Genomic DNA, 288358 nt, shown 5'->3' on the forward strand with positions numbered 1-288358 from the left:
GGCTTAAGGGCTGGAAAGGTGACCCTCAGACCAAGTCTAAGTTATGCAGCCTCCCATGTCAGGGTGAGTACCTGTTTGGTACCAAACTGGATGAGATCTTAACTAAAGCAGGGGAAAGGAAGAAAGGCTTTCCAAATAGTAATAATTACGTTCCATTTTATAGGAGAGCGTTCCGAAAGCCCGCATTTAATAAAAGGAAGGAGTTTAAGAACCAGGATCGCTGGGCCACAAGAGACACAAAACAAAAGGGTGCGTTCTTTGGGAAGCGCCCTTTCAAGTTTGAAGAAAAACCCCGTTAGGACAGATCTACCTGTGGGAGGCAGATTGTCCTCCTTCGCTAATGAATGGCGGGCCATAACAGCAAATATTTGGGCAAATAACCTTATTGCCTCTGGGTTACAATTAAAATTTTCCCGAGTCCCTCCGGACTCATTTCTATTGACTTCATTAAAGTCTCAGTTACAACAAGAGGCATTGGAGCAGGAGGTAATAAATCTCCTAGCTAAGGGAGTCTTGGTGGAGGTTCCATTCCTACAGGAGGGAAAGGGATTCTATTCCCCGTTATTTTTGATTCCAAAACCAGATGGAACATTCAGAACTATTATTAATCTTAAAAAATTAAACATCTACCTAGAAAATCAAACCTTTAAGATGGAATCTATCCGGTCCACCATTAAACTCCTGTTTCCCTATTGCTTTATGACAGTTCTCGACCTTAAAGATGCGTATTACCATCTACCTATTTATGCAGAGCATCAACAATATCTACGGGTAGCGATTGTATTGAATGGGTGTGTCCGACACTTTCAGTATACTGCAATGCCTTTTGGGCTATCTATAGCCCCAAGAGTATTCACTAAACTAATGGCGGAGGTAATGTCATATCTAAGACTAAAAGACACTCTCGTAATTCCCTACTTAGATGACATCTTAGTAGTAGGAAATTCTCCTTCGCAATGTCAACAACGGTTGTGTGATATGATAGCATCTCTGCAAAGATTGGGTTGGATAATAAACTGGGAAAAATCTAGACTTATCCCAACAACTCGGCAAATTTTCCTAGGGATTATATTAGATTCAACAAGCCAGAAATGTTTCCTTCCGGAAAATAAACAGATAACGGTCAGGAATAAAGTTCAGTCAGTAATAGATAAACCCCTAATTTCTTTGAGAGAAGGCATGTCCCTTCTTGGCTCCTTCACGTCATGTATTTCAGCGGTTCCATGGGCCCAATTTCACTCGAGGCATTTACAGTATGCAATTTTACATGAAGAAGAAAAATCTCATGGTCATTTAAATATTAAAATTTCCCTTTCTAATAATGTAATCCAATCTCTGATATGGTGGCTAGATCCAAAAAACCTGGTCAGTGGAGTCCCCTGGGTAGTTAAACCCTCAAATATAATATATACTGATGCCAGTCCTACTGGCTGGGGTGCACATTTAAAAGACCATTTAGTCCAAGGATTATGGTCAGTCACAGAGTCAGACGACTTTTCTAATATAAGAGAGCTAAAAGCTATCTATCGTGCTCTATGTGAATTCCTTCCGCAGCTACACGGGACACATACCAGAATTCTGTCCGACAACATGACATCAGTCGCCTATATCAATCATCAAGGAGGAACAAGATCAGGAACGCTCATGTCTATAACCGAAGACATTCTAACCATAGCCGAAGAACATCTTCTGTCCCTGTCAGCGCTACATGTCAGAGGAGTGGACAACTCAAGAGCAGACTTCCTCAGTCGTCATACCCTCCACCAAGGAGAGTGGGTCCTAAATCATCAAATTTTCAAAATGATAACTATGAAATGGGGTACACCCGAGATAGATCTCTTCGCCACAAGACAAAACCGACAACTAAAAAGATTCGCTTCAATGTTCCGGGCCGACAATCCCGACATTCTCGATGCCCTTCAGACTCCTTGGACATTTCAGAAAGCATACGCTTTTCCTCCTCTGATTCTTCTACCAACAGTAATCAGGAAGATAAGGGAGGACCGGGCAAATATAATCCTGATTGCCCCATTTTGGCCAAAAAGACCATGGTTTTCCCTGCTCAGAGCCATGTCCATCTCGGATCCGTGGATCCTCCCGGAGGATCAGGATCTTCTTTCCCAGGGGCCCTTCAACCACACTCATGTGAAGGGACTAAGGTTGACAGCCTGGAATTTGAGAGGCAGCTGTTAAAACTAAGAGGCTTCTCCAATAGTGTAATTAATACCTTGTTAACAAGTAGAAAAAGATCCACTACTGACATATATGTGAGAGTGTGGAAGAAATTTCTAAATCTCTATCCATCGGCGTTATCTAGTGAAATTCCCGTCTCCACTATTCTAGAATTTCTTCAAAAAGGACGTGACCTAGGCCTTTCAGTTAATACTCTGAAAGTACAAGTTTCTGCTCTAGGGGCCTTGTATAGTCACAATGTTGCGGGTAATAGATGGATAGCTAGATTTATTTTAGCTTGCCAGAGATCAGAGCCAGTTCAGATTCCGCAGATGCCTCCTTGGGATATTAATTTGGTCCTGGAAGCCTTAACAGGTCATCCATTTGAGCCTCTAGACTTGGCTCACATTTAAATATATTTCACTTAAGACCGTTCTTCTTGTCGCGTTAGTATCGGCAAGAAGAGTAGGTGACATACAGGCGCTATCAGTAGATCCTCCCTTTATGTCAATATTTCCTGATAGAATTGTCCTGAAAACAGACCCTTCCTACCTACCTAAAATGTGTACAAAATTCCATAGATCTCAAGAGATCCTTCTTCCTTCTTTCTATAATAATCATACAGACCAGGAGGAAGAGAAGTACCATACTTTAGATGTGAGAAGGGCTATAATAACTTATCTGGATAGGACTAGCGCCTGGAGGAAGAGCAGGGCTCTCTTTGTTTCCTTCCAGGGTCAAAGGAAAGGATCTGGTGTTACAAAAGGCACACTATCCCGATGGATTCGGGAGGCGATATACCTGGCCTATTCATCTAAAGGGGAGAATCCACCTGAGACTGTGAAGGCACATTCCACCCGGGCGATAGCATCATCCTGGGCTGAACGAACAGAGGTTCCTATAGAACTCATATGTAAGGCCGCAACCTGGTCCTCTCCTTCTACCTTCTATAGTCACTATAGATTAGATCTATCTGCCTCCATTGACTTGTGTTTCGGTAGATCAGTCCTTAATACGATAATCCCCCCCCAAATAACTATCTCTGAAAGTCTCTCAGTGGGTGCTGTCGTGGCGAAGAGAAAACACCGGATTACGTACCGGTAATGCTCTTTTATAGAGCCACGACAGCACCCCTTCACTTCCCTCCCATTTACATATATTAGTGTACATATGAGCACTGTTAAGGGTGGTGGATTCTTGTACTTATACATAGTTAAATTATAATGAATGATGATAAAGAATTGTCTACTAAAACTGGTGGGCGGTTCCTCGCAATCTCTGTAACCCAAACTGTGGGAGCGAGGGGGACCGCCCCTTTTATCTCTCCGTAGGGTTTCCTGTTCCTAGGGGCGGATCCCCTCTCTCAGTGGGTGCTGTCGTGGCTCTATAAAAGAGCATTACCGGTACGTAATCCGGTGTTTCATCCCTCCCGTGAGCAAGTCCCCCAGAGGGATTACAGGGGTAAAGGTAAAACCAGGAACTTCCTTGTTCCCCCAACCCCAGCAGACCCCTGAGAAACAATGACTGCTCTCCGGTCGAGGCCGACTCTCAGGTTTTCTTTCCCAATGGCAGGTATGAGTGGGTCCTGCGAACCATACAGGAAGGCCTGAGGTTAGAATTCGAGAGTCCTCCTCACCATCTTAACAATTACCTCCCTACAATCTCCACACCTTCGGGAATCCCTCAATGCAGATATTCTCGGTCTGCTACAGGCAGAAGTAATCTCCCGGGTACCTCCTCAGGAGATAGAGGGTCACTATTCTCACCTATTTTTGGTGAAAAAGCCCTCTGGGAAACATTGGGTTATCATAAACCTGATACCCCTAAATCAAGTGATCAAATACCGGAGATTCAAAACGAAATCAATCAGATCAGCAATCCCGCTGATTGGTCAGGACTGGGTAATGGCTACGTTAGATCTGAGGGACGCATACTATCATGTGTCGATACATCCTGACCACAGGAAGTTCCTCAGATTTGCAGTGGCCCAAAACCATCGAGCCAGCCATTATCAATTCAATGTCCTTCCATTCGGAGTCTCATCAGCTCCACGGGTCTTTACCAAGATCATGTCAGAAGCAGTGATCTTCATCTGACAACAAGGCATCTGTATCATCCCGTACCTAGATGATTTTCGTATTATCGCTCCATCCATTCCTTGTCTGAATCGGGATGTGACAAAGGTCCTGGATATCCTGAAATCACTGGGGTGTATTCCGAACTTGGAGAAGTCGGACCTCCATCCATCTTCGAGGAAAAAATTCCTAGGAGTTCTTCTGGACATGTTGTCATGACAGCATCTGGGTCACCAGAGCTAGCAAACTTGCTTGATCCTTGATCATGCTCGGAGTATGATCACCAAGTAGTTTAACCAGTAAGTGCAGAGCTGACAGTTTGCATGGCATAGGGAAGCTCCTGCATCACCACGCTATACAAGCGATCAGACTGCAAAAATTGGAAGTCCCATAGTGGGACAAAGTAAAGTTTGTGTGGGTGTGTTTTGTTTGTTTTAACTTAAAAAAAAAAAAAAAAAGCCGTATTGCACCCATGAATAAATATTTTTATCGGAAAAAAGTACACATACTTGGGCAGCATGGTGGCGCAGTGGTTAGCACAGCAGCCTTGCAGCGCTGGGGTCCTGGGTTCTAATCCCACCCAGGACAACATCTGCAAAGAGTTTGTATGTTCTCTCCGTGTTTGCGTGGGTTTCCTCCGGGCACTCCGGTTTCCTCCCACATTCCAAAGACCTACTGATAGGGATTCTAGATTGTGAGCCCCATCGGGGACAGTGATGATAATGTGTGCAAACTGTAAAGCGCTGCGGAATATGTTAGTGCTATATAAAAATAAAGATTATTATTATTATTATCACTGCGTCTGCAACAACCCGACCTATAATACTGTCCCACTAGTTAACCCCTTCAGTGAACACCATAAAAAAATTGCTTTATCATACCGCGGAATAAAACTTAATCAAAAAGACAAATATATAAACATGGCACCGCTGAAAACATCATCTTCTCACAAAAAGCAAGCCGTCATACAGCTCCTTCAACAGAAAAATAAAGTTATTGCTCTCAGGATAAAGTGATGCAAAAAATCTTTTCTCTAAAATATTTTGTGTAAAAGGGCCAAAACATAAAAATACATATAAATGTGGTATCACTGTAATCGTATTGACCTGAAGGTTAAACTGCCTTATCAATTTTCTCACATGTGGAATATAAAAAATAAATAAATTTGGTATAAATGTAATTGCGCCAATCTGAAGAATAGTCACCATATTATTTATATTACACTAGGGATAATGTAAAAAATAAAAATAAATCCAATTCTTCACCTGCTGTGGATTTGTTCATTCTTCCTCCCAAAGATTGCAGGAAGGCTCGGCTCGCATTTATCCTGCGCTCTACACGGAGTGCTGACCTCGGGGTTTCTGTGTAAATCTCTGAAATATGTGACTCAGACGGAGCCCTCATCAGAAGATTCCCTTTGGTGAGGCAGATGGAGGCACTTTGGGCGCTATAGGACCTGTGATACGGAGGTGTCTGTCTTTTTAGGATTGCATAAAAGCGCCATCGGCCACAGTTATGTGCACTTCTGAAAAGGACACCGTTGAGCAGAGGCCTGAGTCCAGAGTAATTCTGCTGCCTCTATTATAGTGAATGGATTCATCAGGGGTTTCATCTAAATCATGTCACTTGGAGATTTAGATGGAAAACCTTGATGTAAGCGCTCAGCGTAGAGCGCTGGATAAATGTGATCCCAAACGTTATGTAAAATGTTCCTAGGTTCAACTCTATCCACAAAAAAAAGCAAGTCCCCACTCAGGTCCACCATCTGTTAACGGAAATATAGGGGGCTCCCACGTTACTGGTAGCACAAAGGCTCTGGAAAAGCAAAATGGCTTCTCGCCCCTCAAAAGAAATTCAGCGAATTCTACGTTCCCATATCCAAATGCCCCCTCCCTTCTGAGCCCTAGCATGCCTAAACCACATATAGCATCCACATGTTTGGCATTTCTGAAGCGATGAGACCCCGCCTAACTTACAGGTGCATGTCTCCAGAAGCATGAGCTGGACATAATGTAATGATCACTACAATGGCAGTTTGCAATTTTCACTAGGCAACATTCATTGCTGCTTGTTTTTGGAAAACGCCCATGGAGTCAAAATCATCACTGCACCTGTAGATAAATTCCCAATGGGTTATCATTTCCAAAATGTGGTCACTTGAGGGAGCGATTCTGCTCTTTGGTGCTCTGTATATGGAGTCCTCAAACTAGCACTCCGTCCCTCCCGAGTTTCTCCGTATGGCTTAGTACTGTACACCCACATATGGGGGTATCGCCAGTAGAAATTGTGAGAAATTATGGTGCCATTTTTCCCACTTCTTGTGTGAAAATGTAAAATCTGGGGCTAAAGCAAAATTTTGGTAGTAAAAATGTTATTTTTATTTGGACTCCCATGACAGGACCACGAGAGAGGGGATCCGCCCTTCAGGAACAGGAAACCTACAGATACAAAAGGGTGGCACCTCTCCCACACATCAGTTGGTTTTCTGTTCCTGTTGGGACTCGGTCCTACAGTTTCCTGCCGGGGGTCATAGGATCCCAGGCTGACTGATGTTACGCTGGTGTGCCATGTTTCTAGGCATGCACAAAAGCAGTCTGTGCACTTTAAAAAAAAAATTCCACAGAAAACAAATTTCCCAGGTCATCTGTCAATGAAAACCAATCGGGTATGGGAGGGATCCACAGTCCTAGTGTCGCAAAGACTCTGTAAAAATGACATTGCTCCCCACATTACCCTATGAGCATTTAGCATTCACATGTACAGATGTGTTTCTGGATTGTGTGTCATGGGGAAAGCAAAAGAATTGTCAAGGAAACTACAGGAAAAGGTAGTTGAACTGTATAAAAAGGAAAGGGATACAAAAAGATATTCAAGGCATTGATAATGCCAGACAGCAGCACTCAAACTGTGATTAACAAATAGGAAATCAGGGGCTCTGTAAAAACAAAACCATGGTCAGGTAGACCAACAATGATTTTGTCCACAACTGCCAGGAAAATTGATCGGTATGCAAACAAAAACCCAAAAATAACATCAGCTTAAATACTGGACTCTCTGAAAACTAGCGGTGTGGCTGTTTCAAGATGCACAATAAGGAGGCACTTGAAGAAAAATGGGCTGCATGGTCAAGTCGCCAGAAGAAAGCCATTACTGTGCAAAAGCCACAAAGTATCTCGCCTACAATATGCAAAACGGCACAGAGACAAGCCTCAAAACTTCTCGAAAAAGGTAATTTGGATTGATGAGACCAAAATTGAACTTTTTTGCCACAACCATAAATGTTACATTTAAAGAGAGGCCAACAAGGCCTATGATAAAAGGAACACCATTCGGAGGTGGATTGCTGATGTTTTGGGGATGTGTAAGCTATAAAGGCACAGGAAACTTGGTCAAAGTTGAAAGAAAGATGAATGCAGCACGTTATCAGCAAATACTGGAGGCAAATTTGCACTCATCAGCCCGGAAGCTGCGCATGGGACGTATTTGGACGTTCCAACATGACAACAATCCAAAACACAAGGCTAAATCGACCTGTCATTGGCTACAGCAGAACAAAGTGAAGGTTCTGGAGTGGCCATCTCAGTCTCCTGACCTCAATATCATTGAGCCAGTCTGGGGAGATCTCAAGAGCGCAGTACATGCTAGACAGCATAGAAATTTACAGGAACTGGAGGCTTTTTGCCAAGTAGAGAGGGCAGCTTTACCATCTGAGAAAATATAGACCCTCATCCACAACTACCACAAAAGACTCCAAGCTGTCATTGATGTTAGAGGGGGCAATATACGGTATTAAGAAATGGGGTATGTGAACTTTTGATCGGGGTCATTTGGATGTTTTGGATTGTCATTATGATTTAAAAAGAGAAAACACAGTAGTTTGACAATAAGTGGCTTCATCCTACCATCTATATATATAATTGTCTAAGGGGTACTTCCGTCTGTCTTTCTGTCGGCAACTTCCTCCGTCACGGAAATCCCACGTCTCTGATTGGTCTCGCCAGCTGCCTGTCATGGCTGCCGCGACCAATCAGTGACGGGTACAGTCTGATTAGTCCCTCCCTACTCCCCTGCAGTCAGTGCACGGCGCCCGCATACTCCCCTCCAGTGACCGCTCACACAGGGTTAATGCCAGCAGTAACGGACCGCGTTATGCCACGGGTAACGCACTCCGTAACCGCTGCTATTAACCCTGTGTGACCAAGTTTTTACTATTGATGCTGCTTATGCAGCATCAATAGTAAAAAGATCTAATGTTAAAAATAATTTAAAAAACACAAAAAACCTGCTATTCTCACCTTCCGTAGTCCGACAATGTGCTCGCACCTGCCGCCAGCTTCCGTTCCCCGAGATGCATTACAAAATTACCCAGAAGACTTAGCGGTCTCGCGAGACCGCTAAGTCATCTGGGTAAGTTCTCAATGCATCCTGGGAACGAAAGATGGCGGCAGCCGCACGTGCATCGCCAGAGCTTTATTTTTTTCAACAGGGATAAGGTGCCCACACTGCTATATACTACGTGGGCTGTGTTAGATACCGCGTGGCTGCTATATACTACATAGGCAGTGTTATATACTGCGTGGGCTGTGTAATATACTACGTGGCTGCTGTATACTACGTGGGCTGTGTTAGATACCGCGTGGCTGCTATATACTACCTGGCCAGTGTTAGATACTATGTGGGATGTGTTCTATACTGCGTGGGCTGCGTTATATACTACATGGCTGCTATATACTGTACTACGTGGGCAGTGTAATATACTACGTGGGCAGTGTTATATACTATGTGGGCAGTGTTATATACTACGTGGGCAGTGTTATATACTACGTGGCTGTGCTATATACTACGTGGGCTGTGTTCTATACTGCGTGCTATATACTACATGGCCACTGTTAGATACTATGTGGACTGTGCTATATATTACGTGGGCTGTGTTGCATACTGCGTGGGCTGTGTTATATACTGTGTGGGCTGTATTATATACTATGTGGGCAGTGTTATTTACTGCATGGCCTATATTCACGCATCGGGTATTCTATAATATGTATGTATATAGCAGCCACATGGTATATACCACAGGCCACGTAATACTCCTATGTACTACGTAGCCTGTGCTATATACTATGTGGCTGCTATATACATATATACATACATATTCTAGAATACCCGATGCGTTAGAATCGGGCCACCATCTAGTTAACCATAAGTGGGGAAAAAGTTTTGGTGTTATCATTCATATTCTCTGAAAAATGGCCAAGAATGCAAAAATTCTGATGGGGTATGTAAACTTTTGAGAACAACTGTATGTCAGTGGTGTAGTGAGAAGAACCTACTTGCATTGTTCCCAACTTTTTCTTGAGACCTCCACCCCATCATTTATTTGGGCAGTTATCTGGCATATTTGCAATTTTCTCTCTACAATACCAGCTGTGCTTATTTCTTGAGACCACGTTGAGGCAAAATGGTAACTACACCATTGTAATTCCCAAAAATGGAGTCACTTGTGGTTGAAGGTTCTGCATTATGGCACCTGTTTTGGACCCTGCAAATGGTGTTCAAGGAAAATTTGCATTTCAAGAAAAATAGTACTCGTTCATAATGAAACAGTAGTTTCTGACCACAGATGGGGCACTGCCGCATTTAGGAGATACTAACAAATTGTGGGGTCCATATTTATTTTTTCCAATTTAACCCGTGTGAAAATAAACTCTAAAACCCGCCCACACCACTGGCAGCTTTCTGCCTATGCACAGTGTTCACAGAAAGCTGCCAATCAGTGGAGGGGTGGGGTTAGACAGAGATCTTGAATATGGAGGACTACATGGCTACAGATTTTATAAACTACAGTAAGCAGCCCAGCAAGCGACTCATTGCTGGAATCAGGATCTCTGTCTATACATCATGCTGCTTTCAGATTAGGTGTCAAAAAAAATGTGGGGACTGATTCCTGTTGATGGAAAATGTCACAACCGCAACAAAGTGAGCACAAATTATATGATCAAGAAAGACTTTAATTGTAGACCCCAGGTCAGTATAAAGAACAATGATTTCACAAAACATAGTTGCTCATAATGCGATTAATTGTACTAAATCTAGGCCTATTCGGAGAGTTGGGCAAGATTGTCTGGTTTGGCAGAAAACCTGTGTCATGTCACGAGTTAACGTCTGACTACCATGAACCCCACTGATGAATTGAACTGGCGTTATCCATTTTTAAAGGATAAACTGCATTAGTGAATGTTAGGCGGGGGTAAGTGGAGACACAGGACGCTCGGCACAAAGATCTCTGTGCCGCCGCTACATCACAGCATGATGCAGGTGAATGTGGTCACATTGCGTCCCCCAGCGTACCACAAGTCACAGAAAACCTGTAGTTGTTGTATAGATGTTCCACCTTGGGATTGTTCCACACAGGCGACATTGGACATTTTTCCATATGTTTCTGGAATAGGCATCTTCCCCGGTAGATCATTACACCGCACAGCAGTACATGATTTTTACATCTTCACAGGACAAAAGTCACCAAAAAAAAAGCTCCAGTCTGTGATTTGTACATGACGTAACCTGTCGTCTATAAGGCAGTCGCTGATTCACTGGTGATGCGCAGAGGCGTCTTTTACTGCCGCATGCACCATTATAGTAGTTTGATGGCACTTTGTTTTTTTCTTTTCCATAAGTCGCTTGGTTTGCGGAGAAGTCGCTTTCCATGAAGTCTCTCTCTTGGTCAGACCCCACTGTGCTGATGGATGGCCGCAGTCTTGTGGCACGGATAAATGTCCTTTGGAGTCCATTCGGCCTATGTTGGCGTATTCTTCTCATATTCCAGAATCTGATGCTTAATGTGAGAGAGTTTGTGGTGCAAGTATTCACAGCGGCTCTTCTCTTCCCTGTAGCCGGGATAAGTCTAGGTGAGGAGACACAAACATCAGCCTTATAATGAGACATACACCTCCCATGTACAGACGACTGACTTTGCTTAGAAGGCCGCAGGTATTTAGCATGTGTATCCATTTATAAATCGGGGTACGGGACAGCTAGCTTAACAAGTGAATGTCACTAGGCTTCCCAATCTGAGGGCAGCATAAATTGGAGAGAACCAGATTCCAGCGTTTAGTCATTTATTGGTCTCTTTGCTGTAGTTTTGCTAACTTTACCTGTATCTGCTGCACCTTTGCTAGTCCTCTCAATGCTGAGCTGTGTGTAAGGGTGCAGTCAGACGGCCATACAACATGGGCGACAATTGCATCGTAATGCTCGGACTGGCCGGCGGCTCTACTGACCAGAGCATGACGACTTCTTGTATTTCTACGCAGCTGTCATGCACGGGTCAGGAGAGCTGCCGGCCAGTCCGTGCTCTGCTATCGCTGATATAAAGCTTTCTGTGTGAAGTTGTGAGAGGTGACAATAGCTGAACCATATCTGTGAGAGGAGCAGCACAGCTGCAGAACATAATTGTTTTATCAAAACTACAGCAAGAAGCCCAGCAAGTGATACCTCACTGGAATCCGGGTCTCTGCCCCTACGATATGCTGCTCTCATAAACCTGGTGAGAGTCTCTTAAAGGGTATGTGCACATGATGTCTTTAAGGCGCTGACACGCCCATCAATGTTTTTTAGGCAAAGCAACTTCAGGAAAAAGCTGGTAGACTTTTAGTCTTATTGCCTGGTGCTTCAGCTCTGCCACTGCTGCAATGGTGACGTCACAACTACATCATGTGACGGCTGCAGCCAATCACAGCAGTCTTCTACCATTAATACCGGCATGATTGCTGATGCTGCCCTCGGATGTTATTTACATGAACTATTACTACTTAGTTATTTGCTGCAGGGTATTTGCTCATTTCTTTTTTTTATTTTTTTATCCTAGCTTCTTTTCTTATTTTTAGACAAAGCAAAAAATAAATAAATGTGGAAAATGACTACCTATAAATATGCTCTTTACAACCCTAATCTCCATCCTTTGCTCAACTTAAATTTATAGATTGGATATATGGACGTGATAAATATACCTAAAAATGAAGCAAATCATATAAATATATATTATAATTTCCCACCAATCACATTTTAATCCATAGGACGGGAATTATTTAAGGGATGTCACACCATTACATAGCACATGTACTGTACAGATCATACCATATCTGCAATATTTGCGACTAACATGCCAACAAATTCAGGAAAGTTATACAGTATGAACATTTCTTACAGAATATAGCGCCCCCTGGTGGTCAGTGTATCATGTGCAGACCACTGCTGGTCATATTCTGTCCCTCTCCCCCACAGCCAGGTCACCATGCAGTGAGTGCAGTGTTCACTGCAGGACTGTCTAAGGGTATGTGCACACGATGCGGAAAACGCTGTCGATCCGCAGCGTTTCCGCAGCTGCAGGTCCGCAGCAGTTTCCCATGAGTTTACATTACAATGTAAACCTATGGGAAACAAAAAACGCTGTGCCCATGCTGCGGAAAAAAACGCACGGAAACGCAGCAGTTTACATTCCGCAGCATGTCACTTCTTTCTGCGGATTCCGCAGCGGTTTTACAGCTGCTCCAATAGAAAACCGCAGTGAAATCCGCAGAAAAACTGCGATAAATCTGCAGCAAAAACGCAGCGTTTTGCCCTGCAGATTTATCAAATCCGCTGCGGAAAAATCCACAGTGGACCATTATACGTGTGCACACAGCCTTAGAGAAAGATCAGATTGTAGCCGCTCTGCAGTGAAGAGATTGATCTGCACATTGGCTATAACATTTGACCACCTGGTGGCGCCATACAATGGGACAGAAAGTTATAGATCTTTTTTTTTTAACGGCATGTTTTTGCACAAAAAATTGGATTTTATGATCAATACAGTAAATTTCATATGTCACGGTGTGAAAACTTTTTTAACACAAATCGTGGCATTTATTGGACAAACCTTTTTTTTCTGCATCTCAGAAATGAAGATGGTGTAGTACATTAGGGCTGCGTTCATACGTTAAGGTTTCTGATGTAGTTTTTAAAGCCAAAAGTCGAATTAAAAGAAAAAAGTCTGAGGCCCCAATTCATCATTGCTGCTTCTCCAGTTTTCTAGAGTAATTTGCTCTTTTTTTTTTAGTGGTTTTACCATTTGTGCCTTAATTTCTATAAGATTTAGGCCATTTTTTTAAGTGTTCTTTCTATATTAACCCCTTCATGAAGTGCCCATTTTTTCCCTTCCCTTCTTGTTTTTCCATCAATATAGCCATATGATGGCTTGTTTTTTTTTGCGGGACAAGTGAATGACGCCATTCATTTTATCATGTGATGTTAAAAATTTTGTTTTTGTCACCATTTTCCGAAACTCGTAACACTTTCAATTTTTGAGTTCTGGGGCTGGGTGAAGACTTATTTTTTTGCACCCTTAGCTCTTACTGATACAATTTTGGAGTAGATGTTTTCATAATCTCGTAGTACATGTTATTACAATTGTTGCAGCCGTCAAAAAAAACCAAAACGTTAATTCTGGCGTTTTGATTTATTTTTTTTTTCGTTGCGCTATTTACCGACAGGATTAATTTAATTTAGATTTTGATAGCTTGGACTTTTTCAAACGCAGCGATGCCAAATATGTCTTAAGTTTTAATTGTTTTTATTATTTTATTTTTAATGGTGCAGAAGGTGGTGATTTGAACTTTTTGTATATAAAAATTTTACGATTTAAAAAAAAAAAAAAAAGAAAAAATTTCACTTATTACTGGATCTATTCGTTCCCTTAGGGGAGTTGAAGCTGCAATCATCTGATCGCTTGTGCAATACATAGCAGTGCATCATGCCTAAAATCATGGATAAATGCTGGCTTTCACAGGAGAGCCGTCATGACAAGCACGGAAGTCTTCAGCGGACACCCGGCTGTCATGGCAATCCATCGGCGCCTTGCGATCATGTCACGAGTGTGCCAAAGGGCACGTGGAATGACGCACCCCTTGCCAGCGCACATTAAATGCTGCTGTCAGACTGAGCTTGCGAACCAGACATATGACTCAACTGTACGTCATATGTCAGGAAAGGGTTAAAGGATTTGTAACACTTTTGTGCTAAAAATTTTGCAAAAAAAGAACATTTGTGTGCACCATTTTGATTAATTTTGTGCAAAAAATATTAACAAATGTCACAGGCCAAAAAAAAAAGAAAATTGACTCCAATAAATTGTAAGTGATGAATTGGAGCCTTAGTCTTTTCTTTACAGGTATCTTCCATTTATGATTTGTTACTGATTTTGACTTGAAAAACTGCGTACAAATCCCAGAACAGGCGATCCCAGTCTAATGCAGGGACACCACTGACTGGTTGCACTGGGCAATGTCCTAATGATCTATGAAAGAGGCAGACGGCACAGTCCGGACATATGCGTAACGTACCTTCTTGAACTTCTTATATTCTGACAGAATCTTGGTTTCAACCATCTAAAAGTAAAAAATAATGACATTTATAAAGTGTTTTTCTATGAACAGATACACACATAGATGAAGGAAGCTGCGTATGTAATAATGCATCCCTCACATAGATCTAAGCAATGTAAAAACTTCACCTTGGGATTTTCCATTTTTGCGTTTTCGTTTTTCTCTCCCCTTCTTCCCAGAGACATAACTTTTTTTTTCTGTCAATATGGCCATGTGAGGGTTTGTTTTTTGGGGGATGAATAGTAGTTTTGAACAACACCATTGATTTTACCATATTGTGTACTGAAAACCGGGAAAAAAATCCAAGTGCGGGGAAATTGCAAAAAAAAGTGCAATTCCACAGTAGGGTTTTTTTTTACCACGTTCAATAAATGCTAAAACTGACCTGGCATTATGATTCTCCAGGTCATTACGCGTTCATAGACACCAAACATGTCTAGGTTATTTTTTATTTCATGAGAGTCTAGAATCTGCCATCATCTTATCGCTTGTGCTGCACATCTTGGCTTCAGCCCTGCTATGTGTAGCAAAAATCATCATCTGCTATGAAAGCCGGCCGCGGGGCTGCACTAAAACAGATCTGCAATGACACGCACGGGGGTCTCCTGCAGACCCCAGGTTGTCGCACCAACCCATCAGCGCTCTGCGATCATGTGACAGGGGCACCGATGGGCGAGGTTTGTGACACGCTTCAGATGCGTGTAGTTTAAATGCCGCTGTCAGAGATTCACAGCAGCACTTAAGGCACATGACAGCTGATCAAATCATCTATCATGTGCCTGAAAAGATGGGGACTCAGGGCCGCAGCCTGCATCAAAGAGGGGGAGACGCCCTATGACATACCTATATGTCCTAGGATGTAAAGGGGTTAATTAAAATGCAAGTACAAAATATTCAGTCCCTTTTGTCAAGTAATATAGGGGACATTTGTGTTTCTGTAATAAATTGCTGTAAAGTGAATCTGCTACCAGGCTTTGCCACCTAATCTGAGAGCAGCATAATGTGCAGACTGATATTCCAGCAATATGTCACTTACTAAGCTGCTTGCTGTAGTTTTGATAAAATCACTGATTTATCAGCAGGAGATTATCACTAGAGGACTATTGAACCTGCTGAAAGGAAGTCAAGCATATTTATGAGCTGTGTATAACCCCACCCCCACCACTGATTGGCAGCTTCCTGTGTACATGTACATAAAGCAGCCAATCAGTGGTGGGGGTGGGGTTATACAGAGCTCAGCATTCAGAGAACTGGTTGATCTGCAGCAAATAAAACAGTGATTTAGTTAAAATGACAGCAGGCAGCCTAGTAAGTGACGGATCGCTGGAATCAGTATCTTTACTCATACATTACTCAGATGAGGTAACAAAAGCCTGGTGACCGCTTCCCTTTAAGAATCAGTAAATACTGTGATGACAGACAAGACCCCTGTACATGTTAGAGAAAAGTTGGCCAGACCCACTTTGTTTGGTGTGACTGACTGACCATCTAATGTGCATTGTAGCCTCACAACTCATCCCCGACAAATGATGGCTGAGGAAAGATTTAAATGTCATGCTTGCCTTCTATCTTCAGGAGCACATCACTCCTCAGCTTCCTGCTTACCATAGGTGGTGCACTCCTCAAGACTGGCAGTTCGGGAAGGCGGTTTGGTTGAGCCATTGGTTCCCCCATGCTTCTAGCAGAGGGACCTTTTTCTCTGCAGCACTGGAGGAGCACAGTGGCACTGAAGCTGGCCAGATTTAGTGATTTGGCAAGCTTTTGACCAGCGCTTGTTAGCTCTATTGCAAAGGGCTTGCAGACGTGTGCTTCTTGCTTAGGAAGCCGGCTCAGCTGGCTGTCAGTCACTGCCGGCATGTGCTTACAGTCACCGCTCACAATATACTGAGCAATAATTGTGATGTCGCCAGCACGCCTGCATAACTGAAACCCAGGCGGCCCCCAAGAGAAAAAAAAAATCATTCTCTCCCAGGTGCTGCACTTTCAGTGTTGCGGACAAGCACCTTCAAATCACTATTAACCTCAAAATTAACCCTATATTTACAGTTTAATATAATTATCCAACCTGACAGGTTCCCTTTAAGTGAATGAAGTCTTAGTGTAATTGCATGGCTACCGCTCATCACTTCTATGGGAGTGGTAGTACGTGTGTGACCACTGCTCCCATGATGCAACATTGATCACTAACTGACACTTTCCGTTCACCCTCGCTCTTGTGATCACCAGTGGTCAGAGTTTTGCCAGTCAGCAATAATATGGACAGGAGATGTACAGTATGCTCTTCATGGGGTGATTAGTTTTCCGTGTCCATGACAAGTAAATTAAAAAATGTCTGGGGGTATTATGTTACATTTTAATAACTCCATCATATAGGGTGATACTGGTGGTCTCCATAGATAATAAATCCAGATGGCGCTAATCTGACCACATCATGGATTATATTACATTCTTACCTTGTGCTCTACTGTTCCTTGCCGATGCTTCTTCATTTTAGAGCCAAGCCGCATAAACCTGTCCAGCACTTTCCCAATCTTGGCATGCAGCTCTAGATATTCAGTGTAATCAGAGGCAAAGTCGTCTTCATACAATTTCCGCTGGTCTTCAGATGTTATTGTGGTGTATTTGCTAAAGGGTACAAAAGAGCGGAAATTCAACGTATTGAATATAGTTACTCATCAATTTTTTTTATATTAAGAGGTTGATTTTGTTTTGTTCTGTTTTATGAACAATTTCTCATGATTTTCTATGCATAAGCCAGATGAAAATAAATGCTAGTATGTGTTACCCTTCCTATCCACTAGGTGGCAACAGTGTGATGAAATCCCCAAACTAGGCGCCACTGTATACGCTGGGGAGGTCTTGTCAATCAGCACTTTGGCGCTGAGTAGGAAGCAATATCCAATCATATGGTATTACACATATTCTGAAATACCAATTTCTGAATCTTCAAGCCTGCAGCTGTATTTGTTTTATTAACTGAGCTGATTTGGCACACAAGATAGAAGCGGGCTCGCTGAGCATACACTGAAATCAAACTAACACATGTCAAGACTAATAAAAGAATGTAAAAATACACATTTAAGGGGAGAATACAAATACAACATTCACAGCACAAAGGTTTATTTTTTAAGAAACTCAATTCATACAAGTTTGGACTATACTATTCCATTATATGGAAGCTGCTGGCAGAAATATGTAATGGCAGGAAATCTATTGCTTATTACACAGCATTGGACAAATGTCTTATGCAGGCGAACAAAAAATGGTGCAAAGTAAGACTTGGAAAAAATAGAAATGTTAATAGTTTATACTCATCAAATCTGTATCGAGGTTTTTGCTAACCCATCGGAGAGCAGCATGATGTGGGACAGAGACCCTGATTCCAGCGATATGTTACTTAGTGGGCTGCTTGCTGTAATTTTGATAAAATCACTGATTTATCTGCTGCAGATCTACCAGTTTTCTGAATGCTGAGCTCTGTAAAACCGCGCCCACATCACTAATTGGCAGCTTTCTGTGTGTGTACACTGTGCATAGGCAGAAAGAGCATAATCGGTGGTTAGGGCCGGGTTATACAGAGCTCATGCATATGAAGGACGACATTGCAGCATGTTCATTAGGTCACTGTTGCCTTCATACACCCGTTATTGTGCCCCTCTCCAGTCCTTTTGCGAACAAACTGACTTCTGTTACAGACAAATATTTCACACTTTTACTCATCAATTCAGATAACCTGCTGCCATTTATCTACACCTCAGTTCCTATGTTTTTCTGCATAGTTGTCAGTTGGCCTCGTGTCCACATCGAAGGTGTGACTTTATGCTACAATTCTTCATGAAGATGTCTTCTGTCCAGACTTCTCTATACAGTAGATGGGTGGAATTGTCCCACTGGTTGCTGCCAGTTCTGAGTTGATGGCACTGCTGCACATCTTCCAATTTCTATAAGAAGTATGGCTTGTTTTTCATCTGCTGCACTAAGTTTTTTTTGCCGACCACTACATCTACAGTCCTCAACATTGCACACTTATTGGTGTCCCCAATGCTGAGAAATATAGGCATATCATTTTTCATTATGCAGTACCATCAAGGAGGCATGGTTCCAACTAATTCTGAAGCAGGACAATGACCCCAAACATACAGCCAATATAATTAAAAACGATCTTCTGCATAAAGAACAAGGAGTCCTGAAAGTAATGATCTGGCCCCACAGATCCCTGATCTCAACATCATCAAGTCTGTCTGGGATTACATAAAGATACAGAAGAATTTGCACAAGCGACATCCACAGAAAATCTGTGGTTAAATCTCCAAGATATTTGAAAGAACCTCCCTGCCCATTTCTTTCAAAAACTGTATGTACGCCCTAGAAAAATTGATGCTATGTTGAAGACACAGACCTTGATTCCAATGATGTATCACTTACTGGGCTGCTTAGTGTAATTTTTATAAAAATAAGTGCTTTATCAGCAGGAGATTATCACTAGAGAACTACTTGGTCTGCTGTCAGGTAGTCCAACCTCAACCCCTACCACTGATTATATACTGCATATAAGCAGTAAGCAACAAATCAGCGGTAGGATCTTGGTTGGACTACCTGTCATCAAGCCAAGCAATCCTCTAGTGATAATCTCCTGCTAATAAAACACCGATTTTATAAAAATTACACTAAGCAACCCAGCAAGGGATACATCGTTAAAATCAGGGTCTATGCCCCTCCATTGAGCTGCTCTCAGATTAGGTAGCAAAAAACTGGTGATGGATTTAATTTAAAGCTGACCACAAGCATCAATATCACCCCGCCTTGATCCCACGGCGTTCCCATGTATTATGCTGCCCGAGCGCATGTCACAAAGGCGCATGCATGAAAATTATATTTACAATAAAACAAACAATTTTGTCCATCAAATATACTTTGCATTGTGGAAAATGCAGGTGGGCAGTGTTGGGCATTGGCCCCACCAGAAGACGTGACTCTGAGGGCCAACCTTTCTGATATACAAAAACAATGTGTTATCATTAAAGCATATTTTCGGGCCAGGGCTAATTTTCATCGTGAAATGTATTTTACAGTATTGCCATAAGATACACAATGGTAAGATTCGACTCTGCTTGCCAGTTTGATCTGTCATCATCACGTGATTGATCATATGAGGTTTTCAAACTTTTGGTCACAAGCCGACTAGCTAATCTTCCTGCTTCTCTGAATGTTAAAGCATTGAGAGGGATAGGATGAGAAGTCACATGACCACAAGTAGGGAAGGTGCACATGAGCGATCATACGATGACTGATCAAACTGGCAAGTAGAGACGAATCCTAACAGTGGGTATATTACACACGGTTAGGATTCCACATGATACAGCACCTGAAGAAGATTAGCCCTGGAAAACTGATATAATAGTATAACTCCATCAATGTTTACATCCAGCCACTGCCAAAGGCTATTGCAGCTGATCGGCAGGAATGCTGGGTGTTAGACCCCGACAGATCTGATATCAATGATCTATCCAAGCCTTAAGTCATCAATGTCATTTGCCTAGAAAAGCCCGTTTGTGTTTTCACCTGCTATGATAATAACCCTTTCATGGCTCCCTTTGAGTGTGATGCCCCCCAAAGTGCCCCACCCTCATACAGTATGATACTCCCACATTGAATTCCCTTACACAAGTACAGTATGAGGGTCCAAGGAAAGTTCGAAGCCCTAATAACACATTTCCCCACAGCACTTCTAAACACACTATGATGACCTCCACAGCTCCCCTATACTCATTCTGGTGTTCCCCACAGCTCCCTATACACAGTATGATGGCCCCTACAGCACCCTGTATACTATATGATGTCTCCCATGTCCACTCTATACACAGTATGATGTCTCTCACAGTTACCTACACACAGTATGTGGCCTCCATATGGCTTCCCCATATACAATATGGAGCCCCAACAGCTCCTTATATACAATTATGGGGCCCGACAGTTCCCCTATTTACAGTAAGGGGCCCACCATAAGTAATGACTGATAAAATAATAATAAAAAAAATTGCTCCCCTAGCCTCTTTCTGCTCAAGTGATTTTATCGCGCCTATGGTGTAGATGAAAAGGATGAATGGCGATAGAGATAGTCGTCAGTAATCTCCTCCACCATTTTATTTTATGGTATCGCCATCCTTAGGTTACACAGCATGATGGTCCCCACAAAAATCCAGATGCCGGGTGGTGATGTGGGGTCCAATGTCATTCGGCAATAGATTCCCCCTGACTCCCAGGCTCCATAGCAGCCACAAGGTCCGCCACTGTGGACGCCCCTGAAGGAGAAGTCTGGGCCCAGCAGAAGATTCTCTGGTTCTCCAGTGGGCCAGTCCCACGCAGCACCCCCCTACATCTTTTTTCCACTGACCCAAATCTCTCTGACTGGACAGGTATACCCTTACTATGGAGAGTACATCAAATACTGCCAATCAAAACAGCAGTGGAAATAGATATGGACTGTAATTCATGCTGGGGCCACTCGCACAGGGATCTGCATTACATACAACAAAACTTAACCTTGGATATACCTCAGTTGTGGGGATTTTTTTTTAGAAACTTAGTCTGGAAGTAGCAGTCTGTCACATTAACATCCAGTATCAGCCTGGGGTGCGAAGAGCCCAACAGCGACACTGATTCTCGGAACCCACTGTGTAGCTACGTGCAATATTACCTGATCCTTGTTCACAAATTTGCCTATTCATCTATGTCATAATAAACTTCATAGCTTGGTAAATGAATGATGGGACGCTGCCCTTGCCTGAACATGTTACAATAAATGTACTATGCCAAATACTGCGTATATAGGAGGTGGAAGTGCCCAGTCGGGGCCCGCTCCTGCACAGGGAGGGCCTTCCGGGAAATTCCCTTGTTGCCCTGTGGGCCAGTCCAGTTCCATCTAGGACACCAGCACAGGGCTCTTCGATCTTTTCTGTCTAAGGTCTCCCTGGAAGTCAATATTAAAAATAAATTAGCCCCGGAATTATCGATTACTTCTAAAAAAAAAAAAAAAAAAGGCTTAAATGTGGTCGTGAATAATCAGTTTGTCGCTCTATAGCCGCCAATCATTTATTCATGTAAATGATTGAAAAAGTAATTGAGCAGAAGCTGAAGCCTAGGACTCTGCTATTGCTGGCACTTATACATCTTGATATGTTAGCGAGCGCCCCATCTATGTGGCTGCTCGGCATGGAAGGAGTTAAACTTCTGTTTCTGCGTATTGCGCCAAGAGACTTATCTCCTTATACATACTGTACTTAACCTTGAAAATTACTTCTGTCACCAGCCAAGGGGGTCTCTTAGCAGGGTTAATGAACGCAATCAGCAAGGGACACCATATCATGCACACATTATGGAGTGTGTTACCACCTCACAGAACCTGCTTGAATATTTTTTTGTGAACACAGTAGTTGAAATTGGAAATTAGTTGTAGATTAGAGGATTGCATTTTTTATGGATTGTAAGTTCATGTAGATATTTAGGCATATACACTGTATAATAAAATTGTATTACAAGTGTCCATCTATCTTTATCACATTCTTTATGGGACAGATACATCAAAGCTATCTAAAAGAAAAACTTAGCACCCAATCACAGTATAGCTTTCATGTCGCACGAGCTTTTGGAAAATGAAAGCTGAGTTCTGATTGGTTGCTATGGACTACAGACGGTTTCTTTTAGACAGTTTTGATAAATTAGGCCCAAATGATGCTGCAGTCGTGGGCACGGGTTTTGTTCATGTACTGTGTGGATACATTATTGCAAATCTGATCTGTATGATATTTACGAGCTGAGAAGCGCAGCTAAATTATACTGCGGTGACAAATGAACATTCATTTTAATTGTTGCTGTGGACATTACGAGCTAGTGGATGTTTCAAGTAACTGTGAGACCCACATGATCAACTCAACAGAGGGGATGTGATTTCTGAGCACGGATCAACCCATTTAAAATAGAATAAATTCAATGATTTTTAAGCAGTTGTCACAGGTAATAATACTCCATTGAAAGACTGAGGACAGCAACAAGACACCAGGTAATTATACTACATCAGCAAGGTGTCTCCCAGGCAAACATTTCAAAGCTCGCTGGGGGTTCAAGATGTGCTGATCAAGGTCTTTAAAAAAAACAAACCAAGCAATGGGCAACAATGAGGACTGTAGACGTAGTGGTTGTCAAGGAAATTTAGTGCAGCAGGTGAAAAGCAGTTTATTCTTGCATCCCTTTCAAATCGGAAGATGTCCAGTAGTGCCATCAGCTCAGAACTGATAGCAACCTATGGGACCCAGATACACCCATCAACTGTTTGGAGAAGTCTGGCCAGAGGTGGTCTTCATGGAAGAAATGTGGCAAAAAAAAAGCCATACCTTTCACACTGAAATAAAGCCAAGTGGCTGAACTATACACAAAAACATAGCAAAAGGGGTGCAAAATAATGGCAGGAAGTGCTGTGGATTGATGAGTCAAAACGTGAAATATTTGGCTGTAAAAGACAGCAGTTTGCAAAGACTTCTATAGGCAGCTGTGTGCTGATCTCTGCCTGAGCTGGCAGTGTGTGTTGCCCTGAGCACAATATATTATTAAGTTTCTTATATTTGCCTGTACTATTGCTGTATGCAACATTTGTTGTAACCACAGTGACCAGTTTAAAAACTATTACATGAATAACCTACCTGAAGTAGTCAGTCACTTCTTCAGAGGGTGACGCTGAAAATTCTTCTTTTTCTAAAAGTAAAAAGCAAAAGAGTTGCAATATACAGAATTCAATAATGTACTGTATATAATATAGTATATTGCCATGTACTGTACCCCCTGGCACACGTCACCACCAGTAATTTTCAGGTGTGACTGCAGTTATATCTCTATGTCACCAATAACTCTGTCTCTTAAAGGGGTTGTCCAACCTTAGGCAATTCGGAGAAAATGCAACGGACAGCAGGTAATCCAGCACTTTGTTACAAAAAAAAGTGCTGAAACACTGCGATGTGTAGCACAAGCGATCAGACAATCGCTGGTTAACGTCCACTAAGGGGTCTATTAAATACAGGAAAACGTGAACACAAACATTCAATTCATGGCCCTTTTGCTTCATTAAAAATAAAATAAAAAAAAACATATTTGGTATTGCTGCATTCGTAAAAGTCCAATCTATCAAAATGTAAAACATTGCAATAACGTGCAATGAGGTGATCAAACATCAAAATAGTATCAGTAAGGCTGGGGTCACACTTGCAAGTTCAATGTGAGAAACTCACGCGAGGCTCTCACCTCAATACCCGGGACTGGAGCGTTCAGCTGCATAGAAATACTTGCAGACGCACACTCCGGTCCTGAGTGCTGGCGGCAGCGCCGGGTATTGATGTGAGAGCCTCGCGTGAGTTTCTCACATTGAACTTGCAAGTGTGACCCCGGCCTAAAACATCAGCTCAGGGCGCAAAAAATAAGGACTTACACAGCCCTATGTCCTGGTACGGACTGGGGCTGAAATTCAGCCCTGGCATTTGAAATCACACAGGCCCATGTTGTTCCCGTCCCCATGAACCAAATGGGATATATTACTAATATTACCCTGGATGGAGGAAAGGAAGATTTAATACAAGACCAATATTTCTAATAATACCTCCGTCACAACTCTTAGCAGTATGGGTGTCTTGAACACAACAGTTCTGTTATCAAAGTAGCAGACAAGGTGGCCCATGACCAGACAGGCCCTTCTGGCATTTGCCAGAATTGCCAGATGGCCAGTCCGGCCCTGCCTATGTCCCGAAAAATGAAAATGTTACAGGTCTCTGAAAATGGCAACAAAAGCAATTTTTTTCTTTCGAAATTTGTTTTCACCACTTAAAAAAGAATAACAAAGCTATGCATGTTTGGTATTTGAGTACTTGTATTAATCTGGAAAATCATCTTGCCAGGTCAGTTTTACCATATAGTGAACATGGTAAATAAAAAACAAAAAAAAATTGTGAATTTGCACTTTTTTTTTGCCATTTCAAAGCACTTGGAATATTTTTTTCTGTTTTCAAGTACACTATGTGGGAGCCAGGTACGGACTGGGGCTGAAATTCAGCCCTGGCATTTGAAATCACACAGGCCCATGTTGTCCCCCGTCTCCATGAACCAGATGGGATATATTACTAATTTTACCCTGGATGGAGGAAAGGAAGATTTTCTACAAGACCAATATTTCTAATGATACCCGTGGCCTGCTGGGGTAAGTGACGGAGTCAGCGACTTTGTGCTCCATCACAACTCTTAACAGTATGGGTATCTTGAGAATGCCAATTCTGTTAACAACGTAGCAGAGAAGGCAGCCCATGACCAGACAGGCCCTTCTGGCATTTGCCAGAACTGCCAGATGGCCTGTCCGGCCCTGGTGGGAGCCATCATTGGGCTATATTAAGAGAAAAATAAAAAAAAATGGCTCTTGAAAGAAGTGAAGGAAAAAAACGTAATATCACCATGTCACAAAAGGGTCAACTTAAAGGGGTACCCTAGAAAGATACAATTTTTTTGTACTGTCTCTGCCCTTGTACACTATAAAGATGAGATGCTGAGATAATAGCTGTTTCTCTTCACTCCCCCTCTTCTCAGGCAGGCCCTAGTTGGGAGGGGGGAGCAGTAAGGAGCAGCTGATGTCATAAGGAATTACAAGGGTTTTACAGTCAATTAAAGTGCACTTGGCATCTCATCTTTATGATGTATGAGGATAGAGACAGTACACAACTGTTTTTATCTCCCCAGAGGACCCCTTTAAGCCCCATTTAGACAAGCTGATAATTGGGATTGTTTACTGGTGTAAATATGCTGGCAATCGCCAAACAAAGGAGTAAAACGCTCATTCGTTGGGTGATTGGTTAATTCATTCCGGAATTAAAATCATACTTATTTACACCCCATCATCATGCAGATTAAAGAATGATCTGTGCAGACAGACGTCTGATCGGACTGCCTAAACTGGCAATTAAACAGCCACTGATGGGCTTGTAAACAGACAATCTCTATGGTCGTTAAACAGCCGCAATTGACAGGTGTAAATGCACCTTTAAGCTCTGCTTTCATCAGGCTTTTCAGATAGTGCTTTCCGCAGGGCTGCACAAAGGTAATAATAATACCGTAATAACATGCTTGGGTAAGGTGTTATCTGGCCATGTTTGGGAGCTAACTGAGTGACTTCGGTGGGCTCAAAAAATATGTTCGAGTGCCCTCACCTGCATGTCTCGCAGCTGTTAGGTAATCCCTACATGTGGTGCGGTTGTCGAACAGCCGTGAGACATGAAGGCGCGTGGAAATGAACATATTATTCGAGCACGCCAAAGTCACTCAGCAGCAGAGCATGCTTATCCGGCCACGCTTATCCGACCACGCTTATCTGATAACGTTCGCCCATCACTAATTCTTAGTTGTCTCATTCTGCAGCCAGCAGTAGACAATGCAACATAGAGGCTTTAGAAGGCAAGTTGTGCAAAATGTTTAATAAAACCCAATTACCAAAACTAATTTTTAGCCCCAAATAAAAGCATTTAAAGTGTACCTACTAGTGATGAGCGAGTGTACTCGTTGCTCGGGTTTTCCCACGCACGCTCGGGTGGTCTCCGAGTATTTGTAAATGCTCGGAGATTTAGTTCTTGTTGACACAGCTGCATGATTTACAGCTGCTAGCCAGCCTGAGTACATGTGGGGGTTGCCTGGTTGCTAGGGAATCCCCACATGTATTCAAGCTGTCTATCAGCTGTAAATCATGCAGGTGAGGCAAAAAAAAAACAAATCTCCGAGCACTTACAAATACTCGAAGATCACCCGGGCGTGCTCGGGAAAACCCGAGCAACGAGCATACTCGCTCATCACTAGTACCTACCATTTACTTACTATTGAACATGTACGTCACTCTGTTGGCGCAACAGATGAGTAACTGCGTAATTTAAAGAAGAGTTTTGACTAAATGGTTGGGGTTTAAGAACTATAATGCAGAAATAAATGTAGTCTGGGTGTGAGGAATTGAGAACATCCAGAGCGTCACCTGGATCAAGCCAGAGCAGCTGCAGCAGAAACAATTAGAAAGGAGTGTGATCCAACGATATGAAGGCTCAGATACTAATGCTTCTACCATTTGAGTTGCACAATGTAATTGTAATTCTTTTAATGTCTTAATAAACGCTATGTTTTATATCTGAGACTGAAAACCTTCATATTACTGGATCACACTCCTCCCTAATTGTTTCTAGACCACCTCAGACCACCACCGCCTGGCAGCACTCCTTTATTACATACAAAGTTTTCCTCAAATGACAACGAGAAGTGTCACAAGAACACATCACAACAGCAACATCACCTGGACTGGAGTTTTCGGCAATTACAACTCAACAAGGAACACGTTTTTTCCCACTTTTATAGAAACTGCGTGGCCTTTAAGTCTCCTTTTAAAAGGTTTTCCACTACTTGGACAACCCCTTCTACATCCTTATATTGTTTTGTAACGAGATCCCTGCGGCCAATCAGCACTGGCTTCATTCTTTGCTCCTTTGGACAAATCACACTTCTTCCTGATGCACGTTATTCATCCGAAGGAGGGGGAGAGAAACAAGTACTGATAATAATATCATGCGATCTCTGTAAGAGCCAGTGCTGCTAACAATGTCACGTGACCACCATAAGAGCGAGTACCAACATTGCTGGAACGGTGCTGGCACCGGAGATGAATATGGCTGCTATTATTTTACAAGGGGAAAAATTAGGGAATGAGAAGGGGTTGTCCAATTAGTGGACAACCTCTTTAACTCTAGTCTGGTTTGGTCCTGGTCAGGTTTAAATACTAGAGGTTAGGGCCATCCTGAACTTGGGAACACCTTGACGTTGGTGGGATGACTTTTATGCTTTTTAAAAAATAAAAAATGGTGTTTACTAAGTACCCAATGTTATTTATATGTATGCACTATTGCTTTCACTTATTTACTTACAGCAGGGTATTTTTTTACTTTGTTTTTTTTCTTAGGATTTGTCTGTTCTATCGCCAGTGTGAACATGCTCCTATTTTTCATGTATACCAACTTATACTCCAGTTCACTTTTTTCTGTTTATTTCTCTTTAAATCTAGTCTGGTTACCTGTCAGTAATCATTTTGAGTTTTCCTCCATAGGATCGTATTGCTTCTCTAAAGAGCTAGCGTCTTCATTCTTCATGCCTGATTGCTCTTGGATTGTCTCTTTTTAGACACTGTGAAGCGACATGCACATTGTCAGCTCATATTTGCTTTGGGACAATGTGCAGTAAAGGTGTACAGCCCCGGTCCAGGACTTTACACACAGGCACAATAGTGGAGCTCACCACAAGATACAATAGCTGGCTGAAATAGGCGCTTCTCAGGATCCAGCACAGGATCCACTTAAAATGTAGCCACACAGGCTGAACTGAATGCAAGCAATGCTGTTTGCCTAAGGCAGGCGTGGAAGATGAATAGTGTTATATCCATTACTCTTACATTTTTCCTTATACATTGTTCATTAATTATGACTCTCTCTGATGACGTGGGTCTGTCGCTATCGCTATACAGGAGGCAGGTGTCTAGGCTTCATGCACCTGCCCATATGTGCTTGTCCGCAACTATAGCGTTACAGTCTTCAATGCATGTTATTATGCTCGCATATACAGGGCACCAACATATTCCGCAACACTTTACAGACTTTGACCCTGATTTATCAAAGCTTTTACACCCAAAAACTGGCATAGAAAGCTGTGAAAAGTTGCAATTCTTTTTGTGCAATGTGAGTCTTATGACTTTTGTCCAGTTCCAGCATAGTGGGCAGAACAATGATCCCTGCTAGTCAATAATGCCACAAACTGCACTCCATGCCACCCCTCCACGGTAACTGCCAGTCTTGTTGAATTGGGGCCGATGTGTTTACTTTTCCCAGTGGGGTCAACAATCTTAATTCCCTTGCATGGTGAAAACCCTCACATGCATAAGGGGGAATATAGAAACATGATGCAGATTTTGTGCTTGGTGGGATTTGAACCCAGAATCCCAGTGCTGCAAAGTAACCATACTGGTAGCTGAGCCACTATACTGCCATATTGGTGAAGTACCATGTGACTTTTATATCCAACCCTGCCTCCCTTATTTTGGATGCATGGTGTAAAACCGATGTGGTTAAGGCATGAAGAATGAAGGACATTTTTAAAGATTCAACTGAATTACCAATAATAAGATTATGTATTGCTATACGCGCAATCGTCTGCTCAATCTTGGCTGTTGTGATCCAGACATACAGTGGGGCAAAAAAGTATTTAGTCAGTCAGCAATAGTGCAAGTTCCACCACTTAAAAAGATGAGAGGCGTCTGTAATTTACATCATAGGTAGACCTCAACTATGGGAGACAAACTGAGAAAAAAAAATCCAGAAAATCACATTTTCTGATTTTTTAACATTTTTTTTGCATATTATGGTGGAAAATAAGTATTTGGTCAGAAACAAACAATCAAGATTTCTGGCTCTCACAGACCTGTAACTTCTTCTTTAAGAGTCTCCTCTTTCCTCCACTCATTACCTGTAGTAATGGCACCTGTTTAAACTTGTTATCAGTATAAAAAGACACCTGTGCACACCCTCAAACAGTCTGACTCCAAACTCCACTATGGTGAAGACCAAAGAGCTGTCAAAGGACACCAGAAACAAAATTGTAGCCCTGCACCAGGCTGGGAAGACTGAATCTGCAATAGCCAACCAGCTTGGAGTGAAGAAATCAACAGTGGGAGCAATAATTAGAAAATGGAAGACATACAAGACCACTGATAATCTCCCTCGATCTGGGGCTCCACGCAAAATCCCACCCCGTGGGGTCAGAATGATTACAAGAACGGTGAGCAAAAATCCCAGAACCACGCGGGGGGACCTAGTGAATGAACTGCAGAGAGCTGGGACCAATGTAACAAGGCCTACCATAAGTAACACACTACGCCACCATGGACTCAGATCCTGCAGTGCCAGACGTGTCCCACTGCTTAAGCCAGTACATGTCCGGGCCCGTCTGAAGTTTGCTAGAGAGCATTTGGATGATCCAGAGGAGTTTTGGGAGAATGTCCTATGGTCTGATGAAACCAAACTGGAACTGTTTGGTAGAAACACAACTTGTCGTGTTTGGAGGAAAAAGAATACTGAGTTGCATCCATCAAACACCATACCTACTGTAAAGCATGGTGGTGGAAACATCATGCTTTGGGGCTGTTTCTCTGCAAAGGGGCCAGGACGACTGATCCGGGTACATGAAAGAATGAATGGGGCCATGTATCGTGAGATTTTGAGTGCAAACCTCCTTCCATCAGCAAGGGCATTGAAGATGAAACGTGGCTGGGTCTTTCAACATGACAATGATCCAAAGCACACCGCAAGGGCAACGAAGGAGTGGCTTCGTAAGAAGCATTTCAAGGTCCTGGAGTGGCCTAGCCAGTCTCCAGATCTCAACCCTATAGAAAACCTTTGGAGGGAGTTGAAAGTCCGTGTTGCCAAGCGAAAAGCCAAAAACATCACTGCTCTAGAGGAGATCTGCATGGAGGAATGGGCCAACATACCAACAACAGTGTGTGGCAACCTTGTGAAGACTTACAGAAAACGTTTGACCTCTGTCATTGCCAACAAAGGATATATTACAAAGTATTGAGATGAAATTTTGTTTCTGACCAAATACTTATTTTCCACCATAATATGCAAATAAAATGTTAAAAAAACAGACAATGTGATTTTCTGGATTTTTTTTTTCTCAGTTTGTCTCCCATAGTTGAGGTCTACCTATGATGTAAATTACAGACGCCTCTCATCTTTTTAAGTGGTGGAACTTGCACTATTGCTGACTGACTAAATACTTTTTTGCCCCACTGTAACTCAACAATGTCTACTTGTGTTGTTGAGGAATTCCTGTGATCGGCGGAGGCCTTAGGTGGATTGGTGCTCCCATCATGGCTATAAGTAGCCCAACTGAAGCTAAGTGCATACATTTTAACACTACCATGGATGGTCTCTTGCCAGACAGCACCGAAACGTGTTCTTTCTGGCCAGTATGCATCGGTTTGAGCCGAGTGTCATCGTGCCGTGATGCAATTATTTTGCATGAGAAAATCACAGGTGCAGAGAAGATGGAGAACTTAAGTTATCTTCAAATTGGAATGTGTAACAAGCCTTAAGCCTTGTGCACACAACATTAAATATCCTGACGGATAGTATTTGTCCCAGCGTTCTTCTCTATGGCCGTGCAGATGTTTGATTTTTTTGCTTGGACCAAAGAAAAAAAATCACAGCATGCACGAGATGCATCCGATTGGATCGTACTCTGCCATTCTTGTCTTTGCATCAATGGAAAAAAATCATCGCAGTTGGATGACATCTCAGTACAGTCAGATTTTTGTGGACTGACAGACTGGACATTAGACCAGTGGAAATCTGTACTTTGGTCTGATGAGTCCAAATTTGAGATCTTTGGTTCCAACCACCGTGTCTTTGTGCGACGCAGAAAAGGTGAACGGATGGACTCTACATGCCTTGTTCCCACCGTGAAACATGGAGGAGGAGGTGTGATGGTGTGGGGGTGCTTTGCTGGTAACACTGTTGGGGATTTATTCAAAATTGAAGGCATACTGAACCAGCATGGCTACCACAGCATCTTGCAGCGGCATGCTATTCCATCCGGTTTGCGTTTAGTTGGACCATCATTTATTTTTCAACAGGACAATGACCCCAAACACACTTCCAGGCTGTGTAAGGGCTATTTGACCAAGAAGGAGAGTGATGGGGTGCTACGCCAGATGACCTGGCCTCCACAGTCACCAGACCTGAACTCAATCAAGATGGTTTGGGGTGAGCTGGACCGCAGAGTGAAGGCAAAAGGGCCAACAAGTGCTAAGCATCCCTGGGAACTCCTTCAAGATTGTTGGAAGACCATTTCCGGTGACTACCTCTTGAAGCTCATCAAGAGAATGCGCTCATCAAGAGAATGCCAAGAGTGTGCAAAGCAGTCATCAAAGCAAAACGTGGCTACTTTGAAGAACCTAGAATATAAGACATATTTTCAGTTGTTTCACACTTTTTTGTTAAGTATATAATTTCACATGTGTTAATTCATAGTTTTGATGCCTTCAGTGTGAATTTACAATTTTCATAGTCATGAAAATACAGAAAAATCTTTAAATGAGAAGGTGTGTCCAAACTTTTGCTCTGAACTGTATATATATATTCAAAATGCTTAGAATTTTGCAATTAAGCTACAAGACTGTACAGTAAGACTCCTTCTGTTGTCCTCATGTTTGAGATTCATGGCTACCCAGAGATGAGTCATGCGTAACTCAATCAATCCGAATGACTCACCTGAAAGCAGACGCAGATTAGCCCATCTGTATCATGCAGGAATAATCCAATGTTTGCATTACTTCCCCATTAAATACAGTATATTGTGCATTGCACATACATAGATAATATATTAATATAATAGGTATCTAATATTAATATCATATTGGCATTTGGGCTATCAGAAAAATGGTAGATTGGCATTCCTGCTCCCAAAATGCATCGATGTTGGGGATTTACTAATGGCTTGCTATCATTTTGGGGGTTTATGACTAATGTCACACTAGCATTTGATTATTCAGAATTATGGAACACTGCCATTTTGGCATTCAAAATCACATCATCTTGGTATTTTGGCATTCAAAATAATGGCACCTTGGCATTTGAGCATTCAAAATTATGGCAGGTGTTTGGTTTTCACAATGATATCTCACATTGACATTTGGGATCTAAGAGTAATGCTATGCTGTCATTAATAGCATGTTATAATTTCAATGGCATGGCATTCTGGTGTTCTGTATGATACCATTCTTGGATTAGGACTCTCAGAATAAAGGTACATATCGACATTTGGGGTTACACAGTACTGGCATCTTAATATTCGAAGTCTGATAATGATATTGTGCCATTTGAGGTCACAGACTAATACCACAGTGAGTAAATTCATGGCCACGCTTACCTTCAGGAGATGTGAGGCATCTTTCCAGCATGAGAGCTTCTTCTTCCCAGTCATCTTCCTCCTCTTCTTCTTCTTCACTGGATTCATGATCTCTCTTCTCATTTTTGTGCCAGTCTGACTTATTTCCAAGGTGAGATAGGGGACTTGTCTCCGGTCTAAATTTTTCCTTTCCTGACTCATCACAAAGCTTTGTCCTTTTATGTGCTTCTCTGTCGTGACTTTTGTGCAATGTCTGATGTGCTTTCTGCTTTTTGTGACTTTGTTCTGACACAACGTTGTGGTTTTCAGGGATTGATCCTAAGAGTTTGCTGGTTTCAGAACACAGAAGATGTCTGGATTTTGATGAGTCTGAAGTGGATAGAGAAGCAGTATGTCGTCCATGTAAATGACTCTCCAGTTGTGAAGATCTTCTTTTATAATTTTTGTTCTCGGCGAGATCTCCTTCCACCTGACGTTTCTGAAAGTCAGCACATAAAGCAATATGTGAAACATACAGAACAATGGGTGTAAGGCAAATCCTAATACTAATGTTTTATTTTGAGAGCGGCCCCATGATTTAAATAACATATTTATTAAAAAAAAGTCATACTAGTCTGGTCAGCGGGGGGTACTACTCCTGGTACTTCCACTGATCCCGACATTGGGTGATTGTGTGAACACCAGGTTCCACTCCCATCAACAACATAAACTGGACGTGCTATAATCTGAGAAAAGGTCCTTGTGAGGGGAGTGGGAGGTGATGAGCTGTAACATTTGTAATGGCGGACCTGTCCCACCTACTGCATGTGGGAGGGTTACTTTTCATTGTAATCCTGAATGTGATGATAATGAGACTGTTGAAAAGACATCTGTATGGACGGTGAAGCTAGTGTTAGACTTGGCCTAAGATTCCTATTATTTCTATAGTTAGTGACATGGAAAAGAAAAAAATACATTTATCATAAAAGCCTGATTTAAATAATAGATCATTTTCTGACTATACATTCCCTTTAAAGAGCACTGGTCACAAGATCATAGAAAACCAGTTTTTCCTTGTTTTTTTTTTTCCAAATCCGACATACAGTTTCAGAGATATGGGCCTTTTTATTTATGGCTAATTATTTGGATCAATAAAAGGGGTGTTGTTCACTGGGTAATAAAGCAGAACAGAGCTGTTTTGTTTGGATCATTTGGGGTCCTGACAATTAGGTCTAATTAATATATTCCAGCACATCTAATCAATATAGTATTCAGTAAGCAGAGTTTTGCATTGCTTGCCACATTCAAGCATTTATTACAGCAGAAAAGTTGCACTTCTTGCAAAATGATAAGTGCAAGCTAAGAACAGCATGTGGACCCCCTAATATTTAGCAGTACCTGATGTGTAGAGACTGAGGTCCTCATTTCTGTCATGGCTGACAAATATACAAATACATCTACCAAGTGTCAGTCTTTGTAATGGGTGCTCATAGTGTAAAATATCAGAATCCGAAAGATGCGAAGACTAGGAACCTGCCCTAGTAAAGTGTCAATAAGTGGACAGCGCGCACCATTGTATTAGTGAAACTGCGCAGCTTGTTACGTATGTCCAATGTACAATGCACATGAATGTACTAAAAAAACATATCAAACAGTAATGTGAGGGAATGAATACAATAATAATATACATATGATTTGAAATACATTAAGTCACAATGTTTAAGGGCTGGGTTCCTCGTGGGTAACCATAACTTACACCATCAGGAGGCCTGTGACGGGCAGCGGGATGGGTAGATATCAGGCCGTGGTGCGTTCGCTCCCTCTCAGCAGTAGGCTGGTAATTCTGTGATGAAGAAATGCTTGCATGTTTCCTACAACATTGTGAAATGAAAGAAAACAATTGTAAAAGCTGTGAGAAAAAAGCCTATAAGACTTGGGTGTGATTAAATAATTGCAGTAAAGATAAATGCATTGTAGGCAAGTGCGTGCCACATAATAAACAGGAGGAAGGGTTGAGCAACATCTGCTTTCACCCCAACCTTCCGGTGATTGATGGAGCTTCATGACAAATGTAAGACTACAAGTTGCAGTCCACAGACATTATTCCGGGATTAAAACTTCAATTAATCAAGTGTACAAAACCTCTGTGTGACAGCCATGCCCTCCTAAGCACACAGACTGCAAGGAAACCACAGCTATAGATCAGTCACGGATATACTCCGACATGAAGAAGGTTGCCCATGGCTTACAGAGAAGGAGTCAGAGCTTCAGCATGTATATCAGGTACTAAAAGGGAATCTATCACCAGGTATTTGCTACCTAATGTGAGAGCAACATAACGTACAGACAGAAAGCCTGATTTCATTGATGTGTCACTTGCTGGTCTGCTTTCTGTAGTGTTTATTGTGTTGCCACACAATAGCTCACAAAAGGCCAAAACCATCACTCACATTTATATTAAAGGGTGGAAGGGTGCTCTACTTACGGACAGCCCCTAACCATCCCTCCTCAACATATATACCCCGTTTCTCCCACCAATCAGGTGCGTCCTTGTTTTTTGCCACAACCCCTCTATTTCCCCCTGTGACCCTACCCCATTCTTCAATACCAAACGCCATTTTAATACACCTCCTGCCATGGGTCCCTCCTTTCATAACATAGATTCCTTATATAAAACCCACCCACAGCCTGGGCATGCCTCCTAGTCATGGACCCTACCTTCTAGCCTATTTGGGTCACAGTCCGGACCTTACTGGGAGATAAATTGCAATACTTGTCACTGAACAGTGTATGGATCTGCGGTGTTCTGCTCCATACATGCTTACATCTGGCTGCTGACAGAGCAGATTTCAGTTGATGGGTGGGGGTGGCGGCTATGGGATCCCCTCTGGTCTTATACAGATGACCTATGCTATGGGTAGGTCATTAATAAATAAGTTCCGGACAAAACCCTTTAAACTATCTATACACCTCCATAAGTAGTCACCCAACTGTTATTCTTCCTGACTTCTCTACATGTATGCATTTGTGGCTGTGGTTTATCTCACCCAAGAACAAAAGGATTGAAATTCAACATGCTCGCCCTTCTTTTTATCTGCTTGGGGAGACTTGGGAGACCCTTATACACATAGGATAACATAGGATAGTTGACACGTCCCTTTGAAATGGGCTTCAATAAAAATTGCCAGAAATTACCAATCAGATTCCACATGCCTGCAATCTGGTTCATATAGGTAACATTTCCCAACACTGTTGTGGTTTTTTTGAAGTCACACTAGCCGAACATGGTGTCAATGGGTTAATAATAAGCCAGTTTCTCATACCTCCCAAGACTACTTGTCATGTGCTGCCTTTCCTCTGGGGTGTATCCCATCCAGTCCTTGTGCACCTGGCTGTAGAGCTCCTCTCTCAGGCAGTACTTGCCATCCTTTGGGCTTAAGCATCCTACCTAGGATTTAGAAAAGAAATGCACGGATATTAAATTTAGACGAAGAACCTCTCACATTACAGATACGTGAGGAAGGCCGTCTATTCTAGATAGATATGCTAAACAATAGGGTTCAAATAGTCGACGGTGATAAAACAGATCATAATACATCCAACCTTGTTATTTAGATATCAGGTCATAAAAGTCTGAAACTTTATACCTCCGTCCTCATTCAACTGTTCTCATTGGGGCCTCAGATGAATAGAAGGTCACTGAGCTTAGATGAAACCGCTCAAGGTTAATCTTTTCATAAAATGAAATGATTTCAGCAGCTATCGCCTCGTAATTCAAATTAGGAGACAAAAACAAGTTAATCCTTTAATTGGGTGTAGCGGGTGTATCTGTCTAATACAAGATTTGCATATTGGCAAGATCTCTCAAGCTCATAACTGGCATTTCTCCAGAAAAATACATCCCATATAAGTTACGTATTCATATTAATGCCATAGTTTAGGGAAGATAATTGGCCTATAAATATAAAGCCACATAGAGCTGTTGATTGATAGCTTTCTGGTCCTTATATTCACTATGGAGTAGGAAGGGGCCTCTTGAAAGCCCAGGACTTTTTCGACTTCTAAAACATGTGAAATAAAGAAAATATGTAATAGTAAATATGCTAAATTAATTATTTAATTGGCCTGTGGCTAGACTTCACAGATGTACCAACATGGCAGCCATGAAGGCCTTCAGCAGGTCCTTTGCTACAATGGCAACCCAATGGCAACTACGTTGGATCGCAATGCGGATTCATGGATTGAAATAATCCTTAAGGATGTATGTGAGACTGAATCTCCGGAACGTGATAAGCAAGAGACCTTACAATGACTAAAGATAATCTTTGGACAATAAAGAATTTTAATGTGTAAAAATATAAGGCTTATACGTCTGTTCTGTAGTAATCTACATTCAGTTTAGTAGAACCACTCAGGAACCAGTGTGACCATAAAACACCCAAAAATGGACTTTTATTATGCTTATCTGAAGCAGGCTCAGCCATAATTTTACTAAGAAGGCAAGTACATTCTCTATATACAGGGTATGACGGCAGCTACTTGTTAGGCAATCGTCAGTGTAAGTTTCCAGAAAAATACACGATAAGTTGATTTTGGTTCATAATCCTCAGTAACTCGATCATAAACAGGAATAAATTCATACCTCATCCAGGGCAGACAGTAGCTCTGTGTGATCTCTGGGAAACATGTTGGATTTTTCTAAGCGCTGTATGAGGTCATGTTTCCGGCACGGCTTCAAGGCTAGAAGATGAATAAGCCACTCTTGAAGCGGTCTTCGCTCTCCATTCACTCGGTTACATTTCTTGGCTGCTGGTGTTAAGAACACTGGAGGACGATGACTGGGTGAGGAGCTCTGGGGTCCAGACTCCATATTGTTCTTACCGGATATCTTGACACATTTGCCTAGAAGAAATGAATGCAAATGCTTTGTAATATGTTATAAGGACATGAGACATCTTATACAATTCCCCTCAATACTACAAATACATCAATACACCTCATGCTTGGTTTTTAGGATACATAGTGTTTTTCACGTTATCAAGGTCTATGGCTACGGCTATCACTTAAGATTGCCATTTTAAAGACCATATAGAAAAAACACATTTCCCAATTTATGTATATATGGACATGTATGGTTTTATATCTTTGCCTGTGTGGATTTGATTGGTTGTTACCGACATCTGGTGAGAATTTCATGTCAATAACACTTTTAGAAATATATTTACTTTTGATGTGTCCAATACTTTTTTCACACACTGTATATCCTCAAAGGGAATCTGTCATCAGGCTTTTGCTATGTAATATGATGACAGCATCAGGCAGGGGTTAAAACACCGAACTTTAAGGGAACCTGTCACCAGAAAAATCCACTATTAAACTGCAGATATGGGGTTAATCTGCAGGTTAATAGTGTTACTAATCTCCCCGGGGACTGCATGTAGCCGAATAACGGGTAGAAAATTAACTTTTTTCTCCCTGGTAGTATTTGGTTTCAGTCACAGAGGTGGTGCTGTTTTACACACCGCTCTGAGTATACGGAGCGGCAGCGGTAACTGCGCCCCTGGCCCTGACAGCCATCCCCAATGCAGAGCCAGTGTCAGTCAGCGCCGCGGCGCGGTTACAGATGCTACTCTGTATTCTCAGAAAACCCAACAAAAAATGGACAATAGAGCTAAAAAATGGTATGAATTTATTCAGAATATATTAAAAATAAATCAGATAAACAATAATAAATAGCCAATGAATGGAGACACAAAGAATATTAAAAGACACAATAGATAAGACATACAGGCAACACACTAATGCCCCATCCAGGTGAAAAATATCGCAGGTTGTAATCAAAGTAGCCACTTAATAAAGCAAATATGCTGCATATATAGTTAATCTCAGAATAATACATAAAAAATTATATAGAAACTAGCAGTATTAAGTATGTAGGCTAACAGTTCATGGAAACCAGTCACCACCCTAATATCGGACCAAAATATCAATAAAGACAAGATGAATAGTACTAGCAATAAAGTATCTATGGTTCCACAGGGGGACGAGAAAAATAATAAATGCACCAAAATAAGAGATAGTACAATTAATAAGGAACAAATGCAAACAAAAAAAGGTTGTAATGAATAATAATGGATGATATTTGTTGATGCTAAATAGTTAATATATTAAATATAAAGTGCAAAGTGCCAATAGTCCAATATAAGTAACCCCAAAGAGTAAAGCCAGAAATAGCCCAAATTCACTTAGAGTATATAGATGGCCAATGCATATAGAACTGATCTGGGTAAGTAAATCATATAATACAGTGCAAAGTGCAATAAATTATAGGGAACAATATCCCCCAACCATAATGGTTGCTCAGATCAGTAAATACTTTAGGCTAATATAGATTTGACACATAAGAAGTAAGTCAGGGAAGGAGATTTAAATAGACACATGCTAGAAAAAGAAAGAGAAAACTACGGGGCCAAAAATGATAAGGGAAAATGACAAGTACACATAAGCGACCCTGCACCTGGACGCGGGAGGGAGCCCCGACGAGCGTTTCGCACACTGGTAGGTGACCTTGCTTATTTTTATATGTTGTTCTAACCCTCAGTAAATAATCTCACTTTCCTACTTTCACCAGCTTGTACATGTTCTAACCCCACTGAGCATTTGCTTTCCCTGATCTATTTCAAGTCTGATCTATCCTGTATTCATGGGAACTATTCAGACCAGACAAACTCGTTCCTCATAATCAGGTTCCTTACTTTTACGGCTCTTGTCTTCAAAAGCATATGTCACCTACAGATGTATTTTAAACTTACCGTACTTGAAGGATGAAGAGAAAAGAATAACTATCTATCTATCTATCTATCTATCTATCTATCTATCTATCTATCTGTATTACAAAATGTACAAAAGTATTGAGACACCTACACTTTACACCTATAAGATATTTTATGACATCCCAGTCTAAAACCATAGGCATTAATGAGTTGATCCCTCCTTTGCAGCTACAACAGCTTCTATTCTGCTGGGAAGACTTTCTACAAGATTCTGAAGTGTAAAACCCAAGTTAAAAACATAATTAGCAAATTCCCTGCAGTAAATTAATAAATAGCAATAGTGCATGACAATAATATAGGGTGCTTAGTTAACATAATTTTGATAAAAAAAAATGTAAAAGCCCTCCTACCGCGTCAAGATGACCCTAATTGGGAGGGTCCTAACCTGTAATATTAACACGTTACCATTTGTCATGTAAATAATTGCTGAGAAGGACTGAACTCGGCTAGTAGACACACAGCCATGGGGAAACACATGAATATAATGCCCAGCTTAAAGAAAAGGCAGACCACACCTTTATATGTACTGAGTGCAAACAAGCTGAAATAAAAAACCTAAAGAGATGAACTGCTATATAAGTTGGTGCACATGCAGCATGTAAGTGCATGTTCACACTGGCCTAGATATTTTATAACATCCCAGTCTAAAGCCATAGGTATTAATGTGGAGTTGACCCTTCCTTTGCAGCTACAGCAGAGTGCTGGGAAGAAATTCTACAACATTCTGAAGTGTGTCTGTGGAATTTTTTGATAAATTTATCCAGAAGAGCATTTATAAGGTCAGAGACTCGTGTTGGATGAGAGGGTCTGGCTCGTAATCTAGTTCGTCTAAAATTTTGGCACAATTCTGGATTTTGCCAAAGTATTGATGAGTCAGGCCCATTTTGTTTAACCCCTTTCTGACATAAGACGTAATAATCCGTCCATGTGTCCTGGGCCTATTTGACCAGGGACAGATTGCTGCGCAATCACCTGCGCACACGGAGAGTGTGCAGGCGATCACCGCTGGGTGCCAGCTTATTCTGACAGCAGGCACTAAGTGACAGGAGCAGTCACAAACCGCTCCCGACACTTTAACGACTGAAATGCTGTGATTGAACACTATCGCAGCATTTCGGAAACCGACAGAGGGCTGACAGCCCCTCTGCCTTTGGATCAGAGACCCTGCAGCGGGACGTGGGGTTTCGACTGTTGCCATCGTGACTCGATGTCATCATTACGACGTCCAGGTCCCCAGACCTAGGAAACTTGCTGATCATGCCCAGTGTTTGTCTGTCAGTGCAGAGCTGACGGTTTCTACAGCTTGTAGTATCCACCCACATATGGGGTATCGGCGTACTCAGAAGAATATTCACAACAAACTGTATGGTGCATTTTCTCCTGTTACCCTTATGAAAATGCAATATTCTGTGCTAAAAACGTATTTCTGGGGAAAATTTTATTTTTTTTAATTTTTACGCCTCAACATTATTAACTTCTGTGAAGCAGCTGAGGGTTCAATGTGCTCACCACACATCTAGATCAGTTCCCTGAGGGGTTTAGTTTCCAAAATTGTATCACTTCTGGGGGATTTTCACTGTTTAGGCACATCAGGGGCTCTTCAAACGTGACATGGCATCCGCCAATTGTTCCTGCAAATTTTGCATTCAAAAAGTCAAATGGTCAAATGGCGCTCCTTCCCTTCCGAGCTCTGCCATGCGGCCAACGGTGGTTTTCTCCTTCATATGGAGTATCAGCATGCTCAGGAGAAATGACAACAAATTTTGCGGTACATTTTTTCCTGTTACCCTTGTCAAAATAAAACATTTTGGATCTGAAGTAACCTGAAGGGTTAATAAACTTCTTGAATGTGGTTTTGAGCACCTTGAGGGGTGCAGTTTTTAGAATGGTGTCACTTTTTGGTATTTTCTAGCATACAGATCCCTCAAAGTGACTTCAAATGTGATGTGGTCCCTAAACTACCGTAAATGGCGTTGTAAAAATGAGAAATCGCTGGTCAACTTTTAACCCTTATAACTTCCTAACAAAAACAAATTTGGGTTCCAAAATTGTGCTGGTGTAAAGTAGACGTGTGGGAAATGTTACTTGTTACGTATTTTGTGTGACATATCTCTGTGATTTAAGGGCTTGAAAACTAAAAGTTGAAAAATTGCAAGATTTTCACCAAACGTCCTTTTTTGTTTCACTAATAAACGCAAGTCATAGCAAAGAAATTTTACCACTATCACGAAGTACAATATGTCACGAAAAAACAGTCAGAATCAGTGGGATCCAATTGAAGCGTTCCAGAGTTATAACCACATAAAGGGACAGTGGTCAGAATTGTAAAAATTGGCTTGGTCATTAATGTGCAAACCACCCTTGGGGGTAAAGGGGTTATATCTCATGTCTAATATGTCTTGTTGCGCTAAAATGTTGCCATCTGTACACATGAACCATGAGCAACCATGACATGAGCAACCACTTTTGTTTTTTTGGAACCAAGTATCAAAGTTTTATTATTTTTTTATCTAATTTATCCATCATAATATGTATGTCTTAATAATCAGCATATATTGAATAAATGACTTCTGATTAATTTTCTGAGCAAACATCTATTTTACTAGTGAAGTAACAGCAAGAGCACTGGCCAGCTTAGCTAAGATATATTCCACACATACTTTAACTTTAAATACAGAAATGGCTGCTCTCACAGCTATTCGATTCTTACATATCAGGTTGCTAGGCTATTCATGCAGGAAAAGAATATCGATAAAGACAAACACGCTAATTGGGCCCTGAAAAGAGTAATTAGTGAGAAAGTGGAGGTTGGAGTCGACAGAGCTAGCTGGAGGCTTGTTAGCTAATGCTCAGAAAGCAGGTGCACTCCGCTAAACCCCCAATGCCGCTCAGGTGGAACGCCCCTCTGAGAATGGCAGAAGCAGAGAGACTCTTAACTCTACTTATACCATGCGCTATGTGAACACGAGCTATGCTGCCTGCTGATAAAAAGGCACCATATAAGCATATAATATTTGTCAGTTTTCAGACCGAAAGCTAAAGCAAAGAAAAATATAATGTAATGACAAAAAAAAAAAAATTTTTCTGATTTGATTGATGTATGCATAAAAATATAGTTGTCTATAAATTTATTTAAATAATATAAATAGTGCAAAACTAAAATCAAATTACTGTGTTTATTTTTCATAAAGTTTCCCTTTCTAAACTATGTCCCTTTCCCTTCCTCCCATCCCTGCAACACATACATTTCTCCAAGGTTCCCAGTTTACATTTTTTACATCACCAGTGCTACTATACTATACTGGTGATCTGCTCTACAAATCCCAGTTTGCACTGGATTGCACAGTTTTCTGGACAACTGTGGATCATTGAAAGTATTGTGGTGATCTGCAGAAAATCATAATACAAAAACATACTCTGACACATAGTAAGGTTTTTAATATTAGACAGTGTAGGGCCATCCCGATTAGGGTCACCTTGTCGAAGGTGGGATGGCTTTTATGCTATTTTTGATCAAAAACAGTTTTACCAAGAACTCTGTGTTATTTAAATGCACTTTTGCTTTTTGCTTATTTAGTTGCATGACGGTTTATGTTACTTTTGCTTCTTGTAGGTTTAGAAAATCATAACCAGTTGTTTTCTGTTAGTTTCTGGTACAAAAAAGTTCAAATACTAGTCATAAAAAGAAATGCATGTAGTAACATATACTGTACATCTTGCTAGAAGTTAAAAATATTTCTTTAAAGGGACTCTGTCACCTGAATTTGGAGGGAATCAAACACCCGAAAAACCCCACCTCTATGGCTGAAAATTGTTCCCTCCCAATTCAGGTGACAGAGTCCCTTTAAGAAGGGAACTGTAAACAGTACTGTCAACAAACTTTACTGAAATCTACTGTATAGAACTCTACTTCTTACCCCACTTATCACCCACTTCTTCCTCTGCCCCTGCCTCCTGAACACGCGATATGCTCTTTAAAAAAAGAGCTCAGCTCCATCTTGTTCAGGCAAGAAAGCTTGCCAGCTCACTGTGGAGTCATGCTATTATACTCTTTGGAGTGAGGAAGGGGAGGAGGGTTTAGGTGCAGTGAGGAAATAGAGAAACTGAGACACACAATTCTTTTACCTTTCCCCAGAGTTGGATTCACATCTACACTGCTCAGTACTGCTTAATAATTCCCTCCATGCTGCTACTATTTCTTCTCTGTGTGCTAATAAAGGAATAAAGAACAGGAATATATCCCTGTTTATGGGGGAGGTTACAGCAGCTAGTCTCCTTCCACCAGCTTAGAGTCAATTGCAAAGGTAGCGATGGCGCCTGCAGAGGAAAAACAGATGAAAATGCAGGATACAAGTCATATAAAGGCCAGGAATACTGTTATCCCAATATACACACACAAACGTTTTTTCTGAAAAGTTACTTGAAAGCACCGTTGCCCCTCAAGGAACTTTTTCCTTACATTAGTGTGCCGATGCCGATCTGGGAGGTAAACATGCTTTTTTTTAAACCTTTTTAGGCACGTTAGGGGCTAGGTTCAAATTGCGTTAGTGCAATCCGTTTAGCGGATACGCTAACGGATTGCGCTAACGCAATGTCCAAAAAGGGATTGCGTTCAGCAATCCCGCTAGCGCAGATGCCCGATCTGCGCTAGCGAGGAACGGACCCTGAACGCTGCAAGTAGCGTTCAAGGTCCATCCGAAACTAATGGCACATCGCAGACGCATGCCAAAAATGGCATACGTTTGCGATGCGTTAGCGATCCGTTAGCACATTGCAGTCAATGGGTGCGCAAACGGATCCATTACATAGCGTTAATTGCGACAATTGCGCCATGTAACGGAGTCCGTTAGCGGACACCCACTAACGCAATGTGAACCTAGCCTTACTCAAAAGGGTTTTTCCAGTAGTGGACAACCGCTTTAGTGTACAAATGAAAGCTGAGACTAACAATTTGCGGGGTTCCTCCAGTATTGCCAATAATTAGGTAAGATTATCCTGCACTACGGATATAGGGCGCCTATACTTAGCTACCTCTTGTATATCTTTTAAGTGTAGTGCTATAACTACTCAGAAAATCCCAGGGGTAGGACATTTCCTTCTAAAATGATGATGTCTGTGTTTTGTTTTCAAAGTCCTGCAGGTCCTGTATGTACGGGCGAGAAGTAGGGTAAATGGATTTTTAATAAGATGAAATGTGGAAGGCATGCGTCACTCAGCCTTCATTACATGCATCCATCACTTGCTAAAAGGCCTCTATGTAAGCTCTTAGGACAGGGTTCTAGGAAGTCCTTCATATCAGCAGTTAAATCCTACGTGTGTCTATATTCATCACAGCTTGTACTTAATCCACTCGGGCTGACTGTATGAATTTTAGCTTAACTGAATGACAGTAAATCCTTCATTGAAGGTGAAGGCTGAGCTAATATTGGCACCCAAACTGTGCGGAAAACATATGTCTTGATTTCCCACTCATAAATGAATCATCAGCTGAAAGCTTGAATTTACAGATCAGTAATCAGCCATATACCATATGGCACACAACCTCCCTGCCCCTTAGCAAACATGGCACTATCAGAACACCTCTGCCCTAATACTGACACCTCCTCGATCATAAGCATTCAGAGCTGTAAGATATGGTTTTCATGTTCTTTCACGTTAGCTGATATGCCTCTTGCATTTTTTAATACCAGTTAAATACCTGAAAATGTCTGCAAGTGCCAACAGAATACATTTACAAAGATATGGCAGCGGCGTCTTAACGGACTAACCCCTCTATTCTCATCTATCACAATGGAGCGCTGCCTCGTTTTGTTTTATTTTATACTATGTGATCCAATAAGCCTGTAGATCCCGAGGCTTGCACCCAAATTGGTGGATTTCGTGATGTTTTCCTTTCCCTTTTATAAGAAAAATAAAATATTTAGGCAGGCGTGGAAAAAAATGCAAAGTTAGAATGTTTTAAAAGTAGGAGTGTTAATAGTTTATTCTGATCAATCAATAAAATGTGAAAATGAATGAACAAAAAAGAAATCTAAATCAAATAAATATTTGGTGTGACCACAATTTGCCTTGAAAATACCATCAAAGCATCAATTCTTCTAGGTACCCTCGTACTCAATTTTGCAAAAAATTTTAATGCATTTTTAATGCAAATTTTCAGCTGCGTTTTACAGTACCAGCAAAGTCTATGAGATGTCAGAAATATCATGCACTCTGCTTGTTTTTTGATCCTCAGCATTTTGTGCTTTGCTTGGTTTTCTCCACAATAGAACATGTCACTTCTTTCAGCGTTTTTTCAGCGTTCTTCATCCATTGAAAGTAATGGATGGTGAAAAACGCTGAGAATCCACATCAAAAGATGCAGGTATCAGGTTTTGCAGCATTTTTTGTGCCAAAACCTGATTAAATAGAATGATATACATATTGTTTTGCACTGAACTTTATCAGCAAGTGCAAGAAACAAATGTAGCATGGCAAAAACGCAGGAAAAATGCATAAAAACGCAGCAGAAAAACCAAGCAAAACACTGAAAAATGCATAGTGTGACCATAGCCTAAGAAAGCCCCCTAAAGAAGTGTGGACGAAACACGCGTCGGGGTGGAGGGAAACGGCATCGACTCCACACAGTGAGTAAGTACAATCTAGAGACTTCATGCTTATAATTCATAAGTTACTATCAGCAGTATTTTGCCTGCATAGGGTCTATTGCTCTTAAGTCCAGGACTAACACGGGCCATTTGGTGCCTGGTAGTGGTCTATGATAATTGTAGAGACATATCCCCTTTTTCAATTGGCACATGCACTTTAAATATAGCATGAGTTGCACACAGTATAATTTGATAAGAGGAGATGTTTATCATCTCTAGAACATAGTATTGTACACTAAAGGTACCGTCACACATAACGATATCGTTAACGATATCGTTGCTTTTTGTGACGTAGCAACGATATCGTTAACGAAATCGTTATGTGTGACAGTGACCAACGATCAGGCCCCTGCTGGGAGATCGTTGGTCGCTGAGGAAAGTCCAGAACTTTATTTTGTCGCTGGACTTCCCGCTGACATCGCTGAATCGGCGTGCGATGTCTTCACTGGTAACCAGGGTAAACATCGGGTTACTAAGCGCAGGGCCGCGCTTAGTAACCCGATGTTTACCCTGGTTACCGTTGTAAATAAAAAAAAAAACACTACATACTTACATTCCCGGTGTCTGGTCATGTCCCGCGCCGTCAGCTTCCCGCACTGACTGGTGAGCGCCGGCCAGCCGTAAAGCACAGCACAGCGGTGACGTCACCGCTGTACTTTACGGCCGATGCTCAGTCAGTGCGGGAAGCTGAAGGCGAGGGACATGACCAGACACCGGGAATGTAAGTATGTAGTAGTTGTTTTTTTACATTTACAACGGTAACCAGGGTAAACATCGGGTTACTAAGCGCGGCCCTGCGCTTAGTAACCCGATGTTTACCCTGGTTACCCGGGGACTTCGGGATCGTTGGTCGCTGGAGAGCTGTCTGTGTGACAGCTCTCCAGCGACCAAACAGCGACGCTGCAGCGATCGACATCGTTGTCGGTATCGCTGCAGCGTCGCTTAGTGTGACGGTACCTTAACACATTATACTACATATCTCTATTCAGGATGTTTAATGGAGTCCTTAGCCATGAGTGTCTCTCACATCGGAGGTCACTAGATGTTTTTAAAAATTTGGTTTTGTATATAAAAATAAATCAAAGTTTTTTTATTGCAATTTAAATTTGATTCTAGCAGTGCTTATTCTGTTCACTCGATCACCTACAAATAAGGGGGGATTATAGCGTAACGGACGGATCATATATAAGTATCAGGTTTTGCAGCATTTTTTGTGCCAAAACCTGATTAAATAGAATGATAAACATACTTTTTTTGCACTAAACTTTATCAGCAAGCACAAGAAACAAATGTAGCATGACAAAAACACAGGAAAAAATGCACAAAAGCGCAGCAAAACGCAGCAGAAAAATACAAGATGAACCAAGCAAAACACTGAAAAACGCCTAGTGTGAACATAGCCTAAGAAAGAACTCAACAGGAAGGTTGTTCCAAACATCTTGGAGAAGTAACCACAGATCTTCTATGGATGTGGGCTTGCACAAATATTTTCATTCTGCATGTAATCCCAGACAGACTCAATGTTGTTGAGATCAGGGCTCTATGGAGGCGAAATCAACACTTCCAGGACTCCTTGTTCTCTATACTGAAGATATTTCTTAATGACATTGGCTGTAAGTTTGGGGTCATTGTCCTGCTGCGGAACTGATGCTTTTTTGAAGGCAAAGTTTGGTCACACCAAATGTACATTGGAGTTAGATTTTCTCTTTTGTTCGTTCACTTGGAATTTTGTGAATTGATAAAAATAAACTACCGGTATTACCACTTCTATTTTTTTAAACATCCTTACTGTGCAATATTATTTCCACACCTGCATAAATCTTTTGAACATTACAGTATATATACAATTGTACATATATTTTAACATACTTATTATTGGACTGCTGTGGCACATGCTTCTCATGCCATCCGCCAGTGATCTGTCACCCATATATATCACTGTCTTTACAAAAATGTGTAAGTTCACATACATAAATTTTTATAGTATGATGCGAGATTGTATTAAACACAAATGTCTGGAAATACAATATTTTTTTCTGCCAAAGGGCCCATCTAATGGGATCATGTATGGAAAGTGCTACAAAGAATTATAAAATAGCAAAAAGTATAGCCATTAAATTGTGACTGAGACATATTAATGATATAATTGATCTCTTCTTTAGCTGCACAAAGGATATGGCAACTAATGTACTTGTAACATCTACATAGATGAGTCGCCTCTATCATTCTAGAAGTATTGTGTGAAGGGAATGGTACTCACTAGGGTTTGATCTACGGGCTGGACTGAAAGTCTCCATATTATAAAATATAGGCAATACTAACTGATGTTTCTGAAATTAAAAAGATCATAAGAATGGATCAATACAACAAAGGATGTGATTTTAGCTTAGGGAATACATACATGGGCCATCTGTATATCCAAAACCAGACACTATCATAACATAAAATGGCTTTCCTGTACTAGAGAACCCACTGTCATAAGCCCTTTTAACCCCTTCATGACCTTGGGATTTTCTGTTTTTCCATGTTCGTTTTTCACTCCCCTCCTTCCCAGAGCCATACATTATTTATTTTTCAGTCAATATGGCCATGTGAGGGCTTATTTTTTGCGGGACGAGTTATACTTTTGAAGAACATCATTGGTTTTACCATGTCGTGCACTAGAAAATGGGAAAAAAAATTCCAAGTGCGGTGAAATTCCAAAAAAAGTGCAATCCCATGCGTGTTTTTTGTTTGGCTTTTTTGCTAGGTTCACTAAATGCTAAAACTGACCTACCATTATGATTCTCCAGGCCATTATGAGTTCATAGACACCAAACATGTCTAGGTTATTTTTTATCTAAGTAGTGAAAAAAAATTCCAAACTTTGCTTAAAAAAAAAAAAAAGAAAAGAAAAAGTGCGCCATTTTCCGATACCAGTAGCGTCTCCATTTTTCGTGATCTGGGGTTGGGTGAGGGCCTTATTTTTTGCGTGCCGAGCTGACGTTTTTAGTGATACCATTTTGGTGCAGATACGTTCTTTTGATCGCCTGTTATTGCATTTTAATGCAATGTTGCAGCGACCAAAAAAACGTAATTTTGGCGTTTCTAATTTTTTTCTCGCTACACCGTTTAGCGATCAGGTTAATGCTTTTTTTTATTAATAGATCGGACAATTCTGAACGCGGCGATACCAAATATGTTAATATTTGATTTTATTTTTATTGTTTTATTTTGAATGGGGTGAAAGGGGGGTGATTTCAACTTTTATATTTTTCTTATTTATTTCATATTCTTTTTAAACATTTTTTTTCTACTTTTGCCATGCTTCAATAGCATCCATGGGAGGCTAGAAGATGGGCATAGCACGATCGGCTCTGCTACATAGCAGCTCCTATGTAGTTTAATTACAGGCATGCTATGAGCGCCGACCACAGGGTGGCACTAACAGCAAACCGGCATCAGCAACCATAGAGGTCTCAAGGACGTCTATGGTTACTATCCTGACACATCGCTGACCCCCGATCATGTGACGGGGGTCGGCGATGCGCGCATTTCCGGCCTCACGGCCAGAAGCGGTAGTTAAATGCCGCTGTCAGCGTTTGACAGCGGCATTTAACTAGTTAATAGCGGTGGGTGTATCGCAATTCCACTCGCCGCTATTGCGCGCATATGTCAGCTGTTCAAAACAGCAGACATGTCGCTGCTTTGATGTGGGCACACCGCCGGAGCCCACATCAAAGCAGGGGATCTGACCTTGGACGTACTATCCCATCCGAGGTCAGAAAGGGGTTAAAGAATATGGTGTTAAATTATAGGGTCCCCTGTTAAGGATCCTTATTTCTTGGCCAGGATGAACAGCAGATATGAAAAGTGGCGCTCACTCTGATCTTTCCGCACTACACAGATAATCCTTTAATACAAATGATACAGGAAAGATATATATCTTGGAACCATGTTAGCCAGCCTGATGAAGAGACCTGTGTAGTCTCGAAAGCTTCCAATTTGTTACCATCTTTTCAGTTGGCCATTAAAAGGTATCAACCACTGAGGACTCTCAATTCTAAATATTAATACAAATGGGCATTCTATACTGTCCAATTTCTCCTGTGGCATTGCTGTGGTGAAACTGAACAGTTATGGTGCCCATACATCTTAGGCTACTTTCACACTAGCGTCGGACTCGGCCCGTCGCAGTGCGTCGGCCCGATGTACCGACGCTAGCAGTGAAACGGAGGCACAACGGAGGCAGCAGATGCATTTTTCCTGCGCATCCACTGCCCCATTGTAAGGTGCGGGGAGGTGGGGGCGGAGTTTCGGCCGCACATGCGCTGTCGGAAAAAGCGGTCCGTCAGCAGCAAAAAACATTACATGTAACGTTTTTGCTCCCGCGGTCCGCCACAACATGGCGCAACCGTCGCACGACGGTTGCAACGTGTGTCAATGCATCGCAATGCGTCGCTAATGTTAATCTATAGGGCAAAAATGCATCCTGCAAACAACTTTGCAGGATGTGTTTTTTCCCCTAAACGACGCATTGCGACGTATTGCAAAAAACGCCAGTGTGAAAGTAGCCTTAGGTAGCTGGACCAGCTAGTTTGCCTTCAGCTATCACTCACTCAACCATACAAGCCAAATATTCATGTGCTGCCAATGGGGAGAGAAAACAACTTCTAAAGAACTCAGACACCAACTTACTTGACACAAGAACAACAAAGCAAAAAAAATCTTGGTCTCCAACAACATGACCTCTCTAGGTAAAGCCAGAGGACCCAATACACTTCATATTTTTGACCAGTCCCACAGGTTTGGTAGACTTTCATATAATGTGCTTGTTGATCTTTATCACCACGTTTCCTTATATATGAATGATCAGGGGACACTTTATGATCAGCCATTTGTCAAGGAACTCTTTTAAAAAAAAAAAGGAATTTCCAAAGATGAATACTCCTTTAAGGCACAAGAAGAAAATAAAGTCCAGGATCGGATCCAATTAGGACATACCCAATGATATACAGGCACTGAAACAAGACATGACAGGCCCTTGTCTGACAACTTTAGGAGTGACAAGTTTGTAGCTTCACTACTATGTATCATCCATCATGTTCCATAAAATAAGAGGAAGAACAGGAAATCTATTGCATCAAACCTGCTACTATTACTTCTTACCATTTATCATTATTGAAACGCCCCACTGCACTAACTACCGTCCATACATACTTCGATGAGACGCTCCGGGCTTGATCTCAATGGCCGTCCTGCTCCACGTTTCCTTCTCTACCTGAGACATGCGGTCACGTGTTAACTGGTAGGATTCATCAGTGGCACATACGGTGATCTTGTCCTGTATAGTGCCGATGCAACTCAACTGCTTCTCTCCATTCCTAGAACAGATATTAGAACTATTAAGTACCCTTATAATATAAATCAAATTAAAAACAGTAGACGTACATTGAAATTAAAACAAATGGTCATGAACGTTATAGGTATATATAGATATAGTTATTTAACGCAAACAATGCAAAGTACTGTCCAGTGAATGAATATACAATAACCATTGGGACCTGAGGCACTACCTTCTGAAAATGTATCTAAAAGACAAGAGCAATATTGGCAATAATTAAATGTATTGGGCCAAAGGTTTGAGTTTCATGGCTGCAATGCTCTTGAGTATATACAGTGCTCAGCATAAATGAGCACAAACTTCTTAAAATATAAGATTTTAATCAACATCTCACTGAACACAAGGAAAAAGACTGAGTTTCATAGTACACCTTTTTAGCACATAATATGAAAGTAAGGTTAATATAACTTTCATCTAAATCTGAATGTGTTTTCTAAATTCATGGTGCTTACAGTGAAACATGGTAATGGCAGTGTTGAGGAGCTACATTTCACTAATGGAATCATGAATTCAGAGATGTACTGTTCTGTATTGAAAGAAAAAATGCTACCATCACTCAGTGCCCTTTGTAGATGAGCATTTTTTCTAAATGCATGATGCCTACAGTGAAACATGGTGGTAGCCATGTCCGTATGTGCTGCATGAGTGTTACTGGTGTTAGTAAGATATGTTTCATTGATGGAGTCATGAGATCACACATGTCCTGCTCTATGTTTAAATAAATTATGCTACTATCACTCCCTGCCTTTGGTAGACATGCACTTTTCCAACATGACAATGATGTTGCAATTCTGAAGAAGAACATATGAAGGTGACTCAGTGGCCAAGTGTGTCTCCTGATCTGAACCAATCCGAAACACCTAAGGGAAACTATAAAGAGACAAGTTGAAAATCACTCTCCATGCAACATCCAGGCTCTAAAAGAGTTCTTGAAGAATGGATGTTGCAATATGTCACCAGCTTATTCATTCCTAAAAGACTTGATGTTGTCCTTGAAAATCATGGACATCATGCGAAAAACCAGATGTAGTAGTTTTTGATGTGGGGTGTATTTATTTTTGCATCAACTAACTTAAGTACAACTGAAGCTTGTGTAATTAGAGTTATATTAACCTTACTTTCATGTTATGGATTAAAAATGTTCTACGCTCTATGGAAACTCAGTATTGTGAGAAATGGAAATTGTTGCTGTATTCAGTGAGATATTGATTAACCCCTTTCTGGCATCAGACGGTATTGTACGTCTGATGGCAGTACCCCCGCTTTGATGTGGGCTCCGGCGGTGAGCCCACATCAATTCTGGGACATGTCAGCTGTTTTGAACAGCTGACATGTGCCTGCAATAGGTACGAGTTGAATCGTGATCCACCCGCACCTATTAGCTAGTTAAATGCCACTGTCAAACCCTGACAGCGGCATTTAACAAGTGCTTCCGGACATAAGGTCGGAAATGCGCGCACTGTTGACCCCCGTCACATGATCGGGGGTCATCGGGGCATCGGCATGACAAGCGGAGGTCTCCTTGAGACCTCTATGGTTGTTTACCGGTTTGCTGAGAGCACCACCCTGTGGTCGGCGCTCATATCAATGCTGTAATTCTACTACATAGATGTGATCTGAGCATCAAGTTGTGCCATCTTCTAGCCTCCCATGGAGGCTATTGAAGCATGGCAAAAATAAAAAAAATGTTTTTAAAAATATGAAAAAAATAAAAAAATATAAAAGTTCAAATCACCCCCCTTTCGCCCCATTCAAAATAAAAACAAAAATAAAACCTACACAATCAAATATTTGGTATCGCCGCATTCAGAATCGCTCAATCTATCAATAAAAAAAGTATTAACCTGATCGCTACACGGCGTAGTGATAAAAAATTCAAAACACCAGAATTAAGTTTTTTGGTCGCCGCGACATTGCATTAAAATGCAATAACGGGCAATCAAAAGAACTTATCTGCAACAGAATGGTATCATTAAAAACGTCAGCTCAGCACGCAAAAAATAAGCCCTCACCCAACCCCAGATCACGAAAAATGAAGACGCTACAGGTATCAGAAAATTGTGCAATTTTTTTTTTTTAGCAAAGTTTGGATTTTTTTTCACAACTTAGATAAAAATAACCTAGACATATTTGGTGTCTAAGAACTCGTAATGACATGGAAAATCATTATGGCAGGTCAGTTTTAGCATTTAGTGAACCTAGCAAAAAAGCCAAGCAAAAAAACCAAACAAATCAAGTGTGGGATTGCACTTTTTTTTGCAATTTCAGCGCACTTGGAATTTTTTACTTGTTTTCTAGTACACAACATGGTAAAACCAATGTAGTCATTCAAAAGTACAACTCGGCCCGCAAAAAAATAAGCCCTCACATATCCATATTGACAGAAAAATAAAAAAGTTATGGCTCTGGGAAGGAGGGGAGCAAAAAACGAAAACGCAAAACCGAAAACAGCTCCAGGGGTTAAGGAGTTAAAATGTTCCTTTCCAATGGAGTGTAATCATTCATGCCGATCACTGTGTATTGCATCTTCATAAAATCCATGACAACCCAAAACAATCTGCATCGTCCCGTTACTCAAGAACATCATTGCGTATGTAACCAGGATGACAGTGATGCTTGGACTGCAGAAGTGTACCCTGGAACACCAATGCAGAGCCTATAACAGGTCCCCAAATTCCTTGTACCATTTATTTTACTAATAAAACAGTGCATGGTGAGACCTTTGTATCATTTCTATAAGGTCTAAAAGGACAAACGGAAAGAGGAGTCATCCATGGGACAACCATTTTAAGGCGTATTTCAGGACTTGAAAGTTATCCCCTATCGATAACTTAATGTTCACTCGGACCCTAGTGATCCTGAGTTTTGGGTTCTGGGACCTGAGAACCAAGCTCAGTAGAGTCCTCTTGACTTCTGCTCATTTCATTGTTTATGGGACTGACAGCTGAGCTCCTTGTTCCAGGAGATGACTTTCAATTCCGGGGTTACCCTTTTAAAAATGAAGAAGACTGTCACAGACAGGAGAAGTAAATTGTAGAGACACCAGTGCTGACCAATTAGTCAGACCTTATTTATCTAATCCTTCAGATATGTGACATTTATTGGGTCAAGTGACATTATTATGCAGCATATGGACAACTTTATCTATTAACTGAGGCCTGACATATGACAATTTTCGTTCTGTTCAATGTCTCCTACAAATTATAAAACATTTTTACTGAGTAAACGGTTTAAAAAAATAATTCTCACCATGAGGTGCCCTGTCTAATGCACTCGAAACTTGACTGAGGCTTATCTTTAATCTCCCTGGAGAGGTAGAAGGCAAAGACCCGAACTCTGTCATCTGAACCAGAGATGGGAGAAGGAATCTTGATGTACTGTTGATTAGAAAAAAGAAATCTTGTTAAAACGCAGATTTAAAACACTTGCGGCTTTAATGGTGTTTAAGTCATTCAAAATTGTGGGTGTTTTACTCTATGGCCGGGGTCTCCCTTGCGAGTGTTATGTGAGAAACTCGCACGAGTCACTCGTATCAATACCCGGCATTGCCACCGGCAATCGAACCAGAGTGTGCGGCTGCATGTAACTCTATGCAGCTGAACACTCTGTTCCCGAGTACCGGCGGCAGTGCCGGGTATTGATGCGAGTGGCTCGTTGCAAGATCCTTTCAATAAGCTTTAAGCTGTTGCATATTAGTCTTCAACTGAAGAAAAATAAAAATAGAGCGAGTTTGTACTATGCTAGGATTTTGTAAAAATTCTGGAACATTAAGGTTGGGGTCACACTGCGTTATGGCAGTCCGCTACGTGGACTGTGTTACACCGTGGCATAACGCGATGTAACGCAGTCCGTTAACGTTGCCATTAACCCCTATTATCGGGAGCATCGCCAACGCATGCCATAATCGGCATGCGCTAGCGATGTGCCGTCATTCAGTGACGGAGCCTTGGACCCCCGGCTGCAACGTCTGAGGCTCCATCACCGCTAGCACAGATGAATCATCTGCGCTAGCGGTATAGCATAATGCGATGGCATGTATGTTATAGCGTTAACGCAGCCCATCAATGCTATGCGTTGAACGGGCTGCTTTAATGCAGTATGAACCTGGCCTTAAAAAAGTCACAAATAATGAATTGGCTAAAAAAACACCTGGATAATGAAAGATATGTTCATATTGTCGAGCAAGCTAAAAAAAAATGCTGAGCACTTCAGAAGGTAGTGTGAAAATGGCAAACACCATAATAAATTTGGAGCAAAAAAAAAACAACAAAACAATTTTACGTAAAAAAGTTAAAAAAAATGGCACAAAGCCATAATAAAATTTGGTGAAAAAAAAACCACAACAAAACATATTTATACAAAAAGTAGCATAAAAATGGCACAAAAGTCACAATCATTTTGGTGCTGAAAAATGACACCTCAAATCAAAAATTTTAAACAACAAAAGGAGCAATTTGAATAGATGCAAAGAATGATGAATTGAGACTATTGTTTTATAATTTCACACACCCCCTTTAAAGCCAGATCAACTCGTAGATGACCAAATATAGTTAAAATTGGTCTTTTAGGTTTTATTTCAGGTCAATGGTAAACTATGAAACCTATTAACCAGTCATAGAAGCACAAGATGGCAAAAATTAGCATGCACAAGCCGCAAACCATTCTATAGAATCAGAAAACAAAATAAATTGTATATAAAAGCTTTTTTTTTGTACTATGTTATACATAATAATGTTAGAAAATCCAGAAAAAAATTATATCATCCATATACTGTATATAAGTACAATGGCATATAAAAGTTTTGACACCACAAAATTACTATTGTGAAGAGTTAAAGGGAACCTGTCAGCAGGATTGTGCACAGTAACCTACCCACAGTGTTAAGTCGGCGCCGTTATACTGATTACAATGATACCTTGGTTGATGAAATCCGTCTTGTGGTTGTTGCTTAATCTTTATTTCCAGTTTTTAGTTCATGATGTGCCCGTGCTCCGTGGTGGGCCTGCAGGGGTGATTTTTCTTCTCCAGCAAGATGGTGCCAATGGCGCCACTGGCACCTGCGCAATAACAGCTACCGGATCTCTATACACACCAATAGCTGCTACTGCGCAGGTGCGGCAGGCGCCATTTTCAAATTGATTTTTTTTTACTTGCTCAATAGCATCAAGAACAGTTATTACTAGGACACTAAACATGTGATTATGCTGCAGCGCAGGTGCCACAGTCGCCACCTGCCTGCAGGTTTTTTTCTTTTTCTTCAGTATGTACAGGTATTCATTATGCAAACTAGGGGGCAGGTCAGTGATGGGTCAGTGACCTGTCATCAATCTGGATTATGAATACCTAATCAGAGCACCACATGAAGACCCCCCACAGGCCGCCCCGGAGCATGGGCATATCACTTACTGAAAACTGAATATAAAGATTAAACAACAACCACAAGACGGATTTCATCAACCAAGGTATCATTTTAATCAGTATAATGGCGCCTACCTGACACTGTGTGTGGTTACTGTGCACAATCCTGATGACGGGTTCCCTTTAAGCAACTTGAAGATGAAATGATCTGTAAAAGGCCTAAAGTTAAAGATGACACATTTATTTTGCATTCTTGGCAATATACATACCGTATATATATGTTGTCATCTTCTACATTTTAAAAATTACAAAAAGGAAAATGGACCGATGCAAAAGTTTGGACACCTTTGAAGATTTGTGTCCTCAGATAACTTTGATCAAGGTTTCAGACCTTAATTAGCCATTTAGGGTTATGGCTTGTTTACTATCATTGTTAGGAAAGGCTATGTGATGCAAATTTCCTAGCTTTATAAAAAAAACAGCCTCCTCTAACCTTGTGCCAAAAAAAAGAAGACATGGGTTCTTCTAATCAGCTGCCTGGCACGCTTAAAATGGAAATGGTGGTGGTCTGCAAAGCAGGATAAGGCTATAAGAATATAGCAAAGTGTTGCCCTTTCCTCAGTTTGAAATGTATTTAAGAAATGGCAGGTAACAGGAACACAGTGGGGGTCAAGATAAGGTCTGGAAGACGAAGCAAAATTTCAGTGAGAGCTGCTCCTAGGATTGCTAGAGAGGCAAGTCACAACCACCACTTGACTGCAAAAGACCTCCAGAAAGATTTAGCAAACTCAGAAGTTGTGTTATATTGTTCTGCTCTTCAGAGACACCTGCACAGGTATGATCTTCATGGAAGAGTCATCAGAAGAAAAGCTGTCCTGCGTCCTCACCATAAAATTCCACTTTAGAAGTATGCAAAAGAACATCTAAACAAGTCTGATGCATTTTGGAAACAAATCCTGTGGAGGTTAAAATAGAACTTTTTGGCCATAATGATGAAAGATATGTGTGCATAAAAAACAACACAGAATTTCTGCAAAAGAACATCTCGCCAACCATTAATCATGGGATTGTGATGCAGACAATGGCATTGGGAACATTTCACGGGAATAGGGAAGAAATTTTTGATGCAAACATAACACCATTTGTAAAAAATGAAGTTGAAAAAAGGATGGCTTCTATAAATGGATAAAGAAGATCCTAAACACATGTTAAAATCCACAATAGACTACCTCAAAAGGTGCAAGCTGAAGGTGATACAATGGCCCTCACAGTCCCTTGATCTGAACATCATTGAAAATCTGTGGCTAAGCCTCAAAATAACAGTGCATGCAAGAACTGGAAGCATTTTCCAAGGAAGAATTAATGGAAATCCCTCAAACAAAAATTGAAACACTCTTGTTTGGCTATAAAAAGTGTTTACAAGCTGTGATACTTTCAAATGGTTTGCTACTAGGTACTAACCATGCAGGGTGCCCAAACCTTTGAATCTGCCCATTTTACTTTTTGCAATTTTTAAGATGTAAAAATGTAAAAGATGAATCTATGTATATATATATATATATACATTACAGACCAAAAGTTTGGACACACCTTCTCATTTAAAGATTTTTCTGTATTTTCATGACTATGAAAATTGTAAATTCACACTGAAGGCATCAAAACTATGAATTAACACATGTGGAATTATATACTTAACAAAAAAGTGTGAAACAAGTGAAAATATGTCTTATATTCTAGGTTCTTCAAAGTAGCCACGTTTTGCTTCGATGACTGCTTTGCACACTCTTGGCATTCCCTTGATGAGCTTCAAGAGGTAGTCACCGGAAATGGTCTTCCAACAATCTTGAAGGAGTTCCCAGAGATGCTTAGCACTTATTAGCCCTTTTGCCTTCACTCTGTGGTCCAGCTCACCCCAAACCATCTCGATTGAGTTCAGGTCTGGTGACTGTGGAGGCCAGGTCATCTGGCGTAGCACCCCATCACTCTCCTTCCTGGTGAAATAGCCCTTACACAGCCTGGAGGTGTGTTTGGGGTCATTGTCCTGTTGAAAAATAAATGATGGTCCAACTAAACGCAAACCGAATGGAATAGCATGCCGCTGCAAGATGCTGTGGTAGCCATGCTGGTTCAGTATGCCTTCAGTTTTGAATAAATCCCCAACAGTGTCACCAGCAAAGCACCCCCACACCATCACACCTCCCCCTCCATGCTTCACGGTGGGAACCAAGCATCTCAAATTTGGACTCATCAGACCAAAGCACAGATTTCCACTGGTCTAATGTCCATTCCTTGTGTTCTTTATCCTAAACAAGTCTCTTCTGCTTGTTGCCTGTCCTTAGCAGTGGTTTCCTAGCAGCTATTTTACCATGAAGGCCTGCTGCACAAAATCTCCTCTTAACGGTTGTTGTAGAGATGTGTCTGCTGCTAGAACTCTGTGTGGCATTGACCTGGTCTCTAATCTGTGCTGCTGTTAACCTGCGATTTCTGAGGCTGTGACTCGGATAAACTTATCCTCAGAAGCAGAGGTGACTCTTGGTCTTCCTTTCCTGGGGCGGTCCATATGTGAGCCAGTTTCTTTCTAGCGCTTGATGGTTTTTGCCACTGCACTTGGGGACACTTTCAAAGCTTTCCCAATTTTTCGGACTGACTGACCTTCATTTCTTAAAGTAATGATGGCCACTCGTTTTTCTTTACTTAGATGCTTTTTTCTTGCCATAATATAAATTCTAACAGTCTATTCAGTAGGACTATCAGCTGTGTATCCACCAGACTTCGGCTCAACACAACTGATGGTCCCAACCCCATTTATAAGGCAAGAAATCCCACTTATTAAACCTGACAGGGAACACCTGTGAAGTGAAAACCATTCCCGGTGACTACCTCTTGAAGCTCATCAAAGAGAATGCCAAGAGTGTGCAAAGCAGTCATCAAAGCAAAAGATGGCTACTTTGAAGAACCTAGAATATAAGACATATTTTCAGTTGTTTCACACTTTTTTGTTAATTATATAATTCCACATGTGTTAATTCATAGTTTTGATGCCTTCAGTGTGAATGTACAATTTTTATAGTCATGAAAATACAGGAAAATCTGTAAATGAGAAGGTGTGTCCAAACTTTTGGCCTGTAATATCTATCTATCTATCTATCTATCTATCTATCTATCTATCTATCTATCTATCTATATATATATATAGTATATAGATTTTATTTTTTTGCCTAAAATGCAAAGGAAATGTGTCATCTTTAACCTTAGGTGTTTTAGAGATCATTTCAACTTCAACTTGTTTAACTATTCATAAAAACAGTCATTTTGACCAGGGGTGCCCAAACTTTTACATGCCACTGTACACTGTATGTTTTTAAAGTTTTTGAGTATTATTTCAGGTACAAATCCAAGCTTACATTTACCCATGGCAAAAGTTAAAGTTATAAAAACCCCAAATACTTGGGAAAGATGCGGGCTCAGCATCGGAGCCCGCATCAAAGTCAGGAACTTGACATATGACGCATATAAACATCACATATTGTGAAGGGGTTAAAGGGTTCACCTCTAGTGATGAGCGAATATACTCGTTGCTCGGGTGCTCTCCGAGTATTTATGACTGCTCGGAGATTTCGTTTTCCTTGCCGCAGCTAGATAATTTGCGGCTACTAGACAGCTTGATTACATGTGGGGATTCCTAGCAACCAGGCAACCCACACATGTACTCATGCTGGCTAGTAGCTGTAAATCATCCAGCTGAGGCAAGGAAAACTAAATCTCCGTGCAGTTATAAATACTCGGAGACCACCCGAGCAACGACTATATTCGCTCATCACTATTCACCTCATCTTTATAGATGGATGTTGTCGGATTGTACTTGTAAAAACAAGCACTTTTGCTCATAAAAATTTGCAGCTGTTGTAAAGGGATTAAAAAATTTTTTTGTTTATAATCTGCTGCCTAGGAGAATAACCACCACAGAAAGGGAAATTAGGAGGCAACAGTGCTTTCCAGCGATCCCTGCTAGCCAGAAAAGTGTTTACAAATTCAATAAAAAAGAGCTTGTAAGCACTGAGCATGTTCTGCTGTCTAGCATTGATAGCTGATCTCCATAGATATTGACCACAGAGTTCGGAGACGGATTCATGATGGACAATCATTAAAGTTTTATCTTCACTAGACAACAAGGACCTGCACAAGCCATGATTTAGGCTACGGTCACACGTTCAGTATTTGGTCAGTATTTTACATCAGTATCTGTAAGCCAAAACCAGGAGTGGGTGATAAACACAGAAGTGGTGCATATGTTTCTATTATACTTTTCCTCTAATTGTTCCACTCCTGGTTTTGGCTTACAAATACTGAGGTAAAATACTGACCAAATACCGCTAGTGTGACGGCAGCCTTATACTAAGGGGCAGGAGTCAAGATGCCAGCAAACATGAAGGAAATAGACAAGTTGTACATGGTTTTTAACCAAGTAAGCAACCAAGCACACATAATGTGCCATGACAATGTGAATGAGGAGGAATACTGAGGTAGGCTGCATTATATGTAAAATCCTTTGATATCATCTAAAGACTTTTGAAACACATAGTTGTCTTAAAATGACGATAAACATTACTGCTTCTTTGAGAATTAGCTAATTTTTTGTCTTATAATCTGGGTTATAGCTCAGCCTCATTCAATTGAATAAATGTAAACTGAAATACCTGGCAAAATCCATAGACAATGGTGGCGCTGTTTCTAAACATGAGCATCCTTATATTTTCAGTCTCATACAAAGGATGAAAAATTCTGAATGTTAAAGGAATACCATTGACAAAAAGGGCATTTCCCTTCACATACGGTAACTGCAGATAGCTTAGTGATGTTACTGTGGCATTTTTTTGTTGTTGTTATCCTTCGCTGATACAACTAAATTAGCATTACGGATGGCATTGAAATGTATTGCCAACATGACCAACTATATGGTACAACATCAAGGCACATAATTGTGAAGAGAACCAATCTGTACCCATACCTAAATGATGCACGATTTTCAATTTCGTAGTGTATAAAGTTTGTTTCATTTAGGGCTCATGCAGACGATTGTATTTTCAATTCGAGTGTGAACTGACAAAACATCGGATCACTCTCGGACCAATGTTGCTCTATGGGGTCGTGCACATGTGCAATTTTTTTCCTTGGTCTGGTGAGTTGGATCCAATCATCAGATCGCACTCGGCCATGCAAGTCAATGAATCCATGGAAAACATTGGACTACACTTGGATGTCAGTCTGATTTTAATGGACTGACAGAATGGAGAAGATGGAGAACTCTATTTTTTTTCCATCTTCACGTCATCTGAGAAAATGGAAGCACACTGTGATCACACTCTGATCAAACTCTGATCAGAGTGTGATTAGCATAATCCGCCAAATTCTCTCAGATGAGCCAAAATATGTTAATGGTGTGTATTGTCTGAAATTCCGGGTTTAATAAAAAAAAATAAAATCATTCAATTTTAGGAAAAAAAGTACATTTATTTATTTTTGGTATATAATTGCTTCAATCCTGATGGGAAAGAAGCAGCTATAAAGCAAGGAGGTTGTTGGTCTTTGGTGGGAAGTCTGGGTTGGATCAGAGGGAGTTTTTGCTCAAATGAACCTGCTGTGCAAGTGTTGAAAACGTCTATGAATCTCCTTTGGGGGCTTATCCAGATGCCGCCCTGGTTAACCCAACAATTAGGCAAGAAAATCACTGGGGACCTCAATCTGTAAACAGATGGGCGCCAGGGAGATCACAATTAGAATAGTAGGAGCCTAGGGACGGACTGACATGGATGAGACAATCATGGGCTGCAGAACCTAGTACTTGTCATTATGTTGATGGAAAGGTAATAAAAAATCTTGAATAGGAGCCATTTAAAAATAAAATGGCCATACGGAAATTATTTTATTCTGTCACCCTGAAGTCTCTTTGAGTTCTTCTGTGTTTTTTCATGATGTCATAAAATTCATCTTACCTATATTTTATAGATCGCGACTGTTGAGAATTAGCAGACTGAATAATACATGCAAAAAAGGAAAAACCAGCACCAGGTGATTTCCATAAAAATTCAAGTTTTGTCTTTTATTTAATCCATTGTTTGTAAAAAGTTTAAAACATAACTATCATAGAGTCTCAAGGGGCAAACATCCCCCGCATGCCTGGCGCGTTTCGGACTTTATGTCCTTACTCATAGGAGTAATACATGCCTTTTAATCTTCTTTAGTGCCACAATTACCTTTACATATTGTAATGGTCTGAGGATAAACACTAAAGTAAAAACTCCAGTGGAGAATGTACAATCAGCTAGGGTTTGGGAGTCTCCTTTGTCTTTTCATGGGTATCTTCTGTCTATCTGCTGTCTGAATATGTTTGTAGCAGCTTGTGACATCCAAGGTTTGGCACAGCCATTAAGCTGAACATCGTTTTCTTGGTTATTTACAAAAATCAATAGAGATCTGCAATTTCAATGTTTCCAGTTATGTACATTATTGATTTGTGTTTACACAACTAAAGGTGCATTCAGTGTGAACAGAGACACATTTATTTTGTGGTTTGGTGCGTGATGGCAAAAAGCATGGGCTTATGTGTTAAGTGGATACAGTGGAAGATAAATTCGCAAATGCATCACTGGTCATTTTTGATAAAAGCTAATACAATCGGAGCCCCTTTTCTTTACCTTTGCTTCAACTACTCAAGGCCGCAATGTTTAGGTCTGTCATCTGACTGCTATTCATGAGGGTGGGGAAAATAGATATTTAAATGTTTTGTAGAAGACTAGAAATAAAAACAGTTATTCTTCATACGCGGCAGCACTGCTTTGAATGGCAGCTCAGCAGTGTGGGCTTTTTATTTGGATTTTGGAGCAGTATCTGCGCTAAAATCCACAGCAGAAACCACTTTAAATACTCTTGGAATAAGCTTTCTATTGGTTTCAATAGGAAAACACTTTCTGCATTGCTGTTTTTTTCTTCATGAGAAATAAAAAGCTGTATGTAATAAAGAAAAAAAAGGCTCCGTATTTCCATATTCAACAGCTTTAGCAAAAACAAGCAGACAAAAATTAGGCCTTGCACAAAAAGTACATAAAAAAATATGAAAAAATTCCGTTTTTTTGAACATGATATTTTAGCCACAAAACTGCCTATATAAAAAATTAGAGTAAACAAACCATAAGGCTCAAAGCCCCAGAGAAGAAAACAAAAACGTTGTGCACAGCCTATTTGTAGTCAGCAGCTTTGGCGGCAACCTCATGCAATCCATAGGAAAACATTGCATTTTATGTGCTATGCATGTCTTACATGAGTCTCTTACAACAATTATATATATATATCCATATATATTGGGTAATAAGGTTGTTAGGGACACAAGAGTTTCCACAAAGACTTCGGAGCTTAAAGACCTAAGTTTAGCCACAAATGAAGGCCTTCCTCGCAGTGTACAGACATGGGGAATTTTTGCATATTTTTTAAAGCAAGTATTAGGATGGAATACAAAAAAAAAAGAGGTGACATCTGGTTTTGGCTTTTAAAAATGTTAAAAGTTTGATGTTACTCAACTGCATGTGATAAAATACCCCTCTACATAGACAAATTTGGATGCAAACACAATTATTTCACAAACTGAAAAATTGATTATTCATTTATACACAGACTAGCTGAAGAGCCCGGCGTTGCCTGGGCATAGTAAATATCTGTGGTTAGTTATAGCACGTCACTTCTCTTATTTTCCCATCCCACCTCTCATTTTCCCAATCACATCTCTCATTTTCTCCCTCACTGATCTCATTCCCCCCTAACACTTGTCATTTCAACCTCACATCTGTCATTTTCTGATCACTCCATTATTTTTCCTCACTCCTCTCATTTTGCACTCACACCTTTTCATTTTCACCTCACACCTCTCATTTTCACCTCATCACCTCAGTATATACATGTTTGTCATCTCCCTTATATATAGTATACATCTGTATGTCATCTCCTGTATATAGTATATACCTGTATGTCATCTCCCCTGTATATATTATATACCTGCTGTGTGTCATCTCCCCTATATATAGTATATACCTGAATGTCATCTCCTCCTGTATATAGTATATACCTGTGTGTCATCTCCCCTGTATATAGTATATATCTGTGTGTCATCTCCTCCTGTATATAGTATATACCTGCATGTCATCTTCTATATATAGCATATACCTGTATGTCATCTCCTCCTGTATATAGTATATACCTGTAGGTCATCTCCTCCTGTATATAGTATATACCTGTGTGTTATCTCCTCCTGTATATAGTATATATCTGTATGTCATCTCCTCCTGTATATATATGTACCTGTATGTCATCTCCTCCTCTATATAGTATATACCTGTGTGTCATCTCTCCTGTATATAGTATATACCTGTGTGTCATCTCCTCCTGTATTAGACCTCGTTCACACGTTATTTGCTCAGTATTTTTACCTCAGTATTTGTAAGCTAAATTGGCAGCCTGATAAATCCCCAGCCAGCAGGAAGCCCTCCCCCTGGCAGCATATATTAGCTCACACATACACATAATAGACAGGTCATGTGACTGACAGCTGCCGTATTTCCTTTATGGTACATTTGTTGTAGTTTGTCTGCTTAATGCTTATTAATCAGATTTTTATTTTTGAAGGATAAGACCAGACTTGTGTGTGTTTTAGGGCGAGTTTCGTTTGTCAAGTTGTGTGTGTTGAGTTGCGTGTGGCGACATGTATGTAGCGACTTTTGTGAGATGAGTTGTGTGTGGCAACATGCGTGTAGCAACTTTTTGTGTGTCGAGTTGCATGTGACAGGTTAGTGTAGCAACTTGTGTGCAGCAAGTTTTGTGTATGGTGAGTTTTGCACGTGGCGAGTTTTGTGTGGTGCCTTTTGAGTATGTGCAAGTTTTGTGTGAAGAAATTTTGCATGTGTTACAACTTTTGTGCATGTGGCAATTTTTCCGCATGTGCAAGTTTTGCGTGTGGCGAGTTTTCCGTGAGGTGAGTTTTGCACTTGTGGCGAGTTTTGCAAGAGCCTAGTTTTTGCATGTGGCGAGTTCTGCGCGTGGCGAGTTTTGAGCGGCGACTTTTGTGTTTCGACTTTTATGTGGCGAGGTTGGAGAATGTGTGGTGAAATGTGTGCTGAGGGTGATATGTGTTCAAGCACGTGGTAGTGTGTGGCGCATTTTGTGTGTGTGTTCATATCCCCGTGTGTGGTGAGTATCCCATGTCGGGGCCCCACCTTAGCAACTGTACGGTATATACTCTTTGGCGCCATCGCTCTCACTCTTTACGTCCCCCTTGTTCACATCTGGCAGCTGTCAATTTGCCTCCAACACTTTTCCTTTCATTTTTTCCCATTATGTAGATAGGGGCAAAATTGTTTGGTGAATTGGAATGCGCGGGGTTAAAATTTCACCTCACAACATAGCCTATGACGCTCTCGGGGTCCAGAGGTGTGACTGTGCAAAATTTTGTGGCTGTAGCTTCAACGCCTCCAACACTTTTCCTTTCACTTTTTTCCCCATTATGTAGATAGGGGCAAAATTGTTTGGTGAATTGGAACGCGCGGGGTTAAAATTTCACCTCACAATATAGCCTATGACGCTCTCAGGGTCCAGACGTGTGACTGTGCAAAATTTTGTGGCTGTAGCTTCAACGCCTCCAACACTTTTCCTTTCACTTTTTTCCCCATTATGTAGATAGGGGCAAAATTGTTTGGTGAATTGGAACGCGCGGGGTTAAAATTTCACCTCACAATATAGCCTATGACGCTCTCGGGGTCCAGACGTGTGACTGTGCAAAATTTTGTGGCTGTAGCTGCGACGTTGCAGATGCCAGTCCCGGACATACATACACACACACACACACATACACACACACACACACATACACACATTCAGCTTTATATAGTAGATTATAACTCAGAAGTATAATTTTTAGTTGGTTTGGCTCAAAAACGCAACTCATGAAAGCTATTGATAACAGTGATCAATTGTGGCTCTACGGCTGTGTGCACACGATGCGGAATTTGTGCGGATCAGCAGCGGATTTTTCCGTGCAGAAACGCTGCAGTTCCGCACAGAGATTTACAGTACAATGTAAATCGATAAGGAAAAAAATGCTGTGCTAATGGTGCAGCGTTTCTGCACCCCTCCATTATAGAAATCCGCAGTGGTAAAAACCGCAGACAATCCGCACAAAATCCACATTAATTCTGCATCAAAACCGCACAAAATCCGCGGCAAATCCGCAGCTGTGGTTTCTGCCAGGAGATGCGGATTTTGTGCGGAAAATTCTGCACCCCAATCGGCAACGTATGCACAAAGCCTACATGTCCGAGTTGGACTGAAGATAAAAACATAAAACTCGGTCTCGGGTCAGACCCATGTATGATTGGCATACAGCAATATAGAGATATGTCCCTACTATATACAATGTTGTACAAAGGTTTTGGCAGAAGGTGTGTGGAAAATAATGCTGCAAAATAAGAATTCTTAAAATAAAAAAAAGAAAGTGTTACTGTTAATAGTTTATTTTTTATCAATTAACAAAATGTAAAGTGAATGAACAAAAGAGAAATCAAATCAATGTTTGGTCTGGCCACTGCTGGTCATCAAAACAGCATCAATTCTTCTAGGCACACTTACACAAAGGCAGGGATTTTGTAGTATTATAGTCAGGTGTATGAGTAACTAATTATAACAAACAAGTGAAAATGATCATCATGTAGGTTGAAACACAACCAATCACTGAAACAGAAACTGTGTGGGAGGGTTAAAACTAAGCGAGGAACGGCCAAACTCTGCTACAAAGGTGAGGTTGTGGAAGACAGGTTTATGGCACAAGTCATACACCATGGTAACACCAAGCACAACAAGAGACAAGGTAGTTATACTGCATTAGCAAGGACTCTCTCAGGCAAAGACTTCAAAACAGTCCAAGTTTTCAAGATGTGGTGTTCAGACTCTTTTGATGAAGCACCGAGAAATGGGCAATGTTGAGGATCATAGATGTAGTGGTCAACCAAGGAAACTTAGTGCACCAGATGATTGAGACATCATGCCTGCTTCCCTTTGAGATACGTATATGTTCATCAGCTCAGAACTCGTAGCAGCCAGTGGGATCCAGCTACACACATACTGATCAGATAAGTATAGCCATAAGTGGTCTTCATGGAAGAATTGCAGCAAAAAAAGCATACCTTCAACTTGGTACCAAGGTCAAATAACTGATCTATGCCCCAAAACAGGAACTGGGGTGCAGATAATTGTCAGCAAGTGTTCTGGACTGAAGAGCCATAACATGAAATATTTTGTTGCAATAGAATGTAGTTTGTTCACCAAAGAGCTGGAGAGCAGCACAATAATCAGCGTCTTTAGGCATTAGTGAAGCATGGTGGAGGTTCTGTTCAAGTTTGGGGCTGCATTTCAGCAAATGAGTTGGAGATTTGGTTAAATTATTGGTGTCCTCAATGCTGAGAAATACAGGCAGATACTTATCCATCATGCAATACCATCTAAGTGACTCCAAATGTATTCTGCAGAAGGACAATGACTCCAAACACACAGAACTATCTTCAGCTTAAAGAAGGACAAGGAGTCCTGGAAGTGATGATATTGTCTCCACAGAGTCTCAATCTCAGCATCATCGACTTTGTCTGGGATTACATGAAGAGACAGAAGGATTTGTATGAGCCTACATCCACAGATCTGTGGTTAGCTCTCCAAGATATTAGGAATAACCTCCCTTCTAAGATCCCTATATATATTTTATATATATATATATATAGATATATATATATATCTATATATATATATATAATCAGTAGCTTTGTCACCATAAAAGGAGGGGGGTCCGGACACATTACTTCCACTGTCTGTCCCTGTTGCAGACCTCACATTACATGGCCGGCCCCCGGCACTCACATTTAGCTCTGGAAGTTCTATGGAGGAGGGATGGGGCTTCAGTGCAGCTCTGCCTCTTCAGCCATGTGTCACTGATTTTAACCAGGGCCGCCATCAGGGCATTACAGCCATTACTGCTGTATGGGGCCCGGTCAGCAGCAGTACACAGAGGGGCCCGCAGATCTGGGGCCCCACTGTTGTGCTTCTACTGATCGGGCCCCATCATGCAGTAAAATACTGTGCACTGCGGCGCTGGGGCCCGGGAGCCTTTTTGGAGCTGTGCACGGCCGTCTCACCTAGTCGGCTGCACAGCTCCTGCTCGGCTGTGGCTAGAATGTATGGGCTTCCTGCAGGTCCTGACTACAGCCCATACATTCTAGCCGTCTCAGTAGTGAATGTGCTAGAATGTAGGGGCTCCTGTCAGGTCCTCTCAGCAGCCCATACATTCTAGCTGCTGCTTCACTGCTGGAAACACTAGACGCCCCGGGAACGACTGAGGTAAGTATAAAAAACATTTTTGTTTTTTTAATAGGTGAGGTGAGGTGGGGGGAGTGAGACTGCAGATGATGGGGTGTGTTTTAGGGAGTACTGTACATGATGAAATAATAGGGGGCTGCAAATGATAAAGTGTATTTGAGGGGGTACTACACATGAAATGATTGGGGCTGCAAATGAAGTAAGGGGGACTGCAGATGAAGTGAAGGGGGGATAGGGGACTGCAAATGATGATGTGGGGGTGATGGGAACTGCACATGATGTGGGGATGATGGGGACTGCAAATGATGATGTGGGGGTGATGGGGACTGCAAATGATGTGGGGGTGATGGGGACTGCAAATGATGTTGGGGGACTGCAAATGATGTGGGGGTGATGGGGACTGCAAATGATGTTGGGGGACTGCAAATGATGTGGGGGTGATGGGGACTGCAAATGATGATGTGTGGGGGATGGGGACTGCAAATGATGTTGGGGGACTGCAAATGATGATGTGGGGTGATGGGGACTGCAAATGATGTGGGGGTGATGGGAACTGCAAATGATGTGGGGGTGATGGGAACTGCAAATGATGTGGGGGTGATGGGGACTGCAAATGATGTTGGGGGACTGCAAATGATGATGTGGGGGTGATGGGGACTGCAAATGATGTTGGGGGACTGCAAATGATGATGTGGGGGTGATGGGGACTGCAAATGATGTGGGGGTGATGGGGACTGCAAATGATGTGGGGGTGATGGAGACTGCAAATGATGATGTGGGGGTGATGGGGACTGCAAATGATGTTGGGGGACTGCAAATGATGATGTGGGGGTGAGGGTGACTGCAAATGATGTGGGGGTGATGGGGACTGCAAATGATGTGGGGGTGATGGGAACTGCAAATGATGTGGGGGTGATGGAGACTGCAAATGATGTGGGGTGATGGAGACTGCAAATGATGATGTGGGGGTGATGGGGACTGCAAATTATGTTGGGGGACTGCAAATGATGATGTGGGGGTGATGGGGACTGCAAATGATGTTGGGGGACTGCAAATGATGATGTGGGGGTGATGGGGACTGCAAATGATGTGGGGGTGATGGGGACTGCAAATGATGTGGGGGTGATGGAGACTGCAAATGATGATGTGGGGGTGATGGGGACTGCAAATGATGTTGGGGGACTGCAAATGATGATGTGGGGGTGATGGGGACTGCAAATGATGTTGGGGGACTGCAAATGATGATGTGGGGGTGATGGGGACTGCAAATGATGATGTGGGGGTGATGGCAACTGCAAATTATGTGGGGGGACTGCAAATGATGATGTGGGGGTGATGGGGACTGCAAATGATGTGGGGGTGATGGGAACTGCAAATGATGTGGGGGTGATGGAGACTGCAAATGATGTGGGGGTGATGGAGACTGCAAATGATGATGTGGTGATGGGGACTGCAAATGATGTTGGGGGACTGCAAATGATGATGTGGGGGTGATGGGGACTGCAAATGATGTGGGGGTGATGGGGACTGCAAATGATGTGGGGGTGATGGGAACTGCAAATGATGTGGGGGTGATGGAGACTGCAAATGATGATGTGGGGGTGATGGGGACTGCAAATGATGTTGGGGGACTGCAAACGATGTGGGGGTGATGGGGACTGCAGATGATGATGGGGGGTGATGGGGACTGCAAATGATGTGGGGGGACTGCAAATGATGATGTGGGGGTGATGGGGACTGCAAATGATGTGGGGGTGATGGGGACTGCAAATGATGTGGGGGTGATGGAGACTGCAAATGATGATGTGGGGGTGATGGGGACTGCAAATGATGTTGGGGGACTGCAAATGATGATGTGGGGGTGAGGGTGACTGCAAATGATGTGGGGGTGATGGGGACTGCAAATGATGTGGGGGTGATGGGAACTGCAAATGATGTGGGGGTGATGGAGACTGCAAATGATGTGGGGTGATGGAGACTGCAAATGATGATGTGGGGGTGATGGGGACTGCAAATGATGTTGGGGGACTGCAAATGATGATGTGGGGGTGATGGGGACTGCAAATGATGTTGGGGGACTGCAAATGATGATGTGGGGGTGATGGGGACTGCAAATGATGTGGGGGTGATGGGGACTGCAAATGATGTGGGGGTGATGGAGACTGCAAATGATGATGTGGGGGTGATGGGGACTGCAAATGATGTTGGGGGACTGCAAATGATGATGTGGGGGTGATGGGGACTGCAAATGATGTTGGGGGACTGCAAATGATGATGTGGGGGTGATGGGGACTGCAAATGATGATGTGGGGGTGATGGCAACTGCAAATTATGTGGGGGGACTGCAAATGATGATGTGGGGGTGATGGGGACTGCAAATGATGTGGGGGTGATGGGAACTGCAAATGATGTGGGGGTGATGGAGACTGCAAATGATGTGGGGGTGATGGAGACTGCAAATGATGATGTGGTGATGGGGACTGCAAATGATGTTGGGGGACTGCAAATGATGATGTGGGGGTGATGGGGACTGCAAATGATGTGGGGGTGATGGGGACTGCAAATGATGTGGGGGTGATGGGAACTGCAAATGATGTGGGGGTGATGGAGACTGCAAATGATGATGTGGGGGTGATGGGGACTGCAAATGATGTTGGGGGACTGCAAACGATGTGGGGGTGATGGGGACTGCAGATGATGATGGGGGGTGATGGGGACTGCAAATGATGTGGGGGGACTGCAAATGATGATGTGGGGGTGATGGGGACTGCAAATGATGTGGGGGTGATGGGGACTGCAAATGATGATGTGGGAGATGGGGACTGCAAATGATGTGGGGGTGATGGGAATTGCAAATGATGTGGGGGGATGGGGATAGGTAATGATGTGGGAGTGATAGGGACTGCAGATGATGAAGTGTGTTTGAGGGGGTTCTGCACATGATGAAATGATAGGGGGCTGCAAATGATGAAGTAAGGGGGACTGCAGATGAAGTGACGGGGGGGATAGGGGACTAAATGATGATAGGGGACTAAATGATGAAGTGGGGGTGATGGGGACTGCACATGAAGTGAGTGTGAGGGACGTGGACAGCAATTGAATTGAACTTGGGGGTGGGAAGAGCAAATGATGTATTGAAGGTGGGGAGAGCAAATAATGAATTTTGAGGGTGGGGAAGATCAATTGATAATGAATAGAGGGTGGGAGAGAGAGAAGACGTGGCAATGAATTGAGGCAGAAGGGGCATGTAACTATAATGAATTGGGGTAAGGGTTAGAGCGGGAGGTACATAGTGGGTTCGTTGAGGATAAAGTAACTGGTAATAAATTGGAAGAATACAGGTGCTAATTAATTTATATATTAAATGAGGAAAGTGGCTATATACAGATAGTGGGGGCACAGTGGCGGATTATAATTTATATTTGGAATGGTGGGTTGCATAATAACCAATTATATATTAATGGTGGGTGAACGTCTGTAGTCAGATGTGTAGTGTAGAAGAAAGGGAAAAAATGGGGAATGTGCTCTGGAAGCGGTGCTCTAGATAACTGTGTTATTTTATGCAGATGAGACGAGTCCTGGCAGAAAGAAGTGATAGCGGTCTGCGCTGGATTAAAAAGAAACGCAAAGATGAAGGACTTTAGCTAGAGACGTCACTGGTGAGTATGTTACCTGTACACTGACACCATACACTGTATACTGTATACAGTGCTCCTGTGTATAATGTCACTGGTGATCACTATACTATCTGTACACTATACACTATATACAGAGCTCCTTTGTATAATGTCACTAGTGATTGCTGTATTACATGTACACTGTACCCTATATACAGAGCTCCTGTGTATAATGTCACTAGTGATCACTATATTATCTGTACACTATACACTATATACAGAGCTCCTGTGTATAATGTCACTAGTGATCGCTGTATTACATGTACACTATACACTATATACAGAGCTCCTGTGTATAATGTCACTAGTGATCGCTGTATTACATGTACACTGACACTATATGAAGAGCTCCTGTGTATAATGGCATCGGCGACCACTGTATTACCTGTACACACACTGCATACTAAGTACAGATCTCCTGTGTATAATGGCACTTATGGTGATAGTATTTTTTTTTTTATTAATGATCAGTATTGTACTATTCAGTCACAATGTGGTGGTAATATGTTGTCCGGCCATGGTGTAGCGGTATTTGTTCCTTGTATGTGCTATTATTCGGTCACTGTGTGGTGGTAATATGTGGTCTGTTCATGTTGTGTTGGTATTTGTTCCTTGTATGTAGTTGGTCACCATGTGATGGTAATATGTGGTCTGGACATGCTGCGGTGGTATTTGTCCCTTATATGTGATATTGTTCAGTCACTGTGGTGGTAATATGTGGTCTGCACATGGTGTGGCGGTATTTGTTCCTTGTAGATAGTATTATAGGTCACTATGTGGTGATAATATGGTGTCTGGTCATGGTGTTGTGGTATTTGTCCCTTGTATGTGGTATTATTGGTCAATTGAAAAATAAATAAAAATACACCTAAATTGTATTGCATATTTTAACAAATGTTTAATAGATTAGAGTAGAGTAGGGCTCGGCCAAAAGAGTCTACCTTGTTGTCGTCTCAAATTTAAAAAAACCTTTTGGCCAAAACAAAAGCTGCTGGCTATGTGTTTGATCTGGTAATGGGAACTGTTAATGTGTGATTTGTGAGAAGTGGAGTTTTGGCAAGAGACAGCGGTGGGGCTGTTGACAGTTCGAGGGGTGGAGGCAGGGCTGGGGTGGAGCCTGGGCGGAGTCTTAAGGGGCCCTGAAAATTTTGCCAGTATGGGGCCCTGAAATTCCTAGTGGCAGCCCTGATTTTAACTATTGCAGTGCAGGAAGCCGATAGTTGAAATGTATTGCGGTGGATGAAACTAAATGTGCGTCCGAGGATACACATTCAGTTAGAAGCGGCTGAATCCCCCCCTGGGGCTCTATTTCTTCCACGTTCTGGGAACCCCCTGCTATTTTAAAAATCTGTTCCACAGAACCCTGGAGAACCCCCTGAATCCCACCACTGACCCAGTATTATAGTAAACTGCCCAGAAAAGTTGAAATTTATTGCACAAGTTAGATATGAGCAAAAATGTGCAAATTTTCAAGAAAATCAACAGATTTTTTTTAAAAATCAGAGAAAAATGATGTCTCGTACTGAGTGTGCATGGTCTGCAAGTTTAAGGCCGGAGTCACACATGCGAGAAACACGTCCGTGTCTCGCATGTGAAAAGCAAGCTCTGGCGCCAGCACTTCGGAGCGTGCGGCTGCATAGCAACACATGGAGCCGCATGCTCCGCTCCCAAGTGCCGGCGCCACAGCTTGCTTTTCACATGCGAGACACGGACGTGTTTCTCGCATGTGTGACTCCAGCCTAAGGCCAGTCTCACACGTCCAGATAATTCCGGTACAGGAAAAATCGGTACCGGAATTATCCGTGTCCATGTGCTCCCGTGGTACATCAGTGTGGCACACATGCGGCATCCGTGTGCCGCCCGTGTGCCGACTGGGTACCACACACACTGTGCAGGAGGCAGCGCTACAGTTAAGCACTGTCCCCTGCATCTGGTGCTGAAGCCGCCATTCATTTCTTCTCTCCAGCATCGTTCGCTGGAGAGAAGATATGAAAAATCTTTTATTTTTTTATTTTTGGGTGTTTAAAATAAAGATCCCTGTCCCCAACCCCCTCCCACCTCCTGTGCGCCCCCCCGCTGTTAATAAAATACTTAGCCAGCTCCCTCGCTGGCGCTGCTTCTTCTCCTCGCCACAGCTTCTCCTGTATGAGCGGTCACGTGGTGCCGCCCATTACAGTGATGAATATGCGGCTCCACCCCTATGGGGTTGGGAACAGGGATCTTTATTTTAAACACCCAAAAAAAAAAAAAAAAGAAAAAAAAAAGATTTTTCATATCTACTCTCCAGCGAACAATGCTGGAGAGAAGAAATGAATGGCGGCTTCAGCACCAGATGCAGGGGACCGCGCTTAACTGTAGTGCTGTCTCCTGCACGGTGCGTGTGGTACCCAGTCGGCACACGGGCGGCACACGGATGCCGCACGTGTGCCACACTGATGTACCACGGGAGCACACGGACACACGGACACGCATAATTCCAGTACCGATTTTTCCGGTACCGGAATTATCTGGACGTGTGAAACTGGCCTAAGACAGCTTTATAAAGGGTAAGGCCAGATGAATGGGCTGTAGTGTGGCAGCTGGATGAACAAAGAGCATTTGAAAAGGTTTCTGACTTGTATTCTCTTTAAAATCCACATTAAAAAAATCAGTGGGAGCCACGGGGTCTGCGCACACGACATCATTTTCAGACAGATTCCATCTGAAGTCGCCTGAAAAAGTGCCACAAAAACTTAACATTATGGACAGTAATGTAAAAACAACATTTCTGTGCAGATGTTCAGTGTTTTGTTACTTTTTTAACCATTTCATGGTTCAGAAACCATGAACCAGTTAAAGGGAATCTGTCACCTCATGTTGGCCACACCATCAGGGGCGTATCTACAGCATTCTTTAATATTGTAGATAAGCCCCTGATGTATCCTAAAAGATAAGAAAAACAAGTTAGATTATACTCACCCTGGGGCGGTCCGGTGAGGTCCAAGTCCGATGGGCATCGCAGGTCCGGTGCCTCCCATCTTCATACAATGACGTCCTCTTCTTTGCTTCCTGTCGCGGCTCTGGCGCAGGCGTACTTTATCTGCTCTGTTGAAGGCAGAGCAAAATACTGCAGGGCGCAGGTGCTGGGAAAGGTCAGGGAGGCCCGGCGCCTGCGCACTGCAGTACTTTACGCTGCCCTCAACAGGGCAAATCAGTACGCCGGAGCCGGAGCCGCGACAGAAGCAAGGAAGAGGACGTCATCGCATGAAGATGGGAGGCGCCAGACCTGGACCAACGACGCCCATCGGACCCGGACCGCCTCTGGGTGAGTATAATATAACTTATTTTTCTAATATTGCAGGTTACATCGGGGGCTTATCTACAGCATTACAGAATGCTGTAGATAAGCCCCTGATGGTGGTGGCCGTAGTTTATAGGCCTAAAATGAGGTGACAGATTCCCTTTAAAAGAAGTAGCATGCTCATTCACTGCCTGATTACAGTCTTTGGCCGGGGTCACACTAGCATATAGCATAAATGTGAGAGCATTGGGTGTAATATACTGATGACACTTGGCTCAAACTCTGCTGCAAGAGTGATCCGAGTGTCAGTGCCTGTGCTCCAATCCTCTCACCTGACAGAATCACAGCACAGGTGAGGAGGAGAAGAAGGAAAGTTAATCTCTTCATCTTCTCCATTTCCAGTTTCAGTGTATATCGGACTGCACTTAGATGACATCCAAGTGAAGTCCAATGTTTTGCACGCACCCATTGACTTGAATGGGTACGCGCCATAAAAGATATGCTGCAATTTTGTATTATGCAGAATCGGCACAAGAAAAAAATCGCAGGTCTGCTCTGCTTCATTGAATAACACTGATCAGAGTACAAAGCGACATTTTTTTGAGCCCTAATTTACAGAAAGGCGACACTGATGGTGGATCCTCCCCAAAGATTATGGCAGTACCGCCAACAATGCTGCTTCACAAAAGCTTTTTCCTAAAGTGGCTCAGCCTAGGAAAATTTTGGCGGCTGCGATGGTGTCTAAGAAGAAAGCCAGAAAACAACACTGGTCTTGCGGTAATTCTAAGGCTATGTGCACACGGGATTTTGCTGCGGATCCGCAGCAGTTTCTCATGAGTTTACAGTACAATGTAAGCTTATGGGAAACCAAAAACGCTGTGCCCATGCTGCGGAAAAAGCCACGCAGAAACGTTGCGGATTATTTTCCGCACATGTCAATTCTTTGTGCACATAGCCTAAGTCTGTCTATAGCAGGCATAGATTTCATTTTCTTATTGTTAAACAATCTAAAGACATTAACCTTTTAATAAATTTGTCAAAAATCACTTCAAATATCTTTTTAGTGAAACTTTTGTATAAAAATGCTCAGGCCTTATGGGTATGTTCACATTGAGTTTCATTCCAGCTGTCAAAAACGTCCGGTTTTCAAGCAGAAGATGCTCAGGAATTGCCTGGAGTTTTGCCTGGATTTCTCGGCAGTTTTGTCGAACTGAATCATCTAATTTTAGCATTTTTGGTCATTTACTGAGCGCTTCTTCAATGTGTTTTCCCAATGCATTTTTGTTGAGCTTTTTTGGGGTGTCTTTCTACTTGTATTCTCAAGATGTTTTTATATCCATTAAACAAGGAAGAAAGCATTTGCATTTTTTCAAAGCAAAAACGCTAACAAAATGCTGAAGGAGACACCTGGACATCTTCCGAGCACCTTTTTAGCCTTGCCAATTACATCTGAGCGCAATCTGATTTTCAAGAACTGACAGAATGGAGAAGATGGAGACATTATTTTCCCCATCCTCTCATCTGAAAAATTCAGATCACACTGTGCTGAAACTTTGATCACAGTTTGATCTGAGTGTCATCAGCATAACCGACCTGATTCTCTCGGATGAGGGAAAATACGCTGGTGCTAGCCTCATAGTTAGCAATGTTGCCTTCCTGCGCTGGAATGTTGAGTTCAAATCCGACCAGGAGAACATCTGCTTGAAGCTTATATGTTTTCTATGTTTGTGTGGGACCATTTTCATCCACACCCCAAACACATACCGATAGGGAATTTAGATTGTGAGCTCTATTAAAGGTGTGATGACAGCGTCTATAAAGTGTTGTTTAAGTAGGCAGCGCCATATAAGCAATCATTAAAATCATTTTTATAAAACATGTAAATTGATAAAAGCAATTTTTACCCCACTCCATAGAAAAATGAATCGAATCAGTGCTCAAAAACCACATGAAGCAAGAAATAAAAATCACTGGCATGCTAAGTTACTACGGAAATTCCCAATGAACTCAAACCACCCGTCTGGTCTGGTATCATTGTAGCTTAGAATTCTATCATTTTTTATCCTTACAAGCCCAAAGGTTCAGGAAAAATAGGACAACAACAACCTCTACCTAAAGCCATGGTTTAGAATTCATTTCCATACACGTTGCCCCGCAGTCAGACTATTTTACATGGATGTACATTCTGCACTAAAGGGATTTAATCCCATTTGCCTTGAAAACATTATTTCCACACGCAAAACAAATGAGTAGTATTGATGCTCACAGACAGGACGCGGTTAATCCCCAAGCTTGAGCATACATGTTAGAGCGGCCATGTATCCCAGCATCCCTGTACTCAGGCCTCTACAAGTCTCCTGCTTGGGGCTCTTACACCGTTCTAAGCATTATCACAAGCGATCAAGCCCCAACTCGCACTCTAGAAGATGGCGAGTCCTGAAATTCAGGTCTACGTCTAGGTGTTTGAGTAATTATCTATCTCCATCTGACTCAGAATACTCTCATAAGTGGCTTTTCTGCTAAGTAGCTGCCTCTGCTCATCTTATCCGACAGAGCCCACTGATGGCTTAGGCTACGTTCACATTTGCGGCTTTGGACGCAGCATCGTGGACGCAACGCACGACGCACGAAAGACGCAAGTAGAACGCATGCATTTTTGACGCATGCGTTCAACCCTTTTTTAATATATAGTGTCTTTTCAGTGTCTCTATTTTTAAAGTAAAGAACGCATGCGTCCTACAACGCACAACAACGCAAGTACTTGCGTCTTCTGCGTTGCCAATACACTTCAATGGAGGATTTGAAGCTTCGACGACGCAAATACAACGCAAGTGTGACGCAAGCGTTTTTTAAAAATTTGGGATGCAGAAAAAATGCAACATGTTGCGTTTGCAACGCACTGCCAGGTGCGTCGAAAGGACGCATGCGTCGCAAAACGCACCGAAACGCATGAAAACGAACGCACATGCGTCCCCAATGTTAAAGATAGGGAAGCATGACGCGTGCGTTGTTTTGCGGCGACGGCGCTGCGTCCAAAGCCGCAAATGTGAACATAGCCTTACACACAGCCGAGCCCACTGATGGCTTACACACAGCCTAGCCCACTGATGGCTTACACACAGCCGAGCCCACTGATGGCTTACACACAGCCGAGCCCACTGATGGCTTACACACAGCCGAGCCCACTGATGGCTTACACACAGCCGAGCCCACTGATGGCTTACACACAGCCGAGCCCATTGATGGCTTACACACAGCCGAGCCCACTGATGGCTTACACACAGCCGAGCCCATTGATGGCTTACACACAGCCGAGCCCACTGATGGCTTACACACAGCCGAGCCCACTGGTGGCTTACACACAGCCGAGCCCACTGATGGCTTACACACAGCCGAGTCCACTAATGGCTTACACACAGCCGAGCCCACTGATGGCTTACACACAGCCGAGTCCATTGATGGCTTACACACAGCCGAGCCCACTGATGGCGCTTACACACAGCCGAGCCCACTGATGGCTTACACACAGCCGAGTCCATTGATGGCTTACACACAGCCGAGCCCACTGATGGCGCTTACACACAGCCGAGCCCATTGATGGCTTACACACAGCCGAGCCCACTGATGGCTTACACACAGCCGAGCCCACTGGTGGCTTACACACAGCCGAGCCCACTGATGGCTTACACACAGCCGAGTCCACTAATGGCTTACACACAGCCGAGCCCACTGATGGCTTACACACAGCCGAGTCCATTGATGGCTTACACACAGCCGAGCCCACTGATGGCTTACACACAGCCGAGCCCACTGATGGCTTACACACAGCCGAGCCCATTGATGGCTTACACACAGCCGAGCCCACTGATGGCGCTTACACACAGCCGAGCCCACTGATGGCTTACACACAGCCGAGCCCACTGGTGGCTTACACACAGCCGAGCCCACTGATGGCTTACACACAGCCGAGTCCACTAATGGCTTACACACAGCCGAGCCCACTGATGGCTTACACACAGCCGAGTCCATTGATGGCTTACACACAGCCGAGCCCACTGATGGCTTACACACAGCCGAGCCCACTGATGGCTTACACACAGCCGAGCCCACTGATGGCTTACACACAGCCGAGCCCACTGATGGCGCTTACACACAGCCGAGCCCACTGATGGCTTACACACAGCCGAGCCCACTGGTGGCTTACACACAGCCGAGCCCACTGATGGCTTACACACAGCCGAGTCCACTAATGGCTTACACACAGCCGAGCCCACTGATGGCTTACACACAGCCGAGTCCATTGATGGCTTACACACAGCCGAGCCCACTGATGGCGCTTACACACAGCCGAGCCCACTGATGGCTTACACACAGCCGAGCCCATTGATGGCTTACACACAGCCGAGCCCACTGATGGCGCTTACACACAGCCGAGCCCACTGATGGCTTACACACAGCCGAGCCCACTAATGGCTTACACACAGCCGAGCCCACTGATGGCTTACACACAGCCGAGCCCATTGATGGCTTACACACAGCCGAGCCCACTGATGGCGCTTACACACAGCCGAGCCCACTGGTGGCATACATACAGCCTACACGACGCCCTATAGAGACGTTTACCCACCACTTTCCAAAGATGTCTGCTCACCTTACTAATCAAGCTTTATATCATGAACAAGTAATCTTGCTTATCTCTCCTGGTCAGCTGCCATCTCCGTAATGCATTGGTAAACTTCCAGTATAGTGTGTCACTGGAGCAGCAAACATGGCCTTTGTAGCCCTTGCTTAAGCCCTGCTAATCAGATTGGGATGCCACCTCTACATTATCTTCTGAATCAGAGTTCTGCGTTCTTCTTTCTTGCCCAAGTAAAATGCCCTGTAATCTGCAAAAGCTGATGAAGTATGGAAAACAACGTCATTTGTGCCATTCTGGATCCAACAGGTGAGGAGCTCAGACAATGGGTTTCAATGTCCCACAACATTACATAATAGGTATAATTGTCCTCCTTCTTCTGCGGCAGTGAATAGAAAAATGGGAATATAAATGAGATGTTTATAGAAAGAAGTACGGTACAATTCGGTAAAACAATTTCATTCAAGTGGATTTTTCATTAAAACTAAATCGTGCATGCATCAAATACCCTATTAGGCATCCTACTGAGGGCTGATGTAATGGGTTTTTATGTCTTACATTGAGGATGAAGGACTCATTCAGATGGCCATGTTTTCGGTCAGGTCTGTGTGCTCAACAGACATCACGCTGATCCAATACTAACCCGTAGCAATGCATCATTTCACCTGAGGCCATCCATTTTTACATCCCTTTCCCCTACTTGGTAAATACGCACGCTTACCTGAGGGTATCATGGAGTATGTTCATACTGGGTTTGGTGTGTACGTTTCATGTATGACCCAGGAAATGCTTACAGCTCAAAAGCTGAATTGGTCCTCGGACTGCACAAGAAAGCGTAGCCTGCTGTAACTTCATATACAGCTGGTCATTGCAAAAAAACTATGTACCGTATATAGAACAGTAATTTATGGAACTGTGTGGCAAACAATGGCAAATGTTAAGGCTTTACGCTCAACTCATATGTTTTTAGCTCATTTCAATGTGTTTGGCCAGTTTTACACCCCTTAAAGGGAGTCTGTCAGTAGGTTTTTGCTACCTAATCTGAGATCAGCATGATGTAGGCAAAGAGGCCCTGAATCCAACAATGTATCACTTTGTTTACTGGGTCCAGTAGTTGTAACACAATCAGAGTTCTTAGATGCAGCATGAAGCAGAGCTGAGAAAGCTGACTCCGCCTACACAGCAGCTGACTCCGCCCACACCATGCTCTGTATGTACATTATCTATAAACAGTGAGTTGCTTATCATAGAAGGGGACGGAGTCAGATCAGTGCTCTAGTGCAGAGGTCCCCAACTCCAGTCCTCAAGGCCCACCAACATGTCATGTTTTCAGGATTTCCTTAGTTTTGCCCAGGTAATAATTGCATCACCTGTGCAATGCAAAGGAAATCCTGAAAACATGACCTGTTGGTGGGCCTTGAGGACTGGAGTTGGGGACCTCTGCTCTAGTGCCACCTAACCAAAGCAATGATAATTGTCAGTATCTACAGCACACAGCTTGACAAATGACACATCACTGAATTCAGTGTTTTAATCTCTACCTAACACCTGCTGACAGATTCCCTTTAAAGCAGTCATGGCAAAAATATACTAATGATAGGTCCACGAGCAAAAATTTTTTACACCACATGGATCATCATCGTCCATGTTGTTTTCATTTGTCCTTTCTGGTAATCTTGGAATTTGTGTGTCTATGAGACTTTTTTCTTCATAAAAACTTTTAAACTACAAGAATATTTGCTTTCTGAACCTGAACATTATAAACGAAAAAGCCTAATTTCAACAAAAGTCATCACAAACCCGTTAGTTTTCCTTCTTCGCACAATGCAATAAGGTAACAGAAGGTTCGTCAATACTGCTCCACAGTACGGCTCTACACAACACAGATTAATACATGCACTCTACAATTGATTTTCGTGAAATGTTCTTAAACCATCTTCAATGGGAAACTACAGTTTAACATAGGTTGTTCAAAAACACTGCTTGCTCATACTTTCTATATAAAAAAAAAAATAGCTTTAGATTTTTGAGGGTATAAGACAAAATAATTTTTAAATCAAGTGATTTGTAAAATTTATTTTTATCACCTTATCAAATGGTTTTAAAGGGAACCTGTCACCCCGTTTTTTGAGATTGAGATATAAATACTGTTAAATAGGGCCTGCGCTGTGTGTTACTATAGTGTATGTAGTGTACCCTGATTCCCCATGTATGCTGAGAAATAACTTACCAAAGTCGCCGTTTTCGCCTGTCAATCAGGCTGGTCAGGTCGGGAGGGCGTGGTGACATCGCTGGTTCTTCCTCAGCTTTACGTTGGTGGCGTAGTGGTGTCCGCATGTTGAGGTGACTAATCCACTGTGGGCACGTGAACAAGCAGCGCGCGATCTGCGCTGTCATCCCTTTCGTCGGTGGGGGCGGCCATCTTCCTGGGGCCGCGCGTGCGCAGATCGAGTGCTCTGCTGCACGGGGCTTCAGGAAAATGGCCGCGGGATGCCGCGCGTGCGCATTAGAGATCGCGGCGGCCATTTTCCCAAAGCCGAGTTTGCATCTCGGCTTTGGGAAAATGGCCGCCGCGATCTCTAATGCGCACGCGCGGCATCCCGCGGCCATTTTCCTGAAGCGACGTGCAGCAGAGCACTCGATCTGCGCACGCGCGGCCCCAGGAAGATGGCCGCCCCCACCGACGAAAGGGATGACAGCGCAGATCGCGCGCTGCTTGTTCACGTGCCCACAGTAGATTAGTCACCTCAACATGCGGACACCACTACGCCACCAACGTAAAGCTGAGGAAGAACCAGCGCTGTGAACACGCCCTCCCGACCTGACCAGCCTGATTGACAGGCGAAAACGGCGACTTTGGTAATGTATTTCTCAGCATACATGGGGAATCAGGGTACACTACATACACTATAGTAACGCACAGCGCAGGCCCTATTTAACAGTATTTATATCTCAATCTCAAAAAACGGGGTGACAGGTTCCCTTTAAAGTGGTTGAGCATTACTGGATTCCCCCTTCTTAACAGCTAAAGATGGTCATATAATACAATAAAAAATATTGTATGCGTTACCTCCTAGACTGGCACTGCTCCTCTGGTGTCTGCATATTGTTAGGTTACATGACCGCTGCAGCCAATCATCAGTTACTGTTCTGTAATAGTGGACGTCTGCTCTGATGGAATACTGGGAGACACAGCACCGACACTGGACGGGCAACACTAGTCTGGGAGGTAAATCTATGATTTTTTTTCATTATATTCCATCCATATTAGCTGTTATAAGAATACTAGATTGTGGCCCGATTCTAACGCATCGGGTATTCTAGAATATGCATGTCCCTGTAATATATGGACAATGATGATTCCAGAATTCGCGGCAGACTGTGCCCGTCGCTGATTGGTCGAGGCAACCTTTATGACATCATCGTCGCCATGGCAACCATTATGACATCATCGTCGCTGTGCCCGTTGCTGATTGGTCGAGGCCTGGTGGCCTCGACCAATCAGAGACGCGGGATGTCTACGTCCTTTATGACATCATCGTCGCTGTGCCCGTTGCTGATTGGTCGAGGCCTGGTGGCCTCGACCAATCAGAGACGCGGGATGTCTACGTCCTTTATGACATCATCGTCGCTGTGCCCGTTGCTGATTGGTCGAGGCCTGGTGGCCTCGACCAATCAGAGACGCGGGATGTCTACGTCCTTTATGACATCATCGTCGCTGTGCCCGTTGCTGATTGGTCGAGGCCTGGTGGCCTCGACCAATCAGAGACGCGGGATGTCTACGTCCTTTATGACATCATCGTCGCCATAGCAACCATTATGACATCATCGTCGCTGTGCCCGTTGCTGATTGGTCGAGGCCTGGCGGCCTCGACCAATCAGAGAGCCGGGATTTCCAGGACAGACAGACAGACAGAAAGACAGACAGACAGAAAGACAGACAGACAGACGGAAAAACCCTTAGACAATTATATATATAAATGGCATCAAGTAGCAGACAATCACTTTGAGATTCCATGATATCATTTGATACATAATGCGATATAGGGAAATCTACCAATCACTTCATTTAAAAATATATGCTGTCTTGCCCTTAAAAATCATTACAAAGTGTGAGCCAGTAGGTGTCTCCCTTTTGCCACTGCCTGTTGTAAAGTGTAATCAGTCTCTAGTAGTAAAGACACCGAGAGGGATTACGGCAAGTTGGGGCTGGCCATTGTGTCTCCGCTCATGTTCTCCTGTCAGACATAACAGGGAGGCTTTCAATTCAGGGCTGGCAAGTCATTGGGCAAATGCATTGTTGAAGTGAGGGGGAAGGAAGATGATAATGAGGAATCGCCCACGCAAAAACAGTGGATCGCTAGCTACTCGGCAAGAGCATCAGGACAGTCCCTGCACATATTATACTGGCATGTGCACCAAAAGTAGTTTTACCTTCTTGTGGGGAATGAAAGCAGCAAGGCCATGCTTTTCTACAGGTTTTGTGTGAAAGGACATGTAAGCTTTAAACAAGCTGTAGCAATGCAAAGAATTCCCCCGGGCCTGAAAATCATGCCAACAAGAGGTGTTATACAGAATACAAGACTGAGACAGTAGTACAAATCTGCATCATGTATACAGTATATCCAGGAAGCCGACCTCACATACTTGTGTATGAAGACAAACACTGGATTTACGGCCTACAGGAGAAGACAAGTATCTGCAGATGTATGGCTATATCTCACTGTCACGTGGTCTCCGTGTGCTTCACATGAACTCGTTAGAATCTCTCCAAAATTACACTTCTCAAATTGCAAGCAGACATACGCATGCCGTCAAGTATGTGTAAAATGCCTCAATACAGAGATAACAGAAACATGGGAGGAAATACAGTTTATCGATGGTCTAATTTCACACAGTGCAGACATATGATTAGATTGCCGAATAAGAGATCTTCTGGGGTATTTTTAAATATAAGTTCTGCTTAACATACAGCGCACGCTTTTATATTTTTTGGAAACCATTTGCCTTTTTTTCCCACCAGGCTAATGGTTTTAGGCATCACCATGTACTGATATTGAAAACCAACAAAATGCATTGAGCCGTACAGTGAACATAGGAAGAAAAGCATAAATCATGGAGGCCGATGACATATAAAAATGTGAGCAGCCGCACATGAAGGTCAATTACACAGGACTCAGCCAGAAGGAACCACTTTGCCCTCTTTCTATAGGCCCCATAGTAGCTACATGGGCTGCCTCTACAGGATGTGTGACCTTACACACACACGTGATGTCAAACAATAACGTCTAAGGTGACTTCTAAGGATGGGGTCTTAAAAGCCCAGCACAGGATACTCAATGTAAGGACTACTTGCTCGAAATGACAAATATTTGAATGAATTGCCAATACTCAATTTAATAAATTGCAACAGCTATATTTCCCTGTTAAAACATATTAAAGTGCCATGAGTGGCAGGGAACCTAATGTCAGTGCTGGGTACACACTATTAGAAGTGGTGAAATGGTTTTCCTCTTGTTCTTGTGTAAATACATTAAAACACCCAGGTGAGCCGCTGCCAAAGTAATACAATGACTGATACATTCAGGATTCAGTCTCCGCTGCAGCACACAGTACACAACGATGACGGACAGCAGTAATTAAAGGGTAAGGTGTCCCCACAGCAGACGGTAAGTGTCCCCACAGCAGACAGTAAGTATCCCCACAGCGGGTGATAAGTGTACCCATAGCAGACGGTAAGTGTCCCCACAGCAGAAGGTAAGTGTCCCCATAGCAGACGGTGAGTGTCCCCATAGCAGACAGTGAGGGTCCCCACAGCAGATGATAAGTGTCCCCACAGCAAATGGTAAGTGTCCCCACAGCAGACAATAAGTGTCCTCACAGTAGACGGTAAGTGTCCCCACAGCAGATGATAAGTGTCCTCATAGCAGATGGTAAGTGTCCCCACAGCAGACAATAAGTGTCCTCACAGCAGATGGTAAGTGTCCCCATAGCAGTAGCAGATGGTAAGTGTCCTCATAGCAGATGGTAAGTGTCCCCACAGCAGACGGTGTCTTCATAGCAGACGGTAAGTGTCCCACACATCAGACAGTAAGTGTCCTCACAGCAGATGGTAAGTGTCCCCATAGCAGATGGTAAGTGTCCCCATAGTAGACGGTAAGTGTCCTCATAGCAGACGGTAAGTGTCCCCACAGGAGACAGTAAGTGTCCTCACAGCAGACGGTAAGTGTCCCCATAGCAGACAGTGAGTGTCCCCACAGCAGATGGTAAGTGTCCCCATAGCAGATGGTAAGTGTCCCCATAGTAGACGGTGAGTGTCCTCACAGCAGACGGTAAGTGTCCCCATAGCAGACAGTGAGTGTCCCCACAGCAGATGGTAAGTGTCCCCATAGCAGATGGTAAGTGTCCCCATAGTAGACGGTAAGTGTCTTCACAGCAGACGGCAAGTGTCCCAATAGTAGACGGTAAGTGTCCCCATAGCAGACGGTGAGTGTCCCCACAGCAGACAGTGAGTGTCCCCACAGCAGACGGTAAGTGTCCCCACAGCAGACGGTAAGTGTCCCCATAGCGGATGGTAAGTGTCCCCATAGTAGACGGTAAGTGTCCCCACAGCAGACGGTAAGTGTCCCCACAGCAGACAATAAGTGTCCTCACAGCAGATGGTAAGTGTCCCCATAGTAGACGGTAAGTGTCCCCATAGCAGACGGTGAGTGTCCCCACAGCAGACAGTGAGTGTCCCAATAGTAGACGGTAAGTGTCCCCATAGCAGACGGTGAGTGTCCCCACAGCAGACAGTGAGTGTCCCCACAGCAGACGGTAAGTGTCCCCACAGCAGACGGTAAGTGTCCCCATAGCGGATGGTAAGTGTCCCCATAGTAGACGGTAAGTGTCCCCACAGCAGACGGTAAGTGTCCCCACAGCAGACAATAAGTGTCCTCACAGCAGATGGTAAGTGTCCCCACAGCAGACAATAAGTGTCCTCACAGCAGATGGTAAGTGTCCCCATAGTAGACGGTAAGTGTCCCCATAGCAGACGGTGAGTGTCCCCACAGCAGACAGTGAGTGTCCCCACAGCAGACGGTAAGTGTCCCCACAGCAGACAATAAGTGTCCCCACAGCAGACGGTAAGTGTCCCCATAGTAGACGGTAAGTGTCCCCATAGCAGACGGTAAGTGTGCCCACAGCAAACAATAAGTGTCCTCACAGCAGATGGTTAGTATCCCCACAGCAGGTGATAAGTGTCCCCATAGCAGACGCTAAGTGTCCCCACAGCAGACACTTGGTTCTGACAGTTTGGACCATACTCAGCAGAGATGGTCATTGATACAGAACATGTAACAGCTGATGCAGCAATAAATCTTATCCAAGCATCAAATCTGCCAGAGTTGATTTTTGAAACATCAAAGCTTTTAAAAGGTGTCTGAAATTTAGATTTCCACTAAGGAGCAAATCAGGAGCCCATGAACAGTCCCTATAGATTGCCATACTGACAAGTGTGAGAGTTGATGGTCAAAAACCGGCAACCATAGAATGTTACTATGTTCTAGAACAATGGAAAATAACAAAAACTGGGAATAAAAGGAATGCCTGAGGCACTAGTGATTATTTGAAAAGGGAAACTGCTATAAAGAGCTTACTGGCATCGACAGTGACATTTATTTGACCCTTTTATGATGAATGTATGTTCAGAGAGTAGGTATAATGTATGTCCTAATTAATAAGCACCCTTAAATCACACCAAATAAAACAAAATAAAACATTAATGGAATCTGTCAGCAGGATTTCACCCCATAAACTACTTATATGCGCATGTAGATCTTTCACAGACAAGTCCAGCAATCACATTACGAGGCCAGTCCATTACTTCGTTACTGAGAAATCAGATATCAAAACAAAAAAATAAAATAAAACGCTGTAAATGTAGATTTTTAATCATTTTTACAGTTGCAGCATATAATTACGATTGTGTAAAATATGAAATATCCCATTTATATATTCAGCATGTACCTGACAAAAACCTATGTATTTTTTAAAAAAATATTAAACTTTTCAATGATTTATTTAATAGAGTAAAAATACATTGCAGTTTTAATAATCCTAAATTGTGCTCAGATTCTCAGCTTCCCTGAAAGATAATCTGTTACTAGGCTTTTGCCTCCTAAACTAAGCACAGCATTACTAACCTGGCTGCTTACTGTCGGAGATTATCACTAGAGAACTAGAAAACCTCCATATTCATGAGCTGTGAATAACCCCGCTCCCACCACTGATTGCTACATTTCTGCCTATGCACAGTGTACGAAGAGCAGCCAATCAGTGATATAGGCGGGGTTATATATGAAAAACATGGATAAAGCACATTTGTGAAAATGAGGCCTAAAATCGATCATCAATAACAGATTAGTGGGGGCCGAACATGGAATCATCACCAGTCAGCAATGGCCGCTGGATGTAAACCATGCACAGAATGGAGGATCACAGATACGTACAGTTTAGTGACTGCTGCCAGATACTGAAGATCAGCTGCTATTCATATAAAGCAATGTTCACAGCGCTGTAGTAGCTGATTACTGGTGATCGGTGGGAGAGCCATACGCCGGCCCCCAACCTAAGATTCCTGACCTATCCCATGTACTGGAAAACCTCTTTAAGGAATACCAGCGCTATGGTTACTCTGTGATTTTAATAGGCAACACAGTGTATAATGATAATATTGGGGGCACTTTGCAGTAGATTGTGGAGAACACTGAGAAACATTGATCTAAACTGCATTTGGGCTTGTTTCCACGGGCAACAAGGCCGCTGTTTCTCTGACAGATGTGTAAATGATGCCTATGTCTGTGAGAGAGTATAAGTACTCACGGAAAACTCAGTGCATGCGTCACGGGCGGTGATTTACATGGACAACAATAACCGTCCAACAGTGAAATGAATATTTGTGGTCAGTAAATAAAGATTCTAGGTAACGGAGTCATTCAAATAGAGTTGGACACGGCATTTCTCAAGTTCTAAAGGCTAAAACACATTGTAAATACCACCACCTCGATATAGAAATATATACTTATTGTTTTATCAGATTCTACTGCATCCCAAAGAACACGAGTGCATTTATTGGTCATAATAAATGACTTTAAAGCATTATCACTAGGTGAGGTGTAACAATAATATGAAGATAAGTAGCCAGCCATGATATCGGTGACAGTCAGCATAAAGCCAATGGGGTAGATTTATCATTGCTGTCCAACTGTTGACAGACTGTGAAAACTTAAAGAGGTTGTCCACTACTTTAACATTGATGGCCTATCCTTAGGATAGGTGATCAATGTCTGATCAGTGGGATGTGACACCCGGCCCTCCAGGAACCAGCTGTTCTCGGTGTTGGAGGCAGCCGGAACTGACCAGTTATGGGGCTGCAGAGCGCAACTCTGTCTACTGTATAGTGGCCGCAACCGGGTACTGTACATCCGCCACCTACTGATCTGAATAGAGGCGAATGTGCAGTACCAAGCCACGGCCACTATACAGTAGACGCAGCTGTGCAAGTCCATAACTGGTCAGTTCCGGCCTTCGCCGACACCGAGAACAGCTGATCAGACGGGGTGCCGGGTAGGTGTCACATCTCCATGGGTCAAACATTGATGACCTATCCTTAGGTCATCAATGTTAGGATAGTGACAATCTCTTTAAGGCCCCCATATACATTAGATTTACATTTTCCAGACCTGCCAATATCACCTAGCTCAGCTGACTGTGTAATGTATAGGGGGCCTCATGTTTCTCCGACAGATGATGTGGGGGAAGAGAAGGATCCATGTCTAATTTCAGTTTGTTGATCCTTTTGTTCTTGGTAAGATAAGTTGCCACTAGAGGGTTATCTCTCATAGAGAACACAGGAGCGCTGTGCTGATCCGTGTGCTCCTGTATGTGGAGAAGTTTGTGCAGATGTTCAGCAGACATCTATCATTTGTCCAACAGCTTTCTGTTCTGTATAGGGGGCTTTAGACTACAGGGTCTTGTGATGTAATAACTATATATCAGCTCACCCAAACTATACATATACACAAAGTATGTGACATCATTCACATTTTGTTACTAAATATTTACAAAATATCAAACACGTAACAATGGAAATGTAAATATATCATACACATGCATGATCCCAACAGCACAGTACACAGGGTTCCAAAAACAACCCTTAAAAATAACGTTGCAAGCCTCAGGCTTAACTACCATATAAATGTCCTACAATGAAGTGTCCAATAATAAACTAATACAAATAACCATAGGGAGAGGTGTAAAATAAGATCATGAATCGTATATAGGATATCCATCAATATCAATGGCCCTCAATGCACACATATCCTCATTCCATTACCGGTGGACATGGTGGAACAAGGTGTGGGCCAACCATACAGGCACCTCACCATGGTTTTTGCTTCTAGTCAGGAGGCATTGTAATGCACCAGATTTATCAATGTCTTTCATGCAATTCGATAAATACGATGTGTAATTTTAAGACTGTTTAGCCTAAGGGTCCATTTACACTGTGCAACGTGCAGTATTATACGACTAACAACCGGTAACATGTGAATCCATGATAAAGCTCCACAGATATGGAACTTTGTATTTAGTGCTCATTTTTATGGTACTTACAAAGGGGGAGAGGCTCGCAGGATTCTCCGAGGGTGTGACTTTTGGCTGCTGTTCATCACCACCCTGTAAGCCATGCCCTCCCTCCTCCTGGTAAAGACCATATAAATTATCACTAAATAAAATGCCCTTATTGTTAGAATCATATTGCAGATTTGAAAAATAAAAAGGTGGATTACTTGGGAAGGGGGGAGGGGGGGATTGGCAACAGGAATAAAACTAGTGCAATAACTGGCCACTTTTGACCTTAGGATAAGTCCTCTTTAAGTGAATTTGTATTACTTAATATTAGGGATGAGCAAAAAATATTCTGCCATCCACATCGGAACTCTGTGATAGCTGGACCAGAGTCTTTGTGAACTTACTAGATCAGCACTCTGACATGGGCCACTCTGGCATTTTCAAGGCCCTTGCGACTTTATGACATCATATAAGAGCAAGCTAAATGCCACCATCTAGATGCCAGGTGCCCCAGGATGCCAGCTTTTATAGCACCACTCCAGCAGGTTTTCTTTTATTTCAGAGCTGGAGTGGTGCCAATGAACTAAGTTCTCTGACCGAAGTATTATACTTGCCAGTCCATGTCTTTAGCTGTTCCCAACACCGCTCCGGGTCCATGCCGCCATCTTGTGACAAGTTCTGAATGACCGTTAGTCAGAGGTAACCATACCAAGCTCTCAATGAATGTCTATGAGAGCCTTGGTCTGGCCTCGGACTGGCTTCATAGACTTACACTGAATTGTGACTTCCAGATCACCCAGCAAACACTGGAGTGATCCAGCAGGTCACAAACTGCAGGAGACCGACCAGAATGGCACTGATAAGAGATGAGATGGCAACTGGTAAGTATAATACTAGAAGGAGGGAACTTAAATTAACTGTGCCTCTCCAGAGTTAAAATTAAAAAAAAACCGCTGGAGTGGTGCTTTAAGTGACAACCCAAGAAGTTTACATGACCCTGGTCTAGCCACCATGGAGTACTGACGCGGACGCTGGACAAGGACAGCGAGAATCTTTTTCCTCAACTCTTTCCAATGTGCATTACCAATCTTAATATCAAAGACAAAAAAAACAGCCTCGTCCCCTCTCAAGAACAACTTAGTACCACACTAGAACCAGTGGAGCAGCTTGTTTACAGACATTGTCCAGATGTAACAACTCTGCTGGCATCACGGCATGGCCTCTCATCTCTCACACTATCTTACCCACTGCTCCAGGTCATGATGTGTTTTCTGTTTCTTGCCAGCTCCATATTCTGTGCCTCTGCTCTCTGCATGCTTCCTGGCTGTGTGTATAGGGGGGCGGCACCTGAACTCTCTGGTTCTTTTAGGAATCAGGTGCACCTGTCTAATCTGTTCCTGTCCAATTTCCAAGAGGCCTCTAGTATTTAGTGCAGCTCCACCAAGTGGACTGGGCCTGTGCAATGTGTTAGCTCAGTTTGTGTCCAGCTTCTGAGTTTGCCAGGCCTTGCTCTGTGTTACTCCCTCTCTAGAGGCTTTTCGCCTTGCCTTGATCTTGTTTTCAGCCCTCCAGGAGGCAGAATATCCTGGTCCCTGTGTCTTTGTCCTTGTGTCTTGTTCCATTGCCTTGTCTCTACTTTGTCCTACCTCTGTCTCCTTGTCTGTGGCTTCCTTCCCTGCTGTGTCTTTCCTTGTGTTCTCAGCCTGCTTACACTCCGCACTCTTGCGGCTCTGTACCTTTGTGGCTTTACCTCTGTTCCGCACTCCTGCGGTTCTGCTCTGTTCTACTCTGCTCCGCTCCCGTTGCTGCAGTAATCTCTTGCTGCAGCTCCTCTCCGCATTCCTTGCGATTCCACTCTGCTTAGCTTCTGCAGTAATCTCTTGCTGCAGCTCCTCTCCACATTCCTTGTGGCTCTGCTCTGCTTAGCTTCTGCGGCTGCAGTAATCTCTTGCGGCAGCTCCTCTCCGCATTCCTTGCGGTTCTGCCCTGCTTTGCTGCTGCAGAAATCTCTTGCTGCAGCTCCTCTCCATATTCCTTGTGGTTCTGCTCTGCTTAGCTTTTATTGCTGTGCGATCTCTTGCTGCTCTACCGCTCCTATCCGCAGCCTTGCGGTTCTCTTCCTGTGTGAACAGGTCCCAACCTGTTCCTTCATTCTCCTTTCCTTCTGGCTTGTTTCCTTTCCAGCACCTCCTGTGTGAACAGGTTCCTACCTGTTCATTCATACTACATATCCATACCTGCACCTCCTGTGTGAACAGGTCCCTACCTGTCCCTTCATACACCACACCAAGCTACCCTGTGTTCTCTGCCGTGTCTCTGCCAGCCCTGTGTTCTCTGCCAGCCCTGTGTTCTCTGCCGTGTCTCTGCCAGCCCTGTGTTCTCTGCCGTGTATCTGCCAGCCCTGTGTTCTCTGCCATGCCTGCCAGCACTATGTTCTCTGCCAGCCCTGTGTTCTCTGCCGTGTCTCTGCCAGCTCTGTGTCTCAGCCGTGCCAGCCTACTCATCTGAATCTCATCCGTGCTCATCTGCTAGTCCTGCCTGATGCCCGCACCAATCCTAGTGTTCCTGTCTACCAAGTGGGATTAGCAGCCACAGCCAGACACCAACCTGGAGTAGCACCTGGCAGCTGCCTGCTGCACAAGCCTGACCTCACCATCAGGGGCTCCAGTGAAAACCCAGGCAGCTGTCATAGTCACGCCCCTTCCAGGGTAGTCTGGTTTGTGACACAGTGGGGTCACAAATCCCCGAGCTCACGCCCACCAGTCAGGGCGTGAGCATGACACCAGAGCTACCAAAGTGACTGAAGATTTATTATAATTGACTGTACAGTACTGAAGTCTATACCTCCCAGAATTTAGTTCACCAGAGGAATGTCTGTGCAGAAAATTTAGGTGGGTCACACACCTTGGACAGCTATTACACCCAACACTCTCCCTCAATACACAAGCACACTTGGTCGAGCTGATTGTGCCTGTGCACTCAATGGGCAGAGTAGAGTAAGCCCCTTGGCAGACACAACTGGCAGCAGCTTCTCTGCTGTGAGAATGAAAGTATTGGGTACATTGAAAACCAACATGCCCAACCTTCATTCTTCTAGTAGGTAGCAAGGACACCATCATAGACATTAGTTGATCACCATAAAACTTTGGCTGAAATTCATTGAATGTGTATATCCAGCTTAAGCCAGAAATTAACACCTGGAAATTTGAGCCCTGAAGTCTTTAGAACTGTAAATGCAGCTCTGGTCTGCATTACAAACAGTAACTCAGGAACAGTACAAATACAATTGTATTTGCATTTAGGTTCAAAGGTGAACATCCACGTTAAACAAGCAATTCCACTAACCTTTTTATTGATTAAATGTGTATATATATATATATATATATATATATATAAAATTTGGACACACCTCATTTAAAGATTTTCCTGTATTTTCATGACTATGAAAATTGTACATTCACACTGAAGGCATCAAAACTATGAATTAACACATGTGGAATTATAAACTTAAAAAAGTGTGAAACAACTGAAATTATGTCTTATATTCTAAGGTTCTTTAAAGTAGCCACCTTTTGCTTTGATGACTGCTTTGCACACTCTTGGCATTCTCTTCATGAGCTTCAAGAAGTAGTCACCGGGAATGGTGTTCACTTCACAGGTGTGCCCTGTCAGCTTTAATAAGTGGGATTTCTTGCCTTATAAATGGGGTTGGGACCATCAGTTGTGTTGTGCAGAAGTCTGGTGGATACACAGCTGATAGTCCTACTGAATAGACTGTTAGCTGCTTTTTTCTTGCCATAATACAAACTCTAAGTAAAGAAAAACGAGTGGCCATCATTACTTTAAGAAATGAAGGTCAGTCAGTCCGAAAAATTGGGAAAACTTTGAAAGTGCCCCCAAGTGCAGTTGCAAAAACCATCAAGCGCTACAAAGAAACTAGCTCACATGAGGACCGCCCCAGGAAAGGAAGACCAAGAGTCACCTCTGCTTCTGAGGATAAGTTTATCCGAGTCACCAGCCTCAGAAATCGCAGGTTAACAGCAGCTCAGATTAGAGACCAGGTCAATGCCACACAGAGTTCTAGCAGCAGACACATCTCTAAAACAACTGTTAAGAGGAGACTTTGTGCAGCAGGCCTTCATGGTAAAATAGCTGCTAGGAAACCACTGCTAAGGACAGGCAACAAGCAGAAGAAACTTGTTTGGGATAAAGAACACAAGGAATGGACATTAGACCAGTGGAAATCTGTGCTTTGGTCTGATGAGTCCAAATTTGAAATCTTTGGTTCCAACCACCGTGTCTTTGTGCGACGCAGAAGAGGTGAATGTATGGACTCTACATGCCTGGTTCCCACCGAGAAGCATGGAGGGGGAGGTGTGATAGTGTGGGGGTGCTTTGCTGGTGACACTGTTGGGGATTTATTCAAAACTGAAGGCATACTGAACCAGCATGGCTACCACAGCATCTTGCAGCGGCATGCTATTCCATCCGGTTTGCGTTTAGTTATTATTATTATTATTTATTTATATAGCACCATTGATTCCATGGTGCTGTACATGAGAAGGGGTTACATACAAGTTACAAATATCACATACAGTAAACAAACTAACAATGACGGACTGATACAGAGGGGCGAGGACCCTGCCCTTGCGGGCTTACATTCTACAGGATTATGGGGAAGGAGACAGTAGGTTGAGGGTTACAGGAGCTCCGGTGTTGGTGAGGCGGTAGCTCCGGTGTTGGTGAGGCGGTAGCTCCGGTGTTGGTGAGGCAGCAGCGGTGTCAGTGCAGGCTGTAGGCTTTCCTGAAGAGATGAGTTTTCAGGTTCCGTCTGAAGGATCCGACCATCATTTTATTTTTTAACAGGACAATGACCCCAAACACACCTCCAGGCTGTGTAAGGGCTATTTGACCAAAAAGGAGAGTGATGGGGTGCTACACCAGATGACCTGGCCTCCACATTCACCAGACCTGAACCCAATCGAGATGGTTTGGGGTGAGCTGGACCGCAGAGTGAAGGCAAAAGGGCCAACAAGTACTAAGCATCTCTGGGAACTCCTTCAAGATTGTTGGAAGACCATTCCCAGTGACTACCTCTTGAAGCTCATCAAGAGAATGCCAAGAGTGTGCAAAGCAGTCATCAAAGCAAAAGGTGACTACGTTGAAGAACCTAGAATATAAATTTCAGTTGTTTCACACTTTTTTGTTAAGTATGCAATTCCACATGTGTTAATTCATAGTTTTGATGCCTTCAGTGTGAATGTACAATTTTCATAGTCATGAAAATACAGAAAAATCTTTAAATGAGAAGGTGTGTCCAAACTTCTGGTCTGTACTGTTTATACACAGGTGCTTCTCACAAAATTAGAATATCAAGAAGTTAATTTATTTCCGTTCCGTTCTTCAATACAACAAGTGAAGCTCATATATTATATTGAGTCATTACAAACAGTGATCTATTTCAAGTATTTATTTGTTTATGTTGCTGATTATGGATTTACAGCCAGTAAAAACCCAAAAGTTATTACTGTATCTCATTAAATTAGAATACTTTATACCACCAGCTAGAAAAATTAATGATTTTAAAATCTGAAATGTTGGCCTACTGAAATGTATGTTCAGTAAATGCACTTAATGCTTGGTCGGGGCTTCATTTGCATCAATTACTGCATCAATGCGGCATGGCATGGAGGCGATCAGCTGTGACACTGCTGAGGTGCTATGGAAGCCCAGATTGCTTTGATAGCAGCCTTCAACTTATCTGCATTGTTGGGTCTGGTGTCTCTCATCTTCCTCTTGACAATACTCCATAGATTCTCTATTGGGTTAAGGTCAGGCAAGTTTGCTTGCCAATAAAGCACAGTGATACTATTGTTTTTAAACCTGGTATTGGTAGTTTTGGCAGTGTGGACAGTTGCCAAGTCCTGCTGGAAAATGAAACTTCCATCTCCAAAAAGCTTGTCGGTAGAGGGAAACATGAAGTGCTCTAAAATTTCCTAGTAGACGGCTACCCTCACTTTGGTCGTAATAAAACACAGTGGACCTACATCAGCAGATGATATGACTCCCCAAACCATCACTGATTGTGAAAACTTCACACTAGACCTCAAGCAGCTTGGATTGTGTGCCTCTCCACTCTTCTTTCAGACTCTAGGACTTTGATTTCCAAATGAAATGCAAAATTTACTTTCATCTGAAAATAACTCCTTGGACCACTGAGCAACAGCCCAGTTCTTTTTCTCCTTGGCCCAGGTAAGAAGCTTCTGGCGTTGTCTATTGGTCATGAGTTGCTTGACACAAGGAATGCGACACTTGTCACCTATGTCCTGGATACGTCTGTGTGTGGTGGCTCTTGAAGCAATTACTCCAGCAGCAGTCCACTCCTTGTGAATCTCCCCCAAATTTTTGAATGGCCTATTCTTTCCACTCAACTTCCCATTAATATGCTTGTATACAGCTCGCTGTGAACAGCCAGCTTCTTTAGCAATGACCTTTGGTGGCTTACCCTCCTTGTGGAGTGTCAATGATTGCCTTCTGGTTATCTGTCAAGTCAGCAGTCTTCCCCATGATTGTGGAGCCTACTGAAACAGACTAAAGGACCTTTTTAAACGCTTAGGAATCCTTTGCAAGTTTTTTTTGTTACTTATTCTAATTTACTGAGATAATGACTTTTGGGTTTTCATTGGCTGTAAGCCATAATCTTCAACATTAACAGAAATAAACACTTGAAATATATCACTGTTGGCAATGACTCTATATAATATATGAGTTTCACTTTTTGTATTGAAGAACTGAAATAAATTAACTTTTTGATGATATTTTAATTTAGTGAGAAGCACTTGTATATGCATTTAATGTGGTATGAGTTTATTAACCTACTATATCTCCACATTCTCTGGTGTGCAGCGCCGGGTCTTCTTCTCTTCTGAATAATGTCACCACTCTGCAAACTCATCTGGGTCATGCTGTGCTCTGCGTGACCTGAAAGTGACTTTTACAATGTAATCCTATGGGGAATCAGAACAAGGCTCCATAGGCTTTTACTGTAAAAAGAGACTTCTGGCTCAGACATAGATAATAAAGTGAGCGGGGAGGTCTAATGTGCAGTAACGTCACTGAGAAGAGCGGAAAACCGGTGCTGGACTCCAGATAGAGTGGCGGTAGGTTAGTATATTAATACACTCGCACTACATTACATGCATATACACATTTAATCAATGAAAACGTTAGTGGGAGTATAAATCCTGTTAAAAAGGACAGGATTGTGGTGTGGAGTTTATCCTTTCCATTCAGTGTTTGATATTCCGAAGTGACTCTATTGTTCCAGCAATGAATAGAAAAAATCTTTGGCAGCTTACCATGGAAGCCATCACTAAAATGTTTTAGTTTGACATGGGAGGGAAAAAACACCTCTTCCTCTGCTGTTATGTTCCTAAACATTATTGTAAGGAGAGTATTAGCCTGTCACAATGAAACCTGCATGGTTCTACTGAATGTTCCTTAGGTCACCATAGGGCTCTATATTGCCCTGAGGCCTCCTTCACACATCCATGTCTCCAGTAAGTGTGTCATCTGTTTTTTTCACGGATCCCACATGCTCCCGTTTTACCCTACTGGGCTGCTCACATATCCATGTTTTTACACAGACCGCAAGTCCATATAAAACACACGGGCACATGTCTTTTTTTTTCCCGACAAGTCAGATGACAAGGTCCAATACAAGTTTATGGATTCGTGAAAAACACGTAGAGCACATGGATGGCATCAGTGTACAGTCTGTGTGCTGTCCATGTTTAACATAACAAAGTATAGGAGAAGCTTTGTAATTTCTTTCTTTCTTTATCAATACTAGAAAAACACTGATGACCACAATGATGGTAAAATGGACACATAGATAACCCACAAATGGAAAACACTGATGACACATGGATGACACACGAATGGCACACGGATGGCACACTGATGACACACGGATGAAATCACTGATGGCACACTAATGACACACTGATGACACACGGAAGACACACAGATGGCACACTAATGACACACAGATTACACACAGAAGACACACAGAAGACACACGGAAGACACATGGATGACACACAGATGGCACACAGATGGCACACTAATGACACACGGATTACACACAGAAGACACACAGAAGACACACGGAAGACACATGGATGACACACAGATGGCACACAGATGGCACACTAATGACACACGGATGACACACAGATGGCACACTAATGACACACGGAAGACACACGGATGGCACAATGATGACATGGAAGACACACGGAAGACACATGGATGACACATGGATGACACACAGATGGCACACAGATGGCACACTAATGACACACGGATTACACACAGAAGACACACAGAAGACACACGGAAGACACATGGATGACACACAGATGGCACACAGATGGCACACTAATGACACACAGATGACACACAGATGGCACACTGATGACATGGAAGACACACGGAAGACACATGGATGACACATTGATGACACATGGATGACACATTGATGACACATTGATGACACACAGAAGACACATGGATGACACATTGATGACACATTGATGACACATTGATGACACATGGATGACACATTGATGACACATTGATGACACACAGAAGACACATGGATGACACATTGATGACACATGGATGACACATTGACGACACATTGATGACACACTGATGACACACTGATGACACACGGAAGACACACAGAAGACACATGGATGACACATTGATGACACATGGATGACACATTGATGGCACATTGATGACACACGGAAGACGCATGGATGACACATGGATGACACACTGATGACACACTGATGACACACGGAAGACACATGGATGACACATGGATGACACACTAATGACACACTGATGACACATGGATAACACATGGATGACACACGGAAGACACATGGATGACACATTGATGACACACTGATGACACACTGATGACACACGGAAGACACACGGATGACACACTGATGACACACGGAAGACACACGGATGGCACACTGATGACATGGGAGACACATGGAAGACACATGGATGGCACACTGATGACACACAGATGATACTGGTAAGGCCGGCGTCACACTAAATGTATGGAAAATTGGTCCGAGTCTCCCTGCCGAGAGTCGCACAAATGTTCTCAGTATGGTCATCCGTGTGTAATGCGTTTGCAATGCAATGATGCGATTTTCTCCCACCTATGTGTCCGTCTGACATCCGTATGACGTGCATATGGCTTTACATTTCTCACTGATTTTCCTCATTGAATTAAATTGCTCAATGGGCTGAAATTAGGAATATGTGTGCGTATTTGTCGCAAGCTAGACGGATGGTTTGTGTAGCGTCCGAGTTTTTTTCGCACCTATAGGCTTGCATTGGCGAGTGTCGTCCAAGTCTCGGTGACAATCGCAACATACTGCGATTTTACATGCACGTCGAATACGCCTGAGAAAAAATATGGTGATGTGAGCTGCCCCATAGATAAACACTGTTCCGAGTGCTATGCGATGAACTCTCGCATAGCACTCACCCGTATTCTATGGTAGTGTGACCCCGGTAATGGTTTCTCACGCACGTATTTTATACTGACATGTGAAGGTGGCCTCGTTGCGATTCAGTGGCGCTGCAGGAGGTACAAGTGTTGCACCATGATGTGGCTGCAGCACGCTGGCTTTCTTCCTAGGATTCAGGCCATTATGAAGGTTAGTCAATGCTTTCTAGGGGATAGAGTTCTGAGAAACTGAGGGTTGGTTGAGTTTGCTACATATTAACTAAATTCACATTGCTCACACAACCAAATCACCATGATACTAGCAGATGGAGGCAATGATCCATGTAATGTCTTCATTCTACACTTCCTTTTTTTGTTTGTTAAATACAATATAGCATTTTTTAAATTGTACAACTTATGCATTTTTTAGTTTACCAGTATTGGGGCACATTCAAAAAATGTATGAATTCATCTTTCTGCTGAGACAGTTTGCATACAAATTGAAATCATTATTTGAAAGTGTCAAAATAAAATACGATATAGTCCCATCTCACTCTATGCAGTCCAGTAGGCAGGACGCAATAAAAACTAATAGGCTATGTTCACACGTTGCACTTTTTCAACATTTTTAACGCAAATTAAAAGCTGCTTTTTAAAGTACCAGCATAAGCTCTGAGATTTTATAAACCTCATGCATATGTTTGGTTGTTTTTCTGACTGAACTTGAGAACTCCGGTGTTCTTGAAATCTGCCGCATGTAAATTCTTTCAATGTTTTCCAGGCATTTTTTTCATCCAAATAAAGCAAAGGGAAAGTGCAAACATGCTGCAAAAAACACCATGATGCATTTTTGCTGCGTTTTTGCTAAATTAAACTAACTTTATTAAACATATAATAAAAAGCAGCTTCTTTACTGCTAATAGAGCAGGATATGCTTGCAGGCAAAATACAGTAAAAATGCAACGTGTGTGAGCATAGTCTTCTAGTAAAAGATAGAAGGTTCTCTTGATCACTGCACAATATAGAGAAACCTTTAGGCCACATTCACACGTTCAGTATTTGGTCAGCATTTTACATTAGTATTTATAAACCAATACCAGGCGTGAAACAGTCAGAGGAAAAGTATAATAAAAACACGTCACCACTTCTGTGTTTATCACCCACTCCTGATTTTGGCTTACAAATCAGGGCTGCCATCAGGGCATTACTGCCCTGACTGGCGTATGGGGCCCGGTGGGCAGAGGGGGCCCGCATCAGGCCCCGTCTCATCTGCTCACCGGGTCCCTACCGGCATGCTAAACCGGGCCCTTAGCGGCGCTGCGGCAGTTTTTACGCTATTGACGTGCGGGCCCGTGCCCGCACGTCAATAGTTAACAGCCGCCAGCGAATCAGAGGCTGGCAGCCAATGTCAGCCGCAGCGCACACGTCGCCAGCATCTGATGTCATTGTCAGTCGCCGGCAAGTGCGTGCTTCAGCTGCATGGAGGAAGATTTGCCGCAGGAGCACGGCAGGTAAGAAGAACTTGTTTTTTTTTTTATTATTATTATTTATTGAGAGCGGTTACCCTGGGGGCCCGGGGAGACTGTGAGACGGGGGGCAGAATGCTGGACACGGGGGCAGAATGCTGGACACGGGGGCAGAACGCTGGACACGGGGCAGAACGCTGGACACGGGGGCAGAATGCTGGACACGGGCAGACTGTGAGACGGGGGCAAAATGCTGGACACGGGGGCAGAATGCTGGACACGGGGCAGAACGCTGGACACTGGGGCAGAACGCTGGACACGGGGCAGAACGCTGGACACGGGGGCAGAACGCTGGACACGGGGGCAGAATGCTGGACACGGGGGCAGAATGCTAGACACAGGGGCATAATGCTGGACACAGGGGCAGAATGCTGGACACGGGTAGACTGTGAGACGGGGGGCAGAATGCTGGACACGGGCAGAACGCTGGACACGGGGGCAGAACGCTGGACACGGGGCAGAACGCTGGACACGGGGGCAGAACGCTGGACACGGGGGCAGAATGCTGGACACGGGGGCAGAATGCTAGACACAGGGGCAGAACGCTGGACACGGGGCAGAACGCTGGACACGGGGGCAGAACGCTGGACACGGGGGCAGAATGCTGGACACGGGGGCAGAATGCTAGACACAGGGGCATAATGCTGGACACGGGCAGAATGCTGGACACGGGTAGACTGTGAGACGGGGGGCAGAATGCTGGACACGGGCAGAACGCTGGACACGGGGGCAGAACGCTGGACACAGGGGCAGAATGCTGGACACAGGGGCAGAATGCTGGGCACGGACAGACTGTGAGACGGGGGCCAGAATGCTGGACACGGGCAGAATGCTGGACACGTGGGCAGACTGTGAGAAACGGGGGCAGAATGCTGGACACAGGGGCAGAATGCTGGACACAGGGGCAGAATGATGGACACAGGGGCAGAATGATGGACACGAGCAGACTGTGAGACGGGGGGCAGAATGCTGGACACAGGGGCAGAATGCTGGACACAGGGGCAGACTGTGAGACAGGGGGGGGGCAGAATGCTGGACACAGGGGCAGACTGTGAGACACGGGGGCAGAATGCTGGACACGGGCAGAATGCTGGACACACGGGCAGACTGTGAGACACGGGGGCAGAATGCTGAACACGGGCAAAATGCTGGACACAGGGCAGAATGCTGGACACAGGGGCAGACAGTGAGACAGGGGGCAGAATGCTGGACACGTGGAGAGTGTGAGAAAGGGGGGCAGAATGCTGGACATGGGAGCAGAATGCTGGGCACAGGGGCAGGATGCTGGACTCAGGGGCAGACTGTGAGACAGGGTGTGTTGGGGTTAGGGTTGGAATTAGCATTTGGGGGTTTCCACTGTTTAGGTACATCAGGGGGTCTCCAAACACGACAGCCAATTTTGCGCTCAAAAAGTCAAATGGTGCTCCCTCCCTTCTGAGCTCTGCCGTGCGCCCAAACAGTGGTTTACCCCCATATATGGGGCATCATCGTACTCGGGATAATTTGGACAACAACTTTTGGGGTCCAATTTCTCCTGTTACCCTTGTGAAAATAAAAACTTGGGGGCTAAAAAATCTTTTTTGTGAAAAAAAATTTTTTTTTAATTTTCATGACTCTGCATTATAAACTTCTGTGAAGCACTTGGGCATTCAAAGTTCTCAACACACATCTAGATAAGTTCCTTGGGTGGTCTAGCTTCCAAAATGGGGTCACTTGTGGGGGGTTTCTACTGTTTAGGTACATCAGGGGCTCTGCAAACGCAACATAACGCCCGCAGACCATTCTATCAAAGTCTGCATTCCAAAACGGCGCTCCTTCCCTTCCGAGCTCTGCCGTGCGCCCAAACAGTGGTTTACCCCCACATATGAGGTACCAGCATACTCAGGACAAATTGGACAACAACTATGGGCTCCAATTTCTCTTGTTACCCTTGTGAAAATCAAAGCTTGGGGGCTAAAAAATCTTTTTGTGGAAAAAAAAATATTTTTTTATTTTCACAACTCTGCATTATAAACTTCTGTGAGGCACCTGGGCATTCAAAGTTCTCACCACACATCTAGATAAGTTCCAAGGGGGGTCTAGTTTCCAAAATGGGGTCACTTGTGGGGGGTTTCTACTGTTTAGGCACATCAGGGGCTCTCCAAACGCGACATGGTGTCCGATCTCAATTCCAGCCAATTCTACATTGAAAAAGTAAAACGGCACTCCTTCTCTTCCAAGCTCTGCGGTGCGCCCAAACAGTGGTTTGGTTAAAGTAGACATGTGGAAAATGTTATTTATTAACTATTTTGTGTGACATATCTCTCTGATTTAAGGGCATAAAAATGCAAAGTTTGAAAATTGCAAAATTTTAAAAATTTTCGCCATATTTCCATTTTTTTCATAAATAATCACAAGTAATATCGAAGAAATGTTACCACTAACATGAAGTACAATATGTCACAAAAAAGCATTCTCTGAATCAGCAGGATCTGTTAAAGCGTTCCAGAGTTATAACCTCATAAAGTGATAGTGGTCAGAATTGTACAAATTGGCTCGGTCATTAAGTGCCAAATTGGCTCTGTCACTAAGGGGTTAAGTGGACGAACAAAAACTGTAACAAATGAAAAAAAATGTTTTTAAAAATAAATAAAAATAAAGTAAAACTTAAAATAAACCCACTTTTTCCCTCTTAACAAATTAAGAAATGAAAAAAATAAAAAAAAATTCACACATTTGGCATCGCTGCATTAATTAATCCGATCGGTAAACAGTATAACGAAAAAAAAATCAGAACCACAGAATTGCAGTTTTTCAGCCTCTTTAACAACAGAGAATAATGTAACAGGCAATCAAAACATAATATCTACCCCAAAATGTTATAAAGAAAAAACTTTGGCTAGGGTTGCAAAAAACAAGTTATCAAACTGCAGCATATCCCAAAGGCCGGGGTCACACTTGCGAGTGCAATGTGAGAAACTCGCACGAGTCTCTTGCATCAATACCCGGCACTGCCACCGACACTCGGGACTGGAGCGTTCAGCTGCCTGTATTTCTATGCATCCGCACACTCCGGTCCCAAGTGCCGGCGGCAGTGCCAGGTATTGATGCGAGGTTCTCGCATGGCGCTCACAAATGTGACCCCGGCCAAAGACTAAAACTTTTGCGCCTCTCGGAAAGAGGCGACACAAGCAAATGTTTTTTCAAACAAAATTTCTGAACTGTTTTTTAGCTACTTAAATAAAACAAAAACCATACATAGTGGTATCTGTATAATCATAGTGACCTGGAGAATCATATTGCCAGGTCAGTTTTATCATAAAATCAGCGCTGTCAATTAGAAAAAAAAATAATTGCAGAATTGCTCTTTTTTCCCTATTTTGCCACATTTGAAATGTTTTTACCCGTTTTCCAGTACATCATATGATAAAATGAATGGCATAATTCAACAGTACAACTCATCCTGCAAAACCAAGCCCTCATACGGCTATATTGACGCAAAAATAAAAGTTATAGCTCTTGGTAGAAGGGGAGCAAAAATTGAAAAATTCAAAAGTGGAAAATCCCCAGGTCATGCAGGGGTTAAAGTGGTTCTCGCAGAATCTATTTTTTTTTTTTTGTATAATCTCTGTAAAGAAACCAGGATTGTGTTCGAAAAATATGTTCGAGTCCCCGCGGCTGCATGTCTCTCGGCTGTTCAACCAATCACAGCACAGGTTTTATTTCTTAAAAAAAAAATGAAAGCTGGGCTCTGATTGGTTGCTGTGACAAATAGATACAGCTTCTCTTTCACATAGTACAGATAAAGGCCCGGTTGTATAAATCTTGTATTTATGGGTAAGACATGTCATTAAGACAAATATTCCTACTTTCACTAAGGAAATCCACGCTACCAGTGCTCACTCTGCTGCATCTATCACACAGCTGCGCAGCGCAGACAGAGAACAATATAGCTGCTCCTCTGACAGCATCAAGCGCACAGTCCGTGTCCACCCTGGGCTGTGAGCACAGGTATCTACTGAGCATGTGCAACCTGTCAAAAAAGAACTACAGGACGTATCCATGGGCATTCAGGTGAGCAAAAGCCTCTGACATACAGATTTTCAGCAGGCAATATCTGGAGCAGTGGGCACTTTTGGAAATTGATTGCATTTGACAAGTTTATTTATTTTAGGATTTTATGTCACGGAGTTATGATTGATTTTTGGGGAAATAACCCTTCAAGGAATCTGCGCAGTAAAAAGTGACTGCCTAAATCTTATCATTAGCATACTAGCATATCCATGTTAATCATTGTATTGGGAGAAAGGTTACTCACCCCCTGGTTTTCCTGGAATGTGATCACAGGCTGTGGCAATGAGGCTCCTGAACCCTTCATAAAAGAGAAGACATAAGTCACTGTAAAGAGCTGTTGACAAGCAAGTAATAAAAGACAGAGTCCTATTGATCTTGTCCTTCATGACAGCGGCAAAGTAGCATTGCTAAGAAGTGAGGCAGTATCAACACTATTTGGGTTAGTAATGTAGGTCTCCAAATTTAGAATGATTGACAGTTTTGACAAAATTTGATAAATCCAATGCAATCAAAACAATTCAGCTTGCTAGTATAAAGGCGACTTCAAATCAGTCATGGCTGTTGTGTGTACACAGCACCTACTCAGACATTTGTTTCTCCAGGGTTAGGCTACTTTCACACTAGTCCGTCGGTACGGGCCGTCGCAAACCGTCGGCCCGACGTACCGACGGACAGTGTGATTGATTGGCACAACGTGGGCAGCGGATGCAGTTTTACAACGCATCCGCTGCCCATTGTGAGTTCCGGGGAGGAGGGGGCGGAATTTCGGCGACGCATGCGTGGTCGAAAATGGCAGACCCGACGCACAAAAAAAGTTACATTGAACATTTTTTGTGCATCGCGGGCGCCAAAAACACGACGCATCCATCGCATGACGGATGTGACGTGTGGCAATATGCCGCAATGCGTCGCTAATGCAAGTCTATGGAGAAAAAACGCATCCTGCGGGCAACTTTGCAGGATGCGTTTTTTCTCCAAAACGACGCATTGCGACGTCCGTCACACAACGCTAGTGTGAAAGAAGCCTTAGATATCAACTACTAGCTTCTTTTTGTTCTCTTTTCTTGTTAAAGGGGTTGTCTAAAAGGACAAACGTTACTTTGTGATTGTAATTTAATTTTATGACACTTACTAAAAAATTATTTTTTAAAGGGAATCTGTCAGTAGGATCAACCCTCCTAAGCCGTCTATATGGGTATGCAGGTCATAGCAAGGAGAATAAAATGATAACTTGAAATCTTCCATCTGATGTCTTGTTCCGGAGAAATCCATTTTTCTTCATCTGTAAATTAGTTGTTAAAATTTGAGCCTTTATCTGCATTCAGAGCTTATTGTAAATGAAAGTTGGGGATATCAGTGTGAAGCATGGAGATGAGAAGACTGTCTGTCATTACATGTCTCACACTAGTGGTATTGCATCCTATCATCTAAAATAATCTCTGGAGGCAGATTCTTAGCGAGATCTGTGTTGGGCCTTTTTACTGCACATTTATGTTAAGAAAAATGTATTTCTTTGGAACAAGAAATTAGATCGCAGATATCAGGGTATCATGTTATTCAGCTTCCTATGACCTGCATGCCCATATAGACGGCTTCGGAGGGCTGATCCTACTGACAGATTCCCTTGAAATGTGCCCTAAGGTATCACTGTGACATATATTCCAAGCATAAAATCATGGTTAGAACGAAAGCTATTGCAATGTGACTGCAGTTTTGTATTAAGGAACGCTTCCTCAGGCCTTTGGGTATAGGGATATCAGCATGTACAGTAAGTGCCATTAGAACACTTGTCAAATATAGTGAAACATATTACTGCTGTCTTACAATCCCTTTATTCTGCTGCCTGTATGGTAGCAAGAAAAAGAGGTAGAAGAAGTAGATTAATATAGGTTTACAAGATAACCTATGGTACAAACAAAATTTGTGCGTGGTTTATATTAACTATGGAGCCACATATTAACATGTAAGCACAAAGAAGTTTTATTGTACACACACAGGAGCATTAAACATGATTGCAAAAGTGTAGATATTATAACAGTACAGGAGAGAGCAATAGACAATATGATCCGTGATTATAATAAGTTATATGTTAAAGAGGATCTAGGAGGTAAAATAAAAAGCACTATAATACATTTCATAAATACTTTATGGTGTGGCATCAACAGGCTAGTGACATTTATATTTATTAACAATTATTTATTTCTACAACTAAAACGCAACAAAAACTTCAAGCTGCAGACAACATAGCTGCGTGTAAAGGTCATTCTTCATTATATACAGTGTATATATATATATATATGTATATATATGTGTATGTATATATATATATATATACAGCTCTGGCAAACATTAAGTGACCACCACATCAAAATCCTGTCATGGGCAGCACATTCTCCAGACCTGAACCCCATTGAAAACCTCTGGAATGTAATCAAGAGGATGATGGATAGCCACAAGCCATCAAAGAAGAACTGCTTAAAATTTTGCGCCAGGAGCAGTGTGAAAGACTGGTGGAAAGCATGCCAAGACGCATGAAAGCTGTGATTAAAAATTATGGTTATTCCACAAAATATTGATTTCTGATCTCTTCCTGAGTTAAAACATTAGTATTGTTGTTTCTAAATGACTATGAACTTGTTTTCTTTGCATTATTTGAGGTCTGAAAGCACTGGGTTTTTTTTTTACGATTTCTCCTTTTCAGAAAAAAAATACAAAATTTATTGCTTGGAAATTCGGAGACATGTTCTCAGTAGTTTATAGAATAAATGAACAATTTACATTTTTACTCAAAAATATACCTATAAAGAGAAAAATTAGAGAAACTGAAAATTTTGCAGTGGTCTCTTAATTTTTTGCCAGAGCTGTATATATCCACAGACCATAAGACGGACATTTATGGGATGTACTGTGGATATGACATAGATGTCTGCAATGAAAATACCACTTTAATTCACAATCAGATAGTTACATGTGCATATAGATAGTTTGAATTCCTGCTCATAGATTCACTTTAATTATAATATTTGTTCAGGCAATTTATTTGATTTTTCGATTGGTCCAAAGTTTAATAACAACATATAGCAATGTCTATGTTTCTCTTGCAAAGTGACACCAATAAATTCTATTCTAGCGTAGCTACTCGGGGTAGAGGATGTGGTCGCATTGGGTTCATGCACATGGAGTGGCCAACATGGAGCGACCACCACTCTTAACTATGGGGCTGATGCACTTAGACTCTAGGGCAGAGCATGGAGCCATGTTGTCCCTTCAATACTGCTCTCTGTTCTGTAGTCTGCAAGTCACATTAAGTCTGCGGCCCATGGAATGGCATGGTGGCACATATCATGTCAGAGTCCCACTGCGGGACTCTGGCGGATGGAGGGATGTAGTGATGCCATCGCGCCAAGATTCAGAAGTTTTATGTATACCCCAGCGCAATGACATTGCCACATTTGTCTGCCAGTGTTGTGATGCTGTCTGACAGCGGACTCGCCAGGATCCAGGGTTTAATATGATGTTATTTTTTATTTTAATAGTCAGATCTTGAAGGTGGATGTGGCTCACTGGCTTTTCTGGGGATGTGTCTTTAGGCTGCTCTGCATTATTACCTTGTGAACAACACCTGCTTGGTAAGACAATTAAAATAAGCACTAAATAAAAAGGTCCATATATCTGGAATCGTATGGCAGTTATGTATGTTCCTGATACTTATAGGCTTTTTCTCATCGGTCTTTATGAGGGGCATTGTGGAGTCAATAGTCTTGTGTTGGTGGGCACCACCAGTAATCTATATACAGTATACCAAGGATCATCCCAATGTATACCGAAATGCATTAAACTAAGAAAAGAAAAAGGGTATGCCAAACAAAGGGATCACCTAGAAATATTTATTGATTACAATATAAACATACAAGCCACATGAAGATTTAAAAACATTTAAAACAGCCCAAAGGCCAAGAAAAACTGGACCAAAAGTTAGGTAGGTCCACCCCAAACAATCATCACATATGAAAAAGGAAACAATAGAAAATGTAGTTCCTTTCAATAAAGTATATGGTAAATTTACAATAACGAATAACAAATATCACATAATATGTAAGCAACCACATAAATCTTGTGCTGCCAGCTCAAATAAGAGACAATAAAAAAGGGAACAAAAATATAGAATGGTAACAAATTAGAGCAAGATAGATATCAGGGTAAATACAAAAATAAATAAAGGATCATTCATAGAGCATCTTCAAATACATGCATGTATAGACCTCCTTATAGGAGGAATTACTCCCTGAATGGCAAATGTGTTGCTTATTAGGCTCCCTTGTCTCAAAGATCAAATCCTGAGCAGTCCATTAATGCCTTATTATATATCCAGAGGGGTAAAGGCCCCACGTATATCAACACGTAAATGTGTCTTGCTCAGGGGGATAGTCTTTGTGGAGTCAGAGCCCAGCGAGGGGCCAGAAGACTACAGTATTTGATTCCACATACTCCTGCACTGATTATAAGCACTTCACCATCATACTGAACAATGCAGTTTTCTGCTGGCACTGCAGGAGTTAAATCTGTTCAGTTGAGAGTCTCTGAAGCATTCCTTCTTTGATGATCTCAGCTGTTCAGTGTTGGCCACTCTCCTCTACTATGAATACTCACCTCTGGCAATTAAGGATTCCCAGTGTTAGATTTATACTACCTAATGTGGAGTTGGAGGTGTTTGCTGAGGAGGTGTTTGGAGAGTTGTTCTAAAGACACTTGTTTGGTGATTTGTCTGTATGCATAACCTCATCCTTTCTTATTTGGTTGTCCCTTCCGTTTGCATCTCGTGTTCTACTCTGTTGTTTGTGAGTGAATATTTGTATGATTGGTATTTTCATTTATCCCTGTACATCTTCCTTTGTTAGTTTGGTTTGTGTATTCTTCTATACAACTACTCCGCACTTCCCTGCTTGGGGGAGGAGACAGATCATGGCTGATTTTGGAGCTCAGCAAGGTACATGGCCTCGGCATCTTTACCATTTTACCGCTACATCCCTTTATGCCCCAGGTCCAGTCATTTTGCCCACTCATTTTGTCGGAACTGGAAAAACTGGCATGAATTTTTGGGCAACTCCAAGTTGCAGCAAAAGCTTAACTTTTCAAAGCAATTTTTGCCAGAAATCTGGCAAAGTTGCTGTGATGAATCTGGGTCTTAGAATATAAATGTACAATGCAGCAATACTTTGTGCCTACATTGGAGGTGCAAAATGTCCCTAAGCTTATATAATAATTGAATGAAGCTTTTATAATTAGCAAGGCGTCCTGATAACATTTTAATTTGCTACCCAATCACAAGGCACCTTGTGCAATGTAAAGCTCTTTTGCAATCCTAGCCTCAGTCTTTGTATTTGATTGACAGGTAGAAAGTTAAAGCTTCCACACAAAGGTGATTCAGCCAGACAGCCCTGCCAGAGACTTGCTGTAATTATCAGTTTTTTCTTAACATGATTTTTAATTACTACTGATTTCATGTTTTATTGCATCTAAATATAAATATGTCTCACAGAGCAGATCCAGCCTCAACTGGTGAATCACATGGTGATAGCTTTGTCTCTGGAATAGTAGAATACCTGATTTCACCTGCTATAGAGGATGGTTATTGCGCTACTGTGGGGTTTGTGAAGGAAGGGAGAGGGTGAAATTAAAGTACCTGATACCAAATTCATGCTGTCCAGATCACTGACCACATGAATTAGGCTACTTTCACACTAGCGTCGGACTCGGCCCGTTGCAGGCGTCGGGCCGAGGTTCCGACGCTAGCAGCGAAAGCGCCGCACAACGGAGGCAGCGGATGCATTTTTCCCGCGCATCCGCTGCCCTATTGTAAGGTGCGGGGAAGTGGGGACCGCGCATGCGCGGTCGGAAAAAGCGGTCCGTCGGCAGCAAAAAACGTTACATGTAACGTTTTTTGCTCCCGGCGGTCCGCCACAACACGGCGCAACCGTCGCACGTGTGGCAATGCGTCGCAATGCGTCACTAATGTTAATCTATGGGGCAAAAACGCATCCTGCAAACAACTTTGTAGGATGCGTTTTTTTCCCCATAAACGACGCATTGCAACGTATTGCAAAAAACGCTAGTGTGAAAGTAGCCTTAGACACTGGTTCTAACAGTGCATCCAGGAACGTTTCACTGTGAAACACTCCAACCCGCCCCATGTAAGTTTGACTGGTATGTCCCTTCCTATCTACAGTAAGGGGCAGGGAGAAGCTGGCCAGGGACCTGCCTTGGATTAGTCCGCTAAGACACAGCAGACTATTCAAAGTATTTTTACAGTATGTTTCAGCAGGATTTCAAAATAAAATATACATAACCGCAAAAATGCAGCCAGTGTCTGGTAATGGCAGATGACAGGTTCTTTTTAAACCAGCCAACTCCATATTTATTCTATACAATTGGTCCAGACGAAACTAAGACACAGTAATAGCAAAAACTGTGGCTTCAATCTGATCCATACATGTCATAAGAGCTGCTTGAGTCTTATGTATCCTACCCATCCCCATTTCTGGAATACAAATCTTTCTGGCGGAAGGCGGAGCGAAATATAGTGGTGGAAAGACATGGGGCTCAGTTTATTATTGCATTTAGGCCTTTTGTTTGTCTTGTTTCTTCTTTAATTTGCCCTTTTTAAAGTCTATTTTATATAGTTTGCTGTTCTTTATGTTTGTCATTGTGCATAGAATTTGGGGTTTCGTGCTGATTCATCAATTTTGACTTTATATGTTTTTTTTGCAATTTAATGTATGCCTAAAATTTTTGTGCAAATTTTAGGAAAACGTGCAACTTTTTTCCACTACAAAATGCATAAAAAAACATTAAAGACAAAAATAAAAATAATTTTTTATTTGACACAAAATTTACGAACCACATGCGTCATTTTGAAGAATTTGGCACTTAGTTTACAAATATTCACTTAGTACACGTGCTGGTCCTCACTGTAGTGACAATGATGTGGATATGCTCCATCTAATGCAATTCTATGGGGAAAGTCCACACAGAAAATTCAGCATGCTTTCAAACACGCACCACAGGTCAAATTACACATCATAAAAATCCCATCAACTCTGCTGGAAATGAAAGACGCTGTATTTTCGACACAGCGAAAATTTGCAGTGTCAAAAGTTCATCGTGGGAGCATAGCCTTAGGTATGTTCACATGGAATTTATTTTATATGGATTTCAAAATTTGCTTAAAAATCCACATTAAGCACTGCTTCATCTACTTTATGAATAGTGTTTCATTTGGATTATGAAGCGGAAAGACTAAAAAAAATCCTCATAAAAAAAACTGTGTGTGAACATATCTTAAGGTTTATGTTCACAGAGATTTTAAGTGGATTTTGAAGCAGGTCTGTTCTGCAGCCATGTCAAAAGAACGTTGTGTGTGAACATACTGTATTTTTAAGTTTTGAAGGAGATCCATTCCAAAATCCACATCAAAAACTACTTCAGGTACTTTTTGAATACTCTTCCTGTTGATTTCAATTGGAAGTTTTATTCACACTTTTATCCATAGAATGGGGAAGGATTAACTTTCTGATCATGGGGTCCGACAACTGTGGCATCCAGCGATCCCAAAACCTACGGCTCTGAAGAGACCCAGCTGAAAGGAGCAGAAGTCAATCATGTGCATTAGTGCTCAATTCATTCTATTAGGAGTGCCGAAGGTCAGCCGAACGCAGCACTCAGCAATCTCCGGACCACCATTAAGAATGAACGGAGAGGCAGTGGCCATGATCGACTAAAGCTCCATTCATCTGGGGTTCTTCAGAATCCCCGTTCTTGGGATCGCTGGGTGACGTGACAATTGGACCCCAGTGATTGTAAAGTTATCCACCATCTAATGGATAAGGGAAAAATTTCAAACTTGAGACTACCTTTAGTGAAATGGAATCGAAAGTACCACTGTTCAGTAGACGTATTACAATACTGAAAAATGTACTATTTAAAAAATATATGTAGATGTGATATATGTAAATATACAGTACATAAGCTAAATAATAAATTATTATTGATTATATAAACCCATTGAAAGAAAAAAACCCATTATGGCCCAATGTTCATTTCATGAGGTAAATCGATAAACTGTACAACAATATCACAAATAGCCCTTCCTGACATGTCAAAGTAAGAACTGCACAAGCAATTTTATTATCTCAGCCGGCTGCAGTGTGGTTTCTATTATCAAGTAACTTCGTCATAAGGATGATTCATCCAAACAGCTGCTGGGAACAAGTTAGATTACAATGACGGGGAGATAAATGTAACAGGCTCCCTAATGGTATCTGTGGCCATATATACCTATAGTGTATGGTATAAGCAGGATGCTCTGTGCCATATGGAAAAGAGAAATATTATGGGAGTGATTCCAATAAAATCATCATAAACGTTCAGCAACTATTGCTAGTCATGCCGTAGTATTATTAGTTATTTGACTCAAATGTAAATACACTGCTCAAAAAAATAAAGGGAACACTAAAATACCACATCCTAGATATCTCTGAATGAAATATTCCAGTTGCAAATTTTTATTCATTGCATAGTGGAATGTGTTCAGAACAATAAAACATAACAATTATCAATGTAAATTAAAATGAATATCCCATGGAGGTCTGGATTTGGAATGATACTCAAAATCAAAGTGGAAAATCACATTACAGGCTGATCCAACTTCAGTGGAAATGTCTCATGACAAGGAAAAGATGCTCAGTAATGTGTGTGGCCTCCACGTGCCTGTATGACCTCCCTACTGTACAACGCCTGGGCTCCTCCCAGACCTGGACTAAAGCATCTGCTAACTCCTGGACAGTCTATGGTGCAAAGTGATGTTGGTGGATGGAGCGAGACATGATGTCCCAGATGTGCTCAGTTGGATTCAGTTCTGGGGAACGGGCAGGCTAGTCCATAGCTTCAATGCCTTCATCTTGCAAGAACTGCTGACACACTCCAGCCACATGAGGTCTGGCATTGTCCTGCATTAAAAGGAACCAAGGGCCAACCGCACCAGCATATTGTCTCACAAGGAGTCTGAGGATCTCATCTCGGTACCTAATGGCAGTCAGGCTACCTCTGGTGAGCTCATGGAGGGCTGTGCGGCCTTCCAAAGAAATGCCACCCCACACCATTACTGACCCACTGCCAAACCGGCCATGCTGAAGGATGTTGCAGGCAGCAGATTGCTCTCCATGGCATCTCCAGACTCTGCTTTCATCTGTGAAGAGCAGAGGGTGCCAGTGGTGAATTTGCCAATCCTGGTGTTCTGTGGCAAATGCCAAATGTCCTGCACAGTGTTGGGCTGTGAGCACAACCCACATCTGTGGATGTTGGGCACTCAGACCATCCTCATGGAATCAGTTTCTAACCGTTTGTGCAGACACATGCACATTTGTGGTCTGCTGGAGGTCATTTTGCAAGGCTCTGGCAGTGCTCCTCCTGTTCCTCCTTGCACAAAGGTGGAGGTAGCGGTCCTGCTACTGGGTTGTTGCCCTCCTACAGCCCCCTCCATGTCTCCTGGTATACTGGCCTGTCTCCTGGTAGCGTCTCCAGCCTCTGAACATTACGCTAACAGACACAGCAAACCTTCTTGCCACAGCTCGCATTAATGTGCCATCCTGGATGAGCTGCACTACTTGAGCCACTTGTGTGGGTTGTAGAGTCCGTCTCATGCTACCATGAGTGTGAAACCACAACCAACATTCAAATGTGACCAAAACATCAGCCAGAAAGCATTGGTAGTGAGATGTGGTCTGTGGTCCCCACCTGCAGAACCACTGCTTTATTGAGGGTGTCTTGATATTTGCCAATAATTTCCATCTGTTGTCTATTCCATTTGCACAACAGCATGTGAAATTGATTGTCAATCAGTGTTGCTTCCTAAGTGGACAGTTTTTTTTCACAGAAGTTTGATTTACTTGGAGCTATATTCTGTTGTTTAAGTGTTCCCTTTATTTTTTTGAGCAGTGTATATTTGGGAAATATAATGATATGAAAAACCAGACTGTTGGCATATTCAGTATAACTACAGATTTCCACGTGTGCCAATACAATCATACTGCCTAGTAGACACCAATGTTTGTCACAGCATGACAGTAGCTAATCTCCCTGGACATGGACAGCAGGGAAAAATTAATGAAAGATTGCAATGCAGGATAGTCGTGATCGTGGGTAAGCAGCCCCAATCAAGTTCTAAAGAAATTCAAGCTGTCCTGCAGGCTCAGGGTGCATCAGTGTCAGTGCGAACTATCTGTCGACATTTGAATGAAATGAATTGCTATGACAGGAGACCCAGGAGGACCCCACTGCTGACACAGAGACATAAAAAGCTAGACTGCTGTTTGGCAAAATGTACATGAGTAAGCCAAAATCCTTCTGGATAAGCGTCTTGTGGACAGATGAGACCAAGATAGAGTTTTTGGCAAACACATTATTCTACTGTTTACTGAAAATGGAATGAGGCCTACAAAAAAGATCACAGTACCTACAGTCAAATATGCTGGAGGTTCAAAGATGCTTTGGAGTTGTTTTGCTGCCTCAGGCACAGGGAGCCTTGCCTGTATGCTAAGCATCATGAGATCTGAAGATTACCAATGGATTTTGGGTCGCAGTGTCAGAAAACAGGATTTGCGACCTAGGTCTAAGTCTTCCAGCAGGACCCCAGACATACTTAGAGAAGCACCCAGAAATGGATGGAAACAAAGAGCTGGAAAGTTCTGAAGTGGCCAGCAATAAGTCTGGATCTAAGTCTCATTGAACACATGTGGAGAAATCTTAAAATTGCTGTTGGGAAATGGCATCCTTCAAATATGAAAGATCTGGAGCAGTTTGCAAAAGAAGAAAGTGGTTCAAAATTCCAGTTGAGAGGCGTAAGAAGCTTGTTGATGGTTATAGGATGTGATTGATTGCAGTTATTTATTCCAAAGGTTGTGCAACTAAATATTAAGATGAGGGTGCCAACAATTTTGTTTTGCCCATTTTGGGGGTTTTATGTGAAAATATGTCCAATTTGCCTTTTTTCTCTTTTTTTGTATTGTTCCAATACACACAAAGCAAATAAACATGTGCATAACAAAACATGTGTAATTTCAATAAGTTCCTGGAAGAAATACTTCATTTTCTGGAACAATTTGTAGATTGTAGATTGTGAGCCATCGCGGGCAGGGTCCTCTCTCCTCCTGTACCAGTCGTGACTTGTATAGATTAAGATTATTGTACTTGATTTTTGTTATTTATACCCCTCCTCACATGTAAAGCGCCATGGAATAAATGGCATTATAAATAATAATAATAATAATAATAATAATAATAATAATAAAAAGAGTGCCAACATTTTCGGCTATTACTGTATATATATATAATATATCTTTATGCATATATTTAAATATGTGTTTTTTTGTAAGCAATTGCTGTACTGTTTCACTTAAAGCAGCAAACTGACTTTAGTTTGCTCTCCCATTCAAGACTTTTAGGTTTTTATACTGACAACTAGCAACAAGCTATAGTTTTTAACATTGATTAGTTTAATTAACCCCTTCACACCACGGCCATTTTCTGTTTTTTTTTTTTTTCCCTGATTTTTCCTCCTTCTTTTAAGAGCCACAGCTTTTTTATTTTTCCATCCACATGACCATATGAGGGCTTTCTTGCGGGAAAAAAATGTACTTTTGAATGACACTATTAATTTTATCATGTAAGGACCTGGAAACAGGTAAAAAAAATTCCAAGTGCATTGAAATTGCAAGAAAACTGCAATTTCAACATTTTTTTGAAGGTATTTTATTTACCATATTCACTGTACAGTAAAACTGACCTGGCAATATGATTCTCCAGGTCAGTACGATTACACAGATATCAAACATGTCTATTTTTTTGTAATTTGAGGGGGTAAAAAATAGTTTCTGTATGGAGACATTATACAAATATTTTTTGGGCTATGCAGCGGTGATTGGAGACTTATATACATCTTCCCAGGATACTGTAAAACAGGTGGTAAAGGTGGTTGCAGTACTTCATATTGGTAAAACCTGATGACCGGTTCTCTTTAAGAGGTTTGCATACAAAACATGCTTCTGAATTGCATTGCTGTATTTATGCCATAAGCTTTTAGCCTGTAGCCACAAAAGTTATGAGTCAACTTTACAACATTGCATTTCAATAACATTTTAATGCCAATCCTTCGCCATGTTGAGCTTAGTACATTTCACAAAAAGAAAAAAATCAAGTTGGTGGCTGTCATATAGTAGGAACACAACTGATAATATCATGATAAATATGAGCCAGACTCTCCACAGGGGTAAATAACCTCAGAATCTCTTATCAGATCTCTCTAAGGCTATGTGTCTGGTTCATTTTATTACTGTTCACAAGTGAAGCTGCTTTAAAAGACATAAGTAAGAACAAATGTGCATTTCGTAATCTCAATATGTGCTCTGGAACTTCTAGTTTTACCGGTTTCCTCATTGACAAATCTCACTGTTAATGACTTCTTAGCAAACATGTAAGGACCTAAGAAACCACTTTGCCCAGTAAATACTGCATTATTGTTCATTTTGGAAAATACACTGTAGAGATAAAAAGTGGTTAGTGTGTCACAGAACATGAGCATAACATAGGCAGCAATTACTCACTTTACACAACTGTGTGAAAAGGAAGTCCTTCTAATATTTGGAGCTTCTGCTGCTCTGTTGAGGGCTGGGGTAGGGTGTCCTCTCTTGGCGTTTATGACTCTTGTTACCCACTTTCTATACCATCATAAGACCAGCACATGGGCATATTGTTGACTGTGTAATTCTTTGAACTGTCCCACACTTTGAAATCCTCCACATCAATCCCATTACTTTTCCAATTCTAAGTGCCGGTGTACATGGACTGACCAGCGGCACTAAACGATAGTAGATCGGTAAACATTTACCGATAGGAGATCATGCTTATGCAGCGCCCCAGAGATCTGGTCGCTGCAGTATGACACTCTGCCACTAAGGGGAGTGATGGTACGTCTGATGGCACTGAAGGATTTCTCCTGACCAGGTATCACCAGAACACATTACACTTCACACTCCGACCACTAGGGGGATAAAAAGGCTTTATTTATTGGGCCACTCCTCACACTGGTAAAACTAGGGGCTGGGGAGGAAGTTAGTCAGAAGCTCACTGGGTTGGATTCAGGCAACATCCCGTGGCAGGGGGTGTTGCGGGGAGAAGACACAGGGGGGTCCCTATCAGGCGTGGAAACCTGGCAGGAGCCTAGCGAACAGAACAGAACGTTATGGAACCGCGCTTGCACTTCCTTGCGGCGGTATCCTAAGAAATAGATAAGAAAGGGAAGGATATTGTGGAACAGTGTAAACGAGATCAAGCACAAAGGAGTACCAGTAGGAGTCGTGCCGTGAGACCGAGGCAACATCCTACTGAGGCGTGTAGCCGGTGGCCGGAACACCGCGGGAGTAACTGACTTCAGGCCTTACTTCGAACTCCGCAGGACAGTTAATTATAGGTTGGCTGTCTACCTTAAATTTCATAAGAAGACATAGGGGGCAACATTGGGAGAGGGGCGTCTCTAGGGTCCCGGAAGACCTCCAAGCCTTCCCGTCATACGGGTGCGTCCTAGCCAAAACATATCTGGGGGACGAGAAACTAGTAACATCTGGAACAAAAGAGAGAGAGAGAGCTGTAGAGAACGAACGAACGAGAACAGAAGTTGTGAGGACTATACCGAATGCTCAGCAGGGTAGGACTACAACACACAGGCGCTAGTGGTGGGCAACGATTTCCATCTGCGAGGGAAACTCTGGAAGTGCCCATCAGACCGGCCTGTCTCTGATAGCCCTGTTAAACGTGCTCTGGATTGAGGATCCTGAAGTCTTCAGTAAAGAGGTAAAGAGACTGCAACCTTGTGTCCTCGTTATTGCCTGCACCTCACACCATCGCTACCTACACCACTGGGAAACCCTGGGGACATACTTCACCTGTGGGAAGGTATACCATCCAGCTGCCATTCCATCACCCCAGCGGACCCCATAGCAGCGTCGGTCACCCTGACCGAACACCACAGGTGGCGTCACTAACCTCTGACAGACTGTACCACCACCTTTATTGGACGCCCCTTAGCAGGGTCGCGGACCGGGTCTAGCCACCGTGACAACCTCAGAACCGAACCAGAGAGGCCCGGTACCGAAACGCGTGGCCCTGTGTCTGGGGGCGATCCATTTATAGACTGTTTGCACAGGCAGACTAAGATAAATGATGCACACTGAGCAATCTGTAATAGATCATTCCGTGAGCACAGGCCGCCATAGTTCTTGGCAGTGTAAGTCCTGTTTGTGCATGATGATTTTTTTGCGCTGCACAAAAAGGCATTTCACCCAATGAACAAGCAAAACGCTGATCGTCAGACTGTATTAGAATGTCCGTTCACGATAATCTTTCAGTGTAAATGCAACTAAAGTCTAGTTCCAAGTTGACTAATGTTGCTTTGCCTAGATCCATCACCTGGCATCATTCCTGCCATTGTGTTTTGGTCATTGGCGTTACCCCATTATTAATATCTTGGTTTTCCTTCACTATTGAAGTTTCTGTATTATCTTGGTCACCCCAACTATATAACCTTTCCACTCTCTTGTCGGCATTTTTAATGATTGTGTGGCACTCTAAACATGTCACCCTACTGATAGTGATCCTTTGACAGGTAAGTCAGAAGACTGCAGTTTCATATTTAATTGCTTGCTTCCACATTAAAAACGCACTGGGATCTATTCATCTGCTCCTACCACAACAATCAGTGCCGGTTGACCAAAATGGATGACCACTTTCTTGGCCTAACAGATGAAATATATATGATAATATGAAATTTAAGGATAAAGGGTCATATCCAGCTTATTTAGCTACCACCTTTTCACAAGATAGGTGACAAGTCGCTGATTGCTGTAGGTCTGACCGCAAATACCTTCACCAATCTCAAGATGAGGCTCTGAAATGCCCCACAAGAATGGAGCAGTGGTCGGGCATCAATAGCTGAGGATAGAGCTTGGCGATCTCCAGCAATACCACAGAAAATGAATTAGCCAATTGTAATCAAACATTTCACAACCCCATTATTAGAGATCCCAGTGTTTGGACCTCCTTAGGCTAGGTTCACATTGCACTAACGGCAGCCCGTTCAACACATGCGTGAACGGGCTACTGTTAACGCAAGTGCCGAATTTCGCTAGCGCTAGCGCAGATAGAGATAGCAGATGCTCTATCTGTGCTAGCAGTGACGGATCCGGAAACGCTGCAGCCCGCGTCTCGGGGTCCGTCACTCAATGACGGCACATCGCTAGCGCACACCCATTGTGGGCGTGCACTAGCGATGCGTCCGACATAGCAATTTGAACCCAGCCTTACACATTAGACTAATATTGGATGAACCTGCAGATAACGATGGGTTATGCTGACTCTAATGTGTTTTGGGGGCTTCAGCCACCAAGATTGCTGAAGCATTGCTTGGGTGAGAGCCATCTAATGTGTATGGCCAGCATAAGGCGTTTATACTGACTACTACAGAAGAATAATATTTTGGACTTTAATCTTTAATTGAATTCTACTAACAAATGTTAAAAAAGTCAAAAATTCTTTAATAAATAACCACTTCTGATAGTGTCCTCATAAAAGTAAAAATTTAATTATTAAAATAATATTTGCTACGTTATCAGTGTAAACATTTAACTATAACATTTGCAACGGCTTCACTACTCTTATCTTTTCCTTATCGTTGTACTTTCCTCTTAATGGAAGTCAAGCAGAAACAAGAAATTGGGGTGGAAGACATGCGCAACTGTAGGCAATAGCAGATGTAAAATAACAGATGATTAGTCTAAGCCAGCAAGCTGAAATGTTTTCCTTGCTAGTATACATCAATATTTATAAAAATGGAGCCTATTCTAATTACTTACGGTATGTATCACACTATTAGGACATTATATTTTAAATGAGGGCTTAACATACATAACATAAGAACAAACCCAAAAAACAAGCAAATACAATAAACATGGGCTTACTGAGCAGCAGACTGGCACAAGGAGAAGGCCCTGTCTTTGGAGGTTTAGAATGTATCGTTTCATTAAAAAATATGCAGATTTTAAACAGGATGACATTGTGGCATGATGAATGTTATAAGGATCAGATATTTAGATACAAAGATATTTAGAATTAATGAACAAGAAATATCAATTACATTAAATGGCAAATCTCCAGTAAAATGTGACACCCTGCTTATATACCGTACATAGATTAAAAAGAAAGCTAAGATCAGATCTTTAGCCAAAACCAGATTCCAGTCTTTGGGTGGAGACTGAATAGACGGGCTCCATAGTTTCACACCGTTCAGTAACTACAAAGCATAAATATGTGGACCAGTATCATGATCATGTTGGATATTCCATTACTGAGAAAAGCAATTTTTAATCTTTATTTAAATGATGCTGCAAGTGCGCTAATGGGGGGCCGATTCACGGCTAGCGCATCATCCTTCTAAATTATTCAGCAGAAGAGATGTCAAGCAAGCATATGAAGAAGTACAAAGCAATTAATAATGAGAGAGTCGGTAAAATCGGTGCACTGGTCAACAATTGGCCTGCTGTCTGTGCACTTGCAGGCGTTTTACATAAAGCTTCAAAGTTAATTTTCTCAGTGATTACCAAAATTCATTTGCAGCTGGGAAAATATTTTTTAATTTGTCTTTTACTAACCTACATAGCAATGTAAGTAGCTTGGCAGTCTTAAAGCTCCTAATAGAACCCCTGTAAAAGAACAGCAAGATCAACCCGCTAAACCGTCCAGAGAACGTGACAAAGTTCTCCATTCTGAAGTTATTTATTAATTTAATTGACTTGCTTATACAGCACCATCATATTCCACAGCACTTTACAGACATTATCATCGCTGTCCCCATTGGGGCTCACAATCTAAATTCCCTATAGGTATGTCTTTGGAGTATGGGAGGAAACTCACACAATCACAGGGAGGACACACAAACTCATTGAAGATGTTGGCCTTGATGTGATTTGAACCCAGGACCCCAGCGCTGCAAAGCTATAGTTCTAACCACTGAATTACCATTCAGCATGTTTAGCGCCTCTCTGTTAAGTGATAGCTCAGTGTGCCGGTGATGCCTAGCGCTGGTCAGGAAATCTAGCACCAGCATAGATCATTGCTCTCCTTGCTTCTGTGCACTAAGGTTCACTCCTGTGGGCACCTGCTTAATCATCCTACTCCTATTCCGCATGCTCTGCCATGCCATACTGTACAGCTGGACACGTTAAGTGTCCCCCTTGCTCCTCTTCTGGATATTCAGTGTCGCTGGACCACAAAGGTGCAGTAGAAGTCATTGCACTTAGTAGTGAATCTTTGTGTGTAGAAGCGAGGAGAGTGCTGATATACGCAGGCACTAGATGTCTTGGCCCGAATTTGATGTAAAAGTCACCTCAAGCTCATCTGAGAGGGAGGCACTAATGATGGAAATTACTTCAGGAGGCAGAATTTCGTTAAGTGCTCAGGGCGGGAGAAATTTCCTAGCACCTCATTTGAATATTGCAGAAATGGTGGATTTCTCTGGATTTAAGCAATGGATAGCGAATAGAGCGCCATTCCTGTTGCGTCGTTACTGGCAACTCCTTTAATGTGTACGAGGCCGGCATTCATCCTCTGCTGTCTAGTTACTTGGAAACTATGTAGTTGTGAAGTTTTATAGCTGACACTGCCGGACACTGCATATATCATTGTGGTGCTTTGCTGAGAAACACTGGATATAACAGTATGGCGCTGTGTTGCCGGACACTGGATATACCCACATGTTGCTGTGCTGCCAGACATTGGATATATCAGTGTGGTGCTGTGCTGATGGACACTGGATATATCAGTGTGGTGCTGTGCTGATGGACATTGGATATATCATTGTGGTGCTGTGCTGATGGACACTGGATATATCAGTGTGGTGCTTTGCTGAGAAACACTGGATATAACAGTATGGCGCTGTGCTGCCAGACATTGGATATATCAGTGTGGTACTGTGCTGCCGGACACTGGATATATTTGTGTGGTGCTGTGCTGCTGAACACTGAATATATCCAGTGTGGTGCTGTGCTGCCGGACACCGGATATATCAGTGTGGTGCTGTGCTGCCAGACACTGGATATACCCGCTTGGTGCTGTGCTGCCAGACACTGGATCTATCAGTGTGGTGCTGTGCTGCCAGACATTGGATCTATCAGTGTGGTGCTGTGCTGCCGGACACTGGATATATCCACATGGTGCTGTGCTGCCGGACACTGGATATATAAGTGTGGTGCTGTGCTGCTGAACACTGAATATATCCAGTGTGGTGCTGTGCTGCCGGACACCGGATATATCAGTGTGGTGCTGTGCTGTCGGACACCGGATCCAGGGCTGGCGTCAGCACCCGGGCAAGTGCCGGGGCCCTGGTGAGATGGGGGGCCCACTCACACTGTCATAGATACATCTGGCCGCTTGCCCGCTGATTTTCCTGCCGCCGACCCTTTAAATCTGCGGGCACGGCGGTTTTACAGGTGCGGACAGCGGGAGCTGGCACAAGCATCTTCTCACTCAGTCAGTGCAGGCAGGCACATAGGGGTTAAGAACGCAGCCAGCGTGACATTGTTTGTGGGCGGAGAGAGCACTTTCTCCTGCTCTGCTCTCCGCCCCTGGCTGCACTGCTGAACTGCTCATTCTGGAGGAGCTCTTACCCCTGCCTGAGTGAGTGCAATTATATCTCTGTATTCTGTGGTTCTGGGTGAGCTGGGCGGCTGCAGGTTGCAGCTGAAGTATATACACTGTACAGTACCTCTCCGCCTGTATATATACTACACTTCCTGTACCTCTTCTCCTGTATATATACACTGCACAGCACCTCTCCCCATGTATATATACACTGCACAGTACCTCTCCCCCTGTATATATACTACACTGCCTGTACCTCTCCCCCTGTATATATACACTGCACAGTACCTCTCCCCCTGTATATATACACTGCACAGTACCTCTCCCCCTGTGTATATATACACTGCACAGCACCTCTCCCCCTGTATATATACACTGCACAGTACCTCTCCGCCTGTATATATACTACACTGCCTGTACCTCTCCCCCTGTATATATACACTGCACAGTACCTCTCCCCCTGTATATATACACTGCACAGTACCGTACCTCTCCCCCTGTATATATACACTGCACAGTACCTCTCCCCCTGTATACAGTTAGGTTCATATATATTTGGACAGAGACAACATTTTTCTTATTTTGGTAATAGACATTACCACAATGAATTTTAAACAAAACAATTCAGATGCAGTTGAAGTTCAGACTTTCATCTTTCATTTGAGGGTATCCACATTAAAATTGGATGAAGGGTTTAGGAGTTTCAGCTCCTTAACATGTGCCACCCTGTTTTTAAAGGGACCAAAAGTAATTGGACAGATTCAATAATTTTAAAAAAATATGCTCATTTTTAATACTTGGTTGAAAACCCTTTGTTGGCAATGACTGCCTGAAGTCTTGAACTCATGGACATCACCAGACGCTGTTTCCTCCTTTTGATGCTCTGCCAGGCCTTCACTGCGGCGGTTTTCAGTTGCTGTTTGTTTGTGGGCCTTTCTGTCTGAAGTTTAGTCTTTAACAAGTGAAATGCATGCTCAATTGGGTTGAGATCAGGTGACTGACTTGGCCATTCAAGAATATTCCACTTCTTTGCTTTAATAAACTCCTGGGTTGCTTTGGCTTTATGTTTTGGGCCATTGTCCATCTGTAGTATGAAACGACAACCAATCAGTTTGGCTGCATTTGGCTGGATCTGAGCACACAGTATGGCTCTGAATACCTCAGAATTCATTCGGCTGCTTCTGTCCTGTGTCACATCAGCAATAAACACTAGTGACACAGTGCCACTGGCAGCCATGCATGCCCAAGCCATCACACTGCCTCCGCCGTGTTTTACAGATGATGTGGTATGCTTTGGATCATGAGCTGTACCACGCCTTCGCCGTACTTTTCTCTTTCCATCATTCTGGTAGAGGTTGATCTTGGTTTCATCTGTCCAAAGAATGTTCTTCAAGAACTGTACTGGCTTTTTTGGATGTTTTTTAGCAAAGTCCAGTCTAGCCTTTTTATTCTTGATGCTTATGAGTGGCTTGCACCGTGCAGTGAACCCTCTGTGTTTACTTTCATGCAGTCTTCTCTTTATGGTAGATTTGGATATTGATACGCCTACCTCCTGGAGTGTATTGTTCACTTGGTTGGCTGTTGTGAAGGGATTTCTCTTCACCATGGAGATTATTCTGCGATCATCCACCACTGTTGTCTTCCGTGGGCGCCCAGGTCTTTTTGCATTGATGAGTTCACCAGTGCTTTCTTTCTTTCTCAGGATGTACCAAACTGTAGGTTTTGCCACTCCTAATATTGTAGCAATTTCTTGGATGGGTTTTTTCTGTTTTCGCAGCTCAAGGATGGCTTGTTTCACCTGCATGGAGAGCTCCTTTGACCGCATGTTTACTTCACAGCAAAACCTTCCAAATGCAAGCACCACACCTCAAATCAACTCCAGACCTTTAAACTGCTTAATTGAGAATGACGTAACGAAGGGATTGCCCACACCTGTCCATGAAATAGCCTTGGAGTCAATTGTCCAATTACTTTTGGTCCCTTTAAAAACAGGGTGGCACATGTTAAGGAGCTGAAACTCCTAAACCCTTCATCCAATTTTAATGTGGATACCCTCAAATGAAAGCTGGAAGTCTGAACTTCAACTGCATCTGAATTGTTTTGTTTAAAATTCATTGTGGTAATGTCTATAACCAAAATAAGAAAAATGTTGTCTCTGTCCAAATATATATGGACCTAACTGTATATACACTGCACAGTACCACTCCTCCTGTATATATACACTGCACAGTACCGTACCTCTCCCCCTGTATATATACACTGCACAGTACCTCTCCCCCTGTATATATACACTGCACAGTACCTCTCCCCCTGTATATATACACTGCACAGCACCTCTCCCCCTGTATATATACACTGCACAGTACCTCTCCGCCTGTATATATACTACACTGCCTGTACCTCTCCCCCTGTATATATACACTGCACAGTACCTCTCCCCCTGTATATATACACTGCACAGTACGGTACCTCTCCCCCTGTATATATACACTGCACAGTACCTCTCCCCCTGTATATATACACTGCACAGTACCACTCCTCCTGTATATATACACTGCACAGTACCGTACCTCTCCCCCTGTATATATACACTGCACAGTACCTCTCCCCCTGTATATATACACTGCACAGTACCTCTCCGCCTGTATATATACTACACTGACTGTACCTCTCCCCCTGTATATATACACTGCACAGCACCTCTCCCCCTGTATATATACACTGCACAGTACCTCTCCCCCTGTATATATACTTCACTGCCTGTACCTCTCCCCCTGTATATATACACTGCACAGTACCTCTCCCCCTGTATATATACACTGCACAGTACTGTACCTCTCCCCCTGTATATATACACTGCACAGCACCTCTCCCCCTGTATATATACACTGCACAGCACCTCTCCCCCTGTATATATACACTGCTCAGTACCTGTCCGCCTGTATATATACACTCCACAGTACCTCTCCGCCTGTATATATACTACACTGCCTGTACCTCTCCCCCTGTATATATACACTGCACAGTACCGGTCCTCCTGTCCTGTATATATACACTGCAGAATTTACAATAGCTATCACTCATGTAAGAAGTGAAATCTGGCATTGTACTATACCTACACTGGATCTATCTGTGTGGTGCTGTGCTGACAAACACTGGATATATCAGTGTGGTGCTGTGCTGCCGGACACTGGATATATCAGAGTGGTGCTGTGCTGCTGAACACTGGATCAGTGTGGTGCTGTGCTGCCAGACACTGGATCTATCTGTGTGGTGCTGTGCTGCCAGACACCGGATATATCAGTGTGGTGCTGTGCTGCCGGACACTGGATCTATCAGTGTGGTGCTGTGCTGCCGGACACTGGATATATCAGTGTGGTGCTGTGCTGCTGAACACTGGATCAGTGTGGTGCTGTGCTGCCAGACACTGGATCTATCAGTGTGGTGCTGTGCTGCCGGACACTGGATATATCAGAGTGGTGCTGTGCTGCTGAACACTGGATCAGTGTGGTGCTGTGCTGCCAGACACTGGATCTATCAGTGTGGTGCTGTGCTGCCAGACACTGGATCTATCAGTGTGGTGCTGTGCTGCCGGACACTGGATCTATCAGTGTGGTGCTGTGCTGCCGGACACATGATCTATCAGTGTGGTGCTGTGCTGCCGGACACTGGATCTATCAGTGTGGTGCTGTGCTGCCGGACACTAGATCTATCAGTGTGGTGCTGTGCTGCCGGACACATGATCTATCAGTGTGGTGCTGTGCTGCCGGACACTAGATCTATCAGTGTGGTGCTGTGCTGCCGGACACTAGATCTATCAGTGTGGTGCTGTGCTGCCGGACACTGGATCTATCAGTGTGGTGCTGTGCTGCCGGACACTGGATCTATCAGTGTGGTGCTGTGCTGCCGGACACTAGATCTATCAGTGTGGTGCTGTGCTGCTGGACACCTGATATATCAGTGTGGTGCTGTGCTGCCGGACACTGGATCTATCAGTGTGGTGCTGTGCTGCCGGACACTGGATCTATCAGTGTGGTGCTGTGCTGCCGGACACATGATCTATCAGTGTGGTGCTGTGCTGCCGGACACTGGATCTATCAGTGTGGTGCTGTGCTGCCGGACACTAGATCTATCAGTGTGGTGCTGTGCTGCCGGACACTGGATCTATCAGTGTGGTGCTGTGCTGCCGGACACTAGATCTATCAATGTGGTGCTGTGCTGCCGGACACTAGATCTATCAGTGTGGTGTTGTGCTGCCGGACACTGGATCTATCAGTGTGGTGCTGTGCTGCCGGACACTAGATCTATCAGTGTGGTGCTGTGCTGCCGGACACTAGATCTATCAGTGTGGTGCTGTGCTGCTGGACACTGGATCTATCAGTGTGGTGCTGTGCTGCTGAACACAGGATATATCAGTGTGGTACTGTGCTGCCGGACACTGGATATATCAGTGTGGTGCTGTGCTGCTGGACACTAGATCTATCAGTGTGGTGTGCTGCTGAACACCGGATATATCAGTGTGGTGCTGTGCTGCCGGACACTAGATCTATCAGTGTGGTGCTGTGCTGCTGAACACTGGATCTATCAGTGTGGTGCTGTGCTGCTGGACACTGGATCTATCAGTGTGGTGCTGTGCTGCCGGACACTAGATCTATCAGTGTGGTGTTGTGCTGCCGGACACTGGATCTATCAGTGTGGTGCTGTGCTGCCGGACACTAGATCTATCAGTGTGGTGCTGTGCTGCCGGACACTAGATCTATCAGTGTGGTGCTGTGCTGCTGGACACTGGATCTATCAGTGTGGTGCTGTGCTGCTGAACACAGGATATATCAGTGTGGTGCTGTGCTGCCGGACACTGGATATATCAGTGTGGTGCTGTGCTGCTGGACACTAGATCTATCAGTGTGGTGTGCTGCTGAACACCGGATATATCAGTGTGGTGCTGTGCTGCCGGACACTAGATCTATCAGTGTGGTGCTGTGCTGCTGAACACTGGATCTATCAGTGTGGTGCTGTGCTGCTGGACACTGGATCTATCAGTGTGGTGCTGTGCTGCTGAACACTGGATCTATCAGTGTGGTGCTGTGCTGCCGGACACTAGATCTATCAGTGTGGTGCTGTTCTGCTGAACACTGGATCTATCAGTGTGGTGCTGTGCTGCTGGACACTGGATCTATCAGTGTGGTGCTGTGCTGCTGAACCCAGGATATATCAGTGTGGTGCTGTGCTGCTGAACACTGGATCTATCAGTGTGGTGCTGTGCTGCTGGACACTAGATCTATCAGTGTGGTGCTGTGCTGCCGGACACTGGATCTATCAGTGTGGTGCTGTGCTGCCGGACACTAGATCTATCAGTGTGGTGCTGTGCTGCCGGACACTGGATCTATCAGTGTGGTGCTGTGCTGCTGGACACTAGATCTATCAGTGTGGTGCTGTGCTGCCGGACACTGGATCTATCAGTGTGGTGCTGTGCTGCCGGACACTGGATCTATCAGTGTGGTGCTGTGCTGCCGGACACTGGATCTATCAGCGTGGTGCTGTGCTGCCGGACACTGGATCTATCAGCGTGGTGCTGTGCTGCCGGACACTGGATCTATCAGTGTGGTGCTGTGCTGCCGGACACTGGATCTATCAGTGTGGTGCTGTGCTGCCGGACACTGGATCTATCAGTGTGGTGCTGTGCTGCCGGACACTGGATATATCAGTGTGGTGCTGTGCTGCTGGACACTAGATCTATCAGTGTGGTGTGCTGCTGAACACCGGATATATCAGTGTGGTGCTGTGCTGCCGGACACTAGATCTATCAGTGTGGTGCTGTGCTGCTGAACACTGGATCTATCAGTGTGGTGCTGTGCTGCTGGACACTGGATCTATCAGTGTGGTGCTGTGCTGCTGGACACTGGATCTATCAGTGTGGTGCTGTGCTGCTGGACACTAGATCTATCAGTGTGGTGCTGTGCTGCCGGACACTGGATCTATCAGTGTGTTGCTGTGCTGCCGGACACTAGATCTATCAGTGTGGTGCTGTGCTTCCGGACACTGGATCTATCAGTGTGGTGCTGTGCTGCTGAACACTGGATCTATCAGTGTGGTGCTGTGCTTCCGGACACTGGATCTATCAGTGTGGTGCTGTGCTTCCGGACACTGGATCTATCAGTGTGGTGCTGTGCTGCCGGACACTAGATCTATCAGTGTGGTGCTGTGCTTCCGGACACTGGATCTATCAGTGTGTTGTTGTGCTGCCGGACACTAGATCTATCAGTGTGGTGCTGTGCTTCCGGACACTGGATCTATCAGTGTGGTGCTGTGCTGCCGGACACTGGATCTATCAGTGTGTTGCTGTGCTGCCGGACACTAGATCTATCAGTGTGGTGCTGTGCTGCCGGACACTGGATCTATCAGTGTGGTGCTGTGCTGCCGTACACTGGATCTATCAGTGTGGTGCTGTGCTGCCGGACACTGGATTTATCAGTGGGGTGCTGTGCTGCCGGACACTGGATCTATCAGTGTGGTGCTGTGCTGCTGGACACTAGATCTATCAGTGTGGTGCTGTGCTGCTGAACACCGGATATATCAGTGTGGTGCTGTGCTGCCGGACACTAGATCTATCAGTGTGGTGCTGTGCTGCTGAACACCGGATATGTCAGTGTGGTACTGTGCTGCCGGAAACTAGATCTATCAGTGTGGTGCTGTGCTTCCGGACACTGGATCTATCAGTGTGGTGCTGTGCTGCCGGACACTGGATCTATCAGTGTGGTGCTGTGCTGCCGGACACTGGATCTATCAGTGTGGTGCTGTGCTGCTGAACACTGGATCAGTGTGGTGCTGTGCTGCCAGACACTGGATCTATCAGTGTGGTGCTGTGCTGCCGGACACTGGATATATCAGAGTGGTGCTGTGCTGCTGAACACTGGATCAGTGTGGTGCTGTGCTGCCAGACACTGGATCTATCAGTGTGGTGCTGTGCTGCCAGACACTGGATCTATCAGTGTGGTGCTGTGCTGCCGGACACTGGATATATCAGAGTGGTGCTGTGCTGCTGAACACTGGATCAGTGTGGTGCTGTGCTGCCTGACACTGGATCTATCAGTGTGGTGCTGTGCTGCCAGACACCGGATATATCAGTGTGGTGCTGTGCTGCCGGACACTGGATCTATCAGTGTGGTGCTGTGCTGCCAAACACCGGATATATTAGTGTGGTGCTGTGCTGCTGAACACCAGATATATCAGTGTGGTGCTGTGCTGCTGAACACCGGATATATCAGTGTGGTGCTGTGCTGCCGGACACTGGATCTATCAGTGTGGTGCTGTGCTGCTGAACACCGGATATATCAGTGTGGTGCTGTGCTGCCGGACACTGGATCTATCAGTGTGGTGCTGTGCTGCTGAACACTGGACATATCAGTGTGGTGCTGTGCTGCTGAACACTGGATCTATCAGTGTGGTGCTGTGCTGCCGGACACTGGATCTATCAGTGTGGTGCTGTGCTGCCGGACACTGGATCTATCAGTGTGGTGCTGTGCTGCCGTACACTGGATCTATCAGTGTGGTGCTGTGCTGCCGGACACTGGATTTATCAGTGGGGTGCTGTGCTGCCGGACACTGGATCTATCAGTGTGGTGCTGTGCTGCTGGACACTAGATCTATCAGTGTGGTGCTGTGCTGCTGAACACCGGATATATCAGTGTGGTGCTGTGCTGCCGGACACTAGATCTATCAGTGTGGTGCTGTGCTGCTGAACACCGGATATGTCAGTGTGGTACTGTGCTGCCGGAAACTAGATCTATCAGTGTGGTGCTGTGCTTCCGGACACTGGATCTATCAGTGTGGTGCTGTGCTGCCGGACACTGGATCTATCAGTGTGGTGCTGTGCTGCCGGACACTGGATCTATCAGTGTGGTGCTGTGCTGCTGAACACTGGATCAGTGTGGTGCTGTGCTGCCAGACACTGGATCTATCAGTGTGGTGCTGTGCTGCCGGACACTGGATATATCAGAGTGGTGCTGTGCTGCTGAACACTGGATCAGTGTGGTGCTGTGCTGCCAGACACTGGATCTATCAGTGTGGTGCTGTGCTGCCAGACACTGGATCTATCAGTGTGGTGCTGTGCTGCCGGACACTGGATATATCAGAGTGGTGCTGTGCTGCTGAACACTGGATCAGTGTGGTGCTGTGCTGCCTGACACTGGATCTATCAGTGTGGTGCTGTGCTGCCAGACACCGGATATATCAGTGTGGTGCTGTGCTGCCGGACACTGGATCTATCAGTGTGGTGCTGTGCTGCCGGACACTGGATCTATCAGTGTGGTGCTGTGCTGCCAAACACCGGATATATCAGTGTGGTGCTGTGCTGCCGGACAGTAGATCTATCAGTGTGGTGCTGTGCTGCCGGACACTAGATCTATCAATGTGGTGCTGTGCTGCCGGACACTAGATCTATCAGTGTGGTGCTGTGCTGCCAGACACTGGATCTATCAGTGTGGTGCTGTGCTGCCGGACACTGGATCTATCAGTGTGGTGCTGTGCTGCCGCACACTAGATATATCAGTGTGGTGCTGTGCTGCCGGACACTAGATCTATCAGTGTGGTGCTGTGCTGCCGGACACTAGATCTATCAATGTGGTGCTGTGCTGCCGGACACTAGATCTATCAGTGTGGTGCTGTGCTGCCGGACACTGGATCTATCAGTGTGGTGCTGTGCTGCCGGACACTGGATCTATCAGTGTGGTGCTGTGCTGCCGGACACTAGATATATCAGTGTGGTGCTATGCTGCCGGACACTAGATCTATCAGTGTGGTGCTGTGCTGCCGGACACTAGATCTATCAGTGTGATGCTGTGCTGCCGAACACTAGATATATCAGTGTGGTGCTGTGCTGCCGGACACTAGATCTATCAGTGTGGTGCTGTGCTGCCGGACACTGGATCTATCAGTGTGGTGCTGTGCTGCCGGACACTAGATCTATCAGTGTGGTGCTGTGCTGCCGGACACTAGATCTATCAGTGTGATGCTGTGCTGCCGGACACTAGATCTATCAGTGTGGTGCTGTGCTGCCGGACACTGGATCTATCAGTGTGGTGCTGTGCTGCCGGACACTGGATCTATCAGTGTGGTGCTGTGCTGCCGGACACTGGATCTATCAGTGTGGTGCTGTGCTGCCGGACACTGGATCTATCAGTGTGGTGCTGTGCTGCCGGACACTGGATCTATCAGTGTGGTGCTGTGCTGCCGGACACTGGATCTATCAGTGTGGTGCTGTGCTGCCGGACACTGGATCTATCAGTGTGGTGCTGTGCTGCCGGACACTGGATCTATCAGTGTGGTGCTGTGCTGCTGGACACTGGATCTATCAGTGTGGTGCTGTGCTGCTGAACACAGGATATATCAGTGTGGTGCTGTGCTGCCGGACACTGGATATATCAGTGTGGTGCTGTGCTGCTGGACACTAGATCTATCAGTGTGGTGTGCTGCTGAACACCGGATATATCAGTGTGGTGCTGTGCTGCCGGACACTAGATCTATCAGTGTGGTGCTGTGCTGCTGAACACTGGATCTATCAGTGTGGTGCTGTGCTGCTGGACACTGGATCTATCAGTGTGGTGCTGTGCTGGTGAACACTGGATCTATCAGTGTGGTGCTGTGCTGCCGGACACTAGATCTATCAGTGTGGTGCTGTTCTGCTGAACACTGGATCTATCAGTGTGGTGCTGTGCTGCTGGACACTGGATCTATCAGTGTGGTGCTGTGCTGCTGAACCCAGGATATATCAGTGTGGTGCTGTGCTGCTGAACACTGGATCTATCAGTGTGGTGCTGTGCTGCTGGACACTAGATCTATCAGTGTGGTGCTGTGCTGCCGGACACTGGATCTATCAGTGTGGTGCTGTGCTGCCGGACACTAGATCTATCAGTGTGGTGCTGTGCTGCCGGACACTGGATCTATCAGTGTGGTGCTGTGCTGCTGGACACTAGATCTATCAGTGTGGTGCTGTGCTGCCGGACACTGGATCTATCAGTGTGGTGCTGTGCTGCCGGACACTGGATCTATCAGCGTGGTGCTGTGCTGCCGGACACTGGATCTATCAGCGTGGTGCTGTGCTGCCGGACACTGGATCTATCAGCGTGGTGCTGTGCTGCCGGACACTGGATCTATCAGTGTGGTGCTGTGCTGCCGGACACTGGATCTATCAGTGTGGTGCTGTGCTGCCGGACACTGGATCTATCAGTGTGGTGCTGTGCTGCCGGACACTGGATCTATCAGTGTGGTGCTGTGCTGCCGGACACTGGATCTATCAGTGTGGTGCTGTGCTGCTGGACACTGGATCTATCAGTGTGGTGCTGTGCTGCTGAACACAGGATATATCAGTGTGGTGCTGTGCTGCCGGACACCGGATATATCAGTGTGGTGCTGTGCTGCCGGACACTAGATCTATCAGTGTGGTGCTGTGCTGCTGAACACCGGATATGTCAGTGTGGTACTGTGCTGCCGGAAACTAGATCTATCAGTGTGGTGCTGTGCTTCCGGACACTGGATCTATCAGTGTGGTGCTGTGCTGCCGGACACTGGATCTATCAGTGTGGTGCTGTGCTGCCGGACACTGGATCTATCAGTGTGGTGCTGTGCTGCTGAACACTGGATCAGTGTGGTGCTGTGCTGCCAGACACTGGATCTATCAGTGTGGTGCTGTGCTGCCGGACACTGGATATATCAGAGTGGTGCTGTGCTGCTGAACACTGGATCAGTGTGGTGCTGTGCTGCCAGACACTGGATCTATCAGTGTGGTGCTGTGCTGCCAGACACTGGATCTATCAGTGTGGTGCTGTGCTGCCGGACACTGGATATATCAGAGTGGTGCTGTGCTGCTGAACACTGGATCAGTGTGGTGCTGTGCTGCCTGACACTGGATCTATCAGTGTGGTGCTGTGCTGCCAGACACCGGATATATCAGTGTGGTGCTGTGCTGCCGGACACTGGATCTATCAGTGTGGTGCTGTGCTGCCAAACACCGGATATATTAGTGTGGTGCTGTGCTGCTGAACACCAGATATATCAGTGTGGTGCTGTGCTGCTGAACACCGGATATATCAGTGTGGTGCTGTGCTGCCGGACACTGGATCTATCAGTGTGGTGCTGTGCTGCTGAACACCGGATATATCAGTGTGGTGCTGTGCTGCCGGACACTGGATCTATCAGTGTGGTGCTGTGCTGCTGAACACTGGACATATCAGTGTGGTGCTGTGCTGCTGAACACTGGATCTATCAGTGTGGTGCTGTGCTGCCGGACACTGGATCTATCAGTGTGGTGCTGTGCTGCCGGACACTGGATCTATCAGTGTGGTGCTGTGCTGCCGTACACTGGATCTATCAGTGTGGTGCTGTGCTGCCGGACACTGGATTTATCAGTGGGGTGCTGTGCTGCCGGACACTGGATCTATCAGTGTGGTGCTGTGCTGCTGGACACTAGATCTATCAGTGTGGTGCTGTGCTGCTGAACACCGGATATATCAGTGTGGTGCTGTGCTGCCGGACACTAGATCTATCAGTGTGGTGCTGTGCTGCTGAACACCGGATATGTCAGTGTGGTACTGTGCTGCCGGAAACTAGATCTATCAGTGTGGTGCTGTGCTTCCGGACACTGGATCTATCAGTGTGGTGCTGTGCTGCCGGACACTGGATCTATCAGTGTGGTGCTGTGCTGCCGGACACTGGATCTATCAGTGTGGTGCTGTGCTGCTGAACACTGGATCAGTGTGGTGCTGTGCTGCCAGACACTGGATCTATCAGTGTGGTGCTGTGCTGCCGGACACTGGATATATCAGAGTGGTGCTGTGCTGCTGAACACTGGATCAGTGTGGTGCTGTGCTGCCAGACACTGGATCTATCAGTGTGGTGCTGTGCTGCCAGACACTGGATCTATCAGTGTGGTGCTGTGCTGCCGGACACTGGATATATCAGAGTGGTGCTGTGCTGCTGAACACTGGATCAGTGTGGTGCTGTGCTGCCGGACACTGGATCTATCAGTGTGGTGCTGTGCTGCCGGACACTGGATCTATCAGTGTGGTGCTGTGCTGCCAAACACCGGATATATCAGTGTGGTGCTGTGCTGCCGGACAGTAGATCTATCAGTGTGGTGCTGTGCTGCCGGACACTAGATCTATCAATGTGGTGCTGTGCTGCCGGACACTAGATCTATCAGTGTGGTGCTGTGCTGGCAGACACTGGATCTATCAGTGTGGTGCTGTGCTGCCGGACACTGGATCTATCAGTGTGGTGCTGTGCTGCCGCACACTAGATATATCAGTGTGGTGCTGTGCTGCCGGACACTAGATCTATCAGTGTGGTGCTGTGCTGCCGGACACTAGATCTATCAATGTGGTGCTGTGCTGCCGGACACTAGATCTATCAGTGTGGTGCTGTGCTGCCGGACACTGGATCTATCAGTGTGGTGCTGTGCTGCCGGACACTGGATCTATCAGTGTGGTGCTGTGCTGCCGGACACTAGATATATCAGTGTGGTGCTATGCTGCCGGACACTAGATCTATCAGTGTGGTGCTGTGCTGCCGGACACTAGATCTATCAGTGTGATGCTGTGCTGCCGAACACTAGATATATCAGTGTGGTGCTGTGCTGCCGGACACTAGATCTATCAGTGTGGTGCTGTGCTGCCGGACACTGGATCTATCAGTGTGGTGCTGTGCTGCCGGACACTAGATCTATCAGTGTGGTGCTGTGCTGCCGGACACTAGATCTATCAGTGTGATGCTGTGCTGCCGGACACTAGATCTATCAGTGTGGTGCTGTGCTGCCGGACACTGGATCTATCAGTGTGGTGCTGTGCTGCCGGACACTGGATCTATCAGTGTGGTGCTGTGCTGCCGGACACTAGATCTATCAGTGTGGTTCTGTGCTACTGGACACCTGATATATCAGTGTGGTGCTGTGCTGCCGGACATTAGATCTATCAGTGTGGTGCTGTGCTGCCGGACACTGGATCTATCAGTGTGGTGCTGTGCTGCCGGACACTGGATCTATCAGTGTGGTGCTGTGCTGCCAGACACTGGATATATCAGTGTGGTGCTGTGCTGCCGGACACTAGATCTATCAGTGTGGTGCTGTGCTGCCGGACACTAGATCTATCAGTGTGATGCTGTGCTGCTGGACACTAGATCTATCAGTGTGGTGCTGTGCTGCCGGACACTGGATCTATCAGTGTGGTGCTGTGCTGCCGGACACTGGATCTATCAGTGTGGTGCTGTGCTGCCGGACACTAGATCTATCAGTGTGGTTCTGTGCTACTGGACACCTGATATATCAGTGTGGTGCTGTGCTGCCGGACACTAGATCTATCAGTGTGGTGCTGTGCTGCTGGACACTGGATCTATCAGTGTGGTGCTGTGCTGCCGGACACTGGATCTATCAGTGTGGTGCTGTGCTGCTGGACACTGGATCTATGAGAGTGGTGCTGTGCTGCCGGACACTGGATCTATCAGCGTGGTGCTGTGCTGCTGGACACCTGATATATCAGTGTGGTGCTGTGCTGCCGGACACTGGATCTATCAGTGTGGTGCTGTGCTGCCGGACACTGGATCTATCAGTGTGGTGCTGTGCTGCCGGACACATGATCTATCAGTGTGGTGGTGTGCTGCCAGACACTGGATCTATCAGTGTGGTGCTGTGCTGCCGGACACTGGATCTATCAGTGTGGTGCTGTGCTGCCGGACACTAGATATATCAGTGTGGTGCTGTGCTGCCGGACACTAGATCTATCAGTGTGGTGCTGTGCTGCCGGACACTAGATCTATCAATGTGGTGCTGTGCTGCCGGACACTAGATCTATCAGTGTGGTGCTGTGCTGCCGGACACTGGATCTATCAGTGTGGTGCTGTGCTGCCGGACACTGGATCTATCAGTGTGGTGCTGTGCTGCCGGACACTAGATATATCAGTGTGGTGCTGTGCTGCCGAACACTAGATCTATCAGTGTGGTGCTGTGCTGCCGGACACTAGATCTATCAGTGTGATGCTGTGCTGCCGAACACTAGATATATCAGTGTGGTGCTGTGCTGCCGGACACTAGATCTATCAGTGTGGTGCTGTGCTGCCGGACACTGGATCTATCAGTGTGGTGCTGTGCTGCCGGACACTAGATCTATCAGTGTGGTGCTGTGCTGCCGGACACTAGATCTATCAGTGTGATGCTGTGCTGCCGGACACTAGATCTATCAGTGTGGTGCTGTGCTGCCGGACACTGGATCTATCAGTGTGGTGCTGTGCTGCCGGACACTGGATCTATCAGTGTGGTGCTGTGCTGCTGGACACTAGATCTATCAGTGTGGTTCTGTGCTACTGGACACCTGATATATCAGTGTGGTGCTGTGCTGCCGGACATTAGATCTATCAGTGTGGTGCTGTGCTGCCGGACACTGGATCTATCAGTGTGGTGCTGTGCTGCCGGACACTGGATCTATCAGTGTGGTGCTGTGCTGCCGGACACTGGATATATCAGTGTGGTGCTGTGCTGCCGGACACTAGATCTATCAGTGTGGTGCTGTGCTGCCGGACACTAGATCTATCAGTGTGATGCTGTGCTGCCGGACACTAGATCTATCAGTGTGGTGCTGTGCTGCCGGACACTGGATCTATCAGTGTGGTGCTGTCCTGCCGGACACTGGATCTATCAGTGTGGTGCTGTGCTGCCGGACACTAGATCTATCAGTGTGGTTCTGTGCTACTGGACACCTGATATATCAGTGTGGTGCTGTGCTGCCGGACACTAGATCTATCAGTGTGGTGCTGTGCTGCTGGACACTGGATCTATCAGTGTGGTGCTGTGCTGCCGGACACTGGATCTATCAGTGTGGTGCTGTGCTGCTGGACACTGGATCTATGAGAGTGGTGCTGTGCTGCCGGACACTGGATCTATCAGTGTGGTGCTGTGCTGCTGTACACCTGATATATCAGTGTGGTGCTGTGCTGCTGAACACTGGATCAGTGTGGTGCTGTGCTGCCAGACACTGGATCTATCAGTGTGGTGCTGTGCTGCCGGACACTGGATATATCAGAGTGGTGCTGTGCTGCTGAACACTGGATCAGTGTGGTGCTGTGCTGCCAGACACTGGATCTATCAGTGTGGTGCTGTGCTGCCAGACACTGGATCTATCAGTGTGGTGCTGTGCTGCCGGACACTGGATATATCAGAGTGGTGCTGTGCTGCTGAACACTGGATCAGTGTGGTGCTGTGCTGCCTGACACTGGATCTATCAGTGTGGTGCTGTGCTGCCAGACACCGGATATATCAGTGTGGTGCTGTGCTGCCGGACACTGGATCTATCAGTGTGGTGCTGTGCTGCCAAACACCGGATATATTAGTGTGGTGCTGTGCTGCTGAACACCAGATATATCAGTGTGGTGCTGTGCTGCTGAACACCGGATATATCAGTGTGGTGCTGTGCTGCCGGACACTGGATCTATCAGTGTGGTGCTGTGCTGCTGAACACCGGATATATCAGTGTGGTGCTGTGCTGCCGGACACTGGATCTATCAGTGTGGTGCTGTGCTGCTGAACACTGGACATATCAGTGTGGTGCTGTGCTGCTGAACACTGGATCTATCAGTGTGGTGCTGTGCTGCCGGACACTGGATCTATCAGTGTGGTGCTGTGCTGCCGGACACTGGATCTATCAGTGTGGTGCTGTGCTGCCGTACACTGGATCTATCAGTGTGGTGCTGTGCTGCCGGACACTGGATTTATCAGTGGGGTGCTGTGCTGCCGGACACTGGATCTATCAGTGTGGTGCTGTGCTGCTGGACACTAGATCTATCAGTGTGGTGCTGTGCTGCTGAACACCGGATATATCAGTGTGGTGCTGTGCTGCCGGACACTAGATCTATCAGTGTGGTGCTGTGCTGCTGAACACCGGATATGTCAGTGTGGTACTGTGCTGCCGGAAACTAGATCTATCAGTGTGGTGCTGTGCTTCCGGACACTGGATCTATCAGTGTGGTGCTGTGCTGCCGGACACTGGATCTATCAGTGTGGTGCTGTGCTGCCGGACACTGGATCTATCAGTGTGGTGCTGTGCTGCTGAACACTGGATCAGTGTGGTGCTGTGCTGCCAGACACTGGATCTATCAGTGTGGTGCTGTGCTGCCGGACACTGGATATATCAGAGTGGTGCTGTGCTGCTGAACACTGGATCAGTGTGGTGCTGTGCTGCCAGACACTGGATCTATCAGTGTGGTGCTGTGCTGCCAGACACTGGATCTATCAGTGTGGTGCTGTGCTGCCGGACACTGGATATATCAGAGTGGTGCTGTGCTGCTGAACACTGGATCAGTGTGGTGCTGTGCTGCCTGACACTGGATCTATCAGTGTGGTGCTGTGCTGCCAGACACCGGATATATCAGTGTGGTGCTGTGCTGCCGGACACTGGATCTATCAGTGTGGTGCTGTGCTGCCGGACACTGGATCTATCAGTGTGGTGCTGTGCTGCCAAACACCGGATATATCAGTGTGGTGCTGTGCTGCCGGACAGTAGATCTATCAGTGTGGTGCTGTGCTGCCGGACACTAGATCTATCAATGTGGTGCTGTGCTGCCGGACACTAGATCTATCAGTGTGGTGCTGTGCTGCCAGACACTGGATCTATCAGTGTGGTGCTGTGCTGCCGGACACTGGATCTATCAGTGTGGTGCTGTGCTGCCGCACACTAGATATATCAGTGTGGTGCTGTGCTGCCGGACACTAGATCTATCAGTGTGGTGCTGTGCTGCCGGACACTAGATCTATCAATGTGGTGCTGTGCTGCCGGACACTAGATCTATCAGTGTGGTGCTGTGCTGCCGGACACTGGATCTATCAGTGTGGTGCTGTGCTGCCGGACACTGGATCTATCAGTGTGGTGCTGTGCTGCCGGACACTAGATATATCAGTGTGGTGCTATGCTGCCGGACACTAGATCTATCAGTGTGGTGCTGTGCTGCCGGACACTAGATCTATCAGTGTGATGCTGTGCTGCCGAACACTAGATATATCAGTGTGGTGCTGTGCTGCCGGACACTAGATCTATCAGTGTGGTGCTGTGCTGCCGGACACTGGATCTATCAGTGTGGTGCTGTGCTGCCGGACACTAGATCTATCAGTGTGGTGCTGTGCTGCCGGACACTAGATCTATCAGTGTGATGCTGTGCTGCCGGACACTAGATCTATCAGTGTGGTGCTGTGCTGCCGGACACTGGATCTATCAGTGTGGTGCTGTGCTGCCGGACACTGGATCTATCAGTGTGGTGCTGTGCTGCCGGACACTGGATCTATCAGTGTGGTGCTGTGCTGCCGGACACTGGATCTATCAGTGTGGTGCTGTGCTGCCGGACACTGGATCTATCAGTGTGGTGCTGTGCTGCCGGACACTGGATCTATCAGTGTGGTGCTGTGCTGCCGGACACTGGATCTATCAGTGTGGTGCTGTGCTGCCGGACACTGGATCTATCAGTGTGGTGCTGTGCTGCTGGACACTGGATCTATCAGTGTGGTGCTGTGCTGCTGAACACAGGATATATCAGTGTGGTGCTGTGCTGCCGGACACTGGATATATCAGTGTGGTGCTGTGCTGCTGGACACTAGATCTATCAGTGTGGTGTGCTGCTGAACACCGGATATATCAGTGTGGTGCTGTGCTGCCGGACACTAGATCTATCAGTGTGGTGCTGTGCTGCTGAACACTGGATCTATCAGTGTGGTGCTGTGCTGCTGGACACTGGATCTATCAGTGTGGTGCTGTGCTGGTGAACACTGGATCTATCAGTGTGGTGCTGTGCTGCCGGACACTAGATCTATCAGTGTGGTGCTGTTCTGCTGAACACTGGATCTATCAGTGTGGTGCTGTGCTGCTGGACACTGGATCTATCAGTGTGGTGCTGTGCTGCTGAACCCAGGATATATCAGTGTGGTGCTGTGCTGCTGAACACTGGATCTATCAGTGTGGTGCTGTGCTGCTGGACACTAGATCTATCAGTGTGGTGCTGTGCTGCCGGACACTGGATCTATCAGTGTGGTGCTGTGCTGCCGGACACTAGATCTATCAGTGTGGTGCTGTGCTGCCGGACACTGGATCTATCAGTGTGGTGCTGTGCTGCTGGACACTAGATCTATCAGTGTGGTGCTGTGCTGCCGGACACTAGATCTATCAGTGTGGTGCTGTGCTGCTGAACACCGGATATGTCAGTGTGGTACTGTGCTGCCGGAAACTAGATCTATCAGTGTGGTGCTGTGCTTCCGGACACTGGATCTATCAGTGTGGTGCTGTGCTGCCGGACACTGGATCTATCAGTGTGGTGCTGTGCTGCCGGACACTGGATCTATCAGTGTGGTGCTGTGCTGCTGAACACTGGATCAGTGTGGTGCTGTGCTGCCAGACACTGGATCTATCAGTGTGGTGCTGTGCTGCCGGACACTGGATATATCAGAGTGGTGCTGTGCTGCTGAACACTGGATCAGTGTGGTGCTGTGCTGCCAGACACTGGATCTATCAGTGTGGTGCTGTGCTGCCAGACACTGGATCTATCAGTGTGGTGCTGTGCTGCCGGACACTGGATATATCAGAGTGGTGCTGTGCTGCTGAACACTGGATCAGTGTGGTGCTGTGCTGCCTGACACTGGATCTATCAGTGTGGTGCTGTGCTGCCAGACACCGGATATATCAGTGTGGTGCTGTGCTGCCGGACACTGGATCTATCAGTGTGGTGCTGTGCTGCCAAACACCGGATATATTAGTGTGGTGCTGTGCTGCTGAACACCAGATATATCAGTGTGGTGCTGTGCTGCTGAACACCGGATATATCAGTGTGGTGCTGTGCTGCCGGACACTGGATCTATCAGTGTGGTGCTGTGCTGCTGAACACCGGATATATCAGTGTGGTGCTGTGCTGCCGGACACTGGATCTATCAGTGTGGTGCTGTGCTGCTGAACACTGGACATATCAGTGTGGTGCTGTGCTGCTGAACACTGGATCTATCAGTGTGGTGCTGTGCTGCCGGACACTGGATCTATCAGTGTGGTGCTGTGCTGCCGGACACTGGATCTATCAGTGTGGTGCTGTGCTGCCGTACACTGGATCTATCAGTGTGGTGCTGTGCTGCCGGACACTGGATTTATCAGTGGGGTGCTGTGCTGCCGGACACTGGATCTATCAGTGTGGTGCTGTGCTGCTGGACACTAGATCTATCAGTGTGGTGCTGTGCTGCTGAACACCGGATATATCAGTGTGGTGCTGTGCTGCCGGACACTAGATCTATCAGTGTGGTGCTGTGCTGCTGAACACCGGATATGTCAGTGTGGTACTGTGCTGCCGGAAACTAGATCTATCAGTGTGGTGCTGTGCTTCCGGACACTGGATCTATCAGTGTGGTGCTGTGCTGCCGGACACTGGATCTATCAGTGTGGTGCTGTGCTGCCGGACACTGGATCTATCAGTGTGGTGCTGTGCTGCTGAACACTGGATCAGTGTGGTGCTGTGCTGCCAGACACTGGATCTATCAGTGTGGTGCTGTGCTGCCGGACACTGGATATATCAGAGTGGTGCTGTGCTGCTGAACACTGGATCAGTGTGGTGCTGTGCTGCCAGACACTGGATCTATCAGTGTGGTGCTGTGCTGCCAGACACTGGATCTATCAGTGTGGTGCTGTGCTGCCGGACACTGGATATATCAGAGTGGTGCTGTGCTGCTGAACACTGGATCAGTGTGGTGCTGTGCTGCCGGACACTGGATCTATCAGTGTGGTGCTGTGCTGCCGGACACTGGATCTATCAGTGTGGTGCTGTGCTGCCAAACACCGGATATATCAGTGTGGTGCTGTGCTGCCGGACAGTAGATCTATCAGTGTGGTGCTGTGCTGCCGGACACTAGATCTATCAATGTGGTGCTGTGCTGCCGGACACTAGATCTATCAGTGTGGTGCTGTGCTGGCAGACACTGGATCTATCAGTGTGGTGCTGTGCTGCCGGACACTGGATCTATCAGTGTGGTGCTGTGCTGCCGCACACTAGATATATCAGTGTGGTGCTGTGCTGCCGGACACTAGATCTATCAGTGTGGTGCTGTGCTGCCGGACACTAGATCTATCAATGTGGTGCTGTGCTGCCGGACACTAGATCTATCAGTGTGGTGCTGTGCTGCCGGACACTGGATCTATCAGTGTGGTGCTGTGCTGCCGGACACTGGATCTATCAGTGTGGTGCTGTGCTGCCGGACACTAGATATATCAGTGTGGTGCTATGCTGCCGGACACTAGATCTATCAGTGTGGTGCTGTGCTGCCGGACACTAGATCTATCAGTGTGATGCTGTGCTGCCGAACACTAGATATATCAGTGTGGTGCTGTGCTGCCGGACACTAGATCTATCAGTGTGGTGCTGTGCTGCCGGACACTGGATCTATCAGTGTGGTGCTGTGCTGCCGGACACTAGATCTATCAGTGTGGTGCTGTGCTGCCGGACACTAGATCTATCAGTGTGATGCTGTGCTGCCGGACACTAGATCTATCAGTGTGGTGCTGTGCTGCCGGACACTGGATCTATCAGTGTGGTGCTGTGCTGCCGGACACTGGATCTATCAGTGTGGTGCTGTGCTGCCGGACACTAGATCTATCAGTGTGGTTCTGTGCTACTGGACACCTGATATATCAGTGTGGTGCTGTGCTGCCGGACATTAGATCTATCAGTGTGGTGCTGTGCTGCCGGACACTGGATCTATCAGTGTGGTGCTGTGCTGCCGGACACTGGATCTATCAGTGTGGTGCTGTGCTGCCAGACACTGGATATATCAGTGTGGTGCTGTGCTGCCGGACACTAGATCTATCAGTGTGGTGCTGTGCTGCCGGACACTAGATCTATCAGTGTGATGCTGTGCTGCTGGACACTAGATCTATCAGTGTGGTGCTGTGCTGCCGGACACTGGATCTATCAGTGTGGTGCTGTGCTGCCGGACACTGGATCTATCAGTGTGGTGCTGTGCTGCCGGACACTAGATCTATCAGTGTGGTTCTGTGCTACTGGACACCTGATATATCAGTGTGGTGCTGTGCTGCCGGACACTAGATCTATCAGTGTGGTGCTGTGCTGCTGGACACTGGATCTATCAGTGTGGTGCTGTGCTGCCGGACACTGGATCTATCAGTGTGGTGCTGTGCTGCTGGACACTGGATCTATGAGAGTGGTGCTGTGCTGCCGGACACTGGATCTATCAGCGTGGTGCTGTGCTGCTGGACACCTGATATATCAGTGTGGTGCTGTGCTGCCGGACACTGGATCTATCAGTGTGGTGCTGTGCTGCCGGACACTGGATCTATCAGTGTGGTGCTGTGCTGCCGGACACATGATCTATCAGTGTGGTGGTGTGCTGCCAGACACTGGATCTATCAGTGTGGTGCTGTGCTGCCGGACACTGGATCTATCAGTGTGGTGCTGTGCTGCCGGACACTAGATATATCAGTGTGGTGCTGTGCTGCCGGACACTAGATCTATCAGTGTGGTGCTGTGCTGCCGGACACTAGATCTATCAATGTGGTGCTGTGCTGCCGGACACTAGATCTATCAGTGTGGTGCTGTGCTGCCGGACACTGGATCTATCAGTGTGGTGCTGTGCTGCCGGACACTGGATCTATCAGTGTGGTGCTGTGCTGCCGGACACTAGATATATCAGTGTGGTGCTGTGCTGCCGAACACTAGATCTATCAGTGTGGTGCTGTGCTGCCGGACACTAGATCTATCAGTGTGATGCTGTGCTGCCGAACACTAGATATATCAGTGTGGTGCTGTGCTGCCGGACACTAGATCTATCAGTGTGGTGCTGTGCTGCCGGACACTGGATCTATCAGTGTGGTGCTGTGCTGCCGGACACTAGATCTATCAGTGTGGTGCTGTGCTGCCGGACACTAGATCTATCAGTGTGATGCTGTGCTGCCGGACACTAGATCTATCAGTGTGGTGCTGTGCTGCCGGACACTGGATCTATCAGTGTGGTGCTGTGCTGCCGGACACTGGATCTATCAGTGTGGTGCTGTGCTGCCGGACACTAGATCTATCAGTGTGGTTCTGTGCTACTGGACACCTGATATATCAGTGTGGTGCTGTGCTGCCGGACATTAGATCTATCAGTGTGGTGCTGTGCTGCCGGACACTGGATCTATCAGTGTGGTGCTGTGCTGCCGGACACTGGATCTATCAGTGTGGTGCTGTGCTGCCGGACACTGGATATATCAGTGTGGTGCTGTGCTGCCGGACACTAGATCTATCAGTGTGGTGCTGTGCTGCCGGACACTAGATCTATCAGTGTGATGCTGTGCTGCCGGACACTAGATCTATCAGTGTGGTGCTGTGCTGCCGGACACTGGATCTATCAGTGTGGTGCTGTCCTGCCGGACACTGGATCTATCAGTGTGGTGCTGTGCTGCCGGACACTAGATCTATCAGTGTGGTTCTGTGCTACTGGACACCTGATATATCAGTGTGGTGCTGTGCTGCCGGACACTAGATCTATCAGTGTGGTGCTGTGCTGCTGGACACTGGATCTATCAGTGTGGTGCTGTGCTGCCGGACACTGGATCTATCAGTGTGGTGCTGTGCTGCTGGACACTGGATCTATGAGAGTGGTGCTGTGCTGCCGGACACTGGATCTATCAGTGTGGTGCTGTGCTGCCGTACACCTGATATATCAGTGTGGTGCTGTGCTGCCGGACACTGGATCTATCAGTGTGGTGCTGTGCTGCCGGACACTGGATCTATCAGTGTGGTGCTGTGCTGCCGGACACATGATCTATCAGTGTGGTGCTGTGCTGCCGCACACTGGATCTATCAGTGTGGTGCTGTGCTGCCGGACACTAGATCTATCAGTGTGGTGCTGTGCTGCCGGACACTGGATCTATCAGTGTGGTGCTGTGCTGCCGGACACTAGATCTATCAGTGTGGTGCTGTGCTGCCGGACACTAGATCTATCAGTGTGGTGCTGTGCTGCTGGACACTAGATCTATCAGTGTGGTGCTGTGCTGCTGAACACCGGATATATCAGTGTGGTGCTGTGCTGCCGGACACTAGATCTATCAGTGTGGTGCTGTGCTGCTGGACACTGGATCTATCAGTGTGGTGCTGTGCTGCCGGACACTAGATCTATCAGTGTGGTGCTGTGCTGCTGGACACTGGATCTATCAGTGTGGTGCTGTGCTGCTGGACACCGGATCTATCAGTGTGGTGCTGTGCTGCTGAACACTGGATCTATCAGTGTGGTGCTGTGCTGCCGGACACTAGATCTATCAGTGTGGTGCTGTGCTGCTGAACACTGGATCTATCAGTGTGGTGCTGTGCTGCTGGACACTGGATCTATCAGTGTGGTGCTGTGCTGCTGAACACAGGATATATCAGTGTGGTGCTGTGCTGCTGAACACTGGATCTATCAGTGTGGTGCTGTGCTGCTGGACACTAGATCTATCAGTGTGGTGCTGTGCTGCCGGACACTGGATCTATCAGTGTGGTGCTGTGCTGCCGGACACTAGATTTATCAGTGTGGTGCTGTGCTGCCGGACACTGGATCTATCAGTGCGGTGCTGTGCTGCTGGACACTAGATCTATCAGTGTGGTGCTGTGCTGCCGGACACTGGATCTATCAGTGTGGTGCTGTGCTGCCGGACACTAGATCTATCAGTGTGGTGCTGTGCTGCTGGACACTAGATATATCAGTGTGGTGCTGTGCTGCTGGACACTAGATATATCAGTGTGGTGCTGTGCTGCCGGACACTGGATCTATCAGTGTGGTGCTGTGCTGCCGGACACTGGATCTATCAGTGTGGTGCTGTGCTGCCGGACACTGGATCTATCAGTGTGGTGCTGTGCTGCCGGACACTGGATATATCAGTGTGGTGCTGTGCTGCCGGACACTGGATCTATCAGTGTGGTGCTGTGCTGCCGGACACTGGATCTATTAGTGTGGTGCTGTGCTGCCGGACACTGGATCTATCAGTGTGGTGCTGTGCTGCCGGACACTGGATCTATCAGTGTGGTGCTGTGCTGCCGGACACTGGATCTATCAGTGTGGTGCTGTGCTGCCTGACACTGGATCTATCAGTGTGGTGCTGTGCTGCCGGACACTGGATCTATCAGTGTGGTGCTGTGCTGCCGGACACTGGATCTATCAGTGTGGTGCTGTGCTGCCGGACACTGGATCTATCAGCGTGGTGCTGTGCTGCCGGACACTGGATCTATCAGCGTGGTGCTGTGCTGCCGGACACTGGATCTATCAGCGTGGTGCTGTGCTGCCGGACACTGGATCTATCATTGTGGTGCTGTGCTGCCGGACACTGGATCTATCAGTGTGGTGCTGTGTTGCCGGACACTGGATCTATCAGTGTGGTGCTGTGCTGCCGGACACTGGATCTATCAGTGTCGTGCTGTGCTGCCGGACACTGGATCTATCAGTGTGGTGCTGTGCTGCTGGACACTGGATCTATCAGTGTGGTGCTGTGCTGCTGAACACAGGATATATCAGTGTGGTGCTGTGCTGCCGGACACTGGATCTATCAGTGTGGTGCTGTGCTGCTGGACACTAGATCTATCAGTGTGGTGTGCTGCTGAACACCGGATATATCAGTGTGGTGCTGTGCTGCCGGACACTAGATCTATCAGTGTGGTGCTGTGCTGCTGAACACTGGATCTATCAGTGTGGTGCTGTGCTGCTGGACACTGGATCTATCAGTGTGGTGCTGTGCTGCTTAACACTGGATCTATCAGTGTGGTGCTGTGCTGCCGGACACTGGATCTATCAGTGTGGTGCTGTGCTGCCGGACACTGGATCTATCAGTGTGGTGCTGTGCTGCCGGACACTGGATCTATCAGTGTGGTGCTGTGCTGCCGGACACTGGATCTATCAGTGTGGTGCTGTGCTGCCGGACACTGGATCTATCAGTGTGGTGCTGTGCTGCCGGACACTAGATCTATCAGTGTGGTGCTGTGCTGCTGGACACTGGATCTATCAGTGTGGTGCTGTGCTGCCGGACACTGGATCTATCAGTGTGGTGCTGTGCTGCCGGACACTGGATCTATCAGTGTGGTGCTGTGCTGCCGGACATTAGATCTATCAGTGTGGTGCTGTGCTGCCGGACACTGGATCTATCAGTGTGGTGCTGTGTTGCCGGACACTGGATCTATCAGTGTGGTGCTGTGCTGCCGGACACTGGATCTATCAGTGTGGTGCTGTGCTGCCGGACATTAGATCTATCAGTGTGGTGCTGTGCTGCCGGACACTGGATCTATCAGTGTGGTGCTGTGCTGCCGGACACTGGATCTATCAGTGTGGTGCTGTGCTGCCGGACACTAGATCTATCAGTGTGGTGCTGTGCTGCCGGACACTGGATCTATCAGTGTGGTGCTGTGCTGCCGGACACTGGATCTATCAGTGTGGTGCTGTGCTGCTGGACACCTGATATAGCCACGTGGTGCTGTGCTGCCGGACACTGGTTGGTGCTGTGTAAACATTTTCTTTCTTTTTTATATAACATAAATACATGCTGTAAAACGACTGGCAAATAGCCAGAAAAAAAGTTGCATTCTGAAGATTTACAGTTTTTTTCAGCAGCTAATATTGGAAAATCATCCCCAAACCGTACGTCTCTAGAAATCTAATTCGTGTAAATTTCAGTAACACCATTTACACACAGAGTTCCTAGCAAACTATAAAGAATTTCATCAGTCTTAGAGAATGCAGACATTCAAGACTACAATTGAACTGTGTGTTGATGATGCCGTATTCTCAGAATACGATGCAAGCTCTATTGTATACTGCCCAGATGTAGCTTATCCAGCCAGATAGGCATTTAGCAGTTCTTTGTGATAATGTGCAAATGTTAAAATATTGAAAAAACGTGGAAGGAAAAATCGATTATTTCTACATTATAAGCCATAGCAAGGTTCAATTCAAGTACCGTACATGTAAGTGAATAATCACATGCAGATTTAAGAACAAGCTGCAGCTTTCCAAATCACATACATGTGAATTCAACCAAATCATTGCCACCACCAAATCCATGGAGAAACTTGTCCATGTTTGGAATTGCCGGCATGTGCTGCACATCCTATGGACTGTAAGCCCGCAAGGGCAGGACCCTCTCTCATCTTTACCAGCCTGTCATTGTTAGTTTGTGCTCTGTGATCTATATCTGTACGTTGTATGTTACCCCTAATGGTGCTCCAAAAATAAATAATACTATTTGCTGGATATAAAAGTGCCGTAGTAGTGCCTTCATTGATCAATGGAAATCCTTGGGCGTATGATTTATGTGGATTCGGTTTGGACTCCAAGCGATAAAAAAGTTTGTAGGAGAACAAAGCATCAATGATCCCTCCTAAAGAGTACTGTATAGATATTTACAGATACACTTATGGACGCGGTGGTCTTCAGTACAGCCTCTTATGGAGGCGTTTATATCAGGGGCAAACATGCCACTGGTGCAACCTATGCCTCTATACAGGGGCAAAAGAGGTACCAGGGCTCATGTCCACCTCCAAATCAGCGTTTGCTTCATGATGAACTATTGGACTTCAAATGAGGGCCCATATACCGGTCTTGCACAGGGGTCCTCTTTGGTCTCAGTCAATGATACGTCAAAGGATCTATGTATCCAGAATCCATTTACTAGTAATTGTTATTGCTGCTTTAATAGAGCAGTTAAATAGTTAATACGTTACAATCATTACTTGCTGTGAGACTGAAAGTTGTCATTTGAATTTTATTTCAGAAACTGAGACTTACTAGTACTGAACATCTGCAGCGCGGGCACAGGTGCACATACAAGTCATAGTGTGCACCATTATGCCTGGGATTCACGGCTACCTATAGACATGAGCTCCTGTGTCATTACCAATGGTACATGTGATAAATGGCGATGTGGCGTCTGCCGGCTGCAGTATTCATTACAATACAGACTGGCATGCCACACAACATCTGTCAATCTACTGTAAGTCAGCGAGGTCCGTCAGGTGCCATTGGGGTGTGATGAATCCGGCACCAACTTATATACTACAGCCACAATGTAGATGTGAATAGAGTCCAAAAAATACGCAGTGTTATACTGTCGGCTGGTAAAGTAGAAATACACGATTCAGCTGACAGGAAGTAGTGGACATGTCATCGAATTATGAGCGTCAGGTAAGGCCGTGCTCAGAAACATCATATCTCATCTGTAATTAGCCAATTACATGCCAGGAAGCTCTATGGATGAAAACAGAATTTCTAAGCACAAAAATCCCCTAATGTTTAGTTGGAGCAGATGTTTTATGCCAGCGAGGGGCTGGTGATAGAGTACTGCAGGCCGTTAGGGTACATTTACACGCCTTGTTTTGGACCACACCATCAAAGCCACATTAAAAAATAATAAAATTTGCAGTATAATGTGTGCAGCTTAAAACCTGATCTTGTCTACATAACCAAAAATGACCCATGTAAAGATATGGGCTCTAACCCATTGTATTGACAATAATGGGTATTACAGACAGAAAGATAACGATCAGATATCATAATGGTATTTCTATTTATCATGAGCAATTTATCACAATCCGACCATAAACGAGTGCACATAAAACCAGCTTAATAACCAAGGATGAAATGGGCACCACTCTGTGCAAAACACAATGCCACCACCGGTGATACTTCCAGGCCGAAGGGTGATTACATGGAAAAATCCTAAAGGGTACCGGCCACCATGAGGCTGGCGATCCTACGATACAGTGGGTATTATTAAGAAAAGGCAGCAGGGAGCTGGACGGGGCACCTCGATGATAGCAAACACCTACCATATGCCAACAGGTGGCAGAGTGTAAATATCCAAGATAACATATCAAGGGCACACGAGCGCTTTACTAGGACAAAGCGTACGGTATTGTATTTTCCCATATGTCAGTGGTAACAGGGCACATGATGGAAATACATAGAACAGATGTGATAAAGAAAACAACAGAGCAGTTGGGGAATTATACACAAAAAGAACACACAAAGGAGACGAGAGGGGAAATAGTTGTGAAGGCTAAAAGCTATTTACATGGCGTGATCAATGGGCCATAATGATGAGCCATAACCGCGATCAGTATAGTAAGGAGATCAAATGTTCATCACATTGTAAAAATGGAAGTGATCACCAGACCAGTTAGTAGCCCCCAATAGGCAGATGTTATCGTGTAATATCTGGGTAGCTTGGCCCGGCTCATCCAGTATGTGGCACAGTATAGCCCTTATGCCATATACCGTAGGGGCAGTGCTGGACATTATTGTAAATGCTCTCTAATCTGTGGCTCTTTCGATGTTGCGGAACCAGTACTCCCAGCATTGCCTGGTTCTTATCTTCTGTCGTGGGATGCTGGGAGTTGTGGTTGCACAACAGCTGGAAAACCTAAGATTGCAAACTGCTGTACTGTAGTTTTGATGAAAGAAGTGCCACTTTCTATGGGCAGCTACTGGTCGGTGGCTTACCTGTCCCTTCTGGAAGTCCCGCAGGCAGCGAAGGGCAGAGTCTGTCAGCTTCAGGTGGAAGAGGCTGAGTCTGGGGCTTTTCCTGGGCTCGGTCCGGTAAGACAAGGTCCCACTCAGCTCTTCCCCTGGACGAGACATGGCAAGCAGTGACAGCCAGCTGCAGAAGCAGGGGAGCTGGAGACAGCAGCCAAGGGGAGGCGTGGGAGGCGTGGGCAGGGAGGGAACACAACAGACAATGAGGAGGGACACACAACTGACATTACAAGCCCAAGAAATGGAAACTACAGGGACACTAAAGACAAGATAGGCATGACTAGGAGCGTGGTGCTGTGTGGTAGAAGTGGTCACGGTGTATCAGCCATGACCAGTCCATTCACAGTCCCAGTCTCCTCTTAACTTCTTCTCCAACAATCTTTTGATTCTCAGGCACTTGTTGATCATTTTGCCCACATCTACCAAACTTTGTCCGCTCATATAGGGTCATTATTTTAATGCCATTTTCCTTTTAGTTTTCCTTTTATGAGGGGAAAATATTTTTTCACATTTTGATTTACTAAAACCCCAGCTAAAATAGGGTATTACAGATGAGATCCTGCTTTGGCTTCTGTTACTTTGTTACACGATATATGTAATTTTGGTCAATTGTGGTGGGTTATGGGCACAGTCACCAAGTCCAAGATCACACACCATGCATTTAATGTGTGCGCTCGTTAGGAAAATCATAGACTGATATTATTATTTCTCACAACAGATACTCCAATATTTGTCAATCAGAGGACACATTGTTCTAAATTAACCACAAAAGAAAAGGTTTATTGCACCCATGAGAACAGCTACACAGTAAGCTCCAATTACTACAATTATATCATAACAATCTAAACATCTTATAACATGACAATGCAGTGCTCGTCTACCTCATCCATAGTCGCCACAACTCCAGATGACCAATACTAAATATTTATATAGAACTCCAGTATATAACCCGATTAGAAGACAGCAATTCCGTGTATCCACATAATGATTCCTTTAATTTTTAAAGGAACCTGTCACCAGTTTTTTAGCTTTAGAACAAATACCACCACCTTTATCAGCTCTTGTATATTATCTCCTGACTCCCCCCTGTATACCCTACAAAATACCTTCTGAATTGCTCCTGTGACGCATGTAAATCTGGACGGTCCTGTTCGATGGGTGTCATTGCTGCAAGGTCAGTCCCTCTTCTCTGCTGCTAATCTCTGTCCTCTTTGATTGATGTGGATGACGAATCCTGATGTAAAATACTGAACTGGTGAATGTGGCCTTACACATACTTTCCTCTCCTGCTGAGCTGCAACATCCAAAAATACAGGGCTTTTCTGCATTCCCTCCCTCTCCCTCTTTAGGCTGTCTGCTGCCTTAATCAAGTAAAGAGCCTTAACTGCTGTAACTTAAAGAAACACAAAAAGGGAGGGTGAAGGCAGGATCTTCATCATTTGGCCCCTTTGCATCCCAAACAGGTAATCTTTACGTTTTTGCCCTATGTTATAGCTGTGGAGGAATGGACCACTACACTTACATCCCAAGACTAGGCAAAACGAAATATACTCAGATTGACATTTCTTATTGATAAATTCAAGCAAAATGTCCTCTTTGGCAATAATTAATATTCATACTTTTTCACACAACTGTACAATTGTCCCAGGTCATTGGACAAGACTCGAAAAAGTTTTAGGAAAAGTTGGAAAACTGATAAATAAACAATGAAGTTCTCAGATTTTTTCTGTATCTATAAGTTAAGGCTTTATTCATTCATCAGTATTGTTGATCAGTATTTGTATGCCAAAACCGGGAGTGTCTCCAAAATACAGAATAGGTGTCACTCTTTTGATTATAGTTCTTTTCTGTAAGTTCCACTCTTGGTGGAACGAACACTAATGCCAAAAACCGACGTGTGAATAAGAACTTATATTGTTTAGGGCAGTGTTCCCCAACTCCGGTCCTCAAGAGCCACCAACAGGTCATGTTTTCAGGATTTCCTTAGTATTGCACAGTTGATTGAATGCTTGCCTGTCCAGTTGATGCAATTATACTAAGGAAATCCTGAAAACATGACCTGTTGGTGGCTCTTGAGGACCAGAGTTGGGGAACACTGGTTTAGGGCATCTTGGATGGACTTCAAATACCTAATTGTAGTCACACTCCTACTTCTCTCATTCAAGGTGTTTCCTTTTTTGCATCCAATCTAGAATCTTGAAATGAGTGTATTCTTCTCAGGGGAGGGATGAACTTTCTAGGTATGACTGATTAGTGAGACCTGGTTGGTTTATGGAGGGGCAATCCATCTTGCTTTGCAAGTGCACAGAAGACCCCTGTACTTAATGACCTTGTTTGTAGTCCGGCCTCATTTTGTACTTCAGGTAATTCCACCTTTTCAGAATGGCCTGAAGGCTAAGGGCAGTATTCATTTTCTGCACACAGTAGGCTGGGCATGTGTAGTCCTCCCTTGTACAAGTAGGTCATACTTCATAACAAGGCATAGGGGTAATGCAATATATTTGCACCTTGTTGGTTATTTTAGCCTTCCTCATTTGTTTTTATTGATCTTCGACAACGTGGGTACCATATTTTTACTGACTTCGAACCCTGGTTGGGATGATATGAATCTGGGGTCTATTTTTTAGTTTCTTTAGAATTATTTCCTTCCAACCGACCAGGATTTATTGTGACTACTAGATAGATCATCAGCACTATAAAACTCATTACAACCTCGTAATGGAGTAATAGAAAGGACATAAGATTATTCTGTTTGGTTGATTCAATGTCATCATCATTAATTTTTGTAGGTCAATATTGTTTGGAGAATGTTCTGCTCAACAGCTTTAATAAGATGTGGTCGAATTTTGTATCATTTTATAGGAAGGGTTGATATAGTTATCGCTACATGTATTCAGCAACAAAAATATCTCATTGTAGCTTCCTAAAAAACATAGAAACACATAACTGAACTTGTATATTACAGAGACCCCGGGAACCTTCTCTGCACCACCATGTCAAGCTTGCTCGGAGGCTGTATGTTCAACCTCTTATCTAACAGAAGCAATGTCTTTAGGTGGAAATACCTACCGAAAACAGCATGTGATGGAACGTGCCCTAATTTGTGTATGAGAGTTGACATTAAAACCTCTGGAAGCCTCCATGTAAAAATGTAGCTCTACGAGTGCCCACCTATAGATTCACAACACACAGAACCACAATACTGCAATAAGCTATGTTTTCATAATGATTCAATAAATGACCTAAGCATTGGATCCCATAGCAGCCATACCATGAGTCCCCATACTGTATATGGTGTATAGAGTATAACAAGTGTCGGACTGGGGTGTAAGGGTTCCTCCAGTAACACTCATACTGGGAGCCCATTGTTCAGCAATATGCATTATTATCTTAACCTCATTCGCATATTTGCCTATGCTTTTCTATAATAAACTGGGTAGTTTATTAAATGAGATGCTTCCTTTATGTGTAAACACTGTATTAGGTGTACTGTGTCAAGCACTGCTCATGTGGGGGAACTATCCCTGTGTGGGGGCCCACCAGAGGATTCACCTGTTCTCCCATGGGCCAGTCCGAGCCTGAGTATAATTACATGGTGCATGATAGGTATCATATACAGACACTAACAAGATCTAATTTTGCTTTCCTACTTGATAGACATTTACACACATAGTAAATCTTATCCACCCAAATTGCAGTGTCTTAGGGATAAAATTAATCCTGGATCAAGCAGACAAGTGTATGACAGCTCGATTTGCTTGAAAGTAGAGGAGGAGGCCTATTTGGCATAAATTGTTCTTTTAGGTTTCAGAGGAAAATTTCACGTTACTTAGTACAATATTCATTATGTATTGATGCAAAATTGTAAAATGCTGTGGAATATGTTGGCACTATATAAATAAAATTATTATTATTATTAGATGATGATCTGGTTGCTCCAACCAAAAGTAAAGTCTTAGTTGTGATTGCTCTCTGCACCCTTCCAAAAAATATAGCAGTGGCTCAGCTGCAGCACCCATCGATACGGCTATTTCTTTAATAGAAACATTGTTTTGCGCACTTAATGACTGATTGTGCTACTTCTTTGCATCCAAGAAATAAGTAACAGGACATTCGTCTCTGTTCCTTTCATGCAATAAGTTGTTTAGTGTGAAACAAAAATATTTAGAATTCAGAGTCCTCAATGGTTGATACCTTTTAATGGCTAACTGAAAAGATGTGAAACAGGGACACCTGCTGGCAAAGTAGGAAACACACTCCTGTTAGACCAGTTATAGTGAGTTATGAGTTTGATAATTTAATATGTGAGTACACGGTTACAGTTTATCATGCATTTCTTCCTTTCATTTACATAAACATATACCATTGCATCCAGAAGCAGGGCTGACTACACTACACCATGTAAAAAAATATGTACATTGTAGTAATCAAATAATTTGCAGGAATTTATGTATTTTTAACTCAGTGATGTATGTATATACAGTATATACACTATTGACTTAATAAATAGAGAAAATCAGATGAGCAGTAAATATTATTGATGAGCGAGCACTAAAATGCTCGGATGCTCGTTACTCAAACCGAGCAATTCCTAATCATCGCATGCTCATTTCGAGTAACGAATATAATAGGAGACAATGGGAAATCTGAGCGTTTTTACAGCAGACCCTACAAGGAGGTCTGTGGGATTGTGAACATGTTGTAATGGATGGAAAAAGTGCTGAATAGAAGACCCCTGGAAGCATCTCTGGCTCCCAGATTGCTACTGACAACAATCCGCTTCAAGGACCAGCACTAAAACATTCAAAATCGATGAGAAATTGGAGTTTACAAGAAAAAAAATGTTAAGAAACATTCAGTTAGGTGTCGAGTTCCCGCCGCTGCACAGGGGGAATCTCGAACCATGTCTGCTGCGCCAGGGGCGGACACAGACAGCTTGGGGCCCCTGTGCAGAAAATGTGTCTGGGCTCCTCTCCTTTTAAGGCGACAAAGATATATATATACAAACACACACACACACTAAGGGACTGTGCTATACATAAGTGAGTACACTTTATACTAAGGGACTGGGTTAGGCATAATAATCGACAATAACGTCTTCCTCCACCTTCCCCTGTTCCTAAATCCATTATAAATCCCCCTTCCTCCCATCCCAATCCCCCACACCCCTCATTGTCCTCCTCCCCCTCGCATACCATTATTACCCTCTCCCCACCCCCATTATTGCTTTCTCCTCACCACTCTATTATTGCCCATTCCACCACCTCCATCATTGCCTCCTCCCCATCACCCCATCATTGTCCTTTCCACTCCCACCATCATTGCCTTCTCCCCCACCACGCCATCATTACCCATTCCACCACCTCCATCATTTCCTCCTTCCCCACCACCCCCATTATTCCCCATTCACAACCTCCATCATTTCCTCCTTCCCCACCACCCCCATTATTGCCCATTCACAACCTTCATCATTCCTCCTTCCCCACCACCCCCATTATCGCCCATTCACAACCTCCATCATTTCCTCCTCCCTCACCAACCCTATCATTGCCCTCTCTATCAACCCAATCATTGCTGTTGTGAATTCAGCTTTTGGGCTCCCTCCGGTGGTTGTAGAGGGTAATGCAGTTGTGCCTGGACTGCAGGAGTGGACAGGTGTATCTACTAATTGCAAAACTGACTGGGGTATATAGCTTTGCTGGATCCTTTAGTCAGTGCCAGTTGTCCATTGTTCTTGAAGGATTCACTTCCCTGCTGGTCTTTCCAGTTTGCTGTGTTTTTCTACAAAGATAAGTCCTGGCTTTGTTTTTGCTGTCCACCTGCAGTGGACCTTATAGTTCTGTGCATTTTCATGTTTTTGTCTTGTCCAGCTTGGTCTGTGAAGGATTTTTTGCAGCCTAGCTATTTCTCTGGAGATGCAGATATACCCCCCATGTGTTTAGTCAGATGTGGTGATCCGTATTTTCTGCGGTGGATATTTTCTAGTGTTTTTATACTGACCGCATATTACTCTGTTCTATTCTTTCTTTTTAGCTAGTATGGCCTCCTATGCTAAAATCTGATTTCATATCTGCGTATGTTATTTCCCTCTCCTCTCACAGTCAATATTTGTAGGGGGCTATCTATCCTTTGGGGATTTTCTCTGAGGCAAGATAGGTTTCCTGTTTCTGTCTTTAGGGGTAGTTAGATCTTAGGCTGTGCCGAGGGGTCTAGGGAGTGTTAGGTACCCCCCACGGCTACTTCTAGTTGTGCTGATAGGTTCAGGGTTTGCGGTCAGTACAGGGACCACCTTCTCCAGAGTACGTCTCATGCTGCTCCAAGGCCACCAGATCATACCACATTGCCTTCTGCCCCATCATTGCCCTCAACCCAATCACTGCCTTCTGCCCTATCACCCCCATCATTGCCCTCTCCTCCACCTACACACAGACACACAGAGCACCATTTACCTCTCTGCACACACACACAGCACCAGTCACCTCTCTGCACACACACCACCATTCACCTCTCTGCTTTTCTACATGCATTTGCATATTTCCCATAAGGGATGGAGGCAGTGTTCTGGATCACTGCGTTGAGAAACACGTGATGGTGTCTCCGTGGTGTTGGATGTTTAGATTTCCCCGAGGTCATTCATCCTTATGTTTATAGTCTTTTTACTAGGCACTGCTCCTAATAGCCAGTTTCCTACTCCACACTGATGAGGGGCAAATACCTCGAAACAGCTGTCTGTGGATGGATACCATGTTTTGGCATAGGTGGTTTTCCTTTTTGGATGCTGCCCTTCCCATGGTTGTTTCTTCCCAGTGAAAGACCTGGCTATTTATTGCTTGCGTTGAGAAACATGTGATGGTGTCTCCGCGGCTTTTCTACATGCATTTGCATATTTCCCATAAGGGATGGGGGCAGTGTTCTGGATCACTGCGTTGGGAAACACGTGATGGTGTCTCCGCGGTGTTGGATGTTTTGATCTCCCCGAGGTCATTCATCCTTATGTTTATAGTCGTTAAAGGGGAGGTCACGGTGGCGGCGACCCGGTCCGTGGCCCTGGGCACCCAAGTAAAAGGGGAAAGGTCTTTAAAAGGTTTGAATAAAGTTTGTGTTTGTGACGCCACCTGTGGTCTTCGGTCAGAGGGCTGCTTAAAGGGGTCCTCTGGGGTGATGGTGCTGCAGTAAAGATGGTGTCACTTCCCATAGGTGAAGCAGAGTCCCCAGGGATCCCGGTATGTTGGCACAGATGGTGAATGCCAGCAAATAAATGGAGGACACAGGGTTGCAGTTTTTACCTGGCTTACTGACATTAGACAGCCTCAGTCCAGGGTACCGGCAACAGGTATCGATGGAGTCCAGGCAGCCTGAACACAAGTGAAAATCCCTTTGCCAGGTCAGTTTGGGAGCCTTCCTCTTTGTGCTGATTACTAGTCCCTTGCTGCCTGTAGTTTCCTGATAAGGTCCTCGTTTACTCTATGTACTGGGACAGTCCCTGCATGGTAGGAAACTTGAGCCATCTCTTGGGGTCTCTATACACGGTGACTACGGGCTCTGGAATGTTGCTGTACCTCAGGTGTAATGTGAGTAGGTCACTTTCAGCTTCCTGTCCTTCGGTTCTGGCATGGGACTTGTAGTTCCACACAGCCTCGGGCTCCCGGTGCCCAGTTCCTGTGCTTTAGCCTTGAAGGAGCCCGGTCAGGGCTCCCTTCCAGCTCCTGAGTTCTCCTGTGCCTCTTCACTGTTCACTGCACCAGACTAACTAACTCCTCCTCCAGACCAGAATGTATATAGGGAAGTTCCCCTTAAACCGGGTTTAGAGCTCCCCCTTCTGGCCTGGAGTCAGAATATGTTGCATATACAGCTTACCTGCCAAAGGGATTCTCCTCGTTTCCAGGCATGGCATCACCCTCCTCGAGGGGAAGGCAGTACCACTGTGGTACCTGAACTCCTGGGGTGCCACAGCGCAGAGGAGCATCACCGAGGTACTTTAAAGGGACAGGGCCAGAGAGTGATAAAGGATTGCTATCGGCCATGACTACTGCCCTGGCCCCGTCCCTTACTTACAAACATATGAAGAATTTCACCACTCAATTAACAAATTACCCAGTCTATTATTAGAGGCATAGAAACATTTCTGAATGATGGTAATATAATATTTGTTTGTAGCTTAACAGTGATCCCCCAGAATCAATGTTGCTGGCCCTTGGCACCCCATTACGACAATGTGTGTAAGACAAAGAAACAATAGACAATAATACTGAGAACACGGAAACAACAGGAATGCCAACTATACGAACAAAGCCATGAAATCACATACACAACATGACCCACTTTTCTTGTCTGAGAACTTACAAAGCAAATACAGAATTATACAAATGGTATAATACCTTTACTTTTACCTTTACTTTACCTTTAATTGATTCTGAGCTGGTGGGGGAAGGCTTGCAGGCAGCTATGATCTCTCCTATACACACAGACAGAAAAGCAGACAGATGGAGAAGACTCCTGCTCTTTTTTCCGTTGGCAGCACAAGAACAGAATCGTCAGCGGCACGGACCAAATTATATAGTAGTATTCACCAATATAGCAATGAATCCAGCATTGGGCTAAGCCAAATTGTAGAATCGTCTTTTTATCTCTGCTTATTTTCTCACTCTGCTCTTGTCTCATCTCATCTTTCTCCCCGTAGACTTCAGTATGCTCAGTAACCTGATTCCTCAGTGAGCTGTCAGTCTTCTCTTGACCAAAACCAATGTGAGGTAAGGAAGTATATTCTCATTAGTGGAGAAAGTAGCATGTCTCTCTAACACAGGGGTCCCCAACCCATAGCTCGCGAGCCACATGTGGCTCGCCTGCCCCTGACATGTGGCTCGCCGACGATCACAGTAAAAAAGTCCATAGGGAGCCGCCCCGCTGCCTGTAATACCCACCCAGGGCGGGCGTCAGCACCCGGGCAAATGGCGAGGCCCTGAGCAGGCAGGGGCCTACTTGCCTTCGGGGACACTGGCGCGCTATAGTGCTGGCCCCCGTAAGTGGACCCCCTGCCTGCTCCGGTCCCCAGCACTTGCAATACTTACCTCTCCCAGTTCCAGCGCTGCAGCGTCTTCCATCCTCTGACTGTGACGTTCAGGTCAGAGGGCGTGATGACGTCACCAGTGTGCGCCCTCTGCCTGAGCAGTCACAGCACAGAGAGCAGGAAGACGCCGACGGTGAAGAGTCCAGAGCAGCGTCAAGCAGCGAGAGGTGAGTATTTCATTTTTTTTTATATTTGAAGCAATATATGGGGACCATCAGTCGGGGCAAAATATTAAGCATTACATGGGGCCAGTAATATAGGGAGCATCCTATGGGGCCAGTAATATAGGGAGCATCTTATGGGGCCAGTAATATAGGGAGCATCTTATGGGGCCAGTTATATAGGGAGCATCTTATGGGGCAGTAATATAGGGAGCATCTTATGGGGCCAGTAATATAGGGAGCATCCTATGGGGCCAGTAATATAGGGAGCATCTTATGGGGACAGTAATATAGGGAGCATCTTATGGCGACAGTAATATAGGGAGCATCTTTTGGGGCCAATTCAATATGGAGCATCTTATGGGGCCAATTCTATAGGGAGCATCTTATGGGGCCAATTTAATAGGGAGCATCTTATGGGGCCAATTTAATAGGAAGCATCTTATGGGGCCAATTCTATAGGGAGCATCTTATGGGGCCAATTTAATAGGAAGCATCTTATGGGGCCAATTCCATATGGAGCAGTATATGGGGCCAATTCCATATGGAGCAGTACATGGGGCCAATTTAATATGGAGCATCTTATGGGGCCAATTTAATATGGAGCATCTTATGGGGCCAATTCTATAGGGAGCATCTTATGGGGCTAATTCTATAGGGAGCATCTTATGGGGCCAATTTAATATGGAGCATCTTATGGGGCTAATTCTATAGGGAGCATCTGATGGGGCCAATTTAATATAGAGCATCTTATGGGGCCAATTTAATAGGGAGCATCTTATGGGGCCAATTGTATAGGGAGCATCTTAAAGGGCCAATTCTATAGGGAGCATCTTATGGGGCCAATTTAATAGGAAGCATCTTATGGGGCCAATTCTATAGGGAGCATCTTATGGGGCCAATTTAATATGGGGCATCTTATGGGGCCAATTCCATATGGAGCAGTATATGGGGCCAATAATATATGAAGCATCTTATGGGACTGTTAAAGGGTATTGACTTTTAAGATTGCTACTTCCAATAGGTGGCACAAGAGTTCAATTTGCATCACAATAATGTAAAATACATAAGGATAGAGTGAAAGTCAAAATCTGCATGTTATTATTTGTGCCTTCTCTAGGTTTTTCTATGACTCTCTGCATTGTGGCTCTCGACCAACTTTCATAGCGGAATGTGGCTCTCAAGGTAAGAAAGGTTGAGGACCCCTGCTCTAACACAATACATTATAAAGTTTCTTATGTTCTATTGTACTGTTGATTTTTCAGAGATTCTTGAACGTATAGTGCCCATGTAGTAGGAATAGCTTCTATAAAAAAGAATCCATGTTGCCTAATAAATTCCTTTTTTTTTAAATGAGTCAATTTAGATGTAATACGCTGCTAGCCATAGGAATCATACAGTTAAGTCCATATATATTTGGACAGAGACAACATTTTTCTAATTTTGGTTATAGACATTACCACAATGAATTTTAAACAAAACAATTCAGATGCAGTTGAAGTTGAGACTTTCAGCTTTCATTTGAGGGTATCCACATTAATATTGGATGAAGGGTTTATGAGTTTCAGCTCCTTGACATGTGCCATCCTGTTTTTAAAGGGACCGAAAGTAATTGGACAATTGACTCCAAGGCTATTTCATGGACAGGTGTGGGCAATCCCTTCATTATATCATTCTCAATTAAGCAGATAAAAGGCCTGGAGTTGATTTGAGGTGTGGTGCTTGCATTTGGAAGGTTTTGCTGTGAAGTAAACATGCGGTCAAAGGAGCTCTCCATGCAGGTGAAACAAGCCATCCTTCAGGTGCGAAAACAGAAAAAACCCATCCGAGAAATTGCTGCAATATTAGGAGTGGCAAAATCTACAGTTTGGTATATCTTGAGAAAGAAAGAAAGCACTGGTGAACTCATCAATGCAAAAAGGCCTGGGCGCCCACGGAAGACAACAGTGGTGGATGATCGCAGAATAATCTCCATGGTGAAGAGAAACCCCTTCACAACAGCCAACCAAGTGAACAACACTCTCCAGGAGGTCGGCGTATCAATATCCAAATCTACCATAAAGAGAAGACTGCATGAAAGTAAATACAGAGGGTTCACTGCACAGTGAAGGCAACTCATAAGCATCAAGAATAAAAAGGCTAGACTGGACTTTGCTAAAAAACATCTAAAAAAGCCAGCACGGTTCTGGAAGAACATTCTTTGGACAGATGAAACCAAGATCAACCTCTACCAGAATGATGGAAAGAGAAAAGTATGGCGAAGGCGTGGTCCAGCTCATGATCCAAAGCATACCACATCATCTGTAAAACACGGCGGAGGCAGTGTGATGGCTCGGGCATGCATGGCTGCCAGTGGCACTGGGTCACTAGTGTTTATTGATGATGTGACACAGGACAGAAGCAGCCAAATGAATTCTGAGGTATTCAGAGCCATACTGTGTGATCAGATCCAGCCAAATGCAGCCAAACTGATTGGTCATCTTTCATACTAAAGATGAGTGCAGCGCCCCAGAGACCTGGTCGTTGCAGTGGTGTCGCTCTGCCACTAAGGGGAGTGATGGTACGTCTAATGGCACTAAAGGAGTTCACCTGACCAGGTATCACAAGCACACATTACACTTCACACTCCGGCCACTAGGGGGAGCAAAAGGTTCTATTTATTAGGCCACTCCTCACACTTTGGTAAAACTGGGGGTTGGATAGGAAGTTAGGCAGAAGCTGACTGGGTGTTGCCCAGGCAACATCCCGTGGCAGGGGGTGTTGCGGGGGAGACTTCAGAGGGGTCCCTGTCAGGCATGGGAACCTGGCAGAGACTTAGCGACAAGGACAGATCGTTACAGAGCCGCGCCTGTACTACCTTGCGGCGGCATCTAAAGAGAGGACACGAAGCGAAGGATATTGTGGATCAAGCATAAAGGAGAGCCAGTAGGAGTCGTGCCCCGAGAACGGCAACATCCTACTGAGGCGCGTAGACGGTGACCGGAACACCAAGGAAGTAACTGACTTTATGCCTTACTTCAAATACTGCAGGACAGTTAATTATAGGTTGGCTGTCTACCATACATCACCTAAGCAGACATAGGGGGCAAGCGTGGAGAGGGGCGTCTCTAGGGTCCCAGAATAGCTCCGAGCCTTCCCGTCAAACGGGTGCGTCCTAGCCATAACAAACTTGGGGGACGGAGAGCGAGAGAACTAGAAAGAACGAGAACAGATGTTGTGAGGACTATCCCGAATGCTCAGCAGGGAAGGACTACAACACACAGGCGCTAGTGGTAGGCACTGATTTCCACCTGCAAAGGGAACTCTGGATGTGCCTACGGACCGGCCGGTCTCAGACAGCCCTGTTGACAGTGCTCTGGATTGAGGATCCCTTCAGTAAAAGGTAAAGAGACTGCAACCCTGTGTCCTCGTTATTGACTGCGCCTCACACCATCGCCACCTACACTACTGGGAAGCCCTGGGGACATACTTCACCTGTGGGAAGGCATACCATCTAGCTGCCATCACATCACCCCAGTGGACCCCAAGCAGCGTCGGTCACCCTGACCGAATACCACAGTTGGCGTCACGAAACCTTATCTGACTTTCATCATCTTTTATTGGACGCCCCTTAGCAGGGTCACGGACCGGGTCCAGCCACCGTGACAACCCCAGTACTGAGAAAGAGAGGACCGGTACCGAGTAACCCGCGGCCCTGCGTCTGGGGGCGCTCCATGGACAATGACCCAAAACATAAAGACACTGGTGTAACTTTATTTACCTGCAGATTGGCCCAATATCTACAAGTAAATAACATTTTCCAATGTGATAGGTTCCCTATAATGTTCGCTGTAGTATTGGTGTAGCTGCATTTTTTCCCTTGCATTACAATACTAGAATAAACTGATACTATATCAATACATATTTTATTACAATAATTCATTTGTTATTATTATAATTATAGTTCTCACTGAATTAATTTGCAAAACCCTTAAAAGGTTTGCATGTCTTGCAAACAAACAGTTAAACCAACCATAATCTATAGAGCCTGGAGGATTACTCTAGAGCATTGCTGCATGCAAAGAGGTCAGGATTTCCTGGCCTTATTCTACCACAGGTGTCACTTTGAATATGAGTGACTCAGTAGACAAAAACAAGGAAAGACTGGGAGCAAACTGGCAGTCAGGACTTGTTTGGAGGGCAGGATGATGAATATTATCAGCTAGCTGCTGAAGACCAGCATTTTCTTTTATGACTCCTGTTCTTTTTAGTCCTATTAACCCATTTTTCTCCAGATAAAGATATTTCATGGCGAATGATCATAGAAAAATGTTGGGTTTATGGATAGCTTTAATCAAAAAAACTTAAAGGCTATCCAGATCTTTAAAGTTGATGTTCCTTGGATGAAAAGAAATCCCACAAATGAATGTCTCATGGCTTTACTCTTGCCATAACACTGGAATCATGATAGCGCTCACCTTTTCTTCATTGTCACAAGCAGGGCCGCCATCAGGACATTACTGCTCTTAGGCTATGTGCACACAGTGTGGATTTGGCTGTGGATTGGCTGCTGCGGATTCGCAGCTGTTTTCCATGCGGTTTACAGTACCATGTAAACCTATGGAAAACCAAATCCGCAGTGCCCATGCTGCAGAAAATACCGTGCGGAAACGCTGCGTTGTATTTTCTGCAGCATGTCAATCTTTGTGCGGATTCCGCAGCAGTTTACACCTGCTCCTCAATAGGAATCCTCAGGTTTAAAACCGCAGGTGGAATCCGCACAAAAAATGCAGGAAATCCGCAGTGCGTTTTACCTGCAGATTTTGCAAAAACGGCGTGGAAAAATGCACACACGAATCCGCACAGTGTACACATATCCTCACTGCTGTATGGGGCCCGGTGAGCAGAAGTAAGGAGCGGGGGCCAATTTGTGCTTCTGCTCACCGGGCTCTAGGGTATCGTGTGCTGGCACATGTACATCTCTGCGCAGGGAGGTTTGGAGCTCTCATTGCCGTTAAAATGACCGTGCAGCTCAAAGGGAGTCTCTCCATCTCCTTTTGCGCCGTCATATAAGATAACCAGTCCAGAAGAGGAGCTGCAGGGGATCATATGTGAGAGGTGCGTATATAAAACTTTAAAAAAAAAAAAATTGGTTTTGGGGGACAGCAAGTGATGAATTGGGAGTGGGGGTGGGAGAGAGCAAATGATGAATTGGGAAAGAGTCCAAGTGCTAATTAATTTATATATTTTATTGTTTTGGGAAAGTGCCTATGTATAGCTAGTGGGGGCACGGTGGTGCCAAAGTGGGGGTACAATTTGTATTTGGAATGGTGGGTTGCATAATAACTAATTATATATTAATGGTAGGTGCGCGTCTGTATTCAGCTTCGTAGTGTAGAAGTTGGGGAATGTGCTCTGGAAGCGGTGCTCTAGGTAACTATGTTTTGTTTTATGGAGAAATGAGTCCTGGCTGGAAGAAGTAATGTCGGTCTGCTCTGGATAAAGGAGAAAAGCGAAGATGAAGGATTTCAACTAGAAACGTCACTGAGTCAGTGTGTTACCTGTACACTGACACTATACACTGACACTATATACAGAGCTCCTTTGTATAATGTCAGTGGTGATCACTGTATATTACCTGTACACTGACACTATATACAGCACTCTTGTGTATAATATAACGGGTGATCACTCTATTACCTGTACACTGACACTATATACAGAGCTCCTGTGTATAATGCCACTGGTGATCACTGTATTACCTGTACACTTACGCTATACACTGTATACTATGTGCAGAGCTCCTGTGTATAATGGCACTTATGGTAATATTAGTATTGTGCTTTTTTATTAATGCTCAGTATTGTTGCACTCAGTCACTATGTGGTGGTATTATGTGGTCTGGTCATGGTGTGGCGGTATTTGTCGCTTGTATGTGGTATCATTGGTCATTTTAAAAAATGTATGTGACACATTACCTTAAAGAAAAATAAATAAATAAAATACCTAAAAAGAGTATTGAATATTTTAAGAAATTTTTAATAGGTTAGAGTAGAGTAGGGCCATGCCAAAAAAGGCTACCTTGTTGTGGTGGCGGCTTAAAAAAACTTTTGGCCAAAACAAAAGTTGCTGGCTATGTATGTGATCTGGTGATGGGAACTGTTAATGTGTGATTGGGGAGGATGTGGTGCAGAAGTGGAGTTTTTCCATGAGAAGGTGGTGGGACTGTGGAAGGATTGAGGGGTGGAGGCGGAGCTGGGGTGGAGCCTGGGCAGAGTCTCAAGGGGGCCTGAAAATGTTGCCAGTATGGGGCCCTGAAACTCCTAGTGGCAGCCCTGGTCCCAAGCAGCCTGAAGCGGGCTTCATCAGGGAAAATAACCTAAACCAAGTGTTCTGAAATCCAGTTCCTGTACTTCCTGCAAATGTTTTTCTGCTGAAGCCCCATGCCGCCTGAGACATCTGGCAGAATTATTAGAAGAAAATGTGATCGCAACCTGACTGAGTCCATTCATGGGTGAGGTTGATTTTTCATCCATGTCGTGGACTCACTCTCAATTTTGCCTAAGAACTCTGCAATGAATAAGAATGGTATCTAAACATCCTCCAAGAGCAACTATTCCCTACAATCCAGGAGCAATTTGGTGATGAACAATGCTTTATTCAGCATGATGGAGACCATAAAAGTCAAACGTGATAACTGTTTCTCGGTGAGCAAAATATTGACATTTTGGGCCCTAGCCAGGTAGTTATCCAGATCTCAATCCCATTGCTAACATAACCAATAACCCGACCTAGATTGCTGGCACTTCCAATTAATAAATTCTTACACAACGGAAGCACATGCCAAAATACAGAAAAACGTCAACATATTTTATTGCACAAAATTATTATTACAATACCCTTAAACTAAAGGGGATACAAGTACAAAATAGTTGCACGCACAGAGAATTGCACTCTAATCAAAAAGTCATACATAGATAAAATTATCACCAATCAAAAATTTGTAATTAGTATTCAAGGTATTCCTAGGGAAATACTGTATATTAGCTGAATAGCCATTACTCAAAATGATCAAACCCAAAGAAGACTTGAACTAACTTTTAGCTAACCTGTAGTAATCATATTGTTCATATAATAGCACAACAAACTGCTCCATTTATGTGATTACTGCATAGTGCCAAAGTGCATAAAATATTTAGATAACTCAATTGAAAAAAACAATGTTGTCAAGTGCAAATATAAGTTATTAGCCAATCATAAACAAGTACCCTATTAATGTGTCTGGTGCTTGATAAATGTTTTATAACATAAACATAATAGCTAAGGCTATTGGTACTAAAAGTATAGCACTAAGACTGGATTGCAATAGAAACTGGAATATACCAGTGGTGCTACATAGTGATGCATAGTGCTAAGAAATGCAAACAAAAAGTAAGGCTTGGAGATATAGACAATTCATGACCTGTGGATGAAGCGCAGAGCCCTGACGCGCGTTTCGCGTAAGCTTCTTCCTGAAGGGGGGGGGGGGTTCGTATGAAGGGGGAAATGGATTAGGGGTCCTTTTATACCAGTGTTTCCCAAACTCCAGTCCTCACGGACCCCAACAGGTCATGTTTTCAGGATTTCTTTAGTATTGCACAGGTGACGGAAGTATCAGGAGTTCTCTCACTTGTGCAGCACTATGGAAATCCTGAAAACATGACCTTTTGGGGTCCGTGAGGCACTATATGGGGCCATAACATTTGTGCAGCACTATATGGGGCCATAAAGTTTGTGCAGCACTATATGGGGCAAGTGTTTGTATGGAGCATCTATGGGGCCATAACATTTGTGCAGCACTATATGGGGCCATAAACTTTGTGCAGCACTATATGGGGCAAGTGTTTGTATGGAGCATCTATGGCGCCATAACGTTTGTGCAGCACTATATGGGGCAAGTGTCTGTATGGGGCCATAATTAACGTTTGTGGAGCATTGATACCGTTTGATACCGTGCCGCACAAGAGGTTGGTACACAAAATGAGAATGCTTGGTCTGGGGGAAAATGTGTGTAAATGGGTTAGTAACTGACTTAGTGATAGAAAGCAGAGGGTGGTTATAAATGGTATAGTCTCTAACTGGGTCGCTGTGACCAGTGGGGTACCGCAGGGGTCGGTATTGGGACCTGTTCTCTTCAACATATTCATTAATGATCTGGTAGAAGGTTTACACAGTAAAATATCGATATTTGCAGATGATACAAAACTATGTAAAGCAGTTAATACAAGAGAAGATAGTATTCTGCTACAGATGGATCTGGATAAGTTGGAAACTTGGGCTGAAAGGTGGCAGATGAGGTTTAACAATGATAAATGTAAGGTTATACACATGGGAAGAAGGAATCAATATCACCATTACACACTGAACGGGAAACCACTGGGTAAATCTGACAGGGAGAAGGACTTGGGGATCCTAGTTAATGATAAACTTACCTGGAGCAGCCAGTGCCAGGCAGCAGCTGCCAAGGCAAACAGGATCATGGGGTGCATTAAAAGAGGTCTGGATACACATGATGAGAGCATTATACTGCCTCTGTACAAATCCCTAGTTAGACCGCACATGGAGTACTGTGTTCAGTTTTGGGCACCGGTGCTCAGGAAGGATATAATGGAACTAGAGAGAGTACAAAGGAGGGCAACAAAATTAATAAAGGGGATGGGAGAACTACAATATCCAGATAGATTAGCGAAATTAGGATTATTTAGTCTAGAAAAAAGACGACTGAGGGGCGATCTAATAACCATGTATAAGTATATAAGGGGACAATACAAATATCTCGCTGAGGATCTGTTTATACCAAGGAAGGTGATGGGCACAAGGGGGCATTCTTTGCGTCTGGAGGAGAGAAGGTTTTTCCACCAACATAGAAGAGGATTCTTTACTGTTAGGGCAGTGAGAATTTGGAATTGCTTGCCTGAGGAGGTGGTGATGGCGAACTCAGTCGAGGGGTTCAAGAGAGGCCTGGATGTCTTCCTGGAGCAGAACAATATTGTATCATACAATTATTAGGTTCTGTAGAAGGACGTAGATCTGGAGATTAATTATGATGGAATATAGGCTGAACTGGATGGACAAATGTCTTTTTTCGGCCTTACTAACTATGTTACTATGTTACTATGTATGTTATTATATAGGGCAAGTGTCTGTATGGAGCATCTTATAGGGCCATAATCAAGGTTTGTGCAGCACTATGTGGGGCAAATATCTTTATGGAGCATCTTATGGGGCCATAATCAGCATTTGTGCAGCATTATATTGGGCAAATGTGTCTATGGAGCATCTTATGGGGCCATTATTAACCTTTATGCAGGATTACCGTATATGGGACATATTTTAATATGGAACATCTTATGGGGCCATCATAAACTTTATGGAGCATTATATGGGGCTCCTGATTCAATATGAATATTCAAAAACACTTAACCTACTGATGTCTCAATTAATTTTAGTTTTATTGGTATCTATTTTTACTTTTGACATTTACCGGTAGCTGCTGCATTTCCCACCATAGGCTTATACTCGAGTCATTAAGTTTTCCTAGTTTTTTGTGGCAAAACTAGGGGGGTCGGCTTATACTCGGGTCGGCTTATACTCGAGTATATATGGTATATTGGTTTACCTGGTGAAAATAAACAAGTGAGATGGGAATATATTTGGTTTTCATTAAGTTACCTAATAATTCTGCACAGTAATAGTTACCTGCACAAACATATATCCTCCTAAGATAGCCAAATAAAAAAAAGACCACTCCAACTTCCAAAAATATTAAGCTTTGATATTTATGAGTCTTTTGGGTTGATTGAGAACATAGTTGTTGATCAATAATAAAAATAATCCTCTAAAATACAACTTGCCTAATAATTCTGCACACAGTGTACATTCGAACAACCCCTTTAATAACTGCACACAGCTGAAATCATAAAGTTGGTTCTTGCTTTCTAATATTACAAGAAAATGTCTGCCCGTTTCCTTACATTAGCCATGGTTATATGCCTAGTGTTTCTAGTCCTGACCAATTAGGCTGCTTCCAACCTTCAAGTGCTTAATCCCAAATCCCTGTATTCATTTATAGTAGCAGAGGACAGGTCAGATTAATGCCCCTTCCCCCAGCTACATACTGCTCAACTACAAAAAAACAACCAATGTACCATTAATATAACACATATAAAACATGTCTGTTTCTGCATCCATCTGTTTTAAGAAGAATGCCAGTTTTTCTATTGCCTGAAAATACAACTTGTATACAACAATATAATATAAGAAAAGCTAAGAGTAGATAAGAGCAGTGGAATATCATAGGTCAGCAATAAAAAGTATATACATTATTAGAAGGTGATTATGCTCTTTAGGGTATCAGAAGCCATCAGAAAATGCATTCATATTTATCCTTCCACTATGAATTTCAGCAACCATATTTTAAAAAATCATCAATATTTAATTTTTTTAGTAAACTACTGGGTTGTAAATGAAATGTTTTATTACTTACATTGTGAATGTGATACCATCTTATACGCGTATTAGAGATTGCAGCCATCCATTTCTCAGCATAGTGGATATTAAATGTCCATTTATTTAAAACCAAATGTGAATTAAACTATCCCTTTTTAGAAAATTAGCAGAAATTAAAAACTTGTTTACGGTAAATAGAATCCATCAGAAGGCTTTGGCTATGTAATATGACCACAGCATCCGGTAGGGACAGAGTCCATGATTTCAGCGATGTATCCCTTAGTTTACAGGGTGCAGCAGGTATAATAGAATAACAGTTTTCCCTGCTTTAGTAGTGATTACAGGCAAGTTCGCAATATATCATGATTTTTAACTTTTCAATGAGCGTTCTAAGCATATTGTTGTGAAAAGGGCTACTTCAAGAACCTTTTGCTGTGTACTGTCTGGTACTGATCCGTTTCCCCATAATACGCTCACTAAAGTGCGACTGAAGTCCCTGCTTGTGAACATCGGGATTCAGGGTATGCAAAGTGGATCTCTGCCTATGGCCGGCTTCACACTCAGCGTATGAAAATACGGTCCGTATATTACGGCCGTAATACGCTGAAAAGTCCCGAAAATAGTGGTCCGTAGCTCCTCCGTAGGCAGGGTATGTCAGCGTTTTTTGCGCATGGCATCCTCCGTATGTAATCCGTATGGCATCCGTACTGCGTGGTTTTCTCGCAGGCTTGCAAAACCAACATACCGCTATAGAAGTGATCCATGTGTCCCAAAAAGAAAAAAAATATATATATATACTGTCTATATATATATATATATATATATATATATGTCAGTAGACACATATATGTATATATATTAATATTTTTTCCAGCGCTATACAGCTTGAAAGCCGGTAATTCAATTACCGGCTTTTTCTTTCTCCTTCCTAAAACCCGACATGATTTGAGACATGGTTTACATACAGTAAACCATGTCTTCTCTCCTTTTTTTTTTGCAGATTCCACACTACTGTCAGTAGTGTGTATCTGTAAAATTTGGCCGTTCTATCTACTAAATTAAAGGGTTAAATGGCGGAAAAAATTGGCGTGGGCTCCCGCACAATTTTCTCCGCCAGAGTAGTAGAGCCAGTGACTGAGGGCAGATATTAATAGCCTGGAGAGGGTCCACGGTTATTGGCCCCCCCCTGGCTAAAAACACCTGCCCCCAGCCACCCCAGAAAAGGCACATCTGGAAGATGCGCCTATTCTGGCACTTGGCCACTCTCTTCCCATTCCCGTGTAGAGGTGGGATATGGAGTAAAGAAGGGTTAATGCCACCTTGCTATTGTAAGGTGACATTAAGCCTAATTAATAATGGAGAGGCGTCAATTATGACACCTATCCATTATTAATCCAATTGTAGTAAAGGGTTAAATAAAACACAAACACATTATTTAAAATTATTTTAATGAAATAAAAACAATGGTTGTTGGAGTATTTTATTCTACGCCCAATCCAGTCACTGAAGACCCTCGTTCTGTAAGTAAAAAAACATAATAAACCAACAATATCCTTACCCTCCGCAGATCTGTAACGTCCAACGATGTAAATCCATCTGAAGGGGTTAAAATATTTTGCAGCCACGAGCTTTGCTAATGCAATGATGCTCATGGCTGCAAAAATCCCGGAAAATGAAGGTAAAGTTGGTCAATGACCTATATTTAGCTTCATTTGCGGTGAGGCGCCCACTGCTGGCTGTTCCTAGATCGTGGGAACTTTCCTAGAAAGCTCCCAGGCTTTCTAGGAAAGTTCCCACGATCTATGAACAGCCAGCAGAGGGCGCCTCACCGCAAATGAAGCTAAATATAGATCATTGACCTATATTTAGCTTCATTCCCCGGGGTTTTGCAGCAAGGAGCAGCCTGCATTAGCGGAACTCCTTGCTGCAAAATGTTTTAACCCCTTCAGAAGGATTTACATCGTTGGACTTTACAGATCTGCGGAAGGTAAGTATATTTTTGGTTTATTATGTTTTTTCTTTCACAGAACGAGGGTCTTCAGTGATTGGATTGGGCGTTAAATAAAATATTACAACAACCTTTGTTTTTATTTCATTAAAATAATTTTTAATAATGTGTGTGTGGTTTTTTTTTTAACCCTTTCATTCAATTGGATTAATAATGGATAGGTGTCATAATTGACGCCTCTCCATTATTAATTAGGCTTAATGTCACCTTACAATAGCAAGGTGGCATTAACCCTTCATTACCCCATATCCCACCGCTACACGGGAATGGGAAGAGAGTGGCCAAGTGCCAGAATAGGCGCATCTTCCAGATGTGCCTTTTCTGGGGTGGCTGGGGGCAGGTGTTTTTAGCCAGGGGGGGGCCAAGAACCGTGGACCCTCTCCAGGCTATTAATATCTGCCCTCAGTCACTGGCTTTACTACTCTGGCGGAGAAAATTGCGCGGGAGCCCACGCCAATTTTTTCCGCCATTTAACCCTTTAATTTAGTAGATAGAACGGCCAAATTTTGCAGATACACACTACTGACATTAGTAGTGTGGAATCTGCAAAAAAAATGGAGAGAAGACATGGTTTACTGTATGTAAACCATGTCTCAAATCATGTCGGGTTTTAGGAAGGAGAAAGAAAAAGCCGGTAATTGAATTACCGGCTTTCAAGCTGTATAGCGCTGGAATAAATATTAATATATATACATATATGTGTCTACTGACATATATATATATATATATATATATATATATATATATACCTATTCTATGTGTACACATTTATTCTACCTATTGGACTGGAAGCTGTCAGTGTGATTTTACTGTACACCGCACTGAATTACCAGCTTTTCTCTCTAACAGCGCTGCGTATTTCTCGCAAGTCACACTGCTTGTCCGTGTGTAATCCGTATTTTTCACACTTCCATAGACTTTCATTGGCGTATTTCTTGCGCAGTACGGTGAAAAATGCAGCATGCTGCGATTTTGTACGGCCGTAGAAAGCCGTATAATACTGATCAGTAAAATACGGCAGATAGGAGCAGGGGCATAGAGAATAATTGTGCCGTATTTTTTGCGAGTTTTACGGACGTAGTTTCTGCGCTCTTACGTCCGTAAAACTCGCAAGTGTGAAGCCGGCCTTAGTGTTAGGCCTCTTTCACAAGTCATTGTCTCCGGTATGTGTGGTGACAGTTTTCATACGTACCAGAGACAATGACTTGTGAAAGAGGCCTAACACATAGGCAGAGATCCACTTTGCAAATGAATGGGTCTGTGCACATATCTGTGTTTTTTCATGGACCATGTGTCCAAGTGACCCACACGTCGGCATGTCCGTTTTTGTGCAGCTGCACAGATCACACGGACCCATTCAAGTCAATGAGTCCATGTAAACACGTACAGCACACAGCTGCCGTCCATGTGCCGCATCCGTATCACATGGATGTCGCCCGGGGAAGAAGCGCTACAGTAAGCGCTGTTCCCGGTGGCTGGTACTGAAGACAGCTCTCGTCATTCTCCCCTGCTCTGGCAGCGATCGGTGCGAGCAGAGGAGAATGATGACAGTTATCTTAAAGTCCGAATGATGATAGCAGATGGGGGCTTTTGGGACTCTTACCCCCATCATCCAACACTTGCTGCCGCTAATAACAGAAACAGCAGGAGCGGATGATCAGGGTATTCCTCAGCCCCTGCCTGTTATCTAACAAAATAAATGAATGAAATACCCAACATGGGTCCCCCCCTATTTTCTTGAACAAACCAGGCAAAACTCACAGCTGGGGGCTGCAACCCTAAGCTGTCAGCTTCTACAAGGTTGGATATCAAGAATAGAGGGGTCCGCACGCTGTTTTTTTAATTATTTAAATAAATAATTTAAAAAAGGCGTGGGGTCCCCCCATTTTTCACAACTAGCCTTGCAAGCTCACAGCTGGGGGCTGGTATTCCCAGGCTGGTAAAGGGCCATTGACATAGGCCCCCAGCCTAAAAACAACAGCCCGCAGCTGCCCAGAAAAGAAAGTGCAGCATCATTCACCAGCGGTGACATCATCGAGACTGGGCTGAACTGCGGTGACCTCAGGACCTTGGGAAAATGCCAGTGATGATGTCACGACTGGTGAATGATGCTGCGCTCTCAGCAGCTCATTCAGCAGTGGTTTTCAGCCGGGACGGTCGCATCTTGGCACCGTCCAGGTTGAAAACTATTTAGCCCCCAGACATGGATTACAGTGTGGGACACAACGACGGACAGGTATGGTATATTGTTGTTTTTTTATTTTACTTTTATTACAGGAAATCGAAGGCTTCACAGGAATTAGGTATTGCAGTAAGAATGTAGAACAAAGAAGAAGTCATGTTAAATAAAATTTCAATATTTATTAATACAAGAAAATTAAAAAATATTAATGCAAAATGCCATGAATAAGACGGATGTTGAAATGCGTAGGCTAAACGCTATTCTTTGTGCATGAGGCTGTATAAGCTGTAGTGGTGTACCTCTAAATTTTTGCATTAATATTTTTTAATTTTCTTGGAATAATAAATATTGAAATTTTTTTCAACATGACTACTTCCCACTGGATCCATGTTCTTCTTTATTCTGGCTGTGCCTTTATTTAACATATAGCTATAGGATTAGTAATGGAGAGGTGCCGTGGGCTTGATGTCACCTGACAATACAAAGGTGACATCAACCCCACAAATATTAACCCCACTTGCCACTGCTACATGGCAAGGGGCAAGAGCCAAGCAAAGCACCAGAAAAGGCACATCTAACAGATGTGCCTTTTCTGGGCAGCTACAGGCTGCACTTTAATTTCAGGGTGCAGCTAGGTCCACTTGATCTTGTAAACTGTGGTGCCTGTTCACATGGGATGCATTTGGATAACGATGAGCAGCCTGTTTGATCTAGTAGTATGGGCATCACTAATAGGCTGTTAACCTGGATGCTGTGCATTACCATTGTGTGAGAAGATCCGCATTCAAGTCTTCATTGTGCAATAAAATACTAAGCCGCCACTCCCTCCTTGGATTGGTAGGCAGTGAGTGGTTGTTTCATCAGTATCTTTGCACCTGTGTTACCATTATCGTAACTATGTGGGCCTGCTGCACCTTGAGAGTACATTTGTCTGGAAGCCTAGGCAGGTAAAACATCACTGCCCTCTTTCTGCTGTTTTTTCCCTCCCCAGGCTACCAACATCAGCTATTAGCTGCCCCAGAAATGGTGCATGCACAAGATGCGCCAAATCTGGCACTTAGCTTCGCACTTCCCACTTGCCCTGTGGTGGTGGCAAGTGGGTCAATAAGGTTGGGGTTGATGTCACCTTTTGAGAACCAGAACCAGGGGTTAGTAATGGAGAGACATCTATAAGACGCACCCATTACTACTTAATGGTCCTGCTGCTCTCTCTGTTATCAGTTGAATACAACTCTCAACATTCTCTTCCTGGTAACACTGATCGTAACACAAGCAGGGGAGAATGATGAGAACTGTCTTCAGCACTTAGCACCGGGGACCAGCGTGAACAGTACCACTGATTCCCAGGAGCCAGTACATGTGATACTGATGTGGCACATGGGTCCCCACGGTTGCCATATGTATGCCACACATATTAAACACAAGTACATATGGACACACTGACACAGATATATCCGGTACTGGTTTTTACAGTACCGGAAATATCAGGACGTGTGAAAGAGCCCTTACACCTAATCCATTGAAGCCCTTGCCCCTGTAAAAAAAAAACTATCAGATGTGAAGATAAACCTCTGATACCCATGTCCCCTGTTAAATAAACAACCATATCCCTCACCTGTCCGACATGAAGATAAACCATATTATCCAACGCCGTAATCCATCTCTGTGGCATCTGGTTTTCAAAATGCCATGATGCAACCATTCACACTGAAAACCAGGAGACAATGATCTGCTGTGAGCCCAGCATTAGTGACAAGCAATGACGTCATAGAGGTCACCAGCGGTCACTTAAGCTGTGCTCCCACAGGCAGTTCACTGTGAGCTGCCCGATGAACTGCCATGACCTCACTGAGATCACCGCTAGCCAGGGCCGTATTTGCCACTAGGCACTCGAGGGCACGTGCCTAGGGCGGCGCGATGCAGGGGGGCGGCACCTGAGCAGGGTTTTTTTTATTTATTTTTTATTATACAGTCCAGTCTGGCGTGGTCACCTTAAAGACAGCACAGCCCCCCCCCCAGTTGCCGCTTATGCCTCGGTGCTGGCACAGCCCCCATCGAAGACCTGACTGTCTGTCTCATACTCACCTCACCTGCTCCAGCGGTGTTGGCTGGTCTGCTCTGTGTGAGCGGTCACATGGTGCGCCTCATTAAGGTGATGAATATGCATGCATATTCATCACCTTAAATGAGCGTTACCACCTGACCTGACCACGGTGCTCACACAGGACGAGGAGGACGGTGCTGCGCAGGGACAGAGCGAGGTGGAGGAATTTCCGAGGATCCTGTTCTTCTGCTGCGCGGTGTGTGAGGTGACTCAGGTGGGTATGATGTCAGCCAGGGAGGACGGGGGGAGCCGGGGAGGATGTAGGAGGTCTGCGGTGGACGGGGAGCCATGATACAGGATGGGACTGGGAGCGTCGGGAGCCGGCGATGAGCCACGCATACAGCCAGCCAGGCCCAGGACGGGAGATGAGCCACGCATATGGCGGTGGGGGGGGATGGAAGATGAGCCAGTACCTGAGCCAGCCATGCATGGGAGGGGGAGATGAGCCACGCATACAGGGGGGGATGGAAGATGAGCCAGTGCCTGAGCCAGCCATGCATGGGAGGGGGAGATGAGCCACGCATACAGGGGGGGGGATGGGAGATGAGCCAGTGCCTGAGCCAGCCATGCATGGGAGGGGGAGATGAGCCACGCATACAGGGTGGGGGATGGGAGATGAGCCAGTGCCTGAGCCAGCCATGCATGGGAGGGGGAGATGAGCCACGCATACGGGGGGAAGGGAGATGAGCCTGAGCCACCCATGCATACAGGGAGGGGGAGATGAGCCATGCATACAGGATGGGAGGGGGGTGGGCCATTATACAGTATTCATGGAACATCATATGTGGCCCTTATAAAGTATGGAGCATCATGTGTGGCTATTATAAAGTATGGAGCATCATGTGGGGCCATTATACGGTATTGAACATCATGTGGGGTCATTATACAGTATGGAGCATCATGTGTGGCCATTATACAGTATGAAGCATCATGTGTGGCCATTATACAGTATGGAGCATCATGTGTGGTCATTATACAGTATGGAGCACTGTGTGGTCATTATACAGTATGGAGCATCATGTGCGGTCATTATACAGTATGGAGCATCATGTGCAGTCATTATACAGTATGGAGCATCATGTGCAGTCATTATACAGTATTGAGCATCATGTGCAGTCATTATACAGTATTGAGCATCAAGTGCAGTCATTATACAGTATGGAGCATCATGTGCGGCCAATATACAGTATGGAGCATCATGTGCGGTCATTATACAGTATGGAGCATCATGTGTGGTCATTATACAGTATGGAGCATCATGTGCAGTCATTATACAATATGGAGCATCATGTGTGGCCATTATACAGTATGGAGCATCATGTGTGGCCATTATACAGTATGGAGCATCATGTGTGGTCATTATACAGTATTGAGCATCATGTGGGGTCATTATACAGTATGTAGCATCATGTGTGGTCATTATACAGTATGGAGCACTGTGTGGCCATTATACAGTATGGAGCATCGTGTGTGGCCATTATACAGTATTGAGCATCATGTGTGGCAATTATACCGTATTGAGCATCATGTGTGGCAATTATACAGTATGGAGCATCATGTGTGGCCATTATACAGTATTGAACATCATGTGGGGTTATTATACAGTATTGAGCATCATGTGCAGTCATTATACAGTATTGAGCATCAAGTGCAGTCATTATACAGTATGGAGTATCATGTGCGGCCAATATACAGTATGGAGCATCATGTGCGGTCATTATACAGTATGGAGCATCATGTGCGGTCATTATACAGTATGGAGCATCATGTGTGGTCATTATACAGTATGGAGCATCATGTGCAGTCATTATACAATATGGAGCATCATGTGTGGCCATTATACAGTATGGAGCATCATGTGTGGCCATTATACAGTATGGAGCATCATGTGCAGTCATTATACAATATGGAGCATCATGTGTGGCCATTATACAGTATGGAGCATCATGTGTGGCCATTATACAGTATGGAGCATCATGTGCAGTCATTATACAATATGGAGCATCATGTGTGGCCATTATACAGTATGGAGCATCATGTGTGGCCATTATACAGTATGGAGCATCATGTGTGGTCATTATACAGTATTGAGCATCATGTGGGGTCATTATACAGTATGTAGCATCATGTGTGGTCATTATACAGTATGGAGCACTGTGTGGCCATTATACAGTATGGAGCATCGTGTGTGGCCATTATACAGTATTGAGCATCATGTGTGGCAATTATACCGTATTGAGCATCATGTGTGGCAATTATACAGTATGGAGCATCATGTGTGGCCATTATACAGTATTGAACATCATGTGGGGTTATTATACAGTATGGCGCATTGTGTGGCCATATTTTTTTTTGGTTATAATTATTGTATATGAAACAGTGTGATCAGCAGTGCTAAATGGGTGTGGTTGGAACTTGGATATAGGTGTGGCTAGTTGTGAAATGGGTGTGGTCAGAGGCGTGGCCTAAAATTAGCCGCGGCGCACGTAGTGCGCCGCAACCTTTATGCCTCTTTCCTTTCAAGAGTTGGGAGGTATGGTACCGCATTTGCCAGATCACAGCAAGTGCCGCAAATCCCATAGGGAATGAATGAAGCCAAACGCAGTGTTGCTGTAAGTGATCCGTTACGCGGCAGATGCGAAAGAACTGCCCAATCTGCTGCAAAAGGCTATTTTCACAACAGCGATTCTTGCCAAAGTCACTGCCAATAGTGTCATACTCACCAATGGGGAGTCAGCGCTAAAAGTGCCTAGGGCAGCAGAAACTCTAAATACGACCCTGCCGCTAGCAAAGTGAGAATTTTCCTTCTGCTGGTTATGAAAATTGTGTGGGAGCCCGCGCCATCTCTTTTATGTAATTCTTTATTTTACACAGGAGGGAAAAGAGCTGCTGTGGAATACAACTCCCATCATTGTCGCCTGGGAAGGACAAAAATGAGAGCTGCCTTCAGCGCCTGTGCCTGGGATCAGTGCAAACTGTACTGCTTTTCCCAGGCACCTGTATGTGCCACATGGACTGCACACGGATGCCACTTGGATGTGAAACATGGACACTCATAGGACATTGTTTGCTGATCGGTCACCATTCTGGTCGCTCTTCGCTGAACTTGCTCAAGTTTGATCATGTCTTTTTTTAAATGTGGTACCCACCCAGAACTGGACACAGTATTCCAGATGAGGTCTGACCAAAAAGGAATAGAGCGGGATAATTACTTCACATGATCTAGACTGTATGCTTCTGTTAATGCAACCCAGAATTGCCTTTTTTGCTGCTGCATCACACTGTTGACTCATGTTAAGTCTGTGATCTATTAGTATACCCAAATCTTTTTCACATGGGCTGTTGCTTTAGCCTACTCCTCCCATTCTGTATATGCTTTTTTTCATTTTTCTTGCCCAGATGTAGGGCTTTGCATTTTTCCCTGTTGAAAAACACTCTGTTAGTTGCCGCCCACAGTTACAGTTTGTTTAGATATTTTTGAATCCTCTCTCTCCCTTCTCTAATGTTAGCTATCCTTCCTATCTTTATGTCATCATCATCAGCAAATGTAATCAGTTTACCCATGTTGCATCTGTTGAACACCTGATGTGCCTAAACAGCAAAAAAACAACACAAGTAACCCCATTTTGGAAACTAGACCCCTCAAGGAATTGATCTAGATGTGTGATGAGCTCATTGATCTTCCAAGTGCTTCGCAAAGCTTTATAAAGTTGAGCCGTGAAATTAAAAAATCTAATTTTTCCCGCAAAAAACATTGTTTTTGCTCCAAATGTTTTCAATTTCAAAAAATCTGTTGTGCAATTTCTCCTGAGTGTGCCAATATTCCATATGTGGTGGAAAACTGTTGTTTGGGTGCACAGCAGGGCTTAGAAGGAAAAAGCACCATTTGACTTTTGGAATGCAAAATTGTCTGAAATTGATATATGACCCCATGTCACATTTGGAGAGCCCTTCATGTGCCTAAACAGTGGAAACAGCTCACAAGTGACCCCATTTTAGAAACTAGAACCCTCAAGAAATGTATCTAGATGGGTGATGAGAATCTTGTACCCCTAGGTGCTTCATAGAATTTTATAACGTTGAGCTGTGAATAACAAAATCACATTTTTGGTACAAAATTGATGTTTTAGCACCACATCTTTTATTTTCACAAGTTTAAAACAAGAAAATGGACCCCAAAATGTGTTGTGCAATTAGTCCAGAGTACGCCGATACCCCATATGTGGTGAAAAACTACTGTTTGGGCACACAGCAGTGCTCGGAACGAAAGGAACACCATGTGACATTTGGAATGCAAAATTGTCTGGAATCAAAAGCAGACTTCATGTCATGTTTGGAGAGCCTCTGATGTGCCTAAACAGTAGAAATCCCCACAAGTCACCCCATTTTGGAAACTAGACCCCTCAAGGAATTTATCTAGATGTGTAGTAAGCAACATGAACCCCCAGGTGCTTCACAGAATTTTGATGTTGAGACGTGAAAATAAAAAATCACATTTTTCCACAAAAATGTGGTTATAGCCACACATTTTTTCGTTTTCACATGGGTAGCAAGAGAAAATGGACTCCAAAATTTGTGGTGCAATTTCTCATGAGTATATATGGTGGGAAACTGTTGTGAATTCTGCTTTTGGGTTCCCCCCAGTGGTTGTAAGTGGGAATGCAGTTGTCTCTGAGTTGCAGTCCTGGCCAGGTGTATCTGCTGATTGCAGTTCTGACTGGGATATTTAGGTGTGCAGGATTCATTTGTCCTTGCCAGTTGTCAATGTCTCTTGAGAAGTGTTGGATCACTTTCTGGCTTCTCCTGCTTAGCTGCCAATTCAGCAAAGATAAGTGTATGTTTCTTTTTCTGTGGCACACATGCAGTGTGCTTATATTCTGTGCTATTCATGTGTTTTTCTCTTGTCCAGCTTAGACTGTGTCAGTGGTTTTCTCAGTCTTGTTGGATTCTCTGGAGTTGCAGATATACGCTCCACATCTTTAGTTAGATGGTGGAGTTTTTGTATTTTCTGCTGTGGATATTTTTGGAAGTATTTTTAATACTGACCGCTTAGTATCCTGTCCTATCCTTTCCTATTTAGCTATTGTTACATAGTTACATAGTTATTAAGGTTGAAGGAAGACTATATGTCCATCTAGTTCAACCCATAGCCTAACCTAACATGTTGATCCAGAGGAAGGCAAAAAAAACCCATGTGCAAAGAGTAAGCTCCACATTGGGGAAAAAAATTCCTTCCCGACTCCACATACGGCAATCAGACTAGTTCCCTGGATCAACGCCCTATCAAGGAATCTAGTGTATATACCCTGTAACATTATACTTTTCCAGAAAGGTATCCAGTCCCCTCTTAAATTTAAGTAATGAATCACTCATTACAACATCATACGGCAGAGAGTTCCATAGTCTCACTGCTCTTACAGTAAAGAATCCGCGTCTGTTATTATGCTTAAACCTTTTTTCCTCCAACCGCAGAGGATGCCCCCTTGTCCCTGTTTCAGGTCTATGATTAAAAAGATCATCAGAAAGGTCTTTGTACTGTCCCCTCATATATTTATACATTAAAATAAGATCACCCCTTAGTCTTCGTTTTTCCAAACTAAATAGCCCCAAGTGTAATAACCTATCTTGGTATTGCAGACCCCCCAGTCCTCTAATAACCTTGGTCGCTTTTCTCTGCACCCGCTCCAGTTCAGCTATGTCTTTCTTAAACACCGGAGACCAGAACTGTGCACAGTATTCTAAGTGTGGTCGAACTAGTGACTTGTATAGAGGTAAAATTATGTTCTCCTCATGAGCATCTATGCCTCTTTTAATGCATCCCATTATTTTATTTGCCTTTGTAGCAGCTGCCTGACACTGGCCACTGAATTTAAGTTTGTCATCCACCCATACACCCAGGTCTTTTTCATTGACGGTTTTGCCCAGAGTTTTAGAATTAAGCACATAATTATACATCTTATTACTTCTACCCAAGTGCATGACCTTACATTTATCCCCATTAAAGCTCATTTGCCATTTATCAGCCCAAGCTTCTAGTTTACATAAATCATCCTGTAATATAAAATTGTCCTCCTCTGTATTGATTACCCTGCAGAGTTTAGTGTCATCTGCAAATATTGAAATTCTACTCTGAATGCCCCCTACAAGGTCATTAATAAATATGTTAAAAAGAAGAGGGCCCAATACTGACCCCTGTGGTACCCCACTGCTAACCGCTACCCAGTCCGAGTGTGCTCCATTAATAACCACCCTTTGTTTCCTATCCCTGAGCCAGCTCTCAACCCACTTGCACATATTTTCCCCTATCCCCATTATTCTCATTTTATGTATCAACCTTTTGTGTGGCACCGTATCAAAAGCTTTTGAAAAGTCCATATACACTACATCCACTGGGTTCCCTTGGTCCAATCTGGAACTTACCTCTTCATAGAAACTGATCAAATTAGTCTGACATGAACGGTCCCCAGTAAACCCGTGCTGATACTGGGTCATGAGGTTATTCCTCTTCAGATACTCCAGTATAACATCCCTTAGAATGCCCTCCAGTATTTTACCCACAGTAGAGGTTAAGCTTACTGGCCTATAATTTCCGAGTTCAGTTTTTGTCCCCTTTTTTAATATTGGCACCACATTTGCTATACGCCAGTCCTGTGGCACAGACCCTGTTATTATGGAGTCTTTAAAGATTAAAAATAATGGTCTATCAATGACTGTACTTAATTCCTGCAGTACTCGAGGGTGTATCCCATCCGGGCCCGGAGATTTGTCAATTTTAGTGATTTTTAGACGCCGCCGCACTTCCTGCTGGGTTAAGCAGGTGACATTTAATTGGGAATTTTTATCACTAGACATTTTGTCTGCCATGGGATTTTCTTGTGTAAATACTGATGAAAAAAAGTCATTTAGCATATTGGCTTTTTCCTCATCCTCATCCACCATCTCACCCAGACTATTTTTAAGGGGGCCAACACTATCATTTTTTAGTTTCTTACTATTTATGTAGTTAAAGAATATTTTAGGATTATTTTTACTCTCTCTGGCAATGAGTCTCTCTGTCTCAATATTTGCTGCCTTGATTTGCTTTTTACAGAATTTATTTAATTTTCTGTATTTATTTAATGCCTCCTCACTACCTACTTCCTTTAATTCTCTAAATGCTTTCTTTTTGTCACTTATTGCGCCCCTTACAGCTCTATTTAGCCATATTGGTTTCCTCCTATTTCTAGTATGTTTATTCCCATACGGTATATACTGTGCACAGGTCCTATCCAGGATGCTAATAAACGTCTCCCATTTTCTTTGTGTATTTTTGTGTCTCAGGATATCGTCCCAGTTAATTGCACCAAGATCCTCTCTCATCCGTTGGAAATTTGCCCTCCTGAAGTTTAGTGTCCTTGTAACCCCTCTACTACACATCTTTTTAAAGGATACTTGAAAACTTATTATTTTGTGATCGCTATTTCCCAAGTGACCCCCAACCCTTATATTTGATATGCGGTCTGGCCTGTTGGTTAATATTAGGTCTAGCAGTGCCCCCCTTCTTGTTGGGTCCTGAACCAGTTGTGAAAGGTAATTGTCTCTCATAATTGTCAAAAACTGATTACCTTTGCTGGAACGGCAGGTTTCTATTCCCCAATCTATTTCAGGGTAGTTGAAGTCCCCCATAATAATGACTTCTCCTTGAGTCGCAGCTTCATCTATTTGCTTTACGAGGATATTCTCCATTGCTTCCATTATTTTTGGAGATTTATAACAAACCCCTATCAGTAATTTATTATTTTTTCCCCCTCCCCTTATCTCCACCCACAGGGATTCTACATTTTCATTAAATTCACCTATATTATCGCGCAGGATGGGTTTTAAGGATGATTTTACATATAGACACACCCCTCCCCCTCGCTTATCTGTACGGTCATTTCTGAACAGGCTGTAGCCCTGCAAGTTAACAGCCCAGTCATGGCTCTCATCCAGCCACGTTTCAGATATCCCCACCATGTCATAATTATGCTCCAACAACATTAGTTCTAATTCGTCCATTTTGTTGGCGAGGCTTCTGGCATTAGTATACATGCACTTTATGTTCCTCTCTGTACTTCTATTTCTTAAATTATTAACTGTTCTGACCCCAACCCCCATGCCACCGCCACCCCCAACTTCCTTATTTGTGCCCAGGTCTCTGTCTGCACTATCTTCCCCTCCTATAAAATGAATACCCTCCCCCCCAATTCCTAGTTTAAACACTCCTCCAACCTTCTAGCCATTCTCTCCCCCAGCACAGCTGCACCCTCCCCATTGAGGTGCAGCCCGTCCCTAGCGTAGAGCCTGTAGCCAACTGAGAAGTCGGCCCAGTTCTGCAGGAACCCAAACCCCTCTTTCCTACACCAATTCTTGAGCCACTTATTAACCTCCCTAATCTCCCGTTGCCTCTCTGGCGTGGCACGTGGTACCGGCAGTATTTCAGAAAATACCACGTTGGAGGCCCTTGCTTTCAGCTTCCAGCCTAATTCCCTGAAATCATCTTTAAGGACCTTCCACCTACCTCTAACTTTGTCATTAGTGCCAATGTGCACCATGACCGCTGGGTCCTCACCAGCCCCTCCCAATAATCTGTCCACCCGATCAGCGATGTGTCGGACTCGAGCGCCAGGTAGGCAGCACACCGTTCGACGATCCCTGTCTTTGTGACAGATTGCCCTATCTGTTCCCCTAATAATTGAGTCCCCCACTACCAGCACCTGTCTGGCCTGCCCTGCTCTCCTATTTCCCTCCTTACTGGAGCAGTCACTCCTCCGGCTTTCAGAGGACATGCCTGGCTGCAGCAGTGCTACCCCTGTACTGGCACCCCCCTCATCTGCCAACTTAGCAAACTTATTGGGGTGTTCCAGATCAGGACTAGCCTCCCTGGCACTCTTCCCTCTACCCCGCTTCCTAACTGTCACCCAGCTTGCTACTTCATTGTCCTGCAGCTCCATCCCACCATCACCCCCCTCATCTGTCCCATTGAGCGTCTGCTCCGTGTGGCCTCATTTGCTAAATCCTGTTTCCTGCCTGCGTGTGTCTTTTCCTCTACTACTCACATTCATTATTTGTGGGGGGCTGTCTATTCTTTGGGGTTCTGCTCTGAGGCAAGGTAGAATTCCTATTTCCATCTATAGGGGTATTTAGTCCTCCGGCTGTGTCGAGGTGTCTAGGTTTTGTTAGGCACACCCCACGGCTACTTCTAGTTGTGGTGTTAAGATCAGGGTTTGCGGTCAGTATAGTTACCACCTACTCCAGTGAAAGTTTTCATGCTGCTCCAAGGTCACCTGATCATAACAGGATACTACCGTTTGAACACATGGACACTTCAAAAGGCGGAGTGACATTTTGGAGTTCAGACTTTGATGGAATGGTCTGCAGGAGCCATGCAGTGTTTGAAGAGCCCCTAATGTGCCTAAATAGTGGAAACCCCTCACAAGTGATCCCAGTTTTGGAAACTACGCCCCTCAATTTATTATCTAGATGAATAGTTATAGTAATGATAATAATGCTTTTTGTTTTTATAGTGCACAAACTAATAATGAGGTGGTATGTGTAAGTTGTGCGGAGTACATCAGACTATGAAAGGGTATTGTGTCAACAGGGTAAATCCAAATGTTATCAATTCATAGACATGTGTCATGCTTTGAAGCAATCCTTCATGTAAAAGCCTAGTTTCTCATGGCAGGTTTCACAATTGTAAATTGTGTTCGTTCGTATTCCCCTTTTGGAGCATACTCTGCACCTTTTTGTATTTTTCCCTTCCTCGCAGTTTGAGGGACTTCAAAGGGAAAATGTTGACCTGGTACAATACGGGAACCATCAGTTGCAGAAGTACTCGGACCCTCACCTTCCTGACTGCCAAACATTAGGGCCTTGATGACTACTTCCTGGAACTGCCTGCACATCGAAACAGCACAAAAGCATTGCACAGTGCCATCTGCACAATGTGCACGGCCAACTTTTTGTACCATCATTTTTTGCATGGCACTGTACGCAGTGGCGTAACTACAAAGTTATGGGCCCCGGTGCGAACTTTCAAATGGGGCCCCCCACCATGCCAAAATATTTTCCACCCAAATTCACATTTTCCCTATTAATATTGCACACTATAGCTTTATTGCAAAGTTGTATAGTGTGACCTCAGTTGCATAACTATCCAGTGCCCCATCCTGGCATATATTTGTCCCCCGTACTGCCATTGTTATGTAATGTATAAAAGAAAATAAACCATTATACTCATCAGGGGTTAACATAGAAGTCATGGGGATCCATATGAGAACTATAATGTACTCCTTATAGTATAATACACTCCCCATAGTCCCCCATATAGTATTGTACACTCCTCAGTCCTCCATATAGCATAATACACTCTTCGTAGTGCTCCATATAGTATAATACACTGCTCAGTCCTCCATATAGTATAATACACCCCTCATAGTCTTCCATATAGTATAATACACTCCTCAGTCCTCCATTTAGTATTATACACTCCACATAGTCCTCCATATATTAAAATACACTGCTCAGTCCTCCATATAGTATAATCCACTGCTCATAGTGCTCCATATAGTATAATGCACCCCTCATAGTCCTCCATATAGTATAATACACTCCTCAGTCCCCCATTTAGTATTATACACTCCACATAGTCCTCCATATATTAAAATACACTGCTCAGTCCTCCATATAATATACAAACAAAAACTGGCACTACGGACGTACCTAGAAGTGAAAATATCCCTCTTATACAGCATGCCCATGGCATACCACCAGGGACAAAACGGGACCAAAACTCCCTAACAATATAATGAACCTACAGAGAACAGGGAGCAAAATGCCCCAAGAATGGATCTAATACAAGAAGTAATCATATAAAAATATGTAAATTTTATTAGAAAACAAAATATAAGACAAAACAAATAAATACAGAGGTATGGTGATGATAGACAAGAAGAACAATTCTATGGGCATATGTACAAGCACATTGGCGCGACCAGACAATGCCAAATAAAGTGACATGTGCATCCAGTCCTCCATATAGTATAATACACTCCTCATAGTGCTCCATATAGTATAATGAACCCCTCATAGTCCTCCATATAGTATAATACACTCCTCAGTCCTCTATTTAGTATTATACACTCCACATAGTCCTCCATATATTAAAATACACTGCTCAGTCCTCCATATAGTATAATATACTCCTCATAGTGCTCCATATAGTATAATGCACCGCCATCGTCATCCATGTTGTACAATTCACTTCCCATAGTATGATGGACCATAGTTCTTCATATAGTATAATATATTCCCCATAGTCCTCGATTCAGTATAATGCAGCCCACATATAGTATAATACAGCCACCCCACAGAGTATACTGCAGCCCGGCCATACAATACAATGTAACCCCCATAGAATATAATGCAGCCCCCCTCACAGTATAATGCAGCCCCTCATACAGGGGCAGTGAGAAAGACATGAGCAAATGGTGACTAGGGGGCAGGGGACAAGGACACAAGGGGAGTAGGGGAGACAGGCACAATAGTAATATAGGGGGGCTAGGGAGCAAGGAAGACAGGCACAAGGGGACACTTGGGGGCTAGGGGGCAGGGGAGAAGGTTAAAAGGGGACTAGTGGGCAAGGGAGACTGACACAAGGGGACAAGGGAGACTGGCACAAGGGGACACACAGGGACTAGTTGGCCATGGAGACTTAGAAGGGGACACACAGGGACTAATGGGCAAGGAAGACTGGCACACGGGGACAAGGGACACAAGCATAAGGGGACAAGGGAGACAGGCGCAAGGCGACACACAGGGACTAGTTGGCAAGGGACACTGACACACGGCTACACACGGGGACAAGGGATAGAAGCACAAGGGGACTCATAAGGACTAAGAGGAAGGGGAGAAGGGCACAATGGGACACACGGGGACTAGGGTGCAATGGAGACAGGCACAAGAGGACACAAGGGGACTCCGAGGGCAGAGTAGATAGGGACGCAAGGGGACAGAGGAAGATGGGGGGGGGAAACTTGGGAGGAGGGAAGAAGGGGGCACAGGGATTACAAGGACAGGGTAGATGGAGAACACACGGTGAGAAAGGTGACAGGGGAGACTTGAGAGGAGGGCAGACGAGTCACACGGGGACAAGGGGCAGGGAATGCATGGGGGGTGCAGGAGGACTCTGGGCATGGGAGATGAGGAGCATTGGGAGACCAGGGGAGGAGGAACAAGGTGTGTACGGGGAGCCCAGAGGAGCACCATGACCTGAACCTGGGGACCTACTAAGACATGGGGCACGGGACAGCAGGGAGGAAACGGGGCTGGTGTCACAGGGGGCCAGGGACGCTGGGGGCCGAGACGGCGACACACGGGCAGCAGACACACCTCACTTCCGCCGGTCCCGTACACCTCCATGTTCATCCCCGGATCCTCCATATGGCTGAGCCGCTGCGGCATCCCCCTCCTGGGCGGCTTGGTCCACGTGCCCCCCACTAGCTCCGGCACTACCTGTTCCCGGTCCCAGCAGCCGCCTCAGGCTTTGCCAATATGGCGGCCACCATCACCAGAACCTGCAGAGCTGAATCCTGACATTGCAGCTTCTGAATTCTCACAACGCATGCACTGCACACTACTAGGATTCTCCTTTGCCGGTGGACGGTCATGTCAGCACAAGTATGCGATTTATATACCTCTGGCCACATTCCAACTAGACATGCCCGGCCTCGCTCAGTTCATTTTCACTGACGGAGGCTACACATGTCTAGTCAGCATGTGACCGCACGTATGTAAATCGCCAGCACGACAGAATCCTGACAGCGTGCAGGGCGCACTGTGAGAAGTCAGAAGTCTGCAGTCACAAAGAATGACTGCAGACTCATTACAAACCTGGACAACCCCTTTAAAGCTCCTAACATAAATAAAAACATGAGAGTTAGTCAGTATCACAAATAACATTTAGATCCAGGTACCTTATAGATGACGTCGTCTCTGGAGCCATTCTTCTTTTCTTCATCTTGTCCAGATCCCATGATGAGTTTTCTCATCCACAGCCGTCTCTGCAGACTTCCATCTTTTCCGCTCTTTTGCAGAAAGTCTCCACAAGATGCTCTTAAAGATACAAGTGTCATTATAATGCTCTGGAATAAAAAATTGCCCCTCACTATATTGTCTGCACAAAATATGACCCCCACACTGTCCCTCTTATGGTACATACTCTTCACACTGACCTCTCCTTTCTATACCGGCCCCCTCTTCACACTGTCCTCTCACACTGTGTCCCCCCTATAGGGCCCAGTATTTATACTCCATATTTATACTCCATCCTCCCACCCTGTGTGCATGGCTCCCCCATCCTTCTCCCCTGCGTTCACGGCTCCCCCATCCTTCTCCCCTGCGTGCTGGGCTCCCCCATCCTTCTCCCCTGCGTTCACGGCTCCGCCATCCTTCTCCCCTGCGTTCATGGCTCCCCCATCCTCCCCTGCGTTCACGGCTCCCCCATCCTTCTCCCCTGCGTTCACGGCTCCCCCATCCTTCTCCCCTGCATTCATGGCTCCCCCATCCTTCTCCCCTGCGTTCACGGCTCCGCCATCCTTCTCCCCTGCGTTCACGGCTCCCCCATCCTTCTCCCCTGCGTTCACGGCTCCCCCATCCTTCTCCCCTGCGTTCACGGCTCCCCCATCCTTCTCCCCTGCGTTCACGGCTCCCCCATCCTTCTCCCCTGCATTCACGGCTCCCCCATCCTTCTCCCCTGCATTCATGGCTCCCCCATCCTTCTCCCCTGCGTTCACGGCTCCGCCATCCTTCTCCCCTGCGTTCACGGCTCCCCCATCCTTCTCCCCTGCGTTCACGGCTCCCCCATCCTTCTCCCCTGCGTTCACGGCTCCCCCATCCTTCTCCCCTGCGTTAACGGCTCCCCCATCCTTCTCCCCTGCATTCATGGCTCCCCCATCCTTCTCCCCTGTGTGCTGGGCTCCCCCATCCTTCTCCCCTGCGTTCACGGCTCCCCCATCCTTCTCCCCTGCGTTCACGGCTCCCCATCCTTCTCCCCTGCGTGCTGGGCTCCCCCATCCTTCTCCCCTGCGTTCACGGCTCCCCCATCCTTCTCCCCTGTGTTCACGGCTCCCCCATCCTTCTCCCCTGCGTTCACGGCTCCCCCATCATTCTCCCCTGCGTTCACGGCTCCCCCATCCTTCTCCCCTGCGTTCACGGCTCCCCCATCATTCTCCCCTGCGCTCACGGCTCCCCCATCCTTCTCCCCTGCGTTCACGGCTCCCCCATCATTCTCCCCTGCGTTCACGGCTCCCCCATCCTTCTCCCCTGCGTTCACGGCTCCCCCATCCTTCTCCCCTGCATTCATGGCTCCCCCATCCTTCTCCCCTGTGTGCTGGGCTCCCCCATCCTTCTCCCCTGCGTTCACGGCTCCCCCATCCTTCTCCCCTGCGTTCACGGCTCCCCCATCCTTCTCCCCTGCGTTCACGGCTCCCCATCCTTCTCCCCTGCGTGCTGGGCTCCCCCATCCTTCTCCCCTGCGTTCACGGCTCCCCCATCCTTCTCCCCTGTGTTCACGGCTCCCCCATCCTTCTCCCCTGCGTTCACGGCTCCCCCATCCTTCTCCCCTGCGTTCACGGCTCCCCCATCATTCTCCCCTGCGTTCACGGCTCCCCCATCCTTCTCCCCTGCGTTCACGGCTCCCCATCCTTCTCCCCTGCGTTCACGGCTCCCCCATCCTTCTCCCCTGCGTTCACGGCTCCCCCATCATTCTCCCCTGCGTTCACGGCTCCCCCATCCTTCTCCCCTGCGTTCATGGCTCCCCATCCTTCTCCCCTGCGTTCACGGCTCCCCCATCATTCTCCCCTGCGTTCACGGCTCCCCCATTCTCCCCTGCGTTCACGGCTCCCCATCCTTCTCCCCTGCGTTCACGGCTCCCCCATTCTTCTCCCCTGCGTTCACGGCTCCCCCATCCTTCTCCCCTGCGTGCATGCCTCCCCTATCCTCCCACCCTGCATGCATGGCTCCCCATCCTTTTTCCTTGTGTGCATGGCTCCCCATCCTTTTTCCCTGTGTGCATGGCTCCCCGTCCTTTTTCCCTGTCATACTTACCTCTTACCGCGCAGCACAGAACAGAACTTCCTTCCTGGCATCTCTTCTGCAGCGTCTTCCTTCCTGTCTTCAGCGGTCACATGATAGCGCTAATTAAGGTCATGAATATGCGCATATTCATGATCTTAAATTAGCGGTACCATGTGACCGCTGAAGACAGGACGCACTGCCGGCGCTGAGATGCAGTTGCAGCCACCGCTGGAGGAAGGTGAGTATTACGTCTTCAGGGAGGGGGAGCGGGAAGGAGGGAGGAGGGGGGGCGGGAAGGAGGGAGGTGGGAAGGAGGGAGGGAGGAGGGGGGGCGGGCACTTGACCCCAGAGTTTTATAAAAAAAAAAAAAAAAACTAGCAGCGCAAATCCAGTTCTGCCGCCCTCTCTTCTGCCGCTAGTAGCGTCCCTGGCCGCACTGCAGGGGCCCCCCAGAGCTGCACCGGTTGAACCGGCGGTATGTCCGCCCATGAACATGGTGTCGGCCGGTGCCTCTGATCTGCCGGGGGGAGGGCCCCTGACCAGCCCGGGCCCCGTCGCAATGGCGACCGCTGCGACCGCGGTAGTTACGCCACTGACTGTACGGTTTGAGGATGCGATCTGAGAGATTTACACCTCCAATGAATTTACTATAATCCAGGAAGCAAGTTGGCTTTGTGACTTTTATTATGGTGTCTCGGACAGTGACAACAGAGCTGTTGTCACGGTGTATGGTGGTCAAGATAAGCACCTCACTCTTGTCCATATACTTAATCACCAGCATGTTGTTGGTGCATTAGGTTTGCTGTTCTCAGCAGTTGGCCGAATTTCATATAGATGATCAAAATTGGGGTTGTCTATTTGAAGCAATTTTCAGTTTGCTTCAAATAGTGTCCTTGTCATGGCCATATGGAAAAGTCGTGTGCTGTAGAGTATATAATTACAATATACACAATATCCCAAAATGTCATAATTTCTGCTCCATTTACAGGGGTTCATCTGCCCTATGATGATGTGGGATTTTGGGTGAAAAATTGATGGGCATACAAATTTTGTCTGGGCTATTATAAGATTTATTATATCCTTTCTGAAAAAGAATTTGAAAAAGTAAATTTCAGTGAGGCATGTTGCATCAAATTGGATTCCTGAGCTTGCCATGAAATCATGAATAACAGGCTGATAAATTTCAGGGAGTGGAGTCCATGTGGAATCAATTGATAAAAGGGTTGCCTTGGCCCTAGGGCACCTTGCTGTGGGCCCCTCCTTGCTGGAGGAAGAAAAAAAGACGAGTGCGGAATCTTCCTCACTGACTGAATCTGTGTCGGAGGCAAGGAAAGTGCCTTCACTGCTGAATAACATCTTCTTGATAAATAGGGCATTTTTATTTTATTGTTCTAACCAGCGGGGATGTGTGTGTAAGATGGCACAAGGCTTTGGGAACTGCTGTTGCTGTGATCACAGATTGGTCACCAGCAGCCAGCACACCAACAAGCAAAGCATAGCATTGAATAGCAGGAGTCACAGGAGATCTCAGAAGGATCCTGGCCACCAAACATTTTTGTTTTTCTCAGGTACACAGAGGGGATTTAAAACCGCTCTGCATGCCAAATCTGAGTAAAAGATGGTGTGCATAGCGGAGATCGTTATTTTAAATCAACCATTTTGGCGCTGATTGGTCAGTAACTATTGCGTAGCCAATCGGCGCCTAAAGGGTTAATGAACCAAGATGGCATCAGCATCACCCCATCCATTTTGACACATGTCTCAATTCTATGTAGACGGGAGGAGAGGAGCTAGAGGGCGAGCTCCTGCCTCATCCTCTCCCTACGATCTTGATAGAATCTCATCTATAGCAGTTTCCATCTCCTATGTCTTTAATGGGAAAGTCTGTCTTCACTGAATACAGATTTTACCTCAGAATTGAGAAATTTCACAATGACTGATCAATTGTGGCAGAGAGAACCAGATTTCTCTGATAAAATATATATTACAAAGTTGCTTATTTTCATCTGTACTATTGATAAATAAAATAAAAATTATAACGAAGGTTAGAATTGTAGGTTCATGCAATACAAATGTATATGGGACTGACCTGACATTACAATTGATTGCTGTACTAAGCTTATACCTGTGCTATATACATGTACTGATGGTGTTTATTTTGCTGCATTCATGTACTGGTGTTTCTGGTACTGCATTCATGTACTAAAAGTGTCTCTGTGATTGCATTCATGTACTGACAGTGTTTCTGACACTGCACTCATGTACTGACAGTGTTTATGGTGCTACATTCACTGATTTTGTTTTTTAGCGCTGTATTAATTTTCTGACTTTTCTGGTACTGTATTCATGTACTTATGGTGGTTCTGGCACTGCATTCATACACTAAAGGGTAGTTCTGGTACCGCATTCATGTAATGATCTTGGTACTGATGCTGCATTCATGTACTGATTGTGGTTATGGTGCTTAATTCATGTACCAAAGGTGGTTCTGGTGCTGCATTCATATACTGAAGGTGATTCTGGTGCTGCATTTAGGTACTGATGGTGGTTCTGATGTTGCATTGCGTTGAGATTTTTGTCACTTGACAATAATAGCTTACTATGCAATGCTGATAAAATAGTGGAAATCTCAAAGGAAAAGCTCAATGGAATTCTATCTGACCCCTATTATTTGTCATTTGGATCTGTGGTATTTCAAATCCATTTCAGCATCATAATTTTCCATTATAATTTAAGATATGATGCTAGTGTGAACATTGCATAACTTACAGAAAATTATAACATTTGCCTATTCACACAAATCTGGTCCTTGTAGGATATATTCTTGATTTAGGGTGACTGAGAGCAAAGTCTATATTAAAGGGAACATGTCATGTCCAGAAATGCTATTTAGCTGCAGATGTAGAGTTAATCTGCAGGTAAATAGCATTAAAATCATGTTATGCTGGTAACTAGAAGAATAGCTACAGGGAGAAAATTTATATTCTCCCTGCAGTCACTCGCTTCCAGTCATGGGGAGTGAGCACATTATATCTTCCCCTCCCCCCACCACTGTGATTGATAGCCTGCTATGCAGCGCATGTGTACAGAGTTGGCTGTCAACCAAAGTGCTGGGAAGTTATTACATCACGGTCACTTGGTGACTCTAACCTCTCCTTGCACTACCTCTATGAAGGAAAGGGACATCCACAAGGAGGATATAAGTCAGAAGTGAACAACCACAGCCCAGGGGCCAATTGTGGCCTGCAATATCATTATGTGAGGCCACCAAACATATGGACAGGAAAATGCTTGTCTGACAGATTTTCCTATATGTAGGCAGCCACACACAGGAGAGTGGTGGCCAGCAGCTGAGGGAGCAGGAACTGGCAAGTACTAATGGTGCTCTGTGTTTACATCTCTGGATGCTTCATTTATCAGGAGAATGGGGTCTCTTAACCCGTTTGGAACTCCAGAAAGGAGTATGTGAATTAGACAGGTGGCCATGTCTGTGACTTCCTCTATCGTAGTTTATCGGAGTTCTGAATCATTGGGCAATAAGTAAAAAGCCCATTACCTAATGTAGAGAGTCATGTGCATGACCTCTTCCTGTCAATGGCCTGTCAATTTTTTTAATGAAGATTAAGGAGCATATTTTACTCCAATCCACATAAAAAATGCTTCAGATACTCTATTTAAAAAAATCAGAGTGCTGATATATGGAGGAAAGGGTCCAAAAACGATGATATAAGATCATCTTCTACCTGTAGCTGCTGGACCAGTAAAGCACCCTAATGTCATTTTAATGATATACACCAGCAGATTAACCCTATATCTGCAAGTAAATAGCAGTTGTGGACATGACACGATTCCTTTATTGGAATTTATTTATAAATAAAAATTTATTGGATTAAAAAATATTCATAGATTCCATATCAGTGTAGAGACAGCTGTGTCTACACTCATGATGGAATCTATGAATATTTTTTAATCCAATAAATTTTTGCAAGCTTGGAACCTGGATCATCTCCTCTCTTCATTTCTACAAGTGGTTTCTTGCAGATCCATGCCTCCTAGGATGCCTGGCTGGGGTGAGCTGGTTAATCCTTTTCTATTTGCACTATTAGTATACAGGTGTATTCTCTGTGTTTTCGAGCAGAAAAAAATAATAATTTAATTAATAAAAAGTACAGATCATGGTTCACTTTTCAGATTGATTGTCATATATCCTTATCTTTTTTTCCATGGAAGCTTTCTGAGAGATTCAAGTTCAGCTTTCCGTTACATATGTATGACACTGATTATAATCAGCTCTCATTGCCAATTAGCGTAAATTACTATGTATGCTGTAAATTAGCTTGTGAAAAAAAGTTGAAAAATTTGTAAAAACTTAAATTAAAAAAACTCGATGTAGACATGAAATAACTAGCATACGTCAGAAGAAAAAGTGATCCAATATGAAATGAATTTGTTAGTTTGCGCAATGATGCGGACTCTAGAGAACAACTGTTTCGCTGTACAAATGTCATTAAGTCTCATGTGCCCTCAGTCAACAGACTTAAGATCCTTACATGAATGTGAGGGAAGAGGGAAGAGAGGCTTATGCTAATCATACAGTTAATAGCAGTAATTGAATTACAGACATTTAGACTCAGGTTTCGGGTTGAAGACAGACAGTCTTCTGAGCTTGTGTTTCCTGCTCTGTAAAATATATATTGAAACACTCATTAGATGGTAAGTCAAGTCAAGACCAAAACATGATGTGACAGCAGGAGGAGTGAGATCTAAACCATCGCATCACCCTTATTCAGATAGTGATATAAATCTCTTTAAAAGTGGACTTAGTAAAAGAGGTGATGCCACAAGACATCCTCCAGACCGGGAAGATCCCAGATCCTACAGAACATGGGACCTTGTGGACTACATCACTTGAACTACAGAGCAAAGGAGACCTTGACAAGATACCCACTGTAATTGTGCAAGAGACAGATCCACAACAGTGTGAACACAAGAGAAATGAAAGGATCCTGCAAAGGATACCTAGTTTTGGAAAGGCGGTCAAATTTCTTTTGCCCCCCATCACCATAGAGGACAACACACCTGAAGAGGAGGAGATGCAGTTCTTTCAAGCAGTGGAAGATGTACTTGAAGATAGAGGCTATGGCTTCAAATATATTTTCTCCTCAAACCAGTGGATAGATATAACAGGTATGGTAATATTTAATTTTATGCATTTATTATATTATTGATGTAATTAATGTGACTAATACAGGGATCATACATAGGAGGTAAGAAATGATATAGCAATAATGAAAAATCAAGTAAAAAGAAAAAGTCCTTTTGTTTTCCTTATGAAATCTTTTATTAATCCTGATTACTTGCGTGCAATTTCTTCCTCCTGCTAACAGGTTGCACTGGTCACAACAGATAGATAAGAATGATGTAACATTTAACATTTACATACAGTGAGATATTTGGAGCTTGTATAAAGCTTGGTGACAATCTCAATGGACATTGTAATGGCTGTCACAAGCAGTTAGCTGCTACTATTACCCATGGCATTAATACATTTACTTCAGAAGTAATGAAAGCTAAAAGGTAAAAGTATCCTGCAAAAGCCATTGTAAAAATATGAGCCAATTAAAAATACATGTTTATAATTTCAATAAAGTAAAATAAAATATCCTGTACTCTTTAATATGAACTGTATTTTTAACAAACTTTGCATGACTCAATGATACAAGTATAAATAACAACATTCTTATCCCCTTCACCCCGAAGCCTGTTTTCACCTTCCTGACCAGGCCAATTTTTACAATTCTGACCACTGTCACTTTTTGAGGTCATAACTCTGGAACGCTGATTCTGAGATTGTTTTGACATATTGTACTTCATGATAGTGTTAACACTTATTTGATATGACTTGCGTTTATTTGTAAAAAAAAAAAAAAAAAGAAATTTGGCTAAAATTTTGAAAATTTCGCAATTTTCTAACTTTTAATTTTTATGCCCTTAAATCAGAGAGTCATATCACAGAAAATAGTTACTAAATAACATTCCCCACATGTCTACATCAGCACAATTTTTAATAATAAACATTTACATTTCTTTCACAAAACTTTTCCTTTAGACCTATTTTTTTTACTTTTGCGAGGCTAACAGGAGAAAATGGACCATACAATTTGTTGTGCAATTTCTCCTGAGCATACCAAAACCACATATGTGGGGGAAATCTACTGTTTTGGCACACTGCAAGGCTCGGAAGGGGAGGAGCGCCATTTCACTTTTTGAATGCAAAATTTGCTGGCATAATTAGCGGACGCCATGTCATGTTTGGAGAGCCCCTGATGTGCCTTTTTTATTATTTGTTTGAACATTTGTTATTCCCCAATTATTTTTTATTTTTGCATAACATTTCAGTTTATGGATTTTACTGTCCAACTTACATAATAAATATACACCAGTGATTTTACAATCTATGAAATTCTGAACATTCTAATTAAACTTCAGCAGAGAAAGTAACACTTTATTCTTTGCAATAGTATTTACAGGGCACTAACATTAGATGTTGTACCCTGCTGACAACCTGCAAAATCCTAGTATAATGTATTATTTTATCAATACGTTGTTTACCACCCCTTAAATTATATATACAATTCTAGACTACACACCATTAAATCCTAGAAATAACTACTATTTCAATAAGCAGAATACTCTGTGCTGATTTGACTCTGTAGTGACATTATGTGCAGTGGTTCTAAGAATTTGGCTCATGTAATACGCAGTCTGCAACATCCCTGAGGTTGTCATTTCACAATGTTCCTATGTCAGCAGAGTAAGGCTATGTGCACACGTTGAGTATTCACAGCAGACGTTTCTGCACCAAAAAGCAGTTTCTTGGCAGGAAAAAAAACTGCATAAAGTTATCATGTTTTTGTTGTGTATTGTACTCTAGTTTTTTAAGTTGTTTTTTTTTTTTCGTTTTTTTTTTACTTTATTAATTTGATGTACACACATTCAGTGTTTGCAGTAGAAAAATCTGTTGGCAGGAAAAAAGATGTGCAAAATACGCATGTTTTTGCGTGCTTTTTTATACATATTTTTACCTTCAATTGAATGGGCGAAAAATGCTGCAAAAAAGTTAAACTTCTTAAAACTTCTTTCAATCTGCAGGGAAAATATGAGCAGCACGTGCATGTGATTTCAGAAATTTCATTCACTTTACAGGTATAGTAAAATACTGCGCTTTTTCGTGCTAAAAATGTGTGGAAAATACGTATGTCAAAGATGGAGGAATGTGTGAACGTAACCTTCTGATTCAAATACGCAGAGAAAAAAATAGGAAGTAAGTATATGAGATTTCAGAAATCTCAATCACTTTGCTGGTGTTTTTCTGAGGTAAAAAAACAAGGCAAAAAATGCAAAGTGAGAACAAGTCCTAACAAGAGCTTTTATGAAACTTTAAAGAAGTTGTTTACTACAACGTGTAGTAGACAGATCGATTTAAACCTTGGAAATAAGGCTTTGTTCAAATACCTTGCGTTTCCAAATGTGCCTATGAGTGGCGCTATCACTGTCCGCTAATCCTCCTTACATGACCCCAGCTGCAGCTGCTTCTGATGTCGGGGGATGTCACGTCAACTACCAGATTTGGAAGCTGACCCGGCATCACCGAGGTAGGACCAAGTCTCCCTGAGTGACTGGGCTGTGGCTAACACGGTATAAAGATATATATATTGTTCGTGTATCAAAATGGGATGTGGGAGGAGTTTCACTGCAGGTCACTGCCCAGCATCACGTGGACTTGTGGCACTCTGTTAATGAAAGCAGAGCAGGGTAGCGCCTGCGTGATTCTCAATGGAAATAGAGGAGTAAGGGTACCGTCACACAGTGGCACTTTGATCGCTAGGACGGCACGATCCGTGACGTTCCAGCGATATCGTTACGATCTCGCTGTGTCTGACACACTACTGCGATCAGGGACGCCGCTGAGAATCGTACGTCGTAGCAGATCGTCTGAAACTTTATTTCGTCGCTGGATCTCCCGCTGACATCGCTGAATCGGCGTGTGTGACGCCGATTCAGCGATGTCTTCACTGGTAACCAGGGTAAACATCGGGTTACTAAGCGCAGGGCCGCGCTTAGTAACCCGATGTTTACCCTGGTTACCAGCGTAAACGTAAAAAAAAACAAACATTACATACTTACCTTCAGCTGTCTGTCCCCGGCGCTGTGCTTCTCTGCACTCCTCCTGCATCCTGTGTCAACGCCGGCCAGCCAGAAAGCACAGCGGTGACGTCACCGCTCTGCATTACGGCTGACCGGCGCTGACAGTGCAGAGGAGAGCACAGCGCCGGAGGACAGACACGGAATGTAAGTATGTAATGTTTGTTTTTTTACGTTTACGCTGGTAACCAGGGTAAACATCGGGTTACTAAGCGCGGCCCTGCGCTTAGTAACCCGATGTTTACCCTGGTTACCAGGGGACTTCGGGATCATTGGTCGCTGAAGAGCTGTCTGTGTGACAGCTCTCCAGCGACCAAACAGCGACGCTGCAGCGATCGACATCGTTGTCGTATCGCTGCAGCGTCGTTTCAGTGTGACAGTACCCTAAGAGAAACAAACTACCAACTAAATTGTGTCTACACCAATGCACAGAACATGGGAAATAAACAAGGAGAATCGGACCTGCTAACACGGGAAGAGAGATGTGATGTTATAGGCATCACTGAAACTTGATGGAATGATACACATCAGGGCTGCAACTAGAAATTTCGGGGCTCCATACTGGCAAAATTTTCGGGGCCCCCTTGACACTCTGCCCAGGCTCCATCCCAGCCCCGCCTCCACGCTCCACCCCTCAAACTGTCCACAGTCCCACCACTCTTTCTTGGAAAAACTCCACTTCTCACCTATCACATATTAACAGTTCCCATCACCAGATCACATATATAGCCGGCAGCTTTTGTTTTGGCCAAAAGATTTTTTAAGCCACCACCATAACACGGTAGACACTTTTGGCCAGGCCCTACTCTACTGTAACCTATTAAATATTTGTTAAAATATGCAATACAATGTAGGTATATTTTTATTTATTTTTCAATTTTTAAAATGAGCAATAATATCACATACAAGGAGCAAATACCACCGCACCATGTCCAGACCACATATTACCACCAGTGACCGAATAATATCATATACAAGGAACAAATACCACAACACCATGTCCAGACCACATATTACCACCATTGACCGAATAATATCACATACAGGGAACAAATACCACCACACCATGACCAGATCACATATTACCACCAGTGACCGAATAATACCACATACAAGGAACAAATACCACCGCACCATGAGCTGACCACATATTACCACTAGTGACCGAATAATACCAGATACAAGGAACGAATACCACCGCACCATGACCAGATCACATATTACCACCAGTGACCGAATAATACCACATACAAGGAACAAATACCACCGCACCATGACCTGACCACATGTTACCACCAGTGACCGAATAATATCACATACAAGGAACAAATACCACCACACCATGACCAGATCACATATTACCACCAGTGACCGAATAATACCACATACAAGGAACAAATACCACCGCACCATGAGCTGACCACATATTACCACTAGTGACCGAATAATACCAGATACAAGGAACGAATACCACCGCACCATGACCAGATCACATATTACCACCAGTGACCGAATAATACCACATACAAGGAACAAATACCACCGCACCATGACCTGACCACATGTTGCCACCAGTGACCGAATAATATCACATACAAGGAACAAATACTACCGCACCATGAGCAGACCACATATTACCACCAGTGACCGAATAATACCACATACAAGGACCAAATACCACGGCACCATGACCTGACCACATATTACCACCAATGACCAAATAATACCACATACAAGGAACAAATACCACCGCACCATGACCTGACCACATACTGTATTACTACCAGCAGTATGGTGGCTTAGTGGTTAGCACAGCAGCCTTGCAGCGCTGGAGTCCTGGGTTCAAACCCCACCAAGGACAACATCTGCAAAGAGTTTGTATGTTCTCTCCGTGTTTGCGTGGGTTTCCTCCGGGTACTCCGGTTCCTCCCACGCTCCAAAGACATACTGATAGGGAATTTAGATTGTGAGCCCATTGAGGACAGCGATGTTAATGTGTGCAAACTGTAAAGCGCTGCGGAATATGTTAGCGCTGTATAAAAATAAAGATTATTATTATTATTATTATTACCACCACAAAGGGACCAAATAGCACATACAAGGGACAAATACTGCAGCACCATATCCAGACCACAAATTACCACCACATAGTGACTGAATACTACAATACTGATCAGTAATAAATAAAAAAACACAATATTATCACCATAAGTGTAATTATACACAGGAGATCTGTACTTAGTATGCAGTGTCTTTGTACAGGTAATACAGTGATTCCTGGTGACATTATACACAGGAGGTCTGTATATAGTATACAGTGTATAGTGTCATAACACAAGGTTCCATATCAATCATAATGGAACCAAAAAGAGATCCCACAATTGAAATATAAAATCATGTTTATTAGAAAATAATTAAAAAGACAGAGAATAAATACACCAAAATGCAGTACTAAGGGACGCCAAACAAATGTAGTAACATAGGGCAAAAGATACAACAATCATCTGCATAAACCATATGCTAGAGGAAGGCTAACAATAATAATGCCTTACAAGTGTTAATGTCCGTGCCCATACATTACAGAAGCAGAGCAGCAAATGGAAATCACCCGAAAAAAAGGTCTCCCGACCAATGTAGTACCTCCCCAATACAGTAATTCTAGCCACAATGGGCCAAGAGGGCCGACCACCTCAGTAAAAATAAGGGGGACATATAGCATAAACTATCAGGGGTATATTACCAGCTGTGCTGCTTCTCATCAGGCGTCCCTTCACCCCGACGCGCGTTTCGCCGCCAGCTTCTTCCGGGGGCGTGCCGGGGTGAAGGAGAGCCGAGCTAATATACCGGGGTTATCCAATAACAGGCCAGCTGCGCGAGTCACATCACCGGTGACGTCGGCGCATCGCGCGTCTGCCCTCCTCCAGAAATACGTCACTTCCTGCCGAAGCTCAATGACACGCAAGCCCACGGGCTGCGTGTCAGTGTGTGAGCTTCACAGGAAATGACGGAGGATCGGGACGGCGCGCATGCGCACCACCAGCGACGACTACATAGCAGCAGAAGCCCGAGACCGCGCATAGGGAGACAAGGAAGATAGATTCTAAGTATGCTATATCGTAAAACGGGGGAATCATATTGCTGCATCCCTATAAGTAAGAACAGTCATACTAAGAAAGCACATATCTGGAAACTCATAGTGCACATTAATGTAATCGTGAATCCATAGTGCAGTAAGAATATGCCTATATAAAGTGTATAAATGACAATACATCTATTTAATACAGAATTTCATATTTACAATAAATATATATATTAAAGTGCATGACAGTGATAAAGTGCATATATATAATTACATGTCATTGACAAGTGAAAATATATAACCCACCTAACAAATAATATAATATCAATATAGACCATAATACATAAACAGAAGAACATTTCCTAACATACCTCCCTAATTTAATACTAGTTACAAAAAGCTATAGCAGCACAAAAGATAATAGCAGCAGAAAAATTACTAACAGCTAAAGGATCTATAGCAGCAAAAGGACAATATCAGCAAAAAAACGGATAACAACAACATGACATAGGGAACATCTTCACTCGATGTCGATCCAATCCACTGACATCCATATGTCTCCATACACGGTCATACAGAGTACCGGAATCTAAATTAAAATAAAAATAAAAATAAAAAAGTTAAAATACAGATACACATACAGAAATAAATCAGCAACCCTCACCCCTAAAAAAGATGCCTGTTACAAAAATGCCTATTACAAAAATGCAGAGAAACCCATATTTTCATTCAAACCCTGGGGACTCAAAGTCCCCAGGCGATGAATCCATCGACATTCCAGTTGGGCCAGGGCTCTACCTAAATCCTCACCTCTAATGCCAAGATGTAATTGGTCAATAGCCTTCAACCTTAAACCCCTCGGGTTACACTCGTGGTATTTTTTGAAGTGATTAGGTAATGTTTTTAACCCAGACACGTCACTTACCAAGGCCGCTCTTTCTATATCCAACACATGTTCCCTAACTCTGATTTTAAATTCCCTAGTGGTAAGGCCCACATAAACTTTCACACAGGGGCATTCCGCGTGGTAGATCACCCCTTTGGATGAACATGTAAGATGTTTTCTGATTTGGAAAGTCCGGGATCCATCTGCATTATTAAAATTTTTGGTTTTATTAAGATTTAAGCACGCCTTACAGAGACCACAAGGAAAAAATCCCCAATTTTCAGGATGTTTGATATTATGTCTACCCGACGTCTCATAGTGGCTATGCACCAACAAATCCCTGAGATTGGCCGAGCGACGAGCTACATACTGGGGAGAGGAAGGTAACACCTGTTTGAGAACGGGATCCGTAAGTAAAACCCCCCAATGTTTCCCAATGATATCCTTGAGGTTATTCCATTCTCCATTGTACAAAGAGATGAACCGTACCTGTGACTTATCTTCATTGGTGACTGTCTTTCCCCCACCATATAGCAGTTGATCTCGTGTGGTAGATAATGCTCTTTTATATCCTCTTCGAATCATCCTACGGCTATAACCACGATCTTCAAATCTCCTGGTTAGGTCTTGGCACTGTCTTTCGAAGGCCCCTGGATCCGAGCAGATTCTTCTTGCTCTAAGGAATTGACCTATGGGGATCCCCCGGATAGTACTGATGGGGTGAGCTGAATCCGCCATGAGATATGAGTTCGTGGCCATGGGTTTTCTATAGATGTCTGTATGGATGACTCCATCTTCTGATGCCTCAATCCATAGATCTAAAAATTCCAAACATCTCCCAGATTTAAACGTCAATTTAATATTGACATCATTGTTATTCAACCTCTGCATTAATGTCACAAGCCCCAGTTCATCCCCTTCCCACACAAATAGCACATCGTCAATATACCTCATCCAATTGTGTACATGACCAATCTCCTCAATTTCTTCACCCAAGAAAATGCGTCTTTCCCAGGCCCCCAAGAAAAGGTTTGCATAAGACGGAGCGCATGATGCCCCCATAGCCGTACCTTGTAATTGCCGGTATGTTTTTCCATTAAACGTAAAAACGTTATGGGTAAGGATAAATTCCAATAAGACCAAAATGAGGTCGGCCAGGGGGCCATCAATATTGCTTGCTTGTAAAAACCATGATGTAGCTGCCAAACCATCACTGTGTTTGATTGACGTATATAGCGCTTCAACGTCTGCTGTTACCAATATCATATTGTCGTCCAGCTGAACTTGATCCAATCGTTGGAGGGCCTGGTTGGTATCTCTAATAAAAGATGGAAGAGTGGCAACAATGGGTTTAAGAAAATAGTCTACAATATCGGAAATGGTCTCGCATAGCCCCCCATTTCCTGCCACAATCGGGCGTCCTGGGGGGTCAATGGGGTTTTTATGTACCTTAGGAATGAGGTAGAACGTAGGGAGTTTAGGTACCAATTTGCGTGTTTTATCCAATAGCAGCTTAGAAATCAAACCGTCCTCAAATGCCTTTTCCAGTGTATAGTGTCAGTGTATACAGTGCCTACAAGTAGTATTCAACCCCCTGCAGATTTAGCAGGTTTAATAAGATGCAAATAAGTTAGAGCCTTCAAACTTCAAACAAGAGCAGTATTTATTAACAGATGCATAAATCTTACAAACCAAAAAGTTTTGTTGCTCAGTTAAATTTTTATAAATTTTAAACATAAAAGTGTGGGTCAATTATTATTCAACCCCTAGGTTTAATATTTTGTGGAATAACCTTTGTTTGCAATTACAGCTAATAATCGTCTTTTATAAGACCTGATCAGGCCGGCACAGGTCTCTGGAGTTATCTTGGCCCACTCCTCTATGCAGATCTTCTCCAAGTTATCTAGGTTCTTTGGGTGTCTCATGTGGACTTTAATCTTGAGCTCCTTCCACAAGTTTTCAATTGGGTTAAGGTCAGGAGACTGACTAGGCCACTGCAACACCTTGATTTTTTGCCTCTTGAACCAGGCCTTGGTTTTCTTGGCTGTGTGCTTTGGGTCGTTGTCTTGTTGGAAGATGAAATGACGACCCATCTTAAGATCCTTGATGGAGGAGCAGAGGTTCTTGGCCAAAATCTCCAGGTAGGCCGTGCTATCCATCTTCCCATGGATGCGGACCAGATGGCCAGGCCCCTTGGCTGAGAAACAGCCCCACAGCATGATGCTGCCACCACCATGCTTGACTGTAGGGATGGTATTCTTGGGGTCGTATGCAGTGTCATCCAGTCTCCAAACGTCACGTGTGTGGTTGGCACCAAAGATCTCGATCTTGGTCTCATCAGACCAGAGAACCTTGAACCAGTCAGTCTCAGAGTACTCCAAGTGATCATGAGCAAACTGTAGACGAGCCTTGACATGACGCTTTGAAAGTAAAGGTACCTTACGGGCTCGTCTGGAACGGAGACCATTGCAGTGGAGTACGTTACTTATGGTATTGACTGAAACCAATGTCCCCACTGCCATGAGATCTTCCCGGAGCTCCTTCCTTGTTGTCCTTGGGTTAGCCTTGACTCTTCGGACAAGCCTGGCCTCGGCACGGGAGGAAACTTTCAAAGGCTGTCCAGTGTTATGGACCTGGTGGTTAGGAGCACCCGGAATGACCTGATGGTTAAACTAACACAGGACAAGCTCTGGGAAGTGGGAGCTCTGCTGACCGCAACCCCTAATCCTATCACACACACTAGAAATAGCCGTGGAGCGTACCTAACTCTGCCTAGATGCCTCTTCACAGCCTAAGAGCTTACTACCCCTAGAGATAGGAAATAAAGCCTACCTTGCCTCAGAGAAATTCCCCAAAGAAAAAGGCAGCTACCCACAAATATTGACTGTGAGTTAAGATGAAAGTCACAAACACAGGAATGAAACAAGTTTCAGCAAAGGGAGGCCAGACTTACTAAACAGACTGAGGATAGAAAAGGTAACTTTGCGGTCAGCACAAAAAACTACAAAAAGACCACGCAGAGTGTGCAAAAAGACCCCCGCACCAACTCACGGTGCGGAGGTGCCACTCTGCATCCCAGAGCTTCCAGCTACCAAGGCAAAATCATGATAGCAAGCTGGACAAGAAAACAAAGAACAACAAATAAACTAGCAGGGACTTAGCTTCTGCTGGAGTAGACAGGTCACCAGAAAGATCCAAGAGCGAACTGAACAGTACTAGAACATTGACAGCTGGCATGGAGTAACGATCTGAGTGGAGTTAAATAGAGCAGCCAGCCAATGAATAAACTAGGTCACCTGTGGAAGGAACCTCAGAACCAGCAGCTCCACTCACAGCCACCAGAGGGAGTCCATGGACAGAACTCGCCAAAGTACCATTCATGACCACAGGAGAGAGTTCGATAACAGAATTCACAACAGTACCCCCCCCCCCTTGAGGAGGGGTCACCGAACCCTCACCAGAGCCCCCAGGCCGATCAGGACGAGCCAAATGAAAGGCACGAACCAGATCGGCAGCATGAACATCAGAGGCAACAACCCAGGAATTATCTTCCTGACCATAACCCTTCCACTTGACCAGGTACTGGAGTTTCCATCTCGAAATACGAGAATCTAAAATCTTCTCCACCACATACTCCAACTCCCCCTCGACCAACACCGGGGCAGGAGGGTCAACGGAGGGAACCATAGGCGCCACGTATCTCCGCAATAACGACCTATGGAACACATTATGGATGGCAAAAGAAGCTGGAAGGGCCAAACGAAATGACACAGGATTGAGAACTTCAGAAATCTTATAAGGACCAATGAAATGAGGCTTAAACCTAGGAGAGGAAACCTTCATAGGAACATAACGAGACGACAACCAAACCAAATCCCCAACACGAAGTCGAGGACCAACACAGCGACGGCGGTTAGCGAAACGTTGAGCCTTCTCCTGGGACAATGTCAAATTGTCCACTACGTGAGTCCAAATTTGCTGCAATCTGTCCACCACAGAATCCACACCAGGACAGTCCGAAGGCTCAACCTGCCCTGAAGAAAAACGAGGATGGAAACCAGAATTACAGAAAAAAGGCGAAACCAAAGTAGCCGAGCTGGCCCGATTATTAAGGGCAAACTCAGCCAAAGGCAAGAAGGACACCCAATCATCCTGATCAGCAGAAACAAAGCATCTCAGATATGTCTCCAAAGTCTGATTTGTTCGTTCGGTTTGGCCATTTGTCTGAGGATGGAAAGCCGAAGAAAAAGACAAATCAATGCCCATCTTAGCACAAAAGGACCGCCAAAACCTCGAAACAAACTGGGAACCTCTGTCCGAGACGATGTTCTCCGGAATGCCATGCAAACGAACCACATGCTGGAAAAACAATGGCACCAAATCAGAGGAGGAAGGCAGTTTAGACAAGGGTACCAAATGGACCATCTTAGAGAAGCGATCACAAACCACCCAGATGACTGACATCCTTTGAGAAACAGGGAGATCAGAAATAAAATCCATGGAAATATGCGTCCAGGGCCTCTTCGGGATCGGCAAGGGCAAAAGCAACCCACTGGCACGAGAACAGCAGGGCTTAGCCCGAGCACAAGTCCCACAGGACTGCACAAAAGAACGCACATCCCGTGACAAGGAAGGCCACCAAAAGGATCTAGCCACCAAATCTCTGGGACCAAAGATTCCAGGATGACCAGCTAACACCGAACAATGAACCTCAGAGATAACTCTACTAGTCCATCTATCAGGGACAAACAGTTTCTCCGCTGGACAACGGTCAGGTCTATCAGCCTGAAATTTCTGCATCACCCGCCGCAAATCAGGGGAGATGGCAGACAAAATTACCCCCTCTTTGAGAATACCAGCCGGCTCAGGAACACCCGGAGAGTCAGGCACAAAACTCCTTGAAAGGGCATCAGCCTTCACATTCTTAGAGCCTGGAAGGTATGAAACCACAAAATCGAAATGGGAGAAAAACAGCGACCATCGAGCCTGTCTAGGATTCAACCGTTTGGCAGACTCGAGATAAGTCAAATTCTTGTGATCCGTCAAGACCACCACGCGATGCTTGGCTCCTTCAAGCCAATGTCGCCACTCCTCGAATGCCCACTTCATAGCCAACAACTCTCGATTGCCAACATCATAATTGCGCTCAGCAGGCGAGCACTTTCTAGAAAAGAAAGCACATGGTTTCATCACCGAGCCATCAGAACTTCTTTGAGACAAAACAGCCCCTGCTCCAATCTCAGAAGCATCAACCTCGACCTGAAACGGGAGCGAAACATCTGGCTGGCACAACACAGGGGCAGAAGAAAAATGATGCTTCAACTCCTGAAAAGCCTCAACGGCCGCAGAGGACCAATTGACCACATCAGCACCTTTCTTGGTCAAATCAGTCAACGGTTTAACAACACTAGAAAAATTAGCGATGAAGCGACGGTAAAAATTAGCAAAGCCCAGGAACTTCTGCAGGCTCTTCACAGATGTAGGCTGAGTCCAATCATAAATGGCCTGAACCTTAACAGGGTCCATCTCGATAGTAGAAGGGGAAAAAATGAAACCCAAAAATGAAACCTTCTGAACTCCAAAGAGACATTTAGACCCCTTCACAAACAAGGAATTCGCACAAAGGACCTGGAACACCATTCTGACCTGCCTCACATGAGACTCCCAATCATCCGAAAAGACCAAAATATCATCCAAATATACAATCATAAATCTATCCAGGTACTTTTAGAAGATGTCATGCATAAAGGACTGAAACACAGATGGAGCATTAGAAAGCCCGAATGGCATCACCAGGTACTCAAAATGGCCCTCGGGCGTATTAAATGCTGTTTTCCATTCATCGCCCTGTTTAATACGCACAAGATTATACGCCCCTCGAAGATCTATCTTGGTGAACCAACTAGCCCCCTTAATCCGAGCAAACAAATCAGACAGTACCGGCAAAGGGTACTGAAATTTGACCGTGATCTTATTAAGAAGGCAGTAATCAATACAAGGTCTCAAAGAACCATCCTTCTTGGCCACAAAAAAGAACCCTGCTCGCAACGGTGATGACGACGGGCGAATATGCCCTTTCTCCAAGGACTCCTTTATATAACTCCGCATAGCGGCGTGTTCTGGCACAGATAAATTGAACAGTTGGCCCTTAGGAAACTTACTACCAGGAATCAAATTAAAAGCACAATCGCAATCCCTATGAGGAGGTAGGGCACTGGATTTGGGCTCATCAAATACATCCCGGTAATCCGACAAAAACTCAGGGACTTCAGAAGGAGTGGAAGACGAAATTGACAGCAATGGAACATCACCATGTACCCCTTGACAACCCCAGCTGGACACAGACATTGATTTCCAATCCAACACTGGATTATGGACCTGTAGCCAAGGCAACCCCAAAACGACCACATCATGCAGATTATGCAACACCAAAAAGCGAATATCCTTCTGATGTGCAGGAGCCATGCACATGGTCAATTGAGTCCAGTACTGAGGCTTATTCTTGGCCAAAGGCGTAGCATCAATTCCTCTCAATGGAATAGGATACTGCAAGGGTTCCAAGAAAAAACCACAGCGCCTGGCAAACTCTAAGTCCATCAAATTCAGGGCAGCGCCTGAATCCACAAATGCCATAACAGAATAGGACAACAAAGAGCAAATCAGAGTAACGGACAAAAGAAATTTAGACTGTACTGTACCAATGGTGGCAGACCTAGCGAACTGCTTAGTGCGCTTAGGACAATCGGAGATAGCATGAGTGGAGTCACCACAGTAAAAACACAGCCCATTCTGACGTCTGTGTTCTTGCCGTTTAGCTCTGGTCAAAGTCCTATCACATTGCATAGGCTCAGGCCTCTGCTCAGAGAATACTGCCAAATGGTGCACAGCTTTGCGCTCACGTAAGCGCCGATCGATTTGAATGGCCAAGGACATAGACTCATTCAGACCAGCAGGCGTGGGAAATCCCACCATAACATCCTTAAGGGCTTCAGAAAGACCCTTTCTGAAAATTGCCGCCAGGGCACACTCATTCCACTGAGTAAGCACAGACCACTTTCTAAACTTCTGACAATATACCTCCGCTTCATCCTGACCCTGACACAAAGCCAGCAAGATTTTCTCTGCCTGATCCACTGAATTTGGTTCATCACAAAGCAATCCAAGCGCCAGAAAAAACGCATCTACATCACGCAATGCAGGATCTCCTGGCGCAAGGGAAAATGCCCAGTCTTGAGGGTCGCCACGCAACAAAGAAATAATGATTTTTACTTGCCGAACGGGGTCACCAGAGGAGCGGGGTTTCAAAGCAAGAAACAGTTTACAATTATTTTTGAAATTAAGGAATTTAGATCTATCCCCAGAAAACAAATCAGGAATTGGAATTCTAGGCTCTAACATCGGATTCTGAACTACAAAATCTTGAATGCTTTGTACCCTTGCAGTGAGATGATCCACAGAAGAGGGCAGACCTTGAATGTCCATATCTACACCTGTGTCCTGAACCACCCAGAGGTTAAGGGGAAAAGAAAGACAAAACACACTGCAGAGAAAAAAAAATGGTCTCAGAACTTCTCTTATCCCTCTATTGAGATGCATTAACACTTTGGGCCAGCTGTACTGTTATGGACCTGGTGGTTAGGAGCACCCGGAATGACCTGATGGTTAAACTAACACAGGACAAGCTCTGGGAAGTAGGAGCTCTGCTGACCGCAACCCCTAATCCTATCACACACACTAGAAATAGCCGTGGAGCGTACCTAACTCTGCCTAGACGCCTCTTCACAGCCTGTGAGTTAAGATGAAAGTCACAAACACAGGAATGAAACAAGTTTCAGCAAAGGGAGGCCAGACTTACTAAACAGACTGAGGATAGAAAAGGTAACTTTGCGGTCAGCACAAAAAACTACAAAAAGACCACGCAGAGTGTGCAAAAAGACCCCCGCACCGACTCACGGTGCGGAGTTGCCACTCTGCATCCCAGAGCTTCCAGCTAGCAAGGCAAAATCATGATAGCAAGCTGGACAAGAAAACAAAGAACAACAAATAAACTAGCAGGGACTTAGCTTCTGCTGGAGTAGACAGGTCCCCAGAAAGATCCAAGAGCGAACTGAACAGTACTAGAACATTGACAGCTGGCATGGAGTAACTGTAAGTATTCGGACAGAAATCCGAGAGTGGACCCTCTGGGTCGTGACTCTAGAGCCCCCGGGGTTGAGCGGAGCAGATGGAATCACCCCCTATACAGGGAGTGTTAGGAGCAGGACCTCGGGGGAATGGAGACACAACAGCTAGAGCCAAAGGGACGACCAAAAATAAAGAAGGAAACCACAGGCTATAAGGATGGCAGGGAATAATAGGAAAACAAGACTTAACTGAAAGAATGTCTGGAACACGGAACGGCAGGACTCAGCAGGAACACGGACCGGCAGGATACAACAGGAACACGGACTGGCGGGATACAGCAGGAACACGGACAGGCAGGATACAGCAGGAACACGGGCTGGCAGGACATAGCAGGAACACGGACTGGCAGGATACAGCAGGGACACGGACTGGCGGAATACAGCAGGAACACGGACTGGGAGGATACAGCAGGAACACGGACTGGCAGGATACAGCAAGAACACGGACTGGCAGGATACAGCAGGAACACGGACTGGCAGGATACAACAGGAACACGGACTGGCAGGATACAACAGGAACACGGACTGGCAGGATACAGAGACAAAGCAAGGACTGGGCTGAGAAAAGACACTGGTACAGGGGAGCCTAGGGCATAGGGACACTGACGGCAGACAGTGCACCTACAAAGCAAAGGCGTCTTACCTAGGAAGACGCCGGGAAGAAATACCCGATGGGCGCCGCCATGTTGGGGCGGAGCCACCCGGTCGCGACCTCCCAGAAGGCTCAGCGACGGGGGAGACGCGACCGCGCATGCGCGAAGAGACCAGACGCCGAGAGCCGGCGAAGGAGGAGGCAGAGCGGCGCGGGACAGGATCGTGAGCGCGCCGAGGGATGGGAGAAGCCGGGTAAGTATGTGCGGGCGTGACAGTACCCCCCTCCTTAGTCCCCCTCCTTTTAAGGCTAGAAAGGAATCTTTTCATGATAAGGGGAGCGTTGATGTTCTCTCGGGGCTCCCAGGACCTCTTTTCAGGGCCAAATCCCTCCCAATCAATCAAAAAATAAGTTTTACCCCTAACTACTTTTTTGGCAAGAATATCTTTAACATTAAAGATTCCATCAGAAGTACAGAGCTGAGGAGAGGAAGAGGTAGCGGAGTGAAAACAATTAAAGACTGCGGGTTTAAGAAGAGACACATGGAAGGCATTGGGGATGCGCAAAGAGGCAGGTAGCTTCAACTTATAAGAGACATCATTAATGCGACTCAAGATAGGAAAAGGACCAATGTAGCGAGGACCCAGTTTGTAAGATGGAATTTTAAGCTTGATATAGCGAGAGGAGAGCCAAACTTTATCACCCGGAGAATATGGCGGAGCATCCAAACGCTTCTTGTCAGCAAACCTTTTCATATTAAGGCTGGCTTTCTCAAGAGCCACTTTGGTCTCATTCCAAATCGTAGAGAATTCCCGGGACAAGAAATCCGCTGCCGGTACCCCCGAGGAAAGAGAAACAGGAAGAGGAATGTTCGGATGTTGACCATAGACTACGAAAAAGGGAGATTTGGAGGAAGACTCGCTGGGAAGATTGTTGTAAGAGAATTCAGCCCAAGGGAGAAGAGAGACCCAGTCATCTTGGTGTGCATTGGTGAAGTGTCGCAGATATGTAGTCAGAATTTGATTAACTCGCTCCACTTGTCCGTTGGACTGAGGGTGATAGGCGGAAGAGAAGTCCAAGTTAACCTTTAATAGACTGCAGAGAGCTCTCCAAAAACGTGAGGTAAATTGTACTCCACGGTCTGAGACAATATGATGTGGAAAACCATGAAGACGGAAGACTTGGTGTAAAAAGATCTTTGCCAACTCAGGAGCGGAAGGCAGACCAGGCAAAGCGATGAAGTGAGCCATTTTAGAGAACCGATCTACAACAACCAAGATGACAGAGCAATTCAAGGAAGAAGGTAGATCAGTGATGAAGTCCATAGCGATATGACTCCATGGAACGGAAGGCACAGGTAGAGGATGCAGGAGACCGGAGGGAAGCTGCCTAGGGACTTTATTTTTAGCACAAGAAGGACAAGAAGCGATGAATTTGGTGACGTCTTGACGGAGAGATGGCCACCAGTAGTGCCGAGAGATAAGAGACAGTGTCTTCTTGACTCCTACATGTCCTGCAATTTTGGAGGAGTGACCCCAACGTAAAACTCTCTCCTTGTCTTGATTAGCCACAAGAGTCTTGCCAGGAGGAGTAGGAATCACTCTTAGAGGAGCGAGAGTGACGATCCTCGCAGGATCAATGATGTGAGCCGGAGAATCCTCCATGTCCTGAGGTTGAAAGGATCTCGAAAGAGCATCTGCTTTGACATTCTTATTTCCAGGTCGGAAATGAAGTTCAAACTCAAATCGTCCGAAGAATAAAGACCATCTGGCTTGTCGTGGATTTAGTCTTTGGGCAGACTGAATATAGGCCAGATTCTTGTGGTCAGTGTAAATGATGAATGGATGAAGAGACCCTTCAAGAAGATAACGCCATTCTTCCAAGGCTAGCTTGATAGCCAATAGCTCCTTATCCCTTATAGAGTAGTTACGCTCAGGAGCGGAAAAAGTTTTAGAAAAGAAACCACAGGTCACCAAACGTCCGGACGAAGATCTTGGCAAAAGTACTGCTCCAGCTCCAATAGAAGATGCATCGACCTCAAGGACAAACGGTCTATTAGCATCAGGACGATGAAGCACAGGGGCCGTAGCGAAACTTTGTTTAAGGGACAAAAAAGACTCTTCAGCCTCAGGGGTCCAAAGGCTGGAATTGACTCCCTTGCGAACCAGGGCAGAGATAGGCTTGGTCATGGAAGAAAAATGAGGAATAAATTGTCTATAGTAGTTGGCAAAGCCAAGAAAACGTTGGATTGCTTTTGTTCCAAGAGGACGAGGCCAATTCAGGACAGCAGAAACCTTCTCTGGATCCATCTCTAAGCCAGATCTTGAGACAATATACCCAAGGAAGGGAAGAGAGGACTGTTCAAAGACGCACTTTTCAATCTTAGCGAACAGATGATTCTCTCTTAGCCTTTGCAGGACTCGGCGGACCTCTCGCCTGTGAGTGGAGAGATCCGGAGAGAAGATGAGGATGTCGTCAAGGTAAACCACGACTGAGGAGTAGAGAAGATCCCGAAATACATCGTTCACAAATTCCTGGAAAACCGCGGGGGCGTTGCAGAGACCAAACGGCATAACCAAGTATTCGTAGTGACCGTCACGAGTATTGAAGGCGGTCTTCCACTCATCGCCTGCACGAATACGAACCAGATTGTATGCGCCACGTAGATCTAATTTGGTAAAGATTTGCGCACCCCGAAGACGGTCGAAGAGTTCCGGAATGAGTGGCAGAGGATATTTGTTCTTCACCGTGATGTTGTTTAGGCCTCGATAATCAATGCAGGGACGGAGGGAACCGTCTTTCTTCTTCACGAAAAAAAACCCTGCTCCGGCCGGAGAAGAAGACTTGCGGATGAAACCTTTAGCAAGATTTTCTTGAATGTACTCAGACATAGCTTGAGTCTCAGCAGGAGAGAGAGGATAGATTCTGCCCCTGGGCGGGTTAGTTCCAGGCACGAGATCTATGGGACAATCATAGAGACGGTGAGGCGGAAGCTCCTCAGCCTCCTTCTTGTTGAAGACATCAGAAAAAGCGCTGTAGACAGAGGGTAAGGCGGGAAAGGAAGAAGAAGGAGAAGAATTAGAGGAATATCCCACAGGACGCACCGGCAGCAGACAACGTTCCCGACAAAGCTCACCCCAGCGCAAGATATTACCATTGCGCCAATCTAAAATGGGCTCGTGGCTCCGTAACCAAGGAAGACCTAAGAGCATAGGATGAGACAGACCCGCTAAAACATAAAATGCAATTCTCTCCTTGTGCAGAGCCCCAACCTGAAGTTCCACCTCAAGTGTCACTTGAGTAATGGTCTCCTGTAAAGGTTTACCATCCACAGATGCTAGAATCACAGGAGCCTCTAAGGTTCTGACTGGAACGGAGAATTTCAAAACCTCTTCCAACCTAATAAAATTCCCTGCAGCGCCCGAATCCACATACGCATCCAGAGAAACGCCCTTGCCCGCAATATGCAAAAGAACGGACAAAGTAAGGGGTTGAGAGGAATCACACACACCTAGGGAGGCCTCTCTTACCTGACCTAGGCGGAGGAGTTTTCCGGACGTTCAGGGCAAGAGGGCAATAAATGAGCAGCACTTCCGCAGTAAAAACATAACCCCTGAGTGCGCCTCTCTATACGACGTTGTTCGGACATTTTAAGACGGTCCACTTGCATAGGTTCCGGTGCGGACGCCTGAGAGGAGGTTCTAGGCTGTGGACTGAGTGGCTTACGGGTGGCAGAAGAAGGACGAAGAGACCTCCGCTCGCGAGCGCGTTCTTGGAACCGAAGGTCAATACGGGTCGCTAAGGAAATTAATTCCTCCAAAACCGTAGGGGTGTCCCGACCAGCTAACTCATCCTTTATGCGCCCAGAGAGACCCCGCCAGAAAGCACCCACCAAAGCTTCATTGTTCCAGCCCAAGTCAGAGGAGAGGGTGCGGAACTGAATAGCGTACTGGCCTACGGATAACGATCCCTGATGGAGAGAGAATAGGGCTTCAGTTGTAGAGGCCAGTCGTCCAGGTTCGTCAAAGACAAGACGGAAAGTCTCCAAAAATTCAGACAACCGGGAGACTAGGGGATCGTCTCGCTCCCAGAGTGGATTAACCCATGCCAAGGCGTCACCCTCTAGATGGGAAATCAAAAACGCAACTTTGGACCGATCCGTCGGGTAATGCTGAGGCAGAAGCTCAAAGTGAAGACGGCATTGGTTTAGAAATCCTCGGCAGGACTTAGGATCCCCATTGTACCGAGGTGGTTTAGCCAAGCGGGGTGGAGGGTGGGAAGCAGGAGCAGACGTAGAAGCGGCTGTCTGGATGGAAAGCAGCCGATCGTCAATAGAAGACATATAACTAAGTATATGGGCCTGGGTGTCACGCTGCTGAGCTAACTCTTGCTGTAAGCCAATGAGTAGAGCGGCGTTGCCAGGATCGGAGGACTGGAGCGTGGACAAACGAGAATCCATAGCCTTCATAAAGGACATCATACGGGACTGATTCTCCCGCAAAAAGAGTAGCTCTTTTTGCGTAGCAGAGGCCCCAGCGGGGTCCATGGCCTTTGCTTCCTGTAAGTATTCGGACAGAAATCCGAGAGTGGACCCTCTGGGTCGTGACTCTAGAGCCCCCGGGGTCGAGCGGACCAGATGGAATCACCCCCTATACAGGGAGTGTTAGGAGCAGGACCTCGGGGGAATGGAGACACAACAGCTAGAGCCAAAGGGACGACCAAAAATAAAGAAGGAAACCACAGGCTATAAGGATGGCAGGGAATAATAGGAAAACAAGACTTAACTGAAAGAATGTCTGGAACACGGAACGGCAGGACTCAGCAGGAACACGGACCGGCAGGATACAACAGGAACACGGACTGGCGGGATACAGCAGGAACACGGACAGGCAGGATACAGCAGGAACACGGGCTGGCAGGACACAGCAGGAACACGGACTGGCAGGATACAGCAGGGACACGGACTGGCGGAATACAGCAGGAACACGGACTGGGAGGATACAGCAGGAACACGGACTGGCAGGATACAGCAGGAACACGGACTGGCAGGATACAGCAGGAACACGGACTGGCAGGATACAACAGGAACACGGACTGGCAGGATACAACAGGAACACGGACTGGCAGGATACAGAGACAAAGCAAGGACTGGGCTGAGAAAAGACACTGGTACAAAGGAGCCTAGGGCATAGGGACACTGACGGCAGACAGTGCACCTACAAAGCAAAGGCGTCTTACCTAGGAAGACGCCGGGAAGAAATACCCGATGGGTGCCGCCATGTTGGGGCGGAGCCACCGGGTCGCGACCTCCCAGAAGGCTCAGCGACGGGGGAGACGTGACCGCGCATGCGCGAAGAGACCAGACGCCGAGAGCCGGCGAAGGAGGAGGCAGAGCGGCGCGGGACAGGATCGTGAGCGCGCCGAGGGATGGGAGAAGCCGGGTAAGTATGTGCGGGCGTGACAGTAACGATCTGAGTGGAGTTAAATAGAGCAGCCAGCCAAAGAATAAACTATGTCACCTGTGGAAGGAACCTCAGAACCAGCAGCTCCACTCACAGCCACCAGAGGGAGTCCATGGACAGAACTCGCCGAAGTACCATTCATGACCACAGGAGGGAGTTCGATAACAGAATTCACAACAGTCCAGGCCGTGGAAGGCTAACAGTAGTTCCATAAGCCTTCCACTTCTGGATGATGCTCCCAACAGTGGAGACAGGTAGGCCCAACTCCTTGGAAAGGGTTTTTTACCCCTTGCCAACCTTGTGACCCTCCACGATCTTGTCTCTGATGGCCTTGGAATGCTCCTTTGTCTTTCCCATGTTGACCATGTTTGAGTGCTGTTCACAAGTTTGGGGAGGGTCTTAAATAGTCAGAAAAGGCTGGAAAAAGAGATAATTAATCCAAACATGTGAAGCTCATTGTTCTTTGTGCCTGAACTACTTCTTAATACTTTAGGGGAACCAAACAGAATTCTGGTGGGTTGAGGGGTTGAATAATAAATGACCCTCTGAAAAAACTTTTCCCAATTTAAAAAAAAAAATAAACAAAGAAATAACATTCTTTTTTGCTGCAGTGCATTTCACACTTCCAGGCTGATCTACAGTCCAAATGTCACAATGCCAAGTTAATTCCAAATGTGTAAACCTGCTAAATCTGCAGGGGGTTGAATACTACTTGTAGGCACTGTAGGTAACACACTGACTGACCAGTGACGTCTCTAGGTGAAGTCATTCATTTTTCATCCAGTACAGACCGCCATCACTTCTTCCAGCCAGGACTTGTCTCTGCAGGAAATAACACAGTTATCTCGAGCTCCGCTTGCAGAACACATTACTTAATTTTTCCCAACTTCTACATTACACCACATGAAGAAAAAAAGGCGACATAGTGTCACTCTACACAGTAACAGGACTGCCCCCACATTTAAAACAGTATAGTCAATAAATAAAATAAATACATCACTGCAGTAATAATATCCCTTAATTAGCCCCTATGGTAATAATATTCCCCATCCTAGCCCCCGTGTGTCTCATTCCTGGCTTTAGCCAAATGCTCTCCCATCCTGCCTTCATGAGTATCCATTCTGCCCCATATGATCTCCCCATCCTGCCCTATGTGTCTCCATCGTATCCATCCTGCCCCATGATCCTGCACGATCTGTCTCCAACCCTGCCCCATCTGTCTCCAATTATGCCCCCATGTCTTTCATCCTTCCCCATGTCTCCAATCATCCCCCGTGTCTCCAATCATGCCCCCTGTAACATAGTTATTAAGGTTGAAGGAAGACTTTAAGTCCATCTAGTTCAACCCATAGCCTAACCTAGCATGCCCTAACATGTTGATCCAGATTAAGGCAAAAAAAAAACCATGTGGCAAATAGTAAGCTCCACTTTGGGGGAAAAAATTCCTTTCCGACTCCACATACAGCAATCAGACTAGTTCCCTGGATCAACGCCCTATCAAGGAATCTAGTATATCTACCCTGTAACATTATACTTTTCCAGAAAGGTATCCAGTCCACTCTTAAATTTAAGTAATGAATCACTCATTACAACATCATACGGCAGAGAGTTCCATAGTCTCACTGCTCTTACAGTAAAGAACCCGCGTCTGTTATTATGCTTAAACCTTCTTTCCTCCAGACGTGGAGGATGCCCCCTTGTCCCTGTCTCAGGTCTATGATTAAAAAGATCATCAGAAAGGTCTTTGTACTGTCCCTTCATATATTTATACATTAAAATAAGATCACCCCTTAGTCTTCGTTTTTCCAAACTAAATAGCCCCAAGTGTAATAACCTATCTTGGTATTGCAGACCCCCAGTCCTCTAATAACCTTGGCTCTTCTCTGCACCCGCTGTAGTTCAGCTATGTCTTTCTTATACACCGGAGAGTATACATGACAGTAATAAATAATATACAACAATATAGCTTTGGTAGCTTCGAGCCCGGTTGGCGTCGTCACTTCCGATTCCGGTTTCTTCATGCTGACGCGCCGCGTTGTGCTGGATACCCTCAGGACGCTTCCTATGCAGGTGCCGATTCTATTATTTGTATTATGACAACGGTTGCTTTGTCTTCTGCGGCTGCGCTGTAGCTCTGACTCAGTTCGGCGCCGTCACTTCTGCTTCCGTTTGCATCGTGCGGACACGCTCACGTTGCTATCATCAGTACGCCTCTTTCCCAGGTGTTGGTACTAGTACCTATTATCTCTTTCCATTCTTATTGGTCATGACCCCTTTATAATCACCCTCTCGCCAGTACCCAACCACCCCTGGACGAAGCATTTCATTGCGAAACGCGCGTCGGGTGTGGTGGGTCCCCAGGTGATCCTCCTTGGTAACTATACCTTCTACTTATACTATGGCTACATGTATTGTGTTCTAATGATTTAGTTATATACTCTTTTGCCTATGTTAGCACTCACTAGTGCCTTATTTTGTACTTATCATTGCACATTCTTAATGCACTTACTATTTGCATGATTACTAATATTGCATCTATGGTTATTCTCTATACCGTTTGGAGATTCCTTTGTTGTATATTATTTATTACTGTCATGTATGCTGTCTGCATTGAGGTTGCCCCGAGTGAGTCCCACCCTTGCTGCTGCACTGGTGGCAACTGCCCTGTTTTTACATTTTTTATGTATATTCAATAAAGTTTGTACCTTTTATACATAGTTGTTGGCCCTTTTTGTGAAGGTTTTGGTTCTCTTTGGTGTCTCCTACTTTGTTCCTTCATGGTCCAGTTAGGGATATTATTTGGTGTTTTTTATACACCGGAGACCAGAACTGTACACAGTATTCTAAGTGCCGTCGAACTAGTGACTTGTATAGAAGTAAAATTATGTTCTCCTCATGTGCATCTATGCCTCTTTTAATGCATCCCATTATTGTATTTGCCTGTATAGCAGCTGCCTGACACTGGCCACTGAATATGAGTTTGTCATCCACCCATACACCCAGGTCTTTTTCATTGACAGTTTTCCCCAGAGTTTTAGAATTAAGCACATAGTTATTCTTATTAATTCTACCCAAGTGCATGACCTTACATTTATCCCCATTAAAGCTCATTTGCCATTTATCAGCCCAAGCTTCTAGTTTACATACAGTAAATCATCCTGTAATATAAAATTGTCCTCCTCTGTATTGATTACTCTGCAGAGTTTAGTGTCATCTGCAAATATTGAAATTCTGCTCTGAATGCCCCCTACAAGGTCATTAATAAATACCTTATATACTCGAGTATAAGCCGAGATTTTCAGCCCAAAATTTTGGGCTGAAAGTGCCCCTCTCGGCTTATACTCGAGTCACGGTAGCGGTGGGGTCGGCGGGTGAGGGTGAGAGGGCGCTGAGGTATACTTACCTAGTCCTAGCGATCCTGACGCTCCCCCTGCCCGTCTCACGGTCTTCGGTGCTGCAGCTCTTCCCCTGTTCAGCGGTCACGTGGGACCGCTCATTAGAGAAATTAATACGCGGCTCCACCTCCCATAGGGGTGGAGCCACATATTCATTTCTCTAATCAGCGGTGCCGGTGACCGCTGATAGAGGAAGAGGCTGCGGCACTGAAGACCGTGTGACAGGCAGAGGGAGCCGGACGCCGGGACCAGGTAAGTATGTCATATTCACCTGTCCCCGTTCCACCTGCCGGGCGCCGCTCTGTCTTCGCGTCCTCTTGCTCTGACTGTTCAGGTCAGAGGGCGCGATGACGCATATAGTGTGCGCGGCGCCTGTTGTGAATTCGGTTGTCGGGCTCCCTCCTGTGGTCATGAATGGTACTTTGGCTGGTTCTGTCCATGGACTTCCTCTGGTGGGTGTTTCTGAGTTTCACAGGTGACGAGGTTAATTCGTTAGCTGCTGCTCTATTTAACTCCACTTAGATCTTTGCTCCATGCCACCTGTCAATGTTCCAGTATTGGTCTAGTTCACTCCTGGATCGTTCTTGTGACCTGTCTTCCCATCAGAAGCTAAGTTCCAGCTTGTATTTCTTTGGTTTGCTATTTTTCTGTCCAGCTTGCTATTTAATTTGTTGTCTTGCTTGCTGGAAGCTCTGGGACGCAGAGGGAGCGCCTCCGCACCGTGAGTCGGTGCAGAGGGTCTTTTTGCGCCCTCTGCGTGGTCTTTTTGTAGGTTTTTGTGCTGACCGCAAAGTAACCTTTCCTATCCTCGGTCTGTTCAGTAAGTCGGGCATCACTTTGCTAAATCTATTTCATCTCTGTGTTTGTATTTTCATCTTTACTCACAGTCATTATATGTGGGAGGGCTGCCTTTTCCTTTGGGGAATTTCTCTGAGGCAAGGTAGGCTTTATTTTTCTATCTTCAGGGCTAGCTAGTTTCTTAGGCTGTGCCGAGTTGCATAGGGAACGTTAGGCGCAATCCACGGCTATTTCTAGTGTGTTTGATAGGTTTAGGGATTGCGGTCAGCAGTGTTCCCACGTCCCAGAGCTCGTCCTTATTATCAGTAACTATCAGGTCATTCCGTGTGCTCTTAATCACCAGGTCCATTATTGTCCTGACCACTAGGTCATAACAGGCGCCCTCTGCCTGATCAGTCAGTGCAGAGAGACGCCGGCACGAGACGCTGAGAGCTGCAAGCAGCGAGGTGAGTATGGCATTTTTTTTTTATTGCAGCAGCAGCAGCAATGGCACAGCTTTCTATGGCACAGCTATGGGGCAATACTGAACGGCGCAGAGCACTATATGGCAGCTATGGGGCAATACTGAACGGCGCAGAGCACTTAATGGCAGCTATGGGGCAATACTGAACGGCGCAGAGCACTATATGGCAGCTATGGGGCAATAATGAATGGCGCAGAGCACTATATGGCATCTATGGGGCAATAATGAACGGCACAGAGCACTATATGGCAGCTATGGGGCAAAAATGAACGTTGCAGAGCACTATATGGCACAGCTATGGGGCAATAATGAACGGCGCAGAGCACTATATGGCACAGCTATGGGGAAATAATGAACGGTGCAGAGCACTGTATGGCACAGCTATGGGGCAAGAATGAACGGTGCAGAGCACTATATGGCACAGATATGGGGCAAGAATGAACGGTGCAGAGCACTATATGGCACAGCTTTATATGGCACATCTATGGGGCAATGATGAACGGTGCAGCGCACTATATGGCACAGCTTTATATGGCACATCTATGGGGCAATAATGAACGGTGCAGAGCACTATATGGCACAGCTATGGGGCAAGAATCAACGGTTCAGAGCACTATATGGCAGCTATGGGGCAATAATGAATGGTGCAGAGCACTATATGGCACAGCTATGGGGCAATAATGAACGGTGCAGAGCACTATATGGCACAGCTTTATATGGCACATCTATGGGGCAATGATGAACGGTGCAGCGCACTATATGGCACAGCTTTATATGGCACAATAATGAACGGTGCAGAGCACTATATGGCAGAGCTTTCTATGGCACATCTACGGGGCAATAATGAACAGTATGGAGCATTATATATAGCACAGCTTTATATGTAGCAACTTATGGGGCAATAATGAACGGTATGGAGCATCTATTTTTATTTTTGAAATTCACCCGTAGCTGCTGCATTTCCTACCCTAGGCTTATACTCGAGTCAATAAGTTTTCCCAGTTTTTTGTGGCAAAATTAGGGGGGTCGGCTTATACTCGGGTCGGCTTATACTCGAGTAAATACGGTATGTTAAAAAGAAGAGGGCCCAATACTGACCCCTGTGGTACCCCCGCTGCTAACCGCGACCCAGTCCGAGTGTGCTCCATTAATAACCACCCTTTGTTTCCTATCCCTGAGCCAGCTCTTAACCCACTTACACATATTTTCCCCTATACCCATTATTCTCATTTTATGTATAATAATAATAATAATAATAATCTTTATTTTTATATAGCGCTAACATATTCCGCAGCGCTTTACATTTTTGCACACATTATCATCACTGTCCCCGATGGGGCTCACAATCTAAATTCCCTATCAGTATGTCTTTGGAATGTGGGAGGAAACCGGAGTACCCGGAGGAAACCCACGCAAACACGGAGAGAACATACAAACTCTTTGTATCAACCTTTTGTGTGGCACCGTATCAAAAGCTTTTGAAAAGTCCATATACATTATGCCCACTGGGTTCCCTTGGTCCTGTCCGGAACTTACCTCTTCATAGAAGCTGATCAAATTAGTCTGACATGAACGGTCCCTAGTAAACCCGTGCTGATACTGTGTCATGAGGTTATTCCTCTTCAGATACTCCAGTATAGCATCCCTTAGAATGCCTTCCAGGATTTTACCCACAGTAGAGGTTAAGCTTACTGGCCTAAAATTACCGAGTTCAGTTTTTGTCCCCTTTTTGAATATTGGCACCACATTTGCTATACGCCAGTCCTGTGGTACAGACCCTGTTATTATGGAGTCTTTAAAGATTAAAAATAAGGCTACTATATACCTCATTTTCTCCTGCCACAGGTAACTCTCCATCTCAGGCCACATAACCAGTTTGCATTCAGACACAGTCTCTATCACTGACAGGTCATGCTATTCTCACCACAGGCTTTCTTGGGGCGTAAAAGCTACCAATAGCTTCAGGTCACTGTAGGGCGTCACTCAAAGTGCTTACAAGGTCATTGATTTAATGTATTTCTCCACTCAATAATTTTGATAACCATTCAAGTCTCTCCATTTTAGCAGACTGAGCTCTGTCGCTCACTTCTCTTAATAATCTATGTACTGTATGACTGGTCTGGCTTAATATAGCCAGGAAAAATAAAATGTCACTTTAACTAGCATAGATTTGATTCCGGCTGACCCATTCCATGTTCTGCGCCACTGTAAGAAATGTTTTATCTCCCCACAACTCCATTTCTTTCAGGATTAAAAAGGCTAAAAAGCTTATTATTCGTTGCCATACCTATTATTCATTTAGTTATAGTAACAATAAAACAAAAGAATAAGCTCCAAAATATATAAAATATTCTTGTGCCTTTTTGTGTCTTTCAGACGACAAACTGTTGAGGAAAAAAATTCTGAGGCCAGGTCGTGGTGAAGACTCAATACCACTCCCTGGGCAACAAGTAACTGTCTATCTTATGGGAATTTTGGAAGATGGAAGTCTGGTGGAAAAAGATCCTAAATTGTCCTTTGTTCTGGATGAAGGTGATGTTATACAGGTAAAGCTGTAAAAAATTCAACAACTCCTGTTTATAACCAATCAATGAACCGATCTGTATGCTCACAGAAAATGATAACTCCAGACAGACTCCCATTTATCCATAATGTGCTCCATTGGGACTGATAAAGGGGTTGTCCACTACTTGAACAACCACTTTTAATGCAGCTTTTCCCCATGTAAATAAAAAAAATGCATCAAAGCCATTCCTGGGATGTCGATGCTGGTTTTCTCGGCACTCAAATAACCTTGTTATACCATGGGAATGCTGCAGGTAATGAGCAACCACTGATGGACAGCACAGGCCACACTTTCTTTGGCTCATGTGGCATAGCAATGCCACACAAGCATCGGGCACCTACATTCCTGGTACAGCGCTGGTGCAGGAGGTGAGTGTAAGGGTTTTTTTTATTGTACAAGGGGTACTATATAATTTAAGAGAAGATTGTCTAAGAAGTAGTCCACTTTTTAAAGGGAACTTGTCACCCCCAAAATCGAAGGTGAGCTAAGCCCACCGGCATCAGGGGCTTAACTACAGCATTCTGTAATGCTGTAGATAAGCCCCCGATGTATCCTGAAAGATGAGGAAAAGAGGTTAGATTACACTCACCCAGGGGCGGTCCCGGTTCTGTTCTGGTCCGATGGGCGTCACGGTCTGGTCCGGGGCCTCTCATCTTCTTACGATGATGTCCTCTTCTTGTCTTCACGCTGCAGCCCCGGTGTACTCTGTCTACCCTGTTGAGGGCAGAGCAAAGTACTGCAGTGCGCAGGCGCCGGGAAAGGTTAGAGAGGCCCGGCACCTGTGCACTCCAGTACTTTGCTCTGCCCTCAACAGGGCAGACAAAGTACGCCTGCGCCAGAGCTGCAGCGTGAAGACAAGAAGAGGATGTGTTGGGAGTCCCCGGACCGGACAGTGATGCCCATCGGACCAGAACAGAACCGGGACCGCCCCGGGTGAGTATAATTTAACCTCTTTTTCTCATCTTTCTTTCTTCACGCTGCAGCCCCGGTGTACACTGTCTACCCTGTTGAGGGCAGAGCAAAGTACTGCAGTGCGCAGGCGCCGGGAAAGGTTAGAGAGGCCCGGCACCTGTGCACTCCAGTACTTTGCTCTGCCCTCAACAGGGCAGACAAAGTACGCCAAAGTACGCCTGCGCCAGAGCTGCAGCGTGAAGACAAGAAGAGGATGAGTTGGGAGGCCCCGGACCGGACAGTGATGCCCATCGGACCAGAACAGAACCGGGACCGCCCCGGGTGAGTATAATTTAACCTCTTTTTCTCATCTTTCAGGATACATCGGGGCTTATCTACAGCATTACAGAATGTTATAGATAAGCCCCTGTTGCCGGTGGGCTTAGCTCACCATTGATTTTGGGGTTGACAGGTTCGCTTTAAGGATTCCTGTATCTTTGGCAAAAATACAGTGGGGAAAATAAGTATTTGATACACTACCAATTTTACAAGTTTTCCCACCTACAAAGAATGGAGAGGTCTGTAACTTTTATCATAGGTACACTTCAAATGTGAGAGACAGAATCTAAAAAAAAAACAGAAAATCACATTGTATGATTTATAAATAGTTAAATTTGATCTTATTGCATGAAATAAGTATTTGATCACCTATCAATCAGCAAGAATTCTGTCTCTCACAGACCTGTTAGTTTTTCTTTAAGAAGCCTCCTACTCTGCACTCATTACCTGTATTAATTTCACCTGTTTTAACTCCCTGTATAAAAGACACCTGTCCACACACTCAGTCAATCACATTCCAGCCTTCCACCATGGCCAAGATCAAAGATCTGTCTAAGAACACCGGGACAAAATTGTAAATCTGCACAAGGCTGGGATGTGCTACAGGAGAATAGGCAAGCAGCTTGTTGAGAATGTGACAACTGTTGGCACAATTATTATAAAATGGAAGAAAAACAAGATGACTGTCAATCTTCCTCGGTTTTGGGCTCCATACAAGATCTCGCTTCGTGGGGTAAGGATGATTCCGTAAAAGGTCAGGAATCAGCCCAGGACTACATGGGAGGACCTGTTCAAAGACCTGAAGAGAGATGGTAACATAGTTTCAAACATTAAAACACACTACACCGTCATAGATAGAAATCCTGCAGGGCACGCAAGGTTCCCCTGCTTGCCAGCACATGTCCAGGCCCATTTGAAATTTGCCAATGACCATCTGGATGATACAGAGTTGACATGGAATAAGGTCATGTGTTCAGATGAGACCAAAATAGAACTTTTTGGTATCAACTCCACTCGCCGTGTTCGGAGGAAGAAGGATGAGTACAACTCCAAGAACACTGTCCCAACCATGAAGCATAGTGGGGAAACATCAAACTTTGGGGGATGCTTTTCTGCAAAGGGAATGATACGACTTCACTTATGAATAGCGAGATTTTGGCCAACAACCTTATTCCTTCAGTGAAAGCATTGAAGATGGATCATGGCTGGGTCTTCGTGCATGACAATGACCGTAAACACACTGCCAGGGTAACTTAGGAGTGGCTCCGTAAGAAGCATTTCAAGGTCCTGCAGTCTCCAGACCTGAACCCAATAGAAACTCTTCTCAGTGTTGCCCAGTGACAGCCCCGAAACCTGAAAGATCTGGAGAAGATCTGTATGGAGGAGTGGGCCAAAATCCCTGCTGCAGTGTGTGAAAACATGTGACCTCTGTAAATTGCAAACAAAGGTTTCTGTACCAAATATTAAGTTCTGTTTTTCTATGGTATCAAATACTTATTTTATGCCATTAAATGGAAATTAATTATGTAAAAATCATACGTGATTTTTTTAAAATTCTGTCTTTCACAGTTGAAGTGTACCTACGATAAAAATTACAGACCTCTCCATTCTTTGTAGGTGGGAAAGCGTGTAACATCGGCAATGTATAAAATACTTATTTCCAAAACTGTATATTTGTGGACTGCTTTTTTGCCGTCAGACATATATAAAACCCTTAAAGACTAACCATTGTGAACTGAGAATAAATGATTTAAATTTACAGACCTTGAACATTTATTACGTACCCTACCGTTCAAAAGTTTAGGGTCACCAGATGTGTATCTAGGGTTTCTGGCACCGGGGCAAGGACATATGCCCCAAGTCAGCCCCATCATTGCCATCTCCTCCCCCACCATCCCCATCATTGCCCTCTCCCCGTCAGCCCCGTCATTGCCCTCTCCTCCACCATCCCCATCATTGCTCTCTCCCCGTCAGCCCCATCATTGCCCTCTCCTCCTCCCCCCCACACACACACCATTCACTTCTCTGCACATTCCCCTGCAGCGCGATACACACACACACACCCACAATACTTAGCCACACACAAATACACACATTCACACACACACATTCACACACATTCACATACACACACATTCACATACACACATTCACATACACACATTCACACACATACATACACACACACACATTCACATACACAGACACACACATACACACTTTCACATACACCTCTCACCTCTCCTCGCGCTCTGCCACAGCATCTCATCGCCTTCCTCTGACACAGCCGGCCACTGAATGATGACGTCATCCAGCGGCGCGTCTGTGTAAGAGGAAGCAGTTAGACAGATCGCTGGGCAGCGGAGCTGCAGGGATTTCTCCCTGCCCGCCGCAGCCACTCTGCAGGGGCTCCTCTCCACCTCTGCACACGTTGGGAGTCGGCGCTCTGCAGCTTCTCTGTGCCGGCTGTCAGCTTGACAGTCGGCACAGAGAACAGCTGACTCCCAGACCGGGGGCGACAGAATGCAGCCGCCGGGGGAGACACTGCGGACCGCCGAATTAGGTGGCCCGGCTGTGCCCCCCTGCCGGCTGCGCACCTGGCACATACCCCGGCTGCCCCCCCCTAGATACGCCACTGAGGGTCACCCAGACAATTTTGTGCTTTCCACGAAAGCTCATACTTTTATTAATCAAATGAGTTGCCAAATTAATGTAAAATTTAGTCCAGACATTGACAAGGTTAGAAAAAAAGATTTTTATTTGAAATAATAATTTTCTCCTTCAAACTTTACTTTCGTTAAAGAATGCTCCCTTTGCAGCAATAACAGCATTGCAGACCTTTGGCATTCTAGCAGTTAATTTGCTGAGGTAATCTGGAGAAATTTTACTCCATGCTTCCAGAAGCCCCTCCCACAAGTTGGCTTGGCTCGATGGGAACTTTTTGGGTACTATACGGTCAAGCTGCTCCCACAACTGCTTAATGCGGTTGAGATCTGGTGATTGCGCTGACCACTCCATTACAGATAGAATACCAGCTGCCTGCTTCTTCCCTAAATAGTTCTTGCATAATTTGGAGGTGTGCTTTGTTGTAGGATGAAATTGGCTCCAATCAAGCGCTGTCCACAGGGTATGGCATGGCGTTGCAAAATGGAGAGATAGCCTTCCTTATTCAATATCCCTTTTACAAATCTCCAACTTTACCAGTACCAAAGCAACCCCAGACCATTACATTACCTCCACCATGCTTGACTGATGGTGTCAGACACTCTTCCAGCATCTTTTCAGTTGTTCTGCGTCTCACAAATGTTCTTCTGTGTGATCCAAACATCTCAAACTTGGATTCCTCTGTCCATAACACTTTTTTCCTATCTTCCTCTGTCCAATGTCTGTGTTCTTTTTCCCATATTAATGTTTTCCTTTTATTAGCCAGTCTCAGATCTGGCTTTTTCTTTGCCAATCTGCCCTGAAGGCCAGCATCCCGGAGTCGCCTCTTCACTGTAGACGTTGACACTGGCGTTTTGCGTGTACTATTTAATGAAGCTGCCAGTTGAGGACCTGTGAGGCGTCGATTTCTCAAACTACAGACTGTAATGTACTTGTCTTGTTGCTCAGTTGTGCAGCGGGGCCTCCCACTTATCTTTCTACTCTGGTTAGAGCCTGTTTGTGCTTTCCTCTGAAGGGAGTAGTACACACCGTTATAGGAAATCTTCAGTTTTTTGACAATTACTAGCATGGAATAGCCTTCATTTCTAAGAACAAGAATAGACTGTCGAGTTTCACATGAAAGTTCTTTTTTTCTGGCCACTTTGAGAGTGTAATTGAACCAACAAATTGCATTACAAACCAGACGTTTGCAGCTAGAATAGTCTTATTCCCCATTAACAATGTATAGAGTGTATTTCTGAATCATTTAATGTTAGCTTCATTGGAAAAAACTGCTTTTCTTTGAAAACTAAGGAAATTTCTAAGTGACCCTAAACTTTTGAACGGTAGTGTAGTTTCTTTAAAAAAATCAGTGCTACAAAAATTAGCTATTTGCATGAACATTTAGGTCTCCATCAGTCCGCTATGAGGTATGCTATAGATTTGCTTACTTTGAAGAGGGTTTCAATCCTCTGAGAACACGTTCTTAATGGCCTGTTGTATTAAAAATTGTGGGAATTAACTGAAAATGCATTGCCTGGTGTCGGTTGCAGAAGAGGCGCAGCTGGGAGTTTAGCACTAACCGGTAACCCTGATTACAACTATGGTGGCACACTGATATTACTGCCATATAGAAGTAGATACCAGTGCTGCAGAACCAGCAGCACTGACTTACAGCTGACATTCTTTCTGATGTAATCGTTCATTTATCCCATGTTTTCCAATTGCCCAGACCAACGTGGCAACTTCTTCCATCCATGACTCGTCTGCAGAGGTTACAACAAACACACATTTGATTTCTCACATTGCCAGCTCCATCCCCATCTATTCTGAACCTGCACAAACATCTCAACCTGCTGATACCCCAATACTGAGCCGCTGCTGCATATGTGTCCTTGTTACTGCACCTGGTGTTTGGCATAACAGCAGTGCTCCTCTTTGTGCCCCACATAATAATGCTTGCCACATAGTAATACATGCCTCCTTTGTGCCGTATAGATGGTAAAATTGTCCCTTAGAAAATATTAATGTCCTGTGCAAATGCCCTAGAAAACGGTGTACACATTTTGCCCCTTTGACGGCCACAATACTCCAACTGCCCCTACTTCTTGCCATGCACAATATATTGTAATTATAATTGTAATTACTGTATTTTTCACTTTGTAAGACGCTCCGGATTAGAAGACGCACCCCAAATTTTGAGGACAAAAATAGGAAAAAAACTTTTAATAAATTTGTGGTGCTTCTTATAATCCATGCGTTTTATTGCTTTCCGGGGGTGGTGGCTGCGGTGAAGAGGGATCCCAGGGTCGCTGCTGGAGGAGGCAGGAGTGGAGTGTTGCTGCAGGCTGGGATGAGGGGGTATGCAGGAGTCCTGTGCTGCAGGGGGGCTCCTGTGCTGCATGGGTGTCTCCGGTGCTGTAGGGGTGTCTCCGGTGCTGCGGGGGGCTCTGCCAACATTTTGTGAAAGGCCAGAGCTCCCCGGCAATTCGTCCATGCTTTCCTGTGCAGTGGATTTCAGAAAAATGGCCACCGGGAGGCAGCGCATGCGCAGATGGAGATCTTGGGACCAAAATCTCGAGAGATGAGATACAGTTAGGGCCAGAAATATTTGGACAGTGACACAAGTTTTGTTATTTTAGCTGTTTACAAAAACATGTTCAGAAATACAATTATGTATATAATATGGGCTGAAAGTGCACACTCCCAGCTGCAATATGATAGTTTCCACATCCAAATCGGAGAAAGGGTTTAGGAATCATAGCTCTGTAATGCATAGCGTCCTCTTTTTCAAGGGACCAAAAGTAATTGGACAATGGACTCTAAGGGCTGCAATTAACTCTGAAGGCGTCTCCCTCGTTAACCTGTAATCAATGAAGTAGTTAAAAGGTCAGGGGTGGATTCCAGGTGTGTGGTTTTGCATTTGGAAGCTGTTGCTGTGAGCAGACAACATGCGGTCAAAGGAACTCTCAATTGAGGTGAAGCAGAACATCCTGAGGCTGAAAAAAAAGAAAAAATCCATCAGAGAGATAGCAGACATTCTTGGAGTAGCAAAATCAACAGTTGGGTACATTCTGAGAAAAAAGGAATTGACTGGTGAGCTTGGGAACTCAAAAAGGCCTGGGCGTCCACGGATGACAACAGTGGTGGATAATCGCCGCATACTTAATTTGGTGAAGAAGAACCCGTTCACAACATCAACTGAAGTCCAGAACACTCTCAGTGAAGTAGGTGTATCTTGTCTCTAAGTCAACAGTAAAGAGAAGACTCCATGACAGTAAATACAAAGGGTTCACATCTAGATACAAACCATTCATCAATACCAAAAATAGACAGGCCAGAGTTAAATTTGCAGAAAAACACCTCAAGAAGCCAGCTCAGTTCTGGAAAAGTATTCTATGGACAGATGAGACAAAGATCAACCTGTACCAGAATGATGGGAAGAAAAAAGTTTGAAGAAGAAAGGGAACGGCACATGATCCAAGGCACACCACATCCTCTGTAAAACATGGTGGAGGCAACGTGATGGCATGGGCATGCATGGCTTTCAATGGCACTGGGTCACTTGTGTTTATTGATGACATAAGAGCAGACAAGAGTAGCCGGATGAATTCTGAAGTGTACCGGGATATACTTTCAGCCCAGATTCAGCCAAATGCTGCAAAGTTGATTGGACGGCGCTTCATAGTACAGATGGACAATGACCCCAAGCATACAGCCAAAGCTACCCAGGAGTTCATGAGTGCCAAAAAGTGGAACATTCTGCAATGGCCAAGTCAATCTCCAGATCTAACCCAATTGAGCATGCATTTCACTTGCTCAAATCCAGACTTAAGACGGAAAGACCCACAAACAAGCAAGACCTGAAGGCTGCGGCTGTAAAGGCCTGGCAAAGCATTAAGAAGGAGGAAACCCAGCGTTTGGTGATGTCCATGGGTTCCAGACTTAAGGCAGTGATTGCCTCCAAAGGATTTACAACAAAATATTGAAAATAAAAATATTTTGTTTGGGTTATGTTTATTTGTCCAATTACTTTTGACCTCCTAAAATGTGGAGTGTTTGGAAAGAAATGTGTACAATTCCTACATTTTCTATCAGATATTTTTGTTCAACCCTTCAAATTAAACATAGTAACATAGTAACATAGTAACATAGTTAGTAAGGCCGAAAAAAGACATTTGTCCATCCAGTTCAGCCTATATTCCATCATAATAAATACCCAGATCTACGTCCTTCTACAGAACCTAATAATTGTATGATACAATATTGTTCTGCTCCAGGAAGACATCCAGGCCTCTCTTGAACCCCTCGACTGAGTTCGCCATCACCACCTCCTCAGGCAAGCAATTCCAGATTCTCACTGCCCTAACAGTAAAGAATCCTCTTCTATGTTGGTGGAAAAACCTTCTCTCTTCCAGACGCAAAGAATGCCCCCTTGTGCCCGTCACCTTCCTTGGTATAAACAGATCCTCAGCGAGATATTTGTATTGTCCCCTTATATACTTATACATGGTTATTAGATCGCCCCTCAGTCGTCTTTTTTCTAGACTAAATAATCCTAATTTCGCTAATCTATCTGGGTATTGTAGTTCTCCCATCCCCTTTATTAATTTTGTTGCCCTCCTTTGTACTCTCTCTAGTTCCATTATATCCTTCCTGAGCACCGGTGCCCAAAACTGGACACAGTACTCCATGTGCGGTCTAACTAGGGATTTGTACAGAGGCAGTATAATGCTCTCATCATGTGTATCCAGACCTCTTTTAATGCACCCCATGATCCTGTTTGCCTTGGCAGCTGCTGCCTGGCACTGGCTGCTCCAGGTAAGTTTATCATTAACTAGGATCCCCAAGTCCTTCTCCCTGTCAGATTTACCCAGTGGTTTCCCGTTCAGTGTGTAATGGTGATATTGATTCCCTCTTCCCATGTGTATAACCTTACATTTATCATTGTTAAACCTCATCTGCCACCTTTCAGCCCAAGTTTCCAACTTATCCAGATCCATCTGTAGCAGAATACTATCTTCTCTTGTATTAACTGCTTTACATAGTTTTGTATCATCTGCAAATATCGATATTTTACTGTGTAAACCTTCTACCAGATCATTAATGAATATGTTGAAGAGAACAGGTCCCAATACCGACCCCTGTGGTACCCCACTGGTCACAGCGACCCAGTTAGAGACTATACCATTTATAACCACCCTCTGCTTTCTATCACTAAGCCAGTTACTAACCCATTTACACACATTTTCCCCCAGACCAAGCATTCTCATTTTGTGTACCAACCTCTTGTGCGGCACGGTATCAAACACTTTGGAAAAATCGAGATATACCACGTCCAATGACTCACCGTGGTCCAGTCTATAGCTTACCTCTTCATAAAAACTGATTAGATTGGTTTGACAGGAGCGATTTCTCATAAACCCATGCTGATATGGAGTTAAACAGTTATTCTCATTGAGATAATCCAGAATAACATCCCTCAGAAACCCTTCAAATATTTTACCAACAATAGAGGTTAGACTTACTGGCCTATAATTTCCAGGTTCACTTTTAGAGCCCTTTTTGAATATTGGCACCACATTTGCTATGCGCCAGTCCTGCGGAACAGACCCTGTCGCTATAGAGTCACTAAAAATAAGAAATAATGGTTTATCTATTACATTACTTAGTTCTCTTAGTACTCGTGGGTGTATGCCATCCGGACCCGGAGATTTATCTATTTTAATCTTATTTAGCCGGTTTCGCACCTCTTCTTGGGTTAGATTGGTGACCCTTAATATAGGGTTTTCATTGTTTCTTGGGATTTCACCTAGCATTTCATTTTCCACCGTGAATACCGTGGAGAAGAAGGTGTTTAATATGTTAGCTTTTTCCTCGTCATCTACAACCATTCTTTCCTCACTATTTTTTAAGGGGCCTACATTTTCAGTTTTTATTCTTTTACTATTGATATAGTTGAAGAACAGTTTGGGATTAGTTTTACTCTCCTTAGCAATGTGCTTCTCTGTTTCCTTTTTGGCAGCTTTAATTAGTTTTTTAGATAAAGTATTTTTCTCCCTATAGTTTTTTAGAGCTTCAATGGTGCCATCCTGCTTTAGTAGTGCAAATGCTTTCTTTTTACTGTTAATTGCCTGTCTTACTTCTTTGTTTAGCCACATTGGGTTTTTCCTATTTCTAGTCCTTTTATTCCCACAAGGTATAAACCGCTTACACTGCCTATTTAGGATGTTCTTAAACATTTCCCATTTATTATCTGTATTCTCATTTCTGAGGATATTGTCCCAGTCTACCAGATTAAGGGCATCTCTAAGCTGTTCAAACTTTGCCTTCCTAAAGTTCAATGTTTTTGTGACTCCCTGACAAGTCCCCCTAGTGAAAGACAGGTGAAACTGCACAATATTGTGGTCGCTATTTCCTAAATGCCCAACCACCTGCAGATTTGTTATTCTGTCAGGTCTATTAGATAGTATTAGGTCTAAAAGTGCTGCTCCTCTGGTTGGATTCTGCACCAATTGTGAAAGATAATTTTTCTTGGTTATTAGCAGAAACCTGTTGCCTTTATGGGTTTCACAGGTTTCTGTTTCCCAGTTAATATCCGGGTAGTTAAAGTCCCCCATAACCAGGACCTCATTATGGGTTGCAGCTTCATCTATCTGCTTTAGAAGTAGACTTTCCATGCTTTCTGTTATATTTGGGGGTTTGTAACAGACCCCAATGAGAATTTTGTTACCATTTTTCCCTCCATGAATTTCAACCCATATGGACTCGACATCCTCATTCCCTTCGCTAATATCCTCCCTTAAAGTGGACTTTAGACAAGACTTTACATAGAGACAAACCCCTCCTCCTCTCCGATTTTTACGATCCTTTCTAAACAGACTGTAACCCTGTAAGTTAACTGCCCAGTCATAGCTTTCATCTAACCATGTCTCGGTTATTCCCACTATGTCAAAGTTACCTGTAGATATTTCTGCTTCTAGTTCTTCCATCTTGTTTGTCAGGCTTCTGGCGTTTGCGAGCATGCAGTTTAGAGGATTTTGTTTTGTTCCAATCTCCTCACTGTGAATTGTTTTAGAAATGTTCTTACCTCCCTTCTGAGTATGTTTTCCTGGGTCGTCTTTGTTCGAGTCTAATGTTTTTCTTCCCGTCCCCTCTTCTTCTAGTTTAACGCCCTCCTGATGAGTGTAGCGAGTCTTCTGGCGAATGTGTGTTTCCCAGGTTTGTTGAGGTGTAGTCCGTTTCTGGCGAGGAGTCCATCATACCAGTAATTCACACCGTGGTCCAGGAATCCAAATCCTTGTTGTCTGCACCATCGTCTTAGCCAGTTGTTTGCATCAAGGATCCTGTTCCATCTCCTGGTGCCATGCCCGTCTACTGGAAGGATAGAAGAAAAAACTACCTGTGCATCCAGTTCCTTTACTTTCTTCCCCAACTCTTCAAAGTCCTTGCAGATTGTCGGTAGGTCCTTCCTTGCCGTGTCATTGGTGCCAACATGTATCAGAAGAAATGGGTGGACGTCCTTGGAGCTGAAGAGCTTTGGTATCCTATCGGTCACATCCTTGATCATCGCACCTGGAAGGCAGCATACTTCTCTTGCAGTTATGTCCGGTCTGCAGATGGCTGCTTCGGTGCCTCTCAGTAGTGAGTCTCCCACCACCACCACTCTTCGTTGCTTCTTGGCTGTACTTTTTGCTGTCACTTGTTGCTGTGTGCCCTTTTCTTTTTTGCTTGCTGGTATTGCTTCATTCTTAGGTGTGCCATCTTCATCCTCTACAAAGATTTGATATCGGTTCTTCAGTTGTGTGGTTGGTGATTTCTCCATGGTCTTCTTGCTTCTTTTGGTCACATGCTTCCACTCATCTGCTTTTGGAGGTTCTCTGACACTTTTTGCACCTTCTGTGACCAGTAGAGATGCTTCTGTTCTGTCTAGAACGTTACAATCTGCACTTGAATTCTGTTGTAGAGGTTTCATTTCAAATCCAATGTGGTGGCATGCAGAGCCCAACTCGCGAAAATTGTGTCACTGTCCAAATATTTCTGGCCCTAACTGTATCAGCGCTGAAATGTCATCTCCCGAGATCTTGGTGCCGAGATCTCTATTTGCACATGCACTGCCTTCCGGAGTCCGTCACATGGGAAAGCATGGACTAACTGCCAGGGGCTCTGTCCTTTCACAAAATGTCGGCAGAGCCCCCAGCAGCACCGGAGACTCCAGCATCACCCTGGGCAGCAGTGGACACCCTGGGTAGCGGCAGCGGTGGCGGACACCCCATCTTCCCAGCCTGCAACGTTAATGGTAAATGGTATATACGCTTTGTAAGATGCACCCCTATTTCCCTCCAAAATTTGGGGAAAATAAAGTGCGTCTTACAAAGCGAAAAATACGGTATGTGACAGAAGCTGTGCATTCATCATCATTATCTGTGATAGTAGGTTCTGACATTAATTGTACAATCCATGCAATATCATCATAAAGGTAGTTCAGGTAGCTGAAATGGTGACTCCCAAAAAGCTATGCTATTTCCAGGAGGTCACCATGAGATCACATGACCTAACTGAGGAGACATATACTATGAATTTCCAGATATAAATGAACAACTATGGTACTACTGGATTATATGTATTGAAGCACTAGTCATAGGATGCATTAAAAATAAAATCACTGGAGTGCTAATTTAACATTCAGAGACATTTGTAGCCACATATAGTTATGAGAGGTCAGGACACAGTTTCTGTGCTTTGTTTGCTCTCCCTTTTCTGTGAATTGTTTATTTAGGACTCTGGACCATAACTGATGCACAAGCATGCATTATCTTGAGAAGCAGATAAAACACCTTAAGGACTCACTCTCATCAGCGTAAATAAAATCAGTCAGATGTTGTTCCTAAAAAGTAGGACGAGTGTTATGCGTGTGTCATGCGGGAACAATGCGATTTTCCTCACCTTTGACATCTGTATAACATGCATATGGCATCCGGATGCAATGCATTTTTAACATCAGCTTTTACATAAAGTAATTCTGTGTCATTTCAACCTATTTTACTAACTAATAAAACAATCTTAATTACAGATAGATGCAAAGATCTCATTGAGGTATATAATCAGTGCAGTGCAGCTTGCTATACATGTATTTAGCTCATAATTAAATAAATAAAAGAAACAAATGGTGTGTGGTCCCCCTTATTTTTCTTCACCAGCTGAGGGAAAGCCGACAGATGGGGGCTGATTAATATCAGCCCACAGCTGTCTACTTAATCTTTAATGGTTATTAACAATGGGTGACCCCCAAAAAATGACATGGTCCTCCCTATATTTAATAACCAGCAATGGCTAGGCAGACAGCTGCGGGCTGATATTAATAGCCTTGGAAGGGGCAATGGATATTCGCTCCCTCCCATACTAAGAACTTCAGCTCTCAGCTGCCCCAGAAATGGCGCATCCATTAGATGCATCAATTCTGGTGCTTAGCCACCGCTCTTCTCACTGGCTCTGGTGTGGTGGCAAGTGGGGTAATAGTATTGGGGTTGATGTCAGCTTTGTAATGTCAGCAGACATCAAGGCCAAGGGTTAGTAGTGTACAGGTATCCATAAAACACCCTCATTATTAATCCCACAGACAAATGTAATAAAGACAAAAGACATAGATTGAGTAAAGTCCTTTAATTGAAATAAAAACACAAAGACCTTTATTTGAAATAAAAACTCCCCAACCCTCTTTTACCCATTTATTAATGTAAAATTAAAAATAAAAAAATACAGTATTCCTCACTTGTCAGCCGATAATTCAATTGTTTCGCGATGAGCCCAACTCAGCTACATTTAGATGCATTGCAGTGTGGTGGTATGATGAAACCGCTCTGCCCTGCATCCAGGAGACACTGAGCTGTGTGTGAGAACGCAGCTACACAACCGAGCGCTGATGTCAATAAGGTGACTGGAGTTCATAGATGAACTTCGGTCAACTCACTCAAATGGTGATGTCAGTGAGTTGACTAATGTCAACACTCAGCACTGGAGCTGGGTTTTCACATGCAGCTCAGTGTCTACTAGATGCAGAGTTGAGCAGTCACATCATGCCACTGCTCAGCAATGCTTCCAGATGTAGCTGAGTTGATTATCGGCAGACAAGTGAGGTTAGTAATGGGGGTGTCTTATAGGTGCCTATCCATTACTAATCCTTGGGCTTGATGTCAGCTGACATTACAATGCTGACATCAACCCCAATACTATTACCCCACTTGCCACCACACCAGGGCAAGTGGGAGAACGGAGGCTAAGCACCAGAATTGGCGCATCTAATGGATGTGCCATTTCTAGGGTGACTGGAGCTGATGTTATTAGTCAGGCAGGGGGCCAATATCCATGGCCCCTTCGTAGGTTATTATTATCAGCCCACAGCTTTCTACCTAGTCTTTGCTGGTATTTAATTATAGGTGGAACCTCACATTATTTATTTATTATTTTTTTGGGGAGTCACCCATTGTTAATAACCAGAAAAGGCTAAGTAGACAACTATTAATAGCCTGGGAAGCTCCATGTTTATTACCCCCTTTCCAGAATATAAACATCAGCCCCCTTCTGTCGGCTTTCCCTCAGCTAGCTAATAAGAATTAGTGGGATCTCATGCCATTATTCTATTTTATTTATTTATTTTTTAACTGTATACATGTACCGTATATACTCGAGTATAAGCCGAGATTTTCAGCCCATTTTTTTGGGCTGAAAGACCCCTCTCGGCTTATACTCGAGTCATATACCGGGAGGTCAGCAGGGGAGGGGAAGCGGGGGCTGTGTAATTATACTTACCTGCTCCCGACGCGGTCCCTGCAGTCCCTGGCTTCCTCGGCTGCAGATTCTCCCTGTACTGAGTGGTCACATGGCACCGCTCATTACAGAAATGAATATGCGGCTTCACCTCCCATAGGGGTGGAGCCGCATATTCATTGCTGTAAATGAGCGGTAACTGTGACCGCTCAATACAGGAAGAAGATGCAGCGCCGGGGAAGCCAGGGACTGCAGGGACCGTAAGTATACGGGGAGCGCAGCACAGTGCAATATTTATCTGCTCCTCGCTCCGGTGCATTTCCATCTGCAGCGTCTCCTGGCTGTGACGCTCAGGTTAGAGGGCGCGGTGACGTAGTCAGTGCGCGCCCTCTGCTGAGTGTCAGTGCGCGCCCTCTGCTGAGCGTCAGTGCTGGAGACGGAGCCGCACGAGGAGCAGGTAAATATTGAAAGCGCCGGCGTCCTGAGCGAAGAGAGGTGAGTATGTGATTTTTTTTTTTTTTTATTGCAGCAGCAGCAGCATTATATATGGCACAGCTTTATAAGGAGCATCTATGGGGCAATAATGAATGGTGCAGAACATTATATATGGGGCACAGCTTTAAAAGGAGCATCTATGGGGCCATAATCAACGGTGCAGAGCAATATATATGGGGCACAGCTTTATAAGGAGCATCTATGGGGCCATATTCAACGGTGCAGAGCATTCTATATGGCACAGCTTTATATGGAGCATCTATGGGGCCATAATGAATGGTGCGGAGCATTAAATGTGGCACAGCTCTATATGGAGCATCTATGGGGCCATAATGAACGGTGCAGAGCATTATATGTGGCACAGATTTATATGGAGCATCTATGGGGCCATAATGAACGGTGCAGAGCATTCTATATGGGGCACAGCTTTCTATGGAGCATCTATGGGGCCATAATGAATGGTGCAGAGCATTAAATGTGGCACATCTTTATATGGAGCATCTATGGGGCCATAATGAACGGTGCAGAGCATTCTATATGGCACAGCTTTATATGGAGCATCTATGGGGCCATAATGAACGGTGCAGAGCATTATATGTGGAACAGCTTTATATGGAGCATCTATGGGGCAACAATGAACGATATGGAGAATTATATGTGGCACAGCTTTATATGGAGCATCTTATGGGGCAATAATGAACGGTGCAGAGCATTATATGTGGCACAGCTTTATATGGAGCATCTATGGGGCAACAATGAACGATATGGAGAATGATATGGGGCACAGCTTTATATGGAGCATCTTATGGGGCCATAATGAACGGTATGGAGCATCTATTTTTATTTTTGAAATTCACCGGTAGCTGCTGCATTTCCTACCCTAGGCTTATACTCGAGTCAATAAGTTTTCCCAGTTTTTTGTGGCAAAATTAGGGGGGGTCGGCTTATACTCGGGTCGGCTTATACTCGAGTATATACGGTACATTAAACTACACACTCACTGCATTAATTATATATGTCACTGACATCTTTCTATTTATCTATTCTATGTATGCATCTAGTCTATCTTTTCTATTCTGATGGGTCGTACTGTGAATTTACTGTACTTGGTTGATGAAATTTCGAGTTTCCGATCAGATGGGTGAGTAAAAATCAGACGGCACAAGCATGGTCCGTCTGCTATGTGATTTTTTTTCTCACATCCATTGACTTGCATTGGTGAGTCTCATTCGATATACACGGCCACTCGCAGAATGCTGTGATTTTTTTCTCAGTCTGATCCGAGCTGAGAAAAAAATTGCAGATAAGCACATAATCATTGACTAACATAAGTCAGAGTGCAATCCGATTTTTTTTTTTTATTGGATAGCACTTGTCTGTCTTAAACATAAATGAGTGTGAGCCCTAAAGGTGTTGTCTGGGCTTTTCATGAAAGTCTGTAGTCACTCTATGTGACTGCAGATTTGTGAACTCTCCTATCGTGTGCAGCGCACGCTGTGAAGATTCTCTGATGTTGGCATCCAGATCAAGCCATATTCTGAATATGGCCTCACTCAATGCCAGTGAATTGAGAGAAGCTGCACATGTCGAGTTGGCATATAGCTGGGAGTATGTATATCGCATATGTACGAGCACATGACTGGTCGATCTCACTGCTAGCACTGGAGAATCCTCACAACACGTCTTGACTGCAGACAACGCATTTACTGGAGCGTAATATTCAGCACAACATTACTTTTTAGCACATAACTGGAGACTTTAAAAAATGCTAACAAAATACTCATACAGACTTCTGGATCATTCCAAATGGTTCACTACTTTCACATTGTTTTAACTGTTAAATGCTTGTATCCCCCATGTCTAACTAAGGTCATGTTTTGTGTACACAGGCTTTAGAGTTGGGTGTTCGATCAATGCAGCTGGGAGAAGTGGCATTTCTACTGACAAATGGCCTTTATGCCTTCGGCCTTCTAGGAAGGTATTTATTTTAATGCACATCACTGAACGCTCACAATAAATTGGGGCTTCCATATGACATTCATTTTGGGCTATAACAAAAGTGTCAGCACCCCATGACATTTGTCATTGCATTTACACCCAGAACTTTGCTCAACTTGCAACATTTCCTTGTTGTAAATATACCCACCAAATTTATCAATGTTTTCCATAATTTAATACACCATTTTTAGTGCCTTCACCAAAATGTAAAAACTGAGTGTTGTGGTTAAACCTTGAATAGGAAGCATGACATATTTATGAATGCATTTCTATATTAAAATTGCAAAAAAGTCACATTTTATCATTAAGGTGCGATAATTGTTACATTTTCAGTTGTGGCCAAAATTTTTAATATTTGCTCACCATTGGAGCTGATGTATTAATGCTGTTTCTCTGTGGATAAGGACAGTTTTGGCAGCACTGATGTAGCCACAATAGTTCTGAAACTATTAACGGCTGCATGATTTTGCAAGAAAAATCACTATTTTACCTGCAGAGAAACACAGGCAGCAGTAATGGCTGTGGGTGAAACAGTTATTTTCTGGCAAAATCATGCACCGTTTTAACAATCAAATTTGGAATCGCAGTGGCAGTAACCCACCACATTTCTGCTGGATATCGATTGCATTGTCTTTCCTATATCAGGCGCCATCAGATCCCAAATGGAACATATAAATTGCAGCCACTTTTTACAGATTTATTGCCATTATTAACCAAAGAAACTGTATTAGATCATGTACTTTATAAAATGTTGCTGTATAAATATTAATGCCACGCAGACTTAAAATACAGAAACACGGATGGCACAAGGGTGAAAATCGTAGGAGTTTTCTGAATGAAAATCAACAATTTTTCATATGCTCGACAGACCCTGTCCTTAGTCCAAATCAAATATGGACAATTCTAACATTATGGGAACCTTTGAGCCTCTCAAGTTATTGTGCTTATGTCTAACAGCCTTTTGCTCCTCAAACCTGGCTAAAGATCTGAAAATAAAAGTAATGAAAGTTTACAAAGCTAGAGAAATCTAAGAAAAGATATCTGAAAGCTTCCTCTTTGCAAATTCCACTGTTCAAAACTTAAAATTGAAAGTGGGCAACAGTTTAAGTGAAGTCTAGATTTAAAAAGGTAAGACAAATCTTTGATAGAACCGCCTAGGTTCACATTAGTGTTTCTGTGCGCAGCGTATCATCTGCATGCGCAAACGCATGCCAAAACACATGCAAAAGCATGCTTACACTGCGCATCATCTTGCTCATGACGCAAACAAAAACTTTGCATGTGCATGGCTTTAAATGCGTTTAGGCATGCGTTTGTGTTTTTTATGCGCATGGTGGAGGCGGTGACATCATTTTCTGGACACGCACAGTCTAAAGTATGCATGCGTTTCGAACGCATGCATACGCATGTCCTTGCGTACCAATGCGTTCCCATAGACAGTCATGCGTTTTTTGACGCAATTGTCCGCATGCGCATTATTTGACGCCTCAAAAAATGCAGCATGTTGCGTTCGCTGGACCCCGCCGTACACCTGAAAATGACACATGCGTACGTATCCGCAAGTGAACGCATGTCCCTGCATACACCATGTTAAAGATATCTACGCATGACGCATGCGGATCGATGTGGATCATATGCTGCACACAGATGCGCTGTGGAAAATATTGACTGACAGTGCACCATTTCACCCATTGAATTTACATGTGTCCTCACCTCCCCCTCTCTTGATTGACAGCAATGGCTTGCCTGCCTGAGCATGCACTTGTGTTGTATTGCTATTGTAAAGAGATAATTTATTGATGCCAATAGGCAGCGTCGGACTGGGGTATCTGGGGCCCACAGGAGCAATTGACCATAGGCAGAGGTGTATATAGGTTTTCAGTTACCTGGGGCAAGAATTCAGTTTGGAGTCTGCCACCCCTCAAAGCACATATGCGATTTGCACACTTAATCACGTGCCGACCAGCCGCTCGCCCTAATTCAATGTTAAGTGAAAAACTGAGAGAAGCAGAAGAGAATCTCGTCACGTAACAGCGTAAGTATGAAAATCACATATGAGTGAAGTGACCATATGATACGTGATAGGACCTGTAAGCAATGCTGAATCATGACAGTGAGTATATTACACACTTTTTGGATTATTATTATTGCACATTTTTATAGCGCCATTTATTCCATGGCGCTTTACATGTGAAAAGGGGGCAAATATAGACAAATACAACGAAACATGAGCAAAAAACAAGGCACACAGGTACATAAGGAGGGAGGACCCTGGTCGCGAGGGCTAACAGTCTGCAGGGGATGGGTGAGAATACACTAGGAGAGGGTAGAGCTGGTTGTGTGGCGGTTTAGTAGGTTGAGATTAGCTGCAGGGCTTCATTTTATAATTAAAAGGTGCATTCACATTTGAGATGAAAGTCTTCAGTCACTATAGGTGGCTGCAGGCTTCTGAATTCCCACAGTGCATGTACTGCACACTTTTAGGATTCTCCCTTGCATAAGTATGCGATTTGTATACTTCTGACCACATTCCAATTAGACTTGTCCGGCCTCGCTCAATTTATTTTCATTGTGTGAAGCCACGCATGTCTAGTCAGCACGTGACCGCATGTATGCAAAACGTCGGCACGAGATAATCTTGACAGCATGCAGTGTGCACTGTGAGAGTTCAGAAGTCTGCAGTCACATAGAATGACTGCAGACTCATCACAAACTTAGGCTACCTCTTTATGCTCCTAGCATAAATAAAAACACGAAAATTAGTATCAGAAATAACATTTACATCCAGTTACCTTATAAATGATCCTGAATATCAATTTATTGCCAGATCAATCAGTTTCTCATAGCAATTTCAAGAATATAAGAGGCCTCCCCATCGGGGAATCGTACCCCGGTCTCCCGTGTGACAGGCAGGGATACTTACTACTATACTAACGAGGATTGGCTAAAACCTTATAAATGATGTTGTCTCTGGAGTCACTCTCTTTCTTTTCTTCTTTATCTTGTCCAGACTCCATGAATTTTCTCATCCATAGTTGTTGCTGCAGACTTCCATCTTCTCTTGTCTTGTGCAGCACATCCCCACACGACACCCTTAAGGAGAGCAGTGTAATTATAATGCTCCTGAATAAAAATATTTGCCCTATGCTGAGCCCCTGAATAAATAATTGCCCCTCACTATATTCCCTGCACAAAATATTACCCCACACTGTCCCTTTTATAGTGTATGCCATACACATTGCCCCTTCCTTTCCATACTGGGCCCCCTCTTCACATTGTCCTCTCACACAAGGTCCCCCCTATAGGACCCATTCTCTAAGCTGTGCCCCCTCATTACACTCCCTATCCTTGGTATACTGTTGCCTACTGGTTGTGCCCTTACACTGTTCCCCCCATGCTATACCCCCTACACACTACTGTCTCTATTCTGTGCCCACTTGCACTTTTTTCCCCATACTGTCTCCTCGCATTATTCCCCTCAATAGTATCCCCACATGTTTCTCCATCCTTCCTCACACACATTTACCTTCTCACTTTCCATACTGCCTGCTCTCACATCTCTCCGACTCCGCATACTGTGTCTGCACCCATCCCATCACTTTTGCTCCCCATATTGTGTCCCAATACATTTTCCCCTCGCTTCTCATACTGTGTCCGTACCCATACCATCACTTACCATACCGTGTCTGCACCCATTCCCCATACATGCCCCCATCTCATACCTTCCTCCTCATATTGTGTCTTCAAATTTCTCCTGCTCCCCATATTGTGTCTGTACCTGTCCCTTCCTTGCTCCCCAAAATTGTGTCCTCAAATCATCCCCGTTACATGAAATCTCCCCCAGCCCTGTTACATTAAATAACCCATCAAAGTAAATACCTCCCACACAGTAAATATCCCCCCACATACAATAAATACCCACCACACACACACAGTAAATACCCCCATACACACAGTAAATACCCCCCACACACAGTAAATACAACCACACACTAAATACAACCACACACACAGTAAATGCACCCCCCAGTAAACACCACTGACACCTAATAAATACTCCCCCACACACACATTAAATACCCACCACACATAGTAAATACCCACACACTAAATACAACCACAAACACACACAGTAAATGCAACCCCAATAAACACCAGCAACACCCAGTAAATACCCACCCAAGATGTAAATACACATCCCCAATATTTTCGGCACTTGCGCCTCTGCAGCGCCGGAGAGTGACGTCAGCAGCGTGATCACATGACATGATGACACTGCTGATGCCTCGGTGACCCAGCATTCAGAGCTTCAACTGTACTCACCTCTGTAAGATGTGAGTACAATTGATCTCTGGGAGCCAGCGAGCTGCAGCTTCTCTGTGCCGGCTGTCAGCTTGACAGCCGGCTCAAAGAACATCTAAATCCCAGTCAGGGGAGCGGCGGAATACAGCTGCAGAGGGAGACACTTCGGACCACCACATTAGGCGGCCCGACTGTGCCCCCTGCTGTCTGCGTGCATGCCCCGGCTGCCCCCAGATACACCTCCAACCCTAGGGGCCCACTCTACAGCTATATGCATATACCTACCTATTGGCCGTTATCCCTGTTATTGTGAAGCAACAACTGTTAAATGCAGGCGGCTCCTGAACATCTACTGTGCACATACTATAAATGAGATGTACAATTACGGTAGTTTGCATTAAAAGATATTATTATATTATTATTATAGTTCTTTGGTTAAAACACACCGATCCATGGGATCCACAGGATAGGTGATATCTTCCCGTCTCCAAGACTTTACACGTGCTGCGCCGATTCTTTGGAATGCACTACCTAGGTTAATACGATTAATCCCCAATCCCCACAGTTTTAAGCGTGCCCTAAAAACTCATTTGTTCAGACTGGCCTACCGCCTCAATGCATTAACCTAACGATCCCTGTGTGGCCTATTTATAAAAAAAAAAAAAAAAAAAGGTTCCTCGCATCATGTTCTCATACGCTTTGTGCAGTTATTAGCCCTCTGTGTCTGTACTGCTACATACTTAGGCAGATAACTGGTTCATGCAGCTTTACATGAACACCTGAGCCTTACACTATAGCTGGTCCGAATAACTAAAGCAATTGTTACCATCCACCTCTCGTGTCTCCCCTTTTCCCCATAGTTTGTAAGCTTGCGAGCAGGGCCCTCACTCCTCCTGGTATCTGTTTTGAACTGTATTTCTGTTATGCTGTAATGTCTATTGTCTGTACAAGTCCCCTCTATAATTTGTAAAGCGCTGCGGAATATGTTGGCGCTATATAAATAAAATTATTATTATTATTATCTTATTGATCCCTTGGGTCCGACCATTGGAAAACTCACTGATCCGAAGAATTGGGAAGTTTTATCACTTCCTCTTCACCCCTCCCTTCATCTCTTTCCTATCCCCAGCCCCCTTAAACTTTGCACCCCTTAAAGAAAACGAATGTTGATTCTTCTATGTATCTTTGTTGTTATTTTGCTTATGCCAACATTCTTAAATAAAGAATTTATAAAAAAAAAAAAAGACACTTTTATCTCCATTTTAAAATGGAGAGGCATGTGGGATGTCTCACCACAGCTCCATTCATTCTCTTTGGGGCATCTAGAAAAAAACGAGCAGCGCTCGCAGCCACTGAGGGAATGAATGGATCAGTGGTCAAGTCAAATATGCTGATCAAGTCTAATGCGGATAAAAGCTCCACATTCTGCGCATCGGTCCAGGTCCCAGCAGTAAGACCCCCACCAATCAAAAAGTTATCACTTATCCTTTGGAGAGGTGATTACTTGTTTTCACCGGAGAACCCCTGCAAGTGCATCTTGTTCCAAGTATTTAATCACTAATGGAAATAAAGAATCTTCTATTTATTAATATTACAGAGAACAAATGACCGCCATACTCCACACAATCCACTATATCAAGACCAATAATACCACATACAAGGGAGAAATACCGCTACACCATGACTGGACTACATAATACCACCACATAGTGACCAAATAATACCACATACTGCACAAGAGAGAAATACCGCCACATCATAACCAGACCACATAGTGATCGAATAATTCCACATACAGGTATAAAAACTGCCACACCATAACCAAACCAAATATTACAACATAGTGAACAAATATTACAATACTGTTCATTAATAAAAAAAAACACAATAGTAGCAACACTGTTATTATACATAGGAGCTTTGTATAGAGTGTATAGTGTAAGTGTAGAGGTAATACAGTGATCACCAGTGACATTATACACAAGAGCTCTGTATATAGTGTCAGTGTACAGGTAATACAGTGACTCACCAATGACAATACACATAGGAGCTCAGTGTATAGTGTACAGGTAATACAGTAATCACCAGTCATATACACAGGAGCTCTGTATATAGTGTGAGTGTACAGGTAATACAGTGAATCACCGATGATAATATACACAGGAGCTCTATATATAGTGTATAGGGTACAGGTAATACAGGGATCACCAGTGCCATTATACATAGGAGCCCTGTATATCGTGTATAGTGTAAGTATACAGGTAACACACTGTCGTATCAGTAACATCTCTATTTGAAGTTCTTCATCTTCGCTTTTCTTCTTCATCTGCCACAGAATGCCATCACTTCTTCCAGCCAGGACTCGTCTCTACAGAAAATAACACACAATCAACAATAGCTGATCCCTTATAGAGCACATTTCCCACTTATTCCCCGATTTATACACTACATCAGATGAAGAAAAAAGGCGACATAGTGCTGCCTTGCAAAGTAGCAGGACCTCCCTTTTTTCCCCCATTCTAAAAAGTATTCTAAAAAGTAAATTATATTACAGCACTAATGTTCCCTAATTGGCCCCTACAGTAAGTATGTCCATCAACTTGCCACCATAAACTAATAATGTAGGTTTCTCATTTTGGCCCATATGTAATAATTAAAGGGCCACTGTCACCCCCCTGCAGCCGTTATAAACTAAAAGAGCCACCTTGTGCAGCAGTAATGCCGCATTCTAACAAGGTGGCTCTTTTAGTTTTGTGTTCAGGTAGTACTAAAATAAAGCAGTTTGAAACTTTGCAAAAATACCTGTCTTTGTCCACGGAGGCGGGTCTGAAGCCTCCTCTGTGAAGCGCCCAACTGCCGTCACTCATCTCTTCTGGGGCGATGGTCGCCGCCCCCTCCGCGCTGTTTTCTTTTCAAATCTGGCGCCGGTGCTGTGTAAATATTTGTGGGGCAGGCGCAGTAAGCTCTGGCGGTCTGACGTCCCAGCCAGGCTTGCAGACTGCGCCTGTGCTGGCAGTGTGGCCACCCACCTCGGTAATCCCTGCCCCGCACTGTGTTATGCATTATGCACAGTGCGAGCCTGGGATTCCTGGGCATGCGCCCAGTGTCAGTTGACACACGCACAGCACAGGCAGCACCTTGTTAGAATGCGGCATTACTGCTGCACAAGGTGGCTCTTTTAGTTTATAACGGCTGCAGGGGGGTGACAGTGGCCCTTTAAGTCTCTAAACCTAACATAGTAACATAGTAACATAGTTAGTAAGGCCGAAAAAAGACATTTGTCCATCCAGTTCAGCCTATATTCCATCATAATAAATCCCCAGATCTACGTCCTTCTACAGAACCTAATAATTGTATGATACAATATTGTTCTCCTCCAGGAAGACATCCAGGCCTCTCTTGAACCCCTCTACTGAGTTCGCCATCACCACCTCCTCAGGCAAGCAATTCCAGATTCTCACTGCCCTAACAGTAAAGAATCCTCTTCTATGTTGGTGGAAAAACCTTCTCTCCTCCAGACGCAAAGAATGCCCCCTTGTGCCCGTCACCTTCCTTGGTATAAACAGATCCTCAGCGAGATATTTGTATTGTCCGCTTATATACTTATACATGGTTATTAGATCGCCCCTCAGTCGTCTTTTTTCTAGACTAAATAATCCTAATTTCGCTAATCTATCTGGGTATTGTAGTTCTCCCATCCCCTTTATTAATTTTGTTGCCCTCCTTTGTACTCTCTCTAGTTCCATTATATCCTTCCTGAGCACCGGTGCCCAAAACTGGACACAGTACTCCATGTGCGGTCTAACTAGGGATTTGTACAGAGGCAGTATAATGCTCTCATCATGTGTATCCAGACCTCTTTTAATGCACCCCATGATCCTGTTTGCCTTGGCAGCTGCTGCCTGGCACTGGCTGCTCCAGGTAAGTTTATCATTAACTAGGATCCCCAAGTCCTTCTCCCTGTCAGATTTACCCAGTGGTTTCCCATTCAGTGTGTAATGGTGATATTGATTACTTCTTCCCATGTGTATAACCTTACATTTATCATTGTTAAACCTCATCTGCCACCTTTCAGCCCAAGTTTCTAATTTATCCAGATCCATCTGTAGCAGAATACTATCTTCTCTTGTATTAACTGCTTTACATAGTTTTGTATCATCTGCAAATATCGATATTTTACTGTGTAAACCTTCTACCAGATCATTAATGAATATGTTGAAGAGAACAGGTCCCAATACTGACCCCTGCGGTACCCCACTGGTCACAGCGACCCAGTTAGAGACTATACCATTTATAACCACCCTCTGCTTTCTATCACTAAGCCAGTTACTAACCCATTTACACACATTTTCCCCCAGACCAAGCATTCTCATTTTGTGTACCAACCTCTTGTGCGGCACGGTATCAAACGCTTTGGAAAAATCGAGATATACCACATCCAATGACTCACCGTGGTCCAGCCTATAGCTTACCTCTTCATAAAAACTGATTAGATTGGTTTGACAGGAGCGATTTCTCATAAACCCATGCTGATATGGTCACTTTAATTAATAATGTACCCCATCCTGTGCGCCTGTGTCCCTAGTGCTGGCCCCTATGTTCCTGGTACTGGCCCCTATGTCCATGATAGTGGCTCCTATGTCCCTGGTGCTGGCCCCTATGACCTGGTCTCCTGTCCCTGGTCCTGGCCTCGCATCCAGAGAAGTTAAAAAAAAAGATTCTTCTTATCTGCCTGTACAGCATCCTCTCCCTTCAGATCCATTGCAGTTATGTTAAAATGACTGCTGATCAATCAGAGTCGGGTGGCTGATGTCAGGGTGCCTGTCGAGGTTACTTTCATGTGCCATCTGCGACGGGCGCACTCTGATAGGTTAACATTTTGCCTTTCTCTCCCCAGCCTCACAGATGGCCCATCAGGTGTTCGCGCCTATGATGACAGAGGGAATACTTTCCCCCAGCTCGATCACATAATAGTATGCTTGGAAATTACACTTACGCTGGGGAGCCGGCATCTCCTCCATGCGCCAAACTTTTAGGGCATGCACATGTGCAGATTTAACATTTGGATATACCAGGTGCTCCCTTATCTCTCCATCCACACCCCTTGTTAAAGTGCCAGAAAAACGCACGTTGTGGCGATTGGGGACTGACGTGCCCTTCTTGCACATGGGTAAGCTCCTATAATGACTTCTTACTCCACAGCGGATTAATATGGCTATTATGGGTTGCCTGTGATATATATACAAATTAAGTGACCTAGACTACCCTCTATGAATTGTTCAACACTAAGGGTACTTGGGAGTAGAGAGATCATAAACTCTCTTTTTGCACTGGCACTTTATCTACATATAGCTATCCCTGGTTCTAGTCTTACTTTGGTACTTTATCCTTGGTATTATTGAATATATAGTACACTACTTCTTGTACAGGCCTAATGATGTTTCAGTAGTTACAAGTTGTTTAATTACTGATGATTATTTGTATTTCATCTGTGTCCAATTGTTGGGCCATATACTTACCCTTATTTGGTTTCGGCTTCTGCCTGTTCATCTTATCTTGTATTTCACCTTTTTTGACCTTGTGTATATTTTAAATTTGGTTTTTGCATATTAATAAATATCCTCAATTTTTAAACAATCCTGTTTTGGTAATCATGGATTGCTCCATTCATTCCCTCTAGTATATAATATAGAACGACCTGACAAAGACAACGGCAACTATGGCACACGCTGCAAACATGTTTTCTCCAGCATTCTTCAAGGTGTGCCGAGTGTCTGGAGAAAATCACTTTCAGCAGAAGACTTCATCAATTATAAGTTCGTGCTGAAAACTTTTAACTTCGCTCTCATCTGGCCAAACAAGTCTACTTCACAACCGTCATCACATCACTAGCCGACAATCCACAATGACTCTTCAAAACTTTCCATTCACTCCTGAGCCCTAAAGTACAGGCCTCAGTCAATCTCGCCATTGACTATCTGGCCACTTATTTCCTAGAAAAAATCAACCATATCCACCAGGACATTTTTGCACAATCCCCTTTGAGTCGCCCCGTGGGCTAGGGGTACTCGGTACCGGGTCTGGTGTTCACAGGGGGGATGTCACGGTGGCTGCGACCCGGTCCGTGGCCCTGGAAGCCTATGTAAAAGGGAAAGGTCTTTAAAGGGATAAAGTTTATGTTCGTGACGCCACTTGTGGTATTCGGTCAGGGTGACCGACGCTGCTTTAAGGGGGCCGCTGGGGTGATGTTATGGCAGCTAGATGGTATACCTTCCCACAGGTGGAGTATATACCCAGGGCTTCCCGGTGTGTAGATGGTGAGTGGTGAATGGTGCAGTGAAGAACGAGGACATATGGTTGCAGTCTCTTTACCTTTACTGAAGACTTCAGCATCCACAGTCCAGGGCACCAGACCACAGGGTAGGCAGAGTCCAGTCGGTTTGGAGGCAAGTCCAGAGTTCCCTTGTCCAGGTGGAAATCAGTAGCATTCCCTTGCACTGCAGTGGTGTAGTCCCTTACTGCCTATGGCTTCACATAATGGTCTCACAGATGCAATGTTTCTTTCTCTCTGTCCCCCGTATAGGATAGGACAAAACCCGTATGACTGGTGCCTGTTTATAGGGTCTCTTAGATAACCCGGCTCTGTGGGGTGACACTGTTCCTCCTGGGTGTATGTGCGGACAGGTAACCTGCAATTAGCTGTCCTGCCGGTCTCTGGAATAAGGCGTAGAGGTCCTTACTCCCTCGGTGTTCCAGCTACCGGGATTCTGCGCCTCAGAAGGAGGCAGGCTGTTCGGGGCTGGTCCCCTTCTGGTATCCTCTCCTTTGCTTTGACTTCCTTCACGCTCACTGCAATACAGTTCTGCCTTCAAAATGTCTCTTTCTGGGAGCTGCAGCTCTGAGGGCATGCACAGCTCCGTTGACCCTCTGTCCTCCTCAGACTACTGTCTGGAACAGGCAAACTTTTCTTACAGACTACCAGTTATATATATATGGGGAGTGACCTAATAAATAGGAGCAAAAGCTCCCCCCGGTGGCCTGGAGTGTGAACGTGTTGCATGTTTGTGATACCCGGATGCAGTTATCCTTCTTTGCCTCCAAACACAGTATCACTCTCCCCTGGAGGAAAGCAATACCACTGTGACTACCAGGACCCTGGGGTGCCACACTTAGAATCTGGATCCCCTTCCTTTTCACACTTCAAGTTCACTTTCCACCATTTGAACCTATCACAGAAGAAGAAGTTACCGGGATTCTTGCTTATTTTTGCCCTGCAATCTGCACCAATGACCCTATTCTCTCGCATCTCCTCTATACTCTTTCATCAGTTGTCATTACCTACCTTACTAAAATTTTTAACCTCTCTATTTCTTCCGGTATCTTTCACTCTTCATTCAAACACACTGTGATAACCCCTTTACTTAAAAAAAGACTAGAACTACACTGCTAATGAGATACCTATCTCTAATCTACTCTTCATTTCTAAACTCATTGAATGCTTGGTCCACTCTCATCTGATCCACTATTTCTCATATCGTTCTCTTCTTGACCCTTCACAATCTGGTTTCCACTCTTTACACTCTAATGAAACTGCCTTTACTAAAGTATCTAACTATCTACTAACAGCTAAATCCAAAAACCTCTACTCCCTCCTGTTTCTCCTGGATCTCTCTGAAGCATTTGACACTCTGGATCACCAGCTCCTCCTCATTATGCTCCACTTTATCGGCCTCAAGGACACCGTTCTCTCCTTGTTCTCCTCTTACCTTTCAAACCGTTCCTTCACTGTATCTTTTCCTGGCTCCTCTTGCCCTACTCTTCCCCTTACTACTGGGGTTCCTCAAGGCTCAATCTTAGGCCCCCTCCTTTTCTCTGTATAAATTGCCCCTATTGGACAAACCATCAGTAGATTTGGTTTCCATTATCATCTCTATGCTGATGATACCCAAATATACACATTTTCTCCTGAAATCAACGCCACCTAAATACAAAATAGCAGGAATTTTCTGTCTGCTGTTTCTAACTTAAGGCCTTCACTCTCTATCTGAAGCTGAATCTCTCCAAAACTGAATTTCACGTGTTTCCTCCCTCTAGATTTCTCCTACGCCTATTCTATTAATCGAGAAGGCATTTAGTGGATTTACCTGTGACCGTTGCTAGGTTTTGAGTGTGTGATAATTCCCTTTCTTCTCCTACTTTGGTTTAACCCCATCCTCCACTCCCCGATGCATTTCTCTGTTGTATATGTGAGTATACAGTATTTGTATGTTTGGTATGTTTTGTTACCCCTGTTCGTATTACCTTGTTAGTCTGGTTGGTGTCTTACAGTACACTACTACTCCCCTCTTCCCTGTGTGGGGGAAGGGTACAGACTGAGGGCAGATTCGTGACACAGAACTTTTCTTTATTCCCTATCTCCAATCACTCACTTGCTCATGTTACCTGTATCTCAAAAAACATCTCCAGATTCTGACCTTTTCTCACCTTTTAAACTGCAAAAATTCTTACTTTCACTCTTATTCATTTTCGTCTGGACTACTGCAACACTTTACTGATCGGCCTTCCTCTAACCAAATTTTCTCCTCTCCAGTCCTTCTTGAATGTGGCATCCAGGGTCATATTTCATTCCAGTTGCTACAGCGATGCCTCCAACTTGTGCCAGTCATTTCACTGGTGGCCCATTCACTGCAGAATACAGTACAAATTTACTTTTCTCTTCCACTAAGCTCTCCACAGTTCTGCACCATCGTATATCTCCTCCCTTATCCCTGTCTATCACCCTACACATGCTCTCCGCCCGCAACTGATTTAAAGGTACCGTCACATTAAGCGACGCTGCAGCGATATAGGCAATGATGCTGATCGCTGCAGCGTCGCTGTTTCGTCGTTGTGTGGTCGCTGGAGAGCTGTCACACAGACAGCTCTCCAGCGACCAACGATGCCGAAGTCACCTGGTAACCAGGGTAAACATCGGGTTACTAAGCGCAGGGCCGCGCTTAGTAACCCGATGTTTACCCTGGTTACCAGTATAAATGTAAAAAGAAACAAACACTACAATACTTACATTCCGGTGTCTGTCGCGTCCCCCGGCGTTCTGCTTCCCTGCACTGTGTAAGCGCCAACCGTAAAGCAGAGCGGTGACATCACCGCTGTGCTCTGCTTTACGGCCAGCCGGCGCTCACATTGCAGGGAAGCAGAACGCCACAGACACCGGAATGTAAGTATGTAGTGTTTGTTTTTTTTTACATTTACAATAGTAACCAGGGTAAATATCGGGTTACTAAGCGCGGCCCTGCGCTTAGTAACCCGATGTTTACCCTGGTTATCAGTGAAGACATCGCTGAATTGGCATCACACATGCCGATTCAGCGATGTCAGCGGGTGATCCAGCGACGAAATAAAGTTCTGGCCTTCTAGCTCCGACCAACGATGTCACAGCAGGATCCTGATCGCTGCTGCGTGTCAAACACAACGATATCGCCATCCAGGACGCTGCAACGTCACAGATCGCTATCGTTATCGTTCTAAAGTCGCTCAGTATGAAGGTACCTTAAGACTAACAACCTCCATAATCCGAACTTCCCAATTCCGTCTCCAAGACTTCCATCATGCTGCACCAGTTTTCTGGAATGCATTACCCCAGACGATCCCACTAATACCTAGCCCCCAAGTTTTTAATCACTTCAATTCACTAACCTAATTCTCCCATTTTCCCTCTTTCTATATTTTACTCAGAATCTGGTGCCTCCTTTTTATCTGTCTTCACATCCTCCATGCACCCAATAGCATTTGGTAACTGTACTTAAACAGATATTGGCCGATGACTGGTTCATGAAATGCCCTATTTATTATGATGGCTGGATCATACGTGGCAAGCACTTTCTACCTAATATGTCCACCATATTTCTTTATAGATTGTAAGCTTGCGAGCAGGGTGCTCACGCCTCATGTAACTGTTGGACTATATGTTACTTTGTAATGTCTTTGCTTAATTGTGAAGTGCAGCAGAATATGTTGGTGCTATAGAAATAATTTTATGATTTATTATTTATTACAGGCCTACAACTAGTTGGCCAATTTTACCAGTATAGCTCTGAGCAGCTTATTTTTGTCTAATCGATAAGGCTGCTGTGCTATTGTGTAGTAAGTGATATCAAAAGACAGGAGAGAGGGCTGTGTGCGCACAAGCTAATTGTAATAATCCGCGTTCCTTTGTGATCATCACGTTTGCCAGGAAACAAGACACATAAATTGACACAGAATACATTTTTCATAGCAACCCAGACACAGAATTTAATTACAGATACCTTTGACTCCTAGAATATGATTTGTAAACATGATGTGGTTAGTTGTAGTAAAAAAAAGATTCAGTCTGCAATCTTCACTTATTCATTGTCTGATCCCCTGGTATGCAATTTGCAGCATAATCCAAATTTCAGATTTTTTTTTGTAAGAGTGACTCTCCTAGCAACACAGTCTGGATTTGAGTTTTGTATGTATCTAGAATGCTGCGTATATCTAGGCTGTTGTTTGTATCAGCACAGCTTATTCTGTATTTATATCCCCTTAGCATACTTTCCTTTTTCCTATAGCCTGTTTTCTCTGGCTTCCCTAATACTGTAGATACTTTCCCCTTCCTCCATCTTGTAAAGATCTGTGTTAAACCCCCTTTTCTGGCAGAAGGAGCTCTGCTGATTGACAATTTTGAAAATCAGGCAACTAGGTAAATTTCAGACTGTCTGCAGCAACAAAATGCTAAAAAAAGACTATATGGAAATTTGCTTAAATTTGCAAGTAGAAAGGAAGTGAATATTAATAAAAAATTATTTGCGATGGTGTACATAGCCTTTCAAGCTCTTATCCTGTAAAGCAAATCTATAAAGTACCCCCAACTACCATGTGCTGTATTGCCACTGGCTTATGGCTAGTAGCTCTTGTATATACTTTTCCCAAAGAACTATATAAAATAGAATTCTCCGGCAGTTTCGGAGGAACAAAATTTTATTTTGTGTCCTATTTCAAAAGGCCATCCCCAACAATACAAATTAATATATTAGTAAAACCAAGAAAAATGCAATCAAGAAAATCTTGGTTGTATTCGCTGGTGTTACCAGGTGCTGCTAAATTCCAAATAACTGAAGACTTTCCATTTATCTATTTTAAACATTTTTATATATCTGGATTTCAAATATATTTGTAATGATCAAGATTCCCAAAAGACATTATAATCCAAGGTTTCCAATCTTGCATTTTTATTGAATTGTTTTTTTTTTATTATCTAAAATGACTGTAAAAAAGTCAATTTCCAAAAATAAAGCTCCCTTTTAATTTGTAGATAAAAAAATATTGCGTCATTTGTGAGATAAATAAATAGTGTGCCTGGGGAAAATTTGGGAAATGTGTGAGGATGTATTCCTCCTCTTTGTCACGTATGTGGCGTACGTGTTCCCCTTTATCTTTTAGAGCAGAACTCTGCAATGATTTGAGATGTGAATGCATACCACACAAATTTTACCAGACGTAGGATGGCATCCTGAATGTTAGAACACTCCCTGGATTTTAACTAGGGAATAATTGTATTTCCCTATCTTACAGATGCTAAAATATCTTTTCTTAAGGAACTACAAAATAATTTTATTTTAAAACAGGGATATATTAAAGCAGTGTTATTTTAAGTACTAGAAAACCACTGTATATATTGACATTCTTAGAGTTGGTTTAATAGTAGAGATGAGCAGGACAATCTGTGGAGAATCAAGTACGAGTAGAATTTCCTGAAACTAACGACAGTGTCAAGCAAATTCAAACTTTTCCCTTTTAATTTGTTGTTTGAAAAAAAACTTGCCTGGCACCATTTCCCACATCGCTGAAGTGTCAAAAACCAGGCTAACGTCATTTTGCGTTGATGCATGGGCCTCCCCATAATGTCCTGCAGCTATGACACCTAATTACTATCATATCTTGTACAGTGGTGGCCAATACCTGGGCCACCACACATCAGCGGATGAGAGTTGAGCACAGTTTGCATGGCATCGTTTCTCCATCTTCAGCGTCATTGAGTAAGTTTTTCTCATGTAGAGTGTAAGATCTTATGGTCAGCGGCGTCCTCTCTCTCTCTAACTCTCTCCTGTAGAGTGTAAGCTGTTATTAGCAGCAGAGTCTTCTTTCTCTCTCTCATTCCTGTAGAGTGTAAGCTCTTATGGTCAGTAGGGTCCTCTCTCTCTCTCTTTCCTGTAGAGCGTAACCTCAGTATTGTTTACTCTCTCATGTAGAGTGGAAGCTCTTATGGTCAGCAGGATCCTCTCTTTCCTGTACAGTGTAAGCTCTTATGGTTAGCAGGGTCCTCTCTGTCTTTCCTGTAGACTATAAGCTCTTATGGTCAGCAAGGTCTTCGCTTTCTTTCCTGTACAGTGTAAGCTCTTATGGTTAGCAGGGTCTTCTATCTCTTTCCTGTAGACTATAAGCTCTTATGGTCAGCAGGGTTCTCTCTCTGTTCTGTAGAGTGTAAGCTCTTATAGTCAGCACAAGCTTTCGAGTATTGAGATGTGCCACATTTATTCGATCCAAATCAAATTTTGGGAGAAAATTCTGCAAAATCAGCAAATTCGAATTTCAAAAGATTCGCTAATTTCTAGTTAATAGCTTATTGAACAGTGACCAATATATTGTGCATTACTAATTTCCCTTTGCCAAGTTAGTAGAGATATGCAATGTAATACTAATCTTTCAAGAAATTGCCTAATAGATACAACATAGCTGCAATAGAATAATGAATGAGCTAATTCAAATGAAGTGGTAAATCATTCTGGAATACATGTAAATAATTGTATAAATTAATGTAATATATTGTTGAATAGATGTATTGGATCTGGAGGAGCGTAACTAGGCGAACACTTGACTCTTTGCTAGAGCCCTTGAAGGTGTGGTTAGACTTGGCTCCAGATGGATGCCAGGTGCTGCTCCAGAACAGACCTCGGACACATGGCAGCTGGCCCCCAAAGGGGCAGGAAGCTGGAACAGACAGAAATAGGTAGACTTGGCTAGTATAGGCAGGCATGGCAAGTATGCTGAAAGACAAGGAAGGTGCAGGCGGGTACGGCTGGTATACAGACTGGCACTGCAGGTGCTGACAGACTGACACGGCAGGTGCAGGCAGGTACAGCTGATATACAGACTGACACAGCAGGTGCAGGTGGGTATGGCTAATATACAAACTGGCATGGCAAGTGCAGGCAGGTACGGTTGGTATACAGACTGGCATGGCAGGTGCAGGTGGATACGGCTAGTACACAGACTGGCACGGCTGGTGTAGGCAGGTACAATTGGTATACAGACTGGCACTGCAGGTGTAAGTAGGTACAGCTGATATACAGACTGGCACGACACGTGCAGGCAGGTACAGCTGGTATACAGACTGGCACAATAGGTGCAAGCAGGTCCTTCTGATAGACAGGATGGGTATACTGGAACATACAACTGAAATACAGGCAGACATGGCAAGAGCATGCAGACAGGACAGGTATACTGAGATACGAGCACTGGGGACCTGAGAACTAGCAAGCATGCAGAAAACTGACTAAACACGTTGCTCAGGCACCTCCCAACAAGTGGAGGTGCCTTAACTAATAATTGTCTTTAAAACGGTGTGCGCTGTCCTTTTAAGAGACTGGGAGCGTGAGCTCATGCCCTAAGTGCAATTCATGGGGATCTGCCAGGCGTACCCAGACCTCAGGAGGCAGAAGCAGGAAGAGGGCGCGTGGGATGAGGGCCACGACGGTGAGTGACTTGGTGTCCCTGCCAGGGAAGATGAGGTTGGAAAGCGTGCAGGGATGCCGACACTATAATAGCCAAAATTTTGATGGAGTGGATGCATTTCATAAAAATGTTGAGAAACCAGTTTATATTTAAAGAGTCACTATTATATAATTATTGTATCTGTGTTGAAGCTTACAAGAAAAGACTTGATCTAAAGATGTATTTGGCCTAGATGCATTTTGTGTGTGAATGGGTTAGTAACTGGCTTAGTGATAGAAAGCAGAGGGTGGTTATAAATGGTATAGTCTCTAACTGGGTCGCTGTGACCAGTGGGGTACCGCAGGGGTCGGTATTGGGACCTGTTCTCTTCAACATATTCATTAATGATCTGGTAGAAGGTTTACACAGTAAAATATCGATATTTGCAGATGATACAAAACTATGTAAAGCAGTTAATACAAGAGAAGATAGTATTCTGCTACAGATGGATCTGGATAAGTTGGAAACTTGGGCTGAAAGGTGGCAGATGAGGTTTAACAATGATAAATGTAAGGTTATACACATGGGAAGAAGGAATCAATATCACCATTACACACTGAATGGGAAACCACTGGGTAAATCTGACAGGGAGAAGGACTTGGGGATCCTAGTTAATGATAAACTTACCTGGAGCAGCCAGTGCCAGGCAGCAGCTGCCAAGGCAAACAGGATCATGGGGTGCATTAAAAGAGGTCTGGATACACATGATGAGAGCATTATACTGCCTCTGTACAAATCCCTAGTTAGACCGCACATGGAGTACTGTGTCCAGTTTTGGGCACCGGTGCTCAGGAAGGATATAATGGAACTAGAGAGAGTACAAAGGAGGGCAACAAAATTAATAAAGGGGATGGGAGAACTACAATACCCAGATAGATTAGCGAAATTAGGATTATTTAGTCTAGAAAAAAGACGACTGAGGGGCGATCTAATAACCATGTATAAGTATATAAGGGGACAATACAAATATCTCGCTGAGGACCTGTTTATACCAAGGAAGGTGACGGGCACAAGGGGGCATTCTTTGCGTCTGGAGGAGAGAAGGTTTTTCCACCAACATAGAAGAGGATTCTTTACTGTTAGGGCAGTGAGAATCTGGAATTGCTTGCCTGAGGAGGTGGTGATGGCGAACTCAGTCGAGGGGTTCAAGAGAGGCCTGGATGTCTTCCTGGAGCAGAACAATATTGTATCATACAATTATTAGGTTCTGTAGAAGGACGTAGATCTGGGGATTTATTATGATGGAATATAGGCTGAACTGGATGGACAATTGTCTTTTTTCGGCCTTACTAACTATGTTACTATGTTACTATGAATAAACATCTGATTCTTATTATGATTTAAGAAGTGTCACTTCTCCCTCTTTTTTATTAGGAACTAGTCTGTCCAAAATGACTCATACATTAATTTTAATACTGGATTATCACTGTAAACATAACACCCAATGTGAAAATTACCTGATTGCAGCCAGGCCGTGGCATCTCATGTACTTATGGGCAAACCCCTGGATGTTCGAGTCTGGTGGGTTCAGCCAAACATTTAAAAAAAAGTTTGGGCTGGGTACCAGAACAGTACCCGAACTCCGACCCCATTCCGATGAATGGAGGGCCCAAACATCTGTTGTTTGCTACGCTTTCATCTGCATGACAGTGGGGCAAACACTTCCTCTGATCAGCAGTAAGATTAATAACGGCGGTCAGAGAGCTGCAGCTCCCACCCTGTCAGATGACAGAGTGAGCCAGCAGCTGTATCGGAGGTAAAAAGCTTACGTCCAGTCACAGCGGCATCAGCTGATGAGAGAGTATAACTCCCATCAACCTGTACCTGTTTTCACTAATAACAGCGAAAGCCTGTGCTATTAATAAATATTTTTTTTTTTAAATGATGTGGGGTCTTTTTATTTTTGGTAACAAGCATGGCAAAACTGATAGCTGTGGGCTACAACCCTCAGCTGTCAGCATTATCATGGCTGGTTATCAAGTATATTGGGGTTCCCCATGCCCTTTTTTTTAAAAATTATTTGAATAAATAATTTATAAAAACAGTGTGGGGTCCCCCCTCATTTTTAACAACCAGCCAAGCTAAAGCAGGGAGCTGTGGGCTGGTATTCTCAGGCTGGTAAGTGGCCATGGATATTGCCCCTTCCTGCATAAAAATATCAGCCCGCAGCCGAATCAGAAAAGGCGCATATATTAGATGCCCCAATTCTGGAGCTTTGCCTGGCTCTTCCCACTTGCCTTGTAGCAGTGGCAAGTGAGGTTCATATTTGTGGGGTTGATATCATCTTTGTATTGTCAGGTGACATCAAGCCCAGCAGTTAGTAATGGAAAGGCATCTATAATTTGAGAAATTTCTTACGGTGAACTGTGGTAAACTCACTTAGCTCAGTGCTGCACCATGAGAAGTCTTCTCACGGTGCTAGTGGTGATCTCACTGAGGTCATCACCGTTCGTCGGGCCAGCTCATAGCGAAGTGAACTGGAAACGCTACCTCAGTAACCTGCGGTAACCTCAATTACATCACCACTAATCACTGAAGCTGCGCTCATGGCAGCTCTTTTTGCTGTGGTTTTCAGCCTGGATGGTTGCATCTTGGCACCGTACAGGTTGAGAACCATGTCTGAGTAGTAGGTGTTTGGTATGGACCCCGAACTGTACTGTTCGGGTTCGCCCATCATTAATCACATGATGTAGTATTGGGTCACGTTCATGCAGTATAGTTTGATGTAGTGTTGTTCCAAAACAATTGTAGACCACTTTATCTCTTTTAGCTAAATAAATGAAAGAATACATTAGAAAGTAGAATTAGTATTTTTCGTTTAGCTTTTTCCTTTACTTTAGATTCACTCCAAATTTGTATCCAGCCTTATGGCGCCTGATTGCTTCCTACAACTGAAACAAAATTAAAATGAAAAACAATTAATGAAATGTGTATAGGAGAAGTTCTGCTACACAGATATTTTCATGCTACCAGCTTACACTATGTTTGAGATGTCTTTACTTGAATACTTTGAAATAAAAAAGTATCTTATATACTCGAGTATAAGCTGACCTGAGAATAAGCCGAGACCCCTAATTTTGCCACAAAAAACTGAGAAAACTTATTGACTCGAGTATAAGCCTAGGGTGGGAAATGCAGCAGCTACTGGTACATTTCAAAAATAAAAATAGATACCAATAAAAGTAAAATTAATTGAGACATCAGCAGGTTAAATGTTTTGAATATAATGTTTCATACAGTTCATGATGGGACCCATAAGGTGCTACATACAAAATACGCTCCATATAATGCTCCATAAAGTTCATTATGGGCCCCATAAGATGCTCCATATAAAAAATATGCCCCATATAATGCTGCACAAAGGTTAATAATGGCCCCATAAGATGCTCCATATTAAAATATGCCCCATATAATGCTACATAAAGGTTGATGGCCCCATAAGATGCCCCATATAATGCTCCATAAAGGCTGATGGCCCCATAAGATGCTCCATAGAATAATAGGCCCCATATGCTGCTGCTGCTATTAAAAAAATTAATAAAAAATGACATACTCACCTTTCGTCGCTAGGGGAGAGGTGCTGGTGTCCTGAGCAGGCGGGGACACCGGCGCGCTATGGGGGCCAGGTGCCGGAGTCACCACTGGCTCAGGCCCCCGGCACTTGTGATATTCACCTGTTCCCATTCCGTCGCCATGCACCGCTGTGTCTTCTGGGTCTCTGCAGTGACTGTTCAGGCAGAGGGCGCACACTAAACACGTCATCGCGCCCTCAGACTTGAACGTCACAGCCAGAGGATGCGGAGGACAGAGCCCGGCGGTGGAATGGGGACAGGTGAATATCGCATGGCTCACCCCCCCATCATACTCACCCCATCCTGGCGCAGTCTCTGCTTCTCCAATGGTTTCTGGCGCCGGCAGCTCTTCCTATGTTCAGCGGTCACATGGTACTGCTCATTAAAGTAATAAATATGCGCTCCATGCCTATGGGAGTGGAGTCACGTCCATATTCATTACTTTAATGAGTGGTGCCATGTGACAGCCGAACACTGGAAGAGCTGCCGGCGCCAGAGATCATCTGAGAAGCAGGGACGTGCAGAGACCTTGCCAGGAGGGGATGAGTATGATGTGACAGTCGCAACACCTTCCGCTCCCCCCTGCCGACCCCCTGGGATAATGACTCGAGTATAAGCCGAGAGGGGCACTTTGAGCCAAAAAAATGGGCTGAAAATCTTGGCTTATACTCAAGTATATACGGTAATACTAAGCATTAGTATTACATATAATTATATAATTATATATACAGGTCCTTCTCAAAAAATTAGCATATAGTGTTAAATTTCATTATTTACCATAATGTAATGATTACAATTAAACTTTCATATATTATAGATTCATTATCCACCAACTGAAATTTGTCAGGTCTTTTATTGTTTTAATACTGATGATTTTGGCATACAACTCCTGATAACCCAAAAAACCTGTCTCAATAAATTAGCATATCAAGAAAAGGTTCTCTAAACGACCTATTACCCTAATCTTCTGAATCAACTAATTAACTCTAAACACATGCAAAAGATACCTGAGGCTTTTATAAACTCCCTGCCTGGTTCATTACTCAAAACCCCCATCATGGGTAAGACTAGCGACCTGACAGATGTCAAGAAGGCCATCATTGACACCCTCAAGCAAGAGGGTAAGACCCAGAAAGAAATTTCTCAACAAATAGGCTGTTCCCAGAGTGCTGTATCAAGGCACCTCAATGGTAAGTCTGTTGGAAGGAAACAATGTGGCAGAAAACGCTGTACAACGAGAAGAGGAGACCGGACCCTGAGGAAGATTGTGGAGAAGGACCGATTCCAGACCTTGGGGAACCTGAGGAAGCAGTGGACTGAGTCTGGTGTGGAAACATCCAGAGCCACCGTGCACAGGCGTGTGCAGGAAATGGGCTACAGGTGCCGCATTCCCCAGGTAAAGCCACTTTTGAGCTACAGAGAAGCAGCACTGGACTGTTGCTAAGTGGTCCCAAGTACTTTTTTCTGATGAAAGCAAATTTTGCATGTCATTCGGAAATCAAGGTGCCAGAGTCTGGAGGAAGACTGGGGAGAAGGAAATGCCAAAATGCCTGAAGTCCAGTGTCAAGTACCCACAGTCAGTGATGGTGTGGGGTGCCATGTCAGCTGCTGGTGTTGGTCCACTGTGTTTCATCAAGGGCAGGGTCAATGCAGCTAGCTATCAGGAGATTTTGGAGCACTTCATGCTTCCATCGGCTGAAATGCTTTATGGAGATGAAGATTTCATTTTTCAGCACGACCTGGCACCTGCTCACAGTGCCAAAACCACTGGTAAATGGTTTACTGACCATGGTATTACTGTGCTCAATTGGCCTGCCAACTCTCCTGACCTGAACCCCATAGAGAATCTGTGGGATATTGTGAAGAGAAAGTTGAGAGACGCAAGACCCAACACTCTGGATGAGCTTAAGGCCGCTATTGAAGCATCCTGGGCCTCCATAACATCTCAGCAGTGTCACAGGCTGATTGCCTCCATGCCACGCCGCATTGAAGCAGTCATTTCTGCCATAGGATTCCCGACCAAGTATTGAGTGCATAACTGAACATTATTATTTGATGTTTTTTTTGTTTGCTATTAAAAAACACTTTTATTTGATTGGATGGGTGAAATATGCTAATTTATTGAGACAGGTTTTTTGGGTTATCAGGAGTTGTATGCCAAAATCATCAGTATTAAAACAATTAAAGACCTGACAAATTTCAGTTGGTGGATAATGAATCTATAATATATGAAAGTTTAATTGTAATCATTACATTATGGTAAATAATGAAATTTAACACTATATGTTAATTTTTTGAGAAGGACCTGTATATCCTATATTGTTACTCTCGTTCGCCTCCAAACTTCCCGATCAGTATGTCCACATTGAACTTTTCCTCCCCCCTCTCCTCCAACTCGCTGTTTGACAACCTACAATCTGGTTTCCCACTCCCTCTTACTACAGATCCTCTGTTCCCTTGGCATCAAGGATCTTGCCCTCTCCTGAATTTCGTCACACCTCACATTTAGTGTCTCCCATTCACATACTACTTCCTCAACCTGTCCTCTCTCTCTGTGTCCCTCAAGGCTCTGTCCTGTGACCCCAATCATCTTTATCTACATCTTTGGCCTAGGATAACTTATAAAGTTCCATGGCTTCCAGTATCACCTAGATGCTGATGACACTCAGATCTACCCATCTGGCCCAGATGTCAACTCTCTGTTGTCCAGAATGCTAGAGTGTCTATCAGCCATATCCTCCTTCTCAACACGCTTCATAAAACTTACAGTAATGTGAACAAAACTGAACTAATCATGTTTGTTCCATCTTTCTTAACTTTCCTAGCACCCTTCCAAATCGACTATCACTTTAAGTGACATAACACTTTCCCTTGTATCGGGGGTCCACTGCCTTGTTGTAACCCTAGCCCTGTTTTCCAAACCACAAATCCAGCCTTTACCACCTGAATTTGTCCCTTCCTCAACCCTCAATCTACTAAAATATTAGGGCATGCCTTAATCTTCCTCATACTGCAAAGTATATCCTACGAGGAACGATTTAAGGATCTGGGAATGTTTTGCTTGCAAAAAAGAAGGCTAAGAGGACACTTAATAGCTGTCTACAAATATCTGAAGGGTTGTCAAAGTGTAGAGGAATGATCCTTATTCTCACTTACACATAGAAACACGAGAAGCAATGGAATTAAAGTGAAAGGGACAAGATAAAGATTAGATATTGGAAAAAACTATTTTGACCGTGATGGTGATCAATGAGTGGAACAAGCTGCCACGAAACATGGTGAGTTCTCCTTCAACGGAAGTCTTCAGACAGAGACAGGACAGACATCTGTCTGAGATGGTTTTGTGAATCCTGCGCTGCATCGAGCAGGAGGTTGGACACGGTAAACCTTGAGGTCCCTTTCAACTCTAGCAGTCTGTGATTCTATGATCTTCCACCTCGGCTACTGCAATATCCTACTCTGTGACCTCCCAGCTAACAGCGTTGCACCTTTGCATCCATCCTTAAGCCTGCTGCCTGAAAAATCAATTTCTTTACTCTTTTGCCTGATATCTCTGCAAATCTCTTCATTGGCTCCTGATTTCCCAAAGGACACAGTTTAAACTACTAACACTCACCTGCAAAATTGTATCCTCCATATTTCTCTGAACCAATCTCCCAATATCTTGCCACACATAATCTCTGGTCCTCACAAGACCTACTTCTTTCCTCCACCCTCATACCTTTCTTACCCAGTTGCCTTCAATACTTCTCCTGAGCGTCCCCAACCTCAGGAATTCTGTGCCCCACATGTACGATTGTCTCCAACGTTTGGAACCTTCAGACAGAACTTGAAAGCCCATCTCTTGAAGAAAGAATACTGTACAGCTTACAATGACCCCACTGTGACTTCGTCACCACTGGAACTGCTGCAACCCCCTAACCTACTGCATCTTCTTCCCCATTTAGACTGTAAGCTTATGAGGGCAAGGGACTCCCTTCTGTACCAATCTGCCATTGTTAGTTTGTTCGCTGTAATTTTATATTTGTATTTTGTATGTAAAACTTTTTCAAATGTACAGCGCCATGGGATCAATAGTGCTCTAAAAATAAATTGTAATGTATATTTTTTTTTATGTAGTGGATTTAATTTTGACTGCTCTTCTCTTTATTATAGGGACCCAGATATTTCATCTGATGCCTCTCTACTCTATAAAGTGACTTTACTTGAAGTCAGAGACAAGCCCAGCCTCATTGCACTCACCACTGCTGACCGCATTACTCATGGCAACCAGAAACGGGAATGTGGAAATTTCCATTTTGAACGTGAAGAATATCGAAGTGCCATGCACTCTTATAGCCAAGCATTGACTATCCTCACACCAACCATTGCAGGTAACTGAAATTAATAGAAATAATCTTTACTACATTCAACAAACATTCTGTTGGGGCCTTAGATATGTATGAATATTGTACAATAATGATAATAATCTTTATATAGCGCCAACATTTTCTGAAGCGCTTTACAATTCAACAGTTCATATACAAGTCATAAGTAACAACATTTAAAGTAATACAATTAAAGCAAAATAACGACGACCCTGCCCGTAAGAGCTTACAATCTACAATGAGGTGTGGGGGAGACACAAAGTACAGGGCCTTATTTACAATGATTGTCCAGCCATCTTGAGGGAACGGGGATGGATAAAGGCTGCATGAGGTAGTCACCAGCCAGTTTTTCTGGTGCTGTTGGGTGCGGTGGAATTTGAAGGAGGGTTATTACAATTCTAAGAGGTCTGTATCTTTGAGACATTTTGTTGCCTCCTTTAGGATGCCCAATATCTTTATACAACAATCTTAAATAGGTTGTCCATTACTTGGACAACCCTTTCTCAATCCCTGTAACATTTATGCTCACCTCTGGTGCCGGATATTAGGTCATGCAATCCCTGCTGCCAATCAGCACTAGCTTTTTTCTCCTACGGACGTAATTGACATCCAGAGGAAGTGAGAGCTGCAGATGCTAACTTCCTCCGGATGTCTGATTTGTTCGAAGCAATGAAGACAATGCTGATTGCCCGCATGGATCGCATGACATAACAATGTCATTCAAGCCTCGGGAGAGCCAGTGCCTACATCGCAAGTTCACTTGAAGAGGTAAGCTATAGACTGGACCACGGTGAGTCATTGGACGTGGTATATCTCGATTTTTCCAAAGCGTTTGATACCGTGCCGCACAAGAGGTTGGTACACAAAATGAGAATGCTTGGTCTGGGGGAAAATGTGTGTAAATGGGTTAGTAACTGGCTTAGTGATAGAAAGCAGAGGGTGGTTATAAATGGTATAGTCTCTAACTGGGTCGCTGTGACCAGTGGGGTACCGCAGGGGTCGGTATTGGGACCTGTTCTCTTCAACATATTCATTAATGATCTGGTAGAAGGTTTACACAGTAAAATATCGATATTTGCAGATGATACAAAACTATGTAAAGCAGTTAATACAAGAGAAGATAGTATTCTGCTACAGATGGATCTGGATAAGTTGGAAACTTGGGCTGAAAGGTGGCAGATGAGGTTTAACAATGATAAATGTAAGGTTATACACATGGGAAGAGGGAATCAATATCACCATTACACACTGAACGGGAAACCACTGGGTAAATCTGACAGGGAGAAGGACTTGGGGATCCTAGTTAATGATAAACTTACCTGGAGCAGCCAGTGCCAGGCAGCAGCTGCCAAGGCAAACAGGATCATGGGGTGCATTAAAAGAGGTCTGGATACACATGATGAGAGCATTATACTGCCTCTGTACAAATCCCTAGTTAGACCGCACATGGAGTACTGTGTCCAGTTTTGGGCACCGGTGCTCAGGAAGGATATAATGGAACTAGAGAGAGTACAAAGGAGGGCAACAAAATTAATAAAGGGGATGGGAGAACTACAATACCCAGATAGATTAGCGAAATTAGGATTATTTAGTCTAGAAAAAAGACGACTGAGGGGCGATCTAATAACCATGTATAAGTATATAAGGGGACAATACAAATATCTCGCTGAGGATCTGTTTATACCAAGGAAGGTGACGGGCACAAGGGGGCATTCTTTGCGTCTGGAGGAGAGAAGGTTTTTCCACCAACATAGAAGAGGATTCTTTACTGTTAGGGCAGTGAGAATCTGGAATTGCTTGCCTGAGGAGGTGGTGATGGCGAACTCAGTCGAGGGGTTCAAGAGAGGCCTGGATGTCTTCCTGGAGCAGAACAATATTGTATCATACAATTATTAGGTTCTGTAGAAGGACGTAGATCTGGGGATTTATTATGATGGAATATAGGCTGAACTGGATGGACAAATGTCTTTTTTCGGCCTTACTAACTATGTTACTATGTTACTATGTTACTTTACAAATTATTTTTTTAACGCAAATTATGATATATTAGAGATAACAACATTTCTACTATTCACATGTATATAAATAATCAAATGATAATTGCTGCTTTTTGAGGTCACAAACAGCTGGCCATACAGATATGTGCAGTGCTGCAGAAGAATTTTGTGCTTCTAGCAGGAGCAATCTGTCATGGCTTGCTTTTGCAGGAAGTTTCCCCTGCGTTATTCTTTGCACATAAGTGGAAAATATGGGTGACTGATGTAAGAACAGCTCAGTTTAATTTGGAAGCACTTTGAAGCTGTGACTGTTCAAGAAGTCAGCATGGCTGGCAATTTTTTGAGGGCCCTTGTGGCTAGCATTGCTTGGAGGCAGTATTGTGCCAGGTACCAGGTACTGGCAGTATTGTGCCAGTGTGGTTGACACTATTTAAAGGGATATATTCACAATGATTGCTCTCAAAATTTGACATACATTCCTCCCAAACGGAAGGTAAAGTACCCAATAGCAAAATATCTCTCACATGTGGTGTGAACAAAGGTATAGATTAATCCACACTATGGTACTAGATAAAAGTTACAGTTTATTTGAATCATATTAAAAACATATATAAAATACATAACTACAAATCAAGAAAGGTGCAGTAAATCCACAAAAAGAGGGACATACAGTAAATGCCATAGGCAAATTCAAAACCCACATATGCACTGTCACCTATACTGGTGGTAACCAACTACAAAGGCCACTATGGGTAAGTAGATGTATGCCAAAATGTAAGGGGCTACAACTAACCTCAATATAATAAAAAGTGTATAAGCAATCCCAAAGGGAAAGTAGCCCAAGGGTAGTAGTGCTCCCAAACATAAGTGGCTATGACGGAAATAACAGCCTGTAGAGGTAAGTATGGATTAATTACCTAGTGGTAAATCAGAAGACACTGCGGGGCGGGATGTCCGGCAGGGCAGCCGCACAGGCGCAGTCAACTAGACTGCAAATGAGGACAGAAGACGGGCAGCGCTCACTGCGCATGCCCAAGGCATGAGAAAAGAGCGCAGGCGCCGGCTCATTTGAAAACAGCACTGAGGAGGCGGCGCCCGGCGCGCACAGGCCCGGAGTGACAGCTGTGCTGCATCTGATTAGCAAGGAAAGACCCGCCTCCGGGAACATTTCAAGGTAAGAGGGGGCACATCTTATAAGTGATTATTTCAGCGTGTGCAGGCATCATAACTAAAAGAGCCACCTTGTCAGAATGCAGCATTTGCGCTGCACAAGGCAGCTCTTTTAGTTGCAAATGCCTGAGGGGGTGACAGGTTTCCTTTAAGAAACACGTTCTTTCTACTTCCAAACAGGTTCTCCAACACCATCACGATGTGATAAAGGCATTGCTCACATGCAAAATTTTAATTTAGCGTGTGATTTATATTATAGCTATCATCTTAAGACACTACTTTCTAAATGCATTTGTAACTTCCAGGAAATGCAAACAGTGATATTACTGCAAAAGAATAATTCTTAAGCATATGTCACTAAACCTAGATAATCTGTTTTATACATTTGTCCAGAAAGGTATGGTGGATTTTAAAAAATGCAGAATACTCAGAAGAGCAGCAATAATAAAATAAGGGCAAAATCTGTACACTTTTGACGAGGTGACAGGTTCTCTTTAACATAGGGAGTTTATTATCCCATTTGCGTTATGTATAATGGTGTGATTGACTAGATATATCTTTCTGCCCATTATCTAAAAACCGCAGCTTTAGTTTCTTCTAATGGTGGCTACTTTCATGTTCTATTTCATGTCAAAGTATTTGCATAAAGAGAAGAGCGATGATACTGTATATTACAAGATGGCTAAATGAGTAAACCGAATGAATAAAAGCAAAACTTGCTATTATTTCAGTGAAATGCATTTATTATCGATTTTGAAACATTTTGCAGCATACAGTACATGGACATGAATGGATGATGTATGTGGACACATCACATCAACTATTCTGTCTATATGACCTGTCTCCAGATGCCTGAAAAATGTAATTTATGGGAATATCTTATCTAATCATGATACTTTTATCAGGTGTAAGTACACTGTGCACCCAGAGTCTGTGTCTATAGGTGCCACTGCCTGGCCATTGCTATTTTCTGCATGCTGGTAAGTAGTCACGTAGCATGCAGAGGGACCTTCATCCATTTTTCTCCAGGATTATGACTCACCATTATCTGTATTACTCAGACCCACTGAGCTCAGAAGAAGAAGAGGAGATGCGTGAACATAGAATCAAATGTCTTAATAACCTGGCAGCCACCCAGCTAAAGCTTCATCACTATGATGACGTCCTCAATTCCTGCAATGCGGTCCTAGAGATGGATATCAACAATGCAAAAGCACTTTATAGGAAAGGCAAGGTAATGTCATCTCAACCCTTTACATATGACTACAAGAAACCATACAAGTAATGTTTTATTTCTCTATGATTAATATTAAGTCTGTATGAGCTCTGGAAAAGTACATTTCAACCTGTTCTCAATAGTAATTATTGGCAACTGTTGAACTTAGTTTTATAATGATGTTCTGTTACTAATGACGGTTGCATTTCAGGCTTCATTTACCATGCAATGTGTAGAAATTAAGTAATACAATATAAGATGATAAAATATGCTAAATATTCATAAACTACAGTATGGTTATCTAAGGCGAATCCAAATAGTTATGGGTTGGTGCCAATACATGAGTCCGAATGGGGTCATCCATTATTCTGCAGAAATGTCAATGACACTTTCTTACAGTGTACCAACAAATCTTTAGTTCCACCTCATTGAGGAAAGATAGTTGAATATTTTCCACTGCAAAAGCTGAAAGTTTGGGTAATTAATTATCTACCTAATGAATTCACCAACACACAGCATGGTCAATGAATAGACCGTAAAGTTGTCTTATCAATGAGATGCCAGGATGTTTTATATGTGTGGCAATACAGATAAAAGATTTTCTTTGGACACAAAGTCTTAAAGTATGGACAATATTCACAATATCAATATTAATTGCCACTTGTGTTTGTTCTCATCAGGTCTTATCAGAAAAAGGTGACTATGAAGAAGCCATGTCTGTCCTCAAATTGGCACTGAAATTGGAACCTACAACAAAGGTAAGGATCTGAAATAAAGAGCTTCAAAAGAAGATGGAAATAAATGACAGCAGACTTTCAAAACAATAAGATAAGGATAGACAAATAGACACTAGTGCCTGGTTATAAAAAGATGATAGCTGTTGATGCTCCTGTAGGAGCCCTACAGTGAGGAAAATAAGTATTTGATACACTGCCGATTTTGCCAGTTTTCCCACCTACAAAGAATGGAGAGGTCTGTAATTTTATAGTAGGTACACTTCAACTGTGAGAGACAGAATCTAAAAATAAAAAAAAAAACAGAAAATCACATTGAATGATTTTTATTTAATTAAATTTCATTTTAGGGCAAGAAATAAGTATCTGATCACCTACCAACCAGCAAGAATTCTGTTTCTCACAGACCTGTTAGTTTTTTCTTTAAGAAGCCCTCCTACTCTGTACTCATTACCTGTATTAATTGCACCTGTTTGAACGTGATACCTGTATAAAAAACACCTGTTCACACACTCAATAAATCACACTCCAACCTCTCCACCATGGCCAAGACCAAAGAGCTGTGTAAGGGCACCAGGGACAAAATTGTAGACCTGCACAAAACTGGGATGGACTGCAGGACAATAGGCAAGCAGCTTGGTGAGAAGGCAGCAACTGTTAGCACAATTATTAGAAAATGGAAGAAACACAAGATGACTGTCAATCTTCCTTGGTCTAGAGCTCCATGCAAAATCTTGCCTTGTGGTGTAAGGATGATTCTGAGAAAGGTCAGGCATCAGCTCAGAACTACACAGGAGGACCTGGTCAATGACCTGAACAGAGCTGAGACCACAGTCTCAAACATTATCATTAGTAACATACTACGACGTCATGGATTAAAATCCTGTAGGGCAAGCAAGGTCCCCCTGCTCACACCAGCACATGTCCAGCCCATTTGAAATTTGTCACTGACCATTTGGATGACCCAAAGGAGGCATGGGAGATGGTCACGTGGTCAGTTGAGACCAAAATAGAACTTTTTGTTATCAATTCCACTCGATGTATTTGCAGGAAGAAGGATGAGTAGAACCCCAAGAACAACGTCCCAACCGTGAATCATTGTGGAGGAAATATTTTACTTTGGGGGTGCTTTTCTGCAAAGGGGATAGAAAAACTGCACCGTATTGAAGGCAGGATGGATGGAGTCATGAATCGCTAGATTTTGGCCAACAACCTCCTTCCCTCAGTAAGAGCATTGAATATGGCTCGTGATTAGGTCTTCCAGTATGACAATGATCAGAAACAGACAGCCAGGGCAACTAAGGAGTGGCTCCGTAAGAAGCATTTCAAGGTCGTGAAGTGGCCTAGCCAGTCTCCAGACCTGAATCCAATAGAACATCTTTGGAGGGAGCTGAAACTCAATGTTGCCCAGCGACAGCCCTGAAACCAGAAAGATCTAGAGAAGGGAGGAGTGGGCCAAATCCCTGCTGCTGTATATGCAAACTTGGTCAAGAACTACAGGAAACGTCTGACCTCTGTAATTGTAAACAACGGTTTCTGTACCAAATGTTGAGTTCCGTTTTTCTATTGTATCAAATACTTATTTAATGCAATAAAATGCAAATTATATAAAAATCATTCAATGTGATTTTCTGGATTTTTTTTAAGATTCTGTCTCTGACAGTTGTACTGTACCTACAATAAAAATTACAGACTTGTCCATTCTTTGCAGGTGGGAAAACTTGTAAAATTGGCAGCATACCAAATACTTATTTTCCCCACTGTATGTGTTGTCTTGATGCAGAAAATAATACCAAAAATAATATGAGCAGGTACCATAGTATAAGAGATTAAAGATTGCAGCGACCAGTAAAGGATGAAGCAATAAAAACTCTGGACCTGATGATGACAGAGTACCCATTTTGGGATAAATAAAAATCTGAATAGTCTCACATAATATGTCAGTGACTGCTTTTCCTATGGAATCAAGCTAAAATAGTCTTGCAGAATTTTGGTAGAGTCTACTGGTTGTAGAATAGGTGTATACAGATCCAAGTGGAGAGTTGTGAGCACAATCCTGGAGTCTCCTAGGGTATCCTGCGTTTGCTTCCAGGGCTCTCCGGACCATAGAGTTCCTGATAATCAAATGTGCAAGTTCCTGGAGTTGGCATATAACATCAGTCACTGATAAGTACGGTGGCCTAAGGGAGCAAAATAATAAAATAATGCATTTCAAAGAATGTTGTTCTTCATCAAGGTAACTGTAACTGTTCAAACCAAGCAAAGGCACTTGGTGCACCCTTGGCGTAAACTGTTCAGTGTGCCTCCCCAACAACTTGTTTTTCATCTATCCCTAGGCTATTTTTTCTTAATTGACAGCAGAGGATGGAAGTAATTAAAAAAACAAGTAGATGGGAAGATGCACTCAAGTGTTTGACCCTAGACCCTGTCAAAACGAAGTTTGTACTCTTTCTGTGAACAGCAGTAGTTTAGATTTTTTTGGTGCTTTTTTTCAAACCTGGAAAAGATTTATACAGATGTGTCGTTATATGAAGTAATAGGGCTCAGTTACAGCACAAGATCATTTCTTCACTTTATTTCACTTTGTGTCATGCTTCCAGTTTCTGCAACCATATGACAAAATAGGCAGAAAGTGTTTCATACCGAGTCATAACAGATTTAGTTTTACTGTCTTGGGCAAACTTAGAACTAAAGACATGATATTTATTTTTAGGCATCTAGATTTTTTGGTTAAAGTCATAGTAACATAGTAACATAGTAACATAGTTAGTAAGGCCGAAAAAAGACATTTGTCCATCCAGTTCAGCCTATATTCCATCATAATAAATACCCAGATCTACGTCCTTCTACAGAACCTAATAATTGTATGATACAATATTGTTCTGCTCCAGGAAGACATCCAGGCCTCTCTTGAACCCCTCGACTGAGTTCGCCATCACCACCTCCTCAGGCAAGCAATTCCAGATTCTCACTGCCCTAACAGTAAAGAATCCTCTTCTATGTTGGTGGAAAAACCTTCTCTCCTCCAGACGCAAAGAATGCCCCCTTGTGCCCGTCACCTTCCTTGGTATAAACAGATCCTCAGCGAGATATTTGTATTGTCCCCTTATATACTTATACATGGTTATTAGATCGCCCCTCAGTCGTCTTTTTTCTAGACTAAATAATCCTAATTTCGCTAATCTATCTGGGTATTGTAGTTCTCCCATCCCCTTTATTAATTTTGTTGCCCTCCTTTGTACTCTCTCTAGTTCCATTATATCCTTCCTGAGCACCGGTGCCCAAAACTGGACACAGTACTCCATGTGCGGTCTAACTAGGGATTTGTACAGAGGCAGTATAATGCTCTCATCATGTGTATCCAGACCTCTTTTAATGCACCCCATGATCCTGTTTGCCTTGGCAGCTGCTGCCTGGCACTGGCTGCTCCAGGTAAGTTTATCATTAACTAGGATCCCCAAGTCCTTCTCCCTGTCAGATTTACCCAGTGGTTTCCCGTTCAGTGTGTAATGGTGTGTAAGTCCTTCAAGAACAGCACATACTGTTCTGACATCTGGTGTCCTCTGAGGAGGGCAGTACTACCTACCATGGCTTCACCATTCTCTGAAACTTATGACATCAGTGATTTGCATGGAAAGATAGTAAATCAAGGAAATAGTTAAAATGGCCCCAGATGTTCTCTCACTTTCAGCCGTTAGTTTTCCATTACATTTATGAAACACGAGATCATTGCAAACTGACATTACAATATAATTCTGATATGGCTCTTAAGCCTGTTCATACATTATCATGGGATTATAAATTTACACTTGATGGAAAATAATACAGCAAGGTTTTACTTAGAGTTTCCACATATTTGCAAAGAATAAGAAAGTAATGCCGTGAGGTAACCTAAATAAAGGTAAAATTTACATCATCGTTCTCCTGAAGATGAATGCTCTTCAAATCAACAAGTCAGTACTGAGCACTGCTACAAAATCACATGCTGATGGTGTTTGTATGCAAGTATTTTATGTTTAGGAATATTATAATTTACGGTATTTGCTTTCTATTTATAGCCATCCATCTATTTGTCTACAGTGTTTGGAAAAACTAAGTACACCCTCTTTAAATTCTATGTTTTATGTTTCAGAACTTAAAAAAACCTCTAGCCTTTACAATGTCTTAAAATTAGGTATAAATGCAACCTCGGGTGAACAACAACACATGACAAACTACACCGTGTCATAATTTATTTAACAAAAACTAGGTCAAATTGCAAAAGTAGTGTGTGAAAAAATAAGCTCATTCATACTGCTTTTATAGGAATTAAGAGGGTAAGAAGCAGCCAGGTGCTTCTAGCCCAATACTCTTGACTTTATTCTTCATCAGCAAGTGTGACCACCTCCGTAAAAGCAGAAGTTTTGGCAGTTTGCTGGTTTGGAGCATTCAGGTCTGTGTTAACACAATAGCAAAAAGAAAATTCATCAGCATTGAACATTAGCAATATCTGCTGCCTATCAGTCAACAAAAGGTTATTAATCCATTTCCAAACTAGCTGGAGGCTATCATTATGCAGTGAGAAAGATTGGTCACAAGTGGAAAACCTTCAAGAATGTTGGAAATCTTTCTAGGAGTGGATGTCCTGACAAATTTATCCCAAAGACAGACAATGCAATGCTGAGACAACTTGCAAAGAATCCAAGAGCCACAGCTCAGACTCTAAAGGTTTCAGCATGTTAAATGCTCATGTTCATTACAGTACAATTAGAAACATCCTGAACAAGTGTGGCTTATTTGTAATGGTTACCAGAGGAAAGCCTCTTCTTTCTAAGATGAACATGTCAGCATGGCTAAAGTTTGCAAGATTGATCCATTCGGTACTGTAAGTGAAATTGGACATCACATACAGTTAGGTCCATATATATTTGGACAGAGACAACATTTTTCTAATTTTGGTTATAGACATTACCACAATTAATTTTAAACAAAACAATTCAGATGCAGTTGAAGTTCAGACTTTCAGCTTTCATTTGAGGGTATCCACATTAAAATTGGATGAAGGGTTTAGGAGTTTAAGCTCCTTAACATGTGCCACCCTGTTCTTAAAGGGACCAAAAGTAATTGGACAATTGACTCCAAGGCTATTTTATGGATAGGTGTGGGCAATCCCTTCGTTATGTCATTCTCAATTAAGCAGATAAAGGGCCTGGAGTTGATTTGAGGTGTGGTGCATGCATTTGGAAGGTTTTGCTGCGAAGTAAACATGCGGTCAAAGAAGCTCTCCATGCTGGTGAAACAAGCCTTCCTTAAGCTGCGAAAACTGAACAAACCCATCCGAGAAATTGCTAAAATTATTAGGAGTGGCAAAATCTACAGTTTGGTACATCCTGACAAAGAAAAAAGCACTGGTGAACTCATCAATGCAAAAAGACCTGGCCACCCACGGAAGACTACAGTGGTGGATGATCGCAGAATAATCTCCATGGTGAAGAGAAACCCCTTCCCAACAGCCAACCAAGTGATCAACACTCTCCAGGAGGTAGGCGTATCAATATTCAAATCTACAATAAAGAGAAGACTGCATGAAAGTAAATACAGAGGGTTCACTGCACGATGCAAGCCACTCATAAGCATCCAGAATAAAAAGGCTAGACTGGACTTTGCTAAAAAAAATCTAAAAAAGCCAGCACAGTCCTGGAAGAACATTCTTTGGACAGATGAAACCAAGATCAACCTCTACCATAATGATGGAAAGAGAAAAGTATGGCGAAGGCGTGGTACAGCTCATGATCCAAAGCATACCACATCATCTGTAAAACACAGCAGAGGCAGTGTGATGGCTTGGGCATGCATGGCTGCCAGTAGCACTGGGTCATTAGTGATTATTGATGATGTGACACAGGACAGAAGCAGCCGAATGAATTCTGAGGTATTCAGAGACATACTGTGTGCTCAGATCCAGCCAATGCAGCCAAACTGATTGGTCGTTGTTTCATACTACAGATGGACAATGACCCAAAACATAAAGCCAAAGCAACCCAGGAGTTTGTTAAAGCAAAGAAGTGGAATTTTCTTGAATGGCCAAGTCAGTCACCTGATCTCAACCCAATTGAGCATGCATTTCACTTGTTAAAGACTAAACTTCAGACAGAAAGGCCCACAAGCAAACAGCAACTGAAAACCACTGCAGTGAAGGCCTGGCAGAGGATCAAAAAGGAGGAAACACAGCGTCTGGTGATGTCCATGCGTTCAAGACTTCAGGCAGTCATTGCCAACAAAGGGTTTTCAACCAAGTACTAAAAATGAACACTTTATTTAAAATTATTGAATCTGTCCAAATACTTTTGGTCCCTTTAAAAGCAGGGTGGCACATGTTAAGGAGATGAAACTCCTAAACCCTTCATCCAATATTAATGTGGATACCCTCAAATGAAAGCTGAAAGTCTGAACTTCAACTGCATCTGAATTGTTTGGTTTAAAATTAATTGTGGTAATGTCTATAACCAAAATTAGAAAAATGTTGTCTCTGTCCAAATTTATATGGACCTAACTGTATCAAGCACATCTGGAACATCAATTGTGACCTGTTAGCAGTATACCTTGATGATTTTCCCAAGTGCATTTAGTGTAGGAGAACAATCTTCAGACAATAAATAATAATATACTGTAAGTGATAGCAGTCAAGGCATTTGTGTGTGTATTTCTGTGTGTGACGCTCATAACTTGTTAATGAATGAATCAAGATATTTTGAAAAAAATGTTTCCATCTTTTCATCATTTGGATATCTTTAACATGTGTATCCATCTTGTGATTTCCATAATTCCACGACTTTTCCTTCTGCGTGTTACAATCTCAATGTTGAGGAGTGTTTGTGTATATATACACTGCTCAAAAAATAAAGGGAACACTCAAAGAAACAGAATATATCTCAAAGTAAATCAAACTTCTGTGAAATCAAACTGTCCACTTAGGAAGCAACACTGTTTGACAATCAATTTCACATGCTGTTGTGCAAATGGAATAGACAACAGATGGAAATTATTGGCAATTATCAAGACACACTCAATAACTCAAAGGAGTGGTTCTGCAGGTGGGGTCCACAGACCACATCTCAGCACCAATGCTTTCTGGCTGATGTTTTGGTCACTTTTGAATGTTGGTTGTGCTTTCACACTTGTGGTAGCATGAGCCGGACTCTACAACCCACACAAGTGGCTCAGATAGTGCAGCTCATCCAGGATGGCACATCAATGTGAACTGTGGCAAGAAGGTTTTCTGTGTCTGTCAGCGTAATGTCCAGAGGCTGGAGGCGCTACCATTAGACAGGCCAGTAGACCAGGAGACGTGGAGGGGGCCGTAGTAGTGCAACAACCCAGCAGCAGGACCGCTACCTCAGCCTTTGTACAAGGAGGAGTAGGAGGAGCAATGCCAGAGCCCTGCAAAATGACCTCCAGCAGGCCACTAATGTGCATGTGTCTGCACAAATGGTTAGAAACCAGCTCCATGAAGATGGTCTTAGTGCCCGACGTCCACAGATGGGGGTTGTGCTCACAGCCCAACACTGTGCAAGACGATTGAACACCAGGATTGGCAAATTCGCCACTGGCGTCCTGTGCTCTTCACAGATGAAAGCAGGTTCACACTGAGCACATGTGACAGATGTGACAGAGTCTGGAGACACCGTGGAGAGCGATCTGCTGCCTGCAACATCCTTCAGCATGACCGGTTTGGCAGTGGGTCAGTAATGGTGTGGGGTGGCATTTCTTTGGAGGGCCGCACAGCCCTCCATGTGCTCGCCAGAGGTAGCCTGACTGCCATTAGATACCGAGATGAGATCCTCAGACCCCTTGTAAGACCATATGCTGGTGCGGTTAGCCCTGGGTTCCTCCTAATGCAGGACAATGCCAGACTTCATGTGGCTGGAGTGTTTCAGCAGTTCCTGCAAGATGAAGGCATTGAAGCTATGGACTGGCCCGTCCATTCCCCAGACCTGAATCCGATTGAACACATCTGGGACATCATGTCTTGCACCATCCACCAACATCCCGTAGCACCACTGACTGTCCAGGAGTTGGTGGATGCTTTAGTCCAGGTCTGGGAGGAGATCCCTCAAGAGACCATCTACCGCCTCATCAGGAGCATGCCCAGGTGTTGTAGGGAGGTCATACAGGCACATGAAGGCAATACACACATAACTGAACATCATTTCTTTGTGTTCAGGCATTTCCACTGAAGTTGAATCAGCCTGTAATTTGATTTTCCACTTTGATTTTGAGTATCATTTCAAATCCAGACCTCCATGGGATATTCATTTTGATTTACATTGATCATTTTTGTTTTATTGCTATCAATACATTCCACTATGTAATGAGTAAAGATTTGCAACTGAAATATTTAATTCAGTGATATCTAGGATGTGATATGTTAGTGTTCTCTTTATTTTTTTTGAGCAGTGTATATGTATGTATATATGTATGTATATATATATACAGTATATATACTAGATGGAGGCCCAATGCTATCGCATCGGGAGGGTGGTACTGTCACGATGGGGGCAGGCATGTGGCACTGTTGTTGCCTAATGACATCCTGTGATAACCTAATGACTTTTGCATCAGGGGACTCATGTGCTTGACGCCTACGCTTAGATGCATTGTTTTTGTCCCAGCGATGCTGTTGCTCTTCAAGAGTCTCATTTGCCCTTTGTTGTCTTCCACGTTTTGCCTTTGCTGCTTTCCTTTCATTGTCATTGGCGTACTTTTTATGAGGAGTCATGTTGGCGTTGATATTTGCTTTTTAAAGGGGTTTTCCACAAACAAAAGTTCATTTTAAAACTTGTCTGTGTCTGACTGTGTACCGAACATACCACAGCTCCTGGGCAGAGGAGGAAGCAAAAGACAATACTAAAATATTATAGTAGATAATCTATTATAGGTAAAATATTTTTTTTAAACAGTCAGTGAAATATTTTACCTCACAAAATGAATCCACTGTGATCCCTTGCTGCAATGTCAGTATTATCTTTTGCTTCCTCCCCTGCCCAAGAGATGTGGTATGCTCCGTACACGGTCAGACACAGTCAAATTTTAAAATGAACGTTCGTTCATGGGAAAACCCCTTTAATGTGACCGGCTTTCTCTGCCTGTAGACACGTCGCGCATCTGCTGCCAGGATCAGCCGAATGATTCACTGCACCTGCACGTAATTAGCGCAGTAGCAGTGCCACAGACAGATAGTGGTAGTGGCATTAAAACTGCGCATGCACTACTCCTGTACAAAGATGGCGACAGTCAGTGAATCATTTGGCTGATCCCGGCGGCCTGTTCGCCACGGTGTTCCGCTGGTGGTACCGTGCAAGTGGCTGCGTGCGTGTGAGAGTGTAAGTGTGAGTGTTTGAGTTTAAGAGTGTGAGTGTGTGAGGTGCGTACGGCATATAGAGTGTGTGTGTGGTGCGACTGTGTTCCGCTGGTGGTACCGCGCAATAGGTTGGTACCAACAGCAGTTTCCATATTGAGACATCCATCACTTGGGTGTCCCAATATGGTAGTCGGTGAACTTCCTCCGCTTGGAATTCTGGGATACGGTGACATCTGGACAGAACAGGAAATTAAAACATTACAAGGAAATTATATAAATAGATATTGAATAAAAATAGGACTACTTTAATATTGAAAGCACTTTTCTTGTTTTGATACATATTATTATTATTATTTATTTATATAGCACCATTAATTCCATGGTGCTGTACATGAGAAGGGGTTACATCAAAATACAAATATCACTTACAGTAAACAAACTAACAATGACAGACTGGTACAGAGGGAAAAGTACCCTTCCCCCGCGGGCATACATTCTACAGGATTATGGGGAAGGAGACAGTAGGTTGAGGGTTGCAGTAGCTCCGATGGTGTTGAGGCGGCTGTGTGAAATGGAAAGAAGATGGGCACCACTTAATAAAATACAATTACACCATACAGCTGGTGCTACTCAATGCGCAACCAGAGTTATAAATAGTAATGAAAAAGAGCGCAAAATATAGTGCACACAAGGCAATAATAAATAGAAAGAGGCTTTATTACAACAACAATGCCAAGACAGACAAAAAATACAATTAAAAGCAATTAAAATCATGATGGAGCGACATGCAAGACAATGAAAGGCTAGTAAAATAGGAAATGTGCAAAATTACAAAAATCTTCAAAAATTATTATAAAGGCAGTCAATATTGTGAATACATGATAAATCTGGTATAAAAGGAGCAATGAAAGGATTTCCAGGGAGAATTATGTCAAATGTCCATGGCTGGAAAAAATATATATATTGGGTGTCTAACAGGCTATGTGATATAATAATGAAATGTTCAAATAAGTGTAGTAAGCCAACTGATCAATCTCCCTGAGAATCAAATCATATATAAATACCCACCTGACAATTGTCATATATACAAAATATAAACATGCATGAATCAATGTATTAAGTCATAGATCACCAGAGTGGAGATAGTCCATCAGAGGCTCAAACACACATGCAAACACTCAGAATGTGTTTGTAACAAAATACTAAGGTAGAAATAAGTCAAAAAAGGATCACATGTGTGAACAAGCCCCCATAGTGAGCTGACAGTCACCAAGTTTCTCAACAAAGACCACAAAAATATCAAAACATACTTACTAAGTCAGCATGCCCTAGCTCTGCCCTGATATAATAATGAAATGTTCAAATAACTGTAGTAAGCCAATGGATCAATCTCCTTTAGAACCGAATCATATATCATTACAGGTTATAAGCTTTCTTAAAGAGGTGGGTTTTCTCCCCCCCCAAAAAAAAGGTGGGTTTTCAGGTTTCTTTTGAAGGATTCAAATGTGGTGGATAACCGGACGTGTTGGGGCACAGAATTCCAGAGGATGGGTGATATTCGGGGGAAGTCTTGGAGTCGATCGGGTGAGGAGCGAATAAGCGTGGAGGAGAGAAGGAGGTCTTGGGAGGGCCGGAGATTACGTGAGGGAAGATATTGAGAGATAAGTTTAGAAATATGCAGAGGAGAAAGGTAATGGATGGCTTTGTAGGTCAGTGTTAGTAGCTTAAACTGGATACGCAGGGAAATTGGGAGCCAGTGAAGGGATTTGCAAAGAGGGGAAGCAGGAGTGTAGCGAGGAGAGAGATTAATTAGTCTGGCAGCAGAGTTAAGGACAGACTGGAGGGGTGAGAGAGTGTTAGAAGGTAGGCCACAAAGGAGAATGTTGCAGTAGTCGAGGCGGGAGATGATTAGGGCATGAACAAGCATTTTGGTAGAGTGAGGGTTGAGGAAAGGATGGACTCTGGAAATATTTTTGAGCTGGAGGCGACAGGAGGTGGTGAGAGCTTGGATGTGCGGTTTGAAGGACAGGGCAGAGTCAAGGGTTACTCCGAGGCAGCAGATTTTGGGGACAGGGGAAAGTGTGATTTCATTTATTTTGATAGATAGATCAGGTAGGGAAGATATGCGAGAT

The 288358-nt window shown here is 44.0% G+C and overlaps 2 protein-coding genes across 3 annotated transcripts in view; one reads left to right on the forward strand and one right to left on the reverse strand.

Annotated features, from left to right (window-relative positions):
* Positions 1-10234: 10234 nt before the first annotated feature.
* On the reverse strand, positions 10235-154038 carry ELL3 (elongation factor for RNA polymerase II 3). Of its 2 annotated transcripts, XM_069766143.1 has the most exons (12): positions 153855-154038; positions 106851-106904; positions 54769-54896; positions 51336-51499; positions 37299-37558; positions 35980-36104; positions 34413-34527; positions 32699-33155; positions 23362-23413; positions 17119-17290; positions 14624-14668; positions 10235-11148 (listed from the first exon to the last, which is right to left on the reverse strand). In XM_069766143.1, exons 1-12 carry the CDS (start codon positions 153990-153992, stop codon positions 11041-11043), a joined length of 1818 nt encoding a protein of 605 aa, XP_069622244.1. In that variant the 5' UTR covers positions 153993-154038; the 3' UTR covers positions 10235-11040. The 2 variants fall into 2 exon arrangements, with proteins under 2 accessions (XP_069622244.1, XP_069622243.1); XM_069766142.1 differs by lacking the exon at positions 106851-106904 and having other exon boundaries at positions 153855-154028.
* Positions 154039-199598: 45560 nt separating this feature from the next.
* The window catches only part of LOC138676643 (peptidyl-prolyl cis-trans isomerase FKBP8-like), a 119563-nt gene continuing 30803 nt past the window's right edge, over positions 199599-288358 (forward strand). Inside the window, exons 1-6 of the mRNA XM_069766144.1 lie at positions 199599-200159; positions 228412-228581; positions 245626-245714; positions 271558-271775; positions 275998-276170; positions 276833-276910. Of these exons, the coding sequence (XP_069622245.1) occupies positions 199808-200159; positions 228412-228581; positions 245626-245714; positions 271558-271775; positions 275998-276170; positions 276833-276910 (1080 nt within the window). The 5' untranslated portion in view covers positions 199599-199807. The remainder of the gene's footprint in view (positions 200160-228411; positions 228582-245625; positions 245715-271557; positions 271776-275997; positions 276171-276832; positions 276911-288358) is intronic.

Source organism: Ranitomeya imitator, chromosome 4 (assembly GCF_032444005.1).
Source record: "Ranitomeya imitator isolate aRanImi1 chromosome 4, aRanImi1.pri, whole genome shotgun sequence".
NCBI lineage: Eukaryota > Metazoa > Chordata > Amphibia > Anura > Dendrobatidae > Ranitomeya > Ranitomeya imitator.

Coding starts and splice junctions, on each gene's coding strand:
- ELL3 (XM_069766143.1), bottom strand. CDS start 153,992: ATGTCTCGTCCAGGGGAAGAGCTGAGTGGGACCTTGTCTTACCGGACC. Junction 51,500..54,768: donor ATTAGACAGGGCACCTCATG/GTGAGAATTATT, acceptor TATCTGTTCTAG/GAATGGAGAGAAGCAGTTGA. Junction 37,559..51,335: donor GCCCGGAGCGTCTCATCGAA/GTATGTATGGAC, acceptor CATTTCTTCTAG/GCAAATGTGTCAAGATATCC.